This window comes from Hyperoodon ampullatus, assembly GCF_949752795.1.
Source record: "Hyperoodon ampullatus genome assembly, chromosome: 5".
Classification (NCBI taxonomy): Eukaryota; Metazoa; Chordata; class Mammalia; order Artiodactyla; family Ziphiidae; genus Hyperoodon; species Hyperoodon ampullatus.
The window spans coordinates 138,283,029-138,571,386 of NC_136918.1; the positions used below are offsets into that span (position 1 = coordinate 138,283,029).

At 41.2% G+C, this 288,358-nt stretch overlaps 3 protein-coding genes across 6 annotated transcripts; 1 reads left to right on the plus strand and 2 right to left on the minus strand.

Moving 5' to 3' along the window:
- Window positions 1-4,562: 4,562 nt before the first annotated feature.
- Window positions 4,563-15,073, minus strand: PIGP (phosphatidylinositol glycan anchor biosynthesis class P). Its single transcript, XM_079705092.1, has 4 exons — window positions 14,953-15,073; window positions 9,157-9,229; window positions 7,049-7,167; window positions 4,563-4,914 (listed from the first exon to the last, which is right to left on the minus strand). The coding sequence occupies exons 1-4, from the start codon at window positions 15,032-15,034 to the stop codon at window positions 4,784-4,786; spliced, it is 405 nt and encodes a 134-aa protein (XP_079561218.1). The 5' UTR covers window positions 15,035-15,073; the 3' UTR covers window positions 4,563-4,783.
- Window positions 15,074-15,991: 918 nt separating this feature from the next.
- TTC3 (tetratricopeptide repeat domain 3) lies at window positions 15,992-156,566 on the plus strand (the record flags this gene model as incomplete). Its single annotated transcript, XM_079704134.1, has 46 exons — window positions 15,992-16,046; window positions 28,437-28,591; window positions 29,336-29,378; window positions 29,702-29,852; window positions 30,324-30,411; window positions 31,627-31,680; window positions 32,784-32,904; window positions 35,159-35,244; window positions 36,306-36,400; window positions 37,517-37,579; window positions 49,910-49,964; window positions 59,030-59,192; window positions 60,144-60,189; window positions 61,018-61,138; window positions 61,696-61,759; window positions 63,936-63,996; window positions 66,754-66,838; window positions 79,625-79,759; window positions 80,410-80,490; window positions 82,939-83,051; window positions 85,841-85,961; window positions 87,998-88,120; window positions 88,876-88,977; window positions 90,862-90,954; window positions 91,619-91,683; window positions 92,669-92,805; window positions 94,618-94,944; window positions 97,059-97,310; window positions 100,095-100,141; window positions 101,128-101,184; window positions 102,187-102,260; window positions 109,562-109,726; window positions 115,381-116,428; window positions 117,351-117,416; window positions 122,413-122,562; window positions 136,123-136,262; window positions 138,119-138,187; window positions 139,393-139,489; window positions 141,215-141,315; window positions 145,216-145,306; window positions 145,715-145,816; window positions 147,977-148,314; window positions 150,548-150,674; window positions 150,844-150,978; window positions 154,952-155,044; window positions 156,426-156,566. 46 exons carry the CDS (start codon window positions 15,992-15,994, stop codon window positions 156,498-156,500), a joined length of 6,030 nt encoding a protein of 2,009 aa, XP_079560260.1. The 3' UTR covers window positions 156,501-156,566.
- Window positions 156,567-204,805: 48,239 nt separating this feature from the next.
- On the minus strand, window positions 204,806-255,220 carry VPS26C (VPS26 endosomal protein sorting factor C; the record flags this gene model as incomplete). Of its 4 annotated transcripts, XM_079705158.1 has the most annotated exons (8): window positions 204,806-205,018; window positions 208,512-208,664; window positions 208,945-209,095; window positions 210,825-210,899; window positions 212,989-213,069; window positions 218,914-219,063; window positions 220,389-220,532; window positions 255,164-255,220. In XM_079705158.1, 8 exons carry the CDS (start codon window positions 255,218-255,220, stop codon window positions 204,936-204,938), a joined length of 894 nt encoding a protein of 297 aa, XP_079561284.1. In that variant the 3' UTR covers window positions 204,806-204,935. The 4 variants fall into 4 exon arrangements, with proteins under 4 accessions (XP_079561284.1, XP_079561286.1, XP_079561285.1 ...); XM_079705160.1 differs by lacking the exon at window positions 220,389-220,532; XM_079705159.1 differs by lacking the exon at window positions 212,989-213,069.
- Between the last annotated feature and the right edge of the window lie 33,138 nt (window positions 255,221-288,358).

The following is a 288,358-nucleotide window of genomic DNA, read 5'->3' on the forward strand; positions in this document are numbered from 1 at the left end:
GTGGGATCTTCCCGGACCGGGGCACGAACCCGTGTCCCCTGCATCGGCAGGCGGACTCTCAACCACTGCGCCACCAGGGAAGCCCTACAAGACATTTTTGATTGAATCTATTTGCTTAAGGAGTGACACCTGTTCTGATGGACGCCTAGGGAGCAGCTTCTTGAGAAAATCCAGGCACTTGATTGAGATCCTTCTGGCTAAAAGAGGGCAGGTCAAGAAATGAGGAAATTATACTCCAATAAAGATGTTAAAAAAAAAAAAGAAAAAGAAATGAGGGAGCAGACTTCCCTGGTGGTGCAGTGGTTAAGAATCTGCCTGCCAATGCACGGGGCACGGGTTCGAGCCCTGGTCCTGGAAGACCCCACATGCCGCGGAGCAACTAAGCCCGTGTGCCACAGCTACTGAGCCTGCGCTCTAGAGCCCACGAGCCACAACTACTGAAGCCCGCGTGCCTAGAGCCCGTGCTCCGCAACAAGAGAAGCCACCGCAATGAGAATCCCGTGCACCGCAAGGAAGAGTAGCCCCCGCTCACCGCAACTAGAGAAAGCCCATGTGCAGCAACGAAGACCCAACGCAGCCAGAAATAAAATATAAATAAATAAATTTTAAAAAGAAGTGAACAGAAAAGAAAAAAACAACTAGAAAAAAAGAAATGAGGGAGGGCAGAATTTTGGATTTGAATTCTGTTGGCTTTTCATAGATAGTTTCATATTTGGACTTTTAATTCTCACTGAGAATCTAATTACTGGAGGGGGTCTTGTTAAAATTGGAAGTTTTCTATCATTGACATTTTTTACTTGGAGTACTTTATGCTATTAGTTGGGCTCACTGCAAAACAGTGTCTTTCAAGTGTTTTTCTTAAATTATGAGATGCAGCAGGGAAGTGCATCAGACATCATGGCCCTATAACCGAAGCAACATTTTTACAAGATACAAACCTGTCAGCTGGGGTTCCCCTGAATGCAGAGCCTGTGACAAAGGCTTGAGCCTGTGACAAAGGCTTGGGTAGGCAGTTTATTTGGAAAGTGACACTAGGGAGGAGTGGGAAGCAAGGAAGCAAAACAAAGACAAGGAGCCAATAATGAGTTCACCACTGCCACGGTAACCACAGCTCAAGCTCGTACGACCTGCCTGGAGCTCAGGAAAGGCAGCTCAGAACCAGTTCTTTGGGAGCTTAATGCCTGCCCATGGTGTCCTATGGTGTCAACTCCCCCTGCTTCCAGGGTGCACTGGCAGGTGGCACCTGTGTGGACCTGGTCAAAGCAGCATCAGTGGCTGGAATAAGAGGTGGGACAGAGAGGATGTGAAGTGACCACGAAAGGTGTTCAATCAAGATATTTACCAAGTGCAATGTGCTCTGCTATAATGTATTCTACTCTAGTACACACACACATACACTCTAGTTGAGGCCCACTAACCAGTGGTTCTCAAAGTGTAGTCTTTTCAGGGGGTCTCTGAGGTCAAAACCATCTTCATAATAATAATAAGATGCTATTTATCTTCTTCACACTCACCCTCTTGTGAGTATGCAGTGGAGTTTTCCAGAGGCTTTGTGGTATGTGGTACCAGAACAGAATGCAGATGCAGATATGAGAACCCAGCTGTCTTCCTTTAAGCCAGACGTTAAACAGATTTGCAAAAATGTTAAACAATTCTACTTCTCTCACTAAATTTGTTCTGGAAAATATAGTTATTTTTCATAAAATGTTACTTAAATATAACAAAATGTAACAGGTTTATTATTTATAAACAAATATTTTTAAAATTTCTACTTTAATTTCTAAATATAATCCACATACACAGAAACTCTTCGGGTCTCTCACTCTTTATGAGTATAAAGCGGTCCTGAGGTTTATAAAAAGGTGAGAATCACTGCACTAAATTGATCATGACCTTCAAAGGAGTTGCAGCCCCCAGTTTGGTGGGAAGAGGACAGCTCTATGAACTGCCACTTTCTCTTCCAAAGTGAATGGCCATTGCCCTGGTTGACCACAGGCTCAGTTAAGTCCAATCAATGAAGGCAGAAGTTCTGACCCTGGCTGCCTGTTGTAAGTGTCTGGGTGACACTACAAATTACCCCGGCCTGGGCCCCGCTCCAGACCAATGAATCAAAATTTCTGGGGATGGGGCATAGTACTGTTCTTTACCTCATTATTGATGTATAACTTACATTAGGAGCACAAATCTTAGTGATAATAACTATTTTTCTAAACATACGTTATTCCCAGGTAACTACCACCCAGATCAAGACGTAAGGCATTTCCAAATCACCAGCAGGTTCTCTCCTGCAGACTCCTGGTTAATAACACTATTCTAATATATATCACCAGAGGTTTAAAAACTATTGTCCTGATTTTGAACTTCATATAAATGGCATCATACAGTATATATATATATGTGTGTATATGTGTGTGTGTGTATATATATATATATATATATATATATATATATATATATATTCCTTTATGTCTGGCTTTTTATGCCCAACATTGTGAAATTCACTCACGTTGCTAGGTAGAGCAGTCATTTCATTCTTGTTTGCATGGCTGTGTCGTTTTCCATTGTATAAACAGGACACAATTTATTTACCATTCTACCCTTGATAGAGTTGGCTGGTCCCCTCAAACTGCTCTTCAGCGTGGTGACGTGCCCTTGTCCTAAATTAATACAGGAACTGGGACTCATGAGGGAACAGAAACAGCAGATTCACGTTACCCATCTCATGCTTCCTGGGCAGGGATATGGTTATTGAAATGGAAGTCCTAGTTTTCCCAACTATTTAAAATTATTAGTTTCTTTTTTTCTTTCTTTCCTTTTTTTATTTTTAAATACAGAAAATCTAGTTAAATTTGCATAAATTAAAATGTGTGGCTCCAAACCTGGGTAGAGATTTAAGTTCTCAAAAGATAGGCGGCATTGAGTGCTAGATGCATTTAGATTTGGTCCCCCTGGCCAACTGTGAGTATACTCTTGCTAAGTTATGGGTGGCTTGTTTCTTTTAAACATTTCTATCTAAGCTTCTTAATCTTACACGAGACATACCCAGATATTAATACGGCGGCGTTGCTCAAACTACTCCATGGTTAGTTACCAAATCCTCCAACCCCCTCAACTGCACTTCCCCAAATCTGTCTGAGTCAGCAGAAGGTGCCATCATCTACTCAGTTCAGTAATTCAAATAAACCTAGGAACGACTCTTGATCACAACTCCTCTCAGTAGCCTGCCTACCCTGTACAATCAGGTCCGTCTACCCAGTCAGCTGTGCCTCCAACAAATGCTGCAAAGCTACGCGCTCCTCCGCAGCTCCACAGCTACCACCCTGCTCTACGCGGCAAGCATTTTCTGCCTGGTCTAATGCAATCGCCTCCTGACCGGTCTCCCTACTTCCACACTCTTCCCTGTCCCCCCTCAATTCCCCCACCCGAACCTACCCTCCACCCACCGCCCAGTGGCTTTTATTTTTTTTTTGGCCGCACCCAGCGGCTTGTGGGATCTTAATTCCCCAACCAGGGAGGGAACCTGCAGTGAAAAAGTGCAAAGTCTTAACCACTGGACTGCCAGGGAACTCCCCCCAGTGGCTTTTAAAAAACACAGATCAGGCCGTGACACACTTTTCCTCAAAGCCTCCTAACGGCTCAGTATGTGAAGTGCCTCAAACCCATCACACTGACAGGTGAACCCAGACTTCTTACACTGGTCCTCACAGCCCTCACACCCTCCCGCAGCAAGCGCTAGGCCCCCTGCTGGCCTCCTGGCCTTAGGACACGCCTCGCTCCCTCCCTCCTTCCCACCCAAGGTCTCTGTCCTGCCTGCTCGGTACTGGAAGCGCCCTGCTGACCCTCTAATCTTTTTTTTTTACATCTTTATTGGAGTATAATTGCTTTACAATGTGTGTTAGTTTCTGCTTTATAACAAAGTGAATCAGTTATACATATACATCTGTTCCCATATCTCTTCCCTCTTGCGTCTCCCTCCCTCCCACGCTCCCTATCCCACCCTCTAGGTGGTCACAAAGCACCGAGCTGATCTCCCTGTGCTCTGCGGCTGCTTCCCACTATCTATCTACCTTACGTTTGGTAGTGTATATATGTCCATGCCTCTCTTTCGCTTTGTCACAGCTTACCCTTCCCCCTCCCCATATCCTCAAGTCCATTCTCTAGTAGGTCTGTGTCTTTATTCCTGTCTTACCCCTAGGTTCTTCATGACATATTTTTTCTTAAATTCCATATATATGTGTCACCATACAGTATTTGTCTTTCTCTTTCTGACTTACTTCACTCTGTATGACAGACTCTAGGTCCATCCACATGTGACGGCTCCTGTTTTTGCTAATCAAACCTCAACCCCAACTGCCTCCTCACAGCAGCTTTCATCGACTGTCCCATCTAAAGCAGTCGTCCCTGAGACACGAATCTGATGGCAGAGACACATATTAAATGTGCCCTTCTCCTAAACCTAAGAGTTTGAATTCTGGGCTTCTAAGAACAGTGGGAAGGACACAATTGCCCTTTGAAAATTACAACATGAATGCCTCTCTGGAGGGACACTTGCCATACGGTAATGCAGTATTTTATTTACTCTGTCCATTAGTAACTACTATTTGATAACATTTATAATATTAATAGAACTTAATCTGAGAGAAGTTCAACTTACATTTTTCTTTCCTTTTTTTTTTAACATTTCAATACTGGATATTAATCAGAAAGACAGTCAAAATTACTATGGTCGAAATTCTTCCATCAAAAATTTGTAATAAATGTTTGGTATTAGTCTATGTACAATTCAGTTTTTGGTGTAAAGTTCTTTGGCTGCAAGAAAAAACATTTGGTTTACTTCACTAATAGGAATATCTCTTAATGCTGGGATGGCCTCTTCTTGGTATTTCTTCGGCTGTTGGTTTTTGGCATAGTTATCTGTAAGAAGAGGACAAGAGGCTCTGTTTACTCAAGCAATTTCTTCGACAATCTCTGTGGTCTGTGGAGACCCACCACATAGTTTACTAGGCTAATGTTTGGATAATGACAAGTACCACGTTTAACATAATTAAAAGGCCCCTTAAATTCTCTCTTTAGAAGAAATGTCCCAATTAGAATAAAAATCAGCCAAGTACTTTTGGCAACCTCTAACTTGGGTAAGAAATTAATATTTCAGGGACTTCCCTGGTGGCGCTGTGGTAAGAATCTGCCTGTCAAAGCAGGGGACAAGGGTTTGAGCCCTGGTCCGGGAAGATCCCACGTGCTGCGGAGCAACTAAGCCCAGGCGCCACAACTACTGAGCCCACGTGCTCTACGGCCTGCGTGCCGCAACTACTGAGCCCGTGTGCGGCAACTACTGAAGCCCGCAAGCCTAGAGCCCGTGCTCTGCAACAAGAGAAGCCACTGCAATGAGAAGCCCGTGCACTGCAACAAAGAGTAGCCCCGGCTCGCCACAACTAGAGAAAGCCCACGTGCAGCAAGACTCAATGCAGCCAAAAATAAATTTAAAAAAATATATTTCATTCAACTGTACAATGATGATTCAAGCCCCATTTGTACATTTCTCATAGGAACAGAATTATATCAACACCCCAATCATTTGGTACAATCATTCATGCAAACTTAACAATTTCCCCTCTTTGTACAAATTGTCTATTTGCTGTAATTCCAGCCAAGTATGCAGGGAACACAGTAGGTTATCAGAAAAGCAATATCTAAAAGTTAAAAAATCATACCAGAACTTAAAGAATACTTTGCTTCCTAGAATCCAAGCAAGTTCAGGAATCTATTTATTATTTTTTTTAATTCTGGCTATGCCACGCGGCTTGTGGGATCTCAGTTCCCCAACCAGGAGACTGAACCCAGGCCATAGCAGTGAAAGCCGGGAATCCTAACCATCAGGCCACCAGGGAACTCCTAGGAATCGACTTTAATCTTTAGATTTGAAATAAAAGAACTTAACAACAACTACAAAAAACGTGCTGTGGCTCTCTATCCACTTAATTGCGGTCAGGTTTACACAGTGATCCTGAGGATACACACCCCCAAATTCCTCCTCCCAGACAAGGTCTGTATGGACCTCTCTGTCATCCCTTGACCAACACAGCTTGTTTCGGATAAAAGAAGTTTCTCTCAGGCAAAGTTGCCAAGGAACATATTACATACTTGTGGTTTTTATGGGAAAATATACCTGTTAACTAGTGTTAAACAGCATATTCATGACAGCTTATTTGTGCCATGTGAACATTTCTTCTGGTATAACTGTATTTATTTCTCCCAGTTCTTTTACTATGCTGATATGTGTCAATTACTGCAGCCTGTTCTTTAAAAAAAAATATTTATTTATTTATTTATTTATTTCGCTGTGCTGGGTCTTAGTTGCAGCATGTGGGATCTTTTTAGTTGTGGCATGTGGGCTCCTTTAGTGGCAGCATGCAGGCTCTTAGTTGTGGCATGCGGGATCTAGTTCCCTGACTAAGGATTGAGCCTGGGCCCCCTGCACTGGGAGCGCAGAGCCTTTTTTTTTTTTTTTTTTTTAAATGATCTAGGTTTATTTTTTATTATTATTATTTTTGGGGCTGTGTTGGGTCTTCGTTGCTGCGTGTGGGCTTTCTCTAGTTGTGGTGAGCAGGGGCTACTCTTCGTTGCAGTGCACGGGCTTCTCATTGCGGTGGCTTCTCTTGTTGTGGAGCACGGGCTCTAGGTGCACAGGCTTCAGTAGTTGCAGCATGTGGGCTCAGTAGTTGTGGCACATGGGCCCCAGAGCACGTGGGCTTCAGTAGTTGCTGCACGTGGGGTCAGTAGTTGTGGCCCTTGGGCTCTAGAGTGCAGGCTCAGTAGCTGTGGTGCACGGGCTTAGTTGCTCCATGGCATGGGGGATCTTCCCGGACCAGGGATCGAACCCGTGTCCCCTGCATTGGCAGGAGGATTCTTAACCACTGCACCACCGGGGAAGTCCCGGGAGCCCGGAGTCTTAACTACGGGACCATCAGGGAAGTCCCTGCTTTTCTTGACAAAAGTGTTAACACCCGACTCCTCCATCCCCCGGCACTTTCCTTTGATATAAGTTTACCTGTGATCGTATGAATGGAGTTGAGTGGAGAGGTACTCATCATGTTCATCCCGAATAAGAGCACGTAACCAATCACTACAGTAACGAGGAGGTACACAGGCAGTGCAACTGCCCAGTATCTGCAGAAAAGAATATTAAAGTAGGTAACAGACTTCCTAAAAAGTGGCAGTTCTCTACAGTTCATCACCAAGTTAATACACTTTTAAACTTAATTTTCGCTTTGACTGAAACAATACGTGTACCTAAAAGACAGTCCAGTAGTTCTACTGGCCTACAGTGAAGCTGCTATCCTGTACCCCTGTGTGGGCCCTGGAGTCTTACTTCCCAGCAGGGAACACTCTCAGCACCTAAGCTGTTTCTTCCGGTGTTTACCTCCACCTTCCTACACAACATACCCCTATTATTATTTCTTGATTTTTTAAACTTCAGACATTTTCTGGGAACATCCTAATATGGAGATAAAGATGTATATATAAATAATGTTTGCAACTGAGCACCGTAACGTATTATTATTATTATATGTCTTCTTGTACCATTTTTTGTTTTTCCTGGAAATTAATGACTACTTTTTGTCTGTTTGCTTGGTTTCCCATGTACCTATCAAGCCTCAATCCTCAAGTTCTCTAATAGACTCTAGTATTGCCTCTTAATACACTTAAACGCATCAAATACTCTACCTCACATGTTTTATTGGGTGCGTTATTTAATAATGTCTTCCCTACTGTTTTCTCTTTCCGGAACTTCTAAGAGATTTTTTGCTGTTACACTTTCCTCATCTTTTCTCTAGTTTCTATTTTGCTATACTCTGTCCTACTTTCTGGAGATTACTTTTGGTGTTTCTTCTAAACCTTCAATTAAAATGTTAATTTTGGCTACCATATTTATAATTTGCAAATGCAGTAATTCTCTGAACATTCCCTATTTTATAGCATCCTGTTGTTTCATAGTTATAATCTTTTTTTAATCTCTGAGGATTTTATTTTAAAGTTTTCTTCTGCTCTTTGCATTATCTCCATTTTCTTCAAGTTTCTTTTCTTTTTTTTTTTTTGCTTTTTTCTCTTGTATTTCATTTTAGAGGCTTTCTTTTAATGTCTGATAAGTTGCCCATTCATATTTAAAGATGAAGTACTGGGAAGGCAGGGAGGCGGCCGGGGAGACATAAAAAAAAAAAAATAAAGATGAACTACTAACAAGCTAATTGGAAGCTCCGTGCATATGTGGGCTGGGCCGGCCAGCTGGAGACCCACACTATGGGAGACCTGGCCATTCCACTGGAGGACCTCTAATTATCAGAAATTAGAGACCCTTTCTCTTGAGCTGGTCAACCTCTTCAGGGAGGACCCTCCTATCTTGCTGGGAGGAGGTGGGTGGTATAAGCCTGCCAACCACAAGCCTGAGAGCCTAGAGAGGAACGGTGCTTGGGAGGAATCTCACTATTCAGCAATGCAGATTTTCACTGATCCCTGTTTTCAGTAACGTTCCTAGTTAGACCTAGTGTCCCCCAGACTAGAGACTCTCATTCAGCCTTTCCAGAGCATAAAACTCCTGTCTTCTGCAGGGGAGGGTTGGTCTCCCAGCTTTAAGGGCTGAGGAGGGGGATTTGAGGGTCAAATGTTCTTTAAACACTGTTTTCAGCCCAACCCAGAAATACCATGTTAAAGAGGTACCCGTACCTCCAACGTCTGGGCCTCTCTGTGTTGTGGGCACAGAGGCTCTAGCTGGCTTCCCTGCTTTAGCAATGTGGGAAAGTGGAAATTCAGTTAGTTACCTCTCACCTATCTGCAATCCACTTCCCAAGATTTTATTGATACACCTCCACTGTCCCGTTATTTGCTCCTGTGGGTTTATAGCTTAACAATTATTTTTTTCTATGGGCTTATTTTAACAAGATTTTGGGAGGAAGTAGAGATAAAGATGTGCATTTAGCCCACCATCTTTAAGTAGAAGCGTATCAATAATCGTCTTTAAAAAGCTTTAAATTTCTATATGGCTATTTATGGATCTTAAAAGAATAAATACAAGATTTGCATAAGTCTTAAGAAAAAACCTGATCCTTCAAAACAGCACTGATATACTCTTACTTTATTTAAGAAATACATTGAACTTACTTTTGAGGCCAATAGGTTAAGCCTAAGGAGTTTAGCCAAGATTCAGGAATAAAAGCCCACACAAGATATAGCACTGCGGAAGAGGGAAAAAAAAAAAGGAAAAAAGGTCAGTAAGGCATGCATCCAATCTATCAAGGTTCAGATAAAACAACTAGAGAGAAGCTGGCACGCTGCAACGAAAGAGACCACGTGCCATAACTAAGACCCGACACAGCCAAAAATAAATGAAAAAAAAAAACCAAACCATAGAATTTACCATCTTAACCATTTTAAGTGTAATGTTCAGCAGTGTCAAGTATTATTTGTATTGCTGTGAAACAGGTTTCTAGAACTATTTCACCCTGTGAATCTGAAACTCTATACCCATTAAACAACTCCTCTTAGTTATTTTAAAAAACATGTCAACTTCCACTACTCACACTGTATTTTAAGCAATTTAAGGGCGGAAATCATGCCTTAGTAATTGTTGTAATCCTTATAGCACCTAGCAATTTGCTTTATACGTAGTAGGTGTTCAACACTTCATCCCCACAGGGTTGAAATAACTACAGACATTTAGGGGCATAAAGGTGAATTTATCTACCCTTGTTCTGATCCACAACATGCCTTATCTCCTAGAGCACGATCTTATTTCCCTCAATCCAGGTCTCTGTGGCACCCTTTACTGTTGTCCCTCTATTATAACAACAGCCAACCTCTGAGCACTCACTGTGGCTAAGCACACTTCCGAGCACTTTACATGCATTATTTCATTTAATCCTCAAAACAATCCTAGTAGGTATTAAGCCATTTTTACAGATGAGGAACTGGAGTCTTAGACATGTTACATCATCTGTCCAAGGTAAGTGGCAGAGAGAAATTTCAAGCCTGTCTCAGTGATGATGAAGGATCAACATTTTTCTCAACAAATATGTATTATGGAATTCTCTATGTCAGGAATGTGCGATACAATGGTGAACCCGAAAGAGATGGCCTCTGCCCTCTCTGAGCTTGAAATTGAGCAAGGAATAGAGAGGAATAAATGGGTATTTTCAATACACTCTGATAAGTGCTAACGAGCGAGTAACAAAAGAGGATATCGGAACACATAAGGCGGCCCTCAGCCCACAGTGGTGGTGATGTGAATGGTTAGGAAAGATTTCCTGGGGGAAGTCATTAAATTGGGGCCTAAAGGGTGAATAGGGGGTTAGCCAGATGAAAATGCTGGGCTTGCAGATGAGAGGAAGGAAGGAAATATGAGAAAACGGTGTTCCCAGCAACCACCACAGAGAGAGCGCTGGGGACCTGAAGAGAGAGCTGGTGTGGTAGACGGCAGAGGGAAAAGCTGGCAAGGAGCTGGCTTGGAGCTTGAGTTTTCAAGATTAATGAAATACAAACAGCACTTCCCTGGTGGTGCAGTGGTTAAGAATCCGCCTGCCAATGCAGGGGACACGGGTTCGAGCCCTGGTCCGGGAAGATCCCACACGCTGCGGAGCAACTAAGCCCCTGCGCCACAAGCCTGCGCTCTAGAGCCCGTGAGCCACAACTACTGGAGCCCACATGCCTAGGGCCCATGCTCGGCAACAAGAGAAGCCACCGCAGTGAGAAGACCGCGCACCGAAGAGTAGCCCCCGCTGGCCGCAACTAGAGAAAGCCCACGTGCAGCAACAAAGGCCCAATGCAGCCAAAAATAAACAAACAAACTAACAAATAAATTTATTTAAAAAAAGAAATACAAACAGTGGGGAAACAAATGCAAATTCATAAATGGAAATGATTTGCTTAGTTTAATTAAGTGAATGAGTATTTACTGCACATCTGCCATATGCCAGGCACTATGAGAAGGTCGAGGCTATAAAGATAAATGAGACATGGTCTCTATTCTCACAAAGTCGTGTGGGAGAGAGAAACGAGTCAAATATAGTGGCAGGAACTTCCCAGGCACTGTCTTACTGGACCCTCCCCAGAACCCTCCGAGGTGTGTGCTGGTAGTCCTTACTCACAGGTGAAAAAAATTGAGGCTCACGGAATGTAAATAACTTGCTCAAGGTCTCACAGCTAAACGTTACAGAGCTGGAATGAGAACCTGAGCAATGTCTTCACACTGGGCTTACAGGCAGCAGCCAGAGCACTGGAAACGACATGAAGCGGAGGCAACGTATTTGGGGGAACCCCAGGCAGCGTGGATTGGCTCGGGCATAAAGTACGAAGCTCTGAGCAGGGAGAAACCAGCCGGATAAGTGAACAGGTCCCAGATCATGGAAGACCTTCGGCGAGGAACATGGACTTTATGCTCTGAGCAAGGGGAACAACTGGATATTCTTTTGGTCACTTTACAGTTACAGCAGACGACCAAGAGAAATAACCATCCAGGCTCCAACCAGAGGTTTTCATCAGGGGAGTTCACGTCTGGATCTCAAGTGCGTCACTGTGACGGCTGCATGTGGGATGAATCTGTGGAAGAAGTGAGACCCCGGCAGGCTCAGTGGCAGCAGCGGATGAATGAGTTGGGGGAGAAGGAAAAGCACAAGTGAAGACGACTCCCAGGCTTTCGGAGTGGGATCTAGTCATTCCAACCCCGAAGAAAGAGATACTGGAGCAGTCACTCTCCACACGGCGTCGAGAGATTTTCCAAAAATACAAATCTGACCCTGTCACTTGCCAGTTCAAATCCTTCGATGCCCTTAGAATAAAATCGAAAACCCTTCCTAGGGCTTGCAAGAACTTGAACGACCTGGCTCGGCCCGCCTCTCCAATGTCCAGCCCTCACGCACTACGCTCCGGCTCTGGACAGTGTCTCATTTCTGTGCTTCAAACAACCTTGCGGACGCAGGGTCACTGCATTTACAGCGAGTGCTGTCTGCCTGGAATGATCTTCCTTTGGCTCTTCCAAGGCAGATGGTTCCTTAGCCTGCTTTGTCTTAGCTCAAATGTCACCTTAAGAGAGGTTTTCCCCAATCACTTGCTCTCCCAGCTGTGTCCCACCTACCACACCTTCATTACTCCCTGTCATTTCCCTTTATTTCCCTCAAAGCTATTACCACAATCTATACTGTGATGGACAGAATATTTGTGTTCCCCCCCCAAAATAATATTTGGAAACACTAATCCGCAATGTGATGGATTTGGAGATGGGGCCTTTGAAAGGCAGTTAGGTACAGATGAGGTCATGAGGGAGCGGTCTCCATCATGGGATGAGTGTCCTTTCTTTCTCTACTACGTGAGGATACGGCAAGGGGGTGGTTGTCTACAAACTGTAGGAGGGCCCTTACCAAGAACCCAGCCATGCTGGCATCCTGATCTCGCATTTCCCTGTCTCCAGAGCTGTGAGAAATAAATGTCGATTGGTTAAGCTACCCAGTCTACAGTACTTTGTTATAGCAGCCTGAACAGATTAAGACAATTAGCTTTTCAAGTCAGTAAATATTTCAACGTACAGAGAGACTCATGTAACCCCTGTGTACCCACCGCCTAGTTTCATTATGACTGCTGGGTACTGGCCTCTGAGCTCCTCTATCCTGTTACTTTCTGCCTCACTGTCTCAGGTTTCAACCGTACTGACCTCCATCTGTTCCTTGAAACCACTGGCCTCCTCGGGCTTTTGCACTGGCTCTTCTCTGGGAGGCTCTTTCCCTGGATTGCCACATGGCTAACTCTCACTTTTCGTGTCTGTGCTTACAACTCATCCCTCAGTGAGGCACCACCTCACTGGCAAACTCCTCCCACTTCTTACCCTCCTTTCTGGCTTAATTTCTCCCCATGGCACACATTATCATCTGACACTCTGCATGTTTAATTATTTAATTTGTCCACTGGCAATCTCCCCCCAGCAGAATGAAAACTGTGAAAGCAGGAAGGTGGGGGCTGTTTTGCTCCTCCCTTGCCTGTAACAGTGGCTGGCACGTGGTAAGTACGCAAGAAAAATGTGCAGAATTAATTTCTGGTCGTGGGTACTATTGGATTTAAGTCTTAAAGTCATTGCTTTTATTTATATACATAGTTTCTAACCCTTCAAATAACTCTATAGAACAGGGACTTACAAAAATGATGACGATAACAGCAGCAGCTAACACTGAATAAATACAGGTATCCCCACTTTCCGAAAGCTCGCTTTAAGCCATTTTGCTTTTATGAAAGACCTACGCTAGTAACTGTCTTCGGTAACCAAAGGAAATCTGGAGAGGATTTTTGCTTTTACTTAAAAAGTGTTCAGTGTTTGTTTTGCAGGGAACCATGATACAGGCGGTGCCCACCCAGAGCAGGGAGAGTGGCACATCTGGGCTCCTTCCCCAGAGCTACACTCAGCATCTCGGCATCAAACTGCTGTAGCTCTGAACTGTGTCGGTGAGCATCTTGATCTCAGCTGAGTATCTTTATCAAATTGAGTGCATTATCTCAATTTACCTTGTGCGTTGCTTAGCAAGATGTGCCCTAAGGTAATCGTTTCTTCGCTTTACGCCATTTCTGCTTACGAAAGGTTGCATAGGCATGGTCTCTACTTTTGGATTGTGGGAGAAACCCGTACTTATTGTTCCTATGCATTCTTTTAAGTGCTTTGCATAAATTACGGCAAGTAATCTTCACAAAGGACATAAGAGGCAGCACAGTGAAGTCAACCCTGCGTGCCTGGTTCAAATTCTAGCTTTTATCATTTACTGGCTGTGTGACCTTGAGCACATTACTTAAGCCCTGTGTGCCTCCGTATTCTCAACTGCAAAATGAGGACAGTAATGACAGTATCTATCTCACAGGACTGTCCTATGCTTCATAAGCATTTGATGAACATCACCACCCTTTCACAGATGAAGAATCTCAAGAACCAAAGAAGTTAACTAAACGGTCCTCCACAAAGCTAATCTGTGGAGGAGTCAGGATTTGAACTCAAGTCATAACCTCTTCACTCCACAGACTCCCCTGGCCAACAGCTTGGTTGGCTATACTGATGCAGTTAGGGTTCAGAAGCATTACCACTCCATCTTTCTGGTTTCCACAAAATTCTAAAAAGTTGTGGGCACCCACTTTTCTCCCTAATTCTCAAATCCTTTTGGGGAGAGACATGGGGCCCACTGTGTGACTCTGGGAATATCGTGTCTCAGTGAACATCAGTTTCCTTATCTGTAAAATGGGACCTTATGGGGACTGATTGAGACCCAGAATGTAAAGTGCAGCTGACTTCTATAACCTGATTGCTGTCCCTCCCACAGGCTGCACCAGGGCCACAACAGATTACTCGTTTCCAAACCCCACAATGCCTTCCCACTTCTTCCTTCTTATTGGTGAAGACAAAGTCCCTGGGAGAAAGTGCACTCTGACTCCAAGGGTTTTGTGGGGTTTTTTGGCCACGCTGCTGCATGGCTCGTAGGATCTTAGTTCCCTGACCAGGGATGGAGCTCTGGCAGTGAGAGCACAGAGTCCGAACCACTGAACCCCCAGGGAATTCCCTGACTTTCCATTTTGATTTCTTGTCTCGACACTGGCTGCCCATGGCACTTATCACACTGAGAGAGAATTGTAGATTTACTCCTCTGTCTTGTCCACAAAACCATTACCTCCTTAAAGGCAGGGACCAAGTTGCATTCACTTTGCAATCTTGCCTGGTGCTGCATTTTAAAGATCTGTTGAGATGAAATCTTTCAGGCTCATGTCTGGCATATAGAACACTCTTAACAGACAAGAGTTCCCTCCAGGTTTTCTCGAAAAGAGACCAAGGTAGAAAGGATCACAGTTCCTGTGTGCACATTCTACAAACAAATGCAATAATTTCCTGTCCTTGAACACCAGAGAAAAGCCCTGGCCATCCATCAGGAAGGTACTTACAGAAGCCAAATTGGGAGCTTAAGAAAAGGACAAAGCCATAAATCGCTCTTTCTGGCAATGGCGACGGTGAATTTTCCACCATTTTCCCTGTGTCTTTAGATAATCTGTGGGAAAGAAACACAATCAGCTGTCAGTGATTCACACCATTGGCCTATTATAACCTCATCGCTTTGCTATGGGCACAGCCCCTCCGCAGTTTTTTTCCCAGCCTAAACCACTGCCAACGGGCAACCTGCGCACAGACCTCCAACACACACCTGCTTGCACACGTGCACACAAACACCCATACCTCGCCTGTAGGCGCAAGCAGCCCCCAAACCTCACGTGCACGCGCACACATGCACACGCGCCACAGCGCGCACCTCCCGCAGTGTAAGGTAGGGGGGGAGGCAACGGGGGAGCAGGGGAGGGACTGACGCCACTCCAGCTCTGCAGGTTTCGCCTCCGTGCGAAAAGGGAAGGGCAAGCAGGGACAGGAGGCCCGCGCGGCCTCCTCAGGCCTGGGCCTCGGCGCCCGGGACCCGGACCTGCCCTCTCGTGGGGTCTGTTTCTCATTCGAGCCCGGGGACTGGGGTTGGCCCTCGACCTTAGGTCTTCCATGCGCCCACTCCGGTCCCTCCCCACAGTTCTGCCACCTCCGTGCCGAGTCCTCTGCGCAGGCGCGGACCAGGGAGCCGCAGGGGGGCGAGAGAAGGAAAACGGAGAAAGGCCGAGTCGCCAAGGCAACCCCTGCCCGGGCGCAGGCGCACCGCGACCCTCGTCCGGCAGGAACGCGCGAGCGCGGGGGCGGGAGGGATCGGTCAGCTCTCCGCCTCTGGGGGCGGGGCGGCACGACGGCGCATGTGCATTGCGGCCCACGTGACGCGTCTGCCGCCTGCGCCGCCGGCCGCTCCTGCCCGCCCGCTGGTTGACGTGGAGGGCCTGAGGCGGCGGCGGCGGCGGCCCGCGTCCGAGGCTCGCGGGCTGCGGGCCCCGGTGAGTGCACACCTGGCGCGCGGCAGGGCTCCCGGATGTGTCACCTTGTCGCGCTGTAGCCGAGATGCCCGGGGAGAGGGGCCCTCCACACCCCCTCCGTGGGTGTGTGGTGAGTGTGGGTGTGTGCGCGTCGCCCCGCGTCGTTGGCCGTGGCGCCCGCGGTGTGTGTGCGCGGTTTGGGTGCCGGTGCAGAGGGGGAGTGTGTGGCCGCTTTTGTCGGTCTCAGTGGGTGTGTTTTCTTTGTCTGGTGTCATCCCTTTTTAAGTGTGGCCCCCTCCGGGCTTCTGCTCGAGGGTGGGAGAAGCCCCTTTGTGTGCGCATCCCCCGGCCGCACGCGCACCCTCGCCCCAGTCGGTGCGCGGGTGACACCTTCGGTAGGCGGAGGGTCCGCCGGCCTGAGCGCGGGTGGGCACAGGCCCGTGTGTCCCCTCCCGGCTCCTTTGTGTCCGCTGGTTCTTCCCGGCGACGGCGTGGGCGCCCCGGCGGTGTGGGAGCCCCCGTTTGTGTCACTACCTCTCTCCGAGGGTGCGCGTCCTCCGCGCGCGTGGCCGCGCCTCCTGTAGTCGTGACCCCCGCTTGCAGCATCGTCCGCCCGGGGGTGCGTCCTCGCGTGTCCCCGCGCGCGCGCCGCGCCTGGGTCCTGTCGAGTGCGTGATCAGGTCGTCGTTCGCGAGTGTTCGTGAACGTTCTTGCACGCCCCTCCTCTGTCTTGTGTTCCCTACATCTGTGCCACCTGTTTTCGTGAGAATGGCTGCCGAGCGCGGGGAGGGGACGGGGAGGGAGAAATCAGTCTAGTGCTCCCCCGTCCCCTGCGCCCCTTCGGAGCATCCTTCCTCCCCCAGCGCTAATGGGAAGGGGGGACAGCAGCGGATCTGGCCAGCTGCGCCGTAATATTTACGATGTCAGGTGTGGCCGGTCGAGCCAGCCTGTTTTGGGGACGGAATAAGGGGGCCAAGGGCCAAAAATGGAGTCAAGGCATAGGTGAATGTTGGTTGATACCAGTGTGGCGTACTATTTTCAGAGGCGCCCTACACGCCCAAAGACCTTCGATTGCAGACTCCTTCCAAAATAATATGTACACGACACCTGGGCAAATACCTTTTAGCCGATCCTGGGCGTTCTTGATAATACTTAACGGTTCATATAGTGTTTTATGGCGTTCACGTAAATTAACTCTCTTGATTCTGCCCGGAGTCGTGGCGAGGGAAACAAGGTAGACATCTTACAGGTTTTACTCCCCCCTTGGGAGCAGTTTCCTCATAATTACAGCTCTAGTTAGGACATTTTGTATTGCAGGAAATTTGCCTTTTATCCTATTAGAGACCCATTACCCATTAGAGACCCAACTACTCCTCTTGCTCAAAGGTTCGTGCTCTGCGCTCAAGGGCTGCGTTTCGGTGTCTGTTTCTCGTTCATTTGCTCAATTTTCTTACTCTTGCCTAATTTTCCGTTTTTTTCTTTTTTTTAATTTCTGGAAGATTTCACACATAAAATACAGAGGGGTATCTAACCAATCCATGATTAAGATTTACAGATGTAATTATTTTGCCGAATTTACTTCAGATCCTCTTTTTAATTTAAAAGAACTAAAATTGCAAAATATGGAGGTGCTCTCAGTTCCTGCCTCTCCTTCCGTAGAGGTTGTCACCGTGTTTAGGTTTCTGTATATCATTCCCTTGCATATTTTATACTTTGATCACGGTGGATCCATAAACAATATATAGTGTTGTGTGTTTTAAACTTTAATGGTATTAAACAATGTGTCTTTTTGCAACTTGCTTTTTTCGATCAGCATCACATTTTCAGATTTACATATGAATAAATTGGATAATTGTGTTTGGTTCATTCATTTTAATTGCTGGTATAGAATTCCATTGTATGAATATACCATAATTTACTTATCCGTTTTCCTGTTGATGGGCTTTGTTTCTGGTTTTTGACTCTAAAAACAATCCTGCAATAAACATCTTTGTACTTGTCTGCTTTGTGCACACGTTTGGAAGTTTCTCGAGAAAATACACCTAGTAGTGGATTTGCTCTATACTAGGAAATATGCATCTTCAACGTAACTAAATATCACAGAAGCTCTCAAAGTGGTTGCACTAATTTTCACTCTCACTGGTATTGAGTGAAGACACCCATTTGTCACACCCTTGCTAACACTGTATGTTACCTGACTTTTACATTTTTGCCTTCTCTTTACTGACCAGCTTCCTTATAACTTTAGCTTGCGGCTAAATTTGCTTGCAGCCACCTTGGCTTCTGCTCTAGCCCTGTGTCAGCCTATAGGTTCATCTCTCACAGTTAACTGGCTCAGTCTTTATCTCATTTAGTTCTCATAAGATTAATTCCAGTAAACATTTATTTTGTACCTAATGTATCAGTTCCAATGGTTGATGTAATATAATTCCATGGTATGTTAGATGTACCTTTCTAATAGCAGGTGAGGTGATTTAATTAAATACTTTTTTGCATATGATGAACGGTTTTTAAAAAATCTTCTTTCCTCTAATGTAATATTTGATACTTTCAAAATATGTAACATATATGCAAATTGTGAAACAAAACAATAAAATGAACACCTATCAACCCACCACTCAATCCAGGAATCAAAATGACCGATAATGAATGTGCTCACCTCCAGAGTGACTGCTATCCTAAATTGTGTGTCATTCCTTGTTTTTTTAAAAAATAATTTTATCAGATATGTATACATCCCTCAACAATGTATTGTGTGGTTTCTATTGTTTTTGAATTTAAAAAAAGGAATACTGGATGCAGCTTTCTGGGTCTTGCTTATTTCACTCAATGTTATGTTTCTAAGAGTCACTGATATTCAGTATAGATATGTCATTAATTTTCACAGCTGTGTAATATTCTATGGCTGAATATAACACAGTGTATGCGTTTTTCTGTTGATGAACATTTTGGTTGTTTCTAGGTTTTGCTATTTTGAAGATTCTTGTACATATCTTCTGGTACATAGTTGCAAGAATTTCTCTACTTTTCACACTGGGGTATATGACCTCTGGGGAAGTAATAAAGATTTTCTGAGGAGTACTTGGGCACAGGTAATATTAATGAATCAGCTGTGATCATTAAATTCCATGTGTACCCTTTCGTAAAACTGGTAGTGCCTGAAGCCTGTGACAGAAACTTCCTCCTGGTTCTACTTTCCCACCTTCCCTCTCACAGTAGCACTTCTGCCTTAAATTAGGAATGCATAGCGCTCACCCATATGGAATCTTACCAGGGTAGTGTCCCAGTTGAAAAACTCTCCATGGAAAACAAAAGGCTAATCTAAAATACATGCAGCTATAGTGTTAGGAAAAACCTCTTTTAATCCAGACACTTCCCATCTCCTCAAGAGCTGCATTTCCAATAAAAATGTAACTTTTATGTTTAATTATCAGCATATATACTAGTTATTTTTGATCAACTCTATGCTGTAATAATTATGACATTTTAAACCAATGATATGTCAGTTTTAAAATGTCACTGTGATACTCTAGAAATTCATCCTTTGCAATTATTTAAACTTGGGGCTGAAATTTTTTAGATGTCGTTTTAAAGTGTGAAGAATATGTAATTTTTAAAGCATTGTGGTTTGTGAGTAAAAAAATGTTGGAATACCACTGTGGTAAGCTATTTGCTAGAAGTGGAATTGCTGGGTTATGGGGTATGAATGTTCAACTTTACAAAATGATACCAAATTGTTTTCTGAAGTGGTTGTACCAGCTTATACTTTGGCAAGCAGTTTTGTCAATTTATATACTTTGATTAGCAGTGTGTGAGAGTTATAGTTGATCTATATTTTCTGCAACACTTATTACTTTTAGACTTCTTAGTATTTATCAATCAGATGGATATGAAATGATGTGCATTGTGGTTTTAATTTGTATTTCTTGATTGTTAATGAGTTTGAGCATCTTTTCATTTGTCTGTGAACCATCTGTCCTTTTTGTTCAGAAAGAAATACCTCGTCATATTTTTTATCCATTTTTCTGTTGGGTTGTCTTTTAAAACAAACTGGTAACGTCGATCCTTTGTTGAGTATACACGTTGTAAATATCTTCTTCTAGTTCGTGGTCTGTCTTTTTGCACTTCATGGTGTATTTTGCTGAACAGAAGTTCTTAATTTTAATGTAATCTAATTGGAAACTTTCCCTGCCCTGGGATTACAAAGTCGTTCTCCTGTGTTTCTCTTTAGAAGTTTTTAAATGACGCCTTTCACATTTAAGTTCATAATCCATCTGGTACTGATTTTTGTATATGGTGTGAGGTAATGATCCACATTCATTTTTTTCCCCCATGTGGCTACAATTGACCTCACTCCGTGTATTGAATTGGCCCTCTGTTCACTAGTGATCTGCTGAACCACCTCTCTTACATGTTTAGTTTCTGTATGCATGGGTCTGTTTCTGGTTCGCCTTTCTGTGCCACTTGTCTGTCTCTGTGTTGATACCACACTGTCGTGATTATTAATGCTGCAGCTTTACCTGAAATCTTGATATCTGGGGGGCACTCGAGTCTTAGCTGTTCTTGTAACAGCTTGTCATGTGACATGAAAAACTCTTTGGGAATAAATTGGAATGATTGAAATCAGTTTGGGGGAGACTTGAAATCTTTAAGATTTTGAGGTATGTATTTCCATTTATTTAGGTTTTTAATTTTTTTTATATAGTTTTGTAATTTTTTTCTTACAGATCTGACACTTTTTAAATGTTGATTCCAAGGTTTCTAGTAGTTTTGTTGCTGGTACAAATGATAATTTTTAGATTCTATTTTCTGACTGTTCATTGTTAGTTAATAGAAATTCAATGGATTTTTTACATTGATCTTCAGTCATCCACTTGATAAACTCTTATTCTGGTATATTTTCTGTAATTCTTTTGGGTTTCGTATGTGGACAGTTATATCACTTGCAAATAGTGACACTTTTGGTTCTCCTTTCCAATTATTTTCCCTTAATTTTTTTTTCTTGCCTTAATTTGTTGGCACACTTTTAGATCTATGTTCAGTGGATGTGATTATGGTTATTCATTAGAAGTGATTATAGAGAGCATACATGTGATTATAGTGAGACTACATGTCTTATTCCTGATTTTAAAGAAATGTTTCCCCCTTAAACATGTTTGTTATGAGCTTCTATAGATACTCTTTATTAAGTTATGGGAATCTTTGTTTGCAGTTTTGTCACATGCTTTTCTGCATCTGTTGACAATATCTTGTGGCTTTTCTCCTTTAATCTGTTAAGTGTAATAGATTCCAATTTATACATTTAAAAATTCTTAATTCTCTTACATTTGTTCCTAAGATAAACGCAAATTGACCTTGATGGACTGTCTTTTTGTGAACTGGATGGAGTTTGCTAGTATTTTATTTAGGTTTTTGTATTTGTTTATGAATGAAATCACCTGTTGTTTTTCTTTATTGACTATCTTGTCTGATTTTGGTTTTCAGGTTACAGTGGCTTTATGCCATTTGCAGAGTAGTTCCTTTTTTTCTGTTCCCTGGGACAGTTTGGATTGGAGTGATTTGTTTCTTAAAAGTTTGGTGGCATTTATCTGTGAGATCATTTGGATCTAATTTTTTGTGTGTAGAGGACTGTAAGTTGTTGATAATTAGCAATTGAATAGTAATAGGACTTCAGGTTTTCCATTTCTTTTAGTCAGTTTTGGTAATTTTTATTTATTTATTTTTTAAAGTTTATTGGCATCAGGTTCATGATATTGTCTTAATTCTCTTTAATCTCTTTTATTTGTAGTTATGTTCCCTTTTCTCATTTTGAATATTATTTGTGTGTGACTTTTTTTTCATTAATTTTGCCAAAAGTTTGTCTATTTTATTAATCTTGCCAGAGGATGAATTTTTGGCCTAATTTGTTCTCTCTATTATATTTTTGTTTTTTAGTTCATCGATTTTTTTCTCCTTTATGCTTTCCTTCCTTTTCCTTCTTTGAGTTTATTGTTTATTATTTTTCTAACTTAAATTGCATGATTAACTTACTAATTTTCAGTCATTCCTGTTTCCTACTATAAGCATGTAAAGCTATATGCTTCCTCACAGTTCATTTTTGCTTTATGTAACATGGTTTAATTTATGGTATTTTCATTAACTTTTAAATTTACGTATTATTAAAATTCCTATTTTGATTTCTTCTCTGACTTATGTGTTTTAAAGTTTTCTTTAAAATATGCTTTAAAATTTCCAAATGTTTCTTCATTAACATTTTTCCTTTTCGTTCATTTCTTAATTGTGTTGTCAGAGAATGCATTGTATATTTTATCTTTCTAAAAACATTTGTTTGCCCTTGCTTTATGGCCTTGTACATAGGGAATTGTGATAACTATTCTGTGTGTGTACTTGTGAAGAGTATGTATTCTCTAGGTGTTATGTATGTGTTAGATCAGGCTTGTAAATTGTGTTGTTCAGACTGTCTATATGAATTTTCAGTTGTTTGACCTATCATGAGAGAGATGTAGTCTTCCACTGTTACCTTCTAACAGACTTCCTGTAGTTCTAACAGTTTTTCTTTTTATGTATTTTGAGACTATTTGATTAGATACATGCAAGCTAAACATTGTTTTCCTAGTGGGTTGAACCTTTTCTGTTACGTTGTGGTTCTCTCCATGCTTAATTTTGTTTTTTGTCTTAGGGTCTGTTTGGTCTATCCCACCTTTCTTTTGCTGGTAATTTACCTGGAATAAACTTTTTCTTCATTTTCATGTCACTTTTCTTATGTCCTTAGATTTTAGGTATCTCTTACGAAGAATATATTACTAGATTTTTTTTAATCCAGTCAGGTAATTTATGATTTTTAATTGGTACTTTTAGAAGTTAGTTCAGGTCTCTTGGTGGTCAACTCATTTTTTTAATCTAAAATTATTTTTATTTTACCCTTGTTCTTGAGGATAATTTTGATGGGTATACAGTTCTAGGTTGATGCTTTATTTTCTGTTTATATGGTAAATATATTATTCTACATGCAAAGTTGTCTGCTGCCAGTTTTATTTATGGTAATTTGAAGAAAATATTATTTTTCTTCTGGCTGCATTGGATTTTCTGTCTTTGGTTTACATCTTCACTTATAAGTCTACATGAGTATTACTTTTTTTTTTTTTTTTTTTTTGCGGTACGCGGGCCTCTCACTTTTGTGGCCCCTCCCACCGCGGAACACAGGCTCCGGACGCGCAGGCCCAGTGGCCATGGCCCACGGGCCTAGCCACTCCACGGCATGTGGGATCCTCCCGGACCGGGGCACAAACCCGTGTCCCCTGCATCGGCAGGCGAACTCTCAACCACTGCGCCACCAGGGAAGCCCGATTATTACTTTTTATTTGTCCTATTTTGGATACATGTGTTTCTTGATTCAGAATTTTGTCATCATGAGGTCTAGAAGATTCTGAGCCTTGTGTTCTTTAAATACTTTCTCTCTGATTTTATCTATTTTCTCCTTCCAGAAGTTTAACTGGATATATATGTATTAGACTGTCCAGATCACTTACTTTTCGTCTTTCATATTTTTCATTTCCTTGTATCTTTGCCAGAGCTTAAATTGCTGGGTAATTTCATCAGGCATATGTTCTTGTTCATCAGTTTTCTCTTCACCTGTGCCTGATCATCTGTTTGACCCATGTGTTTTATTTTCCTTTACTTTTAACAATTATATTTTTAGTTTCTTAAAGTATCACTTGGTTCTTTTTTAGCTATACCCAGTCATTTTTTATAATCTCATGTTGCTTGCTCATTTTTTTGAATCTATATTCTGTAGACTGGCAATCCCAATGTTTAATGTCCTCAGGGGTCTAAATTTATTGCTTGTTTTTTCTGTTGCCTTCCTTATGGTGGATTGTCACCTCCTGTGCTTAGAGATTTTCAATTATGAACTCTTGATTGATTGATCTTTCTCTGTGGGAATTTTGAGAGTCTGATTTGGGGGTACTTTCCTTCTGATAGGATTTGCATTAGCTTTGGCTGGGAGCTTTACGTGGGATCAACCTTTCAGTTTTCTGACTTTGCTTCTGGCCCATGATCCCACTATTGCTCTTGGCATTATGATTTATCATTGTTGACTGTCAGGTTTAATTTCTAGCTAGAGGTTGGTTGCTTTGGGGGGAAAGGGTGGTTTTAAATGTTGGCTATTTCTATGAGCTCAGCAAAATTTTAAAAATCTAGCATCCACTTTGTTTTGCAGTCATGGAGTGCCCCATTAGTTCATCATAATTGATGGGCTCAGAAGTCCTTTACATTAGTATTTAATTTTTGTAGTATGTTCATTTTAGTATGTGTTAGGAAAAAAATTCTGTCCTACCAAACTTAAGATTTCTTGGTGGTAACAAACTTTCTATTACAACAAGTTTACATCTAAGTTAAAAGTTGAGTTAGTCTAAATAAAAATATTAAATAGGTGACAGTACAGTTGACAAGTGGATTTGGCAAAGTTTTCTACTTTGGGGTATGCAAATTAAAAATTTGGGCAGCATTGAGATAGGGAATCAAGATGAGTAGGACACAGTGTGCCCTCTGGACATAGTGAACCTACAGAGAGAAACCTGTAATGACCTGTATGACGGTATGAAAATTGCTGTCAAAAAGATATGAGCAGGGTGCTTGGGGCTTACAGAGAAGCGGTGCAAAAATAAACTTGGTGGTAGTGAGAAGTTCAGGAAATGCTTCCTGGAATCGAGTATTAAGGACTGGTAGGCATTCTGGTTGCAGAATAAGGTTTCTTGAGAAGTGACAGGCAGCTGAGTATGACTGGCTTCTATGTTGCATGTCATGGAGTGACTAGAGAAATGCAGGAGCAGGATCACAAAAGGCCTTCTGTGCTATAGTAAGGAGTTTCGACTTTATCCTGAAGATGATGAGAAGCTGCTGAATTAGTTTAAGCAGTGAAGTGTTATGATCAGAGTTTTAGGGGATGTCGAGATTGAAGGCAAGTCACCGGTTAGGAGACTGCTTGTTTAAGTAGTTCAGAGGAGAAAAGATGGAGCTGCAACCAAGGCATTGGCAGTGGGCATGAAGAGCTGTACGTGTGCTAATTTTGGATTCCTTAGAGGAGTCGAAAGGACAGGACTTCATGGTCAGGTTGGTTAGGAATGTTGAAGGAGACTGGGGGAGTCTAGATTGACCTCCAGATTTCTGGTTTGGGTAACCAGGTGGCATGTAGAGCAATTAACTGGTAACATACAGAAAGAGGAAAGAACTTGGTTTCATTTGTTCTTGAGGAAAAAGATAAGTTTGTTTTTGAACTTACTGAATCTGAGAGGCTTGCGGGACATCTTGGTTAAGACCCAGTAGCAGTCGACAGGGAGGGTCTAGAAGTCATGAGATGCAACCCAGCCTGGAGAGATTTGAGAGTCTTCAGCATTTGGACATGTCAGCCGTGGTTTGCTACAGTGAGTATGAGGTAATTTAAAGTAGTACACAGATAAAAAAAATTTTAATAGTTAGGAATTTAACGTGTCTGAAAAACGTAAGCTGTATCTCAAACCTATAATATCATGGATATTATCACTTAGGCCAAGTGAGCCCCCAAAGAAGAGAATATTAAGTAAATAAAATACAAGGGATCTGTGGAAATGGCAAAAACTGTGGTGAAGCTATGCAAATGATGGAAGTTCAGAAAGTGCTGTTTTAAGCCATGGGTATGGTGGATAAGGTCACCCAAGGAGAGAGTAAGCGTGAGAAGAAAAGAGAGTTGACATTTGGGTGGCGGGGAACGGAGAAGAAGAGCCCCTGGAGACTGAGGAAGAGCAGCCAGAAGAATAGGAGGAGAACCAGGAGAAGATGGTCTTTGGAGTCCAGATGAAGAGTTCTGAGAAGGAGGAAGTGGTCAACAGCGTCAAGTAAGTTGTAAGCTGACAAGTGCTCTTTGGAATTAGCAATGAAGGGAGGCCATTTAGTTAGAGGCATCCAAATAGCGGATTAAAAAAACATGCATCTACTATGTTAATGATAGCTGATATTTGTAGCGTTTCCTATACACTGTGTGCTATTAAAAGCACTTTAAATGTGTTAATGGATTAATCAGATAGGTAGGATTGCTGTCCTCATTTGATTAAGGGAGGAAACTGAAGCCTACAGAGGTTAAGTAACTTGTCCAAGATCACACACTCAGGAAATAGGAGAGCCAGGATTCAAGCCCAGGCAGTCTGGTTCCAGAGTCTATGCTCTTAACCACTATGCCGCATCGCCTCTCTGGTTAAAACAAAACAGAAAATAAAAATAACACCAAGGTCGTAATTACGGTACAGTGGGCGTAGGGCATGGTATCAGTGAGATATGCCAGGCTGTGACTGACCAGCATGGTGTCACAGTGGCTCAGTCTGCCAGGTATGAGCACGTTAATTGTATTGTAACTGATGCCACGATGGTGATGTGTGGGCTGGGACCGACCGTTCTTGGCTCTTTCTGTATTCACATACGGAAAACATTTGCGAGACAGATGAGTTTAAAAGTGTATATATTTCCCAGAATAGCATATGTCCCATATTATGTGCCATACTTTGGGTGCTAAAATGTCTTTTCATTTTTTCCAGTCATTGTTTACTTTTGGAGTTAAATTCTCTAAACTCTGGAAGTATTGTTCATCCAGGACAGGTCAGGTTCCGGACATTGTAGATATCCAGGCTAGTGGAAAAGGTCGCTAACGACTTTATTGAAGCAGCTTCCCTTAAATGGTGGAAGTGGAAACCCAGTATTAGAAAAGTGAAAATAAAGGAGAATGGAGGATTTGAATGGCAGAAAAGGAAGAATTCTTGATGAGGTGGAAGAATTCTTGATGAGGTTGAAGAATGTGGTAGGAGATAGGGGAAACGTTAAGTCATAATGATTCCTGGGTGTGGTTGGAGAGGAACTAATCAGAGTTAAAGATTTAAAAACTGGTTTAGACCTGGGCAGTGGTCCAAGGTGTGGCCTTGTGAAGGAAGAGCCTAGGTGAGGTGGGCCGCGAATTTCATTTCAGTTGAGAAGGTGGTCGCACTGCAAGGCTAGAGTCCCGAAGGGTTGTCCACACGGACGTTGGTGTGGCCGGAATGATGACTGGAGGAAAGAGGCAAACACTGTGACCTAGTTGCCTGTGTTCTTAAACATGACAACAGCCAGGAGGCAGCTAGACGGCAGTGACAGCGCAACGTAGATCTAGTGAAATACAGTGTTTGAGAGGAAACTGTGGAATCAGAAGACCTAGGTTTGAATCCTGCCTAGCTTGGTGACCTTGAGCAGATTAGTTTTGCTCTGCATGTTTTCCATCTGTACAGTGACCGTGATAATAATTGGGCCTGCGAAGAATTGCTGTGAGGATCAGTGAGATGGTATGTGTAAAACGCCTGGTACAACGTAGGACAAATGGTACCGGCAGTTTGCTGGGAAGGTGGTCATTGGTCTTCACTTCTGATATTGTGAGGTTGTTGTACAGCAAATTGGGCATAAGAAGAAGGATTACTTAAAGAAACAGATGTGTTTTCCAAGGACTGATGGTGGTCTTGCTTAGGAAAAAAGAAACTTGGTTTATCATAACAGTAGTGGGATAATAGTGATGAAGTGAATGGGTATAAAAAATGGTGTTAATGGTGGTGCTGGTGATGATAGGAAAAGAAAGCCACTACTTGGGCAAGAGTTACAAGTAAGAAAATGCTGCATTTTCCAGTGATATTTAGGTTTTGTAGCTATTCACTGATAGCTATACATTTTTGTTATTGAACTTTCTTCAGGGGACCACACTTTACTCTGAAACTCTAGCCCTAATTCCCCGTCCCCCCACTGAAGTACTTGTTTTAAGAGCATGGTCGCTGATAATGTAAGGGGCGTTGCCGTGCTGCTGTGGCTGTTGTGAGAGCGTTAGGAGCAGCGATTGCTGGGAGGATGGCAGGTCTGGATGCGGCTGTGAGGGGTTAGCAGGCTACGTACTCTCCGTGTACCACTTCGGCTCTGCCCCTTTGCCCGACACACACACACACACACAGACACACACACACAGACACACACACACACACACACACACACACACGAGAATATGAACAGCGGAGAGGAAACCGTTTTCTCAGTGCAGTCAGGGTTTAGTTCCAGCCAGGAGGTTGAGAATGTGGCGGAGTTTCTGTATGATGAAACAGCATATTTCACAGAGGCAGTAAAAGCAGTTGGGGTAAAAGGGCAGCAGTGGAAGGATGTCTTTTGTTCATTCCTCTAGGCACATACAAAGCTGAATTAGATGCCCTTACTTATCTTCCATCTAAACAGTAAACAGTTAAATTCAGGGTAGAGATGGTGACTCTTTGAACCTGACCAAAAGAAGGAATAGATTAAACTGATACTCGAGGAGAGTCAAGGGGAAAGACTAGCAAATGAGGATGAGAATCTTCCAGAGCTCAATGTTCTCATTGGAGTTATTTCCTTGGGGCGTAAGTTCCAGGTATTTTTCAGATATACTATAGAAGCTAGGAAAACTGCTTCTCATATCATCTCAAATGATTTAATTATTGATTTGGGTTTTGTTGTGTCCTTAGGATGGTGCACCATGGACGATTTTGCCCTGGGAAATTTCACTGTAGCAGATTATGCCTTGTTAGAAGAGTGCCCTTATGTGGATGATTGTGTCTTTGCTTCTGAACTTATGTCCAATGATTATGTTCGTGTGACTCAACTTTACTGTGACGGGGTGGTAAGTAGATTTCTTAACTTTCTTTTTTTTTGACCACACTGCGTGGCATGTGGGATCTTAGTTTCCTGACCAGGGGATCAAACCCGTGCCCTCTGCAGTGGAAGTGCAGTCTTAACTACTGGACCGCCAGGGAAGTCCCCTTAACTTTTTGTTTTTAACATTATGTATTCTTAAAGGTTTCTTTTTTTAAAAAAATTGAGGTATAATTGACATATGACATTAGTTTCAGATGTACAACATAAGGATTCAATATATGTATATATCATGAGATCAGCACAGTAAGTTTAGTTAACGTCCGTCACCATACATAGTTATACATTTTTTTCCTTCTTATGAGAACCTTTAAGATTTACTTCTTGAAGGTTTTGTGGTATAGAGCTATCTGAGTAAAGATATTTTTGTGCTACACGAGATTTGATAGGGAGATATGTACGGCTTTTGAAGAGGTCATTTCAGACGGAGAAGCAAGCAGTGCCTCAACAAGGAGAATGTGCAGTGCTGGTGAAAGCTTGTTTTCTGACTGGAGATGAGACTAAAGGCTCTCAGGGAGAGCCATAGAAACAGATGTGGGGAAACACTGAAAAAGGCCAAAAGACTCATTGGTTCAAGATGTTGTATTCAAAGTGTAAAAGTAAACGTACTGTAAGTTTTTAGTTTAGTCTTGATAACCCTTACATTAAAAATCAAGAACTGCTACTTTTGCATTTACCAGATAAAAGTCAAAAGAATTTTTTTCTTTTTCAGGGTAGACAGTATAAAGATTATACCCAAAGTGAGGGAAACTTAGGTGAGTACTTTGGTATTTTAATTTTAATTTGTTGAAACAGCTATCAAGGGAGGTTCATGCATTCATATCAACGTAACAGACTTATACATCTTTACAAAGTTTATTCTTTATTATCCTTTTTCACTAGAAATTAAAAAACTTTTCTTTGTTAAAATAGAGTTTTAGCTAACACTTAGATATTCTTAACATCTGACAGGTTAAAATATTTCATCCATTCATTTCTTACCTTTCCATATCCATTTTTGTCTTTTCCCTTAACAGTGTTGATTCATTCCAAAATGAGGCACAAAATATTAATTTAAAACGTTTTCTTTTTAATTAAGAGTTTGACATCTGCACTATGTGGTGTAGTAAACCTCTTTCTATCCTGCAAGATTACTGTGATGCCATTAAAATACACGTCTTCTGGCCACTTCTGTTTCAACGTCAGCACAGTTCTGTAATATCACGGTTGCACCCCTGTGTGGAGGCGAAGTAAGTTACTGCTTGTTAACGCATTTTGTATGAACATTGGTGAGTGTGTTGCCCAGTACTGAGGAATGCCAAGTGCAATGGAAGGCTTATGTCTCATTCTTGTATACTGTTCAGCTCTACTTTTGTTTAATAGAGTGGAAAAAGTTAATACTTGGGATTTGGATATAAATGAATAAGCATGGTAACATTATAATGAATGAAACTCTGAAGAGCGTTAGATGGTAGATTTGAAGCTGAAAGAGGAAAAATTAATATGCTTGTTTATAAATACCAGTATTATAGTACAGAAGAAAGAAAAAAGTGTAGTATTTTGTCTACCTAATAAACAACTTATTATTACCTAGAGTGAAGTAAGAGAACTTAATTTTATTCAAATAGTTTAAATTGAGGCATAACATATAGTTAAGTGTAAGATTCAATGAATTTTATATATGAGACCCTAATCTTTTAAAAAATAAATTTGTTTTTAAGCAGTTCTCATGCTTCTGAGATAAGTTTGAAGAAATTACAACATCTTGAGTTGATGGAAGATATTGTGGATTTGGCAAAGAAAGCTGCGGTAAGTGATAGACTGTGTTCCCCTCCCGCATTTCAAGAATATAGATATTTATATGGTATTAGGCCCATGTTACTAATTGATAGTGGCTAACGGGTAATGGTTAACCTGAGCTTATTCTGCTATCCATGAGTTTGTGCTGTGTATTTGAGAGATCAGGTAGATGGCTATTTTCCTGGTTCTGACATGACACGATGAAAACCAGGCCTGCTCCTTGCTGTTAACAAATAGACATTAGAATTTGTCACAAATGGAAGTGTGCACCTGGTTCACAGAAACCTTTGCTGCAGGTTCCGAAAGTGATGGGTCCTCTCCTGTAACGTAAAATCATGCGACTGTTAGCACCACCACAACAAATATTTTTTCTTTGGGGTAAACTTTATCATGTCAGGTTTGAGGAGGTGTCCCTGTACTACACTGAGGGTTTTCTCCCTTGAAAGCCATTTAATAATTTTTCTCATTTCAGTTGGTTATGGAGCCAAGTATTTTTCTTGATAATTCTGATTGCAAACTTAAATTTAGAAAGGGCATTCTGATATTTATTTCCTGCAGATTAATCCTTTGCAGCAACTTATATCAGCCAGTGTAATTTTTAAAATTTTTTATTTATTTATTTTTGGCTGCCTTGGGTCTTCGTTGCTGCACGCGGGCTTTCTCTGGTTGTGGAGAGCGGGGGCTACTCTTCGTTGCAGTGCGTGGGCTTCTCATTGCAGTGGCTTCTCTTGTTGCGGAGCACGGGCTCAGTAGTTGTGGCGCACGGGCTTCAGCAGTTGTGGCTCGCGGGCTCCAGAGAGCAGGCTCAGCTGTTGTGGCGCACAGGCTCAGCAGCTCCGCGGCATGTGGGATCCTCCTTGACCAGGGTTTGAACCTGTGTCCCCCACATTGGCAGGTGGACTCCCAACCACTGTGCCACCAGGGAAGCCCAGCCAATGTAATTCTATAAAAAAATTTAGGTGTAATGAGCCATACATCTGAAAGTTTAAAATCCGTACATCTAAAAGTTAAACTAAATCATTTTATTATTAGAACCCTGTGTAAGACTATTTCTGACTTGTTTTCGGGTCCTTAAGAGGTAAATTGGGCATGAAAGTGCTGTAGAAAGTAGACTACTATGTACATACAATAGTATTCCTAAAATGTAGAATTTTTTTCCACTAGAAAATTAAAGTATGATTGGCTGAATAAGGAAAAAAATGTTTTGTCTTTTCTGTTTTGCAGAATGATTCATTCTTTATTGGAGGCTTATTGAGAATTGGTTATAAAATAGAAAATGTAAGTGTTAACATGGGAATACAATACAACCACTTTGAATAAGTGGCAGTTTTCTCACTTCTCATTGCCCCCTGTATCAATACTAGGCCCACAGAGTCAACATTTTATAGGTAGTACTTAGTAGTACTGATTTCTATATTTTGCCTAAGCAGTCTCCTTGTTTGGGGGGTTTGCATTATTATCATTTTTCCCCATATATGTAGTGTAATTTTGAGCCTCTTTTACAAGTTGATTGTTTTTTCTCGTTTAGATTATTTACCTGGCATATGTTCTCTCCCAAATGAAATTACTAGGCCCCTGGTATGAACATTTTTTGATACACAATTACTAGATGATCTCCAGATATGTTGTAGAATCTTAGCTCCCCGACCAGGGATTGAACCCGGGCTCTCAGCAGTAAGAGCCCTAACCACTGGACTGCCAGGAAATTCCCAGTAAACCAATTCTTAATGCTACTGGTGACATAAACATGTACATGTTTCCCTTAAGCCTGACACCAGCATTGATGACGTCATTATTTAATTTCTGAAATCTTTTCCGACACGAGAAGTATGAATTATACTTCTGTGAACTCTCGACCCTTCATGAAGGTCATTGCACTGAGTGCTCATTTGCCCAACCATGCCCTCCTCTTGTTGCCTATATGCTTATTCTTCTCTTTGCCACAGACCATTTAAAGTACATAGTCCCTTCCGTGAACCTGAATAGATACCGTTAATCGTAAGGTAAGGATGGAAGTCCCAGTTTAGATGAGATCTGAGACCCCTATTCACTTTGTGTTACTGTACTCTCCTCCTACCTAGGGCAACCTCTGGCCAGGTTGTAGACCTCAACTTCCAGGTCTTTAATCACTGCAGCAGCATCCTGGGCTCTGAGGGTGGCCTGAGGTTACCTGAAGATACAACATATATGAGTCTGTGGTCTCTGTTAACTTGTGTGTTGGGGTTTAGCTCTTCTAGGTTGCATGCTATACTAATGAAAACATGAGGTTGTACAAGTTTTGTAATAAGAGTCTGAAATACTATATAAGATAAATTTATAATGTCACACGTAAACTTATAATTAATACACAAATCACATTTTTCATCCCTCTTTTGAAACAGAAAATCTTGGCAATGGAAGAAGCTTTGAATTGGGTGAAATACACAGGCGATGTAACAATTTTACCTAGGTTAGGAGCAGTTGACAATTGTTGGCCTATGTTAAGTATTTTCTTTACCGAATGTAAGTATATAAATGCTTTAAATTGTTACTTGGCTCAGTTTTATAAAGGTATTATTTTGGAAAATAGAATATGTAGCTATGATTTCCTGTTTATCTTAGGATTTTAAAAAACGTTTTTCTCTTATGAGTAAAAGCCTGAATAAGAGAACTTTAACCCTGTAGTTAATTTTATTCTGTATTTCCTGTCTTGATGATATCTGTGATGTTAATACTTTTGAAACATCCTAGCAAATGTATGCCATAAATTATTAATATATAATACCCAAAGAGACCACATTGGGGCTCATGTATTCTCATTCATAAGAGAAGTAACTGAGCTAAGATTATAATTTTCATTTCTCTGATGAATTTGTTATTCTTATATATGATGAAGCTGCCTTACATATATATATATATATATTTTTTTTTTTTTTTTTTTTTTTTTTTGCGGTACGCGGGCCTCTCACTGTTGTGGCCTCTCCCGTTGCGGAGCACAGGCTCCGGACGCACAGGCTCAGTGGCCATGGCTCACGGACCCAGCCGCTCCGTGGCATGCAGGATCTTCCTGGACCGGGACATGAACCCGTGTCCCCTGCATCGGCAGGCGGACTCTCAACCACTGCGCCACCAGGGAAGCCCGACTGCCTTACATATTTTTTACCTTGTGAAATATTTTTCTCTAAAATATTTGAGTGTTAGTAGTGTTTTTATAGGGATCTTGAAACAGGAACTATTTGGCTCTTTAGTTGATAATGACTGATAATTTGCCATTTTGAGTAGAGGGCACATTTTGTACTCTTGACCTGAGTGTTAGAGAGAAATTAAGCTTAAATATGAAGACAGGTTTTTCTTTTTTTTTTAAATAAATTTATTTACTTATTTTTGGCTGCGTTGGTTAGTTGTGGGGAGAGGGGCTACTCTTTGTTGCGGTATGCAGGCTTTTCATTATGGTGGCTTCTCTTGTTGCAGAGCGTGGGCTCTAGGCTTGCAGGCTTCAGTGTTGTGGCACATGGGCTCAGTAGTTGTGGTGCATGGGCTTAGTTGCTCCATAGCGTGTGGGATCTTCTTGGACCAGGGCTTGAACCTGTGTCCCCTGCATTGGCAAGTGGATTCTTAAGCACTGTGCCACCAGGGAAGCCCCAAGACAGGTTTTCCTGATGTTTATTGGATGGTGGGCTGTATTACATTGATAGAGGTTGTTCTCTTCGTTGTTTTGGAAGCCTTTAATTATAGCCTAGATTTTATGGTGGAAGTAAAGGACCAGTATCATGTACTGGGCATCCATTTGGGCTCGTTTCTGACTCTCTCTCTGTTCTCTATTTTTATAACAGTTCTGCCAGGTAGATGCTGTGATCCTATTTTAGAAATGAGCAAACTTTGAGAGGTTAAGTGATATTTCTTTAGTCTATTAAGTAGTAGAACCTAGATGAGAAGTCAGGTCTCTCTGATCTCAAAGTTCGGGTTTTTGTTCTATAATCTTATTCTGTCCCTTTAGTATTAGTTTACTTTATTTGGTCACCTTCCAAAATTCTTTCTTCAATCTTAAATTTTAGGTACTGCTTTTGCCTTGGAAATGAATATGTTTGGCTAGAAGCGTAACTATAGTTTTGTTGCAATAAAATTATTATTTACCACTTAAAATCTTTTTTATAGAACAGCTTAAAATACAGAAAATGATGTCTGATAAATTTTTAACATAAATTTTGGTTATTACCTACTGTATTTTAATTAGTTTATTAAATTTTTATGAGAATAATGTTTCAAAAAATGTCATTTTAACATTCATGAGAGTCAAAATGTTGAATTAAGACATTTTAAATTCTTCATTTTTTTTAATATTCAACACATTTTAGAAAGTAGTTTCTCAGGTTTTTGTTTTCAGAAATTTTAGTTAAACTTCGTGCCAGGTACATCATAGCTCAATAATGTTTGTTGAATTGACTTGAGTAATTATGAGGCCTATTTGGAATGTGTTATGACAGAGCACTGTTAACTACAATTAGAACTAGAGTAGTAATAAACAATGCTAGAAATAAAACAGATTAGATTCTTAGCACGCAATGAATCTGATGTTTTCTGAAACATTTTATCAGCTGTTTATTAAAAATATATTGTTGATACATGTAAAAGATTATAAGAAACATTATTTAGAAAGTATAATATCTTGAACTTTACAGACTCAACCTACATAGCCTGAGAATTAGAACATTAACAATACCAATTTGTTATTTTTTAAACAAATGTTCTCTCACTCTCTCCTAAAAATAAAATTTAGACAAGTATCACATTACTAAAGTTGTAACAGAAAACTGCAATTTGCTCGAAGAATTTAAAACTCAAAGTTGTGCGGAGTGTCTAGAGGTGAGAATAAATATTTACTTGTAAGTATATTTTAAGATTTGCTTGTTAGAACTTTTATTAACACTCAGAGGAAAGTTCAGTAAAACTGCTGTCAATACACAAGGAACTACTATAAAATTTGATAACATGTTTGAGGGAAATTTTTAATAAATTCTGATTGCAATATTTTTTTTGGAAGAGGAAGCCACCTTGATCAGAATTTTCTAATGTTATAGATTTTAAGAGTTAATTGAAAATTGAAATTTGATTTTTTTAAATTAAAAGGCTTTTAATTAGTTGAGGGAATATGATTTTTCTTTGCCACCAGCTTTATTGACATGTAATTCACATGCCATACAATTCACTCATAGGAAATGTGATTTTAACTAAATTTTTAAAAAGGGATTTAGGAAAATATTTAATATTCTATTTAATTCTCTAGCTAAAGCCATTGATATAATCCAGTAAGTAATAGTTAATTTGTTTATTTTGAAAATTTGAAGGTATGAGGTGAAAAGGTTTAGTTATATCTGTAGCATCTTTGATTTCATTTTTTGTTGGTGGTGGTTTTTTTCTTTTTTATTTCATCCTTGCTATAGGTCACCTCATTTTGGGAGGGGGCAGTTAGTCTAATCAACAGTGCCTATATGTTACTGATTTATATATTATTTTTTAAGCACTCAGGTTTGTTGAATAACATCACATTTTCTAACCTAAAATTAAAATTCTACTTGGATCTTATTTCTTTTCTGCATATGCAGGCGTGTCAAGGTCTGTTTAAAAGTGGGCCTGCCAAATTCGGTACACAAGGGGTAAATTGTTAGTGTTATTCATAATGTGATGGCTTTGTTTACTTTCTAATATCCCTTTATCAAAGTTAGTGTCGAGTCATCAGAGACAGACAGGTTTCTTTAAATGTATATTCCAAAATGTTGGGTATTGAATTCTCATTTTCTACCTAAGTAATCCCCCAGGTTATTTTTGATATCTGAGATAGAAACCCAGAACCATTTTTCCTAAATATTGGGGTTCCTGATTCTCTGCATTTAATTGATGGGTCTTCTTTTACCTTGATTTCTCAGCAAGGAGAACTAATGAAAATGAAAGGAAATGAAGAGTTTTCCAAAGAAAGATTTGACATAGCTATTATCTATTACACCAGAGCCATTGAATGTAGGTAAGAGCAAAATAGAACAATGAGACCCTTTTTATGTGGCAGATGAAGTTAGAGTGCTAGTCATTAGAAAGAAACACAAGATGAGGAATTGGAGAATATCATCAATTCTCTATGCAGAATATATCTTCTCACCCGTAGGTATTAGAAGCATGAGATGACCTGAGTAGATGAACTTACTAATCAAGTTGTATAACTCAAGCGAGTCAGACGAAATTGTGAATTTGCTTGTACCCTGCCCCACTTTGTTCCCAGGCTTTCCAGTACAGAGTCATCTGTTCTTTCTCGGTCTTGTTTTCCCTTCAACTAATTCCTTCCAAATTATTAACTGATAACAAGGGGTTAGTTACTAGTACTTAAGATGTCACCCATTCAGGGATTTGTGCTTTCTATGAGGGAATTTTTAAAGGGTAACAGCTGGAATTGTTGAGAGAATGCATGTGTGCTCTCTACCTCGTCTTCTGTTTGCTCAGCTGCTAGAATTTTGTAGCATTCCTGCAAGTGTGCCTCACCTGGCTCCTACTGACATCTTAGCTGGCCCACCTAATACTGTAGCAGCCTTAGGAGGGTGCGCTGTAGACAGCTACTCTCTTTGCTGTCTTACCCGTCTCCACAGGGAATGAGTGAATCCAGGTAGCACACCACCTCTGAAAGCCTGCTGCTCTGTTCTTCTAGGAAGAGGTAGAGAAACAGTAAGAGAAAACCGAAAAGGACAAAACTTGAAATGAAGCTGTTTAAGTTACTGTTGTAATTTACAGGCTTCCTGTATTTGAGTTCTTTGTGAAGGCGGTACAGTTCTGACTGACATAAGTATTCTGTTCTCTACAGTTACAGCATACTTGTAGTTTGCTAGTTTTTTAATATGTCTCATTTGATCCTTGCAGCAGCCCTATGAGGTAGGCAGAAAAAGTAGAACTTTTTAATCCTCATTTTGAATACAGGGAAGTTTAAGTTGGTTTGAACAAGTTACTCAGGAAGTGAAGGAACAAGAACTATATTCTTTCTGCTCTGCCACACAGATGTCAAGTTTTTGAAAATTATTTCATGCCTTATGATTTCTGTGTTACGTTTGTTTTGTACGTAATGTTCTTTACTGACGAAACATTCTTTCTTTTAAAGACCTGAAAATCACCTTCTTTATGGTAACCGAGCTCTTTGTTTTCTTCGCACTGGACAGTTTAGGTAAGTTGGTTAGCGTGCCTAATCACTGAATTGTTAGGCTACATACCTATCTTTGAGAAGTATTTCTGTTTCGCAGTTACGCAAGAAAAGTCTTCAGTAGTTCTTCGGCAGAAATAGTTAAATGCTTAGAAGAGAGCTCTTTAGGCTTTATGTATAAAGACAACAATGACAGCAACAGCTATTCTGATTGAGTGGATAACATGCTATGCGTTATTTTAAGCACTTCATATAGGTTATTTAATTCTCACAAGACGTTTAATAGATAATTATTCTCCGCATTTTACATTTGGGCAAACTCATACCATTAGTCATTAGTAATTGTGAATTGGGTTCTACCCTGCCCCATTGTTTTTCAAGCTATGATGCAGTGATGCCAAGATTTGAACACAGACCTTATCTGATGATGTCAAAGTCTGTGTTTACAGCACCTATAATATATTACCTTCTTTTGCTCTATTAACTATTCTGTATAGTTCTGGAAGAATTTTTGCTGTATTTGTTTCCTCTATCTTGGTATGAAAAAATTAAGTAAATATCCTTCATAAGTGAAGGAAAAGAAATTTAATGGTTTAACTCTGGGAGTGAAATCATAATTAATTCTTAGTTCCTCATGGTCCACTAAGCTTTTATGTATTAGTTGAGAAAGATTGTTGACACTGCACCATGATTTTATTGTCTCAGTTTAAAATTTTTAGGACTTAAATATTAAGCATTAATGTTGAGCAGTGTAGATGACAGTTATATTTCACTGTGTTCTACCTTATTGTAAGAAGCGTTTCGGGTTGCTTCAAGAATACACCCACTCAGTAGAAAAATATTAAAAACAAACAAAACAAACCAAAAAACCAAGTTAGAGCCTGGGATCCTTAGAATAAAGCTGCATAGGCATAAGGTCCTGCTTAGTGATTGGTTATAATTCATATTTGCATCTGACCTTTCTGTTGCCCAAAATAAAAAGAGAATACCCGACAAGTTACATAATTCTCACTGACCATGAAGAAGGAGGACACCAGTTGCTCAGGTGAAACTTTTCCTGGTGTTTAGTTCTGGAAGAAGTTTCTTATATGGCTTACAAGTAATACGAACTGAGTGGTAGAGTAGAGAAGAACCTCAGCAACATTCCTGTTCAAAGGAAAACACTCCCTGAGAGTGCAGTTTTGGGTTTCATAAATAATTTTTTTCATTAAGTTTTCTCATGATGAAAGCAGAGAATATGATATCAGTTGTTGCTCAGGGAAAGCACTTACTTTGGGAGGTGGGAGTGGGGACTATAGTATATTCCAAGTATGAAGCTTTTAAAAATAACCTGTATGTTTTTCTTTTATTATAAACAGAACACTTTCTCATGGTAGAAAATTTGGAAAATACAAGAGTTTAAAAAGAAGAAAATAAAATCACCACCTCGGAGAATACTGCTGTATTAACGTTATGCAGCTTTTAGATGGCTTAAGCCGTGGATAAACCGAGGCTATCTAGTCTAGAGGAATGGATGGGCTTGACACAGTCTTCCGTCAATACCACTGTCCTCAACTGGTTCTGACAAGAAATGAGCTGCAAATGTCTTTAGCTTATTGCCTCTGGCTAGGTCCAGAGTTGCAGATATCCTGTGCTGTTTGAAGGTCAATCTGTATGCTTTCAAGATGAATAGGTTGGGCAACTTGGCTAGCCTCTTGTGAAAATCGAGGTGCCTGTCTGAAACCTTGATTGGGTGGAAGGTCATCCCCTCTGCATAGGGGATCGCTGGGAGCTGAGAGGCAAACCAGGGGTTTCTGCCCTCTTTCGTGAGTGTTGAATGCTAGACACTCAAGCAGGATCCTGCTAAAACTCTGCTGTAAAGGAGGTGCATCAAAGTAGAAGTACAGAAGCCAGGTAGCCTGGTGAGGTCAAGGTCAAGAGCAGGGTTGTGCATCCATCCTTGTACCTCCTTCCTGCCGGTCTAGGTTTGTGATTCAACACCAATGAAGTTTTCTTTAGAGGCAGGTCAGCAGCATTTCCTTATTAGGCAATCACCAATATGTGCTGGATGCTTATTTAATGTCAGAAGCATTATGCCACATTGGTTTTACTGTTGTTACCCACCTCATTCATTGTTTATATGACTTGCTCAGTAATGTAGGGATAATGTTTTCTGAACCTGCAATACACATAACTCCTGATCAAGCGAGTGGTTGATATGACTTCAGAAAAGAACATGTTTTCAGTGATCCAGACGCGCCGTTGACTCAGGAGGACCCATGCCATTTAGCTGGGTTACCAAGATTGAGATGTTTTGAAGCTCTCACATCTGAGGGTTGGTAGGTCCATTATGAGAATCTGGCTGAGCAGCTGCAGGAACAGCTGAGGGTAAAGCATCCGACCTCCCTGGCACTGTTCTGAGCATTCTGCGTGTATTAACTCATAAAACCCTCACAACCCCGTGAGGTAGGTGCTGCTCTGTCATTATAGATGAGGAACCTGAGACCTGGGGGAGGTCAAGCAGTGTCCTCAGGCACTAGGTGGGTGTGATGGAGCCAGAATTTGAACCCAGGCAGCCTGGATGCAGAGTCTCTACTATTAATCACCATAAGGTGATGATAGAATCAAACGGCAATGTGAAAGTTGAAAAAAATTAAAATAATGGTCTAAATAGTCAATAAACATGATTGTCCTTACAGGATGTGCAGATTAAAAACTGTGAGTCTCTCTTTCGTACCCATCAGATTGGCAAAAATTTAAAAACCTCATAACACCAAGTGTTTGAGAGGATGTGGAACAAAGGAAACTTTCATACTCGGCTGGAGAAAAGTGTAAATTGGTGCAATCACTGTGGAGAGCCATTTGGCAAGGTGAAGATGTGCGTACTCTGCCGCCCGCTTCTGGGCTACCCAAGAAGATGTGTACGAGCCTTCATTAGAGCGTTGTTTTTAAGAGTAAAGAAATGGAAACAACCTAAAAGTCCATCAGTAGGGGAATGGATAAAATGAATTATGGTATATTCATACAATGGAATTCTGTGCAGCAGTTAAAATGAATGCAATGTTGAGTGAAAAAGCAAGTTGCAGAATGATTTGTACGGTATGATGCCATTTATATGATGTTTTAAAATGTGCAAAATGATATGCATATCCGTAATTAATACATAGTATGTATTAACAATGTTTTTAAAGTGCATGGGCATGTTAAACACCAGGGGAGTGGCTATCTCTGGGGAGGGAGGGAGGGAGGGAGGGAGGGAAAAGGATTGCAGCTGGGAAAGATGGTTCACAGTGGGTGTCAGCTGTAACAGACCTCTGCAAGAAGATCTGAAGTAAATATGGCAAAATGTTAAGGTCTTGCTAAGCCGGTACATGGGTGTTGATTATGTTAATGTTATTCTCTGTACTTTTATGTATATTTGATAAAAAAAGTATCACAGTGTAATTTAAAATGCACATAAGATGAAAAAAAGAAAAAACACCAAAAATTAAGGATAAAATAAGTGGAAAGTCATCTTGAAAGGAGAGAAATAGAAGTATTTTAAGACCAGTGGTTGGGAGCCTGAGGTAAAGTATGTGTGGGGAAAATGCTTCACTCAGAAGTGGTCAGAGAGTGCTGGAGGTTTTCATGCCGAATAGCCCCACTTATAATGGCCTATACTTGTAAGTCGGGCCACCCTTGGGTGGGTATAGGGGAGGCCCGGAGTCAGAAAGAACCCTTACCGCTGTCCAGAGGTGTGCACCTCCAGGTCAGCAGATGTTGCCCTGGGGAAGCACATGGAGTGGGGTTGGGCTTAGGGAGGGGCGGGTGGAAATATGCTCCCTTCTGCCACTGCTTCTTCCTGCTGAATCCTGCAAGCTGAGGAATGCGTGCAGTGTATCTCAGCATGCCTGGCTGGGGTGACATGTGCTTTTTATTCTGATCTTCTGTAAGTTGACTTTTTAAGTATAATTTGAGAGTTAGAGGGCATTTTAGAGTGATGGTTTTAATTGAAGTAATTAGAAATTTTCAGATTAGAGGGGAATCTAGAAAAAGCAATCAGGCATCTATATCGTCTGTAGTTACAGTGATTTTGCAAGGTATGTGATTAGGCTTACTCTTTAATTCATTCTTGTGGGACTCATGTGAAAATTTGAATTCCTTGGTGGGCTGGGATAAATTGTGTAATGGGAAATGTAATTGGAAAAGGGGAAAGCCTTGGATTTTTAAAAAAATTTACTTTGGAAAACGATGGAATTTTATTATTTATTTATTTATTTATTTATTTATTTTTGGCTGCGTTGGGTCTTCATTACTGCACGCGGGCCCTCCCTAGTTGCGACAAGTGGGGGCTACTCCTCGTGGCAGTGCGCGGGCCTCCCATTGCGGTGGCCTCTCCCGCCGTGGAGCACGGCCTCCAGGCGTGCAGGCCCCAGCAGTTGTGGCACTCAGGCTCAGGAGCTATGGCACACGGGCTTAGTTGCTATGCAGCATGTGGGATCCTCCCGGACCAGGGCTGGAACCTGTGTCCCCTGAGTCAGCAGGCAGACTCTCAACCACTGCACCACCAGGGAAGCCCCAAACGATGGAATTTTAAAACTTGATATTTACTTTGACCTTTTGGTATTTAACTATCTACCCCGTTATATGATATTCCCTTCTATTAGCTCCCAACTTGTGATTAATAGCAGGTGGATAGACTTTAAATGATGTGTGTGTGTGTGTGTTTCTGAATTTCTCTGAGGCCCGAGGTGTAAATCAAGTCAGTTGTATGTTTCTGTGAGAATTTCAAAAATCTTAGTGTATGTGGGGAGCTTTAGTGTACGTGTTGGTTGGTGAATTATTCCTCACTCTTTTCTCTTACTTGTGCTGTCTCTTTATTTTGCTTAAAAGCTGCTGAATTTGCTTTTGAAGGAAAGAGTTATTTTTTCAGTCTTCTTTGGGGTGCGTCCCCTTTTTAAACAGCAGTAACAAATGCACATCATAAAAAGCTGTGTGCTAAAGGATAAGCTGAAAACTCTTGCCCAGCTGAGACCCCTGCCCTAATTCCTTTCTTTTAGATCCTTGTGTATTTCCATGATATTGATATTCCATGACTATACTAGCACTTATTACGTTGAACCAAATGAAGTTGCTTTTATAAATCAGAATAAGGCAGTTTTGTTTGGTTCAGTGTAATGTATATGTCCTTTTTTTTTTTTTAAATGGGTAAGGGCATATTATACACCCTGTTGTACGTCTTGCTTCTCTTAATGTTTAAATCTTGGAGTGGTTGCCCATCAGTGAATATAGAGACCTACCCTAGTTTCTATTCATGGCTGCATAGTAGTTTACTCAGTAAATTAGTTTGTATTAGCATATAGCTTATTTCCAGTTTTAAAAATTATATACAGGAATATCCTTTTACTTACATTCTGCACTCAGATGCAAGTATATATATATATATGTAGGATAAATTCCGGATAACAATTTATTTTACTTGGATGAAAGAGCATATGTAATTTTAATTCCAGACACTAACTTTTGATTTAAAATGTATGTGTTTATTCAGTCAATGGTTAATAGTCACTGCATATTTGACAGTAACTGACATTACATCTGAATCCTGCTTTTGTTGTTTCATTGTAAGATGGAGAACCTTGGGGAGTCATATTGTTACTTCTTTGTGGTCTGGTCAGGCCCTGAAAGTGATGATTTACAGTAGGGGGAGAAATAGTTCTTTTGTGGTATTCAAAGTTCTTACATACTTATACGTTGTGGTTTGAGAGAGTCAGTTAATGGCATCTCCTTCCCCTCCCAAGTCCAGAATTAGCTAAGCGATGGAAGCAGAAGACAGTTGATGATGCAGTCTCGCCTCCATTACTAATACAGTTGTTGGAGAACCGGGGCCTTAAGTCTGATAGCCAAGGGACTTACTATTAGTTCATCCATGTCACAGACAGAACCAGGCAACAGGGGCCCTTGTGAACTTTAAGCTTGGAGGAGAAGAGAATCTGGTGTTATGTTGCTGTTTAAGATAAGGTCCCAAAGAAAGAAAAAGAAGAGGCTAAGCCCCATATGATTGATGCCTCTCCCCCACCATTAGATAAGTTATTATTCCCTTGGGGAAAAGTTAGTGAAGTTTAGGGAGAGGAGAGAGCTCACTAGTGATTAATCTAGCAAATCCACACGGAAGCTAGAGGAGGGGGAAGTAAGTGTTTTTTCGTAACATAATTTAGGGCAAAATGTAACATAGTGTATGTGAGGAACTAGATAGGGGTAGGGACTGGAGAAATGCACTTTCCCATGTAACATGTAATAAATTGGGGCATCTGTGCTAGAGCTCTGTTTCTTACCCTCTGTTCAGTACACTTACTACTGGGTTGCATCTCTTGGGTTTTCCTGTTTTCATAGATGTATTGTGCAGGGTATTGCTGCTGCTAAAGTCAGGCCTGCCCTCCAGAGTGTTTGGACCCTGGGCTACAGTGACTTGGATGAGCAGTAACACGACGTAATTTACTCCGCCCACTTTGCTTTCGTGGACGAATGTGGTCAAATGCTAGTAAATACGAAAATGTTAATATACATTTATATATTAGTAAATATACTTAAAACGTGATTGTAATTATAATAGCAATATTATATATGATAGGTATTATAGTATTGTTTATTATAATAAAATTAAACACTGGTATGTTAGAAATGAGCAAAAACAGACATAGTCCCTGTGTTCTAGACCGTGGACCAGCAGTGTGGGAAGGAGCACGTTGCATTCCAGTTTTAGTTTATGTTCTGCCGAAGCGAGCGCAGCGTGTTGCGTTCATGGAATTACTAGTGTGTCTGAATACAGAGAGGGAGGGGGAGAGGTGGTCAGGGGCTAGACCAAGGAGGGTTTTGTAGGCTGCAGTCCAAGTTCTGATTGAATTAATTGGGCATTGGGCTTTTAGAAGCCCCCCAGATAGTACTAATGTGCAGCCAGGTTTGAGACCCACTAGTCTAGAGAGGGCAGGGTCGAGATTAGAAGAGGAAGTAGGACCGGGCTTTGAGGGACACAAACAGTGGCCGATTAGAGAAGGATGAACCTGCATGGGAGACTTCTACAAGGTGGCCAGAGAGGTAGGAGGAAAGCAAGTGTGAGATCATGGAAGCAAGTGAAAGAGTAGCCAGCACTGCCTGTTGCCGAGAAGCCATTTGGAATTTGGATTTAGTTGTGTGGATCTCTTTTAGTTACCATAGGGAGAGCCGTCAGTGGGAAGCTTGGAACAGACGCTGGGCTGGAGTGGGTTGAGAAATGAGAGTGAGGAAATGGAGCCAGCTAGCATAGGCAGCCGTTAAAGGTACTCTGGGAGAGAGGCAGTAAGGCACAGAAGAGGTTTGCCATTGCATTAAGATGTTCTTTGGCTGCAAATAGCAGAAGTCTCTTATTCAGCTGGTTTAAATGGTGAAGAAAACTTACCTCAAGCTGCCTCCTCAGGATGGCAGGATGGCCACTGTAATTCAGATACCACACTGGACATTACAGCCTCCAGCAGAAGGATGACTGTTGTAATCTTCAAAACTAAAACCTTAGCACATACACTGAGAAGTGTACAGTTCATAAGTGTATAGGTTGAATTTTCAGAAACCAAACAACCATAGCTAGCACCCAGATCACCACCCCAGTAAGCCAGAAGTCACCCTTATTCCTCCTCCTGTCACTACCCACTTCCTCCCCCCAGGGTAACTCCTGTCCTGACTTCTGACAGGACATAGGTTAGTTTTGCCTGCTTTTGTGCAATATGAACAGAATCATGTGGTATGTGCTCTTTTATGTCTGGTTTTCAGCATTGTGTTTGAGATCCATATTGTTGCATGTAGTTGTAAAGTGTTCATCTATTGCATGAATATACCACATTTTATCCATTCTCTCGTTGATGGGCATTTGGGTAGTTTCTAGTACTTGACTTAGATAGTGTCATTGTGAACACATGTCTTCATTTCTGTTAAGTATATAATGAAGGAGTGGCACTGCTGGGACAGGAGGGTGTGCTTATGTTCAGCTGTAGCACACTGAACATAAGCACACCCGTGGTTGTATCGTTTTACACTCCTGCCAGCAGCATATGAGAGTTTTAGTTCCACATCCTCACTAACACTTCTTATTTTGTGTCATTTCATTTAGACATTCTGCTGGGTGTGTAGTGATACAGTGCTGTGATTTTAATTTGCATTTCCTTAAGTTGATTTAGGAGATTTAAGTTGAACATTTTTCACATGCTTATTGACCGCTCAGATATTCTCTTTTGTGAAGTGCCTGTTTGAATCTTCAGTCTTTTGCTATTTTTTTTCTTTTGAGTTGAATGTCTTATTCATTAGTAGGAGGTTTTTTAAAAAAAATTCTGGATATGAGTCATTGGGCAAATATATGTATTACAAATACCTTCTCACACTCTGTGGCTTGCCTTTTTGCTCTTTATGTTTTCTTTTTTGCAAGTGGAAGTAGTAATTTTAATATAGTACAATTTATCAATTTTTTCCTTTGTGGTAAGCACTTTCTGTGTTCTGATTATAATCTTTGCCTACTCTACAAAATGTTCTTTGTTCTTCTAAAAGTTTGATTTTTTAACTTTGGTATTTAAATCTGTTATTCATTTGGAGTTGGTTTTTGTATTTTGTATGAGATAGGGTTCAAGGTTCATATGAATGTCCAGTTGACCCAGCCCCATTTTTTTTCCTTCTTTTTCTTTTTTCTTGGGCCCAAGACCGCCCCCCACGCCAGGGCCAGCCTTGGAGGGGCTGCTATCCCAGGGCAAGCGAGCGGGGCTCTGAGGGACCAGGCCAGAATAGGGCCCTCCCCACACCCCGACTCCCACACCAGGCTCCTCTGAGGCCTGTGAGTGGGGATCAGTCCGCTTCTCACCTCTCTGCAATCCTGGTGTTACCTGCAGCTAATTCTGCTTTCCAGAATCCCCTACTCTGAGCTCCCACCACAGTGAACCCACCTCCTCAAACCTGCCCATCCGTTGCTTCTTGGGCTGCTTTTCTGGAGCCCCCTCCCCTGGGTCTGGTCCTCTACCCGAGTACTGCCTCTGGCCCTGAGGCTTCCAAAGCCAGCTCTGATGAGACAGCCTTATTTCTCTTTCCTGCCCCGAATCCGTCAGCATTGCCCTTGGAGACCGACAGGCCTCTGCCCTCGCCTCCAGCCCTCGCAGGTCCCCAGGCCCCCAATCCAGGAACCCTTCCCATCCCTGCCGCCTCCTCTCTTCACCTCTGTGGCCTCCGCTGTCACCCCCTCCCCTCTGCTTGCTTGCCCCCCTTTCGGCCCCAGACCCTGTGCACTGTCTGTGCCCTCTACCTGGGACGCTCTTCTCTGGCATCACAGGGCTCCCTCCCTCCCTTTATTTGAGTTTCCGCACAAATATCACCTCCTTCTAGAAGCCTGCCCTGACCCGTCTTCCTGAAAATTCACTCTCTCCACCTCTGTGGTCTTCACCTGGCTTAGAAATCACTTAGTTATTGGTTCCCATATTGTCTTGTCTCCCCATTAGAATGTCAGCCCCAAGAGGGCAGGGCCGTGTCCAGTTTGTCCACATTGTGTCCATAACACAGTGCCGGGCATGTAGTAGTTGCACAAGAAGTGGGTGGATGGATGGAGGAGGGAGAGGGGGAAGCCTTTTTAGCTTCTCCACTTGCTCGCAGCCCCCCACCCTCTTGGTGCTGCTGCCTCTGTTCTGCCTCTGGCATGTAGATGTGGAGGACGCATTTATTCATTCATCCATTCACTCATCCTTTGAATGTATAACCAGTGAGCATCTCTACATAGCAGGCTCTGCACTAGTTGTAGGGGTACAGAAGAGACCCCCTTCAGCCGACCCAGCCCCATTTTTTAAGAGTATGCTTTTTCCATGCACTGCAGTGTCATCTTTGTCATATAGATCAGGTGACTCTGTGTAAGGATCTGTTTCTGATTTCCATACCCTATTCTGTTTGTTAGATCATCTGTCTTTAGATAGCTTTTTATTTTTTATTGAAAGAAATGAATATTTGGCCTTTTAGTAGGTATTGCTATCTGGTAGGGTAAGTTACCTAGTTTTGTTCTTCTTTGTAATCTTTTTATTTATTTTTTTGTAATCTCTCTTTTTTTTTTTTTTTTTTTGTTCGGTACACGGACCTCTCACTGCTGTGGCCTCTCCCGTTGCGGAGCACAGGCTCCGGACGGGCAGGCTCAGCAGCCATGGCTCATGGGCCCAGCCCCTCCGTGGCATGTGGGATCTTCCTGGACCGGGGCACGAACCCGTGTCCCCTGCATCGTGTCCCCTGCATCGGCAGGCGGACTCTCATCCACTGAGCTACCAGGGAAGCCCTGTAATCTCTTTTTAAGAGTGATAAGTCCCTTCAGGTCTGGGTCACATGACTACCCCTAAACCTGTCAATGGAAAGGAGAGTAGGATTGCCATGATTGGTTTAAACTAATAAGGAATAATCTCTAAATCTTGTACTAGTGAGGTGGAGCCTCACGATGGAAGTCTAGTAATCAGGTAGAGGAGGGGCTAGCTGCTGGGTAAATTACCAACAGTGTTTGCTTAGGGTTTAAGATTTATTTTTTTATTTGCTTTTTGAATTTGAGAGAGATCTGAGCATATTAAAAGTTGATAGGAAGTTGCACAACAATGTGAATGTACTTAATGCCACTGAACTTTACATTTGAAATGGTTCAAATGGTAAATTGTATGTTATGTACATTTCACCAGAATAAAAAAATTGATGGGGTAGATTTTTGAGAAGGAATGGGTAATTTTACAGGTGAGAGAAGGGATAATTGATATTGTAAGGGTGGATAGTTATATGGCACAAGTGGAGAAATTGGCCATATAAGGAAGAAGAAGACACTTTTTTTTTTTCTTTGCGGTATGTGGGCCTCTCACTGTTGTGGCCTCTCCCGTTGCGGAGCACAGGCTCCGGACGCGCAGGCTCAGCGGCCATGGCTCACGGGCCCAGCCGCTCCGTGGCATGTGGGATCTTCCCGGACCGGGGCATGAACCTGTGTCCCCTGCATCGGCAGGCGGACTCTCAACCACTGCGCCACCAGGGAAGCCCAGAAGAAGACACTTTTATTGTGAAAGAGAAAAGGCAGGGCCAGGTGTGGGTTTGTCTTTAAGTTTGGTTGTAGGAAATTGAGAGCGAGTTCTCTTTGATGTCTCCAGTTTTTACTCATTGAAGTAGAAGCAGAGCTCATCTGCTGAGAGAAGGGGGAGTTGGAAGTTTGAGGAAGGGACGTAAGATTTGAAAGGATCATTTTACAAAGTTAGAGGATGATTTGGTCTGAAATAATTGGTTAACAATGTTGAAGGCCCCTTTGGGTTGTTGGGATCCTGAGCAGTAGTGCTACCTGTGTGCTCTGCTGTGTAATTTCCTCCAGCAGTACTTGGCTCCCTAGGTGTAGTCATGGAGGAAGCAGGAAGCAGGGTTGATCCAGTGTTGGGTTTTACCATAGAGCAAGATGTAACCATAGGGACAAAGAAGTATAAAGAAGTTGTATGCATGGGAATATGCAATGATGAGCCAACGAATCTTAAGCTAGATAAATAAGGAAATTAAAAAAAAAAAGAGAAAGTGGGTAAGTCAGTGAGTTGGGCACCCTGAGGAGATAGTAGGAATAGTTGAACAAGTAAGACAGAAGGAGCTAGGTTATGGGGGAAAGCGTGGGATGTCTGAATTAGTGATTTGGGGCTTTGAACAGTTTTGAGTGGCGAGAAAGTTCCCTGGGAGGGCGGTGGTGGGCGGCTGAGCTGGGGTAGAGGAGGAGGTCATTGAATGTAAGGAAGCCAGGAAACTGAGACTGGGTGTTAGACCTTAGTACCTGACAGTTTACAAAGCACTGTGCTTTAGTGTAGTATCTGAAAACAGGAAGAACACAGTTATTAGCCTCATTTTACAGAGGAGAAAATGGGCCCCAGAGAGGTTAATAACTTCTTAACAGCCCCAGTGAGAATTAGTGATGGAGTTGGACTTAATCCCCATCTCATATCCCAACTTTCATGCTCTGTCCACTGTAGCTTAGCCGAAGCGTTGTGTGAAAGATCTGCAAGTTTTATTTTCCGAGATCAGAAGTCTTGCTGACTTGCAAAAATAGTACCAAAGAAAACCGTACAAAGAATAACAAGAAGTTAGGCATAGGTAAGATGTAAATAGTTGTGTGCAGGAAGTACTCTGGAATATTAAAAGTAGCTGTTCTGGGTAATTGTGATTGTGACTCTGGGTGACTTTTTCCCTTTGTTTTACTTTTCTGTATTTTCCAAATTTCCTATAATGGACATATATTATGTGGATTAAAAAAATTAAAAACTAGATTATATATGGAAAATTATAGTCTAAATAGATATACAATATATAATGCCTTTAGTTTGAATATTTCTTCCTTTTTTTTTTTTTTTTTAGAAATGCACTTGGTGATGGAAAGAGAGCTATTATTTTGAAGAACAATTGGACAAAGGTAGGTTTCTTTCTTATTTACATTGGACAAATAGTACCACACAACTTTGTGAAAAATCTGTTTACAGAATGTAAATCTATGTAAAAATGCTGGATAAAATTATGCAGAGCTCAGGAATGTGGCAGGAGAGTCTTCATTTCCATGATCAGAGAGGGGATGCAGCCCAGCAGTAAGGGCCACATGTGTCTGAGGAGGACAGGCAGCCCCTAGGGATCGTGAGCATCCCTTAATGGTTGAGGTGACGGCATCCACAAGTTCTGGATGGATTCAGGACCTGGCTGTGGAAAATGAGCCTAAAAACCCAGAAGGAGCTGTAGGAGACCAGCTTTATAGCCTTGAGCTGGGAAAGGATTTCTTAAATAACATACATGCACAAGTCAGTGAAGGAAGAAACTCTGATGAATTCGACTATCTCAGACTTAAAAATTTCTGTATGTCAGGACACCGTGAAGGAAATAATTTGGGAGGAGATAGTTTGTCATATATAGAACATATATAACTGATAGGATTTATATTCAGAATATGCAAAGAACGAAGATAAATAAGAAACCCAGTAGAAAACAGGCCAATGAAATAAACAAACATTTCAGAGATGAGGAAACCTGAATGGATGATAGAAAAAGGTATATTCTGTAATGAATTAATTAAAGTAATTAAAGTAATTAAAACTGTAAAGAGATAGAAACCTAATAGAGCCTAATAGACAGCCTCCAAGCAGACCCACATGTACACCCACAGTGAAAAACAATGTGATGTTGAGTCCTTCAGATGAGCAAAAGTTAGAGGTCGATAGTCCTGAGTATCAGTAGTGTGTTTACTAACAGGAACTCTCAGTAAACCAGTGGGGTGTGAATTTGTCACAGCCAACTTGGAGAGCACTACGATGTGCGTATGCCGTAATTGATTCCAAGGGTGTGTACCCCACAGGCATTCTTGCACCTGGTGAGATGTACAAGATTGGTCACTGTGGTATTGTTTTAATGGCACAGAACTGCAAATAACCTAAGTATACATTAATAAAGCAGTGGATGAGTATGGTTCTTTCGCTTGATCAAAGTTATTACTAGGATCTCTCTGACCAGCCCCCTGTCTTTAGCACCCGTTATTTCTCCCACCTCACTCCCGCTGCTCTCTCCCTTGTCCACTCTGTTGGCCCGTCGGCCTCCTCACTGTTCTTACACATGCCAGGTCCACTCCCAGTTTGTACTTGCTCTTCCCTCTGCCTGGAATTAGAGCCTTTCCCCAGAGCCTGAGCTAGCTCTCCTATTTCCTTTCATTGTTCACTGGAAGTTCTCTTCTCAGTGAAACCTTCCCTGACCACATTACTAAAATGCAAAACTGCCCCTTCCTAGACATTTGCTGTTTTTCTTTGCTTTACTTTTTTTTTCCTCGTAGCGTTTATCATTATTGAACATACGATACACGTTAATTAAGTTGTGTTGTTTTTTATGTGTGCTCCAGTACATTGTGAGCTCCCTGAGGACAGGTTTTTTTGGTTGGTTGGTTCACTTCTGAATCTGGACTGCCTGACGAGCTGCCTGGCACATAGCAAGCACTCATAGTCAGTATTTGTTGATTTAATAAATGAGTTGAATGAATGGGTTGAAATGAGTTAACTGGCTTACCAATATTTATAGATTTTAAAAAGTGTTCACATATTTGTTTATAAGCCAGAGTGAATAGAATCATAGAATTTCAGAGCCCCCAAATTGTGATTCAGATGGCCTAGGAGTGTATTAGAGTCTGGGGATTATAAAATTCTCCAGGTGGACTTCTGCCTCCAAATATTGGAGTCACTTTTAAATGCCTCAGTTATAGATGAAGAAATTGAGTCCCAGAAGGGTAAAGTGACTTTTACAACATGTCGTTGCAAGTAAAAGACAAAATTGAATTGAGAATCCAGCAGTGGATATGCTTCTCTTTGAAGGTGGTGAGCTTGTTGCCATTTTCATTGTGAGTTGCTGTTGTACTTGAAACATAATCTCTGCTGATCATTTGGCAGGTGCTGTATAAATTGATTTACGAATGAATGGATGATAGAGTTCATAATACTGAAACCTAGACCATGATACTGGTTTTCCAGGGATAATTTTTGCTATTTCAATCTATTATCAACTTAGAAAAAGTATACTAAAACTTTCTTTTTTTGTTTTTTTAAAATGGCTTTATTTTATCCCAGTTATTAAATAATAATTCAGCAGGGTATAATATTCTTTGCAGATGCTTGAGTCTGCGTTCTTTTGACTTTTTTTTGCCACTGTTGACAAGTCTGCTATTTTTCCTTTGTAAGTAATCTTTTCTTTTCCTGGGTGTTTTAAAGATCTTCTCGCTGTCTTTAACATTTGGCAATTTCATTGCAATGTGTCTGAGGAATTTTCTTTAAATTCATCGTAATTGGGATAGCTTGGCTTCTAAAATCCGAGGATTCATGTCTTTCAGCATTTCTGGAAAATTTTCACCCTTAATCATTTGAATATTGCCTCCTTCCCAGTTTATTATTTTGAAACGTCCATTAGATATACACAGTACATATGCTATCTTTCATATATCTTAAATTTAAAACTTTCTTAATTACATTGAGGACTTTATGTAGAATGTTTATTCCTGGCTTAACTTATCAAACATAAAATATTCACTCTTTTTTTTTAAGACTTTATTTTCTTTAGAGCAGTTTTAGGTTCACAGCAAAATTAAGAGGAAGGTCCAGAGATTTCCTTTAAATTCCCTGCCCCCATGTTTGCATAGTCTCCCCCATTATCAGCATCCCCCAACAGGGCTATACATTTGTGAAAACTGATGAACCTACGTGGACGCATCATAATCACCCAAAGTCCTTAGGGTTCACTCCCTAAGTGTTCCATGTTTTATGGGTTTGGATAAATGTATAATGACGTGTATTCCACCATTATGATTCATACAGAGTATTTTCACTACCCTGATATCCTCAGATCCATCCTTCCCCCCAAACTCCTGGCAACCGTTGATCTTTTTACTGTCTCCATAGTTTTACCTTTTCCAGAATGTCCTATAGTTGGAATCATACAATGTATAGCCTTCTCAGACTGGCTTCTTTCACTTAGTAATATGCAGTTAAGGTTCCCGCATGTCTTTTCATGGCTTGATAGCTATTTCTTTTTAGCACTGAAAAATATTACATTGTCTGGATATACTACAGTTTATACATTCACCTCCTGAAGGACATCTTGATTGTTTCCAAGGTTTGGCAATTATGAATAAAGCTGCTATAAACAGCTATGTGCAGGTTTTTGTGTGGACATACATTTTCAACTCCTTTGGGTAAATACCAAGGAGCGTGGTTGCTGGATCATATGCTAAGAATATGTTTAGTTTTTTAGGAAACCACCAAACCTTCCAAAGTGGCTACACCATTTGCACTTCCACCAGCAATGAATGAGAGTTCCTGTTGCTCCACATCCTGCCAACATTTGGCATTGTCAGTGTCCTGAATTTTGGCTGTTCTTTTTTTTTTTTTTTAATTTTATTTATATTTATTTATTTTTGGCTGCGTTGGGTCTTCATTGCTGCGCGAGGGCTTTTCTCTAGTTGCGGCAAGCGGGGGCTACTCTTCGTTGCGGTGCATGGGCTTCTCATTGCGGTGGCTTCTCTTGTTGCAGAGCACAGGCCCTAGGCACATGGGCTTTAGTAGTTGTGGCATGTGGGCTCAGTAGTTGTGGCTCACGGGCTCTAGAGCACAGGATCAGTAGTTGTGGCACACAGGCTTAGTTGCTCCATGGCATGTGGGATCTTCCCGGACCAGGGCTCAAACCCGTGTCCCCTGCATTGGTAGGTGGATTCTTAACCACTGGGCCACCAGGGAAGCCCTTGGCTGTTCTAATAGATGTGTAGTGGTATCTTATTGTTTTAATTTGCATTTCCCAGATGACATAAGATGTGGAACATCTTTTCATATGCTTATTTGCCACTGTGTATCTTTTTTTTCCTTTCTTTTTAAATTAAAAAAAATTTTTTTGGCCGCATTGGGTCTTCGTTGCTGCGTGCGGGCTTTCTCTAGTTGTGGCGAGTGGCAGCTGCACTTCGTTGTGGTGCATGGGCTTCTCCCTGTGGTGGCTTCTCTTGTTGCGGAGCCTGGTGCACAGGCTCAGTAGTTGTGGCACACGAGGCATGTGGGATCTTCCTGGACCAGGGATCAAACCCGTGTCGCCTGCATCGGTAGGTGGATTCTTATCCACTGTGCCACCAGGGAAGTTCTGTGTATCTTCTTTGACGAGGTGTCTGTTAAGGTCTTTGGTTCATTTTTTAATTGGTGGTTTTCTTAGTGTTGAGTTTTAAGAGTTCTTTGTATATTTTGGATAACAGTCCTTTATCAGGTGTATTTTTTGCAAATATTTTCTCCTGGACTGGGGCTTGCCTTCTCATTTTCTTGACATTTCTTTCACAGAGCATAAGTTTTAATTTTAATTAAGTCCAGCTTATCAATGATTTCTTTCATGGATCATGCCTTTGGTGTATTTAAAAAGTCATCACCATACCCAAGATCATCTAGTTTTCCTCTATGCTATCCTCTAGGAGTTTTAGGTCTGTGATCTATTTTGAGTTAATTTTGTCGAGGGCTTTAGGTCTGGATTCATTTTTTAAATTAGTTAATTAATTAATTTTTATTTTTGGCTGCGTTGGGTCGTTGTTGTGGCATGCGGGCTCTTCGTTGCGGCATGTGGGCTTCTTTCTAGTTGTGCCATGTGGGTTTTCTCTCTCTAGTTGAGGCATGCAAGATCAGTAGTTGCGGCATGCAGGCTTAGTTGCTCCGCGGCATGTGGGGTCTTAGTTCCTCAACCAGGAATCAAACCTGTGTCCGCTGCATTGGAAGGCGGATTCCTTACCACTGGATCACCAAGGAAGTCCCTGGATTCGTTTTTTTGCATGTAGATGTCCAGTTCCAGTATCATTTGTTGAAAAGACTGTCTTTGCTCCATTGTATGGCCTTTGTCCTTTGTCAAAGATCAGTTGACTATATTTATACGGGTTCACTTATTTTTTTAAATTGGGATTTTTTTGATGGTTGCAAAAGTATTTGTGTAGATGAAAAACACAACTCTTAGTAAGTATTCAGAAAATTTGGTAACTGTATATTGAGGTCATTTATCATTTTATTTTACCAGAAAGGAATGCTCATTGAAGGATATTTTAAACTTCAAAAACAAAAGTAGACGGTGCAAGATGCATTCTTTACTTTTATTTATTTTTTAATTTTTAAATAGACATTTTAAAATTAATTAATTAATTAATTAATTTGCCTGCGTTGGGTCTTAGTTGTGGCACAGGGGATCTTTAGTTGTGGCATGTGGGATCTAGTTCCCTGACCAGGGATCTAACCTGGGCCTCCTGCATTGGGAGTGCAGAGTCTTAACCACTGGACCACCAGGGAAGTCCCCATTCTTTTATGAGTTCTTTTATGAGTCTGAGTCTATTGAGTCATTCCCCTAGGATATAAGCCTGTATAGGAAGGTAATCTGTAGATTTCTACGTGAGGGTGGACCATTTTTTCTTCCTTCTTTCCAGGTAGAGAAGACTGGTACAATGTCAGCTGTCATAGACACACTTTAATTTTTTAAATGATTTATTTTTTATTTTCATTTTTTTTTTATTGAGGTATACTGATTTACAATATTATATAAGTCCTACACGTACTTTTAGGCTTAAGAGAGGGTGAGTCATTGTATCCCAGAGAGTGAGAATTTTTACAGTATAGTCAACAGACATTTGTTGACATTTCCAAGTGCATTATCTTTTGATGTTATACAGGATACAAACCAGTAGCCTCACAAATGTCCTCAAGAACTTTTTAATATTGAGGACTATATTAGAATTCTTTTGTTTGGGAGTGACAAAATCTAACTTATAAGTAGAAGAGCGAATTTATTGGTTCATGTAATTGAAAAGTCTAGGGGGTCAGCTTCAGGCATGGTCAGATCCAGATCTGTACACATTTTTCTTTCTGTTTCTCACTGGTGCTTCCCTGTTAGCATCATTTTTAATCTTTTTTCTCTTTTTGCTCTGATTCATTTTACCTAGATTCTATTGCTCTGTCCTCACGTTGACTGGTCTTTTTCTTCTGCTATGTCTAATCTGCCTTTATTTCCATCTAATTTATTTTTCATCTAAATGCTATAGCAGTCACCTCTAGAATTTCAGTTTGAGTATTTCTTATATATTTCATGTGCTTTCTTAATATGTTCAGTTTTTCCCTTAGCTTCTCGAACATATGAAATATATTTATAACTGTTTTAATGTCCTTGTCTACTAATTCTATCATCTGTGTCATTTCTGGATTGTTTTCAATTGATTGATTTTTTTTCTCTTCATTATAGATCACATTTTCCATCTTTTCATACCTAGTAGTTTTTGATTGGATGCCAGAGATTGTGAATTTTACCTTGTTTGGTACTAATATTTTTGTATTTCTGTAAATACTTTGGAGTTTTGTTTGGGGATGCATTAAAGTTACTTGGAAACAGATTCTTTGGAGTGTTGTTTTAAGCTTTGTTGGGTGATATCATAGTGGTATTTGGTCTAGGGCTAATTTTTTCTGCACAACTGAGGCAAAACTCTTTTGAGTACTCTACTTAGTACTCCATGAATTACGATGTTTTCCGCATTGGTCAGTGGGAACAGGAATTATTCCTTGCCCTGTGTCAGTGCTGACTACTGTTCCCTTTTAGTCTTTCAAGTGGTTCTTTCCCTGGCTTGGGTAATTGCCCCGCATGCATGTACTGATTGATACTCAGCTGAAGACTCAAGGGAGACCCTCTGAAGATCTCTGGAGTTCTCTGTCCAGCTCTCTCCTCTCTGGTCCTCTGCCCTGTGAACTTGAGCTGCCTTGGCTTCCCTGGACTCCTGGCTCTGTCTTCACTGAGACTGTGGTCTCTCCCTGGGTTCCTTCTCCCTGTGCTATGGCTTAGAATCTCTCCTTAAGTAAGCTGGAGCAACCATAGGGCTTTCTGTGTTTCTCTTCTCTCAGGGATCACTCTCATTCGTTGCCTGATATCCAGTGTCTTGCAAACCTTCGTTTCATGTATTTTGTCCTCATTTGTTTTAAGCAAGAAGGAATATCCAATCCCTGTTACTCCGTCTTGACCACAAGTGGTAATTAGAGCATAGGCTCTCTTGGCTTCATTTTGTAAAAGTGATATCCTAATAACTGATATCCTAGTAACTGTTTATTCTAGTGGAGAGAGAGCCTCTGTTAGTGTTTATGTTGTATGACTGTTGAGTGCCTCAGACTGATCCTGGTTGAGCCATGTGCCCACCTGTGGATCAATTACTGTGACCTGGGAAGTGGTGCATTTGGATTGACCAGTCTCCTGGGTCACAGCTATGCTTCTACCCTGCCAGCCATTGTTGAGCCGGGGGCACTAGTGGGGGCATTACTGTGTGGAGTAGGGACATAATGGCACACAGAGGAGGGGATGCTGGTCAGATGAACTGTATATGTGATAGAGAATGAGATAATGTCAGAGAAGAGCAAAACTTTCTGTGTAATTGGGTTCAAGAAACTTTCTGAGATACCTTTAATTTAAGCTTCATTCAGACACCTTCAGCAGAGAGATCTGAATAAACTCCTTTCTCAACTGATAGAAGTTACGCTGGGTTTTACAGAGTTTAGGGAAAAGGACCCAGTAAAAGATGAGAAAGGTGAGTGGAAAAGAGAAAGAAATGAAGCGTTTTCTACACATTTAGCAGGTAAGGTTTATAATCTCTCATAACTTCCTATGCTGTGATTTTTTTTTTAATGCGGTTATTTAAACTTTGAAGTTGATATATGCTTAGTGGATAGAATTTTGGTCTTGTAGCGTATCTGTGAGAACTCTTTATCTTATGCCTTTGGAGGAAAAGCAGCGTTTAACCAAATGCAATCTGAATTGGGATCTTTGATCTGAGCCTAAAGAGCCTGGCTAAGAAATGCCCTGGAACAGATTGGGTTGGTGCACCAGAGTAGGATTATATATGCTCTGAACCTGCATAAACAGAGGTCCTTTGGTTGTTTCTGGCTTCTTTTAGTGAAAGTCGCATCTTTCTTAAAAGGATCACATTTCTGATTTCATATTTTCTCGTAAATCAGAATGTTCTTTGTAAAATGTGTAGTAAAGAGGAAAGAGCTCTGGACCTGGAGTCCTAAGATACAAGTTCTTTGGTTTGTCTCTAAATAAATGTGGCATTAGGCCAGTTTCTAGCCTCTCTCACTTGTAAATCACTTGTTAAATGGTGATACTGTGCCTAAAATGGGAGTTTGGTTTGGGAGTAGCTACAAGAGGGGTTGGCTGAGTTAGCCCCAGGTTTGGTAATATTAGCTTTCTAGATTAAAATGTTCATGCTTGATATAGAAGATTTCCCAAAATGCATAAATGGGACCAGCCAGGACTGTGGTTCTGTAGCAATAAAACAAACAACCTGATCATTGGAATTAAGGGTAAATCAGTGGTTTTTGGATCTTTTCTTAAAGCCAAGAGCTCTATACTTAGAGGTAAAATAATTAAAAGCTGATTAAGAAAGATGGAATTAATAGATGCACCCCTTATCTGTGCCCGAGCTCTTCAGCAGGGTTGGAAAACTACTGCACAGGCTGATTGTTCCTCCCAGCTCTAAAACTCTTTTGACTTCAGAAGTGTAGGGAGTGTAATGACTTAGAGACTATTACTGCCTAAAAGTATTTTGAAAAAAATTAAGTTATTTATAATGCATCATTTTTATACTTAATTTGGCATAAAAATAATGTATTTCTTTCTTATGTACAATAAAGGTTGAATTATTTTCTTTGTGGGGGTACAAAAATCTCTTAAGCAGAAACACTGATCTCTAGTCAGCTGTTAAAAATTATTATGAATACTATTTGTAGCTTTTCATTTAACTCATTTAGGTGACTTTATTTCCTGAGAGGTGTTAACATTTTTATTTTTTTTTATTGATAGGATCCTAATGTAACATTTTAAGTAACTAATCATTTTTCAAGCAAAGTATTTTTTCCTTATCTATTTTCTTGAACTTAAGCATATTTTTGAGAAAAAATTGAATTTATCTTTTTGGAACAGGGTCATTATCGTTATTGTGCTGCTCTTTCTATGCTGGGGGAATATGACTGGGCCCTGCAAGCAAACATAAAAGCTCAAAAACTCTGTAAAAATGACCCTGAGGGAATCAAGGATCTAATTCAGCAGCATGTAAAGTTACAAAAACAAATAGAAGACCTGCAAGGTATTTCACCTAAGATTCTTTTGGTTACAGTCGAATTCCCTTTAAAACTTTTGAAGGTGGGTTTCTTGGATTAATGGAGGACCATAAATCAATTCTCAGATGATTTGTGCTTCCTTTATGTTATTTCCGTTAACTCAGTTAAGTTTTTCATTTCTATTCATGTAGAATTTTGTTAGTATTGTATTCCAATAGGTAATAATAAATGATTTGTACTTTTTATTTGAAACAGCAACAAATTATTATTTATTCTTCTGTAGAAAAATATACTTTCTTGAAATTTTGAATGAAGTAAAGCCTTTTGAAACAAAGTTTAAGATTTTTTTCTCCATTATTAAACTTATTTCCTAAAGAAAAGGCCCTTCAATAGAGTTGTTTGATGTTTTTGCACCAAGTTTGTGGCTAATTCTGTAGCATGCTGAATGTATGTATATACATAGGTACATCATAAATTAGTGTGCAGGCTAGGAATTCCAGATTTTCATTTTACCCTTGTTTTCTCTCCTAAGTCGTTTTGCTTTCCCAGTACCTGAATGCTTTCACTCTATGCTTTCAGCATATAGATCTTTCCTGTTATTTCTTCTTTGGGTAGTTAGTGTCTTATGAAGCTGAGCTGAGCAGTCCTATTTCACTAGCAGATGTTGTCATCCAACAGAACATGATTATAAGATTGTGAGCTCCTTGAAGACAGGTACTGTCTCTGATTGAGATTTATATATTGCTGCATCTAGTCAGTGATCACATATAATGAGATGTCAAATAAGGTTTGTGTAACATTTTGTAGACATCATTCTAAAACTAAAAACATCTAGAAGTGTAAAATTGTTTAGGTTTATTTTTCAGTTCCCTAAATTTGATATTCTTACTGTCAGCTTAAAAGAAGTGTGAAAATCTTTTAAAGTATGTGTTGCCAGTCCACTGATTACTATGTGTGTGTGTGATGCATTTTTGTAGGTCGAACACCAACTAGGAATCCAATTAAAGCCTTCTATGAAAGCAGGTGAGTTAATATCAGATCAGTAGCTGTTACTTGGAATGGTTTTGCTCTGTGAGTTTAAGAATTGCTGTTTGATGCTTTAGTAGATAATAGCAACCACAATAAAGTTAGAGATGGAAGGATGAGAAGAGGTTTTTAAAGTGTTTGTAAAATCAGGCGACCTGTGATTTGCCTGATTGGTTTTGCTTACTGTTTGGCTGAACTCTTTGCATATGTATATATCGGAGATCCATAGCCTAAGCCTATGGGAGAAGAGGCGTGAAATGTTAATTGGATGTTACTGCGCTTGAATGGCACCAGTTTAGCCACGAGGTTCCTGGCAGCAGAGAGCGGGGCTCAGTCTGTGCCTTCTCTCCCTCACCTCTGTCCTGGAAACATCTGCTTCCAGCCTCCTGATAACCTTTCAAAGGCTAAGACACTTCTGTTAGAGACAGGCAGCAGATAGACTTGAGTGTGCTCATAAGAAAACAAATAGCAGCCAGGATTCTACGTTTTTCACTTGGCAGTTAAAATAGATTAAGCTTTTCCCACATGATTAAATGCCTAAGATATTGAAGCTGTTAAATTTATAACAGGGAGACTTAACTTATTTTAAAATTAGAAACCAGAATACATTTCTTGAACTGTTCTTAATCTGTTTGGAGTTTTTAATACCAAATTTAAAGTAATATTTATGTATGATACCCAATCTCACAGGTAGAGATTCTTTTTGAAACAATATTACCTTGCTTTCAAGGTAAAAAGGCTATACTTGCTGAAACCTCTTTGTTTAAAGGATAATTTTTTAAAAATAATTTTTAAAAAATGATTATTGCTTTTATTACCACTCAGGGCCTACATACCTAATTTATCAGCACCTGCATTTAGTACTTCACTTAACTTTGTGGAGACGGAAAAAAATTCCAGAAAAACTAACCACGAAATGGCAAACGGTGGTAATCAGAATCCAAAGGTAAGCTCAGTTAAAAACTAAAATTAGAATTATTTCAAGTATAGGTAGTCTTATATTTTTACAATAATATTTTTGTGATAATCGAAACCAATACGCACCTCTAAGCCTATAGCCTGGCTCTGTGATCAGTGTCCCAGATGACCTGTATCTGAGTTTTCCTGAACTGTAGTGTACTCAAAGCTCAGCAGGTATCACCAAGTTCACATTTATATTTCTTTCCAGGGTTTGAGGGGAAAAAAGGGAATTGGTGTTTTCGGGTTAGATATGTAGTACGCATTGAAGGGAACTTTCCCAACCCGCTGTAAAGTCCTTCTGTTGTTAATAATGAAAGTCTCAAAGAAGCTGTATTCAGTTAGGGAGAGGAAAATAAGGAAAGATGTGATAGTATTAATTCAGTATTTATTGTTCGGTAGTTATCAGTTTGTTTATTCATTTGGTAAAGCTGAGTATTTTAGGCACTTGGATAAATGCTTTGCTACTCAGTTTTATTATTTAGCTATTGAATTTTTCATGGCTGTATTTTTTTGGAAGTGTCACTAATTTTATTTTCATGGTAGGTGGCAGATGAAGCTTTGAAGGTAGATGATTGTGACTGTCATCCTGAATTTCTGCCACCATCAAGTGAGTCTTTTTCCCATATGTAAATTGTTGCTGAATTAGCGTAGTGTTGCCTCAACTTGCATGCTCTAAAATTCTCACAAGCCTCACTTATATTTGCTATTATTCTCCTTTTACTTTACAATGCTTCTGTGTCGAGAAAACATTGAATGTTTATTTGAAATCAATGCTCAGTCTTTTCATATTGTTTAATAAATTTAATTTTGGAAAACCAAATAAAGGAATGGAGAAGAAAAATGGCGCTCTTCTTGGTCTGCTACCTAATTTCCACTAGGCCAGTGTTTCTCAACTTTTATTTCATTATCTACCCCCTGCTCCCAGAGCCTTTTTAGACACTTTTTTCCCCTAATTACCCTCCCCTTGTGAAACTTTAATATCGCAGATACTGTTTTTCTGTTTATGTACTGTATGTACATGTGTGCTTTATATATAAAAATGGATTTTTTTCATCTTCCAATAACCAGTTACGACTTTCTTGTGGGTGATGTCACCCCTGTTGAGAATGGATGCATTAGCCTAATACTAGTTTATTTAAATTGTATGAGCTTAGTGCATATGTTTATTTATGCATCTAGAAAATATGCAGACACACAGCCAGACCTTGTCTACTTGGCATCTTTGGGAAATGAAGGGTTCCAGAGAAGTGGATATTCATGCCTCGTTTATTTCTCAGTCTCCGTTTATACTCCCAGCTTTTGAGAGAAATCATTCTAAGTGGGTTATTCTTCTCTGCCTTTTAAAACAGTTTGAGAGAATCCAGCAACTCAAAGTTGTTGTTACGCACAGGTTACTTATCTCAAGCTTTCATGTGCTCCTTTCAGAGTTATTGTGGTGAGATTGTTGACCTTCTAGTTAGTGATCCTGTTGCTCTCTTTTCCTTCCACTTGTTTTTTGGTTCATTTGTTTATTTTTTTCAGTGTTTTTACTTCTGGCAGCCATTTCTGTCTTTTACTTCCTGCAGCTCTATCTCCTCTTAGGCTCCAGTGCTGCGTATCCAGCCACTTAACTACTGGTTAGCACTTCAGCACAGTTACAAAGAGGGGGAAGCGCAGGTGTTTGTCTTACCTGATGTGACTTTATAGCACGTGAAAAATCTTTGAGAATGAAACTGGTTTTTTGAAAACAGCTTTTAATTTATTTGTATTTCTTAGACCATTATTATCAGATAGCACATTTAAATAATTTAAATACCATCCATGCTTCTGCATCTATATTCAGTCAGAGAAATTGAGGTCCCAGGGTTAGATTAAATAGTTTTGCCCTAGGTCACACAGTAGAAATCAAACTAGAACTCTTCTTTCTTTCTAGAAGCCTCTTTTGTTTTCTGAGGCCATCAGAGCTCAGGCTCTCATCCCCTCCCTAATACATTGGCTCTGACTTGCCTCTGCCATCTCTCCCAAAGCTTCCATCGGAGACACCCAGTCCCTGTTGCTGTGCTCTCTTCTACACAACTTTGCACGTGTGACCCCCCTGCCCCAAAGTGCACAGTGGCTCTCTCCTCCTTTCAGTGGGATAAAGACTGAGCTCGCAGAGCTGGGGAGTCAGAAGCCCTGGGCCTGGAAACACTCATACCAACCTGCCTGGCTTGCAGCCCCTTTCAACCTGTCCTTACTTAACTCGCCCAGTCACACAGGTTTACTTAGTGTTTCTTAAAATAAAACTTCATTTGGCCCATTCTTTGCAAATCCTACTTGTTCCTTAAAACTAAATACAAATGCTGCATCCCCACTAAGGTGTTTCCCAGCCACTCCAGCTTAAGTGATTTTTCCCTTCTAGGAGTTATAAGAGCAGTTACTATGGAATTAATATTTCAGTAACAATGCATCTTCTTTTCTTCTTAATGGGGATTGTTACTTAATTGGTGAAGTGACTGTCTTTTCTTCCCATCTGATTGTAAACTACCTGAGAACAGGAACTACAGCCTGTATCTCTTCTATATCTACTATAGGACTAAATGATGATCATTATTATAATTTATCTTTATAATAATTTTATAGCATACATAGAGAAACATCAGTTAGCTTCTTTTTTTTTGGCTTACCTGTTTATAGTTAGACTCACATGCAGTGTTGCCTCCTTTGCTTTCTTATTCCAATTTACATTTTTTAAAAATGTTTTACTTTCAAGCTTGTAGATTCTTATGTACAGATTTCAGGAACAAATACTTTTGTATTCACAGGTCAGCCTCCAAAATATAAAGGAAAACAAAAATCCCGAAACAATGAATTGGAGAAGTTCAGGTATGTTTTTTAATGTAAGGGTTTTTTTTGTTTGTTTGCTTTGTTTCGTTTCTGTAATGACCTCCTCCCAAGAAAAAAGAAAAAAGAAAATTAAATCTCTTTCTAGTAGTAGCTACCTTTACATATGTGTACTATGATAAGTACTAAAAATCCCTTTCAAATAGCACGGCATGTCTTTATTAAGAGAGGGTCATTTTTGACTAAAGGAGTATTAATCCTGGATGTTAATACTGATTTCTGAAAATCATATAATACGAGATATATCAGTATTAATTTTTTAAAATTCCAAAATACAGGCTCATAACAGGAAAAATGATTCAGATAAGTATAAAGTGAAAACTTAGTCTCCTTCCCTGTTTGCTTTATTTCCCCTTCTCTAGTGCCTTGCTTTAGAAACTTGCTGTTAGCAATTTCTTGGCCATCTGGGAACTTAACTTTGCATACACTGGCATGGCTATCTGTATATTCATAGGCAAGGATTTACTAATGAACCGACCACTTACAAAAAAATTCGTTCTACCAAACATCCCCCCCAAATTAGCAGTAGGAATTCTTGTCACCAATCTTTAGAGTTAATCCCCCATTAGCTACAAAGATATAAATTGATTGCAAAGTGAAATTGTAAATCTTGTAACAGATACAGAAATTCATGAAATCAATGAAAGTGGTGCTGGAGAAACTGCAAAGCCATTTTTGCCACAGTTCCACTAGTTTCCCGTTTTCTCTTCATTTCTTAAGGCTGACTCCTTGATAGGTGCTTAAAGGAGAATGATTTGAATATCAAAGCACTAAGATAAATTAGTAAAGCCCTATTTTTTAAAAATGACCGATTTTTGATGGTGCCTCAAAAGTTAAATACAAAGCAAGGCCATAGTGCCCTTTGTTGTTCTGTTATTTGTTAGAAAAGTCCTGAGTCTTCCTTCTTGCCCCCCTTCCCTCATCATAAAAGGAAGCCAAAACCCAATACATGCTCATTCTTTGAATGCACAGTTATAACTTTAACCTGTTGTGTTAAAGATAAATTTATTTTCCTGATATTTTGTTTCTGTTTTCAAAGTGAATGCTCTTCTTGATTATGTCTACTTCATGAGGTTATTTAACAATTAAATGGGACAACCACATAAAATACTTAGAGCCCCGGAACATGGTAAATGCTCAATACACTTGAACTATCGTTATTGTTAACACTATAGTTTTCATTGTTGTTGGAACTATTCTGGCCTACAGCTTGCTTTTATCTCTTTCAAAATGCCTTGACTACCTTTCCATATCAGACCATGGAGATAGATCTACATCCTTCATTTTCATGGCTGCAGGATATTTCCTAGTATAGATGTATGTGAAGGAGAAATTTCTAGAGTGGAACTGCTATCACAGGGGATGTGTAATTTTAACTTTGATAGATACTGCCAAATTCTCCTCTCAAAAAATGAGCAGTGTTCACACTGCTACTAAGCTATGAGAGAGTGTGGTATAATAAATATATTTATATATTCGGTCTGTGTCCCCAGTTCCTGGCACAGGGCTCCTAGGACCCTTGGAATTTCCCGAGTGATGAGAGAGTCTTTCGTTATTTATAACGAGCCCCTTCCTCTCTACTTGAGTTTATACTAATAAAGTGACCCAAGGCTGGGTCCCTACCTTCAGGATTGAGGCTGGTCACCAGAAAGATAAAGCGTGTGATTGGTTGGAACTTTTCAGCCCCACCCCGGATCTTTGGGGAGGAGAAGGGAGCAAGAAATTGAGTTTAGTCACCAATGTCCAGTAATTAAATCATTGATGCCTGTGTAATGAAACATCAGTAAGAACTTCTAAACATAGGGGCTCAGGGAGCTTCTGGTTGGTGGATACATCGAGATGCTGGGGAGCTGGTGCCCTCTGGGACTGTGTGAAAGCTCTGAGGAACCCCCTTCCCTTACACCTTCCCATGCATCTTTTCCATTCAGCTGCTCCTGACTTACATCCTTTACAATAAACTGGTAATGGTAAGTAAAGCGCTCTCCTGAGTTCTGTGAGTTGTCCTAGGGAATAGTTGAACCCAAGGGGTAGTCACGGGAACCCCTGAATTTGTAATCGGCAGGGCAGAAGTATGGGTAGCCTGGATATCCCATTGTGGCTGAAGTGAGGGCAGTCTTGTGGGACTGAGCCTTTAACCTGTGGGGCATGAGTTCTTAACTCCAGAGTTGGTGTCAGAATTGAATTGTTGGACACTCAGTTGGTGTGGAAAAATGACAGGTATGTGGTGTCAGAAACCCACACATGTGGTGTCAGAAAACACCAACTGGAGTACCTGAATCTTCCTTACCCTCACCAGCATTGGGGTTCAGACTTTCTGGAAAGATTATATCTTATTAACAGATTTTCATGTGAGATGGATCATCTTTGCAGTGTTTTGGGGCACATTTCTTGTTTCATGACTTTGTTGTTATTGATGACTTTAGATTTATAATAACTTTAGGTAATCAGTGTAAATCCACCAATTTCTTTCTTTCCTTTTTTTTTAAAGCTGTTCTTTTTATAACATCTGAATAATCAGTTCATCTGGTCCCCTTTCCCCAGTAAATTTACAGAGATTTTTATTGGATTTAGAAATTAATTTGGAGAGAATTGGCATCTTGGTAATATTTCTACTTAGGAACTTGTGACTCTCCATTTACTAAGTGTTTAAAATGACCTTCAGTAAATATTTTTTTCTTTATATAATAAGCAGGATTGTTTTATTTTAAAATAATTCAAAACAGTGCTTTTCTCTTTTAGTTCTGGTTCACAAGGGAGTTTACCAGTAGATTTGAAAAACATCTTGGAGAAACAGTTTTCTAAATCCTCCAGAGCTGCACACCAGGTAAAGGCAAAGGCTTTTCTAATGGAAAAGCAAACTCTTTGAACATAACATTTTTCATACGAATTAAGTCTCATAACATTTTTCATATGAATTAAGTCTAATCGTGTACATCTCTAAATTTTTTTTAAAAATAATTTTAGTTATGAACATATAATTTAATAGATGATTGCTAAGAAACCAAATCGTCACTAATTTATGTTTTAATTTGGTAAGTGTGTGAACCAGAGATTTAACTAATGGTTAATACTGAATACAAAATTGTTTGTTTCCCATAGATTTAAAAGGAAGAAGCAAGTCTTCCCAAAGTGTTAACTTTTAAGTTAAATATTTTAATAAGGTTTAAATCATTTTAAAAGGTTAAGTACCTGTGGGTTTATTACACCTACTATAGAACCATTAAAGAGCAAACTTTATTCTTTGAATGATTTATCATATAACTTTGTATATAAAATCCTGTAGTATTTGGTAAGTAATGAAAAATGTACATCAAGGGGGAAGAGATGAATAGGCACAGAACAGAGGATTTTTAGGGCTGTGAAAATCCTCTGTATGATAGTATAAATGATAGATACAGTCATTATACATTTGTCCGAACCTGTGGAATGTACAACACGAAGGGTGAACCATAGGGTTCATAGGTAAACTATGGACTTTGGGTGATTATGATGTGTCAGTGTAGGTTAATCCTTGGTTAAAAAAAAAAAGCACGCCCCCCCCACACACACACCCTCACCCCGTGTATGTATATTGGGTTGGCCAAAACGTTCGTTTTTTTTTTTTTTTAATTAATTTATTCTTTTGGCTGCGTTGGGTTTTCGTTGCTGCACGTGGGCTTTCTCTAGTTGCGGCCAGTGAGGGCTGCTCTTTGTTGTGGTGCGCAGGCTTCTCATTGCAGTGGCTTCTGTTTCTAGGGAGCACGGGCTCTAGGTTTGCAGGCTTCAGTAGTTGAGGCTCATGAGCTCAGTAGTTATGGCTCACGGGCTCTAGAGCGCAGGCTCAGTAGTTGTGGTGCATGGACTTAGTTCCGCGGCATGTGGGACCTTCCTGGACCAGGGCTTGAACCCAGGTCCCCTGCATTGGCAGGCGGCTTCTTAGCCATTGCACCACCAGGGAAGTCCCTCATTTGGTTTTTTACGTAAGATGGCTCTAGTAGCACTTAGTTGTCTTTAACTTCATTCGAAACAGCTTTGATTGTATGTGACAGCTGTCATATCAGTGTGCATTTAAAAAAAAACTTTTCAAAATTGGTGAATTTTTGTGTAACCATTTTAATATTGAAGATGGAAGAAAAAAGCCAATATTTTCAGCATACTATGCTTTATTATTTCAAGAAAGGTAAAAACGCAACTGAAATGCAAAAGAGATTTGTGTAGTTTATGGCGAAGGTGCTGTGACTGATTGAACATGTCAAAAGTGGTTTGTGAAGTTTTGTGCTGGACGTTTCTCATTGGACGATGCTCCATGGTTGGGTAGACCAGTTGAAGTTGATAGCGATCAAATTGAGACATTAATTGAGAACAGTCAACGTTATACCACATGGGAGATAGCCGACATACTGAAAATATCCAGATCAAGCGTTGAAATTCATTTGCACCAGCTTGGTTATTTTTGTCTCTTTGATGTTTGGGTTCCACATAAGTTAAGCAAAAAACACCTTCTTGACCATATTTACACGTAGGATTTTCTACTAAAATGTAATGAAAACATTCTGTTTTTAAAACAAATTGTGATTGGCAATGAAATGTGGATGCTGTATAGCAATGTGGAATGGAAGAGATCGTGGGGCAAGTAAAATGAACCACCACCAACCACACCAAAGGCTAGTCTTCCTCCAAAGAAGGTGATGTTCTGCATATGGTGGAATTGGAAGGTAGTCCTCCGTTATGAGCTCCTTCTGGAAAACCAAACGATTAATTCCAACAAGTACTGCTCCCAGTTAGACCAACTGAAGGCAGCACTCGATGAAAAGTGTCCAGAATTAGTCAACAGAAAATGCGTAATCTTCCATCAAGATAACTCAAGACCGCATGTTTCTTTGATGACCAGGCAAAAACTGTTAGAGCTTGGCTGGGAAGTTTTTTTTTTTTTTTTTTTTATTGAACACTTTTTTTTTATTAGTTTCTGCTTTATAACAAAGTGAATCAGTCATACATATACATCTGTTCCCACATCCCTTCCCTCATGCATCTCCCTCCCTCCCACCCTCGGCTGGGAAGTTTTGATTCATCTGCCATATTCACCAGACATTGCACTTTTGGATTTGCATTTACTTTGGTCTTTACAAAATTCTCTTAATGGAAAAAATTTCAATTCCCTGGAAGACTGTAAAAGGCACCTGGAATAGTTCTTTGCTCAAAAAGATAAAAAGTTTTGGGAAGATGGAATTATGAAGTTGCCTGAAAAATGGCAGAAGGTAGTGGAACAAAACGGTGAATATGTTGTTCAATAAAGTTCGTGGTGAAAATGAAAAATGTCTTTTATTTTTACTTAAAAACTGAAGGAAATTTTCTGCCAACCCAATATACCATTCTGAGGAGTGATTTTGATGATGGGGGAAGCTATTCATGTAAGGGGCAAAGGGGTATATGGAAATCTCTGAACTTCCCTCTCAATAAAAAAATGCAAGGGGTACGACTTTGATATTACTTTGAAGCAAGTAATATTACTTTGAATCAAGCTAAATGTATGTATTAAAGGAATAAAGACTTTTAGATTAGTGATGCATTCATTCCAAGAGCAAGGAAAAAAACCCAAAGAAAGTAGACGGAAATAACAATGTAGAAAATAGTGAAGGAGATTGGTTCAAGATAGCGGAGTAGAAGGACGTGCTCTCACTCCTTCTTGTGAGAACACCGGAATCACAACTAATTGCTGAACAATCATCGATGGGAAGACACTGGAACTCACCAAAAAAGATACCCCACATCCAAAGACAAAGGAGAAGCCACAGTGAGATGGTAGGAAGGGTGCAATCACAATAAAATCAAGTCCCATAACTGCTGGGTGGGTGACTCACAGACTGGAGAGCACGTATACCACAGAAGTCCACCCACTGGAGTGAAGGTTCTGAGCCCCACGTCAGGATTCCGAACCTGGGGGTCTGGCAACAGGAGGAGGAATTCCTAGAGAATCACACTTTGAGGCTGGCAGGATTTGATTACAGGACTTTGATAGGACTTGGGGAAACAAACTCCACTCTTGGAGGGCACACACAAAGTAGTGTGCTCACTGGGACCCGGGGGAAGGAGGAGTGACCCCATAGGAGACTGAACCAGACCTACCTGCTGGTGTTGGAGGGTCTCCTGCAGAGGTGGGGGGTGGCTGTGGCTCACCGTGGGGACAAGGACACTGGCAGCAGAAGTTCTGGGAAGTACTCCTTGGCATGAGCCCTTCCAGAGTCCTCCATTAGCCCCACCAAAGAGCCCTGGTAGGCTCCAGTGTTGGGTCACCTCAGGCCAAACAACCAACAGGGAGGGAACCCAGCCCCACCCATCAGCAGACAAGTGGATTAAAGTTTTACTGAGCTCTGCCCACCAGAGCAAAACCCAGCTCTACCCACCACCAGTCCCTCCCATCAGGAAGCTTGCACAAGCCTCTTAGATAGCCTCATCCAAGAGAGGGCAGACAGCAGAAGCAAGAACTACAATCCTGCAGCCTGTGGAATAAAAACCACATTCACAGAAAGACAGACAAGATGAAAAGGCAGAGGGCTATGTACCAGATGAAGGAACAAGATAAAACCCCAGAAAAAACAACTAAATGAAGTGGAGGTAGGCAACCTTCCAGAAAAAGAATTCAGAATAATGATAGTGAAAATGATCCAGACCTCAGAAAAAGAATGGAGGCAAAGATCAAGAAGATGCAAGAAATGTTTAACAAAGACTAAGAAGAAGAATTAAAGATAAAAACAGATAAACAATACAATAACTGAAATGAAAACTACACTAGAAGGAATCAGTAGCAGAATAACTGAGGCAGAAGAACAGATAAGTTACCTGGAAGACAGAATGATGTAATTCACTGCTGTGGAACAGAATAAAGAAAAAAGAATGAAAAAAAATGAAGACAGCCTAAGAGACCTCTGGGACAACATTAAGCGCAACAACATTCGCATTATAGGGGTCCCAGAAGAAGAAGAGAGAGAGAAAGGACACAAGAAAATATTTGAAGAGATTATAGTTGAAAACTTCCCTAACATGGGAAAGGAAATAGCCACCCAAGTCCAGGAAGTGCAGAGAGTCCCATACAGGTTCAAGCGAAGGAGAAACACGCCGAGACACATAGTAATCAAATTGACAAAAATTAAAGACAAAAATAATTGAAAGCAGCAAGGGGAAAATGACAAATAACATACGAGGGAACTCCCATAAGGTTAACAGCTGATTTCTGAGTAGAAATTCTACAAGCCAGAAGGGAGTGGCATGACACATTTAAAGTGATGAAAGGGAAGAACCTACAACCAAGATTACTCTACCCTGCAAGGATCTCATTCAGATTAGCTAGAGAAATCAAAAGCTTTACAGACAAGCAAAAGCTGAGAGAATTCAGCACCACCAAACCAGCTCTACAACAAATGCTAAATGAATTTCTCTAAGTGGGAAACACAAGAGAAGAAAAGGACCTACAAGAACAAACCCAAAGCAATTAAGAAAATGGTAATAGGAACATACATATCGAAAATTACCTTAAATGTGAATGGATTAAATACTCCAACCAAAAGACAGAGGCTTGCTGAATGGATACAAAAACAAGACCCATATATATGCTGTCTACAGGAGACCCACTTCAGACCTAGGGACACATACAGACTGAAAGTGAGGGGATGGAAAAAGATATTCCATGCATATGGAAATCAAAAGAAAGCTAGAGTAGCAATACTCATATCAGATAAAATAGACTTTAAAATAAAGAATGTTACAAGAGACAAGGAAGGGCACTACATAATGATCAAGGGATTGATCCAAGAAGAAGATATAACAATTATAAATATATATGCACCCAACATAGGAGCCCCTCAATACATGAGGCAACTGCTAACAGCTATAAAAGAGGAAATCGACAGTAAAACAATAATAATGGGGGACTTTAACACCTCACTTACACCAATGGACAGATCATCGAAACAGAAAATTAATAAGGAAACAAGAGCTTTAACTGACACAATAGACCAGAGAGACTTAATTGATATTTATAGCACATTCCATCCAAAAACAACAGATTACACTTTCTTCTCAAGTGTGCATGGAACATTCTCCAGGATAGATCTTGGGTCACAAATCAAGCCTCATTAAATTTAAGAAAACTGAAATCATATCAAGCATCTTTTCTGACCACAACACTATGAGATTAGAAATCAATTACAGGGAGAAGTAAAAAACACAAGCACATGGAGGCTAAACACTATGTTACTGAATAACCAAGACATCACTGAAGAAACCAAAGAGGAAATCAAAAAATACCTAGAGGTAAATGACAATGAAAACATGATGATCCAAAACCTATGGGATGCAGCAAAAGCAGTTCTAAGAGGGAAGTTTATAACAATACAATCCTACCTTAAGAAACAGGAAGCATCTCAAATAAACAAACTAACCTTGCACCTAAAGCAATTAGAGAAAGAAGAACAAAAAAAACCCGAAGTTAGCAGAAGGAAAGAAATCATAAAGATCAGATCAGAAATAAATGAAAAAGAAATGAAGGAAGCGATAGCAAAGATCAGTAAAACTAAAAGCTGGTTCTTTGAGAAGATAAACAAAATTGATAAACCATTAGCCAGACTCATCAAGAAAAAAAGGGAGAAGACTCAAATCAATAGAATTAGAAATGAAAAAGGAGAAGTAACAACTGACACTGCAGAAATACAAAGGATCATGAGAGATTACTACAAGCAACTCTATGCCAATAAAATGGACAACCTGGAAGAAATGGACCAATATTTAGAAAGGTATCTCCTTCCAGCACTGAACCAGAAAGAAATAGAAAATATGGACAGACCAATCACAAGTAATGAAATTGAAACTGTGATTAAAAATTTTTCAACAAACAATAGTCCAGGACCAGATGGCTTCACAGGTGAATTCTATCAAACATTTAGAGAAGAGCTAACACCCATCCTTCTCAAACTCTTCCAAAAAATTGCAGAGGAAGGAACACTCCCAAACTCATCTATGAGGCCACCATCACTCTGATATGAAAACCAGACAAAGATACTACAAAAAAAGAAAATTACAGACCAGTATCACTGATGAATATAGATGCAAAAATCCTCAACAAAATACTAGCAAATAGAATCCAACAACACATTAAAAGGATCATACACCATGATCAAGTGGAATTTATCTCAGGGATGCAAGGATTCTTCAATATATGCAAATCAATCAATGTGATACACCGTATTAACAAGTTGAAGAAGAAAAACCATATGGTCATCTCAGCATATTCAGAGAAAGCTTATGACAAAATTCAACACACATTTATGATAAAACCTCTTTAGAAAGTGGGCATAGAGGGAACCTACCTCAACATAATAAAGGCCATAGACGACAAACCCACAGCAAACACCATTCTCAATGGGGAAAAACTGAAAGCCTTTCCTCTAAGATCAGGAGCAAGATAAGGATGTCCTCTCTTGCCACTGTTATTCAACATAGTTTTGGAAGTCCTAGCCATTGCAATCAGGGAAGAAAAAGAAATAAAAGGAATACAAATTGGAAAAGAAGAAGTAAAACTGTTACTGTTTGCAGCTGGCATGATACCCAACTTAGAGAATACTAAAGATGCCACCAGAAAACTACTAGAGCTAATCAATGAATTTGGTAAAGTTGCAGGATACAAAATTAATGCACAGAAATCTCTTGCATTCCTATACACTAATGATGAAAAATCTGAAAGAGAAATTAAGGAAACACTCCCATTTACCATTGCAACAAAAAGAATAAAATACCTATGAATAAATCTACCTGGGGAGACAAATGACATGTATGCAGAAAGCTATAAGACGCTGATGAAAGAAATTAAATATGGTACAAACAGATGGAGAGATATACCATGTTCTTGGATTGGAAGAATCAATATTATGAAAATGACTGCACTACCCAAAGCAATCTGCAGATTCAATGCAATCCCTATCAAATTACCAATGGCATTTTTTACAGAACTAGAACAAAAAATCTTAAAATTTGTATGGAGACACAAAAGACCCCGAATAGCCAAAGCATTCTTGAGGGCAAAAATCGGAGCCAGAGGAACCAGCCTCCCTGACTTTAGACCAAACTACAAAGCTACAGTAATCAAGACAATATTGTACTGGCACAAAAACAGAAATACAGATCAATGGAACAGGATAGAAATCCCAGAGATAAATCCATGCACCTATGCTCAACTAATCTGTGACAAAGGAGGCAAGGATATACAATGTAGAAAAGACAGTCTCTTCAGTAAGTGTTGCTGGAGAACTGGCCAGCTACATATAAAAGAATGAAATTAGAACACTCCCTAACACCATACAGAAATATAAACTCAAAATGGATTAGAGACCTACGTGTAAGACCGGATACTATAAAAGTCTTAGAGGAAAAAATAGGAAGAACACTCTATGACATAAATCACAGCAAGATCTTTTTTGATCCACCTCCTAGAGTAATGGAAATAAAAACAAAAATAAACTAATGGGACTTAATGAAACTTAAAAGTTTTTGCACAGCAAAGCAAAGTACAAATAAGACGAAAAGACAACCCTCAGAATGGGAGAAAACATTTACAAACGAATCAACAGCAAAGGATTAATCTCCAAAATATATAAACAGCTCGTGCAGCTCAATATTAAAAAAACAAACAACCCAATCCAAAAATGAGCAGAAGACCTGAATAGACATACAGATGGTCAAGAAGCACATGAAAAGCTGCTCAACATCACTAATTATTAGAGAAATGCAAATCAAAACTACCATGAAGTATTACCTCACACCAGTTAGAATGGACATCATCAGAAAAATCTAAAAACAGCACTTACAAACATCTAAAAACAACAAATGCTGGAGAGGGTGTGGAGAAGAGGGAACCCTCTTGCACCGTTGGTGGGAATGAAAATTGGTACAGCCACTATGGAGAACAGTATGGTGGTTCGTTAAAAAACTAAAAATAGAATTACATATGACCCAGCAATCCCACTACTGGGCATATACCCAGAGAAAACCATAATTCAAAAAGACACATGCACCCCAGTGTTCATTGCAGCTCTATTTACAATAGCCAGGACATGGAAGCAACCTAAATGCCCGTGGTCAGATGAATGGACAAAGAAGATGTTGTACACACATACAGTGGAATATTACTCAGCCATGAAAAGGAACGAAATTGGGTCATTTGTAGAGACGTGGATGGATCTAGAGACTGTCATACAGCATGGACATATATACACTACCAAATGTAAGGTAGATAGCTAGTGGGAAGCAGCCGCATAGCACAGGGAGATCAGCTTGGTGCTTTGTGACCACCTGGAGGAGTGGGATAGGGAGGGCGGGAGGGAGACGCAAAAGGGAGGGGATATGGGAACATATGTATATGTATAACTGATTAAATTTGCTAAATAAAAAAAAAAAGTAACACAACATTGTAAATCAACTAGACTTCAGTTAAAAAAAACAAACCCAAGAAGAGATGCCACTTCCCACCAATAAAAAAAAAAAAAAAAACTACAATGAGATATCATCTCACACCAGTCAGAATGGCCATCATCAAGAAATCTAGAAACAATAAATGCTGGAGAGGGTGTGGAGAAATGGGAACACTCTTGCACTGCTGGTGGGAATGTGAATTGGTACAGCCACTGTGGAGAACGGTATGGAGGTTCCTTAAAAAACTGCAAATAGCACTACCATATGACCCAGCAATCCCACTACTAGGCATGTACCCTGAGAAAACCATAATTCAAAAAGAGACATGTACCAAAATGTTCATTGCAGCTCTATTCACAATAGCCCGGAGATGGAAACAACCTCAGTGTCCATCATCAGATGAATGGATAAAGAAGATGTGGCACATATATACAATGGAATATTACTCAGCCATAAAAAGAAATGAAACTGAGCTATTTGTAATGAGGTGGATAGACCTAGAGTCTGTCATACAGAGTGAAGTAACTCAGAAAGAGAAAGACAAATCCCGTATGCTAACATATATATATGGAATTTAAGAAGAAAAAAAAATGTCATGAAGAACCTAGGGGTAAAACAGGAATAAAGACACAGACCTACTTGAGAATGGACTTGAGGATATGGGGAGGGGGAAGGGTAAGCTGTGACAAAGCGAAAGAGAGGCATGGACATATATACACTACCAAACGTAAGGTAGATAGCTAGTGGGAAGCAGCCGCATAGCACAGGGAGATCAGCTCGGTGCTTTGTGAGTTTTGTGACCGCCTGGAGGGATGGGATAGGAAGGGTGGGAGGGAGGGAGACGCAAGAGGGAAGGGATGGGGGAACAGATGTATATGTATGACTGATTCTCTTTGTTATAAAGCAGAAACTAATAAAAAAAAAAAAAAAAGATAACTTATAACCACAATGTCTGACACAAAGTTAGTGCCCAGAAAAGTTTAGTTGTTTTCCCAATCTCATTTGGATATTACATATAAAAAGTAGTCATAATAGTAGCTATCAATAATCCAGAAATCTTTTTTCTCTGAACTCAAAGTTTCCTGATTATAGATTATCTGTTGATGTTTTGTTCGGTTAAGTTAGCTGCCTAAAGCTTTTTTACTGTGGACTTTTTAAAAATCAGATTGTCACAACATTCAAGCAAATTTTTATCAAGCAAATTATAACTATAATTTACCTAATTTATTGAACAAAGCCAAGTTAGATATTAGTATAATGTTCCAATAAATATCAAAATGTATGTTGGAAACCAGGGCAGTTTTGTTAACCCTTCACCTAAATATATTTTGTTAACCCTTCACCTAAATATCTTCCATGATTTCTGGCAGAGACATCACGTCAGTTGAACACCTGTACTTATATTCAGAAACTCTCCAGAGCAGCCTCTTTATACAACTGTTTTATGTTCAACCACATGACACAGAATAGCTAACTGTTTTGAAATAAACTACATCACAGTTAAAAAAAAAAAAAAAAGAGACTGTCATACAGAGTGAAGTAAGTCAGAAAGAGAAAAACAAATATCATATATTAATGCATATTTGTGGAACCTAGAAAAATGGTACAGATGAACTGGTTTGCAGGGCAGAAACTGAGACACAGATGTAGAGAACAAACATATGTATACCAAGGGGGAAAGTGGCGGGAAGGGGGGTGGTGTGATGAATTGGGAGATTGGGATTGACATATATACGCTAATATGTGTAAAATGGATAACTGATTAGAACCTGCTGTATAAAAAAAAAAATAAAATTCCAAAAAAAGAGAAAAGAATGAAAATGGAAAAACTTGTAAAGAAGGATCCACAAAGCTATAAGTTGATTCTTTACAATATACATAAAATTTACATATCCGTATGGAAACTGATTAAGAAAGGAAGAAAAGAAGACACAATAAGACAATTTCAAGAATGAAAAAGGAGACTTCCCTGGTGGTCCAGTCACAAAGTCTCTGGGCTCCCAACGCCGGGGGCCCAGTTTCAGTCCCTGGTTGGGGAACTAGATCCCACATACCACAACTAAAGTTCCTGCATGCCGCAACTAAGACCCAGTGCAGCCAAATAAATAAATATTTTTTAAAAAAGAATGAAAAAGGATACATTACTACAGACCCTTCAGTATTACAAATACTATATCAAAATACTATTATGAACAACATTATACCAGGAAATTTGAAAATGTACGTAGGTGAAATGAACAAATTCCTAGAACAATCCAGCTTATACAAACTAACTCAAGAAGAAATAGAAACCTGTACAGAGTCCAGAATTTATAGAACCATGGCTAATCACTCTTCCAGTCATTGCATACCTGTAGACTATGTATTATCAGTGAAAGATTGTTTCTTTTGGTTAAATGTGATTCATGTGAGTCTGCTTTGACACTTCAATGCTTTATGTAAATATAGTTCTATTTCTTCTAAAATAAAATGTTGGATTTAAATTTCAGCCCCCCAAAATGTATATTAACATGGAACACAACACTCATTTTAATATCTGGGTCATTTTAAAATTCTGTTAACTATGTTAGGTATATATGACAGATAGCTTTTTAAGGACTATTGGAATGAAGCATGTTAAGCATTTTTAATCAGTTTCCTAATTGGTTTCAACAGCTTTCTAATTAGTTGCATCAGAGAATTTTTAGAATTTCTAACAGTTGATGATTTTTAAATTGTCATTTTATATTGATTTTACTGATTCTAAAAACTGTGATGGACTTAAATTGTAACGATAGCCTGTAAAGACAAAAGAGTATTTAAATAAAAATGATGGTTATTTTTGAGCCTTGATTTGTTCATTTAACACACTTTTCTTTAGGCCCCTGCTTATGCTAAAGACTGGCATTGCCATTCAGCCCGCTCTCATGGAGCTTTCAGTACAGACCATTTATTTGTACTGTTTTGAGAGAAATAATTTCCAATGGAAACATGAGGCAAATGGATTTGTTTTCTAGAATGAAAGAGAATGGAATCAGTTCATCCAAGGCTGAATAATAAATAATAAACTAGTGTGTGTGGGGATAGCACGTCATCTTCTATAACTGTTAAAATTCTTATCTTAACATTAATATGGTGATCGTTGAGCTTTTTAAATACTGTATAGCAAATACCAAGTTTACTTGAGAGCTGCTCTTTTCCATGTGTTTTCTGGGGGGAACGTTCTCCTAAACTTTGATGCATTGGACGAAAAGCACTAGGCAGCCTTTGTTTCTGTGTGACCAGACTGCTTTTCCCTCTGTGTTTTGTGCAGTGGGGTCTCCTTTTGGATCCTTATCATTAGGAACAGTGGGGAATGTCACGCACATCTTTGCATTTTCCGCTCCCTTGAACGGTGTACACATGTATGGCAAGGTGTGGGAGATCTAGCTTAGCGCCTCCAGGCTTGCCTCTCCAGTCTTTATGGAACTTTTGTGGCCTATAGCTATTGCCATGTAACTAAAATCTGAATACAAATTATAATGTATGTGTTCATGTACATTCAAATTATAAAGTGTTTTTCTCGCTTTGTTCCAGGGTACATTATAGCAGTTTTTTTCCTTATTCTCGTCTCTTTGCATTTAACCTAGTAATATCTCTCCTGATAATATTATCTAGTTATATTCAGGTACACGTTAGGCAGGAGTGGAGCTACAGGTTGAAATAACCATTTCTTGCTGAGAATTTAGGTTTGTTCCAGGGCATGAGGGCAGTTGTTAAAATCCGGTAGCGACCCGGAAATTGATTGCTTGTTCTTACTTGTCTAATTGTTCTAGTCTCGGCCAAACAATTTACTTATTTAAATGATGGCTGATGTTCTCCATTTGAGCTGTTAAAATGTCCAAATACTGTCTGGTTAGCCTGGAAAAGTGAGCACAGCTTAGCACCACATAGCGTAAAGTGAACCACGCTTCTTTGTCACGCGCAGCACTAGCAGTGTTGGGATTAAGATGGTGAAGCAGTGCCTTTTAATTTCCACTTTAGTGGTGCTGTGCTGAGGAAGGAGTCTAATGCATAAAGGGTAGCTTTGGGTATTTACATGTTTTATGATCAGTTATAAAGTATAACTGCCCAATCATGAACATTGGCATCTTAAGTTTTAGACTAAGCATGTGTAGCTCTGGTTTACTGAAAAAGAATTTCTTTTTTGCAGGATTTTGCTAATATAATGAAAATGCTGAGAAGCTTAATCCAGGATGGTTACACGGCTTTGCTGGAGCAGCGCTGCCGCAGTGCTGCTCAGGCCTTCACAGAGTTGCTCAATGGTTTAGATCCTCAAAAAATAAAGGTGAGATTGCCTCCTGGGAACTTGTTTACCGATGCTAATGCGTTTCAGAGGAATGTAGAAGGGAACCAACACTTTGACTTCATTGTACTCATGTATCGTCTTGCTGAGATCAGCTGAATTTACTCCAGGTTGTGAGAAGCAGATAATGCTCTGATTCAGCCTTTATGGTTGCAGTCGGTCGAGAAGCCAGGTTTAGACTCTCTCCTTGCACTGTAGTTGGTGTTCATTAGAACTCTTGGCTTTTTATCTTATTAGAGCACTAAGTCAAGGATTTGGACTCACTTTAGTCACATCTTTTCATCCACAAACAAAGTATTAGCTGGGTAAATATGCAAGGTTGTAAGAGAGCAAATAACTTAGTCTGTTACTCATCCCATTGATATGCAAAAGAATATGACATCAGTTATTCTATCTGTTATGAACCATGCCTTCAAGGAACTCTGAGACAGTGATTCTGTGTTTTAGGTACTTGATAGCAAGATAACTGCATATCTTTGCAAAATGTATTTTCTAATTCTGTTTGGTCTTTGTCCCACAGTGATTAGTAAGATATTTTTATACTTATTTTACTGTTGTGGCTAACAAGTTAGTATGATGCAAATTGGGCAGAATTATGTTCAGATGTTTAACTGGAGCATTTTTATTGACAGCAACTGAACCTGGCCATGATTAACTACGTCTTAGTAGTCTATGGACTTGCCATTTCACTCCTTGGAATAGGACAGCCTGAGGTAAGATTTGTAACAGAGATAATAAACAATTAAAATATGTCATTAATTTTAGAAGGTATGTTAAAATAGTTTTTCCATTTTGGCTTATTTCCTTCTGGGTACTTTTTTTTTGCTTTTCCAGTTTTATTGAGATATAATGGACATACAGCACAGTATAAGTTTAAGGTGTACAGCATAATGATTTGACTTATGTATATCATTAAATGATTATCACAGGAGTTTAATGAGCACTGTCTGTGTACTTTCTTGAAAATTTTTTCTGAAATACCTAAATTTAATTTAGTTTGTGATTTTTTTTGAAAAGAAAATTTAGTTTGTGTTTCCGTTAGAAAAAAGTTATGCCAGACCACCAGTGGGAATCTACGTTTTATTTGTATAAAAAGTAAAGGACCTGATATATCATGAAAAGTTTTGGAAACATGTTGAGGTAAAAAGGCAAGTTGGAGAATGTAGTAAACATCGTGACACCACTTATGTGCAATTTGGAAAACTTACAGGACAATAGTATATATTGTTTATGGCTATCTGTGAATCTTGCAAAAGTAAAAAAAAACATGGACTAGCCCTACATCAAACTTAATATAATGGTTGCATTTAGTGATAGAAGAAAGGAATGGGACTTGGAAGGTTAAAAAAGGAGAGTTCAACTTTGTGTCATGCCTTTTTATTTTTTAAATCATAAAAAGAATGCTAATGTTAATAGCTCTTAGTTCTGGATAGTAAGTACCTGGGTGTTTATCTTCTAGAGTTCAGGCTTCCCATAACCACATGCAATCAGTGTATGGGTGTCAGCACACATGGTTTCCATTACTCATGGTCCTTCAGTGCTCTCCTGGAAAGCTTACTTACCTGCACTGCTCAGCATTATACTTTGCTTTCCATGGCTTCGAGTTTTTGATAAAGGTTGAAATGGCTCTAGAATTACCTCAGGAATAATATATCCTTTTTACCAACTTGGGCCCCAAGCTTCCTAGGCTAGATGAGGCTTAACCCTAATTGCTCCCTAATAAGGATCAGGTTGCTTTATGTTCAGCCCTCTGAGTGGTCCACAGAGCCTGAGGTTCATTTTCCTTGTGACATGCTGTTGGTCTTTTTTTTTTTTTAATTTATTTATTTGTTTTTATTTTTGGCTGTATTGGGTCTTCGTTGCCGTGCGTGGGCTTTCTCTAGTTGTGGCGAGCAGGGGCTACTCTTCGTTGTGGTGTGCGGGCTTCTCATTGTCGTGGCTTCTCTTGTTGCGGAGCACGGGCTCTAGGCGCACGGGCTTCCGTAGTTGTGGCACGTGGGCTCAGTAGTTGTGGCTCACGGTCTCTAGAGCGCAGGCTCAGTAGTTGTGGTGTATGGGCTTAGTTGCTCTGTGGCATGTGGGATCTTCCTGGACCAGGGTTCGAACCCGTGTCCCCTGCGTTGGCAGGCGGATTCTTAACCACTGACCACCAGGGAAGCCCCTTTCTTGTTCTTGATGTGACAGATGAGTGTCTTTCATTAGGGAATCTCTAACTCTATTTTCTAGTAGATTGTTGGAGACAGGACTGTATGATCTCCATTCTTCTATTCTTGCCAGAGTAACAATAAGCTTCTTATCATGTTTTGCCTTACCAGAACTGAAGAAATAGTTTATTACATTTTTTATTTACTTTGATTTACTTTTGATTTAAAAAAAAAACTAAATAGGTACGATAGGACTTGGACATTTAAGAGAATTTCATCATTCAGAGTGTCCCCAGAAGGAAGTTGTATTCACTCCAGAACAGCCCTTGCTGAAACATTTTTGGCATGCCTCCTTTAGAGCTGGCCTCAAAGCTTCTTATTAACTCCATTTTGTAGTGACATTTCCTTTTTCACCCACAGTGGAGTGGCCAGTATTGCTATGAGCTAAGTGTCTTTTGGATTTTTTCCAAAACAATATTCATTCAAAGCCCAGAGGCTTCCACTGTTGAGAATATTCAAAAGGATGTACTCTAAGCTCTGTAAAGTTTACTGAGAAGCTGTTTTTAAGACAGAGCATTTGTCTTTTGTCACAAAACATTGTGACAACATCATTGGCATTCTTGTGATCCCAAGGGGGCAGCACTTACTAGGATATATGTTATGGCGTGTTTGCATCCAAATCAGTCTCTTTTACCCTGAATTCACACCTTTTAGGGTTAGCCAGCACACACTGGGACCTCTGTGTGTTAGTAAATGCTCATTTGGTTGGTTGTCTGATTTCAGTGCCAACTTTTCATTCTGGAGCTGGATCATTTTGGTTGTGTCTCTTGAGTATCCATATGGTCAAAATTTATGTAATTGTTAAGAAAATGAAGTGCAGAATGTATAATTTTGCCATAGAAATTTTAGGGTATAGGTTGTTTTTAATATTACACAAAAGGAATCAACTTTCAGGTAAAATCGGTTCCAGTATTTCTCTTTTTGTGTAAGTGATCACTGTTCTCATTGCTACTGAAGGAATTATCTGAAGCTGAAAACCAGTTTAAGAGGATGATTGAACACTACCCCAATGAGGGACTTGATTGCTTGGCCTACTGTGGAATTGGAAAAGTGTATTTGAAAAAAAACAGGTTAGTAGAAACCACACTACTTTATGCTCTGGGCTGGTTACTCATTTCAAATCTAATGTGATGATGATCCTTTTTCTGGAGTTATTTTGGTATCTTCTCTGTGGCACACTATGATAATTGTGTTTACTTTGAGGACTGGCATTTGAATATTAATTATTAAAGTAAGGTCAATCACTTCAGTTCCCAGTGCTTTCTAATTTTGAATGTAATAGGAAAATCAATAATAGAGTAATTTGGACTTCCCTGGTGGCACAGTGGTTAAGAATCCACCTGCCAGTGCAGGGGACATGGGTTTGATCCCAGGTCCAGGAAGATCCCACATGCCGTGGAGCAGCTAAGCACGTGTGCAACAACTACTGAAGCCTGTGTACCTAGAGCCTGTGCTCTGCAACAAGAGAAACCACCGCAATGAGAAGCCCGTGCGCTGCAACGAGGAGTAGCCCCTGCTCACCACAGCTAGAGAAAGCCCGCTCATAGCAACAAAGACCCAACACAGCCAAAAATAAATAAGTAAAAAATAAATTAAAAAAAATAATAGAGTAATTTGACACAAAAGATTTTATGTTTTATCTTTTAGTATATGTCATTTATAAATGGTGACTGAATTGCTATAAATTAATGCTTTACAAGTGTGATTATATAATTTTTTGGTTAAATACCCATTTCCCCCAAAAATCTTGTATGAGGATTTTTTTAAAAAAATTATTTATTTATTTATTGGCTGTGTCGAGTCTTCATTGCTGCGTGTGGGCTTTCTCTAGTTGTGGGGAGCAGGTGCTACTCTTCGTTGTGGTGCATGGGCTTCTCAGAGCACAGTCTCAGTAGTTGCGGTGCGCGGGCTTCTCAGAGCGCAGTCTCAGTAGTTGCGGTGCGCGGGCTTCTCAGAACACAGTCTTAGTAGTTGTGGCACACAGGCTCTAGAGTGCAGTCTCAGTAGTTGTGGCGCACGGGCTTAGTTGCTCCGCGGCATGTGGGATCCTCAGGGACCAGGGCTTAAACCTGTGTCCCCTGCATTGGCAGGCGGGTTCTTAACCACTGCACCACCAGGGAAGTCCCTAATATGAAATATATATATGTTCAAGGACATTATGAGTTAGAAACAAAAATCTCTCCTCTGAACCTATAGTTGAAGTACAGCCAATATAGTGGTAGGGATGTTAGATTACTTTTATAAAGAAATAATTGTTGACTGATTGAATATTGTTCATAACTTTTAATTATCCTTAAATTTTCATCTAACTGTTTAGAGGAAGTTTTATCAGACCATTGGTATTCTTGGGAACCCAATCTTAGGGGGTACCTAGAACCTTCTTTAAAGATCTTTAAAGATTAAAGAAAGTTCTTTTACTTCCTGAAGCTACTGTCTGACCAGTTCAACTCTTTAAGAATCAGGGGTAGTGAGGATTTAGCAGTCACCTCTATAGTAATAAATGAAATTAATTCCAACTTAGCATAAGTTGTTTGGGACATACCTGTTTAATGCAGTGGCCACATGCAGATATTCACAAGATCTGGGAATGTAACAAAAATGTGTAGCATCACAGGAGGTTGTAGTAAATGAAGATGTGTTTGCCATTTTGAAAGGCATTTAAATTTTTTAAAATTTTATTTTATTGAAGTATAGTTGATTTACAATGTTGTGGAAAGCCATTTAAATTTTAATTTCACAATAATACGGTTTGTGGTTCAGTGTCTAGTGAGCTGGTTTTTTGCTGTTGCAATATGCAGTGTCTGGTTAAAAGTCCTGCTGTTTATAACTGTCTTATGGTGGATGCTGGTCTAGCTTTTCTGCAGGTGAAGTTTTCTGTACCCAAAGGCAAAAATGACTTCTTCAATTGGGAAATCGTTTCAAGATTGGAGAAAGCAGAGAACCCTCTATTCTCTAGTCTGAAGAGAAGAATAAAGACTGGGATAACCTTATGATCCAGTATTCTAGTATTCTTTTGTTGAATGGACTGTGGGAATATATTGATTAATTTTTAAACCATAAATTGGAACTGAAAGATTTCATATTTATAGTTAAAATAGTTTACATACACATTTGTTCTGTTAAAATAATTCACTGCTTTATAGTTGAAGATGTCCAGAATATACGATTTCTTTAAAAATTTTTCAGCAAAGCGGTTTTACTATAGATGTTCTAAATGAGTCAAGTTAAAAAAATTTCCCTGGGCTTCCCTGGTGGCGCAGTGGTTGAGAGTCCGCCTGCCGATGCAGGGGACACGGGTTCGTGCCCCAGTCCGGGAAGATCCCACATGCCGCGGAGCGGCTGGGCCTGTGAGCCATGGCCGCTGCGCCTGCGCGTCCAGAGCCTGTGCTCCGCAACGGGAGAGGCCACAACAGTGAGAGGCCTGCGTACCGCCAAAAAAAAAAAAAAAATTTCCCTATTTATGATTAATTAGTTGAAGTGGAGCTTTGCTGTTGCTCTACAAGAATCTACTTTAATTAGATTAGTAAATGAAATAAAAATGGAACAACCATAATTTATTCAGTTTTCTGTTTTAATTGTTGAAAACCTAAAAAAAAATTACACCTTTAAAAGGACTAGTGTGCACCTACCATAATAAAGCCAGTGTCCAGGTAGATTAGTGTTTAATTTATATTATCTTTGTAGCAAACAGTGATAATGTTTTGGTTTTTTAAAGAACATATGGGTTACATTGAATATTTCTGTGTAGTGATTTGTCAAATGTACTCTTACCTAGTAAGCTTGAAATCTCTGTGCCTTGTTGTGGGGAATGAAAATTCATGTCACATCTTTAATACCTTCTTCATAATTATGACTTTAGATTTCTAGAAGCTCTTAATCATTTCGAGAAAGCAAGAACCTTGATCTGTCGTCTTCCTGGAGTGTTAACTTGGCCCACAAGTAATGTGGTTATTGAAGAGACTCAGCCAGGGAAAATAAAGGTAACTGTTTAGTTCTCTAGAGAGCATCTTACTAACCATAAAAGCTCACCTGTGCTTCTGCGCTCTGACTCAGGTATCAGAAGACAGGTAGGAGTACTCTCTCCTCAGCTCCTCCACATGCGCTTCCCCTTGAAAGACTGGTGAGAATCACCAACGTTTATTGAATGTTTCCTGTGTGCCAGTCATACATCTTCCATTTATCATTACCTTTAACTCTTACAGCAACCCTATGTGATGAGCACTATGATTATTCCCATTTTACAGATGAGGAAGATTACATTTAGAGAGGTTAAGTGTTGAGCTCAAAGTTAAACAGCTAGGAAATGGTAGAGCTGGGACTTGAATCCACGCATTCTGACCAGAATGTGCACTGTTAAGCAGCATGGCGTACTGGTTGTACTTAGAGAAAGGTATAGCATTGTTTTTTCATCATGGTTATTAATGGTACTTGAAGACTCTGAAAATATAAATTTAGTCTCATATCCAGAAGCATAGGATGCTTTGCCAGTTCTAGAAAGACTAAAGTATGTGAATTGACTAGGATAGGCCTTTACTTGTGATGAACCCTGGTATTTACTCAGAACTTGCTTTTGGCTGAAGCTTTTAAAAGCAGAGGAATCAACTCTTACAACTCAGTAATGAAAAGACACTCTAATTAGAAGTAGCCAAAAGATCTGGATAGGTGTATCTGCTAACAAGTTGTATAAATAGACAATAAGCATGTAAAATGTGTTCAACAGTTAGCCATCAGAGAAATGCAAATTAAAATGAGATACTGCTTCATACTCACTAGGGTGGCTGTAATCAAGAAGGCAGACAATAACAAGTGTTAGCAAGGATCTGGAGAAATCAGAACGTCCATACATTGCTGTAAAGTGTAAAATGATGAAGCTGCTTTGGAAAACAGTCTGGCAGTTCCTCATAGGTTAAAGATAGAGTTACCATATGACCTAGCAGTTTCACTCCTAGGTATGTACAGAGACAGGAAAACATATGTTCTCACAAAAACTTGTACATGAATGTTCATAGCAGTATTATTCACAACAGTCAAAAAGTGGAAACAGCTCAAAGTGTCTGTCAACTGATGAATGGTTAAATAAAATGTGGTATATCCATATAATTGAATTTCAGTTACAGAAACCAGACACAAAAGGCCACATACTGTATGATTCTGTTTATCTGAAATCTCCAGAATAGGAAAATCTACATGTGAAGACAGATAGTAGATTAGTGGGCTAGGGGATTGAGGAGGGTTGGGGAGGGATTGCCAGTGGGTATGGGGTTTCTTGTTGCGTGGTGAAATGTTCTAATTTTAGGTTATCGTGATGGTTATACAACTCCAAATATACTAAAAAACCACTGAACTATATACTTTAAATGTGTAAATTGTATGGTATATGAATTATATCTCAACAAAGCTGGTATAAAAAATAAAACTAAACATAGGGATTGTTGGATTTTCCTCTCTTTGTACTGGATTGGAGTGGAGGCACAGGAACTACTGATAACGAACAGCCAGCACTGGAAGCGTGGCATGAGTCTTGGGGGCTTCAGTGGCAGTGGTGTAATTCTCCAGGTGATGAACGGGCACAGGTGGCAGGGGTTCAGGGAGGCAGATGGATGGCAGTGGTGGGGTCCTAGGTGAAATGACACTGGGAAGGAGGAGAACAGTAGAGCCCTAAGGGTTATTCTGCCTCATTTGATTCCCTGTGAATGCTTAAAGGAGATATCTAAAAGGTGTGTAGTGTAAAATGAGGTCTGATGATTATAACACAGGATAAGATTTTGATTCAGAGTCTGAAATTCTGAAAATTTTTTGCTTAGCCCTTTTTTCCCATCTTCGTCTCTTGGCATGTCTCTGTATCAGCCTCTCTCTAAAAGGAAAAACTTTAAAAGTTGTATGTAGTTCTTAGCTAAAAGGCATTGGTCCTTTCTGTGCTGAAAATATTTTGATGGCAAGAGGTTATTGAAATCACAAACATGTTATTGTTGAAGTAGTGTTGTAGTTGTATCATTTTTGTTTATTTTTGTTTTAGATGCTGTTAGAGAAATTTATTGAAGAATGCAGGTTTCCTCCAGTGCCGGATGCCATCTGTTGCTATCAGAAGTGCCGTGGATATTCCAAAATCCAGATATACATAACTGATCCAGACTTTAAGGTACTAATGGGTGTGTACTAGGTCATTAACTTGCTGAATTGTGCCTTAAAATGGATTCAGAACAAATTCTGTAATTGGAGACATTTGAGTGCTGTGACTTCTCAGAAGTTTTATGTCCTCTTGTCCTCTCCATCCCCTGGACTTAAGTCTACATCATCTCACATGGGGGCCCAGAGCCACTGAAATAAACACTGAGAGCAGGGATGGTGACCTGAGAAGGCAGGTTAGCTGATTCCATTTCCCCTTTCTAGCCTATTTTTAGGAGCCCAGGGAACAAAGGGAGGTTAGTACCCCTGATTTGTTGCAATTCCAATTTCTTGTAAAATTTGAGTCCAAGAATCTGAAGGCCATTCTGATCATTGAATTAACTCCTAGAGACCTAAGTCTGAGACCAAGTCTGGCAATGAATTGAGTGTGTAAGACCCTGGGCTTTAGCTTATTCAAGAAGATAGAAGCTGCTCGCTGTCCCTGGTTAGTAGATCAGATGAAATAAAGTTTATAAAATATTTGATATTGTAAAGGATAACGCAGCTGTAAATTGTGGAAGTGAATATGTCAGTTAAGCTCAGTGTTTCCAGCACTAGGCAGTCTGGGGTACGGAAGTCGTATACTCCCCCAGGAGGAAATGTGACATCTAGTTATGTCTGCCAGGTAAGTGCAGACAGCTCTCTATCTTAATATGTGTTGTGAGTGAGAGAGAGAGAGTGTGTGTAGACATCTTTCAAAAGTGAGTTAAAAATTGTTTTAAACCCTAGGGTTTTATACGAATCAGCTGTTGCCAGTACTGTAAAATAGAATTCCACATAAACTGTTGGAAGAAGTTAAAAACAACAACCTTTAATGATAAAATTGACAAGGTAAGGCTAACAAGATTGTCTGGATTTTTCAGTATGTTTATTGTATGTTGATTTTTTTCCCCTAAGAGTCTTTAGGAAAAGCCTTAAGAGGATATGAATTCCTCCCTGTGCATGAGATATAATTAGAAAGTATTAAATTAAAAATTTAATGATAAAGTTAGAAAATCAGTTTTTGTTTTTTAACGTATTTATTTTTTATTTATTTTATTTTTGGCTGCATCGGGTCTTCGTTGCTGCACATGGGCTTTTCTCTAGTTGCGGCGAGTGGAGGCTACTCTTCGTTGTGGTGTGCAGGCTTCTCATTGTGGTGGCTTCTCTTGTTGCAGAGCACAGGCTCTAGGCGTGCGGGCTTCAGTAGTTGTGGCTCTTGGGCTCTAGAGCGCAAGCTCAGTAGTTGTGGTGCACGGGCTTAGTTGCTCTGCAGCATATGGGATCTTCCCAGACCAGGGCTCAAACCCATGTCCCCTGCATTGGCAGGTGGATTCTTAACCACTGCGCCACCAGGGAAGCCCAGTTTTTGTTTTTATTTTATGCAAGTGTAAAGGCAGTAACCATAGAGGCTTGTAATAAATTGTTGAACCCCTTTTACATTGGAAATACTATGATCAAAAATAAAAGTTTAAATGTCTGATTTTAATGTTATGATGTAGAATTGGGGCTTCAAATTTTATATTTTCTAAAAAATTTTGATGAGATAATTTGTACTAAGAAATCAACTTAAATTTTGTACTGCCACATCTAATTTCTCTTAATTAACAAGATAATGATGTTAATTACCATTAGCCAGATATACTTTGAGAGCAGTCACAGTTTAATAATCTTGTTTGCATTGATAGACTTTGTTTCTGATCCATATAAGCGATGGACTTAAAAAAAGAAAACCTTTTTCTACTGCTGCTTAGCCTCATGTAAACCCCTATCCTTACTGAGGAAAAAAAATAAGGTGGTTGTGCTAGGTGAATGTTAGCAATAGAATTATTGAAGTTCAGTAGAAATAAATTCTCACATTTTACACATTTTCATGTAGTTAACTAGGGGTGTAATGATGTGACCAAATAACTGCTGCCATTGAGTCACTTCTGCTGTGTCTTTTTTTTTTTTAATCTTTTTTTTTTCGGTACGCGGGCCTCTCACTGCTGTGGCCTCTCCCGTTGCGGAGCACAGGCTCCGGACGCGCAGGCTCAGCGGCCATGGCTCACGGGCCCAGCCGCTCCGCAGCATGTGGGATCCTCCTGGACCGGGGCACGAACCCGTGTCCCCTGCATCGGCAGGCGGACTCTCAACCGCTGCGCCACCAGGGAAGCCCTCTGCTGTGTCTTTGTCTTACCTTAATTGGGCTTCTCTAGCTGTGCCCTCACCCTTAGTGGTCTTACCATTCCCATGGGTTGAAATACCCTCTGTAAATTCGCTTTCACTAGGATGTATTGAAGTAACTCAAATAGCTTATGACTTACAGTAAGAAAGGCTCGTTCCTTGCTTGCATCACTTGTCCTGAAGTTTTGCATTCGTTGTCCAGGGTTGGGCTGTGGCAGCTCCAGTCTGTGGGGCTGTGTTCTTTGTTTCTGAAATGAGGCTGAGGAGTGACTGGAACCTGTTCTTATGGCCGAGGGAAAAGAGCAATGGCCAGTCCATTCAGTGTTTCTTAAAGCTTTTGCCTGGATGTAGTGTACGTCATGTCAGCTCACCTTACGCAAACAAAGCAAGTCCTGTGGTCACCCCTACAGCTGGGGGCTCCAGAAGTCAGATGGCAGCGAGCAGGGACTTTATGGCATGTCCCTGAAGGAGGTTTTAGATCACATTTTGACTGTTCCTGATGGTTAAAATGGTATACATGTATAGATTTATGCTGAGATGGAGCACTTTTTTTTTTTTCTAATCAAATAGGATTTTCTGCAAGGAATTTGTCTTACTCCTGACTGTGAAGGAATCATTTCAAAGATTATCATCTTCAGCAGTGGTGGTCAAGTTAAATGTGAGGTAAGTATTTAATAAAGGGGAAGTCTCCTTAAATTAATTTAAAAAAATGCTGATACCTTTTAAAATATGATTTAAATTTGTGGAAATTGTACTATTTGGATCTTGTGTTTTCCAGGAAAGAAGCAGTTACTTAATATAAGAAATTATAGGAAGTAACAGGATGTGAGAATGCTTCTGTGCATTGAAGGATTCTCATACTCTTTTATCTCCTAAAAGGAGGAGGAGGTCTTTTACATTTTAGTTTTACTGTTTTTACTCTTTCTGATAACCTTATTTTGTTAATTCCCAGTAAACCTTTGGGTGTTGGTGAGGTGGGGGATCTTAGGGAGGGAGGAGAGTGTCTTGAGGGATTACCTTTAGCCTCACTGTATGGGAGTTGGCAGGAGTGGGTTGTTGTAATGACATCTGTAGTTTATTTGATCTTCTGCTTACTCTTAATTTTTTTTTTAAGCTTCCTAAATTGTGTCTACTCTCTTGTTCCTCTTTTCAGTAAATTGTTTTGCTAAAGTTTTCTGGGCTTTTGTTTGGGTCAGAACATCATCACTGTTCCCTATCAAATTGAACATTGACTGTGTGTGCTTCTGAAATGCTTGTTACTTGTGGTTTTGTGCTTTATGTCATGGGAGCATGAGACAAATTTTGGATGTGTCTGTTTTATTTAAAGTTTGAACACAAAGTCATTAAAGAAAAGGTTCCTTCAAGACCTATTCTGAAACAGAAATGTTCTAGGTAAGATTTTTAATAATCAGTAGCTTAATAATGTCTATTAGAATATAATTCTGTTAAATGCAGATTTCTAAATTATGCTGTTTTTAAAATTGGCTCTGCACATATATCCAGATAAGTGGTTCTTAAGTGAATTTTATGGATATTTATAACTTTCAAGGGAACTAGCCTAGAATGGTTAAATGCTAAAAACTTGAATAAGACGCATTATTTAATGGTTGAATTTATGAGTAAAATTATGAAATTGAACTATGAAATGACATGTTCAATAGATTTGGCATTTGGATAAAAATTATATACTTAGCTCTCAGTTGTTGAAACTTCAATTCCAAAAGCATCTTTCCTTTTACTCTCTTCAGCAAACATTTTGAACCAGTGACTGTTTCTCACCCTGAAATACTCAGTGAACTGTCAAAATTATTCACTTCTCTATCTTCTTGTTCAGATCAAATAATTCCAATCCTTTTTTCTTTTCTTTGGTCCTGCCTCTTGCTTTCCATTTTAAGAAGTGATTTTTTTCATCGTTGGTGACCAGGAAAGAGCAGAAGAAAAGATGAACAGAATTATTTGTTGAGGAGAACTTGTTGTAACCATATTGACCAAATTCTGGCGTTGTGGGCCATTATTGGGTTGTGAAAATAATATTGTACTGTGGAAATGAGTATTTACATGTATTACCTTGCAGAGTCATTTTTACTAGTCCTGTTTACCCTAAGCAGTAACTCATATACATGGAAATAACATCTGCATGATCTGTACATGGCATCCTTAATTAGAAGTCACTCAGTCATTGAGGTTCTTGTTTTCATGAAACAAGTACACTTGTTTTGACTGAACTGACCACGTCTCAGAAGTTTTTGATATTGAACAGAAGATATAAGCCAAGTTTTAACTAAAAAAGGAAACTTCTAACTTACACTAGGCAAGGAAAATAGTTAATTGAGTTTATAACAAAGGCGAGTTATGACTAATTGTAAATACTTATCAGCCTAGAGAAGTTAAGGCTGAAAGAAGACAAAAAAGTGAAGCGGAAGATGCAAAAAAAGGAAGCAAAAAAATTAGCACAAGAAAGATTGGAAGAGGACTTAAGGGAAAGTAATCCACCGAAACCTGAAGAGCAGAGAGGTATGCTGGGAGTCCACGCCATGACAAGAATGATATAGTCTTGCTTAAAAGTATAAATATAAATATTCATCTTGTTGGCTCTTGTGTTAATTGTTATTGAATTGAAATTTAGATTTCCGTTGGCATTTTGATTTTATCACCATCTTCTGATTGACACTGAGGTGGGGAGGGCGTTGGTGTGAGGAACATTGAATTTAGACGCAATATACAGGGACTGAAAACGCTACCTGCCACTAACTCAGGGCAAACGGACCCTCTGTCCGTTTGCTTATCTCCAAAGTACATGTGAGAATAATACCTGAAATTCCTATTGTATGTTTAACAGTGCTTTGTAAACCCTGCTACACAGATTTAAGTTCTGAAACGTTGAACTGTAAATTAGCCGCTGATTATCTGAAATATGCTGAGTTCAAATAAACAAGCAATTCATACTAGGTGCCAGAGAGATTACCTAGTCCAGCCTTCTGTTTTACACCCGTCTTGTCAGCATTCCCTGATCAACATGGGAGCGGTCTCAGTAATTTACTGTTTCTGTGGACATATTTACTTTCAGGTTGGGGGGGGGTTGAGTTTTTTTTTTTTAATTGAGGTATAGTTTCAGGTGTACAACATAATATTTGAAATTTGTATATATTGCAAAATGATTACCACAGTAAGTCCAGTTAACAGCCATCACCATAGATAGTTACAGAATTTTTTTTTTCATGAGAACTTTCAAGATCTACATGCAAATACGCAAAACAGTATTATTAACTATAGTCACCGTACTGAACGTTATAGCCCCAGGTATGCATTCAGTTTTTTAATTTTATTTTTAAATTTTTATTTATTTATTTATTTATTTATTTATGGCTGTTTGGGGTCTTCGTTTCTGTGCAAGAGCTTTCTCTAGTTGTGGCAAGCGGGGGCCACTCTTTATCGCACGTGCAGGCTCAGTAATTGTGGCTCACGGGCCCAGTTGCTCCGCGGCATGTGAGATCTTCCCAGACCAGGGCTCGAACCCGTGTCCCCTGCATTGGCAGGCAGATTCTCAACCACTGCGCCACCAGGGAAGCCCCTGCATTCAGTTTTGAGTTGAAGTATGTTGTTCTCGTTTTCTACTATGATGGCTGTTCCCAAAATGAAATATTTCCTCTTGCTGTCTTTATTTTTCATCTAGTATTCCATTAATGTTTCACAAACCAATCACAATTACCTTTCCTACCGAAAAAATTTTTAGTGAACATTATTTACTTATTTTATATATATATATTTTTGTATTTAATTTATTGTCTTAGCTTCAAGAGGCTAAATGGCCATTTTTAGTGGGTAATGCCTGGGTGGGAAGATGAACTTCTGAGATATTTTCCAGCTTGGAATCAATGACTCCACAGGTCTATGATGTAGGATTCAACAATAAGATGAATAACATACAGTAACTACCAAATGCTAATTGTATTTATACCTGAAGAAATGATCCCTTCAACTCTAGGAAAAAACCCTTTGCATTCATGCATGAAACATATTTACTGAATATAAAGTTTGGGTAGTTGATGAGAGGCTCAGTTAGGATTTTTAGATGAGTGGTACAAGTGAAGGAGATAAGGTACTTGATATGTTCGATTTAATGTGAACTTTCATACCTTTTAAAGATGTTAAATATTTTATTTATATTCCTAATTTAAAATTTCTTAGGCTATTTAAAACAACATAAAGAATACATCTGAGTCGTGTTTTATATTGCTATGTAATGTTATGTTAATTTCCTGAGTTTATATTTTTGCAAATTGATCCTCTTTCTCCTTTTTACTGACCACTGTTATTTATCCGTAGAAACTGTAGACAGTGTTCAGAGTTGCCAATTCCTTGATGACAGAATTCTGCAGTGCATAAAGCAGTATGCTGACAAGATTAAGTCCGGGATACTGAATACTTCCAAGCTTCTCAAAGAGTTGCTTTCTTGGAAGGTTTTAACCACAGAAGACTACACAACCTGTTTTTCTAGCAGAAATTTTCTGAATGAAGCAGTGGACTATGTTATTTGTCATTTGGTTCAAGAAAAGAATAGAGTAAAGACAAGGGTGTTTCTGCATGTTTTGAGTGAACTTAAAGAAGTGGAACCAAAATTAGCCACCTGGATCCAAAAACTTAATAGCTTTGGTACGTCACTTAATTCTAGAGATGCAGTTTCATAGGAAGGATAAACGTAGGCCTCTGAATCCTTTTTCATTTTCCTATCATCATTTATGATTTTTTAAAATGTAGAACCACAAATATGTATGGTTAAAAATGCTTTTTCCCCCAACTCACAATTTTTAGGTTACTTTATGGATGGGTTACAATATGCTTTTGTATAAGGTATAAACACAGGAAAGTTCAGTCAGTAAGAAAATCCAGTCCTGTGTTATGCAGAACGATTTGTCCTTGTGTAAAGTACGTGAATACTGGGTACAACCATGGGTAAATAGCACCCCCTGGAGTCAGCTGCTGGGGAGTGCCCTCTGGGATTGTGTAGTTTAGTAATCACATTCCTTAGTGAAGAATTTCCAGGAAAGAGTGGATGGAACTAATTGCTTAGGATCACCTGAGGCAAATCTGTATCTAAGGATTAAGAGAGAAATACCCTGGGGTTGACCTTCAGTATTGTGAATCACAGGGTCATAAAATTCTGGTACTCTGCCCTGATTTTCCTAATTAGGTTGAGGAAGACCCCCCACCCCCCCAAGCAGGCTCTTTGACCAAAGTCACCTAAGGACTGCAGAAGGCAGCTGCAGAGAGTTGTTGACTAAACTAGATGGTGATCTCTTCTGGTACCAGGGCCTTGTTTGTCCTGGTGACCAGGTTGGCTGCTGCCTAGTGCCTTGGATGATTCACTTGGCACCTGCTGGGTAAAAAGGCTAGTGGGAGCCACAGCAGGGCAGGCCCTTTGAGCAGCAGTCTATAGAGAGAGCCTGCCTGACCTGCCTTAGAGACATGGAGCTGATAGAATTCCAGGGTTTCAGAGAATATATTGATACGTTTCTGTCAGTAGAGACAAAGTAAGATGGCAGCACACTCGGTGTAGTTGATAACTAAATGGTGCTGTGTTGAGCGTACATCTCCATGGGTTTCTGGCCCCGGACAATTTCACCTAAGTGGTGATTGCTATTAGTGTCTACTGACAATCAGACGAGTAAATTATAAAGGTATGTCTTACTTTAACCTGCTATATTTAACAAAGAGCTGAGTTTAAATGCAGTGGGAGCGGGGGTTAACGTTTCCGTACTAGGTGTGATATGCTCCCTTCCCCTTAACGAGCACATGCTTTGATGTGAGCCATAGATGGGGATGTGAATGTGGTATTTCCTCATTGCTGATTCCCTTGAACCTTGTATGAGTATTTTATGTGATCCCTGATTCTGGTGTTTAAATACACTAATTTTTCATGTAACATGGCTTCTGCAAAGCTAACTATTTCATCTGGAAGAAACAGCTGTCCAGGGTAATTTTAACTTGGCAATCTCTGCTTCATTTGCGGACTGAGAACCTGTGGTCCGTCCTGTGTTAGAGGCGTGTCGGGGGAGAGAACTGAGCCAATCCTTGCCTTTTGGCGGCTGTGTTAGTAGGTAGCAGGTGTTCACCTTTCAGTAGTGGCATGTGAAGTTGCAGCCACCCCTTTCTCTGAGTTGGAGAAGGGAGGGATAAAAGCGGGAATAGTGACCACCTCGCATCTTGTGAGGAGGGTAAGGAGCCATGATATTTTGGGGGATAAGGTGTAGTTCTTGGAGGTGTTGGGGTGAAGAGTTCGCCCATTTTCTGTTCTATAGGCACTTGGGAAGTTCTGTATATTATTGATATTTTGTTATTATGGAGTATATGTAGAAAAGCATTGTAAAATCTTGCCAGCTTATACTAATTGGATTGCAAATCATTACGAAGTAGTGAAAAAGTTATTGTAATATTTTTAAAGGAATTTAATGCCTTTAAAAATGCCTTTTAAAGGCACTTAATTCATTTTATCTCCTAAGTCTGATAAAAATAACTATATTAATAGAAACCTTGGGCCTACCTTGTTCAACTAATAGATAAGAATTATTATAGTTAACATATTAATGTGAAATTGTGTTTCTAAAATGCATAATAGCTTGAACAAGTTTGTTCTCAGTTATTTGAACGTTTTCACTGAAAATGTAAGCAAACTATAGTAGAACTGCTTTCAGAGATGTGAAACTGAATGTGATTTTACAGCAAATAATTTCCCCCTTCTTCTGACTTGGGTTTTGTTTTTATTATAGGCTTAGATGCCACAGGACCTTTTTTTTCTCGTTATGGGGCCGCTCTTAAGGAGCTTGATTTTAGCATCATGACTTTTCTCTGGAATGAGAAATATGGTCATAAACTAGGCTCTATAGAAGGAAAGCAGCTTGATTATTTCTGTGAGCCAGCGTCATTGAAGGAAGCGCGATGTTTAATATGGCTGCTGGAAGAACACAGAGACAAGTTCCCAGCACTGCATAATGCTTTGGATGAATTCTTTGATATAATGGGTATGTGGACTGAGTTTCAGTTTATATCTAGTCTTAGAAAAAATCTCCAAAGGATCTAGCTTACTTAAATATTTAACAAAGAAAATAATGAAAATTATTATGGTACAACTGGCTTATTTGGGGAAATGAGTGTTAAGAATAGTAATTTTTTTTTTAAATGTCATAAAACCTTCTTACTCTGTGGAGTTACGTGTTGTAGAGATATTCAGATGGATACATTACACGGACTGTACACCATACTATTCTCATCGTAGGTATTTTGACGGTGTCATGGCAGAGATTGTATATCCAAGGGATGGAATTTCTTAGGAAATGGCTTGATTTGTAGCATTCAAGAAAACATTGGCCTGCAGAAGTAGGCGATGCTTGCAGAATCTAGAACAGATAGAATATGTATTGTAGTGGGAAGAGCCTAGAGCTGGGAGTCAAGAAAAGTAGGCTGTGGCCCAGCTACTTCCCTAACTAACTCAATTAATTAGAAACTTTCTTTTACTAGTGCTTCAAGGCCCTGTGCTAGGTGTTAACAAGGAATTCAGAAATGCTTACGCCAGTCTCTGCCCTCAAGGACCTTATGTCTCAGGAAAGGCAGTAAAATGAATATACAGATAACTGTACTATGGGAGAAGAGAGGACCAGAAAAAGTGCTGAGGGGTCCTCCTCGGGGAGCAGGAAAGCCTTGGTGCAGGCGTGGAGTCCAAGTCCAGCTTTGAACATGGAGGTGGAATTTGACAGGTTGACATCCAGAGTTAGAGACAGGGTGGAGGGGACTTGAGGGGGCTGCTTGGATAATGGCATGGAGTCCAGGTAGAATAGGTTAACTAGTAGTTAATTCTTTATAGAATTATGGTAGTTAATTCTTTATAATTCTTTATAATAGGTTAACTAGTAGTTAATTCTTTAGCTTCTCTTGAATGTTAGTTTCTTCATCATTAAAATGAGGAATTGGAGCCAGTGATCCGTGTGATTCTGTTTTGTTCAAAATTTTAATATTCTTAGATTCTAGATTAATTTAAATTTCTTGTCTTTGGTACTGCATGTATCTCTTAGGATAACGCCTGGCCCCTGCCCCCCACCTTTTCCCTTAGCATCAGAAGTCTGCTTATATATTGTCAGGAGTTAGACTTTCAAGTTTTGTGCCATTTGTTTTAAAGGGTACAGGAAAAGGTCTGGCCTTGTACAAAAATGTTATGCATTATGAAGTTCAAATGCAGTATAAGGAACTGAAAGGCTTACTTTTGTTGTGGTTCTCAAATACAGGTGGCTTTATTTTCCTAGGACACGGCTTCATGACTGGAGGTGACATGCTTCTTGATAGCCTGAATTTATTGCCATCAGTTTGCTGCTGCTGGTAATAAAATGCTGTTCTGGGACTCAGCTTGCAAAACTCAGTGCACGTTTGGATCACACAAGATAACTAAAAAGGACACAACCCTCTCATTATGTGTTTTCCCTGATTCTTATGTTCTATACCTAAAATATACAGTCCATCCAGTTGTGACTGTTTCTCTGCTTTTAGTCATAGGGTTGGAAGCCACCAGCCAACAGATTTTCAAGTTCACTACTTGTGCCTCTCACCCTCATCCCAGACATTTTCAGTTTTGTCTCCTTTCATTTAAAGGAATGACTGTATTTCTTAAAACTTCAAAATCCACTGATCTTGTAAATAAGGGTACTCAATAATATCACCAATGCCGTGATAATTGGGAGACCCAGACTCTCCTGGACCCTGCATGCGTATTTCCCTGTTGGAATTTCTGTGTAGATGGCCAAGAGACCCATTAAGAGCAATATGGCTTAAGCCACTTGTATCTCTAGAGACCTGTTTTTCCTGGTTATCTCAGATAATAACGTTTTCATATTGTTTTTAAGCAGGAAACTCTGAAATTGGTCTCCGCCCTTCCTCTTGCCTGTTACCCCATGTCTCGTTTGTTGCCAATTCAAATAAGCTTTATTTTTGATCAGCCCTTCCCTGTCTACCTCCGCTTCCCTGGGCCAGGATCTTAATAATCTTTCCATGATTACAGGAGCCTCCAAACTGGTCTCCATGCTTCTGACCATCCTACTCCAAATCTTTCTCTTATGTTGCTGTTAGTGACTCTTCTAGAACATCTGTCTGATCCTATAAGTATTTTGTTTGGGAAGCACTTGCTTCATTGTGCCTACAAATTGAATTCACATTGTCTTGTCTGGGTTCATCAGCACTCTCCCCATCTGCCCTCTGAATATACACCCCACTTCCTACTGTGTCCAAACCTGCATTGTGCTTTCCTTGCTCACATCCCACCCCTTTGCTTGTTCATTTCAAGTCTAACTTGTTCAAGTCTCCTCCTCCCCACATCCCTCCCTGACCCCTGACTCAGGCCACTCCCCTTGAAGACTTTATTATTTTATCAGCTTTGTTTCCACTGTATTTGCTGTGGCATTTAGCACACTGAGCTATGAGTGTTTGCCTCTTTGTGTAGCTTGCAGGACATGAGGTTATCGATGGCAGGGACTTCTCTATACATGTCTGTATTCCCTGCACCTAGCATAGAGTTCGGTGCCTAGAAAGCAGTCAAATTATGCTGAATTGGATTGAAATTTTGTGGTTCTTTGTAGTTGGTTTTCCGATGAGTTAGCCATTTTGCTCTTGGTTTCTAAGCTAAACTTATGTCAAAGCCAAATAAGGAGTAGAACATAGTGGATGTTAGTAGTATCTGGGGTGGTTTTCTTTAAGGCTTTAGTGTATCCTATGGCAATATAAACATTTTGTTTCCTCACAAAACCATCTGTATCTTCCTACAGACAGCCGCTGCACTGTATTAAGGAAACAGGACAGTGGTGATGTGCCAGTAAGTTATTTGATCACTTTCAATGTTCTGTGCTAATTCGTGTCAAGCAAAGGAAGAGAGGAGGACCCAGGCCAGTGTTTGTTTACATCACAAGAGGCGCCCCAGAACCAAATCTTGAGGACTTCTGGATAACGTGTACGATTTCCTTAGAAAGTTAATCCCAGTCTTCCTCTCGGAATTGGAACAACAGTCAGCACACTCTGAAGTTTAAATTAGACAATGTCCATAAGTTTTCACAACTAATAAATGTTAATCATAGATATAGGAAAGGAGTTCTTGAGTCATCTGCTGGCATAAAAATGAAAGGTTTATCTGTAATGATTAAAATGGCAATGTTTTGTTCTGTAAGGAAAACAAATGGACTTCGTTTTGAGTGGCTTACAATTGAGCTTAAGTTAAAATAATTCCAGAGTTGTCTTCCTTAGTAGTTTGTGGCAGTTTTCAATCAGAAGGATACTTGTTTACTGATTTTTAGGATCAAGTCATCTATACTTGAAATTTTGTCTTAGTCCACTCTATTAGACACTGTCTGGCAACTATAGAAACACAGCTGACGTACCCCATGGGAAGTTAAATGCTTCTTCTGAATTCACTGTTTGTGCCCTGGTGTCTGGCCAGCTGTAGAATGTTGAGTTTGGTTTAGTAAAAGGAAAATCATTAAAATATGATCAGCATATAACTGGAATTACTTAATAAGTCTGATTAATTACTTGAAATGACATAAACCTTGTTGAAAATGAGTACAACATGTTAGGTTGGAACAATTTAATTTTAGTTATAGCATTAGGCATCATTTAACTTTTTCTTATTTTCTATTATAAATCAAAACACTAGGGCTTAACACACTATAGTGTTAATTTTTGTTAAACATTTCATGTACTTCAGCTCAGGACTAGTCTATGAAAATCAGTATGGTATCTTTATAATATATGGCAGCTTCATAATGCTGTTATATGAGTGTTCAATAATTTTTTTTTATGTTTTAGTTTAATTCTACCAAGATGAAAAACAAAGGCAAGAAAAAGAAGCCAAAAGATTCAAAGGTATGGAGCATTTTCTGTATTGATTCTTGTCCAAAATAATTAATTGAATATATAAATAAATATAAATAAGAATTAACCAATTCTTGGGATATTTTGAAGCATTTTGTAGAGAAAGAATTTCTAGCCTTTCATCTAAAGGTGTTTTGGCAGTCTTCTACATTTTGAAGAAGTTTAAGGTTCATGTCATATATAAGTAATTCTTGAAAGAGATTCTTTATTGTCCTTTTTATTTTCTAGATATTTCCTAGTGAAATCATTGTCATAATGTAGGACTTTGTATGGCTGGTCATAGAGCAATGTGACCAAGGCTGCTTTGGGATCAGGCAGACCTGGGTTCTTATCTTGGTTCTACCAATTGTTATTATTTTTATTATCTGTGCAACCTTGGGCAAGTTATTTGACTTCCGTGTGCCTTAGTGTCATTATCTGTATGACAAGACATGATACCTATTATTAATAACTAATAGAAGTATTATCTAAAATATTCAAAATAAAGATACTGAATACTAATCATCATGACAATCTCAGAATTGAAAGGCTCCCATCCTTCCTCTCACCTAAACCTCTGCTTCAGGCACATGAGGTAACTAGGGCATATTTTTAAGTCTTATGGTGGGTTCTTCGTGGCTCTCATGTATTTGGGGGATCAAATAGGGGGCAGGGGTTGAAAAAGTGAACAAATATTAGGGGAGGATGAGAGCAGCTTATAAGTTCCAATAAAACTTTTTATCTTTGACTATATGTCTTTAGTTTATCTAAAATGAGAGTTTAAACAGTGATAATAAAAAAATTTTCAGGGCGTTAGAAGCTACCTAAATGTTAATTTGTGCCTATTTTTGGCTGTTGAAAATTTTATTACTGTATGTTCCTGTTCACAAGAAAATTTAGATCAGTCGTATATATTGGCAGTTTGTATGCATATTTATTTATGTAAGCATTCATCAGTTTTAGTGGTAATTTTAAGGTGGAAAATCCTTGTTATTTTTCTGTCTTTTAAACCAGCCTATGTTAGTTGGGTCTGGAACCACTTCAGTCACACCAAATAATGAGACTGTCACTTCAGGTGAAGACCATAAGTAAGTACAGTCTGAAAATTTTTGCTTTATTTGAACTTAAAAGTGGTATTAATTTAATGTACTTTAAACTTGTGTTTTATTTCCCTAACTTCTCTAAAGATGTGCATCTATTAATGACAACCTGATGTGACCCCTCATGGTTGAATTTATAGCGTGGCCTGTCAGTGTTAAGAATTCATATAAACGGCATTAAAATCACAGGGCTGATGACCTTCATTTGATAAGTTTGAAAACTTACTATGTGCAAGATACTGTGGGAAGATCCTAGAAAATATTCTTTAAAATGTTCAATGAAGAGAATGTCCTGTTGATAATTACTAGGAAGACGTTTTGGAGGCTATAAATGATGTTGTGGTTTTAACCTTAGATGTTAGTGATTTCCAGTGGTAGCTGGTTGTTGAAACTGAGTTTTCAAGAGACAAATAGACATAAGAAATAAAACTAGTGAGAAGCAGTGACCTTTTTATATCATATTCCTATATGGACCAAAAACCCACAAAATTTTTTTCCCCTCACATTTCTTTTTTTTTAAATTAAATTTATTTTTTAAGTTATATTATTACTATCCGCTTTTTTTTGAATTTTATTTTACTTATTTTTTATACAGCAGGTTCTTATTCGTTACCCACTTTATACATATTAGTGTATACATGTCATTCCCAATATCCCAATTCATCACACCACCACCCCCCTGCCACTTTACCCCCTTGGTGTCCATACGTTTGTTCTCTACATCTGTGTCTCAGTTTCTGCCCTGCAAACCGGTTCATCTGTACCATTTTTCTAGGTTCCACATATATGCATTAATATACGATATTTGTTTTTCTCTTTCCAACTTACTTCACTCTGTATGACAGTCTCTCGATCCATCCACGTCTCTACAAATGACCCAAATTTGCTCGTTTTTATGGCTGAGTAATATTCCATTGTATATACATGCAACATCTTCTTTATCCATTTATCTGTCGATGGGCATTTAGGTTGCTTCCATGACCTGGCTATTGTAAATAGTGCTGCAGTGAACATTGGGGTGCCTGTGTCTTTTTGAATTATGGTTTTCTCTGGGCATATGCCCAGTAGTGGGATTGCTGGGTCGTATGGTAGTTCTATTTTTAGTTTTTTAAGGAACCTTCATACTGTTCTCCATAGTGGCTGTATCAATTTACATTCCCACCAACAGTGCAAGAGGGTTCCCTTTTCTCCACACCCTCTCCAGCATTTGTTGTTTGTAGATTTTTGATGATGCCCATTCTAACTGGTGTGAGGTGATAACCTCATTGTACATTTGATTTGCATTTCTCTAGTAATTAGTGATGTTGAGCAGCTTTTCATTTGCTTCTTGGCCGTCTGTATGTTTTCTTTGGAGAAATGTCTATTTAGGTCTTCTGACAATTTTTGGACTGGGCTGTTTGTTTTTTTAATATTGAGCTGTATGAGCTGTTTATGTACTTTGGAGGTTAATCCTTTGTCCATTGATTCGTTTGCCAGTACTTTCTCCCATTCTGAGGATTGTCTTTTCGTCTTGTTTGTAGTTTCCTTTGCTTTGCAAAGGCTTTTAAGTTTCATTGGGTCCCATTTGTTTATTTTTGGTTTTATTTCCATTACTCTAGGAGGTGGGTCAAAAAAGATCTTGCTGTGATTTACATCAGAGTGTTCTTCTGATGTTTTCCTCTAAGAGTTTTATAGTGTCCAGTCTTACATTCAGGTCTCAAATCCATTTTGAGTTTATTTTTGTGTATGGTGTTAGAGAGTGTTCCAATTTCATTCTTTTACATGTAGCTGTCCAGTTTTCCCAGCACCACTTATTGAAGAGACTGTCTTTTCTGCATTGTATATCCTTGCCTCCTTTGTCATAGATTAGTTGACCATAGGTGCATGGGTTTATCTCTGGGCTTTCTATCCTGTTCCATTGATCTATATTTCTGTTTTTGTGCCAGTACCATATTGTCTTGATTAGTGTAGCTTTGTAGTGTAGTCTGAAGTCAGGAAGTCTGATTCCTCCAGCTCCGTTTTTTTCCCTCAAGACTGCTTTGGCTATTCGGGGTCTTTTGTGTCTCCATACAAATTTTAAGATTTTTTGTTCTAGTTCTGTAAAAAATGCCATTGGTAATTTGATAGGGGTTGCATTGAATCTGTAGATTTCTTTGGGTAGTATAGTCATTTTCACAATATTGATTCTTCCAGTCCAAGAACATGGTATATCTCTCCATCTGTTTGTATCATCTTTAATTTCTTTCATCAGTGTCTTACAGTTTTCTGCATACAGGTCTTTTGTCTCCCTAGGTAGGTTTATTCCTAGGTATTTTATTCTTTTTGTTGCAATGGTAAATCGGAGTGTTTCCTTAATTTCTCTTTCAGATTTTTCATCATTAGTATATAGGAATGCAAGAGATTTCTGTGCATTAATTTTGTATCCTGCAACTTTACCAAATTCATTGATTAGCTCTAGTGTTTTTCTGGTGGCATCTTTAGGATTCTCTATGTATAGTATCATGCCATCTGTAAACAGTGACAGTTTTACTTCTTCTTTTCCAATTTGTATTCCTTTTATTTCTTTTTCTTCTCTGATTGCCATGGCTAGGACTTCCAAAACTATGTTGAATAATAGTGGCGAGAGTGGACATCCTTGTCTTGTTCCTGATCTTAGAGGAAATGCTTTCAGTTTTTCACCATTGAGAATGGTGTTTGCTGTGGGTTTGTCATATATGGCCTTTATGATGTTGAGGTAGGTTCCCTCTAAGCCTGCTTTCTGGAGAGTTTTATCATAAATGGGTGTTGAATTTTGTCAGAAGTTTTTTATGCGTCTATTGAGATGATCATATGGTGTTTCTTCTTCAATCTGTTAATATGGTGTATCACATTGATTGATTTGCGTATATTGAAGAATCCTTGCATCCCTGGGATAATCCCACTTGATCATGGTGTATGAGCCTTTGAATATGTTGTTGGATTCTGTTTGCTAGTATTTTATTGAGGATTTTGGCATTTATATTCATGAGTGATATTGGTCTGTAATTGTCTTTTTTTGTAGTATCTTTTTCTGGTTTTCGTATCAGGGTGATGGTGGCCTCATGGAATGAGTTTGGGAGTGTTCCTGCCTCTGCAGTTTTTTGGAAGAGTTTGAGAAGGATGTGTGTTAGCTGTTCTCTAAATGTTTGAATAGAATTCACCTGTGAAGCCATCTGGTCCTGGACTTTTGTTTGTTGGAAGATTTTTAATCACAGTTTCAATTTCATTACTTACGATTGGTCTGTCCATATTTTCTATTTCTTCCTGGTTCAGTCTTGGAAGGTGATACCTTTCTTAGAATTGGTCCATTTCTTCCAGATTGTCCATTTTATTGGCATGGAGTTGCTTGTAGCAGTCTCTTCGGATGCTTTGTATTTCTGTGGTGTCCGTTGTAACTTATCCTTTTTCATTTCAAATTTTAATGATTTGAGTCCTCTCCCTCTTTTTCTTGATGAGTCTGACTAATGGTTTGTCAATTTTGCTTATCTTCTCAAAGAACTAGCTTTTAGTTTTACTGATCTTTGCTATTGTTTTCTTTGTTTCTATTTCATTTATTTCTGCTCTGATCTTTATGATTTCTTTCCTTCTACTAACTTTGGGTTTTGTTTGTTCTTCGATCTCTAGTTCTTTTAGGTGTAAGGTTAGATTGTTTATTTGAGATATTTGGTGTTTCTTGAGTTAGGATTGTATTGTTATAAACTTCCCCCTTAGAACTGCTTTTGCTGCATCCCATTGGTTTTGGATCATCGTGTTTTTGTTGTCATTTGTCTCTAGGTATTTTCTGATTTCCTCTTTGATTTCTCCAGTGATCTCTTGGTTACTTAGTAACATATTGTTTAGCCTCCATGTGTTTGTGTTTTTTACATTTTTTTCCCTCTAATTGATTTCTAATCTCATAGCATTGTGGTCAGAAAAGATGCTTGATATGATTTCAGTTTTCTTAAATTTTACTGAGGCTTGATTTGTGACCCAAGACGTAATCTATCCTGGAGAATGTTCTGTGTGCACTTGAGAAGAAAGTGTAATCTGTTTTTGGATGAAATGTCTTATAAATATCAATTACCAATTAAATCTATCTGGTCTGTTGTGTCATTTAAAGCTTGTGTTTCCTTTTTAATTTTCTGTTTGGATGATCTGTCCATTGGTGTAAGTGAGGTGTTAAAGTCGCCCACTGTTATTGTGTTACAGTCGATTTTCTCTTTTATAGTTGTTAGCAGTTGCCTCATGTATTGAGGTGCTCCTATGTTGGGTGCATATATATTTATAATTGTTATATCTTCTTCTTGGATTGATCCCTTGATCATTATGTAGTGTCCTTCCTTGTCTCTTGTAACATTCTTTATTTTAAAGTCTTATTTTATTTGATATGAGTATTGCTACTCCAGCTTTCTTTTGATTTCCATTTGCATGGAATATCTTTTTCCATCCCCACTTTCAGTCTGTATGTGTCCCTAGGTCTGAAGTGGGTCTCTTGTAGACAGCATGTAATATGGGTCTTGTTTTTGTATCCATTCAGCAAGCCTGTGTCTTTTGGTTGGAGCATTTAATCCATTCACGTTTAAGGTGATTCTCGATATGTATGTTCCTATTACCATTTTCTTAATTGTTACGGGTTTGTTTTTGTAGGTCCTTTTATTCTTCTGTGTTTCCCACTTAGAGAAGTTCCTTTAGCATTTGTTGTAGAGCTGGTTTGGTGGATTCTCTTAGATTTTGCTTGTCTGTAAAGCTTTTGATTTCTCCATCAAATCTGAATGAGATCCTTGCCAGGTAGAGTAATCTTGGTTGTAGGATGTACCCTTTCATCATTTTAAATATATCATGCCACTCCCTTCTGGCTTGTAGAATTTCTACTGAGAAATCAGCTGTTAACCTTATGGGAGTTCCCTTGTATGTTATTTGTCATTTTTCCCTTGCTGCTCTCAAGAATTTTTCGTTGTCTTTAATTTTTGTCAATTTGATAACTATGTGTCTCGATGTGTTTCTTCTTGGGTTTATCCTGCCTGGGACTCTCTGCACTTCCTGGACTTGGGTGGCTGTTTCCTTTCCCACATTAGGGATGTTTTCAGCTATAATCTCTTCACATATTTTCTTGGGTCCTTTCTCTCTCTCTTCTCCTTCTGGGACCCCTATAATGTGAATGTTGTTGCGTTTAATGTTGTCCCAGAGGTTTCAGGCTGTCTTCATTTCTTTTCATTCTTTTTTCTTTATTCTGTTCCACAGCAGTGAATTCCACCATTCTGTCTTCCAGGTCACTTACCGTTCTTCTGCCTCAGTTATTCTGCTGTTGATTCCTTCTAGTGTATTTTTCATTTCAGTTATTGTATTGTTCATCTCTGTTTGTTTGTTCTTTAGTTCTTCTGGGTGTTTGTTCTTTAATTCTTCTAAGTCTTTGTTAAACATTTCTTGCATCTTCTCCATCTTTGCCTCCATTGTTTTTCCAAGGTCCTGGATCATCTTCATTATCTTTATTCTGAATTCTTTTTCTGGGAGGTTGCCTATCTCTACTTCATTTAGCTGTTTTCTGGGGTTTTATCTTGTTCCTTCATCTGGCACATAGCCCTCTGCCTTTTCATCTTGTCTGTCTTTCTGTGAATGTGGTTTTTGTTCCACAGGCTGCAGGGTTGTAGTTCTTGCTTCTGCTGTCTGCCCTCTCTTGGATGAGGCTATCTAAGAGGCTTGTGCAAGCTTCCTGATGAGAGCGACTGGTGGGTAGAGCTGGATGTTGCTCTGGTAGGCAGAGCTTGGCAAAACTTTAATCTGCTTGTCTGGTGATGGGTGGGGCTGGCTTCCCTTCCTTTTGGTTGTTTGGCCAGAGGCGACCCAACACTGGAGCCTACCCGGGCTCTTTGGTGGGGCTAATGGTGGACTCTGGGAGGGCTCACGCCAAGGAGTACTTCCTAGAACTTCTGCTACCAGTGTCCTTGTCCTCACGGTGAGCCACAGCCACCCCCCACCTCTGCAGGAGACCCTCCAACACCAGTAGGTAGGTCTGGTTCAGTCTCCTATGGGGTCACTGCTCCTTCCCCTGGGTCCTGATGCGCACACTACCTTGTGTGTGCCCTCCAAGAGTGGAGTTTCTGTTTCCCCGAGTCCTGTCGAAGTCCTGTAATCAAATCCTGCCAGCCTCAAAGTCTGATTCTCTAGGAATTCCTCCTCCCATTGCCAGACCCCCAGGTTGGGAAGCCTGATGTGGGGCTCAGAACCTTCACTCCAGTGGGTGGATTTCTGTGATGTAAGTGTTCTCCAGTTTGTGAGTCACCCACCCAGCAGTTATGGGATTTGATTGTACTGTGATTGCACCCCTCCTACTGTCTCCTGTGGCTTCTCCTTTGTCTTTGGATGCGGGATATCTTTTTTGGTGATCTCCAGTGTCTTCCTGTCGATGATTGTTCAGCAGTTAGTTGTGATTTCGGTGCTCTTGCAAGAGGGAGTGAGCAAACGTCCTTCTACTCCACCATCTTGAACCAATCTCTCTCTTCCCCCACGTTTCTTAAATGAGTTGTAATAACAGTTGGCTTTGCACATTTCCATGGATCCTTTGAATGGAGGAATTGTTTTAAGTTAAAATAATAGTAGCCTATAGTTTGATAGCACTTATATACCAGGCACTATTTTAAGAGCTTTTTATGTATAACTCATTTAATCCACTCTTCTTTCTAGGAGATAAGTAGTATTATCATATTCATTTTACAGATAAGGAAACTCAGGCACAGTGTAGTTGAGTGTCCAAGGACACAAAGCTTGTACATAGTGGAGCCAGAATTTAAATCAGCAGTCTGGTTTAGAGCCCACACTCAAACTATTACATCTTTTTAGAGTGCTGGAATCTTATACTGTTTTTTTAAAAATCTTTTTATTTAAGTACCTTTTACCAGTCTCAGTCTCATCTTAACTTAAATTGATAGCAGTTATAATAAACTATTTCATTTTTCTCTTTAACGGGTTACAATTAATGCAACATTGATTTTTTTTAAAACCAGAATTTTAAAAAAAATTGCTCTTGGTAGCAAGAGTAAGTAATTAAAAGTACTTAGGTATCTTGTACCTTACTTAGTAGTGAGGTATCTTGTACCTTATTCAGTAGTCACGTATCTCATACCTTACTCAGTAGTCAGGTATCTCTTGACTGTAATTGTGGAAAGGTAACTGTTCTGCATTAAATTCTCTGGTAGTGTTTTTTTGCATCCTGAAGTTGAGTAATATATTACTATCTTTATTTCAATTTAAATGTTACTCTGGGCCACCTGAAAGTTAATTATTCACAAAATTGTGTGTGTGGTTTTTTTTATCAGCAAACGCAATTCAAATTCTGCGGGCCCATTTGTAGTGCCTGACCATCTTCGTCACGATGTAGAAGAATTTGAAGCTCTGTATGAACAGCACAGTAATGAATATATTGTCCGTAATAAGAAGCTGTGGGACATTAACCCAAAACAAAAATGTTCAACTCTATATGAGTAAGTAGTTTAATATTCCTACAACTATTATACTGAGGCTACCAGTTGAAGATCTTAAGTTGTTTACTTTTGTCCCTTTATGTTTATTAAAGGAATCACTGATTGGCTCACAGACTCTGGGGAAGAAAAGTGTTTTTATGGCTTTTGTCATGTATTACACTAAGTTAATTGAGGATTTTTAACTATTACATTTAGAATCCTAATGATTATTAGTTTTGTCAGTTTGAGCTGCTAATGTAGATTCTGTCTGTTTCCAAAACTGTCCTGGTTATGTCCTGACAGGACTGATAAACAGTTTCCAGCCATAATCTTTTATCATGAATTCCAAAGTATATACATTTGACAAGGAATAGTATAATTATTTGATCTCATTGTCCTTAATGTTGATGATGCAGTTGTTTGGCATCTCCTAAGTCCAGTGACAATTAATGTAGCTTGGTGAAGTACTACCCTTTTATTGGGGAAGGGATACCAGGATCTGGTTATTACTTCTGCTGAGATAGTTGTCCAGCTGTGATGGTATAGAACACGTATAGAACCCTGTATCTCTTTATTGTATTGAAAACTTGACTTCCCGACATTTATCTAAGAAAAGAGAAACAGACTTTTCCTTTAAAGAAACTTTGGGCTGAATTACTTTTGGATTGAAAATATGAATGTGAAATTAACACTAGGGGACTTCCCTGGTGGTCCATGATTCAGCACTTCTACTGCAGGGGGCACGGGTTCGATCCCTGGTCGGGGAACTAAGATCCTGTATGCCACATGGCATAGCCAAAAAAAAGAAAAGAGAAATTAACACTAAAGTCAAGTCTTTGTGGGGTGGATACAGTAGTAGAGTAAAGAGTTCAGGAAAATCTAGGAAACGTTTACCTTTTTTGTGTGTGTTTTTTAGCTTGGCATTAATAAGTTGTGCATGATGCCTTCCTTAGGAAAAGAAGTTGAGGGGCAAAGATCTGCAACAGAAAATTAATTTGAAAGCAAACTCCTGTCTCAGAAAAGAGGGGATATATGTATACGTATAGCTGATTCACTTTGTTGTACAGTAGAAACTAACACAACATTGTAAAGCAACCATACTCCAATAAAAATTAATTTTAAAAAAATGAACTCCTGGAAAACCCGTCACTCATCTATAATTTGGTTATTGTTACTTCTTCTGTTTTTCTCAGTTGCATTGTTCCTATTCAGTCTTGTTATATCCTCTTGGATCCCTTTTCATGGTTTTTCTTCAGAGTTGAAGTGGTGAGCAAATCATATTCTCAGAGAACTGGATGACAACCTGGAATCAGCTATAAAACTATACTAGTATTTCTTAAAACATGCTGGACTTTGCTTCAGGCATCCAAAACTGAAGCTAAACTGTAGTTTTCAGGAGCTTGCTTCTCAAAGAATTTATTACCACTATAAGTGGGAAGAAATTTAATAAGTTTATGAGAAACCAATAGCCTGACTTGTTTGTGTATTTTGAGATAGAATTTATATCTTATAATAGGAGAAAGTCAAGAAGTTACAGGAAGTCATACCTCAAAACAATTCTTTCCTTGAATTTTCAAAAGTAAACATGTAATGATTGGCTTAAGAATGATTTTTTTAGTGGCCAATGGGTAAGAGAAAGAAAAATAAAATTATTGTATATGAAAAGAGTGTAGAATAGAAACATATTAGACAAGAAGTCAAGAATACTACGATTGGGCTTCCCTGGTGGCGCAGTGGTTGAGAGTCCGCCTGCCGATGCAGGGGACATGGGTTCGTGCCCCGGTCCGGGAGGATCCCACATGCCGCGGAGCAGCTGGGCCCGTGAGCCATGGCCACTGAGCCTGTGCATCCAGAGCCTGTGCTCCGCAACGGGAGAGGCCACAACAGTGAGAGGCCCGTGTACCGCAAAAAAAAAAAAAAAAGAATACTACGGTAACTGCTGTTAACTTTTTCTTGATGTAAGTATTTCAGTTTAAAGTAGGGGGTTGGACTGATTTTTGTTTTCAGTGACCTCCACCTTGTTCTAACATTTTATGATACACATAGTTGAAGCAAAATAAATTTAAATAGGTGGCATTCTGCATTCAGTTTTTCCTAACACCTGTTTAGTATTGTTAATTAGTCAAGATTTATTAATAACCACTTAAGGTTAAGCACTGGGGAAGATTTCAGAAAAAGTAGAAAATGTAGTTCTATCACGCAGCTTACAAGAAGCAGGAGCGCAAAATTGATCATTGGTTGAATCACAGTGTATTGCAAATAAAAATGACTTTGTGCAATAAGAATTGGGTTTTTTCTCCCTATCAGTCTTTGCCTACCAAAAAGAAAATGTGGTTCTTGCTTACTTGTCATGCTCTCTTCCAAGAAAGAGGGAACTGGGTCCTCATCTTTAATCTATTTCTTTAAAAAAAAAAAAAAAAAAGGAATCATGAGCATGTAGAAAACAGTGATTTTTCAAAGGGGCACAACCAGAATAGTAGGATGGGAATGCTTTTGGAAATATTTTTCCCATTCCTATCCCTTGCCCCTGTTCTGACAGTGACATGCACTAGCACTGTGACAGTCCATTAAGGACCATTTAAGACACTAATGATCATCACTGAGTTATGAAAATATACATACACATATTTGCAAAAGGGAAAATATTTGCAAATCACATATCTGATAAGGGGCTAATATCCAAAATGTATGAAGAACTGATACAACTCGATATCAAGAAAACCAAACAGTCCAATTAAAAAATGGGCAGAAGACCTGAATAGCCATTTTCCCAAAGAAGACATACAGATGGCCAAAGGTACATGAAAAGGTGTTCTGCATCATTAATCATTAGGGAAATGCAAATCAAAAACACAATAATGTAATAACCTACAATGGAAATTAACCTGAAAAAAATATATATAACTGAATCACTTTGCTGTAAAACCTGAAACTAACACAATATTATAAATCAACTATACTTCAGTTTAAAAATAAACACACAATAAGCTATCATCTCCATCTCATACCTGTTAGAATAGCTTTTATCAAAAAGACTAGAAATAACAAGTGTTGGCAAGGATGCGGAGAAAAGGGAACCTTTGTTCACTGTTGGTGGGAAGGTAAATTGGTATAGTCACTATGGAAAACAGTTTGGAGGTTCCTTAAAAAATGAAAACATGTACATGTATATAATACAGCAACTATTGTTATCTGTGGTAAAATTAACTTTATTATTACTTTTATCACTTCTGTCAAGCACACCATGGCCAGTCTTTGCCTCAGGTTCTGAAGTGCAAGAACACTGTCCCTATTAGAGTCTGGATTGTGAATAAATCATATTTGTGCTATCTGGGGCCCCATGTTTATCTACAGAGACTATTTTTCAAGGCTAGAAAAGCATATAAATAGAGTTAAAGTTCATTTTGTGTTGCATTTCAAATAACAATCACTATAAAAATTTTATTCACAATGTGGTTATAATACTATTTTTCTTTGGGCTAGGGAACCTTGTTGAATTAAATTTTGTTCTGTTTGAATGTATGAAAAATTCATTGCTCTTTAGCCAGTGGAAAAATCGTGGAGGCTCTATTTCTTCGAAAAAAAGGTGCATATCCTTTCAGACTTTTTATTTTATTTTTTTGGCCGCGTCGTGTGGCATTCGGGATCTTAGTTGCCCGACCAGGGCTCCAACCCACGCCCCTTGCAGTGGAAGTGTGGAGTCTCAACCACTGGACCAGGGAAGTCTCCAGACTTTTAAAATGTTTATATGTATGAAATATATATTTTGGACTTTATAAGCTGTTATTTAACTATACACTCAGCTTTGTCATTTGCCCTTTTCACCTAAAAATGCATGGTGAGTATTTTTTTGTATCCTTAAGTATTCTTCAGGAATCTGACTCTTATTAGTTACTCAATAATCATCACCATATCTATATCATCATTCATGCTGCAAACTCTTGAAAAGCTCTTTGCTAAATTACTGGTAATGGATTTCTTTCCTGTGGTCTCTGTTCTTTAGTGATCCCATTTTGGATTTAAGTATTTTAATGCAGGTAGAAAGGCTTTATTATTATTATTATTATTATTTTTTTTTTTTTTTTTGCGGTATGCGGGCCTCTCACTGTTGTGGCCTCTCCCGTTGCGGAGCACAGGCTCCAGACGCACAGGCCCAGCAGCCATGGCTCACGGGCCCAGCCGATCCGCGGCATGTGGGATCCTCCCGGACCGGGGCACGAACCCACGTCCCTGCATCGGCAGGCGGACCCTCAACCACTGCGCCACCAGGGAAGCCCAAAAGCTTTATTTTTTAATGATTCTTTTTAGTATTCATCACGGAGAGCAAAAAGTAAATACACATACACCACTGATGAATTATCTGCTGTTGCTTGTGGCAGCTAAACACCAACTGGAAAGGTCTCTCTTGGGACAGATTGTGGGGTCAGTGTTATTTATACCAATTGGCCAGAACCCTCAGAAAGGGTTATTGTTCCTGAGGCTACAGTGATTTGCTTCTTTTTACCTTATTACCCTCCCTCAACAGTTTCTGCTTTTAGAGATTTCTCATTAAAAATGAAGTTTGATTAGAATCTTAAGGCAAACACTTATTTAACCTGTTACCTTGCAAAACAACATGTATGTAGGGGAGTTTCTATTGCAGAGCTTATTCTAAGGGGAAAATGTTTATCAGAAAACACTTTAAAAGAGACTGACGGCTTTTAAGTATTTAGATCAGCAGTGCAGACAAGGAGAAGTGGCTTTTGGTCTTTATGTATCAGTATAGCGGTTGCTTTGAATAGGGATTAATCATTTGTAATTGTCCTATGCATTTACGTGCAGCAGCATCTGCACATAAAGTGGTTTTCTTTTGCTTCAAAGAAGTATTGTTTTTACCTTCTTCCCGATTAAGTTATCTTCCTGGTTAGCTTTAATTTACTAAGAATATTCCTTTGGAGGTTTTTGCTCTTGAAAAAGCCTTCTTAGTGTACATGGTATGTGTCTTTCTTGCTAGTTGTGCCACTGTTACAGACTGAATACCAAATTCAAATGGGAGAGGAAGCCTCTTTGAGCCTGGCACAAGAATGGCAAAAGAGCATGGCCCCAGAACTGGAGTGAACAAACCCAATCCACAGATGGAGGCAGGTTAAGGGATTGGCCCCATTACTGTGGATCTGATCCTGCACTGTGGTGGTTTATTGATCAGACCTGATTGATTTCAATAATTCTGAATCATTGTATATTCCTAAACAGAGAAATGTTAATAATTTACTATATGTAAATTCTAATAGGATTTTTTTGAAATTTGATTTCCTTTTTTCATTTGATGTTCTTGTTATTGATAGCCTTATTTTTCTTGAATAAGTTTCTTTGCTTTTCATTGTTTTTTAAAATATATTGAATAATTATTTAACTGAAACTTATAAAAATAACTTTTTAATCTCCTTTTGTTTTTTTCCCCAAGATTTTTTAAAGGACTATTTTCTGAGGGGTAAACAAAATTTTATTTATAGTATCATTGATTACAGTTAGCCTTTCTCAGATTTAATATGAGTATAATATATTTGATGGGGAGGTGTCAAGATCAGTTAGAAGTGAAGTAGTATTTTACTTCGGGAGAAATTTTGGGAAATATTTTTTTCAGATAAACATGTACAAGTACTTCCTTATAATAACTTATGTAAATTTTTTCCTAGTTATTTCTCTCAGTTGTTAGAGGAACATGGTCCCTTGGACATGAGTAACAAGATGTTTTCTGAAGAATATGAGTTTTTCCCAGAAGAAACTCGACAGATACTAGAAAAAGCAGGAGGTTTGAAATCTTTTCTCCTGGGATGTCCTCGTTTTGTTGTGATTGACAACTGTATTGCATTGAAGAAAGTTGCGTTACGGCTTAAGAAAAAGAGAAAGAAGAAAAACATTAAGACAAAAGTAGAAGAAATTTCGAAAACAGGAGAGTATTTACGAGTTAAACTACCGCTGAATCCAACTGCTAGGGAATTTAAACCAGATGTGAAATCCAAACCAGTGTCTGACTTATCTTCAGCACCAGCTTCTGAGGATGTGAAGCCCTACCTTACATCTGCTAATTCTCCCCAGTCACCTTGTGAAGCTGTGAAGCCGAAACTAATTTCCGATAATTCTTGCAAATCAGTTTCTGAGGATGAGAAGCCCAAAGGGGTGTCTTCTGACTCTCCCAAACCAGTCTCCGAGGAGACAAGTCACAAGCATGTCTCCTCTAATTCTCCCAAACCGGTTACGGAGGATGTGAAACCAACCTATTGGACTCAACCCCAATTGGTCACAGGATACTGTACGTATCTTCCCTTTCGGGGATTTGACATTACCCAGACACCACCAGCGTTTATAAATGTGTTACCGACTTTGCCCCAGTGTAGCATTTACGCACCTCTGGCCAGAGTTTCTTCTGAATATCAGCTGCAAAGATCAATACCAGTGGTGCCGTCTTTTGTAGCCAGTGACATAACAGAAGTGCATTTTGAGGGCCATGATTTCAGTACTGAGAATGCCCCTGGTAACCAGATTGCCTCTGAAACACAGATCCTTCAGGAATCTTTGGAAATACCAGTAAAGTCACAGTGCATCACGGATGGTGTTGATACAGCCCAAAGTGAGTCTAACAGAACTGAAGACCACTGTGGAAATTCTGCCAAGCAGGAAGTAAAACCAGAAAGCACCAATGAAGTAACAGATATTCCACATACACAAATGGTTGCCGTACAGGTAAGACTGAAAATAGAAAGTCTTCTTAATACTAAAGTTAAATTTTCCTCTTCATTTTTCACTGCCATTATATTTACTAAAATTCTTTAAAATGATGGACTTTATGAACCCTTTTGTAGGGCGTGACAGGTAATGCCAGAAGGAATTTTTGGGTTTAGTAAATAACATCCTTCTTCCTATCCAAGTTTTGCACCAATTGAGAAATAAGATAGTGGAACCAGCAGATGGAGCCAAAACATCACCTTGATAATTAATAAAAGTATGGCAGGAAGATGTGGCTGTTTCTGTAGAGTGCATGTCCTAAGAGTGAAGCCCATGACATACCAGCTTCCCCACCTAGTTACAGCAGTGCTGGACTAGAAGGCCACCTAACTTGGGTGCCTGCCCCTAAGACATAGTGCACGGAGAAGGAAGGGGAAAATGTGCTTTCTGCATGAGCAGCTCCCAAGAAAAAGAAAAAAGGAAGAGTCTGGGCTGCACATGCCCAATTCTCCTACCAAATCAGGGGAGGAGTGAGGGAGTTAAAAGACACAACCAGATGGAGAGAAACAAGAGAGATGTGAATAAAAGTTCCTTCCTAACAAGCACGAGAATAAGCTAAGGTTTCTCTATAGTTAACTTCATAAGGCATGAATTCATTAAATCCTTATTGGTTATCCTCCTAGTCATTAAGTTTTTTGCTTTCTAGAAAACTTAGCAGAATTATGTTAACAGTAATGAACCAAAATCATTTTCACTTTTACTAATTATAAATGATCACTTTTTCCTGTTACAAATATTTGTAGAAAGCATGGAACATTATCTAAATTGGCCAAAAAAAACCTTGAAAAAGTTATGGGCATGTTTCAAAATGTTATTACATGATGGATTTATTTTACTAGAACAATTGAGATAGACTGAATGTGTTTGTTTTGCCCCAAAGGTGTCTTGGAATATAATGCATCAAGAAGTCAATACTGAGCCGTATGATCCTTTTGAGGCACAACAGGTGAGTCAAAATCATATTAAACTCTTTAAAGGTTTAATTTTCTTTACTTTTAACTAGATGGGAATGACGAACTTAGAACTATTTTGAAGCCAGTTATTCCATACAAAACATTATAGAATAAGCTTTAGAACATAACAAAAAAATTATTGTTTTGTTGTTATTGTTTGAATTTGGGAAGGAGAGGCAGAGGAAAAGGTAAGTTTTTTCCAGCTTTACTGATTGTGAAGTCTAACGGCTTTATTGTTTTAACTGGTATAATGAGCCTGTGTTAATTTATAAGTAAAAGCTTATTCACATGAGTAACACAGAAGTTATTATAAAAACCTTCACCTCTTTAAGAATGATTCAATTAGAAAATCTATTAGTATAATTACTGTGTTAACATATCTTAAGAGAAAAGTCATTTGATCAACTCCATAGTTGCTGATAGGGTATTGGAAAAAATTCAAGTTTTTTTCTTGACTACAACTCATAATCAAATGGGAATAGATGAATACTTTTCAACATGCTTGTATCTTTCTTAAGCCAAATGCGTCATCTTGCTTAAAGGTTATATATCATCATTAATATTTATTATTATCCTGGAGATATTAGCTGACAAAATCAGATACGAGAAAAAAATAAGACTTTAAAGGTGGAGGTATAAGTATCATTATTTACAGAGGCTAAGACTCTGTCCCTGGAACATCCAAAGTGATCAACCGAAAACCCAATACCAAAATGTAAGATAATTCAGAAGGTTGATTGGATAAAATTCCTTTCCATATATAAACAACCCATTGCAAATTATATTAAAGAAAAGATTATGTTTTCAATAGCATCAAAAAGATAAAATATGTAAACCTGTGAAAGAAGACTCTAAAATGCTACTGAGACACACAGAAGACTTAATGGGAAAATGTTAAGTGTACTTGAATAGGAAGACCTATTATTAAAGAGATTGTTTCTCTCTAAAGATTTTAATTTAACACAGTCTCAAAACAAACATGAACAGAGTGTATTAGTTATCTATTGCTGCATAACAAGCTACCTCACAATTTCTATGAGTCAGGAATGGAGGAGCAGTTTAGCTGGGTCATTCCAGATATTTCTTATGAGTTGCAGTCAAGGTGTTGACCTTGGCTCAAGCATCTGCAGGAGTAACTGGGACTGGAGGTGCTACCTCCAGGATGGCTCATTCACATGCCTAGCAAGTTGGTGCTGGCTGTTGGCAGGAGGCATGAGTTCCTTGCCTGTGGACCTCCACCTAGGGCTGCTTGAGTGTCCTCCTGAGGCCTGGCTTTCCCCAGAGTGGGTGATCCAAGGCAGAAGTAGCAGTGGCTTTCATGACCTACTTTAGGAAGTCACAGTGTATCGCTTCTCCTGTATTTGTCTTGGTCACATAGACCAACCCACCAACCCTGATACATTGTAGGCGAGGATTATACAATGGCATGAATACCAAGAGGCAAGGATCTTGGGGGCCAGCTTGGTGGCTGGCTACTGCATAGAATTTATTTGAAACTGGACAAATTGATTCTAAACTTCATATGGAAAAACAAACATCAAGAATGCCCATGGAAAAGAAACTATAGGAAGGGGAGTTGTGCAGGTAGGTATCAAAAGATAATATAAATCTATATTAGCACATAAATAGACCATTAGACTAAGAATCCAATAGAACAAAATATAGAAATTTAAGGTCTAATAAAAATGCTAGCTGTTGGTGAGCAAAAAGTAGATTGTTAAATACGTGGTGTTAGTAGAAGTGGGTTTGCCATCTAGAAAAAATTAGTTTGGATCCCTACCTCATTCCATATACCAGAATAAATTCCAGGCAGATAAAATATTTAAATATTAAAAAATGGACCTAGGGCTTCCCTGGTGGCGCAGTGGTTGAGAGTCCGCCTGCCGAAGCAGAGGGTGCAGGTTCATGCCCTGGTCTGGGAGGATCCCACATGCTGCGGAGCGGCTGGGCCCGTGAGCCACGGCTGCTGAGCCTGTGCATCTGGAGCCTGTGCTCCGCAATGGGAGAGGCCACAACAGTGAGAGGCCCACGTACCGCAAAAAAAAAAAAAAAATTAAAAAATTAAAAATGGACCTCGAAGAGTACCTAGAAGAAAAGGAAAAAATTTTAAATAAGATTAATGAACAGCAGGACAGAAAAGTATTTGTGTATATGTGTTTACACACACATATGTAATGTGTCTGTACATGCACATAACATATATATATGTATGAACAAATATATACAGCATCAAAACACAAATGACCAACTAGGGAAATTATTTACAGCATAGGACAGAGAACTAATTTCCTTGCTTAGCATATGAAGTTGCTGTAAATCAATAAGGAAAAAATAATCTGACACAAAAATAGGAATGGATGGGAATAGACAATCTGCAATAAAAGAAATAAGGATAATTTTTAAACATATAAAATGATGCCCAACCCCAATGGAAGTAGGAAAAACAATCATTTATACATTATTGAAAGAATATAAAAATGTAAATTTTGGGGGAAGGCAGTTTGGAATTTATCTGCGTTCATATATGTGTACAGAGACCAGTGAACAGGATATTTGTATATTATCTGTATTTATGTCAACAGAAAATTGAATACAATGTGAATATGCATCGATATTCACTAGTTAAGTGAATTATGGTACATCCATATAATGAATATTACTCTGTCATTTAAAAATGAAGCGATTCTATGATCACTGATTAAGAGTGATTTATAATATCAGATGTGTAATTAATTAGGAATAAGTAAGGTTAGAACTTTGTGTTGCTTGCTACTATTTTTACAAATAGCTTTACAGTTTTAGCCAATTATAAAATATAATATAGAGCCCTTAAATTTTTTTAATGAACAATACTGAAAATTATGAAAGAGAAATTGAAAATTATCTACATTCCCATCACCCATGTTAGAATTTGATGTGCAGCCTTCAGGTTTTATTTTAACATTGGCATTCAAGTTAGCAATGCTTTTTATTTTATTTATTTATTTGTTTGTTTGTTTGTTTATTTGTTTATTTAAGCAATGCTTGTTAAAAGATGGGATCATACCATATATGTTACACTTGAAATTTTCAGTCTTAATATATTGTGGACTTTTTTCCATGTCAGTAAATACCAATTTTCACCAACATTTTTAATGCATGCTTGGTATTCCATTATATGAATTCATAGTTTATTTGACTAGATTCTTTTGTTGAACATTTAGATTATGTTAGCTTTTCATGCTTACAGTGCTGTGGTGAACATTGTTGGCTGAATATGAGTGTATACCAAGTAGAATGAGTGGTATTGAGTTCTTACACTACTTAGCTTTAACTAGGTATGCTGTGTTTGAGCCAGTGTTTTTACCCTCATATAAATATTCTCATCAGTGTTGGGATAATTCACGAATATTTTCTTAAATTAGCTCTTAGTTTCAAGACCTTGACATTAGCATAGTTGATTGCTGGTTTCTCAACCAGTGAGACTTAAAATTATCCCCAGCACGGCTGCTTTCTTCTGGGACTTTGAGAAGTTGCCTGCCTTCTCTAAACCTTGGTTTCCTGATCTGTAAAAACTGAAAATAACATATCTCTTACACAATTGTGGTGAAATTTAAGTATAATAACATAGAGATGGCATATAACTTGCTGCCTGTCTCTGTTAGCAATTTGGGGCATATGAATTAATTCATAATACTGAGTTGCATTGTGATCCTTTTGCTGAATTGAGACTGAAAACAGAAATAACTAAGATCTGAAACCGTAAAGGCTTGCTTGTGGGTCATAGTAAGGTTCACCATTTAGTTGATTATTTAAATATGGGCTGTATTCGTAGAGCTGAACTTTCAGTCTGGATGACAAAAACTGAGACTCTCCACAGCAAATTGGCACTTATGGTCACCCTGGCCATAGTTCACGGTTCTCAGATAATTTACAGAATTTCAAAACCTTGATTCCCTGCCTTTTTACACTTGGAAGATGCTAAGATGCTGGGAGAGATATGGGAGATAGGGAAGATGGACCAAGTTTGTGCCACTGGGTTAGATTTCCAAAGCCTGGCTGCCAAGGCCCCTCGTATCTTGGTAGAGCAGTTACCTGCAGCTGGGAGGAGTTGCCAGCATCAAACAGGTGCTTCTTTCAGACACAAATGTGTGATTGCTGCCAGTCTTAGCAGTATGAAAGGCTTTTAAAAAATACATAAATGCTGCTTTTTGTTTGCCAACATTTCACATTGCAGTATGACTTCTGTTTGCTTTTTTTTTTTAAAGCTGTCTGGGAGGCAGTTACATAACTAAATAATTTATTGATAATATTTTAACTCATCTTTTTAAAATATCAGCAACTATCCATTTGAAACACTATAAAAGTAGGGCCAAAATTATGTCCTGTTCATATCTAAAATATGCATAATATTTGCAGTTTTTAAAGCTGGTAAGTAGTTCTTGATATTCATTGTGGAGGATGACATTCACATCAAACTGTTAATTTAATATTGGACTCTTCTAAAACAAATATTCAGAGCTAATTACGGTACATAGTGAGAAGTTTCCTTATGAGTTCCAGTAATATGAATAATTTTTTTTAAAAAAAAGAGCTGGCTTGGTACTTCTCTGATGGTCCAGTGGTTGGGAGTCTGTCTTCCATTGTGGGGGACACAGGTTTGATCCCTGGTTGGGGAACTCGGGTCCCACATGGCCACGGGGCAGCTAGGCCCACACGCTGCAACTACTGAGCCCGTGCACCGCAACAAAAAAAGATACCACATGCCGCAACAAAGATCCCACGTGTCACAACTAAGACCCAGTGCAGCCAAAGAAAGAAAGAAATAAAGAGCTGGCTTTGATAAACGGTGTAACGGGTTTTTAATTCTTGAATTATTGTGACATTTCCCTTGTAAATTTTCATCTGCCATATATTCTCCTTTGTTTATTTTAAGAGACAGTTCAGAACAAGATCAGAAATAGGCTTTTAAAACTACTTTTAATAGATAATTTTGTATTATACTTTTAGGGGAGTATTTCACAGATTGAAAAGGAGTACCGAGCTTTACAAGAGCAGCTTAAGGAAGCATGTGAAAGTTATGAGCAGAGAAATATCAAGGGCTCAGAAGAAACCAAGGATTTGGAAGAAAAGTTGAAAAGGCACCTAGAAGAAAACAAGGTAATGCTATCTGAAACCCTCTTTAATAGCATGCGGTATCATTAAGAGAATTGTGCTTGTGTAGCCTCAATTAGCTGAGCTACTGCATTGTTGGCCAAACAAAAGGATTCTTTCTCGTTGCCTATTTCAAATTTCTTTATGACATATTAAAGTAACAGTGTTTTTTTTTGCAGTGTTTTAGAAGCTCTACAAGTTGCAGTCTAAGAAAAGGGCTGTGAATCTGAATTTTTATATATCATAATTCAGTTTGCTTGCTTAACTAAAACTATTTTCTAAGGGAACCCTCTTGCACTGCTGGTGGGAATGTAAATTGATACAGCCACTATGGAGAACAGTATGGAGGTGCCTTAAAAAACTAAAAATAGAACTGCCGTATGACCCAGCAATCCCACTATTGGGCATATACCCTGAGAAAACCATAATCCAAAAAGAGACATGTACCACAATGTTCATTGCAGCTCTATTTACAATAGGCAGGACATGGAAGCAACCTAAGTGTCCATCGACAGATGAATGGACAAAGAAGATGTGTCACATATATACAATGGAATATTACTCAGCCATAAAAAGAAATGAAATTGAGTTACTTGTAGTGAGGTGGATGGGCAGTCTGTCATACAGAGTGAAGTAAGTCAGAAAGAGAAAAACAAATACTGTATGCTAACACATATATATGGAATAAAAAAAATGGTTCTGAAGAACAAAGGGGCAGGACAGGAATAAAGACACAGACGTAGAGAATGGCCTTGAGGACATGGGGAGGAGGAAGGGTAAGCTGTGACAAAGTGAGAGAGTGGCATGGACATATATACACTACGAAATGTAAAACAGATAGCTAGTGGGAAGCAGCCACATAGCACAGGGAGATCACCTCGGTGCTTTGTGACCACCTAGAGGGGTGGGATAGGGAGCGTGGGAGGGAGACTCAAGAGGGAGGAGGTATGGGTATATATGTGTATGTATAGCTGATTCACTTTGTTATAAAGCAGAAACTAACATACCATTGTAAAGCAATTATACTCCAATAAAGATGTTAAAATATATAAATAAATACCAAAAAAACCTCAAAACTATTTTCTGGAGACTAAGCTCCAAGTTAAATTATTATTATTATTGTTGTTGTTGTTTAAATTTTTTTATCATTGTGTTCTGAATTCATGGCATTTTTTTTTTTTGGCTGCGTTGGGTCTTCGTTGCTGCACTTGGGCTTTCTCTAGTTGCAGCGAGTGGAGGCTACTCTTCATTGAGGTGCGCAGGCTTCTCATTGTGGTGGCTTCTCTTGCTGCGGAGCGTGGGCTATAGGCGCGCGGACTTCAGTAGCTATGACTTGCAGTCTCTAGAGCGCAGGCTCAGTAGTTGTGGCGCACAGGCCTAGTTGCTCTGCAGCATGTGGGATCTTCCCAGACCAGGGATCGAACCTGCATCCCCAGCATTGGGCAGCGGATTCTTAACCACTGTGCCACCAGGCAAGTCCCTAAATTCTTGTTTATAGTGAGAGAGGTTGTGTAGCAATAGTGGTTCAGAGTGTGAGGCCTGGAGTCAGACTGACTGGATTCAGATCCAGGCTTAGTTCTATACTAGTTCTGATCTTGGTCAAGTTATTTAACATCTCTGTGCTTTAGTTTCTTATCTGGAAAAAATGGGTAACAGTGGCTCCCATTTGCCGGGTTAGATTAATACTTGTATAGTACAGTTATCCCTCAGTATCTGCAGGGGATTGGTTCCAGGACCCATTCAGAAATACCCAAATCCACAGATTCTCAGGTCCCTTGTATACAATGGTGTAATATGGTTAGCCCTCTGTATCTGAGAGTTCCACGTCTGAGGACACAGAGGGCTAACTGGACTTAACGTTGCCTGGTGCATAGTAAGAGCTCTCTGAGTGTTGCCTGCCACTATTATTACTACTACTACTATCATCATCATCTTCATCTTACTACTCAGGAAATATAAAAAGAACGCATGGAGCGTTGGCATACTAGAACTGTAAAGTCACCCAGAGTATCTTGGTTGAGTCTACTGATCTTGAATTCCATTTGTTAAGATTGACCTTCAGTTACATGTGACTGGTTCTTGGAGTAATACTGATTCATGGCAAGGCCCAGTTGAATTAGTGGGAAAATGGAATTATAGATGTGAGGAAATCATGGTACGTTTGTTTTTTAAACTAAGGTCTTTTTTTTTTTTTTTTTTTTTAGTCTCTGCTTTACAACAAAGTGAATCAGTCATACATATACATCTATTCCCACATCCCCTCCCTCCTGCATCTCCCTCCCTCCCACCCTCCCCATCCCACCCCTCCAGGCGGCCACAAAGCACCGAGCCGATCCCCCCGCGCCACGCGGCCACCCCCCACCATCCATCCACCCCACGCCCGGCAGTGTATACACGTCCATGCCTCTCCCCCGCCCCGTCACAGCCCACCCCCCCCATATCCCCAAGCCCACCCCCAGTAGGTCTGTGTCTCTATTCCTGTTTTACCCCTGAGTTCTTCATGACATTTTAAAAATGGCGTATAATCTAATAAAAATATCAAGTCACTATTTTGTATACCTGAAACTAATATTGTAAATCAGCTATATTTCAATTTTTTAAAAAAGTACGCCATTTAAGATTATACGCCATTTAAAGTTACTACAAAATAATGCCTGTATTTCCCTGTGCTGTACAATATATGCTTGCTGCTTATTTATTTTATACATAGTAGTTTGTGTCTCCTAACCCCCTACCCCTATCAGGCCCTTCCCCGCTTCCCTCTCCCCACTGGTAGCCACTCACTTGTCCTCTCTATCTGTGAGTCTGGTTTGTTATATTCATTCGTTTGTTTTATACTTTAGATTCTACAAATAAGCAATAACATAGAGACTTGTCTTTCTCTGTCTGACCTGTTTCACTTAGCAGAATACCCTCTAGGTCCATCCATGTTCTTCCAAATGACAGAACTTCATTCTTTTTTATGGCTGAGTAATATTCCATTGTGTATATATATACCACATCTCTTTATCCATTCATCTGTTGATGGACACTTAGGTTGCTTCCATATCTTAGCTATTGTAAATAGTGCTGCTGTGAACATTGGGGTGCATATATCTTTTTGAATTAGTGTTTTTATGTTCTTTGGATATATACCCAGGAGTGGAATTGCTGGATCATGTGGTAGCTCTATTTTTAGTTTTCTGAAGAACCTCCATTCTGTTTTCCATAGTGGCTGCACCAATTTACATTCCCACCAATAGTGTACAAGGGTTCCCTTTTCTCCACATCCTTGCCAGCATTTATTGTGCTCTTTAAAAAATTTTTTTGGCTGCATTGGGTCTTGGTTGCTGCAAGTGGGCTTTCTCTAGTTGTGCTGAGCGGGGGCTACTCTTCATTGCGGTGTGTGGGCTTCTCATTGCGGTGACTTCTCTTGTTGCAGAGCATGGGCTCTAGGCGCACGGGCTTCAGTGGTTGTGGCACGCAGGCCTTAGAGAGTGTGGGCTTCAGTAGTTGCAGCGTGCAGGCTCTAGGGTGCGCGGGCTTCAGTAGTTGTGGTGCACAGGCTTAGTTGCTCCACGGCATGTGAGATCTTCCCAGACCAGGGATCAAACCTGTGTCCCCTGAATTGGCAGACGGATTCTTAACCACTGTGCCACCAGGGAAGTCCTATTGTGTTCTTTTTGATGACAGCCATTCTGACAGGTGTGAGGTGATATCTCATTGTAGTTTTGATTTGTATTTCTCTCATGATGAGTGATGTTGAGCATCTTTTCATGTACCTGTTGGCCATCTTAATGTTTTCTCTGGGAAAATATCTTTTCAGGTCTTCTGCCCATTTTATAATCAGCTTGTAAAAACTGAGGTCTTTTGTACAGAGGTAACAAAGGGCTGTTTGTCCATTTAAGAAAGGAAGAATTTGTTCCAGATGTCTGAGTCAACAGCTGACGTCACATATTAAGTAGAAGAAAATGAGCTGTGGGACCTTAATCAATAAACTCATTTATTGAGATTTAAGTATGCCCAGAAGAAGAGGGTTGGTATGTAAAGGTTACTGTTATAACATTCCTTAGGACATGTTTTTACTTGGGATGAGACTGGGGAGATTTGAAGAATGAGAAGAATTGGAAGGAACCAGCCTTTCTGCTCAGTTGCCCAGTTGAATGAAGTCTTCTTGATCGTGAAGAGGGAAACATGAGCAAAAGTAAAGCCCTGCACGGTGGCTCACAGTACGCTAATTTGGATAAGCTACTTGGGGGGCTTAACAAAATAAAATATTTTTGTAAACTTTGTATTGCCTCAGGAAAATTCAGTTTTCAGTTTTAATAAATCCGTGCGGGAATGCCTGTGTTCACCCGATTAAGTGCTGAGGGCAGATTTGCAGACTCAGCCACATCTGGTGAGTGAGGTTTCTTTCTTTCTGGCAGAGGCTTGTCCAGCTTTATAAACTGCTGGTCTGACTGGGTCCTGTGTTTGTGCAGCTCATCAAGGCTTCTTTGTACACTTGACCAAGAAATGTCCAGTAAATTAGCACCCAGGGAGGAGGGCTGTGAGAGGGCAGCAGCTTGGGCTGGTGGGCTTGGGCTTTTGACCTGCTTTTTAACTTAGCTAAGGCTCTGGGTCTGGTTCCATGTGGTTGTACTTAAGAGTAGTCAGTCCATTTTTTAAAAAGAGCCATTATTTAGTCCCTCAAATTACAGGCCAGTTGGGTTATTAGACTTTCCATGTAAAATGTATACCCGTTTCCTAGCAGGATAAATTACTTGTCTGAGATCCTTAGGTTGTTGTCTGCACAAGAGCAAATGAGGTTTAGTTGTGGCCACTTCTTTACTAATCATGACTATACTCAGAATTCACTTGTGGAAAATCTTTTACAAACGTAAAAAGAAATTTCCACTTTTGTTGATCTTTCCCTTGGCCTTTGACTCTCTTAGATCACTGAGGTTATGAGCTAATACTTACTTAAAGTTTCTCGATCCCACATTTGGATATATTAGATACAACAGCCCTTCCCCCTTATAGAGAATAGAGAAGCAAGCAGTAGCAAATCACGTTTAAGAACTCAGGCAAGCAGAGCAACTAAGCCGTGCGCCACAACTACTGAGCCTGTGCTCGAGAGCCCACGAGCCACAGCTCCTGAGCCCACGTGTCACAACTACTGAAGCCCACATGCCTAGAGCCCGTGCTCCGCAACAAGAAGCCCCCGCAATGAGAAGCCCGTGCACGGCAGCTAAGACTAGCCCCTGCTCGCTACAATTAGAGAAAGCCCATGCACAGCAACGAAGACCCAGTGCAGCCAAAAATAAAAAAACAAAAAACAAAAAACACTTGGGCAGTAAGAGTCAGACTGCCTGACTAGTGACCCCAGCACCACCACTTAATAGCTTTGTGACCTAATATAATTTACTCAATCTTTTCGACCCTCAGTTTCCTCATTAATAATGTAACCTCTACTTCATAGTTTTGTGAGGACTCACAGAGGTGGTTGGAAAGGGGTGGGGAATGGCCAGAGGTACGTATAGAAGGAGGAAAAATTGTCCCCCACCCAGAATGCTGTCACACCCTCTTTAAGAAAAATCACTTATTTACAAAGCACTTGAAAAGTGCTGAGCGTTTACAAAGCATCAGTAAAAATCTGGGCCAGCTATTGCATATAGCTGATGGAGTTTGATTATCATGAGATAGGGATGGGCCAATTCTCTATTCCCTGCCAGAGGAAAATAGCAATTCTAAAGCCAGAGTCTCCTATTGTTTTTAATGTACGTCTCACCTGCAACCAGCAGGTTATAACTGGTTGCCATATTGCTCAAGGGCATATGTTCTTTCTTGTTTTATTAAGGTAAAATTCACCTTTAACCACTATAAAGTATACAGTTCAGTGGTTTTCAGTATATTCATCATGTTGTATAATCATTACCACCGTCTAATCCAGAACCGTTTTCAACACTCCAAAAAGAAGCCCTGTACCCATTAAGCAGTCACTCCCCATCTCTCCTAGGTCATATGTTCTTAAGGTGGTTTAATGAGATTTGCTTATAGCTAAGATGGGGATTTAGTTGACATTGACTCTTAAAACACAGTCAAAATAATTTTGGCCCAGAATAATTTATGGAGTAGAATTTGGAACTTTGTCCTGTTTCAACAGAATCTTGGGCCCCTGCCTGCCAAAACTTCCTCAGCTCACGTCTGCATAGAGGTGGGGTTCTCCTGTTCAGTTATTGCCTTTGCCAAGTTCAGCCTTTTTAAATTTTTTTCTTAAGATTTTTTTTTAATGTGGGCCATTTTAAAAGTCTTTACTGAATTTGTTACAATATCGCCTCTGTTTTATGTTTTTTTGGCCACGAGGCATGTGGGATCTTAGCTCCCCAACCAGGGATCAAACCTGCAACCCCTGCAGTGAAAGGCGAAGTCTTAACCACTGGACCGCCAGGGAGGTCCCCAGCCTTTTTTTTTTTTTTTTTAACATTTATTTATTTATTTGTTTGTTTATTCAGTTGTGCTGGGTCTTAGTTGTGGCAGGCGGGCTCCTTAGTTGCACCAGCATTTTTTTTTAATCTAACATTTATGGAGCTCATGTTATGTGCCATACTGAGTTGTAAATATTTTACATGTATTATTTCATTTAATCTCAGAACAATCCTAGTGTACTAGTGTTACAGTATAGTATATAATATTCTCTCCATTTTACTGATAAGGAAAAAGGAGGGCGGACTTGCTAATGCTTCTTGCTCCAAGTCACACCAGTACTAAGCAGGAGAGCAGGTGGTGAGTGTCAGGCTCCAAATACCTTGCTTGCTTTTGTCCTCCCTTAAGAGAATGTCAGTTCCGCAACCAGATGAAAAACATTTCTCAGCATTTCATGAGCAGCCTGTCAATTAATCGACGCCATAATAATGCCGAGTAACAACCACCCACAAAAACCTCAGTGATGTATAACAATAAATATTAAATGTGTGAGTCTGTGGGTTAGCTGATCCCGACTGGGCTTGGCTAGACTGTTTCACCTTTGGGTCAGCTAGGGCTCTGCTGTTTTTGGCTGTGCTAGAATGGCCTCAGCAGGGACAACAGGGGCAACTAGATCTGCTCCATGTGTCTTTTATCTTCCCGTAAGCACAAGGGCAAGCGAGGACAGTCACTGCTAATATCACATCAGGCAAAGCAAGTCACATAGCCAGCCCATATTCAAGGGGTGGGGGAAAGAGACTGCCTCTTTAGTGAAGGGGACGCCAAGGTCCCATGAAAAAGGGTGTAGATATGGGGAGGGGTGAAGGATGGGGCTGTGAATGCCATCCCTCTGCCACAGTAGGTTAACACCAGTAATTCACTAATGCTCAGTAATTACCAAGAGCTTAAGAGACCTTCTGTGATTGGTATCTAACTCCATCTTCTGCCTTCTTCCTTACGTAATGGATAGTGCTTGTCATGGGATTTGCTCACTTCTGGACCTTTTCCCAGCACTGTTCCTTCTGCTTCAAGTGGCCTTCTTCCTCCCCAAGCCTGGCTCCCTCCTCCTCGCTGTTTGGGTCCAACTCAGGCATCACTTTGTTGAGGAAGCAGTCACTGACGACAGCTCAGGCTTGGTTAAACGCACTTATTAATGCAGTGGTGATAATGAGTGCCTCACACTGTATTATACAGTAGTTATCATTTTGTTAGCATCATTATTGAGATATAATTCACATACCATAAAATTCACCCATTTAAATTATATAGTCAGTGTTTTTAGTATGTGCACGCTGTTGTAGCCATCACCACAGTCTTAAGTTTAGAACATTTTTATCGCCCCAAAACGAAATCTCGTAACCACTACCGGTCACTTCCTGTTCTCCTCCCTCCCTCCCTCGGCTGTAGGCAAGCACTGATTTACTCTATGGATTTGCCTGTTCTGGGCATTTTATATAAATGGAGTCATATTATATGTGGTCTTTTGTGAGTGCCTTCTTTCACCTAGCTTAATGTTTTCAAGGTCCATCCATGTACATTCGTCCGAGTAACATGTATCAGCACTTCATTCCTTTTTACTGCTGAATAATATTCCTTTGTATGCTGTATCACATTTTATTTACCCATTCATCAGTTGATGGACATTTGGATTCTTTCCAGTTTTTGGCTGTTATGAATAATACTGCTGTGAACATCTGAGTACAAGTTTTTCTGTGGACATATGTTTTCATTTCTTTTGGGTATATACCTAGGAGTGGAATTGCTGGGTCATATGCTAACTCCATATTTAAGAGTTTGAGAAAGTTCCATACTGTTCCAGAACAGCTGCACCATCTTACATTCCCACCAGCAGTGTATGAGGGATCCAGTTTCTCCATGGTCTCACTAATGCTTATTACCATCTCTCTTTTTGATTTTAGCTATTCTGATGGGTATAAAGTGGTTTCTCATTGTGGTTTTGATTTGCATTTCCCTAAAGGTTAATGGTGTTGAGCATCTTATATGTGCTTAATGTCCATTTTTATATCTTTGGAAAATTTGGAGAAGTGTCTGTTTTAATCCTTTGCCCATTTATTAATTTCATTATTTGTTTTTTAATTATTGAATTAAGAGTTTTCATATATATGTATTCTAGGTACAAGTTGCTTATCAAATATATGATTTAGAAATATTTTCTCCCATCTTCCATATTTACAACTTTATTTCTTCTATCTCCTGTTCCGTGGGTTGTCTTTTCACTTTCTTGATGGTATCATTTGCAGCACACAAGTTTTAAATTTCAGTGTAGTCCGCTTTCTCTATTTTTTCTTTTGTTGCTTATGCTTTTGATGTCATAGCTGAGAAACCACTGTCAAATCCAAGATCACCAAGCACCAAGATTTACTGCTGTATTCTAGAGTTTTAAGTTTTAGCTCTCTCCACTTAGGCCTATGATCCATTTTGAGTTAATTTTTGTGTATGGTGTAGTAATTATCTTTTATGCATATTTCCCCCACCAAACTGTGATCTCCCTGAAAGTGAAGACCGTTTCTTAGCCATCTTTGGATCTCAGCGTACAGACTAGGAGCTCTGCCGATGTTATCAAACAGTTGTACTTGGGCCCTTGAAGAACTGGGTTTAGTGAATTGTGTCTTCATATTCTGTCAGCCTATGTGAAAGGCCATCAGGCCTGGATGTTCTGTGAAGATTGTTGCTTTATTTACTGCTAGTATGTAGTTGAGGATATTACCCATTCTTTCATTTGACAAATATTTATTGGATGCTTCTTAAGTGCCAGGCTCTGTGCTGATCTTCCAGGACTTTTATGTAGCATCCTCTTTATGAGGCCCTGAGAAGTCATTCCTCTCTGCTTTTACTATCTGTGTTTCTTTGTGCAGTGGGCTTGTTTTTATTTGACCTCAACTGCCAGAAAGTTTTAATACTGTTTCTGAAGAATGGTTAGGACCTCATGCCATTTGTTTTTATATTACTCTGGCTCTGTTTTTATATTATCATTCTTTTTATTCTGTTTTCTTTACTTAGCATTCTTTTTTATTTTGTATTTTTTTAATTATATATATTATTGAAGGCACTTCAAATATTTATTTTAAAACATAGTTGAGGTTTAAAAAAAGAGGTATAAAAACCAAATGTTCTCTAATTGAGAAAAAGACTTTCAGAGGTGTTTATAATTATGTCAGTGAACTGTGCAAATACAGGATGCCGTTGTATATAGCCTGTTGTTTCTCCTATTCTAATGTTTCAAAGAAAAGCATTCAGATTATTCTTTTTCGTGTAGTCAGAGACAAGCTCATGATAGCTGCCTTAGGCCAGCCATGTCATTAAAGCGTGGTGAGTACAAATGGCAGATGAGCTCATGTAGCATTTTTCATGGTTGAGCTGTAGGGGGGGGTGTGTGTGTGTGTGTGTTTATAATACTTTGTGCCTTTTGATACCTGAACTGCTTTAGGTACTTGTTGCCAAGTAGGTTTTTATGTCCCAGTATAACCTTGTGGTTGTACATCATCTCCCAGCCAAAGGGCTGAAACCTAGGTGAAATCACTGGCTTAGAATAGAGGCAAGAAACAAGTTTGGCTTGGCCGTCAGCAGCAAGGCGTGCGTATGGACATTGGTCATGGTAGTAGAATACAGGATCCTGTAAGCCTAGTAGGCATGGTGGTCACCTCTGTCGCAGTAATGACTCAGCACATTCAGCATCAGCAGGATTGCAGCAAGGAAAATGTGAGTTGAACCGTCCCCAAGATGGAGGGAATGTCACTGAGCTGTTGAGCCTCTGCTGCCTTAGAACAGTTGGCCGGCACATCTCAAGGCCACTGAGGCCAACCCTGCTCCTGTGGTGGGACTTTAAAGTCATTAAGAATCTGGACTGGTTAGCAAATCTGCTTCCCAGGAACATCCGAAACCTTGGTGTCGAAAGCTGATGAGGGAGAAATGTCTTTGTAAGTTGATGCCTCTTTGACTAGAGAGCCGTATTTCACAGGGAGTCTGTGTAACTTGGCTTCAGGGTACACCGTCTTTTCTGAAGGAGGAGGCTCCAAGTTTCTGTAGCTGAACCCATGTCTCAGTGACCTGGTCATATTCTAAGCCTAAGCGGGAAGTTCAGGCTACAGGGAACCTGGTCAGAGGTGGAAAATGAAAGGCTCCCTAAGCAGAAATGAAGCTGGGACTTCATTAAGCAGCCGTCGTTACTAGTAGAATTTCAAACTGGAAAAGAGTAAAGTTGAAACGTGCTTCTTTTAGTCTCTTGTAAATGTTGCTCCATTCTGATTCACATAGTAATTGTTAGAAATATTAGTCTAGAGCGTGTTTATTTATAAGTGGCTGGCATCTTACAAGCATATGCACCGCCTGTATATCTGCTGGCATTGAAGAGATGACACCTCGAAAAATGACATAACACTTGTAGAGAATTTGTAGGTTCAGGAGAAGTTTCAAAAGGCAACACCTGCGTAAGAAAGCTGACCAAGAAGGCTGTCTCAATGGGTGTTGTACCTAACCGTCTAGAGCATCAAGATAACAGCTTTTCATTTCTCTTTGTCATATTGCCTGAAATTCTGGCAGGTATTACAAACCAAAGGCCTTTGTGACCAGGCAGAGAGAACACATTTATATTTTGAAAAGCAAACGAAAAGTATGGGGCTTGCCAAATAAAACACGTGTGCAGACTCCCTGTAGCTTAGAGGATCCTTTAGGCTGAAGAATGAAGTGTGGATACTTCCAGGCCGGTTGAAGTGGTTCGTCTGAGCACCGTGCTGCGGTCAGGCGCCCTCGGGGTGAGGGGTGGCAAGGGAAGGGGGAGGAAGGACGTTCTGGAAGGATGCCTGGGAGTTGGCAGGCCCTCAGCTGGGGGTGGGCTTCAGTCAGGGGTCCAGAGAAACTAGAGGGTGTTGAGGGAGGAAGGGCCCCCAGAGGGCGGGACCCGCTGCCAGAAGGAAGACGGGAGGCTGCTGAAGACAGACGACAGTCTTTTTCAAAACCGTCCCAGAGGGGAGTCTTAGCTTTCCTCCTCGTCTTTCCAGCACCGCATGTCTCTGCTCCCAGAACCCTGGTTGACACTACTACTTCTACAGTCAAATAGACTCTTCACGGTCTGGAAACTTGCCTTCTTTAACACCGTAGACCTGATTTTATTCAGCTTACTACTGTAACTGTGAGCTTCTTGGAAGAGAAGTGTTGGCTATTTAACTGATGTTTCTAACATGGCTTTTTATGGGGAAATGCATTCCAAGTTACAACTAATTAATTGGTGAATGGACTTTTGGACGGTAGTATATTAATGGGGTTGGAGTTTGCCATATTGGGAAAGGTTCTTTGGGGAGCAGAACACGCCTGACTTGATGGGGTGCTGACCCACTCCAGAAGAGCCTGTTAGAAGACATGTAAATCAGCAAAACCTGGAAATACGTCATTCCTTTCTGTGTGGCTATGTTGGAAGACTGTTTGAGTTCAGAATTTTATTCCTTTGATTTGTAGTCTTTGTCAAACACTTATAAATTTCTACTCTGTCCCATGAAAATGATTGCAGGGTCAAAATTATTAAGTTCTTGTATATATTTTATTGTTTACTCATAAATTTATTTAAACATACATATCTAGGTTAATTTCCCTCTTTCCTGTACATCTTCCATATTCTCCTTTTTTTTTTTTAATTAGTTTCTGCTTTATAACAAAGTGAATCAGTCATACATATTCTCCTTTTTTGTTAATGGAATTTTCTTTAGTTATTCATCCAAGGTAGAAACTTATCTTTAACTCTGTCACCTTCTGCTTTACCATATATCCAGTCGGACACGTGGTCTTATCCATTCTAGTCTTCTAAAGTTTCCTTTATTTTTTTTTATCGTCCCTACAGCTACCACTGTCATCCTCATTGTCTCTCACCTGGGCTATTGCAGTGAGATTTTTTTTTTTTAATTTAACTTAATTTTTATTTTTTGGCTGCATTGGGTCTTCATTGCTGTGCACAGGCTTTCTCTAGTTGTGGCGAGCAGGGGCTACTCTTCGTTGCAGTGCGTGGGCTTCTCATTGCGGTGGCTTCTCTTGTTGTGGAGCATGGGCTCTAGGCGCGCGGGCTTCAGCAGTTGTGGCACGCGGGCTTAGTTGCTCCGGGGCATGTGGGATCTTCCCGGACCAGGGATCGAACCCGTGTCCCCTGCATTGGCAGACGGATTTTTAACCACTGCGCCACTGGGGAAGTCCCTGCAGTGAGATTTTTTTTTTTTTTACCTTCTTCTAATATAGTCGTTAACAATAAAGGTTATAATTCATAATGGGCTATGAAGTCAGTTTAATGATGGTGACTAGAATTGTTTTTAATAGTAGAATAGAATAGAAATATCGGAAAACATCTCAGAAAGGGAGGGCAATTTTTTTTCAGTTTTATGTGTATATACATGCATACATATATATGTATATACATATGCTGTAGATCATTATTAAAATGTATTTGCTATTGTGGGTCACAATAAGAAAGTGTCAGAGAAAGTCAAGAAAATGTGAAAGCCACTGTTCTCGTCCTTCATGTACCCTCTTACCCCTAGTCTGCCTCTTTGTCTTTCAGTTATTTTTCTAAAATAAGGATCTCATCATCTCACAACCCTGCTTAAGAGCCTTCACTGGCTTCCTGTTTTCTGCAGGATAAAGTCCACACTCCTTAGCATGGCTTACAAGGCCCTTGATCATTTTAACCCAAGGTGCCTCAGATGCCATTCTCTGTGCCCTGACTTCCGAACACCCACCTTGTCCTCCAGCCATGTAGCACCTCTTGCTTTTTTGCCCAGACAGGCCTTACTCTTAACCTCCTGCCTCATCAGTTGCCACTACGTGGAATCCATTCTCCATGTGACAGACCCATTTTTGAAGACAGAGATCAGATATCACTGATTTTGAGAAGCCCTTCCCAAGTACCAGATAGTCTGTCATGTCTCTCTCCATCCTTGTTTAAGGGCTGAGGCTGTGTATTGTGCGACTTTATGTCCCAGCCTTGGCCAGGGTAGCACATACAGCCAGCTCCTGAGTGTGTGTTCTGTGGAACTGGAGTCATTGGTTAAGCTAGCACACCACCACAATTACAGTCTTTCAGGCTCTTTTTGTTTTTTAAGTATATCTTCCCATTTATTTAGGTACTTTCTAAAATGTTTTTAGATCTCAAAGACAGAATTAGATTGGTTCCTCGAAGATTTGGAAAAGGAAATTAAAAAATGGGAACAGGAGAAAAAAGAAATCCAAGAGAGACTAAAGGCACTGAAGAAGAAGATGAAAAAGGTTTTAAATGCCAGTGAAATGTAAGTAACACTTGAAAGTCAATGGTTTTTACTTATTTATTTATTATTGGGGTATATTTTGGGTTATTTTTCATTTTTGATATTCAATTTCAAGCTATATCAAGTAAAGTGAAAATTTTAGGTATTGTTTTCGTTTCATTTTAAAGAACATCCGTTGGGGAATTATTGCACCTAAAACTTTTTATAAACCTACCATGTTTGCAGATAAATTACATAAAGGTAAGACTGCAAATCAACAAAGAACCGACTTCCAGTCTGAACACCACCTCTTACTGTGAACGTTACCTTTAACCCCTTTTCCTTATTATAAAATGAGGGGGCTTGTCTAGATCTAAGGTTCTTTCCAGCACTAAGATTCTGTGATGATCATTTTATTTATTACTTCCATCCTGAATCTTTAAATTATTAAAATTTGGTTCTGTAATATGAAGGATTTGGTAATACATTCAGGCAGTTGTCAGATGGGCCAGGCTTGTTTCAAGGTTCTCTGTGATCCATTCCTAACCCCTCTTTCCCTAAACAGTGGTATGTCATATGATTCCTCAGCTTAATTGTTATCTACTGTTGAACAAAACACCAGAAACTCAGTGGCTTAAATTAATTTTTATTTGATCCTGCTCTTGCGGTCTGGGATGTTTGGCCGGACCATTCTTCTGCTGGTCTTGTCAGTGGTTCCTCTTGTGGCTGGGATCAGCTGGGATGCTGGGGTGACTTGGCCTCTTTCTTCCTATGCAGTTTCAGGCCTTCTCTCTCTCCATGTGGCTTCTTCTATCTATTTGATCTCTCCATGTGGTCTCCATCATGGTAGCCAGACCTCTTATGTGGTGGCTAAGAGCTTCCAAGAGTGCAGAAGTGGAAGCTGCCCACCTTCTGAAGGTTCAGACCCAGAACTGTCAGAGCATCACTTCTTTTTTTTTTTGCGATACACGGGCCTCTCACTGTTGTGGCCTCTCCCATTGCGGAGCACAGGCTCCGGACGCGCAGGCTCAGCGGCCATGGCTCACGGGCCTAGCCGCTCCACGGCATGTGGGATCTTCCCGGACCGGGGCACGAACCCGTGTCCCCTGCATCGGCAGGCGGACTCTCAACCACTGCACCACCAGGGGAGCCCAGAGCATCACTTCTGCCACATTTTGTTGTTTTGAGCAAGTTGCAGGTGCAGTGGCAGAAGCCAGAGATAATTATGAAAGAAGGCAGAAATTCCATGAAAAGCCACCTAGTATTGAGAACTTAGAGGAACTATTTTGTAAAAGAAGTGAAATGGCATTTAACCTGGTTCTCAGTGGAAACGTGGGTTTTTAGCAAGTAGAGATAACTAAACAGGTGTATAGGTGAGCGTGAAACAGGCAAAACCCACCTGCTACAGGACATTGCTTAAGTATCAAAGATTTACATACTTTGTTTTGAAGAATTGCCCCACTGTGTGCATGCGAGTGCGTGTGTGTGTGTGTTCAATTGGACTTGAGGTTCTGTTTTAAAGAATAGAAGGCTGTTTTCATTTTGAGTGAGAACCACTGTTAAACTGATGATGATCTGACACCTTACTCCTCTGTCTCGTGTTGAAGCCCCTGGAGGTGCTGCTCCTGACAGAGGACTGAGACAGGGGATCTTTGCTGCAGATATGCGACTTAGAGTGAAGAAAAAGGTGATCTGCCCTGCAGGTGTAGAAGGAAATTTTCCCAAAAGGAAAATGGTCCAAATTCTTTGCCTATTTAGAAGATATTAGAAATGAAACAAAAATAAATGTAAAGAATTCAAGAAATGTTTGCATGGATATAGGAATTTACTGTGTCAGATCGTGTTTTTAAAAACCTTTGAAAATTAATTAAAATTTGGTGATTTATACTTACTTGTAGGTATACCCAGGAAAATGCAGGAAAGGAAAAGGAACGTGAATTACTTCTGGACCAGTCCTTTGAAATCAGGCAAATTAAGCTTAAATTTATTTTAACATCTTATTATACTTTTAATACCAGAGGCACAGTCTGCACATATTTAGACATCCAAATATATATATATATATATATATATTTTTTTTTTTTTTTTTTTTTTTTTTTGGCGGTACGCGGGCCTCTCACTGTTGTGGCCTCTCCCATTGCGGAGCACAGGCTCCGGATGCGCAGGCTCAGCGGCCATGGCTCACGGGCCTAGCCGCTCTGCGACATGTGGGATCTTCCCGGACCGGGGCACGAACCCATGTCCCCTGCATCGGCAGGCAGACTCTCAACCACTGCGCCACCAGGGAAGCCCCCAAATATATTTTTACTTGTCTGTTTCTTTTAATTAATTATGTTTCTCTTTTTAAATTTTTCTCTATTTTATTATTTAAATTAATATTTAAATAAATTTATTCTTTAAATATTTTTATTTTATGATGTTTCTCCTTTTGTTTCACATTGTCGGTGTAAAAAATGTCCTGAAGTTATCATTTTTGATTACTCTTCTTTTCCCTTGAATTAACCTGAAACTAAAAATGTGTTTTAAAAACTTTTATGTTACTTGAAATAACAGTCTCGACTGTATTATGGTAGTTTCTTGCTCTACAATTAAAGATTTATTTAAGAATTTTTGTTATGAACCTATAAAAAGTTTCCTTTTAACCTTTATTAATAGAAATGTTTGTACATACTGGTAACCAGTGTATTCAGTAGTAAGCAGTTGGATTCTGCTTTTCTTATTTAATATTGTTTCATACACATATTTCCATTTAGATCATAGTCCATGCCGGGTTTTTGTTTTTGTTTTTAAGCTGTTATAAACGTAATGCCATGAACAGCTTTGTGCATATCACTTTTTTCCTTTGGGTTATTACCTTGTAATATGGGTCAAAATAGAATTTCTGACTCAGTAGCCAGTTTAGACTTAACCTAACCTCATAAAAATGGTGAACCAGTTTCTCAGCAGTCCCACCAATACTCACTTTTAATTTCACATCTTCCTTCAATCATTTGTAAAGTGCAAAGAGCACATGTGAGTCTTGCATTATATAGTCAAATATTAGGCAAGAAGTTTCTCTGGAAGATGTGTAAGTCTTTTCGTGGCATGACTTAAAAGCTAACCTGGCTTCAGCCTTTGTGATCTCACTGATGACGTTTTTTTTCAATAAGTTTTTTTTCTTTAATATTTGCAGTAATACATTTATGAATGAGAAAATGAAAATAGAAGAGTGTATAAAGAAAGAGAAAGAGCATTATGAAGAGAGTCTTCAAAGGGCTGTGGATGCAGAGGTGAGTCCAGGACACTTGGTGACTGACAGATATGGCAGGATATCATTTGTTTACTTTGGGTTTAATTACACATGAGGCACGACAGCATTGCTGGGAAGTGTGGAGGCTGAGGGATATCCTTTCACCCATAATCCTACCTCCCTGGAACAAGCACTCTCTCCTTGCCTGTAGCTTTAAAATTTTTTACCTTTGTGCTTATTTATTACATAGCTGTACTCATAGTGTACACCACATTTTATAACCTGCTTATTTAACATAATTCAATCATTTTCCATGCTCTACCCTGTTAATGACTTCATCATATTTAATCAAGTGATGCACCATGAAGTAGCCAACCATAAAATCTATTTGCCAAGCTAGAAAAGGAACTTGAAAATAATCCATTTATTAAGAATATACTCTCCTCCCTGCAGAAGAATATATACCAATGTCAGTATACTATTTGAGAAACTACTGAGACAAAAATAATAATAATGACTTCTGGCTCTATTTTATTTAGTTCCTGAAATATGGTTGTCTTTGTTTTTCTAATTGAGAAGTAAATGTTATTTATTTGTGTATGTGTCTATGATTATTCTAGGAAAGTAAGGAAAAGCTTAGCTTATGGAGTCTGTAAACATGAGTCTTCCAGTGAAATATCAGCTATGCAGCTGCTTTTATAAAGAAAGGAAGGAAAAAAAGTCCAAATACTTCTACTTTGCGGATACTATGCCTGCATCTCTGTTCCCAAGTCATTCAGTTCCCATTTACCACCATTTGGCAAGCAGGTTTGCCTGGTGGGCCCTGTCAAGGTTACTGACACCTGGATTAAAACAAGGCAGGTCTACATTTCCTGCAGTGACTTTTACAAAAATGGCCAGTTGGCTTGTGCGGGGAGCCAGAGAGCCTAAAGTTTTAAAAACATGCCCTAGAGCCTTTTGATGCCCTTGCTGATAACAACTTCTCTGAGGCTTTTATTTTATTTTAATGCAGCTATTCTGCAATTATTTATTTATTTATTTATTATTGAAGTATAGTTGATTTACCATGTTGTGTTAATTTCTGCTATACAACAGAGTGATTCAGTTATACATATGTGTGTGTGTGTGTATATATATATATATATATATATATATATATGTATATACACACACACACACATTCTTTTCTTTATATTCTTTTCCATTATGGTTTATCACAGGATATTGAATTAGTTCCCTGTGCTATACAGTAAGACCTTGTTGTTTATCCATTCTATAGATAATAGTTTGCATCTGCTAATCCCAAACTCACACCACATCCCCCACCCCCCTCCCCCTTGGCAACCACAAGTCTGTTTCCGAGGCCTTTAAATTTGGTAGGGTTCAGCCTTGGGGTTGTTCTGCAGGGTCCTGGCCCTCTGCTCACCATGAACAGGGCCATAGATTATGCACACCAGGTATATACATGTAGGTAACCTAGCACTGTGCTTGTATATGGCTTAAGCAGTAAGCCATGTGGAAAGTTTCATATCTGAGAAAAGTATAATTTTAGGTATATAATTTTACTGTCATCTTGTTATTCTATTTTCAAATCCAAAAGTTTTAATTCATGTTCACCTTAAAGAAATTATAACGTAATTAAATTCTGGTGATTCTGATCATATGTCATTTAAGGAGAAACTTGAAAGTGGTTTAGGATGTTTGTTTTAACGACTTTAAAATAGTTTTAGTTTTAAAATACTTACATTCTTTAATCTAATGGTAGGTATCTGTGCTCGAAAACTGGAAGGAGACAGAAGTATATAAGTTACAGACCATGGAGTCACAAGCCGAAGGGTTTCTTAAGAACCTGAAGCTAATGAGCAGGTATTGTGATGTCACAGGTGTCTTTCCAGAAGTGTCATTGAGTAAAAAAAGGTTAGGGCTGATTTAAGAAAAAAATTACATTAGGACTACTTTATTTTTTTATTTTTATTTTTTGCCGTACGCAGGCCTCTCACTGTTGTGGCCTCTCCCGTTGTGGAGCACAGGCTCTGGACACGCAGGCTCAGTGGCCATGGCTCATGGGCCCAGCCGCTCCACAGTATGTGGGATCTTCCCGGACCGGGGCACGAACCCGTGTCCCCTGCATCGGCAGGCGGACTCTCAACCACTGCGCCACCAGGGAAGCCCAGGACTACTTTATTTTTAATAGTTAATATAGTTAATACATATTCAATTATAGAAAAATCAAAACATGTAAACAAAAATAATAAAAATTATCCTAATTCTTAATTAAGCTATAACTAATTAATATTTTGCAGCAAATCCATTAAGTATTTGAAAAAAAAATTTATAGTCTTCACTAAGTAGTATACAGGAAGCTTCCTTTCATATCAATAATTATGTTTCTCCAACCTAATTTTAAAAGGTTAAATAGTATTCCAGTGTACAAACATGTCATGATTTATTAAACACCACTATAGTGGGAGAGTTGGGTTGTTTGCACATTTTGTTAATAAAAGCTGCACTGTAGCAAGTATCCTTATAGCTAAAGTTTTATCCTTATAGCTAAATTATTAGTCATTTCCATGCAAGAAATAAATTTCTGGAATGAAGATCACATTTTTAAGGCTTTTTAAACATTTGCCTTCCGTAAGAATAGTTACTTAACAGTCTTAATGGGAGAGTATGGGCATGTCACTTCAAAAGATATTTATATCTGGTCATTTTTTTTCAACTCTCTGTAATCTTTACCTGTTTTTCTTTCTTTTGCTTTGTTTTTGGAGTAAGGTTTACCTGGGAATCCTAGAGGGTCTCCTTCAGTCTAGCATTTAGCACTTTTCTGTATAGATTTTTGCACATGGGATTACTTTTCATCTGGTCCTTTTATCATATTCCACACACAGGTTTTTTTTTTTTAAACATCTTTATTGGAGTATAATTGTTTTACAATGTTGTGTTAGTTTCTGCTGTATAACAAAGTGAATCAGCTATACATATACATATATCCCCATATCCCCTCCCTCTTGCATCTCCCTCCCTCCCACCTCCCTATCGCACCCCTCTAGGTGGTCACAAAGCACCGAGCTGATCTCCCTGTGCTATGCGGCTGCTTTCCCCTAGCTGTCTGTTTTACATTTGGTAGTGTATATAAGTCCATGCCACTCTCTCACTTCGTCCCAGCTTACCCTCCCCATCCCCATGTCCTCAAATCCATTCTCTATGTCTGCATCTTTATTCCTGTCCTGCCCCTAGGTTCAATAGAACCATTTTTTTAAGATTCCGTGTATATGTGTTAGCATACGGTATTTGTTTTTCTCTTTCTGACTTACTTCACTCTGTATGACAGACTCTAGGTCCATCCACCTCACTACAAATAACTCAATTTTGTTCCTTTTTATGGCTGAGTAATATTCCATTGTGTATACGTGCCACATCTTCTTTATCCATTCATCTGTTGATGGACACTTAGGTTGCTTCCATGTCCTAGCTGTTGTAAATAGAGCTGCAATGAACATTTTGGTACATGTCTCTTTTTGAATTACGGTTTTCTCAGGGTATATGCCCAGTAGTGGGATTGCTGGGTCATATGGTAGTTCTATTTTTAGTTTTTTAAGGCACATCCATACTGTTCTCCATAGTGGCTGTATCAATTTACATTCCCACCAACGGTTCCCTTTTCTCCACACCCTCTCCAGCATTTATTGTTTGTAGATTTTTTGATGATGGCCATTCTGACCAGTGTGAGGTGATACCTCACTAAAGTTTTGTTTTGCATTTCTCTAATGATTAGTGATGTTGAGCGTCCTTTCATGTGTTTGTTGGCAATTTGTATATCTTCTTTGGAGAAATATCTATTTAGGTCTTCCGCCCACTTTTGGATTGGGTTTGGTTTTTATTTTGTTTTTATAAATTTATTTGTTTGTTTTTATTTTTGGCTGTGTTAGGTCTTTGTTGCTGTGCGGGCTCTCTCTAGTTGCGGTGAGCGGGGGCTACTCTTCGTTGTGGTGCACGGGCTTCTCATTGTCGTGGCTTCTCTTGTTGTGGAGCACGGGCTCTAGGCATGTGGGCATTGTGGCATGCGGGCTCAGTAGTTGTGGCTTGTGGGCTCTAGAGCGCAGGCTCAGAAGTTGTGGTGCACGGGCTTTGTTGCTCTGTGGCATGTGGGATCTTCCCGGACCAGGGATCGAACCTGTGTCCACTTCATTGGCCGGCAGATTCTTAACCGCTGCACCACCAGGGAAAGCCCGGGTTGTTTGTTTTTCTGATATTGAGCTGCATGAGCTGCTTGTGTATTTTGCAGATTAATCCGTTGTCATTGCTTCCTTTGCGAATATTTTCTCCCATTCTGAGGGTTGTCTTTTCATCGTGTTTATGGTTTCCTTTGCTGTGCAAAACACTTCCTAACACCATACACGAAAATAAGTTCAAAATGGATTAAAGACCTAAATGTAAGGCCAGACACTATAAAACTCTTAGAGGAAAACATAGGCAGAACACTCTGTAACATAAATCACAGCAAGATCCTTTTAGGCACACCTCCTAGAGAAATGGAAATAAGACAAAAATAAACAAATGGGACCACACACAGATTTTGAATTCTTAATTCCTAGTGCTTTTTGATTTAAATTTCAAACCCTCAGTGTTGAACCAGAGATTCTGTGGGTTATGGAAAAACAGTTTTATTGTATAGTTCTTTATTTCTTCATGTTTCAAGATTAAGTTTTTTTTCAGAAAGGTGAGAAAACCTTTCTGATTAAAGGTAAATTGAGGGGGCTTCCCTGGTGGCGCAGTGGTTGAGAGTCCACCTGCCGATGCAGCGGACACGGGTTCGTGCCCCGGTCCGGGAAGATCCCACATGCCGTGGAGCCGCTAGGCCCGTGAGCCATGGCCGCTGAGCCTGCACGTCCGGAGCCTGTGCTCCGCAATGGAGAGGCCACAACAGTGAGAGGCCCGCATACCGCAAAAAAAAAAAAAAAAAAAGGTAAATTAATATGCTGATTCAGATTACAGGACTAGTACAGCTGAGGTTGAGACCACGTGGTGTTCAGTTGCCAGTATGCAGCACAGCTGTAGGCTATGCGTTGTGGTGCATCTGGGAAACAAAGATATCTCAGGCCTCGTTTTATCTAATGGTATTGACTCCTTATTAAGCCTCACAGTACACGGCGTTTTTTCTTAGGGATTCTGTGCTAATTCTGCTCATTCCACCAAGGATAGCAAAAGAGGAAAGCCATAGAAGCAATGTTGTGGTTTTTCTTTAAGACGTATACTGAGAACTGACACCATCGCGGATTGGTAGTGTTCCTGATCTTCTCAATCAGGAGTAGAAAGCTTATCTGTCACTTTCAGTGGAGCAGATTCATGAGGCGCTGAGAAGTTTAACATAACCTGTTAGACACCCACCCTTTATTTTACAATAAGATGGGGATGAGGGTTTTATTGGGATGTTTCCAGGCTGCCTTTTTTGTTTGTTTTTCAATACAAAGATAGCCTTTGATGTTAAATATGAAGATGTCAACTGAAGAGTGTCTGATCTTCAAATTCAGGAGACTGTTTGCTCTCTGCCTACCAGTTTTGGGATTTGGATTAGATCAACAGTTAAATTTTCCTAAAGTGTAGTGACTGTAAGATATACAGTTCTTTAAAAATAGTTGGTTTTTTGTGTGTGATCATGTTTCTCTTGTGTTTAAATCTTTATTTTCATTTGTACTTTAGTGCTTTCAATTTAAAAAAAATTTTAAGTGGACATTAGCAGTTTTACAAATTTTTCTACTTTCTCAGTGATTCTGCAGCATATCCTGTCATGGAATCTGACATACATTCATGGGATTCATTTCTTTCTAATGTTAGAGAAGAAATTGAGAAAGCAAAGGTAAGTTAGAAAGTATTTTATAATTCTGTCAAAATCTATGTGATGGTTATAATTCTAAGGAGGTCATGTCATATTGAAACTATTTCTTTTTTGAGCTGTTAAAGACAATATTTATTTTTTGTTGTAATTAAGAATTTTTCATGAAAGAAATGCTATCTTCTTAACTCTCTTTAAACTCAGCCCTTGATTGTTAAGATTAGAAAGGTTATGTTTGATAAGGCTGTAGAGCATTCCGATTAATAAGGACTTATTTTGAACTTCTTTCCTTGCAACTCTGTATTTCTTGGAAAACGGTTGAGCATTTGTTACGTATGTATGTATAGTAAGGGGAAAAAAGTATTCATTGGCAGTTGTGGTTTTCTCTTGGAATTTGTTAGAAAAACGTAACATTTTTCCTTCTACCTACAGTCTCAGTTTGAAGAACAAATTCAAGCAATTAAAAATGGTTCTCGGCTCAGTGAACTTTCTAAAGTGCAGATTTCTGAGCTTTCGTTTCCTGCCTGTAACACAGTAAGTCTATTACATCTTTTTTTTTTTTTTTTTTTTTTTTTGAAAGAAAGAGAACAGAATAGGAGTGAAGCACAATTTCTTTCTTAACTGGCCAAAAGTAGTTTGCTGTTATTGTTTTGGGAGTGGGCACGAGATGGATTGACAGTTGCCTTAATGTTTTCATTACGTGCTAGGTCAAGCCCAGTGAGGGCTGCCCGTATTTGCCTCTCACCCTGTGACCCTTCTGTCAGTGCATTCAGCGTCTTAGATCGTGGGCTCTGGAGCTGCAGTCAGAAGCCTCATCTTGAGCGTCTTTTTCTCCCCAATATCCTCCCTAAGCATTCATACTTATTGTGGATTCATCTGCAAAAAAAAAAAATGGTTTAAAACATTAAAAAGGTTAGCCACCTTGGACTGATTAAATTTTCTATTGAGCACCAGCTTTTTTCTCTCCATAGAAAAAGTTTTTTCTCTCCATTGAACTGAGTAAGAAACAGAGTTTTATTTAGAATTAAAGATCACTTATTTATAGTATTTCCAAGTTCTTATAGCAGATATGGAAGGGGGAAAAGCATTAGATATCAATAGAATATTTTTCTATTAATTTTTAACTCTAGCTTATGTAATTTTAAAATTTAAAATTCCTTGGGAACTCTCAGTGTGCCAGGAGTTTGAGTAATAAGTACCCCTAAAAATGATTTACCTACTGTGTCATTTCTCTGCTGTTCATTCATTGGGTATTTAGTGGTGATCAAGATTAGATGTGGTCTGTGCCCTCAAAGTGCATATGGGTTTGGGAAAGAGAGACTTTAGACCTATAATTATAAGCCAAGTGTGCCAAGATTTTTCACAGGAACATAGAATGCTATGGCAGCATAAATTAGGAGGAACTAATGTAACCCAGAGGCCTAGGCCTCGGCAGAAGCTCCGCTGTTGGAAGTCTCAGTGAGTCAGAGATCTGGAATAGGAATTAACCAGGCAAAAGGAGTAAGGGGGTGTGTGTGTGAGGAGGACTGTGTGGTGGGGTGTTTGCAGGGTCGAAGTGTTCCCAGTGGAAGAAGCAGCATATTTGGAGGCTAGAAAAAAAGAGAATACGCTCCTTTCATAGCTATAAAAGGAGTCCACGGTGACAAAGGGGGCTATAGGGAGAAAGATTATAATCTCGTGCCCACGGGCCGGAACAAAGGGAGCCTTATTAAGGTGTAAGGTGTGTTCAGCGGTGTGGACTTTTCCTCAGGTCACTGAGAAGCCAGTATAAGTTTCCATTTAGGGGACGACATCAGCAGTGTACTTGACGACCAGCTTGACTGCGGTGTGGAGATGTGGTGGGAGAGGGAGCTGAGTTAGCGATTTCCAGTCAACCAGCTGCAACTCACTGTCCCCAGCCGTGTCCCGGCTCAGAGAGGCAGCGGGGCTGCAGGGAAGAGAACCGGTTTGAGGGGTGCGCAGGAGGTCAGATGAAAGAGCGGTGCTGCTTGTGAGACTGTAAGGGCGACAGTCTCGAGGATGACTCTGGGTTTCTGTCAGTGCATTGGCATCAGAGGAAGAGCGGGGTGAGGAGGCCGCCCTGAGGCCGATGTTGAAGACGCAGGGCTTGAGTGGCCTTGGAACTAGTCACCCACGTGGATCTGCCCATTAGGAAGTTTGGATGTGCAGATTTGGATCTCAGGAAGATACTCTAGACTGGAATCTTTTTAAAAGTGGGCCTTATGGATTTCCCTGGCGGTCCAGTGGTTAGGACTCTGCGCTTCCACTGCAGGGGGCATGGGTTCGATCCCTGGTCGGGGAACTGAGATACTACACGCTGCACTGCGCGGCCAAAAAAAAAAAAAAGCACACAGTCACGGAGGCACGAGAGGGCGTAGCACGGGTGGGGTGGAGGCCGCACCTCTGACAGCGTGGGGGGCAACAGCACTGCAGGCGTGACGGCGGCTGGGCCGTGGGGAGAGCTGAGCCGGGGCCCAGCGGATGGGACGGAAGCCGGCGGCGTGGAGCCATGAAGAGGTCATTTTGAGAAAGAGAAGGTGGCCAGCAATTTTTAAGAACAAAACACTTAATTTGTTGTAATTCAAATACTGTGCACTTGAGCGGCCAGGTTTTATTATAGTTGTGCTTAATTGTTAGTCTTTGTTCACGGAGGTAACTCTTAGTGATCCAGCCCCTGTGGTGTGTTCCTTGTAGATTCATCCCAAGTTACTTCCTGAGTCTTCAGACCATGATGATCAAGGCCCCTCCACTTCTACAAGTCACAGGACTGGAGACCGAACAGCAGTTCCCGAGGAATCTAGTCTGGTCTCTGCTACTGATGGCCCAGTGGAGTCGCCCTCCTGTGAGCCAGAAGCCGGCCGGCTGCCAGAGCGTGAGAGCGCCGGCCAGGCAGCTCGGTCAGAGCCAAGCCCGGCGGCGGATCAGAAGTTATCTGGTGCTCCAGGACGTGCCACCCGTTCAAGCCCGTCTCCAAAGAAGCCGTTCAATAGTATTATTGAGCACCTGTCAGTGGTGTTCCCCTGTTATAGCAGGTACGAATCTAAAACGTCTGTGACTCTGTTAAGCGCTTTATTGAACTGAGGTTTTCTGATTAGATAACATTACAGCCAATTAGGGGCTGAAGTGGAAAGGACTGCAGAATTGTTTTACTCAGAAAGACAAGCACTGCACTTTTTCCTTTTGTAAACACAGAAGTGAGCAGTTTCCAGCCAGTAGATTGAAAACATTGAACACTGGTGAATCAGTCCTCATCAGAACCCGTGGCAGTTTGCTAAGATTTTGATGAACTCAGTAACTCTCCAACACTAGTTATGGAATCACTAAATGAACTGCAAAACATTCGTTTTACATTATTTCAGGGAAAAAAATCCCACATATAGCAAAGAAGGCAACAGCAACTTACACCTCGTTGGACAGCACCTCCGATTTGTTAGAGGTGTGAGGCTGACGAGGCTAGTTGTAATCTGCTAGTGAGTCAGGTGTGTGAGCATGTGACAAAGGGATCCTTATGAGGGTGAGGAGAGCTGCTTTTTTTGGCGGGCGGGGTACGGGGAGTATAGTTGATTTACAGTGTTGTATTAGTTTCAGGTGTACAGCAAAGTGAATCAGTTGTACATTTATGTATATCCACTCTTTTTTAGATTCTTTTCCCATGTAGGTCATTACAGAGTATTGAGTAGAGTTCCCTGTGCTATACAGTAGGTCCTTATTAGTTATCTATTTTTCTTTTTAATATTTATTTACTTATTTATTTGGTTGCACCAGGTCTTGGTTGCGGCAGGCAGGGTCCTTAGTTGTGGCATGCAAATTCTTAGTTGCGGCATGCATGTGGGATCTAGTTCCCTGACCAGGGAGCAAACCCGGGCCCCCTGCGTTGGGAGCACAGAGTCTTAACCACTGCGCCACCAGGGAAGTCCCTAGTTACCTATTTTATATATAGTAGTGTGTATGTGTCACTCCCAGTCTCCCCATTCATCCCCCGCCCCCCCCCCCCAAGAAACCATAGTTGTTTTTTATGTCTGTGACTATTTCTGTTTGATAAATAAGCTCATTTGTACCATTTTTTTAGATTCCACGTATAAGCAATATCATGTATTTGTCTTTCTCTGTCTGACTTCCTGCACTCAGTATGACAGTCTCTAGGTCCATCCATGTTGCTGCACATGGGGAGAGCTGCTTTTAACTGAGTCAGCCAGAGTTGTCATTCAGGCACTTCAGCAGTGCTTCTGCATCAACCTCTGACCTCACTCCAGATGGGTGCAAGGGGACAGAGGTACTCCTGGTCTCAGCCTGGAGAGAAGGTGAAGTGGAGGGAACGTCTCTGGGATGCAGCTCAGAAGAGAGGGATCCACATCCAGGAATGACCCTCTGTACCTCCCATGTTATTTCTGTCTTTGACACACTATTAGTCACAATCTTTGAGATTAGACTTTTGAAACCCAGTAGTTAATTATGATTGGCCAAATTTGATGTTTTGCGTTTGTCAGTGGAGCCCTGCCCATTTGGAAATAAGTGTATCTTGTCTGCACATGGGCATGTTTAGCCCTGCCCAAGTTTGATAAACATTGTAAGTTCTCTCAATAGCAATTACCATGCAAATTAGTAAAAATAGTCAAGTTGTAATTACCAAAAGTACATTGCAAATAAAATTGTTTGCAGTCCTGACTAAATCTGGCAGAATATAAACCACCAAATAGATATGCCTCCTAATTTTCTGCATGTTAAAGCATTTGAGGTATTAGTGCTGCAGATACCAAGTTCCTACTGATCAACAATATAAATCACATCCACTGCTACCTCTGAAAAATTCAGGCTTTGCAAACTTTGTTGTTGGTTAGATTTTTAAAGGGAAGAAGTCAACAAAACTAGTTTGTTCTTAGATAGAAAGAGATTTTATTGATTTCAAGTCAGATCCAGTGGCGTCTGATCATTCATTGATTTTGCTTAAAGCTACAGTATGTCCAGGCTGTAAGAAGTCAGGTTTCTAAGTAGAGATGGAGATCTCAAATGGATCTATCAGATACACTGTTACTTTGAAAGTCTATTAAAACAAATATTTAGAAATAATATTGGAACTTTCATAGTGGTTTGAAAGAGTGATTTTGCTGCTCTCTATATACAGTTACTGTTGTTGTTTACAGATGAATTATTTGTGTGTATTTGATTTTGTTTCTTTTTGCTGTTGGGTTAACATTGGCCCATAATATTTCTTTGCAGCAGAAAACTTTAACTTTCTCTTGACATTATTCCCACTTTCCCTTTCAGCACCGAGCTTGCTGGTTTTATTAAAAAAGTGAGAAACAAAAACAAGAACTCACTCTCTGGATTGAGTATTGACGAAATTGTCCAAAGAGTGACAGAACACATTCTAGATGAAGAGAAAAAGAAAAAGGTCAGTATTTCATTTAGATGCAATAAAATGTTCCACTTTATTTATAAAATAAGAGAATTGTGGGAAAAAATGCTTCCAACCCAAAACTGGAGAGCAATTTAGTAGACAGAAGAGGGTCAAGTTTTTGGGTAACTGAACTTGCTTCCCTGCTCCCATGTTCTTGCTGCAGCCAAATCCAGGAAAGGACAGGAGGCCGTCTGAGCCCAGCCCTGCTGCTTCTGTGACCAGGGCCACCCAGGGCCCGCCCTCCATGGTTGTTGGATCATCACCCAAAAGCAAGGAGCAGAAGACAGACGATGTCTCTGTGAGTGTTGCATGTATGACCATAGAGTCAGTTCTGTTCTTCTGATGAAGAACAAGAAGGAAACAGAACTATTAATCCATGATTTAGTCCCATTTTTCTAGATTGAATTTATTTGGTCTTGAAATTGGAAACCAAGTTTAGATGTACTTGAGTGTTTCATTAGGAGAGCCAGTGAATGGCAAGGTTGTCTCTCCACTTTCACGGGTAGCTCGGGGCCCCTGCATGTAGTGACAAGAAGAGCTGTGACCACATTGTGGGAGCTGGGCCTGTGGATGGTCAGATAAATTCACTTTTTATATCAAGTGTGAATAGTTGGAAAATTTATTTTTGGATAATTTTCTTCTACGTGTGACCATGGGCTTTGGAATAACAGACTTGGTTCCGTCACTTAATAACACTGTGAGCTCGAATCATATCTGCTTGTTCGGGTCGTTGTGGGGATGAAGTGCTGCGGTAGAATAGGCGGAGTCAAGTGCTGGGCTCGGGAAAGGCTGGTTGCTTCCCTGCTCTTTCCCCTCAAGGGGCGCGGGGAGCACACAGGAAGGAGCCCATTAAGTTAACTTGCCTTTAATTTGATACACTGATTTAGAGTGTTTGTTGTCCTTTCAGACAATGAGAACGTTACGGTTACACAGAACTTTTTATCGAATACTGTTATGTCTGTGGTGTCAGTTGACAGGGCAGTATGACTGTCTTGACGAACGAGGAATCCGAGGCACCGGTGGCTCGCGCATCTTGCCAGTGTTCCTTCCTTCGATTTGAGCACAGCGTCCTCAGCACACTGACCAGCTCGTGCTGGGGACTGTGCGTTAGGGACCGGCTGAACGTGTGGCTGGAAGAGAGATGGCCGCCTGGCGGCTCACAGCCGTGGGCTCCAGATTGAATTCTGGTTCAGAGCACATTTCCCTTTTTTATAAATTTATTTATTTATTAATTTATTTTTGGCTGTGTCGGGTCCTCGTTTCTGTGTGAGGGCTTTCTCCAGTTGCGGCGAGCGGAGGCCACTCTTCGTCGCGGTGCGCGGGCCTCTCGCTGTCGCGGCCTCTCCCGTTGCGGAGCACAGGCTCCGGACGCGCAGGCTCAGCGGCCATGGCTCACGGGCCCAGTTGCTCCACGGCATGTGGGATCCTCCCAGACCAGGGCTCGAACCCGTGTCCCCTGCATTGGCAGGCGGATTCTTAACCACTGCGCCACCAGGGAAGCCCCCACATTTCCCTTTTTTGTCCAGCTACAGTATCATCATTCAGGTGAAACTGAAATTAGAAGCGTTGCAGGCCCCATAGCGCAGTCAGCAGTGCAAGACTGCACAAAGAGCGCTGGTTTGCTGACTTGAGCTAAGCAGTGAATCTTTTTTGTGAACTCGTTTTTATGCCTCCCATACATTTTCACTTTCCGCTACCCTTTGGAGACTTTCTGCATCACATACACTCAGGTCCCAGACGGTCTCACCCCAAAGGGAAAGCTTATGATCATGCAGAGCATTCCTGCAAGGCCTGGCTGGAGTCCCCTCCCTCTCTCAGGGGTGTTCCTGCTGGTCACGTGCTCTGTGGTCGAACAACCAGGTCAGGTTCTTGGCATTCTCATTGATTTGTGAGTGTGCGTGTGAACTCCTTTGTGTGCGTGTGTGTGTGTGTGCACGCATGCGTCTGTGTGCTTGTTGGCCATCCCAAGATAGACCATAATCACCTTTTGGGAAGAGATTGCTTTCTACTTCATGGTTGATGTTGATAGTAATAAAGGTGTAAAAGCTGACTTATAAGAATAATATGTATTGAAACTGGGACTTAATTTGCTAATCATAGGTAGTTTTTTAAAAATTAAAAGTAATTTGCTTTGGTTTTTTTTTTTTAATTAATGTAAAAGTTTACTTTTGGCTGTGTTGGGTCTTCTTTGCTGTGCGCGGGCTTTCTCTAGTTGCGGCGAGCAGGGGCTACTCTTTCTTGTGGTGCACGGACTTCTCATTGCGGTGGCTTCTCTTGTTGCGGAGCATGGGCTCTAGGCGTGTGGGCTTCAGTAGTTGTGGCATGTGGGCTCAGTAGTTGTGGCTCACAGGCCCTAGAGTATGTGGGCTTAAGTAGTTGTGGCTCGCGGGCTCTAGAGCACAGGCTTAGTAGTTGTGGTGCACAGGCTTAGTTGCTCCACGGCATGTGGGATCTTCCTGGACCAGGGCTCGAACCCATGCCTCCTGCATTGGCAGGCAGATACTTAACCACTGAGCCACCAGGGAAGTCCTTGCTTTGTATTTTTAAATTACAAAAGTTTTGTGGTTCATAATAGAAAATCCAAATAAAAAGAGCATATAAAGGGGCTTCCCTGGTGGCACAGTGGTTGAGAGTCTGCCTGCTGATGCAGGGGATGCGGGTTCGTGCCCCGGTCCGGGAAGATCCCACATGCCGTGGAGCGGCTAGGCCTGTGAGCCATGGCTGCTGAGCCTGCGCGTCCGGAGCCTGTGCTCTGCAACAGGAGAGGCCACAACAGTGAGGGGCCCGCATACCACACACACACACAAAAAAGAGCATATAAAGAACCCCAAAACCCACCCTTTAAGGGTAACCAGTACTATCACATCAGTATATAGTTTTCTAAACTCTTTTGTATCTGTGTGTATACTGAATTTAGTCAACTGTACATATATTTGTGTGTGTTTTTTTTTCAATTAGAAATATATTGTGCCCACTTTTCCATACTAGGAAATAGTCAAGTTAACCGTCGATTTTTCTGAACTTTGCAGAGGCCTTAACCTGCTCTTTCCCCAGGGCTGACACCTCCATTTCCTCTCAGACCCTTCCCTGGGGGGCCGCAGAGAGGAGTGAGAGCACATCTGTCCCATTGCTGCAGCGGCAACAGTGCCGTGGGAAAGACAGAAAACCCTGTGCAGCAGTGCAGGGTTTCATAGCCTTCAGGCACTGCCCCCAGCTGTACTCCCTGACCTTAAGCCACTGCCAGGGCTTCATTCATTCACTTTCTTGACAGTTTATGGAGTCTCAGTTTGGGACCAGGTTCCTTGCCAGCTGCTAAGAACACAGATAAGCAAGGCCATTTCCTGCCTTCAGGGTGCTCAGAGTTAAGATGGGGAGTGAGAGTCGAAGTTAATGATGCGGTGTGAGGTGAGTGCTGTGAGCTGTAGGGAGAGCTTCACGCCTGGCGTTCTAGGCTGGCGCTCTGCTTTCACACAGAGCACGCTGTCTGTGCTCAGCAGACTGGGAGCGGCGAGGGCCGGAAGCCCTCCCATTCACCTCTGTGTCGCTGTGCCCCGCACAGTCCCTGACCGTGGATGTTTGCTGAATGAGCCATCAGTTCGTTGTGTTTTGATTTATACAAGTAATCCACGTTCATGGAAACTTTAGAAAAATAGCAAAGAAAAAAGTTAAATCTCTCAACCAAAAGTAGCCAGTAACCACTGTTAACATTTTATATCTTTTTAGACTCTTTTCTAGGCATCTCTATATATACACATTCTCTCTATTTTTAAAATATTGAATTATATAATCATATGATACATACTGTTCTGTAGCCTACTTTTATTCAGAGAGGTTTTGTGACTAACTTTCCACGTCAAGGATTATGGAATTCCGTCATGATTTTAATCAGCCCCATGATAATCCATAGTGTAGAGATGTCATAATTTATTACTGTCTCTAACTGTTAGACAATTAGAGGAACAATTAATTTGTAATATTCAGCTAGTACCATACTTTAAGTATGGGTTGGGGTAAGTAGGTGTTTGTAGTGTTTTAGCTGGGAATGAGTTACAACCACATAAAACATTTTTTTCTCTGAGAGAATTAAAACTTTATTTTTTCCTAAGAAATGTTATTAGAAAATAAGTTGTTCCCTCAGTCTCCTTAAATATAATTGAGAATAATTTGCCACCTTAGCTGTGAAAGTTCTGGAAGGCCACTTGTAAGAAGAGCTCATGTAGTAAGAAGAAATTGAATAATTCTTTACTATTGAGATGCATTTGTTTCCACAGGTGTCCGGTGCAAATTCCTGTGAAATATGCCTAGAAGTATTCAAATCCAAAAATGTACGTGTGCTGAAATGTGGGCACAAGTTTCACAAAGGGGTAAGAATTCTCCTTGGCCATCCTCATGTCATGCATTTTGACTGTGGAGTATTTTGAAAATAAAAAGGGACTTTGGGCTTCCCTGGTGGCGCAGTGGCTGAGAGTCCGCCTGCCGATGCAGGGGACACGGGTTGGGTTCGTGCCCTGGTCCGGGAAGATCCCACATGCCGCAGAGTGGCTGGGCCCGTGAGCCATGGCCGCTGAGTCTGCGCATCTGGAACCTGTGCTCCGCAACGGGAGAGGCCACAACAGTGAGAGGCCTGCATACCACAAAAAAAAAAAAAAAAAAAAAAAAAAAAAAAGCAGGGGGGGACTTTGTTTTCTAGGCTTCACTACTTGCATTTTCAAAGCACTTTCTAAACCTCCTCATGCCTGCGATGATCATCTCCCTCCCAGAGGTTGATGCTGCAGGAAGGGGGGCGGATTCCTGGGCCTGCAGCGGGCACTGTGCACACTGTCCTCTCCTCTGTGTCATGAGTGCAGAAGAGCAGTTGCCTCCATAGTTGCTGAAAGTCAAAGCAACACTAGTTCCTTAGAAGTCAGTTTTCTGTACGCATCAGTTTCTTATATGCATGGTCAAACAGGTACACAGCGCAGCAGTTTGTCAATTTACTGCAGTAGGTGAAGGAAGTTTAACATTTTGGAGGAGAAAAACTAAACTGGGTCCAGTGTGCCTGATCCTGGGAGATTCTGGCCTGTGCCCTTCCAGGATTTGTGGTAACTGTTTTGGTGTTTTGGGTGCCGTGAGCATTTGTCCTGCACCCCTGCTGCTGGGTTAGAGCAGATCAGGTCTCTGCCCTGTCTGTGTAGGAATCCCTGAGAAAAGGGGTACACACAGTACACTCACTAGAAAGAGACTTGCAGTCTCCCGCGTGGCCTGCCTTCTTCCTCCTTCCCGGGTAGGGGCGTCCTGCCTGGGCTCTCGAACTTACACACACACTCGGCTGTGTAGCAGCAGCGGGCCAGCCGGGAGCACGCTGGGTAGACAGGCTCCAGTGAGGCTGTGTGGCGTGCAGGCGTGTGGGATGGGCAAGGAACAAGACCAGGCAGACAGGGTGAGTCCAAGGGCCAGCCTCTAGAAGTCAGGGCGGCTGAAGCACAGAGACTGGAGCAGGGTGTGGGGGGATGGGAGGGCAAGGCCATGCCCCAAGGTCAGGCCCTGAGTGCTCAAGGTCACATTCTGAGGTGGGTTTCTTTGTTCCTGGAGCTTGGTCCAGACTCCTCCCCTGAGCAGGCTCTGGTGTCCCTGCGTGTTGGGTGGCTCCAGGCCCTACCAAATGTCACAGTGAAGTTAGCTGTGTGTGCTGAGGCGAGTGGTACAGGAGGGCTGAGGTTCCAGGTGCTCCTAAAGGCACTGGCTAATTGTCTTTTCTCATTTCAGTGCTTCAAGCAATGGCTTAAGGAGCGGAGTATTTGCCCAGCCTGCCTGGCTCGTGATCTCCTGTCCGAAGAGTAGCCGGCCCTTCCGGAAGAGGCCCCCCCGCTATTCTAGGTAGTTACAATTCACTAAAGGGTAGATACTGTTTGTTGACTTGGAAGAATAACAATATACTCCCGTTGATACAAAAAGCAACACGTGAAGATTCTTTGCACCGTGTGTCACAGTGCTAATAAATGGAGATCTTTAATACAGTTGGCAGGAAGTCATCTCCCAACTCTGACTAGCCACTTAATAATCGCCAAATGGTGGCTGATAAAAGTTATGTGTAACCACATCCTTATATTGCTGGGGCTGCTGCAGAGGTGCTCTCTGAGATGGAAGGAAAATATGGTGAGTGCCTCAAAGCAGGACTTCAATTATAAGTATCCTTGACCTTTTAAAGTGCCCCACGTTAAAGTTTTTTGAGATCAGTATTCCTAAACAAATGCCTACATTTTTCCTTAAAGATTCTGCATTTTAAAAAATGGGCTTAAGCAAACCACATTTGAATAGGTTGTAGTTGATGTTAAAATATTGGCTGATTCAGACCAAAAGATTCATTCAGATCTCCTCTTCATGTGATTTTGATTTTTCATTTCATTATTTTATTTCTCCCCAGTAGATTTATAAGTGCTTATTTTTCATGTTAAAGACATAATGATTTTTGAAAATCACACAAAAAACTTATTAACATCAGCTAAGACTTCTTTTAACCCCTAAAATTGAGGCTCCTTATCCATTATCCCAGCCCCACATTGGGAACTTACTCTGAACACTTTTCTATTCTCATTAGTGATGTTGTCCCTCTCTATGAGTTAGACAACAAGTGTTTGGGTGTCTCTCTCTAGCACACAGTGGGCACTTTCCTTATCCTACCACCAAAAAGAGACACTTGTGTAATTAGACAGTCCTGAGGTTTCCCTGTTACAATTGTTCGGTGTTTGACATTTGTGTAAAGTAATGCATGCTCTCTTGTACTGTGGCCTGAGAACAAAACTGTAACTGCATTAGAAACTGTTAAAAAATTAGTTCTCTTTAGTGACTTCATAGGCAGTAGTAGTAAATACAGAAACACGAATTCTGGACACATTCCATTTCTCTCAAACAGGAAGGGTCCAAAAATGTTTTTCCGTGTGTTCTTTGTTACCCCCTAGAAGCTCACAGTCCCAAGTTCAGGAGCTGATTTGGTCGCTTCCCTCTGCCTTGGTTCCCTGTGAGTTTTGATGTCTTAGTGACTTAGTGCGTAGAAGCTTCCTCCGTGTTTTGAAGCAGGTCCCTAAAACATTGTCTGCATGTTCAAAATAACTGAGGACTTGTAGGTATGAAGGTACACAGGGCCCAGTTTGTAGCAGCAGGAACAAAGGGAAAGAAGAGCACCTGGAGAGAAAGAGAACGCGGTTTGTACATAACTTCAAGCAAATACTTGTGAACACGCCTTACATGTGTCCTGTAAGTGTCGAAATAAAAAGCATTCTAAAATAACATCAGTTTACTGTCGTGTTACCTGTTCTTCGTCAAGTAATTTAAAGTATTCTCCTTGAAAATTCAAGACGTATATTACGCTGACATTTTGAAAGCTGACTTCATTTGGAAAGGAGCCATGGTACGTCCGAGGAGTCTAACCAAGAGGTCTTAGGACATCTTAGAGCCTGGATCAAAATCATCCTCTCTGCCTAAATAGAGGTTGCTACACTCAGGTTCACAAGATGGGCTGTTGAAATTTGTGAATGGAAAGATTATACAGAGATGGTAGAGTTTACTGTTTAGGCTAGAATAAGAGGTTTTTCATGTGAATACACGTGAAAATGTTAGAGTTAATCAAATTGCATTTCTCAGTATTGACTTTTTTGAGGTACTTGTGGATGGTTAGCAGACTTTTGGTCCACACCAAAATGTCCTTGATACTTGGTCCTGTCCAAAACCATTTGGCATGGACCAAATATGCTTATGGATGTTTTAGATTGGGCCAGATTTCAAGGACCTTTTGGTCCTTGTGGATTCATTAGAAGGGTTTCCGTTTTAGAGGACCTTCTGGTATGCTGAGCACTAAGAGATGATTGAAAAAAGCCAATATTAATCAGTCTGTGTCTTTAATCCGGTAGCATTTAATTGAAAATAGTGTATAACTTAAAACAATGACTGTTCCTAAGAGTTTGGATTATTTTCCCTGCTGAAAAGTTTAATCTATGCTATAAATAATGCATAATCCAATATAAAATTGAAATGGTACCCCAGCATTGCAAAATGTTACTACACTTTTAAGGTAATTTCAAAGACCGTAGAGTGGAAACAGGTGGGAAAAGTGATCACACCACAAAACTGAAGCAACGAAATTATTTTAGGTAGTTTTTCAATCAGATGTCACTCTCTGGAAAAATGGATTAAAGGAAACAAGTAAAAGAGATAATAGCAAAGTGGAAATTTCTTTCGTCAACATATGAGGTACTTGCTGATGAGGCTGATAAAAAGGGAAGACAGTGAAGTAGATGGGAAGGCTTGTCTGAATGAGGACCAAAACCATCTCCAAGTATGACCCTTCATGAAACAAATAGGAAATACATTTCAGGTGTTTTAACTTTCATCAAACTTGATTAATAAACGTTAATCATCAAACTTTATTAAAAAAATAATTGTAAGAAGAATGGATCATTGGTTGTATCTAATCCCTTTTTCTCCTCTTCACCCTGATATGATCTATTTAGAGGATACGTCCACCTTCAAGTAGCCATGTACCTTCAGTGCTTTGCTGAGAAGGGTGGGCAGCCCTGGACAACAATGAAAACAAATGTACTGAGTATCTACTGTGCGCTAGGCCCTGGGCTCGACATCCTGATACGGCAGTGAAGGAGAGACAAGGACTGTGAAATTTGTCTTCCAGTTACAGACAATAAACAAATTTAGAATGTAATTTCAGGTGCTGAGAAGGGCTTTAAAAAAGTATCAAGGAAGGTGTGTAGATTAATAATAAAATTCCTGTAAAGTGCTTAGCATAGTGCCTAGCACAGACCTGTGATAAAGGGGAGCCAGTGATTGTCACCAAGGTCAGGGCCTGGAAATTGCACAGGGAGAGAGCTTGGTGGTCTGTGTAAGAAACGCTTTGTTAGATTAGGAGATTTCCTCAGTGTAGCCTAGACTGTGGAACGTAGTCAAGTAGAGAACAGAGCGAGAAGAGATCAAATCACCTCAGAGTAGTTTTGAAAAATAACAGCTTTGTTCCTGAAATCTCCCTGAGTTGACTTTGGTGACATCATGATTCTGTAGCAAAGGATAATTTCACCTGTGGCTTTTCCAAATCACCTGGATGAGCAGTTTTGAGGTAGCTTTTCTGTTCAGTTTGGTTTTAGGACCAGAGTTCTATGCCTGGCTCGGCTGGGGGTTTGTACTGGAGCGTGGGAGAGGCCTGGGCAGGCTCATCCCAGTAGAGGAGGCATGTGATCCCAGCTCCCTGGTTTGGGGGGAGAACTGCTATTACCATCACCTCCAGTTGATATTGTCTCTTCCTGTTTACCCTTTAAAGGTGAAAGAAAAAAAGATAAAATATTCAGCCAAAATCCAGAAATTAAACAGCATTAGTAAACAACAAAATCCTAATGAGACAACCATCAATAATTAGAAAAAAGTTTTTAGCCACATTAAGAACACTAATTTGGGGCATACATATGGGAAACAATGAAGCTTGACCTCAAACCATATATAAACATCAATTCCAAATGGATGGATTCCAATGGATTCCAGTGGTCCTAAATATGAAAAGTAAAATAATAAGGCTTCTGCAGAAAATACAGTCTTCTTGGCCTTGGCAAAGATTTATTAGGACATGAAAAGCACTAACCATGAAGATAAAAATCTGATAAATTGTATCATTACAATTAAGAACTCTATCAAGTCAAGCTGTGAAGTGGAGGAAATTTTTAGTATTTCCAACAAAGCCTTTGGAATATATTTAAAAATATTAAGAAGAAGAAAATGATGTTAAGAAAAAGGTGATATATTTAGAAATGAGCTAGAGATTTGAATAGGCTCTTCACAGATATCCAGATGGTTAGTAGGCATCTTGATAGCCAGATTTGTTCAATATCCATCATGAGAGAAATACAAATTAAAACCAGTGACATAGATGCCCACCAGGATGACTAAAATAAAAAAAGACTGACAGCTAATACTGTAGTACCCTATGACAGAGTCCCACCCCAACGCATGCACTTAGCAGAATCGCATGCCGTAGTACAAGTATTTTAATACTCGCTTCATTCATAATAGCCTCAAACTAGAAACCATCCAGATGTCCCTCAACATAGAATGGACAAATCATGGCCTATTCATGTGATGGGATACTCGGCAATGAAATGAAGGAACGACTACTACACAAAACCACACAGACGATTCCCACAAACAATACTGAGCCAAAGTAGTGAAACAAAATAGAATTCCCTTGATGTGAGTTTCAAGAACTGGAAACTGGTCAGAGAGGTCAGCATCCTTACCTGTGAGGTGATGCTGCTAACGGGGAAAGGGCATTGGAAATGGTCTGCAGTCTTCAGCTGAGCAGTGCTGACCGGAGTCATTCAGAAGATTCATGGAGCTGTACATTAAAAATGCGTGCACTTTTCTGTTGTTGTTTTCAGTAAAACTGAACAGCAAGTGTAAAAAACAAGACAAAGCTGATACCTGGGCCCCAGAGGCATAGTGAGTATGTGGTCCCTGGCGAAGCTCATGGGAAGCTGGTCCTGCGCCTGTGTGCACGGCCCTCACAGCTGTTAGATTACATTCCCACCAGAGGCCCGGAGTGCCTGAACGCCCCGCCGTGGAACAGGTGCCCCCTCCTTGGGTTGCCGGCCCCTGCAGCCTCCCAACAGGGACCTCAGCCTGCCAGCGGGCCTTCGGGAAGTTGCTCCGTAGGGTGGTGAGGAAGTGAGCCTGATGCCAAATTCGTTATTGCTGCCGAGTTGAGAGGAAAAAAGCCAGACCACACCTTGCTAGGAAGGTGGTGCCAGTCATCTTGCAGTTGCCTGGTACCAGCATGGAGGACCGTCCCCTTTGCAAGAACCAGGGCTGGCATCCTTGGCGTGGGTGAGGTCTGGGGTGCTGGAGTCTGCTCGAACTGGCCCCAGTAACAGAGCGAGTTGTTAGGTTTTCAGGACTTTTGTGATCTGGCTGTTAAACACAAACTACTCTTAAGAGTTGAATTACATAAACTTATAATTAATTATATAGAAAACAAAAGCAATTACTTCCTAATTACTACAGTTTATCATTCATGCTTTTGCTGGTTACTGACGTATATAGTGTCTGTAGGGTGGAAATACTACGTATTGGGATTCTATGCATCTCTTCCCAACTCTGTTCAATGGTGTCACATAGATACCTTAGAAATTACATAGGTGTCACATAGATGGCTTGAAATTGGCTATGGTGGGAGTATTTACACCACAGAAATTGGCAAATGCTACATATAAGGCCCCCGCCCACCGCAAAGAATTTGTGAAAGCAGGAGTCTTGTCTGTACGAGAAAAAGCCTGTCTGATGGCACTGAAGATGCCCTTTGTGTTTAGGGGACTTTAACACGTAAGCCCTCTGAGGCGATTCAGGCTGAATGAGTCCCTCCCCACGGCTCCATTTGGTGGGGGTCTCCACTCTCACTGCCACGGCTGCTTCCTGCCTCCCCCTGCCCTGGCCCCATCCTGGGTCTGTCATCCTGGGAAGAAGACGCTGCTCACCGCAGTGCCCAGGACGTGCTGGACCAGAGTCAGAGGCCCAAAGTCCATCGCCGAGTCAGCCTCTCCCACAGCAGCTTTGCTCCCCCATCTCGCCTGGCCCTGCTGCAGGTCCTCCTGTGCTGAAAACCAAGGCAGGCCCTCTTCTTGCCTCTGGCGATGCCCTGCCTCAAGAGCTTGCAGGTAAATCCAGAGCAGGTGTGCTTCAGGAGGGTCAAACAAGAAACAACCACGAGGACACCTCCAAGCCAGAGGCAACCGACTCATCTGCCCTCCCCTTGAAATTGGGCCAGCCCTCGGCATGCCACAGGAGCCTTCACAACAGAGCAGTTAGTATTTAGTACCCGGGCCTCTGTGGCAGGACACTTCAAAGAGAAAGGCTTGCTCTTTCTAACATGTATTTTTGTGTCAAACAGAGGTGTCATTGTTTTCAGCAAATACCTTGGGATTCGAGTGAATAAATACCATTCTGTTTTCGTAACTTTTTTCTCTCCACTTTTCAGAAGTTATGTATAAAGGCACTTTGCCTAATTCCTTGAGCGCTCTATTTCAGCTACTATTGATTTGGTGTGATAGAAAGGTCTTAATTTAGATCTCCCTGCTGCCAGTTCCAAGAAACCTGCCACCAGCTCCAAGATTCGTGTCCTGAAGTGCCCCACCCCGTTCTAGCGGGGTGAGCCAACAGCCTCCCAAAAAAGAAAGCAATTGAACAGATCGACGTTACGCTTCCTGACGCTCTCTGCTGCCCCAGTGCCAGCGGGACTTGGGCTTTTACTGGGGCCTCATTGGAGGCCACATTGCTTTTGCTTCCAGTTTCAGAACTACCACAGCCTCTAAATTGGCCAGACCTTTGACAGCTGAGGCCTAGCACTTGCTACACCCCTCCCCTGTGAGGGACGTGGCCATCAAACATGTTTCCTGGGCCCGTATGAGACGACTGAGCCTGCGTCTCCTTGTCCCCACTGTGGACCTCTCCTGGGGGACAGGGGCCCTGTCGCCCCTTCCCTTCTCCCGGGGAGCCTCTGTTCATCCCTGCTGTGCTCTCGGGGGGTGAGTCACGTGGCCCTGACATTTCAGTGGGCTGTCCATTCATTCATGCGTCAAATCTCTGTCTAGCTCGTGCAGGCACCGTTCTAGGTGCTGGAGATGCGACAGGGAGCAGAAGCGATGAGAGGCCCAGCCTCAGGCTCTTGACGTTCCCGTAGGGGAGGCCGGCGTCAACTGTGCTGGTAGGTAGGTGTTTGGTTATGTCTCTGGTAATCTGGAGGAAAATGCAGCCAGAAAGCAGTGTGTATGGGAGGGGGAGGGTCACGATTCTAAACAATGGCCGGGGGTAACATCAGCCCTGAAGGAGTTGGCAAGGAGCTCGGAGGACGGAGAAGGGAGGGCATCCAGACAGACAGAAGGCGGGAGCAGAACCTGCAGGGGGCGACCTGCTGGCATCTAAGGAGCGCCGCAGGCCAGTGTTACCCCTTGCTCTGGTGGACTGTGCAGAGGTGGGAGGTTCCCGGGGCAGGGGTTGGGTCTTGGGCCTTAGACCAGCCGATGTGGAGGCATTTCAGCATCTGGCGGGCAGTGCGGCCTGCAGGTGACCCCTTGTTTAGTTCTACATGTGGACGTAGCATCACAGAGGACCGGCTCCAGGCCAGGCAGGGGGCACTTCTGATACCTCTTCAGCTGCATTCCGTCAGCCTCCTAACACTGAACCTTTGCTTCCAACCTGGGCGCCCCAGCCCCTTTCCCATCCCCCTCCAGTCACTGGAAATTCTGGCCCCAGTCAGGCCCCTAGGAGCTGCCTTCAGCGGATCTGCCTCATAGGGCTCTGAGGACACCGGTGGGTCCACGTATCCAGGCCTGAGCCCCTTCATTCACTGCCACCCTCCACCACCCGGTCATCAGCCTCTTCCCCGCCTCACTTCCCACACCGGGACCTAACGTAGTCCCTGGCCTGCAGCAGCCGGCCCCCTTCCAGTGCTCCCACCCCGGGCTGGCACCAGAACCTCCCCTCTCTTCCTGCCACACTGCCTGCATCCCTTCAGTGGTGTGGCTGGCAAATTATTTCCCCTCTTGGAGCTTCAGTTTCCACATGCGTATAATGAGGATTAATGAGTGTACTCGTACAGAGTTAGCTGCTCAATACACACTTAGAAAAACACCCCAGTTCAGGGTCAGAGCCACCACTGCAAACTGGCCTTGGCGGTCTCCGAATCTGGTACCTCCAGCCCCCATCCAACCTTCCTCACATCCCCGAGACACAGCCTCTTACCCTCACGGTCTCCCAACATGCTTTTCATGAATGACTTTCTCAAGTGTAGTAGAATGTTCTGGCTACTGCACGGAGTGATTACACACATCGCAGCACTTAATTTCTCCCAAGTACCCTGCAGAGCACAGCTAACTCTTACCCGTTTTACAGGTGAGAAAACAAACCCAAAAGTTTACATAACTTCCCCAAGTTCACGTAGCTGGAAAGTGTCGAGTCAGGATTTGCCCCTGCTGGGCTGACTTGCATCTCTAGCTATTTATCTGCTGGCCACTTCCCCTGCAGCCAAAAGAGCTCAGGTTCCCAGGCCGCAACAGAAACTTCTCCAACCACATATTCTGAAAGCCTTCAATATTTTACCACTAAGAATGTAGGTTTTCCATAGATGCCCTTGATCAGATCGAGCAAGTTCTTTTATATTCCTAATCGGCTGAGAGATTTTTTAAGTCAGAAATTAATGTTGGATTTGTCAAATGCCTCTTCTGTGTCCATTTGGATGGTCATGCAGTTTTCCTTTTTCAGTCTGTTCATATGGTAAATTATACTGATTGACTTTCAAATATTAAGGCAATCTTACTTTCCTGGGATAAATCCCATTTAACCATCCTTTTTCGTATTGTTGAATTTGATTTTCTAATTTGTTTTAGAATTTTTGCATCTATGTGTGTGAGGAATATTAGTCTATATTATCTTTTCTTGTAATATCTTTCCTCTGGTTTTGATAACAGCGTTATTTTTGGCCTCATATGGTGAGTTTAGAAGTATTCCTCCTTTCTGATTTTCTAAAAGAGTTTGGGTAGAATTGGTAGTGTCTTTCATAAATGTTTGGTAGAATTTGTCATTAAACCCATCTGGACCTGGATTGTTGTGTTTTCATTTTGATTCACTTCAAAATACTTTTTAATTTTGATTTTCTCTTTGACCCATTGGGTTGTTTTAAAAGTATGTTATTTAGTTTCCAAATATTTTGGGTTTTTCATATATCTTTTTGTTATTTCTAATTTATTAATTTTGTTATTTCCACGAGTCAGAGAGCATACTTCGTATGATTTGAATCCTTTTAAAATTATTGAGTTGGTTTATGGCCCACGATGTAGGGCCAAAACTTGGCAAACATTCCATGTGCACTTAAAAAGAATGTGTATTCTGCTGTTGGTAGGTCAAGTGTTCTATAAATGTCAATCAACCAGTGAAATTAGTTGATAGTGTTGTTCAAGCCTTCTGTATACGTTCTGATTTTCTGTCAATTTGTTCTCCCCATTAGAGTGTGAAACTTCTGACTATAATTGTGGATTTCTTCTTGGAGTTCTAACAGATTTTACTTTGTGTGTTTTGAAGCTGTGTTATTAGGTACGTAAATATTTAGTATATGTCCTCTTGATGAATTGACTCCTTATCATTATGAAATGGCTGTTTTTTTTTATTTCCAGTAATATTCTTTGGTCTGAGATCTACTTTGTCTGATATTAACATAGTTACTCCAGTTTTCTTTTGGTTAGTGTTGGAACAGTGTATCTTTTCCCATTCCTTTACTTTTAACCTAATTGTCTTTATGTTTAAACTAGGTATTTTGTAAGCAGCATATAGTTAGGTGTTACATTTTTAGCCAACCTGATAATTTATGCCTTTTAATTAGGGTGTCTGGACATTTACATTTGATGTAATTGTTGGTATTGTTGGGTTTAAATCCACCATCTTGCTATTTTCCTATTTGTAGTATCTTTTCATTCCCACTTCCCTCTTTTTGCCATATTTTTGAGTAATTGTGTATTAAATTTTTTGGTTTATTATCTATTTGATTTTAGTTGTTTTATGATTTATAATATGCATTTTTAACTTTCTTCAAATATTGATAATATCATGCCAGTTTTCTTATGAATACCTTACTACAGTATTCTTCCATTTCCCCCTCCTGGCCTTTGTGTTATTGTTGCTGTACATTTTAAACCCTTTAAGTTAAATTATAAACTCTATAATACATTGCAATTGCTTTTGTTATAAACAGTCAACTGCTTCTTTTCTAACAACTTTATTAAGATATAATTCACATACTATACAGTTCATGCATTTAAAGTGTATAATTACATCGTTTTCAGTATACGCAGAGTTGTGCAACAATCGCCACAATCAATTTTAGAATATCTTCATCACCCCAAAGTGAAACTTTATATCTTTTAACAGTCGCTCGCATTTCCTCCATCCTCCTAAATTCTAGATGACTGCTAATATACTTTTGTCTCTATAGATTTGTCTATTCTGGACGTTTGATATAAATGGAATCATAGAATATATGGCCTTTTGTGATTGCCTTCTTTCACTTAGCATAATGTTTTCAGAGTTCATCTATTTTATAGCATGTATCAGTACTTTGTTTCTTTTTAATTGCTGAATACTATTCCATTGTATGAATACGCCACATTTTATTATCCATTCTTCAGTTGATGGACATTTTGTCTGCTTCCACTTTTTGACTTTTATGAATAATGCTGGAATGAACATTCACATTCAAGGTTTTATATGGACATATGTTTTTATTTCTCTTGGGTATGTACCTGGCAGTGGAAACGCTAGGTCCCATGGGAACTCTACATTTAACTTTTTGAGAAACCGCCAGACTGTTTTCCAGAGTGGCTGGCTGCACCATTTTACATCCCCACCAGCAATATATGAGTGTTCCAACTTCTTCACATTCTCATTGGCACTTGCTATTTCTCATCTTTTTGATTATAGCCATCCTAATGGGTTTGAAATGCCATCTCATGTAGTTTCGATTTGTACTTTTCTAGTAGCTAAGGCTATGCATCTCAATGACTTCTTCCCCCCTCCCAGCTTTATACTGCAAAGTGATTACCATAATAAGGTTAGTCAGTACATCCATCACCTCACATAGTTACACGTGTGTGTTGGGAGGGGGTGCGAACTTCAAAGTTCTAGCAGCGGTCTCTTAAGGAGGTTTTTTAAATAGGGGGAAAACTCTCTTTTATATTTATGTATGTAGTATTTCTAGTATTCTTTCTTCCTTTATGTAGATACAGATTTCATTCTGGTACAAATTCTGCCTGGAGGACTTCCTTTAACATTGTTTGTGAATCAGGTCCTCTAGTGATGAATTCATTCAGCTTTTAAATATCTGAAAAACTCTTTATTTCACGTTTTTGTGAAATATATCTTTGGTGAATATACAGGTCTGTGTTGATAGCTTTTTGTTTTCAGTTCTCTAAATATATTTGCTTCATTGTCTTTGGGCTCACTTTGTTCCCAATGTGACGTCTCATGTCATTCTTATCTTTGCTTCTCCGTATGTAATGTACCTTTTTTCTCTGGCTGCTTTTTAAGATTTTTCTCTTTATCAATGGTGTTAAGCATTTTGATTATGATGTGCCTTTGATTTAGTTTTCTTCATGATTCTTATGTTTATGGTTCGTTGAATTTCTTGGATTTGTGGGTTTATGATTTTCATCAAATTTAGAAAATTCTCAGCCATTATTATTTTTTTAATTTAGAAATATTTATTTATTTATTTTGGCTGCGCTGGGTCTTTGTTGCGGCATGCAGACTTCTTAGTTGTGGCATGCATGTGGGATCTAGTTCCGCATCCGGGGATCAAACCCAGCCCCCTGCATTGGGAGTGTGGAGTCTTATCCCCTGGACCACAAGGGAAGTCCCTCTCAGCCATTATTTAGTCAAATCTTTTTCTTGTTCTTCTCCCTTTTTTCCTGTGGTGTCCAATTACAGGAATATTAGGCTACTTGAAGTTATCTTACAGCTCAATGATATTATGTTCATTTTTTTCAGCCTCTTTTTTTCTCTATGTTTCATTTTGGGTAGTATTCGTATGTCTTTAAGCTTACTAATATTTTTTTTACTACAGTGTTTGATCTGTTTGTAATCCCACCAAATGTGTTTTTCATCTCATTGTAATTTTCAAGTCTAGAAGTTCACTTTAGGTCTTTTCAGTATTTCTGTGTCTCTACTTAACATGCTTGGCATTTCCTCTACCTTCTTGAATATGGTTATAATAACTGTTTTAATGTCCTTGTCTAATTCTATCATCTATACTCTTTTTTGGTCTGTTTCTGTTGATTAATTTTCTCATCATTATGGGTCATGTTTCCCTGCTCCTTTGCATGTCTGGTAATTTTTTATTGAATGCTTGACAGTATAGCTTTTATCTTCTTGTATGGCGGATAGTTTTCTATACCTATAACTATTCTTGAGCTTTGTTCTGCAGTGTAGTTCAGTTACTTGGCAGTAGTTGGATACGTTTCTCATTTGCTGTAAACTTTGTTAGTTCACACTAGGTTTTAATCTGGGGCTAATTGTTTCTTTACTGCTGTAGCAATACCTTCTGAGTATTCTATCTGATGCCTTGTAAATTACAAACCTTTGTCTTCTAGCTGTTTGGAACAATTCCTGGTCCTGAGCGAAGCATAGGGGTTATTCCCTCCAGTCCTTTTGAGTGATTCTTTCTCCAGTCTGTTAGTTTCTGTATTTGCATGTGTTGGTCAGTACTCAGCTGAAGACTCAAGGGGGACCCTCTGCAAATCTCTGGGACTCTCTGTATGATTTCCTTTTCTCTGGGTACTCTGCCTTCTCAACTCTGGCAGCCTTGGCCTCTTTCGACTCTCAGCTCCATTTCCTCAATTCAGGGAGCCCACGGGCCTCCACTGGGGTTTCCCCTCCCTATGCTGTAGTCTGGAAACTCTGTCCATACGGTAAGTTGGGGACATTATATGGCTCACCTCATTTTTTCCCCTTTCTGGAGGATTAGTCTTGTGCTGCCTGATCAGCCCAGTGTCTGCGTATCATGGTTTCTTTTTTTTTTTTTTTTTCTGGTGTTTCAGTGTTTTGAGCAGGAGAGCACCTCTTATCCTTGTTATTCCTGGAAGCAGTAGTCTTCAAAGGCATTTTTTAAAATTGTGGTAAAATGTACGTAACATAAACCATTTTAACTGTGGTTTGTTTTTTTTTTTTTTTTTGGCTGCATTGGGTCTTTGTTGCTGCACGCGGGCTTTCTCTACTTGCGGCGAGCGGGGGCTACTCTTTGTTGCAGTGCGCTGGCTCCTCATTGCAGTGGCTTCTCTTGTTGCAGGGCTCTAGGCACACGGGCTTCAGTAGTTGCAGCACGTGGGCTCAGTAGTTGTGGCACGCGGGCTGTAGAGTGTGTGGACTTCAGTAGTTGTGGCTCGCGGGCTCTAGAGCACAGGCTCCATAGTTATGGTGCACGGGCTTAGTTGATCCGCGGCATGTGGGATCTTCCCTGACCAGGGATCAAACCCATGTCCCCTGTGTTGGCAGGTGGATTCTTAACCACTGCGCCACCAGGGAAGTCCCTTAACTATTTTTAAGCGTACAGTTCAGTGGCATTGAGTTCGACTGACCCGTGAATAACTGATTAGCATCATCCCCCTCAGCTGAAAATCCATGTGTGATTTTACAGTTGCCCTCTGTATGTGAGAGTCCACATCCATGGATTCAGCCAATCGTGGATTGTATAGTGCTCTAGTACTTATTGAAAAAAAATCCACATCTTCCTGGACCCATGCAGTTCAAACCCATTTTGTTCAAGGGCCAACTGTACATTCATATTTTTGAACAACCATCACCACCGTCCATTTCTAGAACTTTTCATCTTCTCAAACTGGAACTCTGTCCCCATTAACCACTAACGCCCTTGGATTATATACTTGATACTGTGGATGCTCCACTGGTGAGAGTCTCTAGTTCATTGTCTTAGTTCATTGTCTTCCCTTAAATAATGTGTAGTTTTATGCTGACAGGCAGTTAATTTGCTGATAGAGCTTAACCTTCCCAGTCTGGTTAGTAGGCTTTGTGAGGGACAGATGGCCCTTGCCCTGGGGCTGGAGGAGTCGCAACTAAACGACCGGGTTGTTAGGCTAGGTGTCTCCGCTCTGGCTGGTCACAACTCCAGCACTGTGTGATTTCCCAAAGCTCCCCTCGTCGCACGGCCCCCCAGTAGCTGTTCTCTGCCAGGCCTGTGGAGTCTTGTCCCGCACACACACAGCTTAGCATTTGGCTGAGGTTCAAGGGAGCTTCGATGGCAGTTTCTGAAGCCCCTTCTCTGTGCAGGTTTTCTCCTCTCTTGTACCCTGCCCTGCAGATTCCAGCCATCTCAGCGGCCTGAACTCCAGTCTCTCTTGCTTGTCCCCAGTGGAGAGCCCAGCTGCTGTCGGGCCCCTTCCCTGTGCCCCGGGTTGGGAAGTGTCCCCAGGCAGAAAGCCATGGTGAGTCTGCACTCACCTCAGGTTTCACTCTCCTCCAGGGTCATCATGGTCCTATGATGGTTTTTATCCAAAGTCCAAAAGCAGTTGCTTCCTATTTCTCCAGCTTTATATTCTTTTATTGTGAGGGAACAGGTCCTGTACCTGTTCTTCAGTTCTGACGAGACCTGAAAGTCCTGGAGGGCATTTAAAAAACAGCATGTCTAACTCACCATTTGAAGTTGTTTGCATTTCTGTAATACAGACTCCTACTTCCCAACCCTCCCGCTTCCTCATGACATATATCGCAATTACATATCTGTGTAGGGCATGGTTTTGTGGAAGGAACAGATTGAGGAAGAGTTTCATGACTCAGTTGAGGTGTCAGAGCAGCAGAAACCCGGAGCAAGAGCCACTCTGAGGACAGAAACCCCCATGGAACTTGCCAGTATATTGAGGGGAAATTTGGATTTTGACGAGGCCGGGCAAAAAAAGGAATGGATTCAACTTAACCTTGCCTGACTCAGAAATCCAAGAAATCCTGCTGACACCTTAGTTACCTTTATATTCCCCATAGCACCTAACAGGGGCTTCCGCTTAGAAAATGGAAAGAAGTTACCATAGAAACACAATAAATAAACGGATGAGTTTATGGTCTCACTTCAAAGGCAAAAGAGAATTCTTTCCTATATATTTCTGTAATTTGTTTTCTCGAGTGGTCAAAGGATTTTAGATTTAATTTCCAATAGCAAACTCTCTTATATCCTAATGCTTTTCCCCTGTGCCACACTTTAAAAGAGGTTGGCTTTTTCTGTCTCAAGAAGCTTCTGCGTGGGCTTCCCTGGTGGCGCAGTGGTTAAGAATCCGCCTGACAATGCAGGGGACACGGGTTCGATCCCTGGTCCGGGAAGATCCCGCATGCCACAGAGCAACTAAGCCCGTGCGCCACAACTACTGAGCCTGTGCTCTAGAGCCCGTGAGCCACAACTACTGAGCCTGCGCTCTAGAGCCCATGAGCCACAACTACTGAGCCTGCGCTCTAGAGCCCGTGAGCCACAACTACTGGGCCTGTGCTCTAGAGCCCGCGAGCCATAACTACTGAGCCCTCACACCACAAGTGCTGAAGCCCGTGCGCCAGAGCTCGTGCCCCGCAACAAGAGAAGCCACCACAATGAGAAGCCCGCGCACTGCAACCAAGAGTAGCCCCCACTCGCCACAGCTAGAGAAAAGCCCGCACGCAGCAACGAAGACCCAACACAGCCAAAAATAAATAAATAAATTTATTTTTAAAAAAGCTTCTGCATGTCAGGGCAGCCCGACCGCCCCAGAGGCAGGTCATTAGGCGTCTGGAGCGGCGCCCCTGGCAGGGCCTGCGCTCCCTTGACACGGCAGCTGGTGGAAAAGGGCCTCGGGGGACAGCGAGGAGAAGAAAGGAAAGTGACTGTGCAGAATGGACTCTACAGCTTGTCTCCACATGCCTGCTGCTCTGACCAAAGCCCTGAGGCTCTGCCAGCCTGGGGACCAAGCCTGTGACTGTGGAGCCCAAAGAGCCCTAATATGGCCTTCCCATCTCGGGGCGGGGCCTGGGGCGCTGGCTTTGGGGCTTTGTGGCGGCCCTGGTTTCCTGTCTTCTCGCTGACCCTCCACTGCTTTCTCAGCAACTTCTGCCTCCCTCGCTGGCCCATCAGGCCGGGAGCTGTTCTGTGGGCAGCAGTAGGGCCTGCGGAGCCGCCCTAGGTTGTCAGTCTGAGGAGGCAGAGCCGCTTTCTGCTGGGACGGGACTCGGGGGAGGGGCGGGAAGAACCTGCAGACCCTGTCACCACCGAGAGGAAATATAGAGAGTGGCCTGGAGGTGTGTGCACTACCAAATGTAAACTGGACGGCTAGTGGGAAGCAGCTGCATAGCACAGGGAGATCAGCTCGGTGCTTTGTGACCGCCTGGAGGGGTGGGATAGGGAGGGTGGGAGGGAGACGCAAGAGGGAAGAGATATGGGGATATGTGTATACGTATAGCTGATTCACTTTGTTATAAAGCAGAAAGTAACACACCATTGTAAAGCAATTATACTCCAATAAAGATGTTAAAAAAAAAAGGGGGGCACAGTCCAAGGGGTGAGATGAGCCCGGAGCTCAGACAAAGGAGATGCGAATACTGGAAAAGTCTTGCCAGTTGTCACCACATCAGTCCTAAAAATAGTCTCTTTAATCCTGAGGAAGCAACTAGAGGAGAAATTGGCTGGTTGGTTTTTAACCCTTCCGTGTCTGTTAGATGCGCTGGCTGTCAAAGCCCCCGACCAGGGGGTGTGCTTGTGGAGGAGAGGAAGCAAGAGGTGGCGAGGCCGGTGCCCCCCCACAATGAATAAACCCCGCCAACATCCAAACCCTGGGGCTAAATAACACAGGCGGCTCCCTCCTCCTCTTTTACTGCCGTGCTTCCCTCACAGCCTGAGGCTCACTGGGGTTTAGTGGAAAGAGAATCTTGGAGTGGAGCGGATGGGCATTTAATGCCTGGCTAATGGCTCCTATTTAGTGAGCCTCGCTCTGGGCTGTGAGTATATTACACAGCTGATCCCAGGACCATGCAAGGCGGAGGAAGTGCCTGAAACAGAACCCTTTCCCGTCACGGACTTGTTCACAGAGTATCCTTCAGGGTGTCCAGCTGCTCTCGTCACTCAGTTGGAGTTTGCAGGGCCCGGGAGAGCCTGCGGACTTGGCTCATCCACAGGTTGAGACCTTAGTCTTCACCCAGTGGTTCTCCACTGTGTTCTACTCATTACAATCCCCGGAAGCCTTGAAGCATCCCATGACCAGGGTTCCCACACCAGCTAAATCTCTTTAGGGGTGATAGCCACGTTATAGACTGATTTTGTGTCCCCCTAAGTTCTGAAGCCATGACCCCCCGTGTGACTGTCTTTGGGAGCAGAGTGTTTAAGGAGGTAAATAAGGTTAGAAGAGACCATCAGGTCAGAACCCTAGTCCAATAGGATGGTGTCCTTGTAAGAAAAGGAAGAGACACCAGAGATGCACGTGCCCAGAGAAGGGATCCTGTGAGGGCACAGTGAGAAGGCTGTTTGCAAGCCAAAGAAGAGGCCTCAGGAGTAACCAACCCACAGTCGTCTTGATCCAGGATCTGGGACTTCCATCTCCCAGCACTGTGAGTGAGAGAATAGACTTCTTGTTTAACTCAGCCCATTTGTGATACTTCGCTATGGCGGCCCTTGCAGATGAACACAATCCAGCCTCAGCATTTTTCGTTTTTCAAAATAACTTTGGCTCTTCTAGGTTTTTTGCATTGCCAAATACAATTTAGAAGCAGACTGTCTAAAGCCTGCTGGGGGTTTTGGGATTGCATTGAATCTGTGAATCAATTTTGAAAGACTAAACACCTGAACAATATGGATTCTTCCAATTTCTAAACACAATATATCTCTCCATTAATTTATATCATTTAAAATTTTTCTCATCAATTTTTCTTTCTATATCATTTAAAATTTTTCTCATTGATGAGACACCAGTTTTCAGTCTGGTGTTTCATATCTTTCATTAACTGTATCCCTAAGTATTCTATGTATTTTGATACTACTGGAAATGCTATTTTTAAACTTTATTTTCTAAAAAAATAAGTTTTTGCTGGCACACAAATATAATTTTTGTATATTGACTTTGTATCCTGCAACTTTGATAAATGTTATTAATTCTAGTAGTACTTTTTATTCCTTAGAATCTTCTATGTAGACAACCATGTCTGCAAATAGAGACAATTTTACTTTTTCCCTTCTCATCTTTTATGCCTTTTACTTTTTTCTTAATACACTGGCTAGGACCTCTGGTACAAGACGTTCTCACCTCGTTCCCAGTTTTAGGGGAAGAGAATTTAGTCTTTCACCATTAGTATAATGTTAGCTGTAGGTTTTCCATTAGATGCCCTTTATCCAGTTAAGGAAGTTTCCTTCATATTCCTACTCTGGTGAGAGGGTTTTGCTGTTTTTTTTTAATCATTAATAGATGTTGAATTTTGTCAGTTTTTTTTTTTTAGTGATATGATTTTTCTCTTTTATTCTGTTAATGTGGTAAAAATCACATTGATTTTCAAGTGTTGAACCTCCAAGAAACCCTATTTGTTCAAGATGTATAGCTGGATTATATTTGATAAAATTCTGTTGAAGACTTTTGCATCTGTGTTCATGAGGGAGCTCAGTCTGTAAATTTCTTTGATGGAATGTCTTTGTCAGGATGTGGTATTAGGGTTTTGTTGACCTCGTAAAATGAATTGTAGTGTTCCCTTTTCTGAAAGAGTTTGCATAATGTTGGTATTATTCTTTGTTAAATGTTTGATAATTTGGATTTTTCTCTGTGGAAAAGTTTTATATAGTGATTATATTTTTAAAATGCAAGGCCATTCCCATTTTCCATTTCTTTTTGAATCAGTTATGGTAATTTGTGTCTTTCAAGGAATTTTTCATTAATCTGAATTGTCAAACTTGTTGGGATAAAGTTGTTTAAATATTTCCTTACTATCGTTTTAATATGTAAAGGACGAGTAGATATTTCTTCATTCTTACTATTGGTTATTTGTATTTTTTTTTTCTTCATTAGTTTTGCCAGTTTATCAATTTTACTCATCTTTTCAGAGAACCAACTTTTGGCTTTGTCAAATTTTTCTATTGTTTATAGCTCTTCTTTTTCTAGCTTCTTAGATCATTTGTTTTAAACTTATTGTCTTTCTTATCACATGCATTTAAATGGTAAATTTCCCTCTAAATCATGCTCTAGCTGCATCTTACAAATTTTGATGTGTTGTGTTTTCCTTTTTATTCAGTTCAAAATATGCTCTAAATTCCCTTATGATATCTTCTTTGATCCATGGGTTATTTAGAAGTGTATTTAGTCTCCAATATTTAAAGTTTTTCTAAATATCTTATTGTGATATTCAATCATATTGAACTACTGTGATCTAATATAATTCGGTTGTGATCGGAGAGCATACTTTGTATGATTTGAATCCTTTTAAATGTACTGAGATTTATTTTATGGCCCAGCTTTTGAACCATGTTGGTAAATATACTAAGTGACGTGAGTCTGTGCTGCCAGAGGGAGATTTGAAACATCATCAAAGATGAATCCAGGGGCAAAACTGGGGTGTGAATGGTGTCTGAGGAGTTCAGGGACGTGGAAGCATGGAGTGTGCAGCTGAGAGTGGGAGGGGGCTGGGCGGTGGGCAGGCCCTGGGAGCTTCATCCTGTAGGGCAGGGTGGTGCCCCACCCCCTGCCCCAGGGTGGGTGTTTTGGAGATATGTGAGGATGTTTATGGTTGTTACAATGATTGGGAGTCAGGTGGGGAAGACCAGGGATGCGGGATATTGTGCAATGAGTTGGATAATCCCATAGAGTGAGGACTGGCCCATTGCCCAGCGACTTTCCAAAGTCCCACCAAGCTTAGTCCACACATCAGTGCTGCTATCTGATAATGCAAGTCACATATCACATTTTAAATTTTCTAGTAGCTACATTAAAAAACGTAAAAAGAAACTATTAAAATTAATTTTGGCAATATATTTTATTTAACCCAGTATATCCAAAATAATATTTCAACTGATATAGACATTATATATGTTACTATTGAGATATATTACGTCCTTTTTAAAAAAAATTCTAAATCTAGCCTACAACATTCAGAGTAGCCACACTTCAAATGCTCAACAGTCACATGTGGCTAGTGGCTTATGAATTGGACAGTATGGGTTGAGACCCTAAAACTTCATTTTATGTATATAAATATCCAGTACCTTTTGAATTTTAATGTACTTTAATTTTCCAGGAACGTGTTACCATGCAAATAGAAGTTTGAGGGTTTTTGTTTTTTGGGGGGTTTTTTGGCCGTACCTTGCAACTTACGTGATCTCAGTTCCCTGACCAGCGATTGAACTGGGTCCACAGCAGTGAAAGCCTGGAATCCTAACCACTAGACCACCAGGGAACTCCCGAGGTTTGAGGTTTGACTCTACTTTTTTCTCTGAACGTTACCAAGAGTTGTTCACCGTTTTGGAAAGTGGTATCATCCATCAGCACAACACACCTGAATCAGCTACATTTGTAGCTGTTGCATTCATGGTGATCCTACCTGTGCATATAGGCACTGAGTATTTCAATATTCTGTCTTGATGTCTTCTAGTTTATCTATGTGTAAGCATCTACTTACTGAAATATATATATTATTTTATAACATTACTTTTTTCTATTTAATTAAATTAATTAATTAATTTGACTGCATTGGGTCTTCATTGCTGCATGCGGGCTTTCTCTAGTTGTGGCGAGCAGGGGCTACTCTTCGTTGTGGTGCGCGGCCTTCTCATTGTGGTGGCTTCTCTTGTTGTGGAGCATGGGCTCTAGACGCACAGGCTTCAGTAGTTGTGGCACACGGGCTCAGTAGTTGTGGCATGCGGGCTCTAGAGTGCAGGCTCAGTAGTTGTGGTGCATGGGCTTAGTTGCTCTGCAGCATGTGGGATCTTCCTGGACCAGGGCTCGAACCCGTGTCCCCTGCATTGGCAGGTGGATTCTTAACCACTGCGCCACCAGGGAAGTCCCTATACCACATTATTTTTATTTCTTCTCTGTATTATAGTTGAACATTATATTGATTTTTAAAAATTTTGTGCATAGGTGGCTTATACTATGTGTTCATTTCTTATCAGGTTACTATAGGAGATATTTAAATATATTCAACTAATATTAAACTATTGCAAATCATGTAGATATTGGTTATAAAAGTAAAAATATAAAAAGTACTAGTTATTAAAAGGAATATCCTTTCCCCTGTGCTGGAGGCAGGGAAAGGCCCTGGAGGCCGTGCAGCAGAGGAAGGGCCCTGATTTAGGTTTTAAGTCCCTGTCTGTCTGGAAGCAGGATAGAAACCAGAGCTGGTCTCGAATGTTGGGACAGAGAAAAGGGACAGATAATTTGCTTTATTCACTTTTTTATGTGAAAGCCACACCAAAAGCTCCCTGACTGTAGAAAACTCGGTGATGCCTTCAGATTGTTTTCCAAGGTAAAGGCCTTCCCAGAAAATATCTCCTACCATGTAAAATACCTTTTTTAAATGCCATTTTTTCTTACTGAGCCAAATATTTACTTTACAATACCAGGACCACCTTTCATCCTCTCATCTTGGAACCAATTTCCTGGTCTTAATCTGATTACATCCACCAGCATCTTACGAGTTTCCTCCTCTGAGAATTTCCCTCTTAAAGCTGGGTGGAGAATTAATGGTTCATCTGAAGATCCAGAGTAGCATACTATGAAATCACTTAGTCTCATTATGCTGCAGAAGAAAATATGTTTTATGCTTTTACATTTTTCTCAAAGGCAATAAAAAGAAAAGAACATGACTCCTTAGTATAGATGTAGTAACTAATAGGAGAAAATGAAAATTTATTTTTAGGATATTACAAATATAAATTCAGAATTTCTCAGACCCTGTAACTCTGTTTTCTAGTCTGTCTTACCCTAAAGTGAGAGGCCAGTGAAAACAGGGATCATCCGCTTGACCACAGGGCCCGTCCCCAGCATAACGCCTGCCCCGCGGTGAGTGGCCAATAGATATTTGTTGATTAAGTTGCTCTGTTTGTCCCTGCGTCTTCGTTGCACACTTTGAGGGAATGATAATGGCCACATTTACCCAGCAGTTTTTAGGGGCCGGGTCTTGTGCCAGCTGTTTGAATCCTTCAAGGTGGAAGTTATTGTCCCTATTTCATAGATGAGGAAAGATCTGATTTATCTTTCTACGTGCTCCAGAGGCAGCTCTGGGGATTATATGCCGTCACTAATTAAATATGGTTGAGCTAATTTAGGTTTTAAGCTCATCTGTTCTTCAAAACAATGGCCAATTCAGCGGTACTAACCACAGTTTGGTGATCTCATCAGCTCTTCTCCAGGCCCTTATTCAACAAACTTTTGTTGAGCACCCGCCCCATGCAGGGCCCGGGGGACTTACCGAAGCCTCTCATGCTGTGTGATGTGAGCTGGGCCCAGGGGTGGGGTTGGAAAACCTTGTGCCCCCAAATTACTGCTCCATATCCGAGGGCGAAATTTTAGAACTGCCAGAAATCACTGTCTTCAATGAGCGAATCCCCAGCACAGGCTGTGGTCCTCTGGCTTCAAATGAGACTCAACAGCTGCCAGCCTGGGCTCTCCCCTCAGTGCTTAATCAGTCCAACTGTGGCCTGTAGGCTTTTAAAAGCCCTGCCCTAGATACTTCCAACATGCAACCAAGGTTGAGGACCAGGGTACCTGCAGATGTTGACCACTTGGACAAGTGAATCAATCACATGCATATCAGGCCTGGAAGGGCTTTCTTGAGAAGTGGCCTGGTCACCTCCCTCCCCATAGGCAGGGGCGTATTTGGGACTAGCAGTGACTGGGAGTGCCAGCTCCAGCACTCACCACTAGGGCAAGTTACACTGACCTCTCAATGCCTCAGTTTCCTCATCTGTAAGATGGGGACATAAGAATACTCTCTTTACGGCCTTGCTGTGAGAATTAACAGTTAATACACATAAGGCATCTAGAACACTGCCTGGTGCATGGTAAGCACTAGATAAGTGTTAGCTGTTGTTACTAGCTACACGTCAGACATGAGATTCTGCCTCTCCTACCTTTAGAGACTCAAGCAAAACAAAGACGGAAACAGCAGCCTTCTTTACTCCTCTCTTCTAGCCTGAGAGGCTTTGTCTGTGCACAGATTATTACTGCCCAGGGTGGGTGGGACCCATGGTCATGGACCTAGGTGTGCTGCCCAACACCTAGGTGAGGACCATCCTTCAGTCCTGAGGATGCTCTGAGTTACACAATCTCTTCTTCCCCAGTCTCATGCCTTTTTCTAGCTCTCTGTTTTTTAAGCACTCTCTAAGCCTTTACTCCATTTTGTTGGCTTGTTTCAGGTTTATCTAAATCCCAGGATGAACTGTATATGTTGACAAAGGTTTAACGTCCCACGTAATATGAAAATTATCATAGCATACTTTACCTTTAAAAAATATTTTTGTAGATATTATTTTTCCCTTAATCTGAACCATAAATATATTTGTATATGTGTGTGTACATACATCCAGATATATGCCAACTTACAGTCCCATCAGCAATGCATTAGAACCCATAAATTTTTATTTTGCCACACCACGTTACTTGCAGGATCTCAGTTCCCCAACCAGGGATTGAACCTAGGCCATGCCAGTGAAAGCCCCGAATCCTAACCACTAGGCCACCAGGGAACTTCCAAAATGGTTTTTAATTTAAAAAAAAATTTTTTTTGAAGTATAGTTTCTTTACAATATTGTGTTAGTTTCAAGTGTTCAGCATAGTGATTCAGTATTTTTTGTTTTCTTGGTTACACCATGCAGCTTGTGGGACCTTAGTTCCCCAACCAGGGATCAAGCCCAGGCCCCCGTAGTGAAAGCACTAAGTCCTAACTGCTGGACTGCCAGGGAATTCCCATGAGTATTTTTGCAGATTATTTTCCATTATAGGTTATTACAATGTACTGGGTATAATTCCCTGTGCCCTATGGCATATCCTTGTAGCTTATCTATTTTACATATAGTAGTTTGTTAATCCAACACCCCCAATTTGTCCCTCCCACTTCTCTCTCCCATTTGGTAAACACAAGGTTATTTTCTGTATCTGTGAGTCTGTTTCTGTTTTGTACATACTTTCATTTGTATTATTTTTTAGATTCCACATATAAGTGATATCATATAGTATTTGTCTTTCTCTGACTTATTTGACTAAGCATAATATTCTCTAGGCCCATCCATGTTGTTGCAAATGGCAGTATTTCATGCTTTTTTATGGCTGAGTAATATTCCACTGTGTGTGTATGAGTGTGTGTGTGTGTGTATATTACACTTCTTAATCCAGTCATCTGTTGATGGGCATTTGGCTATTGTAAATAGTGCTCCTGTGAACACTGGGGTGCATGTATCTTTTTGAATTAATGGTTTCATTTTTTCCAGGTGTACATCCAGGAGTGGGATTGCTGGGTCATATGGTCAAAGAGAGCTGGGTCATTGCTCTTTTTTTAGGTTTTTAAGGAACCTCCATAGTGGCTGTACCCATTTACATTCCCAGCAACAGTGCACAAGGAGCCCCTTTGCTCCACAGCCTCTCCAGCATTGGTCATTTGTAGACCTTATGATGATGGCCATTCTGATAGGTGTGAGGTGATACCTCATTGCGCTTTTCATTTGCATTTCTCTAATAACTCGCGATGTTAAGCACCATTTATGTGCCTGTTACACCTGTACGTCTTCTTTGGGAAAATGTCAATCCAGGTCTTCTGCCCATTCTTTAAATATTAATTAATTAATTTTTGGCTGCGTTGGGTCTTCGTTGCTGTGTGCAGGCTTTCTCTAGTTGCGGCCGGGGAGGGGGCTACTCTTTGTTGCGGTGCATGGGCTTCTTATTGCAGTGGCTTCTCGTTGCGGAGCACAGGCTTTAGGTGCACAGGCTTCCATAGTTATGGCACGCAGGCTCAAGAGTTGTGGTGCATGGGCTTAGTTGCTCCATGGCACGTGGGATCTTCCCGGACCAGGGCTCGAACCCGTGTCCCCTGCATTGGCAGGTGAATTCTTAACCACTGTACCACGAGGGAAGTCCTTGCCCTTTTTTTTTTTTTAACATGTATCTATTCTTTTTCAAATTCTTTTCCCATTTAGGTTATTACAGAGTACTGAGCTGTGCTCCCTATGCTATACAGTAGATCCTTGTTGGTGTTGCCCATTTGTTGATTGTTTAGTTTTGATATTGGATTGTATGAGCTGTTTGTATATTTTGGATATTAACTCCTCGTCAGCACCGTTTACAAATATTTTCTCCCATTCCATAGGCTTTTTGTTTTCTTGATGGTTTCCTTTGCTGTGCAAAAGCTTTTAAGTTTAATTAGGTCCCATTTGTTTATTTCTGCTTTTATTTCTTTTGCCTTGGGAGACTGATCCAAGAAAATATTACTACAATTTATGTCAAAGAGTGTTTTACCTATATTCTCTTCTAGGAATTTTATGGTTTCATGTCTTACATTTAGATCTTTAAACCATTTTGAATTTATTTTTGTATATGGTGTGAGGGAATGTTCTAATCTGTTTTACATGTAACTCTGCAGTTTTCCCAGCACCCCTTGTTAAAGAGACTGTCTCTTCTCCATAATATATTCTTGCCTCCTTTATCATAGATTAATTGACCATAGGTGAATGGGTTTATTTCTGGGCTCTCTATTCTGTTCCATTGATCCACGTGTCTGTTTTTGTGTCAATACCATGCTGTTTTCATTGCTATACCTTTGTAGTATAGTCTGAAGTCTGGGAGGGTTATACCTCCAGCTTTGTTCTTTTTCCTCAGGATTGCTTTGGTAATTTGGGGTCTTTTGTGGTTCCATATAAATTTTAGGATTATTTGTTCTAGTTCTGTGAAAAATGTCCTGGGTATTTTGATAGGGATTGCATGAAATCTGTAGATTGCTTTGGGTAGTATGGCCATTTTAATAATATTAATTCTTCCAATCCAAGAGCCTGGGATATCTTTCCATTTCTTTGAATCATCTTGTTTTCTTCATCAGTATTTTATAGTTTTCAGAGTATAGGTATTTCACCTCCTTGGTTAAGTTTATTCCTAGGTATTTTTTATGTGATTTTAAATGGGATTTTTGTTTTGTTTTTACTTTTTCTTTCTGATATTTCAACATTAGCGTATAGAAATGAAACAGATTTCTGTATATTAATCTTGTATCCTACAAACTTGAATTAATTTATTAGTACTAATAGTTTTGGGGTGGAGACTTTAGGGTTCTCTATGTAAAGTGTCATGTCATCTGCAAGCAGTGATAGTTTTACCTCTTCCCTTCCAATTTGGATACCTTTTATTTCTTTTTCTTGTCTGATTGCTGTGGCTAGGACTTCCAATACTATCTTAAATAGAAGTGGTGAGAGTGGGCATCCTTGTCTTATTCCTGAATTTAGCAGGAAGTCTTACAGCTTTTCACCATTGTGTCTTACATTGGCTCAATGGGTTTGTCATAAATGTTCTTTATTATGTTGAGACATGTTCCCTCTATACTCACTTTGATGTTTTTATAATGAATGGGTATTGAATTTTGTCAAATGCTTTCCCCACATCTATTGAGATGATCATGTGGCTTTTGTCTTTTGTTAATGTGGTGTGTCACATTGATTGACTTGTGTATGTTGAACCATCCTTGTGATCCTGGAATACATCCAACTTGATCATGGTGTATGATCCTTTTTATGTATGGTTGGATTCAGCTTGCTAATATTTTGTTGATTTTTGCATCTATATTCATTAAACATATTGACCTGTAATTTTTTTTTGTTTTGGTAGTGTCTTTGTCTGGTTTTTGGTATCAAGGTAATGGTGGCTTGTAGAATGAATATGGGAGTATTCCCTCCTCTTCAATTTTAAGAAATAGTTTGAGAAGTATACCATCTTCTTTATATGTTTGGTAGAATTCCCCCATGAAGCCATCCGGTCCTGGATTTTTGTTTGCTGGGAGTTTTTAAATTACAGATTCCATTTCACTTCTAGTTATCGATCTGTTCAAATTGTCTGTTTCTTCTTGACTCAATCTTGCCAGGCTGTATGTTTCTAGAAATGTATCCATTTCTTCTAGGTTGTCAAATTACTTGGCATATAACTGTTCACAGTATTCTCTTACGATATTTTTGTATCTCTGTGGTATCGGCTGTTCTTTTCTCTCATTTCTTTTTTTAAATTTTTTATCGAAGTATAATTGATTTAAAATGTTATGCCAATCTCCTGTACAGCAACGTGACTCAGTTACACACATATATTCTTTTTTTAAATATTCTTTTCCATTCTGGTTTATCACAGGATATTGAATACAGTTCCCTGTGCTCTACAGTAGGACCTTGTTGTTTATCCATCCTATATATAATAGTTTACATCTGCTGATCCCAAACTCCCAGTCCTTCCTTCCCTGACCCCCTCCTCCTTGGCAATCACAAGTCTGTTCTCTATGTCTGTGAGTCTGTTTCTGTTTTGTAGGTAGGTTCATTTGTGCCATGTAAGTGATACCATATGGTATTTGTCTTTCTCTGACTTGCTTCACTTAGTATGATAATCTCTAGTTGCATCCATGTTCCTGAAAATGGCATTATTTTGTTCTTTTTTTACAGCTGAGTAGTATTCCATTGTATATATGTACCACATCTTCTTTATCCATTTATCTGTCGATGGACATTTAGGTTGTTTCCATGTTTTGGCTATTGCGAATATTGTTGCTATGAACATAGGGGTGCATGTATCTTTTTGAATTATAGTTTTGTCTGGGTATATATCCAGGAGTGGGATTGCTGGATCATATGGTAGCTATATTTTTAGCTTTCTGAGGAACCTCCACACTGTTTTCCATAGTGGCTGCACCAACTTACATCCCCACCAGCAGGGTAGGAGGGTTTCCTTTTCTCCACACCCTCTCCAGCACTTGTTTGTAAACCTTTTAATAATGGCCATTCTGACTGGTGTGAGTTGGTATCTCATTGTAGTTTGATTTTCATTCCTCTGATAATTAGTGAGGTTGAGCATCTTTTCATGTACCTACTGGCCATCTGTATGTCTTCTTTGGAGAAATGTCTATTAAGGTCTTCTGTCCATTTTTCAATTAGGTTGTTTGGTTTTTTGTTGTTTAGTTGTATAAGCTGTTTGTATATATTGGAGATTAAGCCCTTGTCTGCAGCATCATTTGCAAATATTTTCTCCCATTCTATAGGTTGTCTTTTCATTTTTTTTATGGCTTCCTTTGCTGTGCAAAAGCTTGTAAATTTTTGTTTTTATTTCTATTGCCTTGGGAGATTGACCTAAGAAAACACTGGCATGATTTATGTCAGAGAATGTTTTGCCTATGCTCTCTTCTAGGAGTTTTATGGTGTCATGTCTTATGTTTAAGTCTTTAAGCCATTTTGAGTTTATTTTTGTGCATGGTATGAAGTTGTGTTCTAATTTCATTGATTTACATGCAGCTGTCCAACTTTCCCAGCACCACTTGCTAAAGAGACTTTTTCCCATTTTATATTCTTGCCTCCTTTGTCGAAGATTGACCATAGGCGTGTGGGTTAATTTCTGGGCTATCTATTCTGTTCCATTGATCCATATGCCTTTTTTTTTTTAAACCAATACCACAGTTTTGATTACTGTAGCTTTGCAGTATTGTCTGAAGTCTGGGAGAGTTATGCCTCCTGCTTTTTTCCCCTCAGGATTGCTTTGGCAATTCTGGGTCTTTGATGGTTCCATATAAATTTTTGGATTATTTGTTCCAGTTCTGTGAAAAATATGAGTATTTTCATAGGGATAGTATTTTATCTGTAGATTGCTTTGGGTAGTATTGCCATTTTAACAAAGAAAGCAAGAGAAAAGATGTGGTTTTATTTATAATTTAGGTAAAAATAAAAAGCACATAGTTAATGAACACTTTAACTTTTTTAATTTAAAATTTGAAAAAGACAGCATATCTCCTTTTATCAAGCAATTTGTTTAAACCTAGAAGTTAAAGAATACGTTGGAAGGTGTTTAAAGATTGTTCAGATTAAGTTTGGCAGGAAGACAGTACTTATCTTTTGTCTAATTAATTAATCTATAAATTAATTGACTGATGTGTAATAGTTATTAGCAAAGAGTAACACCACAGAGAATTTGATCATGGAGCAGAACCATGTTTTAAGTTTTACTTAGTGTTCCTTGCTTGTTTCAATCTGATTCATTGGCAATAAGTTCTTTGTTTATCTCCCTGAGTAATAAATACTTTGTATTCTTAGTTTCTGTTGGGAGGAAAGAACAGAAATGTGTAACATAGAGCTCAAATGGGAAAAGGATTATAGGTCATGTGACTGGCATTACAATTATTCTTTTTTTAAAAAAAGGATTCCCACATTTCTGATTTCATACATTTCTGAATCAAGGAAAGAACTTACATAATTTTATATTCCCACAGAAATCATGCTTTTTACCCCTATCACTAGGTATTCCAGAACAGTGGCTGATAAATAGTATTGTTTAATGTTTGCATACATGATGAAATTAATGAGGCTAACCTTTTTTTCCTGAGTTTATTGGCCACATGATTTTTTCTTTCTTTTAATAAATTTATTCATTTATTTATCTGTGGCTGCACTGGATCTTCGTTGCTGCACGCTGGCTTTCTCTAGGTGCGGCGAGCGGCAGCTACTCTTTGTTGTGGTGCGTGGGCTTCTCATTGCATTGGCTTCTCTTGTTGTGGAGCACAGGCTCTAGCTGTGTGGGCTTCAGTAGTTGTGGCACATGGGCTCAGTAGTTGTGGCTTGTGGGCTCTAGAACGCAGGCTCAGTAGATGTGGTGCACAGGCTTAGTTGCTTCGCGGCATGTGGGATTTTCCCGGACCAGGGATTGAACCTGTGTCCTCTGCATTGGCAGGCGGATTCTTAACCACTGTGTCACCAGGGAGGTCCCTGATTTTTCTTTTCTGAATTGTCTACTCATATTTTTACCTATTTTTCTTCTGAAATGATATTTTTCTTACTGACCTGTGTGAGTGCTCTTATATGTACACTTCATGTGTACATATATGTGATATTTTTATGTGATAGTTTTCCTAACTGGTCTTTTTTATCTTTTAACTTATAGAAAAATGTAATGTATTGAAGGTTCTTAATTTTTCCATCAATATTTTTCTTCATGATTTTTGTCAGTGTCATGTTTTGAAAGTTTCACCATCCAACAGTTACATATTATCTATATCTTCTTGCGGTATTACGATGTCATTATTTACTTTCATATCTTTAGACCTTTGGTATTTACTTCCTTTTGAGGTGCTTATTGGTAATATAATTTTTTTAAATTAATTAATTTATCTCTGGCTGTGTTGGGTCTTCGTTGCTGCACGCAGGATTCCTCTAGCTGTGGTGAGCAGGGGCTACTCTTTGTTGCGGTGCATGGGCTTCTCATTGCGGTGGCTTCTCTTGTTGCAGAGCACAGGCTCTAGGCACATGGGCTTCAGTAGTTGTGGCCCACGGGCTTAGTTGCTCCACAGCATGCGGGATCTTCCTGGACCAGGGCTTGAACCCGTGTCCCCTGCATTGGCAGGTGGATTCTTAACCACTGCACCACCAGGGAAGTCCCTGGTAATATAATTTTTAACACAATTTATAATATCAATTCTCCTGCAACTGATTTGAAATGCCAGTTTTACTTAGTATTCCTTGCTTGTTTCATATACTGAATTCTTACATATACACGTGTCCAATTATGGATTTTATATGTATTTAATTGACCTGTCTCTTTTGGCACTACTACCACACTTTTAATTTTCATATAATACTATCTCACATCTAGTTTATATTACTTTTTTTGTTTTTCAAAATGTTATTGAGTATCGTAACGTATTTATTCTTCCATATGAACCTTAGAGCTAAAGAAAATATTACGTTAAGCTGTGCATGGAACAAAGTTAAATGTTAAAATTTAAAAATTAATCTGAGAACTGATATCTTTACACTTGAGTCTATATATAATAACATGGCATTCTCAACTTTAAAAAGTATTTCTAAATGTTTTATAGATTTCCTTAAATAAGTCTTACAGATGTTTTATTAACAAGTTATATTAAAATTATTTATTGTATTTTATAGTTTTATTTCTATTGTGAATGGAAACATTGATAAAATTAAATCTATTGTTTAGAAAGCTATTTTTACACATCTATAAATATAACAGGCTATTTTATTGAAGTGCCTTTATAGTTATAATAGTTTTCTTATTCAGCTGATTTTCTTGGGTTTCAATAGTTTTTTTATTCAGTTGATTTTCTTGGGTTTCAAAGTTTTCAATCAATCATATTATCTGCTAATAATGATAATTTTATGCCTCCTTTTGCAGTGTTTATACCTAATATAGGGAACAGAAACTCACTCAGATTTGTTTCAGTGGAGAATTTGTTAGGATGCATCTAGACAAGATGACAAAAGCTGTTTGGGATCCAAGGGAAGTCTAGGGATTTTTATTTTCCTCACCTACTCTCACAGTCCCTGTGATCTCTGCATGCTGTGCAAACGGATCTATATCCTTTTCCCTTAGCATGAACCCATGGAAGGGGTCCTGGATTGGATTATCACTATGTCAGATGGAACTACCCTCCTGGGTTATCATAGTTGAAGTACCTGATCTAATCAGTTAAATCCAGATTAGAAGGGTTTCTTTTTTTTTATTTGTGAATTTTATTTTATTTTTTAGACAGCAGGTTCTTACTAGTTATCCATTTTATACATATTAGTGTATACATGTCGATCCCAATCTCCCAATTCATCACACCACCACCACCACCACCACCCCCGCTGCTTTCCCCCCTTGGTGTCCATACGTTTATTCTCTACATCTGTGTCTCAACTTCTGTCCTGCAAACTGGTTCATCTGTACCATTTTTCTAGGTTCCACATATATGTGTTAATATACGATATTTTTCTCTTTCTGACTTACTTCACTATGACAGTCTCTAGATTCATCCACGTCTCTACAAATGACCGAATTTCGTTCCTTTTTATGGGTGAGTAATATTCCATTGTATATATGTACCACATCTTCTTTATCCATTCATCTGTCGATGGTCATTTAGGTTGCGTCCATGACCTGCTATTGTATATAGCGCTGCAGTGAACATTGTTTCTTTATAAGCACACATAACCATCACTACGAGGCTTCCTAGTGCATCTAGTAAATCCCTCTCTTTTCTGATCTTACTGCATTGGCCAAACAGCAAATTTGAATACTTACTAGGAGAGCAGATACCCTCTTGCTCTCAAAATTAACAAGATATCTCTAACACTTTAGTATATAGCTTATTTGCTATTAATTTTTGTAAATCCATTTTCTTATATATTTTAAATTCTGTATTTCTCTAATAAGAGTTTTTGAAAATCAAGAATAGATGCCATGACCAACTGCTTCTTTGAATATGTGAATACAGATGCAAACATTCCTGAACCAAATTCTAGCGAAGCAAAACCAGCAACATATAAAAGGGAAGAATTATACCGTTGTTTCCCAGTATCTGTAGGACACTGGTTCCAGGACAATGCCCCCACCCCACCAGCCCCGTGGATACCCAAATCCACAGATGCTCAAATCCCTTATATAAAATGGCAAATTTGACCTGCAGGTGGCTGAATCCATGGGATGTAGAACCTGTGGATTTAGAGGGCCAAGTGTACACATTGCCAGTTTATCCCAGGAATGCAATGTTAATATCTGAAAATCAATTAATGTAATATACCATAGTAACAGAATAAAGGTCAAAACAACCACATGGTTATCTCAATAGATACAGAGAAAGCAACTGACAAAATACAACACCCTTTCCTGGTAAAGACACTCAGCAAACTGGGGATAGCAGGGAACTTCCTCAACCTGATAAGAGCATTTATGAAAAACCCACGTCTAACAAACATCATACTTAACGGTGAAGGACTGAAAGGTTTCCTCCACGATCAGGAACAAGACAAGGATGTCTGCCCTTGGCACTTCTACTCAAAACCAGAGGATCTAACCTGGGCACTTGGGTAAGAAAAGAAATGAGAGACATCCAGATTGGAAAGGGAAACATGAAACTATATTTGCAGATAACATGATCTTGTATACAGAAAATCCTAAGGAATCTACCAAAACAAAAAAAACCCCAAAACCACCAAAACCTCTTAGAGGTAATAAATATCAGCAAGACTGCTAGATACAAAACAATACGTAAAAATCAATTGTATTTCTACACACTAGCAAAGAAGAACCTGAAATTAGGTTAAGAAAACAATTCCATTTACAACAGCATCAAAAAGAATAAGATACTTATAAATTTAACAAAAGAACTATTAGAATTGTACATTGAAAACAATAAAACATTGTTGAAAGAAGTTAAACAGGGTGTAAATAAATCAAAAGACTTCTCATGTTCATGAACTGGAAGACATAATATTGTAAAGACGATAATACTCCCAAAATTGATTCTTTGTAATCCCTATCAAAATACAAGCTACCTTTTCTGGCAGAAATTGACAAGCTGGTCCTAAAATTCATATGGTAATGCAAAGGACCTAGAGTAGCCAAAAGAATTTTGAAAATGAAGATAAAAGTTATAGGACTCACACTTGAAAATTTCAAAACTTACTATAAAGCTACAGTAATAAAAACAGTGAGGTACTGACATAAGAATAGACTTGAGAGTTCAGAAACCCACACATCTATGGTCAATTTTTTTTTTTTTAAAGGAAAGAGGTGGCTACTACGTTGGGTCTTTGCTGCTGCATGTGGGCTTTCTCTAGTTGCGGCGAGTGGGGGCTACTCTTTGTTGAGGCGCACAGGCTTCTCATTGCAGTGGCTTCTCGTTGTGGAGCATGGGCTGTAGGTGCGCGGGCTTCAATAGTTGTGGCACGTGGGCTCAGTAGTTGTGGTGCACGGGCTTAGCTGCTTTGCAGCATGTGGGATCTTCCTGGACCAGGGATCAAACCTGAGTCCCCTGCACTGACAGGTGGATTCATAACCACTGAGCCACCAGGGAAGTCCCTATGGTCAATTTGTGACAAGGATGCCAAGACAATTCAGTGGGGAAAAAAATAGATTTTTTGACAAATGGTGCTGGGACAACTGGATATCTACATATAACAGAATGAAGTTAGATTCCCTACTTCACACCATATAAAAAATTAACTCAAAATTGATTATAGACATAAATCTAATAGCTAAAACTTTTTTTAAAAAAACCCATAGGTCTTCCCTGGTGGCGCAGCGGTTGAGAGTCTGCCTGCCAATGCAAGGGACGCACGTTCATGCCCTGGTCCAGGAGAATTCCACATGCCGCAGAGCGGCTGGGCCTGTGAGCCATGGCCGCTGAGCCTGCGCGTCCGGAGCCTGTGCTCCGCAACGGGAAAGGCCACAACAGTGAGAGGCCTGCGTACCGAAAAAAAAAAAACCCAAAAAAACCAAACCAAAAAAACCATAGGAGTAAATATTCATGACCTTTGGATTAGGTAGTGATCCCTTAGATAGGACACCAAAAGCTCAAGCAACAGGGACTTCCCTGGCTGTCCAGTGGTTAAGACTCTGTGCTCCCAATGCAGGGGGCACGGGTTCGATCCCTGGTCTGGGAACTAAGATCCTGCATGCTGCATGGTGTGGCCAAAAACAAACAAACAAACAAACAAAGCTCAAGCGACAGAAGAAAAAAATAAACTGGTCTACATCAAAACTTAAAACTTTTTGTACTGCAAATTATACCATCAAGATGGTGAAAAGACAACCCACACAGAATGGGGGGAAATACTTGCAAATCATAAATCTGAAAAGAGACTTATATGCCAAATATACAAAGAACTCTCACAGCTCAATAGTAAAAAGACAAATAATCAAATTAAATAATTGGCAAAAGATCAGCATAGATATTTCTCCAAAGATGATATATCAATACAAATGGCCAATAAACACATAAAAAGATGCTCAATACCATTAGTTACTAGGAAAATTAGAATCAAAAATCACAAGATACCACTTCACACCCGCTAGGATGACTATAATAAAAAAGGTGGACAATTACAGGTGGTGACAAGGATGTGGAGAAGTTGGAACCTTGTGCATTACTGGTGGGAATGTAAAATGGTACAAATGCTTTAGAAAACATTTTGCAGTTCCCCTAAAGGTTAAACACAGAGCCATCATATGATCCTGCAATTCTATTCCTAGATGTATATCTAAGAGAAATAAAAACATATGTCCATACAAAACCTTGTACGTGAATGTTCACAGCAGAATTTTTTCTTAATAGCCAAAAAGTTAAAACAGTTCAAATGTCTGTTAACTGATGAATGAATAAACACAATGTGCTATGTCTATACAATGGAATGTTATTTAGCAGTAAACAGTAATAAGGTACTAAGGAGATCAGCCAAGATGGTACAGTAGAAAGACCCTGAGCTCACCTCCTCTCATGGGCACACCAGAATTACAACTATTTACAGAACAGTCATTGACGAAAAAGACCTGAACCTACCAGAAAAGATCTTCTGCAACTAAAGATATTAAGAAGGAACCACGACAAGATGGGTGGGAGGGGCAGAGTTGCAATACAGTCAGGTCCCATACCCTGGGGTGGGTGACCCACAAACGTGAGAATAATTACAATTGCAGAGGTCCTCCTAAGGGAGGGAGGGGTCTGAGCCCCACAGTGGGCTCCGCAGCGCCTATGCTGGGAAAATGAGCCCCCAGAATGTTTGGCTTTGAAGGCCAGTGGGGCTTGCTTTCAGGAGTCCCAGAGGGCTGGGGGAAATGGAGACTCCTCTCTTAAAGGGCACACACAAAAGCTCACACTCCAGGATCCAGGAAAGAAGCAGTAATTTGAAAGAAGCCTGGGTCAGACCCACCTGCTGATCTCAGAGAGTCTCCCAGAGAGGCGGGAGGCAACTGGAGCTCACCCTGTGGACACCGACACAGGCAGCAGTAGTTTTGGGGAGCTCTTTTTGCCACATGGATACTGCCGCTGGCAAGCATCATTTTGGAATCCTCCCTCTAGTTTCAGGACCCAGCCCCGCTCCCACCCAATAGCCTGAAGGCACCAGTACTGGGAGGCCTCAGGCCAAGCAACTAATTGGGTGGGGACACAGCCCCACCCACCAGCAGACAGGCTGCCCTAAGTCCCCCTGACCCCACAGCCACCCCTGGACATAAAGCCCTGCTTAGCAGGGGGTGCAGAACCTGGCCCCATAAACCAGTGGGCAGGCACTAGACTTGGGACCCCCAGGACACAGCTCTACCTACCAAGGCACCAGCCCCGTAATCTCTGGCCTGTCCGCCAGCAATCCTGCTCTAGCCTTGGGATGAGCCTTACCCACCAGCAGGCGGACAACAGCCCAGGACAAACACAGCCCCACAGACTGCAGACCCAGCCCACCCACCAGCAGGCTGGTACCAGCCCTGGGGCTGGCTGGGCCCTGGACCCACCACTGGCAGGCTAACATGAGCTTCAGGACACTCCAGATCCTGCAGCCAGCTGTATCAGGGACTGGGCCCACATACCAGCAGTCCGACATCAGCTCTGGAACCCCTGGGCCCTGCAGCCAGACTCTAGGACCAGCTCTGCCTGCCAGTGGACTAGCACTAGCCCCAGGACCTGGCTTCACCCACCAGTGGGCAAACACCAGCCCTGGGGTATCCTGGACCCCAACTTTGCCCACCAGTGAGCCAGTACTAGCCCCAAGGCCCACCGGGGTTCTGCAGCCAGCTCATTTATTACACTGCCCTGCCAACCAGTGGTCAGCAGCCTCTGCACAAGACAGGGCCTGCAGCCAACCAGACCGAGGGCCAAGCAAGACTACCAGATGACCCCCAGTCATCAATCTGCCACAACAGGCCCCACACAGCCCACAGAGGGGGCACCCCTAGAGCATATAGCTCAGGTGACCAGAGGGGAGTGCCCTGCTGGGACGCACAAGACGTCACCTACAAAAGGCCACTTCTACAGGTTGGGAAACATAACCAGCTCACCAGATACATAAAAATAAAGACAGCAAGCTAGGCAAAATTAGGAGACAGAGGAACATATTCCAAGCAAAGAAGCAAGATAAAATCCCAGAAGAACTAAGTGAAGCGGAGACAGGTAATCTACCCAAGAAAGAGGTCAGGGTAATGATCAGAAAGATGATTAAAGAACGTTGGAGAAGAATGGATACACAAGGTGAGAAGTTAGAAGTTTTTAACAGAGTTGGAAAATATAAAAAACGAACAAACAGAGATGAATACAATAACGTAAATCAATAATATAGTAGAAGGCATCAACAGTAGACTAAATTATAGAGGAACAGATCAGTGAACTGGAACACAAAGTAGTGCAAATCAATGCGCTAAACAGAAAAAAAATAAAAGAGTGAAAAGAAATGAGGACAGTTTAAGAGACCATTGGGACAACATCAACATACTACTACTTGCATTATAGGGTTCCCAGAAGAAGAGACAGAGAAAGGGACTGAGTACATATTTAAAGACATAATGGCTGAAAACTTCCCTAATCAGGAAAAGGAAATAGTCATCCAATCAAGGAAGTGCAGAGCAGCCCCAAAAAGATTAATCCAAAGAGGAACACACTGTAACATACTGTAATTAAAATGGCAAAAATTAAAGATAAAGAGAGAATGTTAAAAGCAGCAAGGGAAAAGCAACAAGTTACAAAGGGAACTCCCATAAGGCTATCAATCAGCAGACTTTTCAAAGGAAACTCTGCAGACCAGAGTGGAGTGGCATGATATATTTAAAATGATAAAAGGGAAAAACCTACAACCAAGAATACTCTACCCAGCAAGGCTTTCATTCAGATTTGATGGAGATATCAAAATTTTACAGACAAGCAAAAGCTAAAAGAGTTCACCATCACCTAACAAAAATGTTAGAGCGACTTCTCTAAGCAAAAAAGAAAAGGTCACAACTAGAAATGTGAACATTACAAAAGGAAAAATCTCATTGGTAAAGGCAAATATGCAGTAAAGGTAGTAAATCATCCATGCACAAAGCTAGTAGGGAAGGTTAAAAGACAAATGTAATAAAATCATCTATATACACAATAGGCAGTTAAGGGATATACAAAATAATTATATGTAAAATATGATGTCAAAAACAGTAATTGTGAGGGGAGGAGAGTATAAATGCAGGGTTAAAATGCATTGCAATTCAGAGATCAGCAACTTAGAACAATCACATACACATATAGATTGCTATATATAAACATCATGGTAACCACAAACCAAAAATAATAGATATGCACAAGAGAAAAGAGAAAAGAGGGGCTTCCCTGGTGGCGCAGTGGTTGAGAGTCCGCCTGCTGACGCAGGGGACACAGGTTCGTGCCCCGGTCTGGGAAGATCCCACATGCCGTGGAGTGGCTAGACCCATGAGCCATGGCCGCTGAGCCTGCGCGTCTGGAGCCTGTGCTCCGCAACGGGAGAGGCCACAACAGTGAGAGGCCCGCATAACACAAAAGAAAAAAAAAAAAAGAATCCAAGCATGACACTAGAGATAGTCATCAAATCACAAGAGAAGAAAACAAAAGAAGAAAGGAACAAAAAAGACCTACAAAACAACTCCAAGACAATTTTTAAAAACTGCAATAAGAACATACATATCAATAATTAAATGTAAATGGACTAAATTCTTCAATCAAAAGACATATAGTGGCTGAATGGATACAAAAATAAGTCCCATATATATGCTGCCTACACGAGATTCATTTCAGATCTAAAGACACACACAGACTGAAAGTAAGGAGATGGAAAAAGGTATTCCATGCAAACGGAAATCAAAAGAAAGTTGGGGTAGCAATACTTTTTTTAAAAAAATACATACATTTATTTATTTATTTTTTGGCTTCTCTTGTTGTGGAGCACGGGCTCTAGGCACACGGGCTCAGTAGTTGTGGCTCGTGGGCTCTAGAACACAGGCTCAGTAGTTGTGGTGCATGGACTTAGTTGCTCCGTGGCGTGTGGGATCTTCCTGGACCAGGGATCAAACCCACGTCCCCTGCATTGGCAGGCGGATTCTTAACCACTGTGCCACCAGGGAAGTCCCAATACTTATATCAGTCAAAACAGACTGATAGAGGAAGGACATTACATAATGATCAAGGGATCAATCCAAGAAGTAGATATAACAATTGTTAACAATTGCTTATTAACAATTGTTAATAAATACACACAAACACACACCCACCCACCCAACATAGGCCACAACAGTGGTCAGAAAAGAAAAAGAAATAAAAGGAATCCAAATTGTGAAGGAAGAAGTAAAACTGTCACTGTTTGCTGGTAACATGATATTATGCCTAGAAAATCCTAAAGATGCCTCCAAAAAACTACTAGAGCTCATCAATGAATTCAGTAAAGTTGCAGGATATAAAATTAACATAAAGAAATCTGTTGCATTTCTATACACTAACAACAAACTATCTGAAAGAGAAATTAAAGAAACAATCCCATTTGCAATCACATCAAAAAGAATAAAATACCTAGGAATGAGCCTACCTAAGGAAGTAAAAGACCTGTACTCAGAAAACTATAAGACATTGATGAAAGAAACTGAAGATGACACAGATAAAAAGATACACCATGCTCATGGATTCGAAGAATTAATATTGTTAAAATGATCATATTACCCAAGGCAATCTACAGATTCAATGTAATCTCTATCAAAATACCAATGGCATGTTTCACTGAACTAGAACAAATAAATTTAAAAATTTTATGGAAACACAAAAATCCTGAATAGCCAAAACAATCTTGAGAAGGAAGAACAGAAGAATCATGCTTCCTGACTTAAGACTATACTACAAAGCTACAGTATTCAAAGAGTATGGTACTGACACAAAAACAGACACTCAGCTCAATGGAACGGAATAGAAAGCCCAGAAATAAACCTACCCACTTATGGTCAATTAATCTACAACAAAGGAGGCAAGAATATACAATGGAGAAAAGACAATCTCTTCAATAAGTGGTGCTGGGAAAACTGGACAGCTACATGTGAAAGAATGAAATGAGGACATTTTCTAATACTACATACAAAAATAAACTCAAAATGGATTAAAGACCTAAATGTAAGATCTGAAACCATAAAACTCCCAGAAAACATAGGCCAACACTCTTTGACATAAGTCATAGCAATATTTTTTTGTATCTGTCCCCTAAGGCAAAAAAAAAACAGCAAAAATAAACAAATGGGGCCTAATTAAACTTAAAAGCTTTTGCACAGCCAAGGAAACCAATAAAATGAAAATACAATGTACTGAATGGGAGAATATATTTGCAAATGATGTGACTAATAAGGGGATAATATCCAACATACATAAATGGCTCATACAACTCAACATGAAAAAAACAAACAACCTGATTTAAAAAATGGACATAAGACCTGAATAGACATTTTTTCCAAATAAGACATACAGACAGCCAACAGGAACATGAAAAGATGCTCAATGTCTTTAATCATCAGAGAAATGCAAATCAAAACTACAATGAGATATTACCTCACACCTGTCAGAATGGTTGTTATCAAAAAGACAATAAATAACCAGTAAAGTATTGGTGAGGGTGTGGAGAAAACAACAATGAGGTATCACCTCACATCTATCAGAATGGCTATCATCAAGAAGTCTACAAATAACAAAAGTTGTAGGGGATGTGGAGAAAAGGTAACCCTTGTACACTGTTGGTGGGAATGTAAATTGGTGCAGCCACTATGGAAAACAGAATGGAGGTTCCTCAAAAAATTAAAAATAGAACTGCCATACAATCCAGCAATTTCCCTCCTGGGTGTTTATCCAAAGTAAACAAAAACACGAATTCAAAAAGATATATATGCCCCTATATTCACTGCAGCATTTACAAAAGCCAAGATATGGAAGCAAGTAAGTACCCATCTATACATGAATGGATAAAGAAGATGTGGTGTGTGTATATACATACACACACACACACACACACACACACACACACACACACACACGAACAATGGAATATTATTCAGCCATAAAAAAGAATGAATTGTTACCATCTGCAACAACATGGATGGACTTACAGGGTACTATGCTTAGTGAAATAAGTTCAGAAACACAAATACTGTATGTTCATCACTTATATGTACAATCTAAAAAGTAAAACTAGTGAAGATAACAAAAAAGAAAAAAGACTCACAGATATAGAGAACAAACTAGTAAGTTACCAGTGGGGAGAGGGAAATGGGGAGTGGCAAAAGAGGGGCAGGGGATTAAGAGGTACAAACTACTATGCATAAAATAAATAAGCTAGAATATAAAGCTTGATATATTATACGGCACAGGGAACATAGCCAATATTTTATAATACCTATAAATGGAGTATAACCTTTAAAAATTGTGAATCGATGTGTTGTCTGTATACCTTAAACCTATATAATATTGTAAATCAACTATACCTCAATAAAATCAGCCAACATAAAATAAAAATAAAATGACTATTGAAAAAATAATACCTACTTTACAAGCTTCTGATGACAACATGAAATAAGCTATGTAAAATTTATAGCATAAGACACCTGGCACATAATAAGTACTCAATAAAGTTATTATACTTATTGTGGTAGAAGATTTTTCTAACTTCCATGTAGTCCATTCAAATATAAATAAAAGCTGCCATGGAACATATTTATATCCATATTCTAGAATGGATTTAGGTCTGCACGCCCAGGAGTGCAGGCAGTTCATTTCCATTTGATAGTCCAAACAAAAACATCTGGCTCTGGTATCTGAAAGAAACTGCATGAAGTTTTTTTTAAGTTAAGAGTGTTCTATTTGTAGACCACAAACCCTTATCTCCAGCTTTTTACTCTATAAAGAAACTGCATGTGTGAACTAACCATTTGGAATCCTCTCGTAAAAGACGGTCCTTACCCACTAATTAAAAATACATCTAAACTATTAGGTATAAAATAAGCTACAAGGATATATTGTACACCACAGGGAATATAGCCAATATTTTATAATAATTATAAATGGAGTATAACCTTTAAAAATTGTGAATCACTATATTATACACCTGTAACTTATATAATATGGTACATCAACTATACTTCAATAAAACTTTTAAAATTAACAACCTATTGAGTGACAACTTAAAAGACTCTACAGTTTTTTTAATTCAAGTACTTTATGTATTCCTACGTATATATTCAAACACTATATAAATAAAATGCAGTAATATACATATATTACTGTATTTAATTCTCATGATGTTCTTATGAATAAGTATCACTGGTCCCATTTTACAAATGAGAAAACTGTGGCTTATGGAATTCAGTTACCTTGCTTATTAGGGTTACACAAGAAATAAGTATCCCAGTGCCCCAGTTCTTAGTACAATGCCCCACATATAAAACTATTTAATAGGGGCTTCCCTGGTGGCGCAGTGGTTGAGAGTCCGCCTGCTGATGCAGGGGACACGGGTTCGTGCCCCAGTCTGGGAAGATCCCACATGCCGCGGAGTGGCTGGGCCTGTGAGCCACGGCCGTTGGGCCTGCGCGTCCGGAGCCTGTGCTCCGCAACGGGAGAGGCCACAACGGTGAGAGGCCCGCGTACGAAACAAAACAAAACAGAAACAAAAATCTATTTAATAAATAATTGTGGGATTAATGACTGTTAGAATAAATTAATTTAAAAAATACATCTAAAAATGTAAAAAAAAAAAAAAAAACCAAAAAACTTATGAGGGAGGGGGAGGGAAAGAAAGGCCAAGACAGAAGGAGCACGAGGCAGCCGACAGGAGGAGGCTAAGAGGCGGCGCTGCACTTGACAACCAGCATGCCGAGATGTCAGACGAGGCAGAAGTAGATGGGGGAGAGAGAGAGACTCAGAGAGACAGAGAGCCAAAGAGGGCAAGAGACTGGACTCTAGGAGACCCTGGACTGACAGCTCCACGCAGTTCAGAACCAGAACGACTATGGCTGAACCCGGCTTCATGGTGACATGGCAAAGCACTGATCCTAACCTCTTATTCAGAATGTCCCAACAGGTATCAATGTTAGGGTACCAGAAAGAACCCAAACCAAAGCCCTGCTCTAGACTTTGTGGAAAGACTTACTGTCCTGCTGTGGAAAAAACTGTAAAACCCCACATTGTCACGTGGTAGCACATTTGTATGTGGTGCACAGACAGGCAGAAAGTGTGCACCTGTCCTTTGGTTGGTTGTGGGAACGAAGTAATTCCTTTCTAGGTTTGTTGAGGATTTGTCAGTAGCTGCCTCAAATGCAATGAGTGATGGACGGCTCACCCTAAAAAGGAATTCCCCATTTCAGGAATGTCAGTTTAATGATTCCTTACTTTGTAGCCTTTTTGCTCCTTGAGGGTAGTGTTTTGGTGAAGCTCAGTGTCATTCACTGGGAAACAGCTTGATTGATTCTTACTTTGTGAACTGCCATGTTAATCCAGGGGAAAACTACAGTTATCTTCAAATGAGTTAGAACTAAGCTGGGATGGACACACTGAGATTAGACTGACTCACACTTCAAACGTCTCATCATTTCCCTTCCCAACTGCTTCTTTTTAGTCTTCTTGGACAGCTTCGGAAAGTAACTATGGGACTGAACAAATCTTAAAATATGCTACCCACCCCCAAAAAATAAAGCAGTTATGAGGTAGTGACAAACGTTGCAATGCAAATGAACCTTAAATACATTATGCTAAGTGAAAGAAGCCAGTCACAAAAGACCACACCGTGTATGATTCCATTCACATGAAATACCCAGAATACACAAACCTATGGAGACAGAAAGTAAATTAGTGGTTGCTTGGGGCTGAAGAGGAAGGGACTGACTGCTAATGGCTTCAGGCTTTCTTTTTAGAGTGAAGAAAATAATCTAAACTTAGATTTTGGTGATGGTTCCACATCTCTGTGAGTATACTAAAACTACCAAATTGCGTACTTTACATGGGTAAATTTTATGGCCCATGAATTATATTTCAATAAAGATGTTAACAAATAGACATCTTTTGGGTATGACATAATCTGTATGACTCTGTGCTTTTCTATACGTTTGAAATTTCCAAAATAAAAGGTTAAAATAAAATAATATATACCTTATGGCGTCCATCAAGATGATCCTCAATAGAGTTGGGACTTGACCTTTGACCTTTTCCCACCATCATCCTTTCTCCCATTCTGATGCCTGGAATGCAGATGTGACGGCTGGAGCTAGCTGCTACTATCTTAGAACATGAAGACAAGGGTCACACCCTAGAAAAGGCATCACAGTGAGCTGGAAGTAGCCTGGATCTCTAAGAACATCTTGGCTCTGAGCTGCTATGCCAGCTCTGGACTACCTACCTGTGGACATTTATACGAGTCCTGTTTAAGCCACTCTTCACTTTGGTCTCCCTTACTCACAGCTAAACCTAATCCTAACTGATAATGTCATATTTTTATATTAGGGCTATGCTGGTTTCATAAAATAAATTAGAAGGCTTTTCATCCTTCTCTATATCCTGTAAACAGTTAAATAACAGAGGAACTATCTAATCTTTAAACCTTTGATAGAAACCTGCCGTAAAACCATCTGGGGCCTGGCACCTTTTCAGTGATACTTCTTTGGCAGTTTTTTCAATTTCTTCCATAGGCTATCATTTTATTCTGGTACCCCATCTTTTCTGGAGTCACTTCGCATTTTATCAACATTTGCAAATTTATTAGCAGGAAATGCACATACTGTAATATTATAATTCTTATCAGGTTCCTTTTAATATGAAATTGTTCCTAGTGTTACATATTTTTCTCCCTTCACTTCATTTTGTTCTATTAAACATCAGCCGGTTGAATTAGGCTTTTCAAAGTATAAACTTGTGGATTTATAAATTTCCAGTGTTTTAAATTTCATATCAATATCAACTGGTTCCTGCTTTTATCATGATTATTTCCTATTTATTTTGCTTATCTAGAGTTTTAATTTGAATTCCTAACTCATTAGTTTTCATTCTCTCTGGTATAATAAAAACATTTAAGGCTATGAATTTTCCTCTGACTGCAGCACTGGCCATAGTGCAAAGCTCTTGCTAAATAGTATACTCATTTTCATTAAATCTAAAAGGGTCCATAAATGAAGTTTTAGTTTCCTCTTTGAAGAATGTTATAAAATTTACAAGTGGTTATACTGAATTTGATTTTCCTTTTACTATCGATTTCTAATTTTATTGCATTATGGTAGAGTATGTGGCTTGGGCAATTTCTACATGTTAACATTTCACTGAGTTTTTTTCTTTGTGGCAAGAACGTATCGATTTTTGCAAATTTTCCATGGATTGAAAAGTATGTGTTTTCTGTAAAATATAAAGGAACATGGTGGTGAACATTTTAGGAAGTAAATAATTCTTAAACTTGTCTGCTCTTTTACTGTACTGGGTTTTGAATTTGAGTTTTCTTAATATATACTGATGTTGAAGCTATTTGAAAACAAAAATGAGTATTTAAGATTTTTATTTTTCTGCTCTTTTCTACCACTTTTCCACAGCTAAGTCTGAGCACACCCCCTTTCTTGGTGTATCCAGCAGCAGCAGGTCTGGGTTGCTGGCCCAACCTCCCCCAGGTGGCTGCTCATCTGAAGGCAGAAAAGCTTCTCCCACTTCTGTCACATAAGACCCAGAGGTTGTGGTCTTAAAACTCTAATCCTTGATCGAGATGGGAGGCAGTGATCACATCCCCTGTCGTGGCGCCCTTGCTGAACAAACCCCATCTCTCAGAAATCCTTTTCTCTGGAGCCGCTTCTTCATGGACCTTCACGGAGCCTCCTGCCACTACTGGACTTTGTCAAGGGAACCAAACAGAGGCCTCTCCTGGAGAAAGGACAGCTGATCCAGATGACAAGCAACCAAACATTCTAGTGTTATCTCAACCCTTGGTCTTCAACAAGCAGATGCTCCCCCAAATCTGATGAGTCTTGAAGCAGCAGGCACCAATGACGTCCTTGTGTCTTTCCATCAGCCACAATCCCCTCAACTTCAAATGGGGTAAGAGTTCTCTCCTCACAGTGCTGCTACACAATTAACTAAGATAACACATGCATGGCACTCAGCACAGGGTCTGATCCAGAATAACAGTGAATGCTCACAGAGCTCCTGCTCTCATTAGATGCACAGACATGGCCGGTATCTGTCAACGCTCCAGCAACTGAAAGCATTTACGTGGAGGCCCCTGAGTGGGAGCGGCCCAGCCCTCGGGGAGGGCGGCCTCACATGAGAAAGCAGTTCCTGCAGGTTTCAAGGATGTGTGGGAACCAGCACCAGACAAGAGGAGCACCATACTCGCCAGCCTGCAGCAGCTCTCCTCCCAGAACACAGGAGGAAAGGGCTGCGTCACAGCTGTCATCACAGAATTTACCTTGGTACTGACACTTCTCCCAGGAAAACCTAACCAAATCTTTTAGATCTCTAGAACCATTAGTGACAGTGAAAACCAGCCTGTTTTCCTTCCATTCTAGTCAGGGAGGTTTTACTGGGTAGGGCTGGGTCAGCTGGGTCCTGGGGTGGCCGGATGAGATCAGCAACAGCTCCGGGGAGGGCTGGTCTACACCCACCCTGGTGTTTGACCAGCTGGGCCCGGGCAAGGTTCTGGACCCTTAAGAATCTTGATGCAGAGGGTGGGCATGAAGATAAAGGAGTATTTCTTCATACTACGGGCATGTGGACCTCGGGCTGTACGAGAGGCATGGGTGGGACTGGACCCTCCGTCACAAGCTCCAGGGCAGGGCAGGGCAGGGCTGCTGCAGCCCAGACACCCGGCAACCCCGTGCTCTGAGGATGACCCATTCCTTTCCCTCTCCGGTGACCGTGACACAGGTGGGAGGCTAGCTGTTCTGCTCACACGTTCCTTGTGCTCGGCGTGGTCTAGGTGGGGAGCAGGCCTGTTCCCGTCCAGCCACGGGAAGGGGCCCACATCCTCCCTGTCACATGACCACACCCTGCTGCAAAGGAGTTGGCAGTCAGTCCCCAGTCAGGTGGGCATGGCTCCACGGAAATGCAACCCTATTTCTGAACTCGGAAGGGAATCAGAAGGGGGCTGTGGAGAGCACTGGTGATCTGCCACAGCCCAGAGTGCCGCCAGCATGTGGGGGTAATCTTACCCCAAAGGTCTTAAAGGTAATTCAGACTCAGGCTTGGGAATTATGAGCCTCAAGAAGGCAGAAATGACACCAGGGACCCACCTCCCCCCAGCTACCAGAGCAGGTAGGCTCGGGACATGAGCTCTGGGTGAAGACAGGCACAGTATTTTGGCTTCTTTTTTAAATGTTTTATTTCTGATTGACGTCTCCACATTTCCTGTGGAGCTCACGATGTGGCTGAGAACCAGAGCAAGGCCCCATTTCTGCTGGAGCTCCAAGAGCCAGAAGGTGCTCCTGCCTAACCGGGCATTTCCCCCAAAAATGTACTGTTTTAGGTTCACGGCCTCTTTCCTGCACCTCCCCTTCCTCCTGCTGTAATGGGAGAACCTGACAACGGACACCCCCAGCTCCAGCCAGGGCAGTAGTGGGACTGCCACCCATGATACCCAAACGTCCGAGTTTTCCTTAATAACTGATGGTGGAGGTGCCCGTCCAAGAAGGGCAAGGAAATGGCCCTCGCCTGGGCCCCTCGAGTTTGAATAAAATGATAAAGGCGGCCGGGCTGCTGGCAGCTCTTCAGGTGATAATTATTCCCTCAGGAGAGGAAGGCCAGGCAGCATGCACAGTGCGCGGCTTACTTCTGAGGTTAACTGTGGACCCAGAGAAACAACAGCAGGATGTGAAGGAAGAAATGTGTTGTTAACGGACCCTCCGTACACTGCAAATTCCAACAGGAGGCGAGGGAGAAAATGGCTTCAGGCCAAACTACCTCCCCCGACCCTGCCAACGCAGGTCCCTCAGGCGGGATGGAGGTGGGCCACGTTCATCAGGTCCAGGTCCCGCCCAGCACAGAGGGGTCTTCACTGCTGGCCTGGGCCCGGGTCTCCTGCCACTCCGAACCCAGCCAACAATGACGGGCGTGGACACATGTTTTTATCCCCGACAGAACCTAGCACTTAAACGGACTCTGGGAAGACGGCAGCAGGCAACTTCACACCAGGTCCTGAGACTCAGAAATGCTCCAGCACCAGCCGTGGTCACCAGGTCCCCTCACTCCTGGGAGGGCAAAGCACACTTTCCCCAGGTCCCCAGAAGTTCTGAAGTTACCACGACAAACGTTATAAAAGAGAACAGGGTGGGAACCACGCTGCGCATCTGCAGCGGGCGCCACAGCACCCTCCTTGGCGGGTGTCCACCAACATCACAAGCAACCAGCATGCCTGTCGCCACCCTGTGGGGTCGGGGAGCTGTCGGGAGCCTGGCCACAGCCGTCGGCCAGACAGGAGGTTTCCTCTGTCCCTGACCTCACATTCCAGCAAAGTTCAGACTCTGCTACAACTGTGCCCTGAACCTAAGAAGGAGCAGCTTAGTCAGGAGTCACGGGAAGTCTACTCTCTGGGAAACAATCTTGCCAGCGCCATGAAGAAATCCTGATGAACTTCAAAGGGAAGCGCTGACTAGAGGGGCCTCGAGGGAATGAGGAAGAAGGATCAGACTCATTTCTGATACAGAACCATCAGGAGAGCGAGGTGGGTGCTGCCGGCTTGGGCTCCCGTAGGCCAGCACGGTCGCATCTCCCCGTTCCCGCCTACATCCTGCAGAGCTTCAGCGGGAAGTTCTCCGTGATGAGGTGCTCAGGGTGAAGCAGCACAACGATGTTCACCTCGAACTCTGGGAAGAGAAAGGACAGGCTTTATGCCCACCGGCCCGGAGCAGCGGGAACCAGACACCAACCCTGCCGCGGGCACGGCGAGCTCTCGACAGAGAGGGAGCACCGGGCGCTGCGTGGGTTTGCACGTACATCATCCCAAGCGTCCAGGAGAATCAGTGTAGACGGCTACACTGGTGGGACTGCCTAAGTAAGCTGGTCTTCTCACCTTGGAACGTGCTGTAAGGCCTCAGCTTCCCCAACCACTCTCCTTGTCCTTCGTCTTTACTACAGAGAATCTTCTAGAATCCTGTCAATTCACGTGTACTCTTTGGCTTTATTTTTACAATTCCTACAGTTCTTTTTTTTTTTTTTTTTTTTGCGGCACGTGGGGTTCTCACTGTTGTGGCCTCTCCCGTTGTGGAGCACAGGCTCTGGACACGCAGGCTCAGCGGCCATGGCTCACGGGCCCAGCCACTCCACAGCATGTGGGATCTTCCCGGACCGGGGCACGAACCTGTGTCCCCTGCATCGGCAGGTGGACTCTCAACCACTGTGCCACCAGGGAAGCCCCTCCTACAGTTCTTAATGGAAGAGTGGACTCCAAACTGGCCCACCGCTGTCTGGGGACACGTCTCCCAGCCCAGGCAAGAAACAATGTTCAGAAACAGCAAGCAGTCTAACTGTAGTTCCTTTGGATACTGGTTGGTTTCCCTACAACACCTGTTCAAACATTCCTCTTTTACCTTTCAGCAAACAGGAGTCTTCTCCCTACCTCTCCAGCCACTAAGGGTAAGCTTACTGACAGAAAGAGGGGCACACATGACGAGGGAGTCCCCAAAGAGAGTCCAGCCCGGGTCCCTCCCCAGCATGAAGAGCGAGGCGGGCAGCACCGCAGCGCGGGGCTCAGCTGGGGAAGGGGCTGGGCGTCAGCTCGTCCAGGACCCCGTCTGTGGCCCAAGGACAACGTCCCCGTGTGTGGCTGTCACCTTCGCCAAGCATCAGCCGGGACAGGAGTTGTGCACCAGCAGCACGCACCCTATGCCTTTCCTTTCCGTTCCCTGATGGTGGTCACGCACCGGAACAGCCCCTGGCCCTGCCCGGCACCATCCCTCCCCAGGTCCTCTAACCACCTCACGGTCCTCCCTGGCGGGGGGGCACCGTGAGCTGGGCTGGAGGACGCCGTGGGCCTGGCCGTGCACACGAAGCCCCCTGCGGTCGAGGTGAAGGCGTACACCCAGATGTGCGCCTAACACAGGACGCGGGGCTCACCCCACCCGCACCCGAGACCCAGAGCCCGACCTCACCAGCCACGCGACAGCAACCCAGGGGCTGCAAGAGGCTGCGGCGCTCAATGACCATGGGCCACCTCCTCCCTGTGGGACCCCCCCAGCTGACGGGGCGGCCACTGCGCAAGCCCCGAACAGACGCAACAGGAGCCACGAGGACAAAAGCGTCAGTGATGTCCTGGCTGATGGACTGAGGGCGTTATTTCTATGGAAGAATCACAGGCACCTCATTAAATCTTATATGGACACTTAGTAAGCCTGACAAATATAACACAAAGAAGATAGAGGTGCCTAATGCATAGCATAGCAGAAAAAGATAATTTTTGGACCCTTTTTGAAGTTTATGTAGGAAAACCAAGTTGAGAAATCGACAAGCTCCTCGTCAACTTCAAATCAAAGTACAGCCGACCTCTGAACAACGCCGACCCTGCACAGCTGACAATCTGCGTGGAGTTTACAGGCTGCCCCTTATTCAGCAGTTCCCCCACAGCTGTGGCTCTCCATCTGCAGATTCAACCAACCACGGCTCATGTAGCACTGCAGTGTATGCTCCCGAAAAAACACCCGTTTCAGAACACGGTGTGCAGCGTGGCAGGGACCACCCTGGCGGTCAGGGAGCACTCCCGGTGGGACGCGCGGGGCTGGCACGAGGCTGTGGCCGGGAGGATCCTGGTGGTTGCAGGCACTGACTCTGCACTCGAGGCCCCGGTGCCTCTGGATTGTGTACAGTGGGCATATACTTACTACCTACTCAATAACCATACACAGTTTTTGAGAATAAACATGGTACCTTGTTAGCTCGGGTCAAGTTTGACCCTATGTCATCTTTCAGCCGACCGTGCTGTGCTTTTCCGTATTCGGTGAACAGCTGGGTCTGTCGCTCTCATTTCTATTGACAAGGGTGTCCTGACCCCATTATGTTCTCGCTACAATATAACGTTTCAGATAAAGCACTCGAGGGCTCCACTGGTATTAGACTGTGCTTCTAGCCTGCCGGGCTGGCAGCGCTCCGGGGCTCACACTCACACAAGGGCACAGAAAGGTCCAAGCAGCACCCTGTGATGCCAGGTGCGACCACCTTTCCCTCTCTTAAAACAAAGAGCATACACTCAACTTCGGTGATGAAACTCTACTTCAATTTTTTTTTTTTTTTTGGCTGTACCATACAGCTCGCAGCATCTTAGTTCCCAGACCCAGGACTGAACCTGGGCCACGGCAGTGAAAGCGCCAAGTCCTAACCACTGGACCGGCAGGGAATTCCCTCTACTTCCTTCAATTTTAAATTACATTATTTGTAATTATTTAAAGTAAAATCAAAGTCTAATTAAAAAAAAAAGATTGTCTCTTGACTAGTAATAACGTATGTTAGAAAATTTAGGGGGAATGTGACATTAAGAAAACACATTGGCCTTAGGGACTATGCCCCCATTTCTCAATGAAACAGGTATAAAAACAATCATTTACCAAAAGCTCCTTATTCTATCTATTCACCAGTGAGCCTGTGCATGACACAGAGCCCAGGGACACTTCTGTGGTCTTTTGGTCAGTCTGCAGAAGGTCGTGTCAGCCAGGGCAGAGGCCCGAGGGTCCGTCCTGCTGTGTCTCTGTGGTGGGGAGTGAGCTCTCCACTGAACTTTGTAAGCATGAACATTTTACCAGGATGAATGCACCATCAAAATACTTTATAAGAACACTTAAAACCATGAAAAGGCTCATAATATAAAGTGAAGGGAAAAGCAGGATAGAAAACTGCACCTGTCACGTGATTCAGATCTTGTGGTCAAAATATCTACCCACGCATTGGCGGAAAACGACCGACACACCCTCAGCTGCTGGAGCTAAAGCCCTCGGGAAGATTACCGTTCACACCGGGCTGTCTCAGGTCTTGCGTCTCCGTCAAATGCCAGCCCATCAGGGAGCCGACCTGACCTCCTCATGCGCCCGGCCAGCTGGTCCCTGGCTGAGTTAGTGTCCTTCACAGAGCTCGTGGTCACCTACCCGGCCCACGCTGTCTCCCTGGCGTGGGGGGCGGGGGTGACACAAGTTCCCTGGAGCCGGGACTGCTCACCGGGGACCCTCAGCGCCACACAGCTTCTCTGCCTGCGTTTTTGTTGAGTGACCGAAGGACTGGGTGCTCTGGGCTGCATCTGACCCCAGCGGACCAGCAGGCCCGTCCCCTCCAGTGGCTGCGCCCCTCCCGGGGGCACCCCAAGGGCAGCACACGTACCCACTTTGAAGTTGGTGGTCTCCAGTGTCGGGCAGGTGAAGAGCCGGGGGAAGACCATGTATATGGGGACAGAGAGGCCCCGACACACGTCCCCGTCGGCGATCTGAATGTTCTGAATCTCTGTGGCATCGCGGGCGTACCCTTCTGCACAGCCTGGAGCAGGGAGAAAGCATCACGTGGTCAGAACACAGCAAACATCCAAACAGGCTGAGCCACAGGCCCTGCGCGAGTCTAGGAGAACCTGCGTCAGCCCACTCACCTGCTCTCCCCGTCTCTGCAGGATTCTGCAGTCCTCCCTCCCTCCACATCCCACGCTCCTCAAACATACGTTTCTTGGAATCGAGAGGCGAGCTCGTGGCTAAGGGCTGGCGGCAGCAGGGGCGGGGAGGATGGAGGGGAAGGACGGGCAGTGGGGACGGGGTGGGGACCTCACCGCAGGTCTCCACGCGCACCAGCTGCAGCTCGATGCTTTTGATGGCGGCCTCCGAGCTCTCCACCACCAGCTCTCCCGTTAGTGGCTGCGTGATAACACAGTTGGTCGAGTTGAGATGTCCTCTGATGAGAAATTTGGGGAGCAAGGCTCTCTAAAACAAGACAAAAACAGACACGTCAGGAGTGGGAGGCACCAGGAGAAGGTACTCAAGTCACTTTGGTACAAATAAAAACTGAAAACAGGGTCAGGTAATTTTTATAAAATCCACTGGGGCCCTGGTTTACAAAATGGGAAAAAAGGTACAACAGTACTTACATTTTCTGTCAACTTAAGTAACAGACTGAATTATTCAGCAGCTCTATCTACAGACGTAAGGCACCTGATGTTGCTGGCACAGAATGACCAGCTCGCTCACAGAAGCATCCTGATTGCCTAGATCAGGTCTGGAACACGCCTTCTCACCAAGGACATAACATAAAAATGTCTAAAGAAGTTGCTGACAGTGTTTAAGGACAATCAGTCACCAAAAGGAAAAAAAAGAGGTTTTAAAAAGATAATCAATTTTTAAATGTTCCCAATTATGCAATTTTGAAAAACCAAGACACGAACTTTATTTCAAGGAAATTTAAAGAGAACAATTTTCTTCAATGCTTGACGAAAAAACCTATGGACCTTTTCTCTTCAGACAGAGGCAAATGGTCATGGGTGGGTGACGATGCCACGGGAAAAACAGAACTAAAGAGTCAGAGACATCTGTCCTAGCAGTCTCTCCTGTGGCTGTGTCCCAGTTACTGCAGATAATTCAGAGTTTAGAACACCACTGTCCAACAGAAACATAATGGAAGCCACAAATGTGAAGCAACTGTGTAATGTAAAATTTTCTAGTAGCCACATTAAAAAAGTAGAAGGAAACAGGTAAAATTAATCAATATATCCAAAATATTGTCAATTCCACACATCATCAGTAGTTTACAGTTATGAACGATGTTTTACATTCTCTTTTTCATACGGAGTCTTTGAAACCCAGTCAGTACCTCACCCTGAAGCTCATCTCGATCCGACCAGCCCCACCTCAAGGGTCAGTGGTCACGCGTGGCTGGTGCCCTGTACTGGAGGTCAAGAGCAAGGGCGCTCTGTACCTGGTAGCCCCCAAAGGCAAAGAACTCTAAAAAGAGTCTTGATTCAAGACAGAATTCTAAAAGAGGCTATTTGTTTAGAAAAAGGAAAAGCAGTAGCAGTTCCCATTAAAATTCTCTTAGGCAACTGCATGTTTCCAATCAAGGTTCAAATTCCTGAGAAGAAAATCCGACTGGCCTACTGGGGTCACTGCTCCAGAAACCAGAGAAGGGAGAGATTGTCAATGGATTTCTGAAAGGCTCCCCGTGACACACCCCCGCCTCAGCTGTGCCTCCCCCGAGATGAAGCCAATAATCCCCCCAAATTGGCCTTTGACCCGACCCCAGTCAGGAGGGTCCAGGGAGCAGAATGCAGGGTTAGGGTAGGGAGGAAAAGCCACGTCCACAAAAGACAAGTGACCAGGGGCCCAGCTGAAAAACCAGGGTATGCGGCCCCCCTGACAGGCAGCGGCGGCCCTGGGGCTCAGGGGAGGGGGTCTCTGACCACAGTGCAATAAAACTGGGAGAAGACAGTAAAAAATTATAAACATATACCCTCTCTTTTAAAAACCATCCTTCTGCTAAGTAGTTACTGAATTTAAAAAGAAAGTAAAATTGAAAATACAGACTATTTCGGGTAGAGACAAAAATTTCCTCTTGCTGATGACTTGATACCCAAGTAAAGAACAGGTGGGCAACAGTCTGTCAGTGGGATCCGGTTACTAAGAAAGCATCCCTGGCACTGGCGTGTAAGGAACACGTTACCTCTTTGACATTCTGTAAGGTTTCAGGCGTGACAGTGAAGGCCACGGGACTCGGAGTCAGTTTCCGCTTCTGAGGCTGCAAGAGGAGGAGGAACCCAAATCAGCGGAGAGTCCCCAGGTCAGACTTGCCTTTCCCCACTTAAGGACACACAAGGTAGCGTCGTGAACCAGGGAGGCCTTGGCGCTAAGAGGCAGGATGCCTGGATTCTCAACACGGTTCTGCCAAGAAACAAGGGAGGCTGTGTGCTGTCCAAGGTCCTCATCCCCGTGACTCAGTTTCCTCATCTGTAAGATGAGGGGAAGGCTTCTTCGTCTCTAAGGTCCCTTTCAGGTCCAGAATTTAAAAACAGAGCAGTGTCGTTGGGAGACATTTATTTGGAACCTCTTTCTGAGAATCAAAGCCACTGAATCGGCACCATGACCCTGTGCAGTGCTGTTACCGGCCCTGGTCCCACTTCACACATGACAGTGAGGCACATAGGGCTCAAATAGTGGCTCAAGCATGGGGCAGAGCTGAGATCCAAACCCAGGCAGCCTGGCTCCAAGGCCGGTGCTGTTAGCCACTCAGCTGCACAACTGTCTACCAGGAAGAATCACACCTATAATGTAAGTAGTTCTATGTTAACATAATTCATTATATGTTGCCGTAATGAGTTAACAAGGGTCATCTCCGCATTACACAGGTGCAGAATCCATCAATACAGCCAAGCTTCACCGGGCCTGCCCAGTGTCTTTTACTCGTGGGCTGGCACCAAAAGGCCACTGACGCCCAGATGGCCGGGGAGCCGTGGAGGAGAAAGGGCACCGACCGATGTGCCAAGTTCACTCACTCACCAAAAGCTTATTCTAGGAAATATTCTTCTTGAATATATTCTTTTTACTAATAGCTTCATGAACATATCCTTTAGGGAATAATATATTCTTCCTCACAGTATACAGAGAAATATTTAACTTCATGTACTACAGGTCACAGCATGGTTTGGCTTCTAGTGAAATCAGTCACGAAGACTCTTGAAGGCCGAGTGCGGGCGAACCCCAGGAGCAGGGAGGAAGCCCGAGCTCTGCGGCCACCCGCAGGCCGGGGGCCAGGGTCTGCAGGCCCAGCTCTGGGCGGGGGCTGGGCTTGGGCTCATTCTTCTTCACAAAGTTGGAGACGCTTTTTATTTAGCACATAAAATGGCAGGTGACTTTTTTAGGGGATAATCTACGTGAGAAAAAGTTTTTTTGCTTCACTTTGAAAACCCTTGATGGAAAAAGGGAAAATATTCATCTAAATCAAGTTAACTTCCAAAAAGGAAAAATATTTTCATTATATTTTACATAACATATTGTATCGCTGAAAGAAATACTTAACACTATGATTATTAAAAATTTATGAACAGGGAAACTACAAATATTGGAAATCCTAAAAAGTCACAAAAATGATGCAAGGGCATCAGTGATTTTGCCGATCTTATGCACAAGTAATCTGTCTTACATTTTCACTTAATCATCACTAAAGGATACCCATGGACATTTCATAGTAGTGTAAAAGGCCCTGCCCCAAAGGATCTGGAGAGGCTGAGACACAAAGGAATCCAGGGCCGTGGGCACGACTACTCACCACCACGTGTCACCTGCAGCACTGGCACGTGTTTTAAGGACACTTTGTCACTGCAAAGTACTAGCAGAAGGTGTCAGGAGAGGCTCCCCACCCCGGCCCGAGCACCCCTGCATGTTCTTGCTGCACAGGCCGAGAATGCAAGGCCCTGGCCTTCTTTCCCTGGGCTGGGCCATTTCTCCCAGCTGTTCGCCGAAGCTGCCTTGAGGGACGAGGTGATGTCTCCCTCCAGGACAAAGACCAGGCTTGCTCACTGCCTGCTGTAACAAAGGCGGATTCCCCAGCTTGGGGTTCCGCAGCTGAGGCACAAAACCCCTCAGGTGCAGCGCCCCTTTGGGCCCGTGGCATCACCCCACAGGGCTCTGGCCCAGGGGAATGACACACATGCTGACACCGGCCATGCCGGGAGAAATCCAGTCCCCCGTCTCTAACCCAGGAGTCCCGAGTCTCTCCCCAGCATCCACGAAACACTACCAGGCTAACGTATTGCTTGTAAGTGGGGTCCAGTCCCAGACCCCACAGAAGATTCCTATTACTGAGCCCAGAGCCCCCGAGTGCGGCTTACAGCAGAGTGAACGATGAATTCACAGGTCTTGGTCAAGTCCTTGGCCAGCAGGGACCGCCGCATGTCACAGCGCAGGGTGTACTGGAGGGAAAGGCAGAGGAGAATACATCCTTTCAGATGGTTTGCTTTCATCTTGGAATTACTTACAGAGAGGCAAGTCAGTCAACATGTTTTAGGGAAACTTTGTCCAATTAATGTGTTATATGAAACTAATATACATTAATAGGGGGGGTTAATGCTCAGAACAAAAACAGTGCTATTGAAAAAACACTTTAAGGTTATTGCTCAGCCCGTTCCCACGGCCACTGTGTAGCTGGACCCCCTGGAATACAGGTGCAGAGTCTCCCCTGTAACACAGGAGAGGCCAGAGAGGCACAGCAGCAAGCGCAGGCCTGGAGCAGCAGCAGCTCCCAGCCGGCCACCTGCCTTACTGGACGGGCCCAGACGAGGAGCACAGCTGCTCTGGGCTTCAGCTTCCTGCTCGCTAACACGACCTTAGTGAGGACCCAGCGAGGTAACGCGGGATAAGCCAAGCAGCTCTGGGTAAAATGGCAGCTGTTTTGTAGTAAGGAGGAGAAAACACAGGCAGCAGGACTGCAAGCCCCCGGACGGCGTCTAGACTTCACAGGCCACCCTGGGAGATGTGGGTCGGCCCCCAACTCGCTCTCGCTCGCTGGGTCCTCTGCACGGGCAGCACCGCGCTGGGCGCCGGGGCCAGGGTACAGCTGCGCCCCACGTGGGGAGAGAAGCGATGCTAGTGACAGGGCTCAGAGTCCTGGAGCTCAGGCCTCCAGGGCATCTCAAAATGAGCTCTTCATATTTTAACCTGAGGAGGAAAAAAGAGGGGAAAGTCTTTGCAAACTTGTTATTTTAGAACATTCAAACGTATGCACACGTAAAGAGGAGCGTACACGGAAGCCCCGGAGTCCGTCAGCCGGCCTCCCCAACGGCCGGTCCTGTTCCTCCCCCCGGCCCTCCCCCGTCTGCCAGCAAACACGTATCCTGCGAGCAAGAGAACGTGGACAGGAAAGGGACGGAGCATCACGCTTGCTTTGAACGTGGCCGTATTCAACTCCTCCGCTGTCCCTGTGCTGTCCTTCTGAACTAGCCCCTGCCGGTGCGCCTGCCGCAATGGGCCCCGAGCCGAAAGCTCGGCTCCACCCGGGGCCGTCCCTTCACGTCCCTGTCCACGACAGACTGCGCGGTAACAAAACTCGACAGCACCATCACTGTCTTAATGTGAATCTTTAACAAAAAATCACAGAATGTATGTTTGATAAAGTGAGCTGTTGTTTTCATCATCCGAGAAAAACATTAAAATAATTTGTAGAACTGGAACTATATGCACAGTTGAGTCAAGAAGCTACAACTAGGGCTCCCCTGGTGGCACAGCAGTTGAGAGTCCGCCTGCTGATGCAGGGGACACAGGTTCATGCCCCGGTCCGGGAAGATCCCACATGCCGCGGAGCGGCTGGGCCCGTGAGCCATGGCCACTGAGCCTGCGTGTCCGGAGCCTGTGCTCCGCAACGGGAGAGGCCACAAGAGTGAGAGGCCCGCGTACCGTAAAAAAAAAAAAAAAAAAAGAAGCTACAACTATTATGACCAATCTGTCCACGTTAAACAAGAAGCTGCTATGTACTTAAGGTACTCCTGGGAGATTAAAACACTAAAGAAAAAAAGAATCAACCTTTGTCTGCAAGGGCCTTCATATATATATATATACAGAGATACAGATATAGATATAGATATTCTCTATCGAGATTTCAATCTGGTCTCCCCAACCAGACAAGCTCAGTGAGGGCTGTACCATATATGTATATGCTATATTTGTGTGTATAATATACAATATATACATGCACGTATGCATGTCCATTGTCTTTCTCCTGTACAGCCCACACGCTGCCTACAATAGGAGCATTTTGTTCGGGCTTTGCCTGGTCTCCCTGATCGTTTTCCCAATGGGAACGTCCCTTCCTCATTTTCAGTCTCAGGGCTTTGGGCGGGGCTGATTTCCCCCCATCCCACGGGGGTGTGGAAGTGACCAGAAAGGCAGGACTGCTGCTGGGCCACGGAAACAGTCCCTTCTGCTGGGGCTGCCAGGCCAGGAGACTGTAAGCCTGTGGCCGCCAGCCAACAACCAGCTTCGCCCCCGAGAACACCAAGCTGGGGGCTGAATGGTGTCCGCCCTGGCCTAGACGGTCCCCTGGAATTGAGAGTTCCATGATCCAATATACCTTTTTTGGCTAAGCCAGTTTGAGCTGGATTTCTATAACTTGCAGATGAAACAGTGTGAGTAACGGGCACCAACTCTTGGTCACTGAAGGTTTTTAAGTGTGAAAGCAATAATTAGTAATACAAGGCAGCTGGTGGGAAGTGGGGGGAAGGGGAGAAAGATGGAGGAAAGAGGAAAAACACTGAGGTTATGTTTTAGGAATTGTGTTAAGTTCTTAAATATTTTTTCTTTTTTTTTGGCCACAAAGCACAGCTTGTGGGATCTTAGTTCCCGGACCAGGGATGGAACCCGTGGCCCCTGCAGTGGAGGCATGGAGTCCTGACCACTGGACCGCCAGGGAAGTCCCACGTTAAGTTCTTTCACATGTACTTTCTCAATTAATTCTGATAATACAAATGTAAGAACTGTTGACAAAATATAAGGATAGTCACCATTAATTCATTTATTTAATCATTCAGAAAATATTTACTTGGCATGTTCTATGCACCAGGCACTACACTAAGTACTTCACACCAAGGGCTCATCAACCCCCCAGGAAGAGGGGTCATGAAGCCTGCTTGGGGTCACAGAGTTGGGATCTGAATTTATACCTGCCTGCCTGCTGCTGAAACCCAGGCTCTGAATCTTTACGCAGTACTGTAACTCCAGCCCAGATCTGTCTGATCTGTCTGCTGCAAAGCCCTGGATCTTCTCGCTCTATCATGATCCTTCCCAGTTACTAAGGAGTGATCTACATGGTGTGAGCTACAGGAGGTCAGAGGGGGTCAGGAGGGTCAGACTTGAGCAGGGCTCCAAGAGGAGGTGCAAGAGTCGATCTTTTTTTTTTTTTCTTTATGGATGCACAGCATGCAGGATCTTAGTCCCCCGACCAGGGATGGAACCCGTGCCCCCTGCAGTGGAAGCGCAGAGTCTCAACCACTGGACTGCCGGGGAACTCTCAAGATTTGATTTTTTTGACTGTTAGTAAACACAGGACAGGAACGAGGAAAGAGAACGCGTGTCAACAGATTTAAAGCAGACTCCTAGAAAGGAGTCTGTGAACAGGAGGACTAGCATCTCTATCATTTAATTCTGATACACAGTTTCAGCAGACATGTTGGTACTGCTGTATCTTGTGTTTTATAGTATAAAACCTTGCTAGTATGGCCACAAGAGTAAAACAACCATAATAAAACTTCCCCGTGATTTAAACAACTTTTAATGGAAAAAGTGGCTGCACAGAAGACGACTAGAAAGACAGCTTCCTGTACGCTCTATCTATTAATAAGGATGAGAAATGGATGCAAGGTGGCTGAGAAGAAGAATCAGAGCAAATAGGATCGAGCCCTCTAAGAAGTTACAAGGAAACCAGCCCCTGCAAGTTGGCAATTTAATACTGGTTACCTTTTAAATCCTTTATTCTCTCTTATGATTTTTCCTGTTTTTACATTACGTTACTACAACACAATTCAGAGGATAAATGTAAAATGTCTTTGCGCCCGTATAATTTGAGAAAGATGTTACTAGGGCTCAACAACAACACTTTCTATCCCAAGTCACGCACCCGGGACGCTTCACGGGAAGCTCGATAAGCGATGGCACTGAGAAGGTGACGCCCCGTGGGGCACCTCTCTGCGGGGCACCTGCCCCACTGTCCAACAAGGAGGGTAGCAAAAGCCCCATCTAGAGACTGAGTGACTGAGTGAACGGATGAATGAAAAAGAGATCAAGAAGCTATAATCCTAGCTTCTCTCAAGAAGTATATTTCTCAAAAGAAGCAATGACAATTTGAATAAGAGCTGAGAATTTGATGATATTGGGGAATATTTATTCATTCTGACATAAATAGGTGTGAAAATAGTTAACTGGGATTATGTAGAAGAATGTCCCTATTTTTTGGTGATAGATATTGAAGTATTTTGAAATGAATTGTCAAGATTCTGTAACTAACTTTGAAGTGATTCAGAAAAATACAAATGAAACAAAGGTGGCAGAATTCTAATAAATGTTGAATCTAGTGGTAAGTGTAAGGTGACAAGCTCTTATAAATTTGAGGTTGAGAAGACATCTCTACGTTTTCAGAAATTTATGAGATATTTGGGGAGGTGCAGAATTCCAAGTTGTAGCATTCTGAGGTTAACCCTCAAAGTGGTAAAATCTGATGACCAAAATAAAGGGGGTCGGGGTGATTATTTACCTTACTAAAGAATTAACCACATGTTAACTCTTCTACATTTTAACTAGTTTCCAACTTACACACAGCTACACAGGAACCCAAGTTTTGTATGTATATCTGTCTGGTTTCTTGGCAATATTTGGAAAAGGGTGAGATTTCCAATATTATTTTAAACAAATTAATCTTTTAACAAGAATGATAAACACCAGGAAAAGAAAGTGACAAGTAAGAAGTATGACCACAGAAAATCCGATGTTATTCTATTCAGTTTCTAATGAATATATGCTTCTATTGCTAAATAAGCAGCATCAAAGAACTACTGTGTAGGTAAAGCAGGTTAATGCTGATTCGGGCAAGAGAATAAAAATAATTTTGAAAATGCAACGTTTGCGATATTTTCAGTCTTGCTAAAAAGGAAAAAGGCAATACTTTCTTTCATGGTGAAAGTATTCCCAACCTAGAAAGCTGGTCAGAGGATGCGGGTCTCCACAGCAGCAATCTGTATGTCTATGCAAGGCGTCTCCTCTGAACCTAGACACTTTACTGTCACTTCTTATGAGCCACCCAAAGCCTTCAGGATATTTATTGCCCGAAACAGGTGCACCGACAACAAAGGACTAGAAAAGTTTTTCTTTACAGAAAGGTATTTATTGCGATAGAGGACATCATACTACATGAGTTTCTTCTTGACCGATCTCTTAGGCCATACAGAAAACTCACATACAGACAAACCTTTGGTTAAACTCTCACAAGTGTTTGGAGGATTTCTACTTTAAAAGTGCTACATTTTAAGCAGGGGAATGGTCTCTACCAAGACCAAATTATCAGCTAAAAATTAATAAATCAAAAAATTTCCTAACTGCCAGCCCTCTTGCACATACGTAAGACAAAATACTTTTGTCTCATCCAGCAGGGGAACCGCTGCAAGGCTGATAACACAAAAGTACCTTTCTTTCCGCTGAATAAAGGAAAGGCTCTCTTTCTCTCGCTCTGAGTCATGACTCCAAACTGCGCCTGAGACAACAATAGGGACTGTGAAAAGAACCCTGAACCAGCGGAGGTAGACGGGAAGTCATAAATCCACTTCCCCCTCATTTACAAGGTTTGTTCAATAAAGAATACAAGCCTATGTCAGAGCGGGAGCCTTTGGGTATGAAACAAAGAGATATTTATACGTATAAAATAGAAAAGTTAGTGCGGGTGCCAGAGAGAAGTGAGGGCATGTCTACTACCAACAATAAAAGCACCCCTTACAGTGTCAGTGTGGCCTGAACAGAGCCCCAAAGAAACAACGGAATTTTGGAAAGAAGCTACAGCTTGGGTCCTCCTAGATCCCCATCAAAGATAATGGTCATACATAAAATATGTTCTGCAGGGCAAAATGAGAAATCAATACAGAATATACACGGGAGGGCTCAGCAATAAATACAGTATTAAATTCTTGGGTCCACCTACGAACTTTCAGTGAAAGAAAGACCAAGCTGTTTTGCAGAAGAAAAATTGTGAAGTCAGCTTCACAGGATAAGGAAACTCTCACCTGAATGTTGACAAACACGCCATGGTAAGTCTCATACAGAACTCTGTTACCCTTCACGTGCAGAGGAAATTCAAAAGGAATTTCTGTTTTGCCACTGGGAAATTTTCCTGGTTTCACCATTTCGATGGTACTGTTGATAATCTGGATGGGCTATAAAGAAAACCCAAGTCAGTCCATCAACAAGCACTTCTTGATGCACTTTCTTTCACGTTACTGCGTCTATTAAATAATCTCCTGAGACACCACACCCCAGCCGTCAGCCACTATCATCCTGGTGCCCTGTCAGCGGTGAGTCGGCCCAAGGTCTCTGGTTCATTTGCAGGACTGGATGCCTAGGTGTTTGGTGCACAGTAGGAAATGAACTGATATACTTCCTTCCCTTATCCCGAAGTATCTCAGTTGACTGTCCTAACGACCCTTCCGGCGGGCACCTCCACCCTTCAGGCGTGCACGGAACTTGGCAAGGTGTGGGGCCCTCGCGCAGCCCAGGGCACCCGTGCAGGCCTCCTCGGCTGGGCCCTTGGAGGGAAACAGTACTCACACTTGGAACCTGCCTAAAAGGCAGGCGTTACACCTTCCTTAGTTTAGGTACTCTAAGCCATTGATTTACAATCACTTTGAAAAAATCCACAGCTTCTGAAGTGAGTCTCTAAGTGTTGATGGAAGAAAATAAGAAAACTGTGGAAAAACCTGGGAAGGTCCTGAATCTGAATACTCTTTTTTTTTTTTTTTTTTGCGGTATGCGGGCCTCTCACTGCTGTGGCCTCTCCCGTTGCGGAGCGCAGGCTCCGGACGCGCAGGCTCAGCGGCCATGGCTCATGGGCCCAGCCGCTCTGCGGCATGTGGGATCCTCCTGGACCGGGACACGAACCCATGTCCCCTGCATCGGCAGGCGGACTCTCAACCACTGTGCCACCAGGGAAGCCCTGAATCTGAATACTCTTAATGAACCTTTCTTTCCTCTCAACTCTTTCCCCTTCAAAACTTAAAGAGTTAATAATATGTCCTTCAGGAAAAGGAAACTATAAGTATAGAAAAAAGACTTCACTTTCTAGAACACAGAACTTTAAGTGACAGAAAAGAATTGCTCTACCTGCATCTTACCTGAACGCCACATCCAACAGCAGCTGGATTAAAGTAACAGTTAAAATAACAGCTCTGTTTTAGGAAGGTAAGTGCCAGAGGCCCAGGCGCAACTTCTCCGAGAGCTCTAGGCTCTTTAATGGCTGAAATCAGTCCCCCTAACGCTCCCCTAATCCTGTCTAATGGGAATACAAACAAGCAGACTTTCAATAACAGAATATACTCAAAATCAAAACATCTGAGTGTTTTTTCAGTTTGATTAGTAAATAGTAAAAGCATGACTACCATCAATCCTTGCAAAATAGCGACAAATTAACAAGCCAGACAGCAAGTAAAAACCACCACAGACGTTTGAAAAACGAACTAAAAACGTGCAACGCTAGCATTCTTACCTTAACAGAATTATAGAATGCTTCAAACACACCCACACTCTTGGCACTGAGTTGGAGGTTCACGGTTCCTTCCACTGTCAAGGAGACTCCCTGGTGCTGGACCGAATCCTTCCCAGATACGACCACCACCCCGGAGAGCATTTCCTGGGGGAGGGGAGACAGCCACCCAACACGTTAGCACGGCTCTTTCATCCACCTGGTTTACTAGCAAAGTCAGCCTCCGTAACCATCAATTTGTTCAAAGATGCAGACACTCATTGAGTGCTTATCACAGACCAGATGCCTGGATAGCAGGATGGGGAAGGGCCAGCCCTGGGGGGTCCTGGGGGAGCAGGGTGAGGAATCTCATCCCATCACCGCCTTCCAGACACACCTTTGTTCCCGCTGGAGAATCCAAACAAATGTCTGATTTCAAAAGGGCAAAGAGAAGGGCCTGGGGGAATGGCAGATTCACAGACCATTACACAGGAGCGTGTATGACGATCTCCTCAGAAGGAATATGACACAATAAGACCCTTTTCTTTAGGTTCTTTCTCAATTATGCTGACTAAGATGATTACACACTGTCAAACGCATGAGTAATTGAGCACGGCTGCTGGCCGGGTGTCCTCTGCCCAGAGAGCCTCGTGGGGGGCCTGGCGGTCGTGGATATACCACCCGACGGCCACACGGCCCTTCATTAAGCCCCCAGCCCCTCTGTGTCCTGCTTCCCGCTGGTAGACAGTCGAGCCCAGATTTCCCTGGTTCATGAATCATTTAAGAAAGCCTTCACAACAGAGCATCCATTCACTTCTCTGGCGATAATCACTGAGTCATAGACTATGGACATTAACTACAGTCCTTCCTGTCACCATGGGCTTGATGGTCTCAAGTTGCCACTGGGGTTTGCGTGGAACAGGAAGTTGAGAAGATTAACTAGCACCAACCAAAGGAAATCCACAATAGACACAAAACAACGTGTTTCTGAAATGACCTCGAGAAACGGTTTGTGACTGTTCTCAAGTGGTAATGTGATGGCAGAACTGTTGACAAAAAGACGAAAAAAAGAACAAAAACTAAAAATGGCCCCACAGATCAAAGCATTAAAAACATCTGTCCTCCTGGCGTTTAAATCTGTTTACCTTTTATTTTCTCTAGTCATCTGGTGAAAAAACTTTCACCAAGTTCTCACATTATGTGAAATTTTGGGAGCGGGGACTCTTCTACGTCCCTTAAATATGCTAAGTATTTTGGCTTTGTTTCCCATTCCCCATCCCAAAGCGCTGAAGTCTAAATTAAACAAACACTCTCAGCTCCCTTTTAAGCAGAATTCAAGGGGCAGAACTCATTTTGTTCTTAACATAAGAAGCTCGTAAGAGAATTTAAGTGAAAACCCTTCTGAAATACTAATTTTACTTTTAAATTTAATTAAAATTAATTCTATTGATTTTTTGTACAACCTAAATGAAATTTAAAAATCTAATTTTTAAGAATTTAAATCCACTAGTATATTTTAAGAAATATGCTTTACTAGTATGTCCCAGAATTAAAATCAGAGAAAACAATTTCATGAACTTTATCAATTAAACAACACAATAGTACTTGGTTCTGCTTCTATTTAATCGTAACGTATTCAGTTAATCTCATGGGAACAGGATCTGGGTTGACCACTGAATACCATATTATAATCACGACATCAATAGAACTGTTTCCTTCCTTAATCCCTATGGCATAAGAAGGAAAAAGCAGTGAAGTACCCTGGAAATTAGCAGAGTAAATATTTTATGATTCTTTTGTCATTCCTTGATTTCAATTAAGAAATACAGTAGAGAGAATAAAAAATTAATATAAAATTTGCAGATAAATTAGGCATTTAACAATACACAGGTCCATTCAATTCCTACCAACATAAGAAGGATAAAGAATGAGTCCAAGTACAGCCCATGGAGCCAAGAGTTTTAAAATATATTTCAACAAAGAGTTAAGACCCATGGTAAGAAGACGACTGACACTTTTTTGTCTTTTTAAATTGAGGTATAATCGACATACAACACTGTATTTGTTTTAGGTGTACCAGACAGTTCTTGGTTAATCCTGGTGAGAGAGGAGAGAATAACTTGTGTAACTGAAATTAAGGAGAACCCAAGAAAGACCTCACCAAGAACTTCCCGCTCAGACTCCCACCTAGAAGGCTCAACAGGGAGAAAAGAAGATCAGGGCCGTGGACAGCGAGGGTACCTCGCTGCTACCGTGACGTGATAAGTGGGGGTCCCTCACTGAGGGCCATGATTTCAAAGAGGAGCCCCTCCTGGACGTAAGGACGACAATGAACCCCGGAAACAATGTACAGTGTGTGCTGATTTTCGGGGTGAGAAGAGCCAAGGCTTCTGTCACATCAGCAAGGAGGCCCCTGCCCTGAGAAAGGTTAAGAAACGGAGAGAGACGCAGGCCTCGCACTCGTGCGCGCGTAGCCGACACGAGGAGACAGATCCCGGCGCTCTGGCCCGCCCGTGTGGCCCTCGGAGGGGACCCGCAGCCGCCACGCTCCCACCAGCATCGGCAGAAGCCGGGCCCTGGGGGGGCGCGTCCCGCGCGGCGCCCGCGGCCGGCCCGCAGCAGGGGGGCTCCAGGCTCTGCCCGGAGAAGCCGAGTCCAGAGGAAGGCCTGGAACCCCGGCACCAGAGCCAAACCAGAAGCGGGGGCGCCCAAAGGCTCCGGGTCTCCCCGGCTGACCGGCCGCCGGCTTTCTCCGCAGAAGCCGCCGCCGAGGCTTCCCGAGGGGGCTGAGAGGCTGCGGCTTGTAACTTTGTGTTCTCTAAACGGAAGAGGCCGCTAGCGGACTCCACGACTCTTTTCTTCTTTGTTCTCCGGAATCTAATGCCAAACCCATAATTAGGGCTCTGGGCTGCAGGAGGGCAGCGTCGAGTCAGCAACGCCCCCGCCCGGCCTCCTGGAAATCACCCAGAAGAACAAGACCCAAAACCACAAACGCCCTTCTCGGTGAAGCACGGAGACGGCTAAGTGCCGTGAAATAGGTGAAGACGAGCAGGGGCCGCGCAGTCAAAAGCCGAAGTGAGGCCCGCGGCTGCAGGAAGCCGCTTCTGGAAGGTGAGGGGCACCTGGGAGGGAGACTCCCGACGCCCCGCGCGGGAAGCAGGAGCTGTGTGACCCGCCCCGCAGCTGCTTCTCACATACGGGGGGCGGGGGTAAAGGTTAGAGAGACTCTCGTCAAACCTCAGCCCGCGCGGTCCAGGAATAAACCATCTCCTGCAAGGAGGAGACATTGAGAGAGCCAGCAGAGGTGCTTGGACACACAAAGCACAGACCACGTGGCTCTTCTACGTAAAGGAACTCCACAGGGTAAAGGCCAGTCATTTCCACGGGGGGCTCCCGCCCCACCTGTGTGACCCCATCTCTAAACCCTCCCCCTCAGCCACTCCTCTCCACCGTCCTGGCCCCTCATCCAGCCTCAGGACGTGCGCACACACTCCTGCCCCCAGAACCCACGTGGCTCGTGACAGAGACTGTCTCCTTGACCAAAGTCTACTCAGCCTCTCTTGAGCTCTTTTTCAGCCAGGCCTCGGCTTTTGATTTCCGTGTTCCTCTCTGCATCGTCCGATTGTAGCAAGAATTCTGCTAAGTCAGTGTAACCATCCTCCATATCCATCACCCTCAACACCTGACCAGGTTCCTCATTCTCCACCTCTCCTGGCCCCGGGGGGTGTCTGATGGACCTGGCCTGCCTTCAGCAAGAACCCTGTGAGCTGGTTTATTCCTCTACCCCCCTGATGTTTCTTCTCAGTAGTTTTCCATCCAGTGACCCCCCCAACTCTGCTCCCTGGCGATAATTACCACTTGCCCACACTGCACTCAGAGTCGAGCCTCTTTTCCCCACGGCAAGACCCCACTAGTGGTCCCTACATCTATGGCAACAGTTCCCCCCTGAATAAAGTCTGCTTTACCATCTTCAACAAGGGCCATGGATAATTTTTTCTCTCACACTCGCTCCCTCCTCTCCATCAAGTTGGTGCTCAAATGACAGCATCCTCATGAGGACTCCCCTGACCACTCCTATTAAAACTGCACTACCCCCTTTCCAACACTCACTTATCCCCCCTCCCTAACTTTGCTCTGCAGCACTTGTCGCCTTCTAAAATACTCCATAGGTGCTTATCTATTTTCCTTATCATCTGTACTCCTGGAATGTAAACTCCACAAGGGTAGGGTGACAGCAAGAGCAGGCACTCGATGTTTACTGAACGGATAAATGACCACCCACCAGGAAAAGACAGCACCATAAAGCACATGGAAACTGTGAACATGCATTTCACCGTGAATTTTTAAATGACATGATGCAATTGCTTCTATGAGGGATGAACACAAGACAGAGCTATGAGAGTTCAGGGATAAGATGGTGAGGCAAAAGAAAGAGATAAAAAATATAAGAAAAGCTCAGACAAGAAGTGGAAGGAAAAAATAAAACAAAACCATCACAGAAAAGGAGGTGAAACTGAAAGGGGCTCAAAATACATACAGGACAGAAATGGGAAAATTCAAACAAATCGTGTGAAAATTTAAGAAAGAATTAAAAAGAATCACCAGAGAAAAAGATAAATACAAGAGACCATGAGGAACATCCAACATATGCATAATGAAGTTCCCAAATAAGAAAACTGAAATAATGAAACACAACATATTTACTGATGTAATTTTTAAATACTGAAAAAGTAAATGGATTAGGAACGGTTAAGAAAAAGACTCTAGTAAAACTATTCTACTTAAAAAAAGAAAGAATTCTTTAGTAGGAGTCAGGCAAAAGAAAAGTCCCTTACAAGAGGGGGAAAAGCAGACTTCTTCACAGCAAAATACAATCCAAAATGAAAGTACAGCAATGCTCAAGGAAACAAAGTGTGATGATACTAGGGTTTTATATTTACCTTAACAGTTGCTCACATATAAAAGAAGGTTTAAATGTGCAAAAGCAAACAAACAAAACCCCAAGGAGCACTGCATAAAAAGCCTTCTTGAGGAACTGACTAGATAGTGAACTATAACTCTTCAAGAGAAACCCTGCATCAAAAGAACCAACTGTGGGCTTCCCTGGTGGCGCAGTGGTTGGGAGTCCGCCTGCCGATGCAGGGGACGCGGGTTCGTGCCCTGGTCCGGGAGGATCCCGCATGCCGCGGAGCGGCTGGGCCCATGGGCCACGGCCGCTGAGTCTGTGCTCCGCAACGGGAGAGGCCACAGCAGTGAGAGGCCCGCATACCACAAAAAAAAAAAAAAAAAAAAAAAAAAAAAAGAACCAATTGTGAGGACTGGATCCATTCAACTGAAAGAAGAAGACTAAGAGGTATGTGATGATTATGGCGAGAGCGCAGAGTGCAAGTCCTGGCAGCGCAGAAACTACTTCAATAACACCAGCTGGGCAACTAAGGGGCTAGAGAGTGGGAGGCAGCACAATGTACGCGGCTTCCTTGTCCTTGACAGCTCGGGTTGAAAAACGTATCACTGAAACCATGCTCTCCAATACGGTAGCCACTAGCCATAGGTGGCTATTTAAACTTAAATTTATATTAATTAATATTAAGGAAAATTTAAAGTTCAGGTCCTCCGTGGCCCTAGCTACATTTCAACTGCTTGCAAGCCACATTATGGCTAGTGGCTATCACAACGGACAGGGCAGATAAATAGCACATTCACATCATCACAGAGAGTTCTACTGCACAGTGCTGATTTAAAGTTAATAAATCAAATAAATAAATAAATAAATAATCCATTTATCGTCAAAAAAATAAAGTTAATAAATCAAATAATGTTGTGCAAATAAAGTCAACAAGTTAAACACCAATAAAGGTAATGTTTGTAAATAACTAAGATCAGTTGGTAGAAGAGAAGGGAGAAGGAACAAAGAGGAGCCATACTAACTTCATCATTGTCCACAGTAGAGAATTAATAAATAACATCTAAAACAGAGAAGATCTGGGGTACAATAAAAAGCTGTAAGGATAAGAGTTATAATAAGACTGCAAATTATTAGAAGATCATACAAACAACATAAAGCAAGTAAGACTGTAGAGAGGCAGATGTTCTAAAAGCTACTTAAAAAACAATACACCGGGCTTCCCTGGTGGCACAGTGGTTGAGAGTCCGCCTGCCGATGCAGGGGATACGGGTTCGTGCCCCGGTCTGGGAGGATCCCACATGCCGCGGAGCGGCTGGGCCCGTGAGCCATGGCCGCTGAGCCTGCGCGTCCGGAGCCGGTGCTCCGCAACGGGAGAGGCCACAACAGTGAGAGGCCTGCATAACGCAAAAAAAAAAAAAAAAAAAAAAAATACACCAAGGACTTCCCTGGTGGCACAGTGGTTAAGACTCCGCACTCCCAATGCAGAGGGCCTGGGTTCGATCCCTGGTCAGGGAACTAGATCCCACACGCATGCTGCAACTAAGAGTTCGCATGCCACAACTAAGGAGCTGGCGAGCTGCAACTAAGGAGCCTGCCTGCCGCAATTAAGACCCAGTGCAGCCAAATAAATAAATAAAATAAATATTTTTTAAAATGTTAAAAAAAACAACCAATCGCTCAAATGATAACATAGCACCAGTGGCAGAATTAATGCCAAACATATGTCATATTAATAAACAGGCTAAATTAACACCTATTAAAAAACAGACGTTCAGATTTTATCTCAAAGCAAAACCCAATTTTATGTTGTACGACAAAGAAGCACCTAAAAACGGCAGGGGTGAGGGTGGATTTGGAAAGGTTGAGGAAGAAAGGATAAGCAAAAGGTATATGAAGCAAATGGAAGAAATAAATCACGGGCTGTAATCTTAGTATCAGACAAGGCTGAGTTCTGAGAAAGAAGGATTAAACCAGACAAAGAAGGGCACTGTATGCTTTTAAAGAGTACGGCCCACAGGAGAGACATGCGGCATCACTATCTCTGGATCAAATAACACAGCATCAACACTCAGAGCAAAAACCACAGGGGATACAGGAGAAAACTGAGTAAAACACATTCATTGTGGGAAATGTTAATTTACCCCCCTTAGCCAGGATGGAAAAGAGGACAAAAAGAAGAAAAGATATAAGCACCTTAGTTACACATCAATAAAGTATAACTAATTGAATTCAATACACAACATGCTGACCTCCACACCCTGAATGGAGTAAGTCCAACAGGTCTTTCTATAGGAAAAAAATAGCAAAGCAAATTATTAATCTAATCGAGAAATATAAAATATCAAAGATATAGCAGTAATTAAAATAAGAATAAAAGAACACATTGTTCAATTGCATATAAGTAAATCTGATAAGTTGGTAAAGTGAATTACTTTTCTAGGAAAATATAATTTACCCAAACTAACTCCAAAAGAGACAGGAAAGCTAAGCAAATAAATCACCATAAAAAAACCAGAGAAAGTTATATATAAGCCCCCCCAAAGCACCAGGCCCAGAAACTTTCACAGACCATTTCCAAATGTGTAAAGTACAGAAAATTCCATGTTAAACTACTCCAAAACACAAAAAAGTAAAGAATTTCTTTTAAAAAATAAAGCAAATATATCAGTGACACCACAGTAAGACAATATCTATACACACAACACACCCATATAAAAAGAAAACTAGATTTTTCTCACTTATAAATACCAGTGCAAAAGCCCTATATAAGATATTAGCAATACAATTCAGTAGCAACTTAAAGGAATATTACACCATAAGTATGTGGGATTTAGTCCAGGAATGTATGGATAGCTCAACTGTTGAGGAAAACTATTAATACAACTCACAATTAATAGCTCTCTAGAGAAAAATCGTATAGTCATTTCCACAGATGCTAAAAAGTCACTTGCTAAAATTAATATCCATTCTTGATAAAATTCTTATTAGTAAAATAAGAACAGAAGGATATTTCCTTACCCAGAAGCCAGCATCAAACTTAATGGGACATGAAATACATTGCATTTAAGTCAGGAATAAAACAAGGATGACCACTATCATCACTATTAACGTACTATATGTACTAGTTAATACGATGAAACTAGAGAAAGAAGTATGAACTGAAATGGAGGCAAAATTATCATTATTTGTAGACGACATGATTGCATGCCTGAAAGAACCCAAGAGAATTTACTGAAAACTATCAACATGAAGAGAAGTTCAGGAAGGAAGATAGCTGGGTACAAAATTAATATACAGAAATCAATAAGGCAACATGTCCACAACAACAATCAATGAGAAGATACATTGGAAGAAAATACTTTCTTTTTAAAACCAACAAAAAGTTAAAACATTATAAATCAATTTAACAGGAAATGTCTAAAACCCTTAGAAGATGAAACCTTAAAACATAGTTGAAGGGCACAAAAGAAACAAATGGAAAGCCACACCATGTTTTTACACCCTTTACATGTCTACTTGCAGTCTATAAAGGTAACATAATCCAAAGAAAACAACATCAGAATTGTTTTTTCTTTTTTAGAGGTGGGCTGGGGTGAGACAGACTAGACAAGCTGATTTTAAAACTCATCTGGAATAATAAATAAATTTTATTTATTTATGAGGAGAAATGAGGGGGACTAGCCCTACGAGATATCATAACACCTCAATAACGTACAAAGTGAGGTGCAGGGCATGTACAGGCTGAAAGATCAATGGAACAAGACAGAAACTCCAGAAATAAACCCAGATATATGGGAATTTAGCAGATGATAAAGGAAGCATTTTAAATCCAGAGGGAAAAGTTGGAATATTCACTAAATAATACTGGGAAACCAGCCAGAGATTTGGGGGGGAAAAATGTCCAGAAAACTGGCAAAAAAAATTAAGTTGGATCCATACTGCAAACCTTTGCAAGTAAAAAGTTCTAAATGCATCGAAGACTTAAATGTAAAAATTGAATAACCAAAATTTTAGAACTACAGGGAATGATTTTTATCATATCAAAGTGGGGAAGGCCTTTCTAAGAATGACTCAAAACTCTGAATAATAAATGACTACAAATACAACCAAAAATAGTTTGTTACATAAAAGTGATTATAAGCAACATCACTTATATAAATGATAAACTAGAGAAATAATGCAACTTAATATAACAAGTAAAAGGCTAATTTCACTAATATTTTAAGAACTCCTAAAAAATAAACAAAACGAAAACCACCTAACAACCTAATAGAAAAATTGAATGATATGAAAACAGGTCACAGAAAAGGAAAAGCAAATTGCTCCTAAGCCCATGAAAAAATGCTCAATATCAATGATAACATGAGAAATGATCATTAAAACTATCCTAAGTACCATTTCCCACCTATCAGATTAGCAAAGACCAAAATATATGATCATATTATGGTAGGGGACGGGGCAACAGGCACTCTCATACATTGCTGAGGGTAGCTGAGAATACCACCATCTTGTATGGGCCATTTGGCAAAACCGAAAACATTTTACAAACACCTGGGCCCAGCAATACCACTTTTAGGAATTTTCCTCAAAGACATTTGCACGTTGAAATGATTATGAACAGTAGTTACTCACTGCAACATTGTTTGTAATAACAAAAGGATGTAAACAACCTAAATTCCAACAATAAGAAAATGGTGGGTTTTCCCTTTAATATCTTGGAGATATTCATATTAGTACATATATGTTCGTTTTTTTTTTAAAGGCTGCAGGTTGCACCATTGTGAAAAATGGGGAGAAAAAGAACATTTATATATATTTACTTGTATATGCATGAAATAACTTTGGTAGAAATGACAAGGAATCGAGAGCTTTTAGCTGCCCCATAGGAGAGGACCTTGATGGACAAAGGAGGGCAGACGCATCCATTCTGGAACTCATGAATTTTAAACCATCTGCACTGATGTTAACTGGTAACATAATAAATCAAGTTTAAAATAAGATCAATCCCAGGCTGGGTGACCTCGAAGTGTAAAAATGTACAAAGTTCTAAGCCCCTTAAATGCTGACGACCCAAGGGCACAGTGGTCTTCCTCAGGAAAAGATCTAAAGTTTGTACGCTAGAAAGTCACATTCTCCGGATCACCTCTTACTTTGGACTTGAACAAAACTGCTAGGGAAGTAAAAGTCTCCGAGTTAATGCCTCAGCCACTCTCTCTCTAATATTTTCCTTTCTGATGGTCCCAAGCAGCGTGAGGAGCCTCGACAGCCATCGCTGTCCCCAGGAGTCCTCTGAGTCTCTGAACAAGTCCTTCCTTCTTAACATTTCAGCGATACTCTTAGAACCGCCTGGGATTCTTATACCACATCGGCCAAGAGATCCTGTACCCCAAGCGTGAGTTGCCCTTTCATTTACAGACAGTGAACCGAATGTGTTAAGCAGTTCACTAACATAAAAAAAACCACAAGGTGAATCACTGTGCTGGGTGGGAAAACACCAGTGGACTTTTGATTGTTGGAAGACTCTCGTCCTTCTTGGTGGCACTGAGAGACCCATTTTGGTTGCAAAAGGGAAATCAGACCCATTGAAGAGATTTCAACTTCTTAGGTGTCCCCATCTCCATTTTTCTGTAAAACAACTGTTTTCCATCGTGTTTTAAAACAGAATAAACAATCACCAGATATTTCTCCACATATTAAGTAATGGGCCAATATTGTGTGGTGTTTACTAAGGTTCTAGAAAGGAGAATTTTGAAGAGATGCATCATCTCCAATCTATCATTAAGACCAAAACAATGCTGTTGAGCAACCCCATTCCTAGATTTTACTCAAATGAAATCGAAGATTTTGTTCACACAAAAACCTGTACGCAAATATTTCTTGTAACTTCACTCATCATCACCCAAGTGTCCTTCAGCGGGCGAATGGAGGAACAGTGGTACATCCATGAAAGAGAAGACAACTCAGCAATAAAAAGGAACAAACTACAGACACACACGGCAACTTGAATGAGTCTCAAAGGCATTATGCTAAGCAGTAAGGCCAGATTCAAAAGGCTGCGTGTCGTACAACTGTATTTATGTCACATATGTGACTTTCTGCAAAAGGCCAACCATAGGGATTAAAACCACATCAGTGCTTGCCCGAGGCTGGGGCGCGTGTGGGGGAAGAGGCTGCGTACAGAGGACATGAGGGGATTTGGGGGAGTGCCGGAACTGTTCCATATCTTGACTGTGATGGCGGCTAAGGTCTCGGAGAAACTTGCAGTAAAAAGAGCAATCTATTGTATGTGATATACGTCAATTGAGAAACTCACAAAGATAATCAAGTATAGAAAGAAACACAGGTATCCTACCTTGTTGACAACAGGGTCACATTCTTAAAGTGATTAATATTTAAGTAAAAATCAAGCAGTTCATTAGCAATGAAACTGTAACAAAATACTGAGATACTAATTTGTGTGGCTTATATACACTTACTGCCAAAACAGTAGAAATAATATAATCTCAGTCAACATGTATTTTTGGCATGCGTACCATGCATCAGATACCATTCTAGGCACCAGGGACAGGGCAGTGAACAAGAGGTAAAGCCCTTGTTCTCAGTGGGCTTACATTTCAGTACTGCATTCTGATGGTGTACTAATATGGTAAAACAAAGCAGGTTTCTTCTAGGTCAGTATAGTACAAGTATAGGTCTAAATACTCAGTAAAATGGGCTGACAAAAATCACAGCTATTGTCCGATGGAGCCATCTCTGAAATTTCTAGTTCTGAAATTTTCTTGAGAGTCTGGAAAAGAAACCTGAGCCCGTGAATAAAAGTTTAGATGAAAGGGGCAAAATGAGATTGCCAATACTAGTCAGAAAAGTAAAAATTAATAAGAGTAAGTAAATACGAGGTCTTCAGCGCAGGAATATTAAAATCGAATCTTGGCGTGCTGCGTGGTTTCAGGGGTTAGATACTACATATTAGCAAAATTATGAGTTAATACAGATGACTAGATTTCAGATTTCAATAACATTAAAACCCACAGAAACTTTATAGTGTTGATACTCGTTTGGCATTATTGGCCTGAGTGAATGCAAAGACTCCAGACTATAAACCCAAGAGTTTAAGAGAGCTCTGACCGCAGAGGCGTCTGGGAGATGGCCTCATTACAGGCCAAAGTAATGACCATGGAATACAGGCAGATGGCCAAAGAAAATGCTCTGAGTAGCCAGCCCAACACTTACATAACGAACCACCACCACCAAACTGAATACCAGTCAGAGGGAACTCAAGTACGAGTGAGACCGACAGTGCATCACCCAAATCCAAGGCACAGGCAAACTCCAGGAACAGAGAGCGAGAGGTGAGCCCTGCAGCAAACTAGGCCACGCCAAGGGCTGCTGAAAGCAGGAGCTCACAGAAGAGCTCAGGGCAGTCACGTGCTGCCCAGCACGGGTGCAGCCTCCCTGCTTCAGACGGGCCCGGCAGCTCCCAGGGCCCGGGGCCACCGTTCCATCCCACAGCAGAGGCTGGGAATGTGCAGCGTTGGTCCTGGGAAACGCACACGGAGCAGTGAAGAGGAGACAGGATATTACTCCTCATGCGACAATCCCTCCTATTACCTGAATGTTCTCAGCAAGTTAAAAAAACTTTTTAAATGTACAAAACAAATATAAACTCTTTTGAAATACCCAAAACAAATGGACACTATGATATCTTTTTTTAATTTTAAAAAAGTTTTTTTCCTGATTATTACTGAAGAGGGGAATTTCGGCCCATCTGCCCCTAACTTTTCCACTGACGGGACTTGTGCTCCTTTCCCAAAGGTTATGATTTGCATTTTACAGTAGTGGTCTTAAACGATCTCTTCTGATGAAACAAAGGAAGGGCCAGTTTTTGGCTGACGTCATGCCTAGTGTGTGACAGGAAGACTGTAAGCCTAAGTAAGACTGTCATCATGGTGGGACAGGGTAGTGAGGATTAACGGAACCCAGTCGTCACTGGAAAGCATGCGTGCCAATGTCAGACAACACAAGAACCTGCCAACCGCTGGGAGGTCGGCTGGTGGAACCCTTCCAGTTCCTCAGGGGCAAGCTCTGTCTGGGCATCAGAAATCCAAGGTCAGAACAGATTAATTAGGTACAGGCTCCCATCAAGAGTTAAAGGCTACCTACAATCTCACACTACCCTTCCCAGGATGAGTTTAAACACCAGGGAGAACAGTGCAGGACAGACTCCATCAGCTTCTGCTGGGTCTACTGGCCCAAGAACCCCAGGTGAGCAGGTTTCAAGGAGGAAACTGGCAGAAGCCTAACCAAGGATGGTCAGTCCACGGGTAACCTTGGTTCTCATGGATGGTGGGTCTATGATCTGTATGGAGTTAGAAGGCTACCTTTTTTTGACTTAAATCCTCCAGTAAATAAAAGCAAAATGTTTTAAGCCTGGTTGTACGCACTGTTATATCAGAAAGTTAACAGAGCCTGTAAGTTCTGGCATAAAACAAAATAAAATGGGATGATATGAAAAAACTTCAACCTTGTTGGCTCTGGCTAGTCATTACATCCTACAACTAGTAGTTAGTTTCAGTTAGTTCCAGATGTGTGCAGATGCCTCAGCAGCCACTTTGGGATTTGAGGAAGAGTCAGGGAGGGCAGCGTGGGGGGATCACTTCAAATTAAAAAGTTCTGCTTTTATCTGCTTATAAAATGAACTATTTTAATGGATATTATATTTATTAAAATTAATATATCAGAATGCTAATTGATAAGACTTCATTTAATAAAAGAGTCTCATTGCTTAGAATTGCAGCAGGGAGGAGTGCAATCGTTATTCTAAACAGTGTTGTTCATTTTCTTGAGCTGTTTATGAGGAAACATTCACTGTAGTTTGTGAGATGAAGGGTAAGATATAGTTTCCATCACCTTTAGAAAGGCTCCATTTCTCTGAGCCTGAATCTTCTCCTGCCTGCAAGTGAGAGAGTAGACTGTCGCTTCAAAACAGACAATAAAAGACAAAGGAAATCCTTGTAAAAAAATTTTTACTGAAATATAGTTAATTTACAATATCGTGTTAGTTTCAGGTGTACAGCAAAGTGATTCACTTACACACATATATATTCTTTTTTTTACATTCTCTTCCATTATAGGTTATTACAAGATATTGAGTATGGTTCCCTGTGCTACACAATAGGTCCTTGTTGGTTATCTGTTTTACATATAGTAGTGTGTATATTTTAATCCCAAACTCCTAATTTATCCCTCCACTCCTCCCCTTTGGTAACCATAAGTTTGTTTTCTATGTCTATGAGTCTATTTCTGTTTTGGAAATAAGTTCCTTTGTATCATGTTTAGATTCCACATATAAGCAATATCATATGGTATTTGTCTTTGCCTGGCTTACTTCACTTAGTATGATAATCTCTAGGTCCATCCATGTTGCTGCAAATGGCCTTACTTCACTCTTTTTTATGGCTGAGTAATATTCCATTGTGTGTGTGTATCTCATATCTTCTTTATCCATTCACCTGTTGATGGACGCTTAGGTTGCTTCCATGACCTGGCAATTGTAAATAATGCTACAATGAACATGGCGTGCAGGTGTCTTTCTGAATTATGTTTTTCTCTGGATATACACCCAGGATTGGGATTGCAGGATCATACGGTAGCTCTGTTTTCAGTTTTTTAAGGAACCTCTATACTGTTCTCCATAGTGGCTATACCAGTTTACATTCCCACCAACAGTGTAGGACGGTTCCTTTTTCTCCACACGCCCTCCAGCATTTGTAGACTTTTTCATGATGGCCATTCTGACTGGTGTGAGGTGGTACCTCACTGTAGTTTTGATGTGCATTTCTCTAATAACTAGCAATGTTGAGCATCTTTTCATGTGCCTTTTGGCCACCTGGTCTTCTTTGGAGAAATGTCTTTTTAGATCTCCTGCCCATTTTTTGATTGGGCTGTTTGTTTTTCTGATATTGAGCTGTATGAGCTGCTTGTATACTTTGGAGATTAATCCCTTGTCAGTTGCATCATTTGCAAATATTTTCTCCCATTCTGTAGGTTGTCTTTTTATTTATGGTTTCTTTTGCTGTACAAAAGCTTTTAAGTTTAATTAGGTCCCATTTATTTTTGTTTTTATTTCCATTACTCTAGGAGATGGATCCAAAAAGATACTGTTGCGATTTATGTCAGACAGTGTTCTGCCTATGTTTTCCTCTAGGAGTTTTATAGTAGCCGGTCTTACATTTAGGTCTTCAATCCATTTTGAGTTTATTTTTGTATATAGTGTTAGGGAATGTTCTAGTTTCATTCTCTTACATGTAGCTTTCCAGTTTTCCCAACACCTCTTAATGAAGAGACTGTGTTTCTTTATTGTATGTTCTTGCCTTCTTTGTCATAGAGTAATTTTTTAAAATAAATTTTTTATTTATTTTTGGCTGTGTTGGGTCTTCGTTGCTGCACGCAGGCTTTCTCTAGTTGCGGCGAGTGGGGGTTACTCTTTGTTGTGGTGTGCGGGCTTCTCAACGCAGTGGCTTCTCTTGTTGTGAAGCATGCGCTCTAGGCACGCGGGCTTCAGTAGCTGTGGCACGTGGGCTCAGTAGTTGTGGCTCGTGGGCTCCAAAGCACAGGCTCAGTAGTTGTGGCGCATGGGCTTGGCTGCTCTGTAGCATGTGGGATCTTCCTGGTCCAGGGCTCAAACCCATGTCCCCTGCATTGGCAGGTGGATTCTTAACCACTGCACCACCAGGGAAGCCCTGTCGTAGATTCATTGACCATAGGTGCGTGGGTTTATTTCTGGGCTTCCTATCCTGTTCCATTGATCTATATTTCTGTTTTTGTGCCAGTACCATACTGTTTTGATTACTGTAGCTTTGTAGCATAGTCAAAGGCAGGGAGCCTGATTCCTCTAGCTCTTGTTTTTCTTTCTCAAGATTGCTTTGGCTATTCAGGGTCTTTTGCGTTTCCACAGAAGCTTTAAAAATTTTTGTTCTATTTCTGTGAAAAATGCCATTGGTAGTTTGACAGAAATTGCACTGAATCTGTAGATTGCTTTAGGTAGTATGGTCATTTTGACAATATTGATTCTTCCAATCCAAGAACATGGTATATCTTCCCACCTGTTCCTTTCATCTTCAATTTCTTTCTTCAGCATCTTATAGTTTTTGGAGTACAGGTCTTTTGCTTCCTTAGGTAGTTTTTTTCCTAGGTATTTTATTGTTTTTGATGGAATGGTAAATGGGATTGTTTCCTTAATTTCTCTTTATGAACTTTCATTGTTAATGTATAGAAATACAGCAGATTTCTGTGTGTTAATTTTGCATCCTGCAACTTTACTGAATTCATTGATGAGCTCAAGTAGTTTTCTGGTAGTGTCTTTATGATTTTCTGTGTTTAGTTATCATGTCATCTGCAAACAGTGACAGTTTTACTTCTTTTCCTATTTGGATTCCTTTTATTTCTTTTCCTTCTGATTGCTGTGGCTAGGACTTCCAAAACTATCTTGAATAAAAGTGGAGAAAGTGGACATCCTTGTCTTGTTCCTGATCTTAGAGGACACATTTTCAGCTTTTCACCAGTAAGTATGATGTTAGCTGTGCTTTATCATATACGGCCTTTATTACGTTGAGGTAGGTTCCTTCTATGCCTGTTTTCTGGGGAGTTTTTGAATTTTATCAAAAGCTTTTTCTCCATCTATTGATATGATCATATGGTTTTTATTCTTCAGTTTGTTAATGTGGTGTATCACAGTGATTGGTTTGTGGATACTGAAAAATCCTTGCATCCCTGGGATAAATCCCAATTGATCATGGTGTCTGATCCTTTTAATGTATTGTTGGATTCGGTTTGCTAGTATTTTGTTGAGGATTTTGCGTCTATGTTCATCAGCGATACTGGCCTGTAATTTTCTTTTTTGTATGGTACCTTTATCTGGTTTTGGTATCAGGGTGATGGTGGACTCACAGAATAAGTTTGGAAGTGTTTCTTCCTCTGCAATTTTTTGGAATCGTTTCAGAAGGATAAGTGTTAACTCTTCTCTACACGTTTGCTAGAATTCTCCTGTGAAGCCATCTGGTCCTGGACTTTTGGTTTTGGGAGTTTTTAAATCACAGATTCAATTTCAGTACTTGTAATTGGTCTGTTCATATTTTCTATTTCTTCCTGGTTCAGTCTTGGGAAACTGTACCTTTCTAAGTAATGAATAAAGCAATCTTTTAAAGAGCTGTTCACCATATAAATGTGCTCAGAAAGTCCTGTGTGCAAGCAGAGGACAATACTTGAAATTGATAGGCATTCTTCACTTCACAAAAGTATTTTTTAAAAATTTTACCTTTACTTGCTTCTGCCTATATGGAAAAGTATCTGAAAAGAGCCAGGACCCCAAGGCCAGAGAGCAACAGTGTACAGCTAGCTAGGTCTACCGCCCCACGCAGGGATTCAGACAGGCCTGAAGCAAGTCACTGCATGAACTGACCTCTCCCTAAGCCCTCCATCCAAACAGGCCAAAGTTTATTTCTGAGCTTTGGAACGTTGTGCTTTTCTTGTTGGCATAATACCATCCGTTGTTGATTTGCTAATAATGCTCTTCTGCAACAGTCTGGGCTTCATGTGCTCACTGGGAGGGGAAGCAGGTCAGCCCACCTGGCCGATGGCTAACGAGTAAGTCTGTTCTCCCAACAGAAGTTGAAGCCTAGGACCCTAACTGGGGGAGGGGTGGTGTCACAGATTTGTCTGGTAAATGAAGTGCATTTACAGGTAACAACTGCCGATTAAAATCTTTGAATGAAATGAAGACATATTCAGAGCTAGGGGGTTAAAAATTCCCAAAGTGGAGCTGAGATGAAAAAGGAAAGCAAATAGAAAACTGGCTTCAACTTACAACTTTTCTGGAACCTGCCTGTGCTAAGAGGGCAGATGACAAGCCAAGAGGCCTGGAGAGCACACGGGGGCAGAGGTGCAGGGAGAGTGGTGGGAGTCAGAGGGGGCCAAGGATGGGCGTCAGGGAGGATATCAGAGAGTCTGGTTGGCTGAGCCCAGAGGATGGTGGGGAGGGAGAGGGCGCAGGTTTTAGAGTCGCAGGACCAGGGAGGGGGAGGTAAGCAGGACAGTAGCAATTAAGCTCCTGGCAGGTTGAGAGCGGGGACCCTCTCTAAGGAGGGTCACCTAGACTGGACACCTGTAGAAGAGAGCAGCTGGGCTCTGCCAACTCAGGCTGGGGCAGCAGTGGGGAGGGGGTCAGAGAGGGGGAATGATGGGAGAAGACGGGTGCTGCTGACTCTCCAGCCTGCGAGCAGCACAGCTAGGAGTTCAGCACTGGGGGCCAATCACTGCAGGAGTGGCTGGTGTCAAAGACTGCAGGTTTCGGGCCATGGAGAGGGCACTGCTGGCTGCACAGGCTGAACCCAGGATCACACAAGGCCAGGAGGTCTGGACTGTGGTCTCGGCATCAAGAGGAAGGCGGAGGAAAACCCAACCACCCTGCAAGAGTCAGAGCAGCCGGCGGGGGGAGGGGAGTGTCAAGGGTGTCCCTGACATGCTGAGACTTGTCCCGAGTCTAGACATGGACACGCCCACAGGGGCCAGGCAGGCGTCACTAATGCTCAGGCCAGGACAGAATCTGTTGCAACAAACACCAAACGGAGAACTAACCAGCACTCTGACTGCATCCCAGGGTTCAAACGGCATTGGACAACTCTGAAAATACTTCTCATGCATTATATAAGGGTTGGGCTATGACTGAGGGGACAAGCCTTTTCAGGAGTATTAGATAATTAGTGAGAAAAAACACCCACTTAAGGTTCAGATGACTGCGTTCCTTAATGGGTTCATACCTCCCACAAAGTTATTTTGAGATCCCTCCTAGCTCAAAGATCTACCCTAAGAATTTGCACCAGCATTCAACTATAACTGACCGTTCACGTATCAAGAATCCAGCAGAACAAAGCAGAACAGTTAGGCTTCTTTTTTTCATACCATTCTAGCCGTGCAATTTTTCTTCATAATAATGAACTGGCATATAAAGGATTTTTCCACTTTAAACTTTTCTTTTTTTAAACAAGAAACTACATGAAAGCCAAACAAGACAAAACGCAAACCTAGAAATTCTTGTGGTAACAGTAATCAGCCCACCATACATAAATCCTTTATCACTGTAACCTGGCTATGCTGGACAGTAAATCTCGCGTTTATATTTTTCACAACCATAATATATAACAGTGTCATTTTCATGAGTACATGTGCCAGGATTTCAGAAGGTAAAACATTCTGAATTTATAAAAACAAATGAACTATATTTACATTGCAAAAAGATTTACCGTAGGTCTCTTTTAGCCAATAAGCTCTAGTACATTGAAAATATAATGCAACTTAGAATGCATTTGAGTCAAACTTTTGGTTCAAGAACACATCTACTGCACCAAGCAAAGAAGTACATAACAAAGCCCAAGCCACATCCAGCTTGCAGTGCCCAAAATGCTGTAATCTCTATATGCTCTGCCGGGTCCCTGGCCTCCATTCTCCAAGTTCACCATGGGGAGACGTCCAGCAATCTGTACAGCATCTGATAAGCCCTTACTGTTTGTAAGGTGCACCATTTGTAAGGTGCATGAATGACATGATTAACATCAAGGCAGACAGAGCAATTCTAAGTGCAAACTGAGATCGTGGAAAAGCGTAAGGATACCACCACCTACCATTTGACCCCTACTTCAGGTCAAACCTATAGTAAATGTCTTGAAACTTTCTCTCATTTAATTCTCACAACAAAGCCTCTGACCAGGTATCAGCCCCATCCTCCGGATGAGAATTAAGACCTGGAGAAGGCACACAGAGTTCCAGGCTTGGGAATAAAAAGACGTGATTTCAAACATTCACTCTTACATCAATGCCCTTGACACGTCGCTGAATTCTCTGAGCCTCAGTCTTCTCACGCATAAAATGGGAGAGAAATGCCATCTCTTCAGTATTTGTGAGCATTAAAGCAGTCTGTGTATTGGAAAGGGCTGTACTGGTACCATGTTATCATAAAACAGTATCAGTTAAGTGTTCTCTTCCTCAAAATTTCCAGGAATTTTTCCTGGAAATACAGAAGTAGGGAATTTTTTTCACATTCCTGATTGCTCTGTATCATATATGGGGCTTTGAAAACACAAATTAACTTTCTGGATTCAATGAGTCATCTCAGGGAGAAGCTGGCATTGCTCAAGCTCTGAGGAAGGTCTCCTGTCTCTGAGCTGTGCAAATTGTGACAAAGACTCTGGGGAATCAAATTCTGGACAATTTTCTATTTCTGAGTTAGAAGATAACCATAACCATATATACAGGAATTCTGAAGTCCCTGTTCCCACATTTATTTGAACCATTCTCTTATGAATGACCTTCCTAGGGACTTCCCTGGTGGCGCAGTGGTTAAGAATCTGCCTGCGAATGCAGGGGACACGGGTTCGAGCCCTGGCCCAGGAAGATCCCACATGCCATGGAGCAACTAAGCCCGTGTGCCACAACTGCTGAGCCTGTGCTCTAGAGCCCATGAGCCACAACTACTGAGCCCGTGTGCCACAACTACTGAGCCCATGTGCCACAACTACTGAAGCCTGCACGCCTAAAGCCCATGCCCCACAGCAAGAGAAGCCACCGCAATGAGACGCCCGTGCACTGCAACGAAGAGTAGCCACCACTCACCGCAACTAGGGAAAGGCCACGTGCAGCAATGAAGACCCAACACAGCCAAAAATAAATAAATAAATTTATTTTTTAAAAAAGAATGACCTCCCTAAAGCACATACAAGTAATGGGGGGGGTGTCATGTGTAGCTGTGGGGATACATCAAAATAAGAATCTTAACAGCATCTGTCTAAAAAGTTATGTATAGAATATTATTTATAATTACAAAGCAAACTCTGTACTATACCTATAAGACAACACTTTTCCTTTTCTGATCAATGCATTCATAAAACTATTAGTCTTATGAATTTTGCTTAAAGTCCATGTTTTACGGCTTCAACTATCATTCAATAAAGTTTCTGAGCACTTACCAAGTGGCAGGTACTGAAAGGCCTAGGAATACAAATATAAACAAATTATTTTAGTTAGGCCGACTCAGAGAACAAATTAATTACAACAGAAGTTAATCAGTGCGATGACTGCAGTATATATAAAGTATGTTGGTAACCCATTATAGATTACTACTAAATTATACAAAACAATCCCGTGTTAGTCTTTCTTTTCTCTGACCACTGGAATTTCCTGGCATTCTTTTTCATCACAACCTCACTTTCTGGTTAAAGTTACTCTTCTCATAAGGACTTCTCTAAAATTTAAATATTAAATTTGGGAATTACTATAAGCCTCTAGTGAGAGTTTTTATAACAGAAATTAGAAGACACACTTCTAAGCAACTCATATGTCAAAGAAAAAGATCATAATGGAAATTAGAAGAAATTTAAGTTGACAAACATAAAAATACTACAAATCAAATATTGAGGGACAGGGCAGAGGAGCTTTTTTTTGGGGTCTTCCCACATCCCCACAGAACGTCAGGCTGCTAAACCATGAAGCCGCAACACCATCTTTTGGAACAGCACCTTCTGCCAGCATCTACACAGTGATTCGACTTCTTCCAATCTCTCCCTCTCTCCTGGTCCCCTGCTCCTTTCCTCTAGGACCTGGGTGGGGTTTCAAGGGCGTCTGCTTTACAATAATTCACCAACCTATTAAAAACAAAAACTTATGGGATGCAACTAAAGTTGTACTTAGAGAAAAGTGTCTGCATTTTAAAAAGATGACTACAGGGGTTTCCCTGGTGGCGCAGTGGTTGAGAATCTGCCTGCTGATGCAGGGGACACGGGTTCGTGCCCCGGTCCGGGAAGATCCCACATGCCGTGGAGCGGCTGGGCCCGTGAGCCATGGCCGCTGAGCCTGTGCGTCCGGAGCCTGTGCTCCACAACGGGAGAGGCCACAACAGTGAGAGGACTGTGTACCGCAAAAAAATAAATTAATTAAAAAAAAATAAAAAGATGACTACAATTTAGTAAGCTAAACAGCCAATTTATGAAGTTAAAAAACGAAAACAGGGACTTCCCTGGTGGTCCAGTGGTTAGGACTCTGCGTTTCCACTGCAAGGGGCATGCATTCGATCCCTGGTCAGGGAACTAAGACCCTGCATGCTGCCAGGCTTGGTCAAAACAAAAAAACAAACAAACAAAAAACACAGGAGAAGAGCAGAATAAACCCAAGGCAAAGAAAATAAATATTCTGGGAAGAGAATATAGCAAAGTCACTTAAAAAAAAAAAAAAAAATCACTGTCAAGTGGAGGAGGGGCATGAAGGAACGGAAGGGAAGGCAGCCAGTGCTTTCCCTGTCCACTTAGGCACCGGGGAGCCTCTTGGGCTCCCGGGCCTAAGCCTCTGCCCTGGGAGCCTCCCTCCTGTCGGGCAGAACCTGAGCCCCGCCCCTGCACCCCTAGCCAGGGCCGCACCCCTACACGCGGAGACCCCCTCTGAGACCCCCTCCAAAGCTCGGGGCCTAAACCCCACCCACACACCCCCACCAGGGCCCCACCTCCAAACTCTGGAAGCCCACACCCCAGAGGCCTTGCTTCCCACAGGCTCCCTCTCTCCTTCCCTAAGCAGGCCCTAAGCAGAGTCCCCGCCCCACGCTCGAATGTCACGCCCCCCCCACCCCGGCCTAGGCCCCGTCCCAACTTGAACCCTGCCCCTGCCTAAGCTCCACACCACCCCACCTCCCGGCGCCTAAACTTTGCCCCCATAGCCAAAGCTTTTTTTTTTCCTTTCTTTTCTTTTGTCCTCTTTTAGATCAGGGTTCTGTTTTACCTTGTTAATTCACTGTTGTTGATTCTTTTATATTTTTATTCTTTCTACTAAATCTTTTATTTTTCTAAGTTTATTTTATTCTTTATACTTTGTTAGTGATCTATCTCCTTTTGGCTTGCTCCACCCCCCCTTTTTTTTTCTTTTTTCTGCTGTGGTTTTATTTTACCTTGTTGCAGTTGATTCAACTATAGTTTTACTTTTCCTAATATACTTTTTATCTTTCTAATTTTATTTTGTTCTTTATTCTTTGATATCATACTGCTCCTTTTATCCTTTCTTTCTTTCTTTCTTTCTTTTTTTTTTAACCACTCCACGAAGCTTGCAGGATCTTGGTTCCCAGGTCAGAGGTCAGGCCTGAGCTCTGAGTCCAGTGGTGGGAGCTCTGAGTCCAAACCACTGAACAAACAGAGAACCTCAGACCCCAGAGAATATCAATTGGAAAAAGGCCTCCTGGAAGTCCTCATCTCAGCACCAAGACCCAGCTCTATCTAACTGCCTGCAAACTCCAGTGCTGGACGTCTCAGGCCAAACAACCAGTAAGACAAGAATACAGCACCACCCATCAAAAAAAAAAAGAAACGACAAAAGTATGTTAAAGACGAAGGAGCAAGGTAAAAACCTTCAAGACCAAATAAATGAAGACAAAATAGGCAACCTACCTGAAAAAGAACTCAGAGTAATGATAGTAAAGATGATGCAAAATCTTGGAAACAGAATGGAGAAAATACAAAAAACATTTAACAAGGATCTAGAAGAAAGAAAGCGCAAACAGTGATGAACAACACAACTACTGAAATTAAAAATACTCTAGAAGGAATCAATAACAGAATAACTGAGGCAGAAGAACGGATAAGTGACCTGGAAGATAAAATAGTGGAAATAACTGCCAGGAAGCAGAATAAAGAAAAAAGAATGAAAAGAATTGACGACAGTCTCAGAAACCTCTGGGACAACATTAAACACACCAACATTCGAATTATAGGGGTCCCAGAAAAAGAAGAAAAAAAAAAGAGTCTGAGAAAATATTTGAAGAGATTATAGTCAAAAACTTCCCTAACATGGGAAATGAAATAGTCAAGTCCAGGAAGCACAGAGAGTACCATACAGGATAAACCCAAAGAGAAACACACCGAGACACAAATTAATCAAACTATCAAAAATTAAATACAAAGAAAAACATTAAAAGCAGCCAGGGAAAAGCAACAAATAACATACAAGGGAATCCCCATAAGGTTAACAGCTGATTTTTCAGCAGAAACTCTGCAAGCAAGATGGGAGTGGCAGGACATATTTAAAGTGATGAAAGGGGAAAATCTACAACCAAGATTACTCTACCCAGCAAGGATCTCATTCAGATTCGATAGAGAAATTAAAACCTTTACAGATAAGCAAAAGTTAAGAGAATTCAGCACCACCAAACCAGCTTTACAACAAATGCTAAAGAAACTTCTCTAGGCAAGAAACAAAAGAGAAGGAAAAGGCCTACAAAAACAAACATAGAACAATTAAGAAAATGGTAATAGGAACATACATATCGATAATTACCTTAAATGTAAATGGATTAAATGCTCCAATCAAAAGACACAGACTGGCTGAATGGATACAAAAACAAGACCTGTACATATGCTGTCTACCAGAGACCCACTTCAGACCTAGTGACACATACAGACTGAATGTGAGGGGATGGAAAAAGATATTCCATGCAAATGGAAATCAAAAGAAAGCTGGAGTAGCAATTCTCATAGCAGACAAAATAGACTTTAAAATAAAGACTATTACATGAGACAAAGAAGGACGCTACATTATGATCAAGGGATCAATCCAAGAAGAAGATATAACAATTGTAAATACTTATGCACCCAACATAGGAGCACCTCAATACATAAGACAAATGCTAACGGCCATAAAAGGGGAAATCAACAGTAACACAATCAGAGTAGGGGACTTTAACACCCCACTGTCAACAATGGACAGATCATCCAAAATCAAAATAATTAAGGAAACACAAGCTTTAAATGATACATTAAACAAGATGGACTTAATTGATATTTTTAGGACATTCCATCCAAAAACAACAGAATACACTTTCTTTTCAAATGCTCATGGAACATTCTCCAAGATAGATCATATCTTGGGTCACAAATCAAGCCTTGGTAAATTTAAGAAAATTGAAATTGTATCAAGTATCTTTTCTGACCACAACAATGAGACTAGATATCAATTACAGGAAAAAGTCTGTAAAAAATACGAACACGTGGAAGCTAAACAATATGCTACTAAATAACCAAGAGATCACTGAAGAAATCAAAGAGGAAATCAAAAAACACCTAGAAACAAATGACAATGAACACACTACAACCCAAAACCTGTGGGACGCAGCAAAAGCAGTTCTAAGAGGGAAGCTTATAGCAATACAATCCTACCTCAAGAAACGAGAAAAGGGCTTCCCTGGTGGCGCAGTGGTTGAGAGTCCGCCTGCCGATGCAGGGGACACGGGTTCGTGCCCCAGTCCGGGAAGATCCCACATGCCGCACGGAGCGGCTAGGCCCGTGAGCCATGGCCGCTGAGCCTGCGCGTCCGGAGCCTGTGCTTTGCGACGAGAGAGGCCACAGCAGTGAGAGGCCTGCGTACCGCAAAAAAAAAAAAAAAAAGAAACGAGAAACATCTCAAATAAACAACCTAAACTTACACCGAAAGCAATTAGAGAAAGAAGAATTAAAAAAACCCCAAAGTTAGCAGAAGGAAAGAAACCATAAAGATCAGATCAGAAATAAATGAAAAAGAAATGAAAAGAACAATAACAAAGATCAATAAAACTAAAAGCTGGTTCTTTGAGAAGATAAACAAAATTGATAAACCATTAGCCAGACTCGTCAAGAGAAAAAGGGAGAAGACTCAAATCAATAGAATTAGAAATGAAAAAGGAGAAGTAACAACTGACACTGCAGAAATACAAAAGATTATGAGAGATTACTACAAGCAACTCTATGCCAATAAAATGGACAACCTGGAAAAAATGGACAAATTCTTAGAAAAGCACAGTCTTCCAAGACTGAACCAGGAAGAAATAGAAAGTATGAACAGACCAGTCACAAGCACTGAAATTGAAACTGTGGTTAAAAATCTTCCAACAAACAAAAGCCCAGGACCAGATGGCTTCACAGGCGAGTTCTATCAAACATTTAGAGAAGAGCTAACACCTATCCTTCTCAAACTCTTCCAAAATATAGCAGAGGGAGAAACACTCCCAAACTCATTCTATGAGGGACCATCACCCTGATACTAAAACCAGACAAAGATGTCACAAACAAGGAAAACTACAGGCCAATATCTCTGATGAACACAGATGCAAAAATCCTCAACAAAATACTAGCAAACAGAATCCAACAGTACATTAAAAGGATCATACACCATAATCAAGTGGGGTTTATCCTAGGAATGCAAGGATTCTTCAATATATGCAAATCAATGTGATACACCATATTAACAAGTTGAAGCATAAAAACCACAGGATAATCTCAATAGATGCAGAAAGACTTTTGACAAAATTCAACACCCATTTATGATAAAAGCTCTCCAGAAAGTAGGCATAGAGGGAACCTATCTCAACATAATAAAGGCCATATATGACAAACCCACAGCTAACATCATTCTCAATGGTGAAAAACTGAAACCACTCCCTCTAAGATCAGGAACAAGACAAGGTTGCCCACTCTCCCCACTATTATTCAACACAGGTTTGGAAGTTTTAGCCACAGCAATGAGAGAAGAAAAAGAAATAAAAGGAATCCAAATCAGAAAAGAAGAAGTAAAACTGTCACTGTTTGCAGATGACATGACACTATACATAGAGAATCCTAAAGATGCTACCAGAAAACTACTAGAGCTAATCAATGAATCTGGTAGAGTAGCAGGATACAAAATTAATGCACAGAAATCTCCTGCATTCCTATATACTGATGAAAAATCTGAAAGAGAAATTAAGGAAACACTCCCATTTACCACTGCAACAAAAAAGAATAAAATACCTAGGAATAAACCTACCTAAGGAGACAGAAGACCTGTATGCAGAACTATTGATGAACTAAGACACTGATGAAAGAAATTAAAGATGATACAAACAGATAGAGAGATAAACTATGTTCTTGGATTGGAAGAATCAACACTGTGAAAATGACTATACTACCTAAAGCAATCTACAGATTCAATGCAATCCCTATCAAACTACCAATGGCATTTTTCACAGAACTAGAAGAAAAAATTTCACAATTTGTATGAAAACACAAAAGACCCCAAACAGCCAAAACAATCTTGAAAAAGAAAAACGGAGCTGGAGGAATCAGGCTCCTGTACTTCAGACTACACTACAAAGCTACAGTAATCAAGACAGTATGGTACTGGCACAAAAACAGACATATAGATCAATGGAACAGGATAGAAAGCCCAGAGATAAACCCACGCACAGATGGTCACCTTATCTTTGATAAAAGAGGCAAAAGTATACAATGGAGAAAAGACAGCCTCTTCAATAAGCGGTGCTGGGAAAACTGGAAAGCTACATGTAAAAGAATGAAATTAGAACACTTCCTAACACCATACACAAAAATAAACTGAAAATGGATTAAAGACCTAAAGGTAAAGCCAAACACTATCAAACTCTTAGAGGAAAACATAGGCAGAACACTCTATGACATAAATCACAGCAAGATCCTTTTTGACTCACCTCCTAGAGAAATGGAAATAAAAACAAAAATAAACAAATGGGACCTAATGAAACTGAAAAGCTTTTGCACAGCAAAGGAAACCATAAACAGGACAAAAAGACAACCCTCAGAATGGGAGAAAATATTTGCAAATGAAGCAACCGACAAAGGATTAATCTCCAAAATTTACAAGCAACTCATGCAGCTCAATAACAAAAAAACAAACAGCCCAATCCAAAAATGGGCAGAAGACCTAAACAGACATTTCTCCAAATAAGATATACAGATTGTCAATAAACACATGAAAGAATGTTCAACATCATTAATCATTAGAGAAATGCAAATCAAAACTACAATGAGATATCATCTGACACCGGTCAGAATGGCCATCATCAAAAAATCTAGAAACAATAAATGCTGGAGAGGGTGTGGAGAAAAGGGAACCCTCTCGCACTGCTGGTGGGAATGTGAACTGGTACAGCCACTATGGAGAACAGTATGGAGGTTCCTTTAAAAACTAAAAATAGGGGCTTCCCTGGTGGCGCAGTGGTTGAGAGTCCGCCTGCCGATGGAGGCCACACGGGTTCATGCCCTGGTCTGGGAAGATCCCACATGCCGCGGAGAGGCTGGGACGTGAGCCATGGCCACTGAGTCTGCGCATCCGGAGCCTGTCCTCCACAACAGGAGAGGCCACAACAGTGAGAGGCCCGCGTATGGGAAAAAAAAAAAAAAAAAAAACCAAAACTAAAAATAGAACTACCATACAACCCAGCAATCCTACTACTGGGCATATACACTGAGAAAACCATAATTCAAAAAGAGTCATATAGGACTTCCCTGGTGGCACAATGGTTAAGAATCTGCCTGCTAATGTAGGGGAGATGGGTTCGAGCCCAGGTACAGGAAGATCCCACATGCCGTGGAGCAACTAAGCCCGTGTGCCAGAACTACTAAGCCTGCTCTCTAGAGCCCGAGTGCCACAACGACTGAGCCCACGTGCCACAACTACTGAAGCCTGCGCGCCTAGAGCCCGTGCTCCGTAAAAAGAGAAGCCACCACAATGAGAAGCCTGCGCACCACAACGAAGAGTAGCCTCCGCTCGCTTTAACTAGAGAAAGCTCGCGTGCAGCAACGAAGACCCAATGCAGCTGAAAATAAATAAATAAATAAATTTATATAATTAAAGAAGAGTCATGTACCACAATGTTCATTGTAGCTCTATTTACAATAGCCAGGACATGGAAGCAACCTAAGTGTCCATCTACAGATGAATGGACAAAGAAGATGTGGCACATACATACAATGGAATATTCCTCAGCCATAAAAAGAAATGAAATTGAGTTATTTGTAGCGAGGTGGATGGACCTACAGACTGTCATACAGAGTAAAGTAAGTCAGAAAGAGAAAAACAAACACCGTATGCTAACACATATATATGGAATCTAAAAGAAAATGGTTCTCATGAACCTAGGGGCAGGACAGGAATAAAGACGCAGACGTAGAGAATGGACTTGAGGACACGGGGAGGGGGAAGGGTAAGCTGGGACGAAGTGAGAAAGTAGCACTGACATATATACACTACGAAATGTAAAACAGATAGCTAGTGGGAAGCAGCTGCATGGCACAGGGAGATCAGCTCGGTGCTTTGTGACCACCTAGAAGGGTGGGATAGGGAGGGTGGGAAGGAGATTCAAGAGGAAGGGGATATGGGGATATATGCATACGTATGGCTGATTCACTTTGTTACACAGCAGAAACTAACACAACACTGTAAAGCAATTATACTCCAATAAAGATGTAAAAAAAAAAATCATTAAAACAAATCACTGTCAAACGAGAAGAGCATGAGCAGCAGTGAAAGGTGGGGAGATGGAGTGAAAGACGCCGTTCACTGGACTCACTGCCCCACAAATGTCTGCCAGCTCCTGCCCACTGTGCTCGCACCGTCTGTTCCTTCTGATGGAAACACACAGTGCCAGGTGGGGAGGGAGACCCCGGCCCCGCACACAGCTTTCAGAAGTAGGCTGGAGCATCACTGCCTCAGTGAAGCTCCAGAAGGGCCCTCTCCCCGCCCCCAAACGACTACACCTTCCTCTGAGCTCCCTCACACACCAGAGATGCACCCATTCCAGCACAAGTACGTTAGCACCTTTTGTTTTCTCTTTACCTACTTCTCTCCAGACCTGTAAGGAGATTCACAGACACTGGTTGAATAAATCTGTTGTTTTTGTTTTGTTTTGTTTTTTTACCGGTACGCAGGCCTTGCACTGTTGTGGCCTCTCCCGTTGCGGAGCACAGGCTCCGGACACTCAGACTCAGTGGCTATGGCTCACGGGCCTAGCCGCTCTGTGGCATGTGGGATCTTCCCGGACCGGGGCACAAACCCATGTCCCCTGTGTCGGCAGGCGGACTCTCAACCACTGCGCCGCCAGGGAAGACCAATAAATAAATAAATAAATCTGTTTTGATTCAGTAACAGTCTGAAAAGAATGAGTTGATGAAGATGTGGTGATACGGAAAGGTATCCAAGATAAGGATATACCGTTCAGCAAAAAGAACAAGTTTTGTGTATGTCTGCGTGCGTGTCTGCGTACGTGTGCAACTATTACTCATAGGAAATGTCTGGAATAGTACATAAACTGTCAGCGGATACGTCCAGGGACAGAAAAAGTGGTCTGAAAGAGGAAGAACTTGACTTTTCACTTTCCAGCCTTCTGTAAAATGTTATGTTTATATTTTTAAAAATTATCCAGGGCCTCCCTGGTGGCGCAGTGGTTGAGAGTCCGCCTGCCGATGCAGGGGATACGGGTTCGTGCCCCGGTCTGGGAGGATCCCATATGCCGCGGAGCGGCTGGGCCCGTGAGCCATGGCTGCTGAGCCTGCGCATCCGGAGCCTGTGCTCCGCAACGGGAGAGGCCACAACAGTGAGAGGCCCGCATACCACAAAAAAAAAAAAAAAAAAAAAAAAAAAAAAAAAAAAAATTATCCAACTGTGATTTTTTTAAAAAACACCACCACTTTGAATGAGCGGCTTTTTCTAGGAAAAACCCAAATGACAATTTTAAACCCAAGAATAACTTAGGTTCTCTGGTGTCCACAGAATCAAAACCATTTTCAAATGCTTCCACAACAACTAAGATACTGAAAATCACAGGAACAGACTTGGCTGCACATGCTCCGAGGAGTCGTCACAGCAGCTTTTTAACTGAAATATTACAATGCTATTCACAGCACTCCTAGGAAACTAATAACTACTATTCCTACGTAAAAAGCTCCTCCATTTTGCACAAAAATGGGTGCTCTTAGGGAGGAGGCGTAATAAGAGTGTTGGCTGGACACACTCTGCAATCTGATGACCTGCACTGGAATCCAGGCTGTCATTAGCTGGGTGATCTGGGGCAAATTCCTTAACTTGTCTAGGCCTCAGTTTCCTCATTAGTAAAATGGGAGTGATGCTGCCAGGCTCACAAAACCCTACACCAGTGTTTCCCGAGTCCCTCAGGTGGAACATAAGACTGTCGTTAAATGGACAAACATGTTTCACTTGAATGACAAGCACTTAAAACCCGAGAACACAGGTGGCAGCCACCTCGAGCAAACCAGGACAATTACAGGTGCTGTGCTCTGGCAGGCGCATGGATGAGTCCTATTTATAGCAACCGAATCTTTACCAATACTGTTGAGCTGTACTGAGAAAACTGAAAATTTGTATTTATTAGTCCCACCTGCCGCCAGCTAAGAGTCGAGAGGGTGAGAAAGACAGGACCCCCCTTGTACAACCATGGTGCAAACTGGGCTTGAGACACGCGCTGTCTGTGGGCACTGAGACCTCGGAGGGTCCTTCTCCCTGGGGCTCTGAGAGCAGCCCTGACAGTGCTGGTTGCCTCCTCTGCCCATCCTTAACCACAGATGACGGAGTCCATCCAACACGAGTCACAGCACGCGTTTCCAGGTGTATATTTTTGTCCAGTGATTAGATTTATTCATTTAACAACTTTTTTTGGCTTTAAAAAATATACAGTTGACCCTTGGACAACATGCGTTTAAACTGTGTGGGCCCACGGTGGATTTTTTTCAATAAATATATTGGAAAAAGTTTTTGAGATTTGTGACAATTTGAAAAAACTCACAAGAAAAACCATATAGCCTAGAAACATGGAAAAAATTAAGAAAAAGTTAGTTATGTCACGAATGTGACATCGGTGTATAGGCTAGGCTACCACAAAGCAATCATACTGCTGCTTATTCATTATCAGGGCATGAATTGTTACATCTGTAAATAAATGTGAATTTATTTTTCACATTATCTCTTGATTTTTGATGTCTAGCGTTAGTAATACATATAGCATCTACAGTGTTTTGTATCATATAAGACAATATTGATGTAGGTACTGACAGACGAGTCACCTTGTAAAGAGACAAACTATGGTATTGAAAAATACAGTACAATGCTCTGTAAATGTATTTTTTCTTCCTTACAATTTTCTAAATAACATTTCCTTTTCTCTAGCTTACTTCATTGTAAGCATACAGTATATGATACATATAACACACAAAATATGTGTTAACAGTGTGTGTTATTGGTAAGGCTTCCGGTCAGCAGTAGTCTATTGGTAGTCAAGTTTGGGGGGAGTCAAAAGTGAAACATAGATTTTCGACTGCACGTGGGGTTGGCACCTCAAACCCTTGCATTGTTCAAGGGTCAACTGTACACAGCAACCCTCTATTTAGGAGAAGTTACACAGGGTTTTCTTTCACGATAGCCATATGAGGTCTCCTTTTAAAATGCATTTAGTGTAAAATACATTAAGTGTAAAAGTGAAGACTGGGAAATACTGTCATAAACCAACAGGTGCAGATTCTGTTCCTTATCCTGGCATGAAGGGATGTGCATCGGATGAGCAGAGCTAATACCCCCTCCCACCCTGCCACCCACAAGGACTGGTCCTGGCTGCGTTAAGACTTCCAGCTAGGTCAAATGGATGATTCCATCTCTTCAACTTTTTCAAATGTACTTTTCATTACTGATACCATATTTTAAACCACAGAAAACGTTTCAGCATCTCAGCTGCTATAACATCTCTGAATGGAATCTGCTAACTTCTGAATGAAAATAATAAGTATTAAAGTTAAGTGTACATATCGCCTGTCACTGCCTCCCCCAATTCTTACTTTGATATTTTCCAAGCTACAAAAAAGTTATGAGAATACAAAGTAGAGGAAAAATTGGAACTCTCACACACTGCTAGTGGAGTGTGAAGTTGTGCAGGTGCTTTGGAAAACAGTTTGGTAGGTCTTCAAAAAACTAAACATAAATTTACCATATCACCCAGCAAATCCACTCCTAGGTATATATCCAAGAGAAACGCAAACATATGTTCACACAGAAACTTGTACTAGAATGTTCATAGTAGCATTATTCATGATAGTCAAAAAGTGAAAACAACCCAAATGTCCATCAACAGATGAATGGATACATAAAATGTGACATATCCATACAACAGATTACTATTCAGCCATTAAAACAAATGAGGAACTGATACATGCTCCAACATGCATGACCGTTGAACACATTATGCTAAGTGAAAGAAGCCACTCACAAAAGGCCACACACTGTATGATCCCATATACATGAAATGTCCTAATTAGGCAAATCCACTGAGACAGAAAGTAGATCTGTGATTGCCAGGGGCTAAGAAGGAGAGGGAATTAGGAATGACTACTCTACTCATGGGTACAGGGTTTCTTTTGGGGGTGATAAAAATGTTCTAAAATTAGATGGTGGTGATGGTTGCACAACCCTGAATATATTACAACCACTGAATTGTACATTCGAAAAGGGTGAATTTTATGGTATTAGATCTCAATAAAGAATACAAAGTAGACCCATGTAACTTTCAACTAGAGTCACCAGTTGTTAATATTTTGGCACATTTGCTTTCTTTCTCCTCACATGTGCGCACACACACAATATGGCTGGACCATTTAAAATTTAGTTATTGTGACACTTCACTCCTAAGCACTTCAGCATGTGGAGTATTCTCCCACGTAACCAAAATATGAATATCACACTGGGGAAAATTAACACCAAAACAAAACTTGTATTTAACATATAGCCCATATTCAAATTTATCAAAAACTAGGTACTGTATTTGGTTTTCAAATCCCTTTCATCTCTTGAATCTAAAAAAATTCTTTTTAATGACACTAACATATTTGAAGAATCCAGGCCAATTACTGTACAGACTGTTTCTCAATATGAATATGCCTGTTTCCTTATGAACTGAGGGAAGTTAAGCATTTTTGGCAGGAAGGCTACATAGGTGAGTTGTATCCTTCTGTTTTCCATGCCAGAACCCTCTATTGTTATGCCAGAACATGTCAATCTCATTAGTGGTGACAGTGATGGAAAGGTGGTATTCATTGTTGGTCTTGGTTAGGATGGTGACTAGCAGATTCCTCCACTATAAAGGTAACTTTTCCTCCCTGTAATTAATAATCTGGAGATGACCAATTGAATGTGTAATATTAGGTTTCCGCAAATATCTTGCACCGAAAGGCTTTAGCGTCCCTTTTGAGACCTCCCTGCATTCACGTGACCAACCACTACTCTCAATTTTATTCCACAGAGTGTGAGAGCTGGCTGTGATTTCAACCCTGGCTGCACATCAGAATCACTGGTGTCTCTGGGTGTGAGACCCCAGTTAGCGTATTTTTAAATTCCCCTGAGTGATGGATTCTGATGTACAGCAAGGGTTGAGATTCCCCGACTTATAAGTAGAGGAACCTTGCATCCTCATCTGGTAAATAAGGAAACTGACGCCCTAAGAGGTTAAGTAGCTAGTGGCCTAAAACTTGTTAATGGCATAGTTAAGATTTTTTCTGACTTGCATTTTAATATGCTATTCCTTTTTTATGTTATTAAAACAACAAAACCAGAGAAATGAATCACTTTTGTATGGTGTTAAAGCTGAGCACGGCCTAGAGTGCGTATTTCTGCTTCCAAGGTTAATTCTGCCTTTCTGTCCTTAGACCTTTGCACTCAACTTATTAGTGAGGAACGGGGTGTTTGGTCATCAAGCTCCTCCCCCCTCAGTGCTCACGGAGACAGCTCAAGCCCTGGGGCCCAAGGCCGAGCTGGATGTTCAAGGGGCCCGACGGTTAGCGCTGCAGCCCTGGGGCCAGCCTCTCGGCCCTGCATGCCTCCCCAACCCTGGCGGCGACTCCGGCGGGGGCCGCTCTTAGAGCAGCCAGCCGCGCAAGCGAGACGCACCTGGCAGGGATGCACCTGGCTGGTCCGCTGGAGGTGCGCCTTGCCCCGCCCAGGAAAACCCTAGGAGACAACAGAACCTGCAGGCACATCCACTCCTACTTACCCCGGCGTGATAAACCTTGTTCGCTCTTTTAACCTTAATGTCCAGGGCGGTCCCCATCTCGAATACTCCGTTTCGGGAACCACTTCCTGCCGCGCGTGACCCAAGGGAAAAGAGAGCACCCCACCCCTCCGTCCGGGGTCCCGCCCTTTTCGTCTCTCCACCAGCAGTTGCGACACGTAACCCCGCGCCTGACGCCTGTTAGACTCCCCCACCTTCCTCCTTCCGGTGCAGGGGCGGGCCTTAGCGCTTGCCGAAGACTGTCAGTCTTCGCCCCGCCGGCCAGGAGGGGCAGGACAGGATTAACCCCACCTCTTCCGTAAAGATAGTCGTTAACACCGGAAATACCCTTCGTCTCGCCCGTTTACTAGAGGAAGGGGGAAACTCGGCTCTCCCGGCGTGCCCCGCGGCAGGGGGCGGTGCCAGGGATGCGTTGCGGGCGCAGCCAGTATGTACAGGCTGAGGCTCCCGTCAGGCTGTGCGGTGCAAAGAGGCGTTGCGCTGTTGAGTTGGCTTTAAGGCGGTGATAACTGGGGGCTGCCTTTCCTTCCAATCCCTTCCTCTCGTCATCTCTCGTTCTCCCTCGCTTTCTTTCGGGGGCTCTGAAGACGGAGGCCTTGTGTCCGCCCTCGGCTAGGCAGTTCTCCCTGCCCGTTACGAGGCCTCGCGCTCTCTGCCTGCAAAACGTGGATTGGCGGGTGGCTTGGCCGCCCCGCCCCCGCCGCCGGGCCGGGGGCCAAGGTCTCGGGGAGCGCGGGTGACCTCGCCCAGCCTCGCAGGGCCGCGGGGGCTTGTGGGTACTCCCCCGGCGCGCGCCCTGGAACGGGGTGTTGAATATTCATATTGGTGCGCAGAATGTGGGGAGGCGCGGCTCGCAGGCCATGGGTCCCGGCACTGCATGGAAATGAAAACCTCAAAGCAGAAACGGTCCTGCCTAATCTTTTTATTCCCAGCAAGAGCTGACTACACACAAGGAGTACATTGCTTTGTGGGAGGATTTCCTCCAGGCAGGGAAGCAGTACGGTGCTAGGCAACAATACTACGTTGATTGAAATAAAATCCCTTGTCAATGTTTTAAACAAGAACTTTTCTAATAAGCAGAGAGGTAAATTTTCATTGTTTTGGTAGCTGACTTAATACAGTGCTTTTTGTTTAAAATTCTTTGATTCTGCTATTTGTTTTTTTAAGTGCGTTACTTTTAGGATTACATGAGAATTTTTCCGTAAAACGGTATCTGAATTAGTATCACGAGTGCCTCTCTCTTGGGAATGTAAGGTACTTTACAGGACAACAGTGATGGTGCTGTAGCTACAATTGCTTTTGAAGGTTGATACATTGGTGTTTCCCAATATTCAGTTTTCAGCTCCTCTGTGCCCTCGGGGCTTCGTCTCGGTCTTGGATACCTTTCTGACAACTCAGACGCAGCAATTCTGAAACAGTTCATTAGGGACTTAATAATCACTGTCTAGTCTATTTGCAATTCAGGACGTGGATCCCTTTCCACCAGACTCACCCATCATTTCCAAATGGTAAAATGTCAATCTCAGTAGACAAAGCAGGGAAACAGGAAGAGAAACACCTTAAAAGGATCCACATTCCAGACTTGTTTGCTTCAGCAAACCTGCTTTATACTTATTTTGTAACAGAACATTTCTTGCTCGTTGAGGACAAGTGTGCTTATTTCACTCATCTAGGTTGTACACCGTCTTTCTGGAATGCTGGTGCACTGCAAAGAGCTTTAGTTCAGGCAGTTATCAGTGTAAACAGTTTGTTGGACCCTCTCCGTGTGATGGCTTCCAAACATAAGAACAGTCCATTTTTTCTCCGATCGCTGCTCTTTTGAATATTTTCTATCCCTTAACCACACCTTAGGTGATACTGTTCTGGTCAATTAAGTTACTAAAAATCAGACCCTGTCAGAGTGTTGATCTCGTGGCTTGAGTGGGATCCTAGATTCTTAGGGTGCTAAGGTACAAGTCATGGTTCTGGCTCTCAGACACTTCCTCAACATCCTCTTGAAGGCCTGGCTTCCGTGTTGAGGCAAGTTTCTCTTAACTGGCCACTGCTAGAGTTCTATCTTAGTTGATCCCTGCTTCTCTGGATAACTGGCTCTTGTTTGAAACCCCTTTCATGGGGGTACATATGGGAAGACCTGATGGGCCTTGTCCTCTCCGTATGTTTTCATGGAAGATCTACCTTCAGCTCGGTCTTTTCCATCACCCCACCGACAGCACCCAGCAGTACACCAAGTCTTGTGGGTGAGGGTCCAGCAAGAAAGCTGGAGACGATTTATCTTCCACAGAGTCCACCTGACTTGAGCAACACGCACCCTTGCCACACAAAAGGGCCAGACTGGAGGCTGCCCGTGGCCTCTGTTCTCCACTCTGCCATCTCTCTTCCATCTTCTTGCTCCCTCCTGAAACACAGACAGAAATAAATCAGCAAGAACACCGACTAGACAGGTTTGCAGGTAGGAAATGGAACACCAGCCTCTCCTTGCAGTAGGCCCTACTGATAGCGGAGAGATTATCGTACAGCCTCCCCACTTCATCACTTCCCACCAGAAACACTCCCCAAGGCCAACTACCTCCTTTCATTCCTTCGCCTGCCTTCCGATATAGACTGAGAAGGAGAGGATTGAGAAAGTATTCCGTGGAAGCAGGGCTAGATCTGCAGCTTTTATTAATCCGTGGGGAAAGTGTCTGTCTCCAATTGTGGCATCTTTTGTTAGAAGATGGGGTACTACGTTGTTTTCAGCCTTGAGCTTAGTGCTCGTTCTGGGACAAGAGGAGAGGCCCCACTAAACATCTTTTAGTGGATGCTGTGATTCTCTGTTCAGACCTTCTTTCAGGACTGAAGGACATGTTCCCTGATCTACTCAGAGTATTGCTCTCAACAGTTCTCAGTTACGTCACTCTTCAAAACTTGCCCTCAGGGCTTCCCTGGTGGCACAGTGGTTGAGAGTCCACCTGCCGATGCAGGGGACACGGGTTCGTGCCCTGGTCCGGGAAGATCCCACATGCCGCGGAGCAGCTGGGCCCGTGAGCCATGGCCGCTGGGCCTGCACGTCCGGAGCCTGTGCCCCGCAACGGGAGAGGCCACAACAGTGAGAGGCCCGCGTACCACACACACACAAAAAAAACTATGGCAGAATTTTATAGTGTATTAGTTTAGTAGTGCAGCTTTAACAAAATACAGTACTACAAATTGGGTGGCTTAAAACAACAGAAATTGTGCTTTCAAGTTAGGTTCTGGAGGCTGGAAGTCTTAAAACAAGGTGTTGGCAGGATCAGCTCCTTCCTAGGGCCACGAGGGAAGGACCAGCTCCAGGCCTCTCTCCTTGGCTTGCAGACCGCTGTCTTCTCCCTGTGTCCCTTCACATTGTCTTCTTTTTCTGTGTCTTCACTTTCACAGGGCGTTCTCCCTTGTATGTGTATATGCCTCCAAATTCTTCCTTTTTGTAGAGACACCAGTCATATTGTATTAGGGCCTACACTAATGACCTCACTGTAACTCCATTAACTCTGTAAAGACCCTATTTCCAAATTCTGTCACATTCTGAGGTGCTGGGGGTTAGATCTTCAACATATGAATTTGGTGGGGACACAATTCAACTTGTAACAGATAGTAACAAAATATATACAACAAAAATATTCAGGCATATAAAGATAAATAGGTACAGTAAGTAAAAGATTTTAACACAACACAGTGTATCAGAGATCAAGCAGATAAAAAACAAAGACATAGAGGACTTTAACAAAATAACTAAGAAGAGCAATTAGCAAATAAGAAAATAAGATGGAATTACAGGGAATTCACTTTTTTGAGTGTCCATGATGCATTTATAAGCATTGATTGTACACTAGGCCACAAAGACCCTCTCAAATTCAATTAACTAGGTATAGTACAGAAACTTTAACCATCAAAACTTTGACCACTTGGAGATTAAGACATTCTTTCCCAAATACATTAGGTCAAGGAGTAAATAAAAATACAATAACCAGCTAAAAATAACAAGGTAAGAATGCTTCCTATCAAAACTTATGGGATACAGCCAAAGGAAGAAAAATTATTCAAAAAAGAGTTTGAAAATTTATTAAAACAACTGTTCGATGCAGCAACGAAGACCCAATGCAGCACGCCCCCAAAAAAAACATTGTTTGAAAATTTGGCCAGAGTAAAATGATATGAAATCAGGGATTTGTTATAAAATAACTCCAGGACGAGGGGGAGCAGCAGGAAGAAGGGAGGAGTTGTGACTGGGCAGGATGATTGTTGAAACAGATGTTGATAATTACTGAAGCTGGCTGATGGGAACATGGAGCTTTATTATACCATCTCTCTGCTTCGTACGTATCTTTGAATTCCATAGTAGAAGACAAGATAAATATATGCAGTAGGATAATATTTTTTAACTATTAGCTGAAGTATTTTTTATGCCCTGTAATTCCTAGTAGGTGCCCCCCAACATTCCTTACATCAAATTTATACCCTGAATCAAAAAATGTGTGATAAAGAGCACTTTTCCAAAGATATGAAATGTGTCTGGTCTAGAGGAAGGGGTATGAACAGAGAATGGAGCAAAAAAGATCCTGGGGTGAGGTCTGGCTATCTGTCCTCTGAAGTCAACAGCCCACCTGAAGATGGGGATGGACAGGGCTGCAGAAAATGATGGGAAACTCAGAGAGGCTGAGTGAGCGTGACAGAGCAGAGGATGAGCAGATCCAGCAAGAGTGCGTTGTGAGGGCTTCCCTGGTGGCGCAGTGGTTGGGAGTCTGCCTGCCGATGCAGGGGACACGGGTTCGTGCCCCGGTCCGGGAAGATCCCACATGCCGCGGAGCGGCTGGGCCCGTGAGCCATGGCCGCTGAGCCTGCGCGTCCGGAGCCTGTGCCCCACAACGGAAGAGGCCACAACAGTGAGAGGCCCGCGTACCGCCAAAAAATAAAAAAATAAAAAAAATAAGAGTGCGTTGTGAGTTGGGTGGAGAGAGCTCAAGCTTCTCTAGAAGCCCTCTAACGTGGTGTTGCCTTTGCTGAAATGGACTGCAAATTACTGCAGCTGGGTCACTGGCCAAGATACATGGCATTTTCTTTTCTTTTTTGTTTTTTAAATTTGTATTGGAATATAATTGATTTACAATGTTGTGTTAGTTTTAGGTGTACAGCAAAGTGAATCAGCTATACGTATACATATATCCACTCTTTTTAAGATTCTTTTCCCATATAGGTCATTAAACAGTAATGAAAAGAGTTTCCTGTGCTATACAGCAGGTCCTTATTAGTTATCTATTTTATATACAGTAGTGTGTACATGTCAAGTCCAGTCTCCCATTTGTACCATTTTTTTAGATTCCACATGTAAGTGATATCGTATGATATTTGTCTTTCTCTGACCTTCCTCACTCACTATGACAGTCTCTAGGTCCAACCACGTTGCTGCAAATGGCATTATTTTATTCATTTTTATGGCTGAGTAATATTCCATTGTATACATGTACCACATCTTCTGTATCCATTCCTCTGTTGTTGGATATTTAGGTTGCTTCCATGTCCTGGCTATTGTAAATAGTGCTGCAATGAACATTGGGGTGCATCTATCTTTTTAAATTATGGTCTTCTCTGGATATATAACCAGGAGTGGGATTGCTGGATCATATGGTAGTTCTATTTTTAGTTTTTTAAAGAACCTCTATACTGTTCTCCATAGTGGCTGTATCAATTTACATTCCCACCAACAGTGCAAGAGGGTTCCCTTTTCTCCACATCCTCTCCAGCATTTATTGTTTGTAGATTTTTTGATGATGGCCATTCTGACCAGTGTGTGGTGATACCTAATTGTAGTTTTGATTTGCATTTCTCTAATAATTAGTGATGTTGAGCATCTTTTCATGTGCTTTTTGGCCATCTGTATATCTTCTTTGGAGAAATGTCTATTTAGATATTCCACCCATTTCTTGATTGGATTGTTTGTTGTTTTTGATACTGAGCTACATGAGCTCTCTGTGTATTTTGGAGATTAATCCCTTGTCAGTTGCTTCATTTGTAAATATTTTCTCCCATTCTGAGGGTTGTCTTTTCATTTTGTTTATGGTTTCCTTTGCTGTGCAAAAACTTTTAAGGTTAATCAGGTCCCATTTATTTTTGTTTTTATTTTCATTACTCTAGGAGGTGGATCAAAAAAGATCTTGCTGTGATTTATGTCAGACAGTGTTCTCCCTGTTTCCCTCTAAGAGTTTTATAGTATCCAGCCTTACATTTAGGTCCATTTTGAGTTTATTTTTGTATATGGCATTAGGGGGTGTTCTAATTTCATTCTTTTACATGTAGCTGTCCAGTTTTCCCAGCACCACTTACTGAAGAGACTGTCTTTTCTCCATTGTATATTCTTGCCTCCTTTGTCATAGATTAGGTGACCATAGGTGCAGGGGTTTATCTCTTTCTGTCCTGTTCCATTGATCTATATTTCTGTTTTTGTGGTACATGGCATTTTTGAACCACACAACTCTCCCATCCCAGCCAAGGAGGAGAATGGGGATATGAAAGGAGAAGGTAAGACGCTATCAGTTGAGTTCCAACTGAACAGTAAGATTGATTTTTTTCCCCCACCCTCAGCAGAAATGATTGCTGGAGAGCTAAACTGGGTTAATTTATAGAGAAATGAAGATTGTTACTTTTTTGGCCATTTATATGCTGTGTGTAAATTTTAAAACAGCTACATATACAAAAATCAGTACACATTTCTATTTTACAGCAATAACCAGTTAGAAAATAAAATGAAAATGGGGACTGTATCCTAAATAGCAATAAAAGTCTAAAATATTTGCGAGTAATTTGAATGTAACATATGCTTGAGTTACATGAATAAAGCTATAAGGCTGAATTAAGATATATGAATTATGAAAAATGGAGAGATGGATAGTATTTCTGAATATCTAAATACTTTAAAATGCCCATCCTTATAAAATTAATTTTTAGTATTCATTAATTCCCTTCAATATAATTTTTAATGAGGAAATTTAATGAAATTATGTTAAAATTCTTCTGAAAACATAATGAATGCTAAAAAATGATGTATCTTTTTAAAAAGTTAATTGCAGGGAAAAGAGTCCTACTTAGCACAAAGTAGAGCTATAAGAGTTAAAACCACATCATTCTGGCATAAGATCAGTTGGACAGGATAGCTCAGAACAGACACCAATATATTAGTATATAAGATTTTAATATATGATAAACAAGTTATCACACTCTGTAGAAAACAGAGGATTATTTGGCAAATGATATTAGACTAAATGACTTGATAGTTAGAAGAAAAATTCATTTAGATTTTGCTATCTCACCATAAGCTCTCCTATCCCCTCCTCCCGCCAAAAATTAGTTGGATTAAGAGTTCAGGAAATGACAAAACAGGGAATTCCCTGGCAGTCCAGTGGTTAGGACTCGGCCCTTTCACTGCTGGGCCCAGGTTCAATCCCGGGTCAGGGAACTAAGATCCTGCTAGCTGTGCAGTACAGCCAAAAAAATAATAATAATAAAAGGAAATGATAAAACAAGTTAGGCATAGACTTTTTTTATACAGTTTTTTTTAATGTTTATTTTATTTTATTTCGGGCTGCGTTGGGTCTTCGTTGCTGTGCGCGGGCTTCTCATTGTGGTGGCTTCTCTTGTGGAGCACGGGATCTAGGTGTGCGGGCTTCAGTAGTTGTGGCGAGCAGGCTCAGTAGTTGTGGCTCACGGGCTCTAGGGCACAGGCTCAGTAGTTGTGGTGCATGGGCTTAGTTGCTCCACGGCATGTGGGATCTTCCCAGACGAGGGCTTGAACCCGTGTCCCCTGCATCAGCAGGTGGATTCTCAACCTCTACACCACAAGGGAAGTCCCATGGACTTTTTTTTAATGTGAAAAACCTGTATGAGAAAAGCTATTAATGTCTTGCAAAAGACTTAAAAGCAGATTTGAACGGAAGGAAGAGCATATCATGTTCATGGATAGGAAGGTTCAATGTCATCAAAGTGTTAATTCTCCCCTACTTAATTTATAGCTTTAGCCGTGCCAATAACAATACCATCTTCTCTTTATTCCTGGAGCCAGGCTAATTGATTATAAAGTTTATTTGTAGTAATAAATAAGCAAGAATAGCCAGAAAAAGTCCCAATAAGGAATGAGCAAGTGGGATGGAGAGGCCTAGGCTATATTTTACAGATATTTGCACATGTGACTCACTTTAACCAATAGCATGAGATGGGAATTCCAGGCCTGAGCCTTGAAAGGCCTGGCAACCTCTGCTTTTGCACTTTGGGAGCTCTGAGAACCATATAAGGAGTCCCAAGGCCCTGGCGAAGAGACCATGTTGAGGGGCTACAAGGAGCCCCCAGGCTCTAAGACCAGTCTTCCTGCCATTCCCTCAAGGGCTCCGCAGGTGGATGAAGCCATCTTCAATGTTCCACCCCCACTGCCATCTGACTACAGTCACGTGAATGACACAAAGTAAGACCAGCAGAAGAACTACTCAGCTGAGCCTGTCAGCCCACAGAACTGTGACAAATAATAAAATGCTGGGCTTCCCTGGTGGTGCAGTGGTTGAGAGTCCGCCTGCCGATGCAGGGGACATGGGTTCATGCCCCGGTCCGGGAAGATCCCACATGCCGTGGAGCGGCTGGGCCCGTGAGCCATGGCTGCTGAGCCTGTGGGTCCGGAGCCTGTGCTCCGCAATGGGAGAGGCCACAACAGTGAGAGGCCTGCGTACCGCAAAAAAAAAAAAAAAGATTTTGACTGTCAAATCTATAAGAAGAACTTTAAAACACAGGATATGAATAACACTTTCAAAAGAGAAAATTAAGTAGTAAGCAGACATATGCAAAAATGTTTAACTTAAAAGAAAAAAAACCCCAAAAAAATGCTAGTAAGAATCTTCCATTTCAGAGATTAATTTAGCAAAAAATACTCAATATTGGCAGATAAGAGGTGAAACAAACATCTTCATTCATTTATAATAGGAATGTGAATGGTAGGACAAAGGTAGAAAAAGATTTGGCAATATATACCAAAGTTTCTTAAATGTTAATATTCTTTGACCTGGTAATTTGACTGTTGTAAATCTATCTAAACAATCCTAAATTTGAAAAAAAAAACATAAACATCACAGTATTCACAGCAAATTATTAGTAATGAAAAATTGGAAAAAACCTAATTGACAAAACCGTCATGGTTTGGTAAACTATACCTTCAAATCAGTGAGAAATTATCAGCCACTAAAAACATGGTTATGCTTAAAGAAAAAAAAGAAGACCTAAAGTGATGGAGAAATATTCTATGTTTATTGAGTACAAGACTCAATATTATTAAGATGTCCATTCTTCCACTCAGTGCAATCCCATTTAGCAACCTCAGTAACCTTTTTGGTAAAAAGGGACAAACTAATTTAAAAATTTACACGATAATGCAAAGAACTCAAAATAGCCAACATAGTTTTGAAAAAGAAGAACAAAGTTGGAGGGTTTATATTGTCTAACAAACAACCTTATTAATAAATGGTCAAGAGACTTCAGTAGGCACTTCACAAGAGAAAAAAATATGAATAGCCAATAAACACATTTAAAGGTGATCAGCATCATTAACTATTATGGAAATGCAAATTAGAATTATGCTGAGATATATTACACACCACTAGCATGGCTAAAATGAAAGAGTTTGACTATACCAAGTATCGGTGAGGTTGTGGAGGAACTGGGACCCTCACTTGCTGATGGGAATGCAAAATGAAACTATCATTTTGTAAAACAGTTTGGCAGTTTCTTATAAAGTTAAACATACCCTTATGATATAGCTTAGCACAATCACTCCTAGGTGTTTACCCAGAAAATGAAAACATATGTCTACACAAAGACTTGTAGTTGCATATTCATTTTGTTTGCATCTTGTAGCATTACTGATAATAGACAAAAACTGGAAACAACCCGAATATTCATCAAGTGGTGAATGGACAAACAAATAGCAGTATACCCACACAATGGATCACTACTTATCAATACAAAAAACAAGCTATTGGGACTTCCCTGGTGGTGCAGTCGTTAGGAGTCCACCTGCCAATGCAAGGGACATTGGTTCGATCCCTGGCCTGGGAGGGTCCCACAGGCTGCGGAGCAACCAAGCCTGTGCACCACAACTACTGAGCCTGCGCTCTAGAGCCTGTGAGCCACAACTACTGAGCCCACATGCCACAACTACTGAAGCCTGTGTGCTCTAGGGCCTATGCTCCACAACAAGAGAAGCCACCACAATAAGCAGCCTGTGCACTGCAACGAAGAGCAGCCCCCGCTTGCTGCAACTAGAGAAAGCCCGTGCAGCAACGAAGACCCAACGCAGACAAAAATTTAAAAAACAAAAAAACAGAAAAACACTACACAGTATTACAAGAAAAAGACAAAATAACAACAACAACTAAAAAACAAGCTACTGATACATACAACAGCATGGATGAATCTAAAGACATGCTGAGCAGAAGAAGCCAGCCGTAAGACTACATAATATAAGTTCCAAGCAGGCAAAACTAATCAATAGTGACATAAAATGGACCAGTGGATACCTGTGAGGAGGTTGGGGGACAGACTACAGACAGACAGGAGGGTACTTCTTAAGATGAAGGAAATAATCTATATCTTGAGTGCGAGTTAGTTACACAGGTTATCCATTTGTTAAAACTCATCAAACTGTGTATATATACGGTAGGTGTGGCTTATTTTATATAAATTATATTTACATAAGTTGACTTCAAAAGTCATACAGTTATGCAGATCATATTCTAACATAGAAAATGGTTGTGCTAAAATAAAAATTAAAAAAGGATTCAGAGTTTTAGCTATAATATGATTACAGCTGTGAAAAACAGGCAAACAAAAAAATACATGCAACATGTCTCTAAGTTAAACAAACAAACAAAAAAAGCACAGAAATCCTAGCAGAAAAAGAAATGCCCCCAAAATATTAACAGTGTCTGTACTGGGGTGATTAGGACTATGAGTACCTTTTGTTCTTTTTTAGTTCTTTTCATAAACATGCATTATTTAAAAAATATTTACCATCAAATTTAAAGTATTTACTATTAAATTTAAAAAAATAGTCACCATTAAATTTGAGAAGCGGAAAAAGGAATTGATAAGGGCAGAGTCAGCATTCTTTCTACTGCAAGAGCCAGAAACCGACTTAAATGATCCTAAGCCAAACACAGGTATGTTGGCTTTTGTAATTGAAATGCAAGATGGAGTTAAGTTATACACAAGATTAATTTACTCATTTCTGGATATTCTTCCTTAGAGAAGATCCTTACCATTTATGGGGGAGACATCTAAAATATCTCTCAAATAGGCAAATTGATGAATACTACACCATAAACACTTTTGGTATTAAAAAAGCTGTAAGGGAAGGAAAACTTGTTAAGACCATATATTTTATCTCCTACATTAATTTCATTCCCACAGCCTTCCAATAATTCAAATTGTGTAAAGTTAACATTTGGTGCCAAGCTTCTCCTTTCCTGGTTTGTTATTTTCTTTCCATTTACCTACCTGAAGTAGAGTGTCTGTTTACCATGTCAATTACCAAGGAGATATTGCTGATGCGCCAACTGTAAACTTCATACAGTGTATCAACAATGGACCATCATGCCCTGAGAGTTAGTGTACTGGAGTTATCCAAAATTCTACAGTGTGGACCCACTAAGAAGAAAATAGAACAAGATGATGTCTTGTAAAAGATTTCATGAGGAAAATCACTGAAGTTAACTTGATTTCCTGCCATTGCTCATGAATGCCTAAGGACCTGTCAGGGATGGAGCTTATCAAGGTTTAAATATGGCAGTGGCCAGGTCCCCACTCCAGCTCCTGTATCCACTACAGGAGTGTGGTGTGCTGGTCTCCTCCACAGACTACTGGGTTTTCCTGGAATTCCAGGCAGGCCAGGTGGCAAGGAGATATCAGGTGCTACCACAGCCCTGTAGGTAAGTTCCACCTTTTGGTTCACCCTCTCTGACCCTAACTGAGCAGGCCAATGGCTGCCCACCAAGGGGCTCATCCTCCAGATGAGGTATCCTTTGCTCTGTCTCAGTTATGGTGCCATCTGTTTATGATTTTTTACAGTTTTTTTTACCTGTAACTGATTTCTAATCTCATAGCATTGTGATCAGAAAAGATGCTCAATATGATTTCAATTTTCTTAAGTTTACCTAGGCTTCATTTGTGACCCAAGATGTGATCTATCCTGGAGAATGTTCCGGGTGCACTTGAGACGAAAGTGTATTCTGTTGCTTTCGGATAGAATGTCCTATAAATATCAATTAAGTCTACTATCTGGTCTAATGTGTCATTTAAGGCTTGTGTTTCCTTATTAATTTTCTGTCTGGATGATCTGTTCACTGGTGTAAGTGGGGTGTTAAAGTCCCCCACTATTATTGTCTTACTGTCGATTTCCCCTTTTATGGCTGTTAGCATTTGCCTTGTATACTGAGGTGCTCCTGTGTTGGGTGCATATATATTTACAATTGTTATATCTTGCCCCATTGGTTTATTTTCTCCATCATCATGGAGCTCTTCTTGGTTTTCCTGGGTAGTTTCCACACTAATCCTAAACTGAGAACAAAATGTTTTGTTAGATACTCTGTGCTAAATACACACCAAAACTGAAAATAGGTAAGGATCTGGAATAAAAGAAATGCTAGATAACTCTGCAGAGCTCCACTTTTAAAATTCCAATTTTAAAATTATAAATCCACATGATCCTAGCACTAGTGCAAAGGGCCAAGGATATGACTTTCGGGAAGACTGGTAGTCTGCTGTCCTAGAGCTATCTACTAAACTGAACAAGCATGTTTGCCAGGCACCCTGAAGGCACTTATGATTCAAAATTCATAATCATATGAGAGAGACTGATGGGTAGGTAGATATGTGATAAAGCAAATCTAGCCAAGTGTTAATTCTAGAATCTAGGTGGTAAATACCTATTCACTGTACAATTTTTTCAGTTCCTCTCTATGTTTGAAAGTTTTAAAATAAAAGTTGGGATGAAAATGGAAGTAGAGATACTTATACAATTTACAGGGAACATACATTACTCTTACTTTTGGTGAGTTGTCTCACATCTATTTACTGGGTACCAGTTATGAATTATGCTAAATCCTGAAGACAGATATAGTCTTCCCTTCATGTAGTTTACAGCCTAGAAAGGAAGAGAGATGATTGAACAAATAATTCCAGTAGAATGTGAAGAATTATTGTAGGGCTCACTCCAATGACCTCGTTTTACCTAATTAGCTCTGTAAAGACCCTATTTCCAAATAAAGGCACATTCTGAGTACTGAGGGTTAGGACATGTCTTTTTCGGACGGACACAATGCAACCTATAACATGAGGTGATCAGCTTTGCATTTTAGAAAGATCCTTCTGACCGCAATGTATGCAGAATACACTGGGGAGGAACATCACACAAAGCATCTCAGGAGATGTTTGTAGTAATCTCAGCAAGAGACATTAGTAACTGGACAACGATCATGGTAATAATGTAGGATGGAAAGAAGTGGGCCAAGAGAGACATTTTAGGAGCTGGTCCCGATGCGAGCTCACACATGAGCTGGGAGAGTGAGAAGGGCTCTCCCTGTTTATGAGGGGGTCAGGGTCCCATGTCTCAGCCACACCCGCATTCCCAGCAGGTATGACCATGTGGCCTTTGTGAAACTTGTAGCCATCACAGGGAAGAGTGCCCACTTCCTGGTCCTCCAGGCCCTGGAGCTTCCCTTCCACTCTGAGAAGCCACGCCCCCATTCAGCAAGAGCTCAAATTATCCATTCACTGATAATCATTAGATCATTTAGGAAGTTGCTGAAGGGAAGACTCCTGTTTATTTCTGGAACCATCAAACTTCCATTTCATGTTCTTCCCTAGAAGGTATTTATATGACTGTCTCTGATTTTTTTTTTTAAGGGAACATTGATGTCTGGGTGCTACACAAAGGATTCCTGTTACATTACTCCAGATATCTGCATGAGACTAGAAGCAACAAGGCAAAAACTGTCTGCCTTCTGGAACTGAGCACACCTGCATGTGAATTAAATTCACTCTCTGAAAATGTCCATGTAATCTTAGAGGTTTAGTCAGGAACTCTGGAGGGAATGCTAGATGCCCCCAGTACATGTCCTCCCCTTCCTCTAGAGTAGTAAAAACTCCATTATTTTTCTCAGCTGTGTATGTGGTTGCCCGGAAGAATTTGTACAAGGGTGTCTCCATCACCCTTGTAACTAGGTGTGGCCACGTGGCTATGTTCTGGCCAAAGGGATGTTAGTGGAAGCCACGTGTGCTACTCCTGGGAAGTATCTTTAAAGAGAAGGTGCAAATCCTTCTTTTCCCCCTTCCTCCCACTGCTGGTTAGAATTTGGGATGTGTTGGTTACAGTTTGAGGAGTCCTCTTGGACCTTGAGGTGGAGACTTCTTGCTGAGAATGGAAGAGGGACAGTTTAGAAAGAGTCTGAGCTCTTCATGACCATGGACCCTCCATCCTGGCCCTGACTGCCTACATTTATGTGTGAGAGAAGGAAACTTCTTTCTTGCTGTAGTAGACAGAATAATACCCCATCTCCACCCCCCCCCCCCAAAAAGATGTCTACATCCAAATCCCTGGAAACTGTGAATGCGTTACCTTACAAAGAGACTTTGCAGCTGTGATTAAGTCAAGGATCTTGAAAGAGGGAGATTATCCTGGATTATCCAGGTGGGCTCAAGTTAATTAAAGGGGTCCTTAGAAGAGGAATGTCAGAGACAGGAAAAGGGGATGCAGTGATGGAAGCAGCAAAGGTTGGAGTGATGCACCTTGAAAATGGAAAGAAAAGCCATAAGCCAAAGAATGCAGGTTCTAGAATGCCTGTAGAAACTGGAAAAGGCAAGAAAACACGAGTCTTCCCTGGAGCCTCCAGAAGGAACTTAGCTCTGATGAACCTTGATTTTAGTTGCAAAAGACTCATCTCAGATTTCTGAGCTCTAAAACTGTAACAGAATAAACGTGTGTTATTTTAAGCCACTAAGTATGTGGTAATTTGTTATAGCAGCCACAGGAAACTAATACACTTGCTTAAGTGCCTGTTATTTTGTGCTTTCTAACACTAGCAGCTGACTCCGGTCATAACTAATACAGAGTTGGGTATCCAGAAGTGGGAAGATGCACGCAGCAGAACCTAAGCTGCAGCACTGAGGTAGCAATTGGACGGTGAGGGCTCAGATATTGCAGGGAGGAAAAATGACAACCATTAGTAGGAAAAATGACATTTGGTGGCATGTTCCCAGTATTACTTTAGAAAGCATAGTACCTGCTGACCAAGGCTGAGCACTGGGAAAAATGATTGAAAAAAATCAGAATTTGGAGCACATTGGGCTGCTTCCTTCCACTTTCTGCAAAGTGCAAGAGAGAGGTGAACTTGGGGGGAAAGTCAGCCAGTCTGTAAACAAGGAATATTATTGTGCCAAGGAAGCCCTCTCTGCCTGGAGTCTACGATTTGATTCGACTGATAAACTGATAATCTGGGGTCTGCTTCCATACCCCAAGCAAAGGCAGCCCGGAAAGATGGTTTTACTGAGGTTTCCAAGTTTTACAAATGGCTTCATATTTCAATTTTTCTGCCCGAGGGTTACAGCCAGTCCAGAGGTAAACCTTAGTGTAAGGGTGTTTTACTTTCCCAACCGAGCCCATCATTTCATGTGTCCTCAAGGTATTAAGCTGAAGAGAAGCATAGTGCACAGTAGCTAAAAGACCAAAGTCTTCAGACAAAAACTGTCCAGGCAAGTATTTGGGCTCTGGTTAGTTGAACACGGAATAGAGTTGCCAAATAAAACACAGGATGCCCAGGTACATTTGAATTTCAGATAAACCATGAATAATTTTTTAAGGAAAATATGTCTCAAATATTTTAATTCTAGAGTATTTTTCATTGTTTATCTGAAATTTAGGTTTAACTGGGAATCCTGTGTTTTTCTGTTTTTTAAATTTGCTCAGTCTGGCAACCCTAAAATGGAACAGACCAGAAACAAACATATCAGAAGCCTACTAAATTTGTGAGGGTATTCATTATATTGTTAAGGAAACCAGAAACTGTCTTGCAAACGCAGGTGACTCAGCAATCCATAAAGCAACTCCTAGGACCCCATATCTGCTCAGCTCCTAAGAAGTGTATTCCCTCTAATGCTTACTTCTGATGTGGTTTTTGAAGATAAGGGACAGGGAAGTCCTCCTGCTGGGCAGGGCCTGAAGGATAACAAGAAGAGACTTTGGTCCAGAGCAGAGGGCATTCAGATGGGCTGACCAAGGAATCTACTCTGCTGGGAGAGAAGGGGTTCTCACCACTCCTGTTCCCACAGGATTTGATCACTGCTATGGGCCAAGGACTTCCAGGTGTTTCCCATGAACCCCTTTTCCAAATGGAAGGTTTTATTGTAACTAGCTTTTCCTACTGCATGACCGTTATGTTGCTCATTTTGAAGCAGATAACTTTTCTTTTAGTTTGTGGGTTTCCAGACCACAAAGAGTCCCTTTGGACCAATGGAGAGCTCTGTAGACCGCCCACAGTGCAGGTCTCTGAGCTGGAGGGACTTTGGAATCGCTGCTCTTGGGAAAGGTATACATCTGTATACGTGTGGGAAGAAAGAAGTGTATAGATATATGGGCACAAGGGCAAGTTTGCTTTTGTGGCAGCTTTCCTTCCTCTTCCAACATCCTCCCCTTCTTCTGGAGCAGAATATCTTTTTCTGCAGCATGCTGGGATGTCACAACTAAGTTACAAGTTTATTCAGAAACTGGTACCCTCACTTTCAGGGCAGGTGAGTAAGTCCTGGAGCACATACAGCCTCTGGCCACAAACAGCCTGTCCTTTTGCTCCACTGGGCCATCACCAGGAAACGGTTGGAATGCTATGAAATTAGAGACAGCATAGTCCACATAAAACCACTCTCACGGGCTTCCCTGGTGGCGCAGTGGTTAAGAATCCGCCTGCCAATGTGGGGGACATGGGTTCAAGCTCTGGTCCGGGAAGATCCCACATGCCGCGGAACAGCTAAGCCCGTGCACCATAACTACTGAGCCTGCGCTCTAGAGCCGGTGAGCCACAGCTACTGAGCCCGTGTGCCACAACTACTGAAGCCCATGAGCCTAGAGCCCGTGCTCCACAACAACAGAAGCCACCGCAACGAGAAGCCCGTGCACCGCAACGAGGAGTGGCCCCCGCTCGCTGCAACTAGAGACAGTCCACGCACACAGCAATAGAGACCCAACGCAGCCAAAAATAAATAAATAAATAAGTAAATAAATAAATTTTAAAAAAAACCACTCTCACTTCTGAGACCAATTACAAGTTTGGGGGAGTCTCAAAAGCACCCTCAGATTCAATAATTCATTGGAAAGTCTCACAGAACTCGCTGAAAACTGTTCTACCCACGGCTACGTTTTTTATAGCAAAAGGATACAGTTTAAAATCAGCCAAGGGAAGCAGTGCACACGGCTGGGTCCGGGAAAGCACCCAACATGGAGCTTCCACTGTCCTCTCCCTGTGTAGTCATGGATAGTGTTACTCTCTGGGCATCAATGTATGACAACACATATGGAACATTACCACCCAGGAAAGCCCACCCAAATTTTGAGTCCAGGGTTTTTATTGGGGCTCCATCATGTAGTAATGCTGACTTATCAGATGGCTGATCTCAGTCCCAAGCCCCTCTTGAAGCTGAACTAATACCCAAAGCTCCCTCCTTAAATCACCCTAAGTTACATAGACTTTCTGCCATGGCCAGCCCCCAACCTAAACAAAGACACATGTATTGAACATGGTGACTTATCAGAAGCGGAAGGCAAAGGTCAGACCTCTCCGTGGGCAAGGTTAAATTCTTTACTACACAGATACACTCTTCTACAATAATAGAACCCCAATTCTTCTTCTTTCTTTTCTTTTTCAGCCGCGCCATGCGGCACGTGAGTTCTTAGTACCTGCAGTGGAAGTGCGAAGCCTTCAACACTGGACTGCCAGGGAAGTCCCAGAACCCCAATTCTTAACTGAGCACAAGGCACCCAGAATCCAGAATGCCAACCTCGACCAGAATCCCAACCTCCTGTGTGTCTAGTTGTGACGATGTGACTAAATTCTAGGCAAGGGGACCTAAGTGGAGGTGGTATTTGTCACTTCTGAAAAGTGTCCTTAAATGGAGACCATTTCTCCACCCCTCTCTTTCTTCTTGCTGCCTAGATGGGGCTTCAGGAGCTGTCTTAGCCCATAAGGTAAAGCCTCAGGTTGAGGATGGTGAGCAACAAGGTGGAAGGAACCTGGGTTCCTGTTGACTGAGGCACCCTTCATACGGCTGTTAAGAGAAAACATTATATCATGTTTAAGCCAGTGTTACTTCAGATTTTCTGCCATTTGCAGCAGGATCTAATTTCAACATCTACTTGAAACTTACTTTCATATCGCTTACATCCAGGTTTGCAAAACTCTTTGCTCATCACTCACTGGATTCCATTTTTCTTTTTTGTTTTTTTTAAATTTATTTATTTATTTATTTATGGCTGTGTTGGGTCTTCGTTTCTGTGCATGGGCTTTCTCTAGTTGTGGCAAGCAGAGGCCACTCTTCATCACGGTGTGCAGGCCTCTCACTATCGCGGCCTCTGTTGTCACGGAGCACAGGCTCCAGACGCGCAGGCTCAGTAATTGTGGCTCATGGGCCCAGTTGCTCCACGGCATGTGGGATCTTCCCAGACCAGGGCTCAAACCCATGTCCCCTGCATTGGCAGGCAGATTCTCAACCACTGCGCCACCAGGGAATCCCTGGATTCCATCTTTAATCCAATTCACCCACAGGCTGTCAGATGCTCCCCAGTCATTTCCTCTCTGTGGTAACTCTTGCGTCTCTAGGACGCTGGCCTTTATCCCAAGTCTTTATCACATCCAGGCATTTCACTTTCCATTTTCAGCTGAGGCATGAGGACAGGAAAGGGATATTTTCTGATTATATACTCATATTTTCCATGGCTAATTGATTGGTGACTAACACCTAAACTTTATATTTAAACTTACAGGTCAATTTTCTTGATACATCTTTTAAAAATTGAAGAACAGATATTTGCTTAATCAGAATGAGGATTTATAAACCTTTCTAAAACCTAATATTTGAATTTTATCCACATTTTATCAAATGTAGCAGTGTTCCCTATGCCCAGTTGCTTTGCACCATGTACACAGAAGGATATAGGAATATGCAAGGATACAGCAGGATAAACACTAAGTTTTTAATTTTTATGATTTGGTGTTTTGTCATCCATTGTTCTTCATAAAGACCTCGTCCCAGCTTTTGCAGGCATCTAAGAAGTTAATCATTGAAACATAAAGGATGGGAGTTCCCTAGTGGCCTAGTGGTTAGGATTCCAGGCTTTCACTGCTGTGGCCCGGGTTCAATCTCTCGTCGGGGAACTGAGATCCCACAAGCTGTGCGGTGCAGCCAAAAAACAAACAAACCAACAGAACCAACCAAATAAAAGAAAATAAAGGATGAACAAATACTACTTCTTAGATTATGAAGACAGGGATTTTATCCTTCCCTTATTTAAGAACAGCAGGACACTGGGACATCGTGCAATCTCTGTCACCTTCTTCATGGTCTACCAGTCTTGAAACTGGAGGCGGGCAGAGGGTGGAAGAAATGACACAAACCCAAAAGTCTCACTTCTAATTTGCCTACATTAATGACCTGACTTTCTCATTTTCACGGTAGAAAGCGATATGTGTATATCTGAAATATAAAAGTTAATTTTCTCATTACTGCCCAGTCAAAATCAATATTTAAAACTTCAATATGTATCAATGATGTGATTCTTACTTTGCTCCATTACAAACTCAAGGAAAGAAAAGATGTATAACACTGAAGAATGGAAAAGTCATAAAGCCTTAGGAAGGTTACCTAATAACCTTAGGAAGGTTGTCTAATAATACTTATTAGACAAGGACTTGACAGGGATTTGTGCCCTCAGTGAAAAAGGCCTCATGGAATCTTCTGGCTGAAAGGAAACTAAGGACTTAATGACATGAGTTTCCTCCAGATGAAATAACCAAGGCCCCAGCGAGATCAGAGTAGATGCCAAAGGTCACCTTGCTAATTAGCAGCAAAGCTGGAATCAGCGTCCAAGTTGTTCTCAACATCCTATGTGTCCTCTGTGATGGTTACAGAAGTTTCATATCATCAAGGTTAAGATGAAAGACCTTCTCCTAAGCTGCAGACGTGTTTAGATGCATCCTCAGCAAACAACTGGATCCACTTAACCTGTGCTCTTCTGATTGGAAAGAAACTTGTATTCTGGTGAAGTAAAAGATTTCTGTCTCCAGAATAATACAAAAACGATTTTCCTGCCGAACCAAATCAAACCAAACCAAGAAAGAACGTGTTGATGTCCAAAGTTCATCAGCAACACAAGCCAGCTAAGGAATAACACTAAAGTCATATCTCCTCTTGTGAGTTGTTCATTCCTTGTGGATGAGAATGACTCAACTTTGTATCTCCTACCCCACTGAGCACATGGTTGGTGCTGAAATTTCTTTTTAATGAATGAAGTATATAAATCATTGCTTTGTTGCCCTAGCATTGTATCCCTTTCAAAAGAAGCACTTAGTAAATAGGTGTCTAATTTCCTGTGCTGTCAGAAATATTGTTTAATCATACTGTTAAAAATAAAGACCTCCAGGGCCGACTGAACTAAATTCTCCAAACCACTAGATGCTCTTTCCTCTTTGGGCCGCTCAGCTGTGCAGCCGGAAATGGATCGTGGTGAGGGAGCTGCAGCTCTTCCTCAAATACCCCGGAATGTTGGCTATGTCAGAAAGTGTTTGGAGAATGCCTCGGAAGCTGAGAGAATATTTCCAAAGCGATATACACACAAAGATATTTGAACCAGAGAATATGCACTCGAAAATAGATGCATGGAGCGCATCCATAGAATACCAAGTGGTTTTTTTTGGTTTTTTTTTTTGCGGTACACGGGCCTCTCACTGCTGTGGCCTCTCCCGTTGCGGAGCACAGGCTCCGGACGCGCAGGCTCAGCGGCCATGGCTCACGGGCCGAGCCACTCTGCGGCATGTGGTATCTTCCCGGACCGGGGCACAAACCCGTGTCCCCTGCATCTGTAGGCGGACTCTCAACCACTGCGCCACGAGGGAATCCCAGAATACCAAGTTTTTACCAGGTTTAGGAGCTACAGCCCATTACTGTGAGCCCAAGAATTAAGGTAACTGTAAAACATGTGTTTGCACTCAGGCATGTAGTTTTACCTTGATCTTCTTACAGTAAAATACGTATAAAATTGTGATCAAACTCATAGGCATATTATAAGTGATAAGACCTGATAAAGGACACTAGCATGTTTCAGGAAAAAAACCTGTAGAAACAATTATATCTTTTTAAAAAGGCATACAATGATTTTTCACTGAAAACTAGGTATCTTTAGTTGAAATCTGGGAACACAGCTAAGTGTTGGGCCCACACCAGGAAAAACATCCTCTCATATTCTCTGCCAATTCACACAATCAAAAGGATGTGCACGTTTCCTCAACTGACAACACAGAGACAGGTAGGAATTGTCTAGGTTTGGAGTTTCTAGTCCTGAGAAGATTCCCACCATATCAATGTGAAAACATGCTGTTTCAGAGAGTTGAGAGCAAATCAAGACATTGAAAGGATCGACCCAGCGGAATACCACTCAGCAATAAAAAGGAACAGACTACTGATCCACACAACAGCCTGGATGGATCTCAGAAACTTTTCACTAAGTGAACGTTGTCAGACACAAAGACTGCATACTGAAAGATTCCACTTATGTGAAATTTCTAGCAAACACAAAATTATAGCGACAGTGTAGAACGGCAGTTGCCCGAGGCTACGGGTGGGCGCAGGGAGCAGACAGGCAAAGGTAGCTTTTCAGATGCATGGAAGTGTTAGAAAAACTGGATTGCAGTGATGGTTCATAAATGTATAAATTCACTAAAACTCACCAACCATACCCTTATAAGAGTGACGTTTGGGCTTCCCTGTTGGCGCAGTGGTTGAGGGTCCGCCTGCCGATGCAGGGGGCACGGGTTCGTGCCCCGGTCCGGGAAGATCCCACATGCCACAGAACGGCTGGGCCCGTGAGCCATGGCCGCTGAGCCTGCGCGTCTGGAGCCTGTGCTCTGCAACGGGAGAGGCCACAACAGTGAGAGGCCTGCGTACCGAAAAAACAAAAAAACACAAGACAAACAAACAAAAAAAGAGTGCTGTTTAAAATGATACTTCAATAAAGCTGTTTTTGTAAAAAGGAGAAATTAAGAGATGATTCTTTCAGGGCCAGCCTGTTGCACAAACAGGTTACCTCACCTGTAATATTCATGGCAGCCATTGTACTTTCCAAATGTGAGAGGGTCTCTCCAAAAGCAGTGCTTTGACATACACAGCTAGATATTGTTATATCAAATCAGGTTTCCAAAATTAGAATGTACAATTTCTAAGCAGAATTTTTAGTATATTAGTATACTCACAGTACCAATGCCATGTTCAAGAATGTTAGTACATTGAATTGAGGGAAACAAACAAAAAGCTTCCCTGATTGGGGGGAACGGTGGTATGACTGGGAGCCCAGCTTCACGGGCTTTTCTTGAACCAGGCAGCTGTTTAGGGCAGCTCCCAGGGCAGGAGGAAAGGTATTTAGGGTGTAGACTTAAATGCCTTCACTAACAACTGTGGTATGCTGGCTACACTCATCCCGACCACCACAGAAATGTGGGGCAATTATATCAGGAAAATTCATCCTGTTCAAAGGGCAAAGGATGAATGGAACATTCTGGGGTCAACTTGACTGGTGTTTCTGTCCACAGCAAGTAGTTCTCATACTTGGGTGTGCATCAAAAGTCTCCTGACTTGTTAAAAAGTCAGGTTTCCGGGCTGGGGCCTAAGGCTGCCAAACTGGGTGTCTGGGAAGGCAGGCCAGAGTCTGAATCTTGAATGAGCCCCCAGGTGATTTTTATGCTGATGGTTCTCAAAACACAGGTTAAGGAACACTGAAGAAAGAGAAGAAAAGAAAAAGAAAAGAAGAGAAGAGAAGAGAAAAGAAAGGAGAAGAGAAGGGAAGAGAAAAGGAAGGCAGGAAGGAAGGGAGGGAGGGGAATAGGAGTGCCCCATGAAGGAGGTGAAGATGAAGATGAAGAAGGTAAAGGCCTTGCTGCCTAGGTACCTCCGCTGAGTTTAGTCTTAAGTCCTTCTAAACCACCAGCTGTGTTTCATCTCCACATCTTACACGGTGCCCTCTTTACCTGTCTCTTAGCCCTGCTTTCAGGTCGAGGAGTCTCACCTGTGTTGGACTGGAGACAAACAGTAGTTAAAGCATTTTCTCTTTCATGCCCCCCACCGACCCCCATGGCACAAGACTGAACTAGAGACAGATTAAGCCTTTGCTCACTGACTGGTAGGGTGGTCTTCACCTTGGGATCCCTGGAGAGGAACCTACAGGGGATTCTTTGCTCTGAAACGTTGCTGAGGGGGAAGGAAGCAAGAGTTGGCTGGATTTGACGACCCAGCCCGGAACAGAACCCTTCCCCTGGTGGGGACACCTGTTGTCACGTGGGGAGAAAGGAATGCCCTCCTGCCTGCACAGAGCGGTCCACGTGGATTCCTTAGCTCTAGAGATGCTTCTGCTTTCCATTCTCCTTGGCAACAACCCAGCCCGTGGATAGTGGCCCTTGGCTATCTCTGGGAGATTCTGCCCACCCACCAGACCACATGGGTACGCCATGTTTACAAACATGATAGCCACGTTTGTAACATGTGACCCACTGCCTCAGTCACTGGTGATTGGACCAAGAATGGACACTTTACCCAAACTGGCCCAATCGGAGCCTCTTTTCCTGGAAACTTGCAATTATAACTAAGATATTCCCATCTCAATGTGGGCTGGTCTCTCATACAGAGAAGGAGGGAAACTCAAGAACTTTAGCATTGCTTTTTTCTACTCATGAGGAAGGAGCAGCCTAGAAATCTAGGAGGGAGAAAGGAGAGTTGTGTGATGAAGAGGACACCCCTGGGGTGACTGCATTTATTTGCCAGTTCAGTCCCTTCTGGGGCCCAGCTGACCTCCTGAGCTTCATTCAGTCCCCGGAGATGCTCCAGTACTATTGGAATAAAGGGTCCTTCTATGGTTCTTTAATCCAGCTCTGCCCTGCATTCAGAGTCCTCACGAATCCAGGTGCCATCATATTTCCCTTTGGCCATCCCTGTCTTTGTTTTAACTCACATCCCTTCCTTCTGCAGACAGGAAGGCAGACCACATTGTCTTCCTGATGGTGCAAAGTGAGAGCTTTCCTCAAAAACTGATTTGGTTTGAATTACTGACTATAATATAATATGCTGACTGTATTTGAAATTATGAAATAATAATTAATTTTTAGGTGCAAAAATGGAACTATGAATATGTTTCATTTAAAAAAGCATCCTTGTCTTTAGAGTTACATATTGAAATATTGATGCTTGAAATGATATGATGTCAGGATTTGCTTCTAAACAATCCCACAGGGCAGGAAGTGGGTGAGGGTATAGATGAAATGAAGTTGACCTTGAGCTGATAATTGTTGAATCTGGGTGACTGGGGTTCATTGTACAAATCTGTCTATTTTTCTATATGTTTAAAAGAAGAAATTCTAAAAACACCAATGGGACGTTTTTCAGGGGATTACCTCTGAAATAACGCGAAACTATCAACGTTCAAAAGTAGGAAGAAGCTTTTTAAATTAGAGATCTAAACGTGTCACTCCAAAGGCAGTCACCCCTAATGGGAGTGGGTCTCAAGCACCATTCAGCTAGTGTGTGAATAAAAACACACCAGGTGTGTGTGTCCCCCCCTTCCCTTGAATGGAAATAGCAACTTTGAGTTTGTGTTCAATTCATCTCTGATGATGCAATCCAAGATAAAATATCCAAAGATCTATAGCTTTTTTATATTTAAAAAACTACACACTTGACTATATACTTAGTGGTTTCTATTTTATTAAAAAGTATTTGGTAGATTTAAAAGAAACATTATTTCAAAGTAGACTATTTTCCAAATAGGTTGAAAGCATGTGTGCAAGAAAATAAAGCATCTTGGATGCTCTCCAATAGCTCCAAAAGGCTTCATGTATCTATGCATACCTTCTTATTTAGAGCCGTGAGTAGGAGGTGGAGGTGGAGGATGCTTGTTGAGTATTCCAGAGCATCTGATTTCATTCTCTACATATTCACTATGGTTAAGAGTGGTCTTTTCCGGGGGTGTGGATTTGCGGAGAAGTATTTAAAGTTTAAGTTGTGATTGTCCATTTCACCTCCATCCCTACCCATTTTCAAGGTGGCCAAAGTCAGTTCTCTGTAGGAAAACCCAAGGGGACCATCTGTTCCTTGTATGACCCATTGCTGTCCTGATTATATGGATGCTCTCATGCTGTAGACACATTTTGGGGTGTCTGCCTGAGGCCAGGAGCCCCAACTGCCATGTCCATTTCTTTTCATTGCTCCTTTCCTCCATCAGCTTTATTTGCTCTTTCTATCCATTCAGGTTTACTTTGATTAGACTTTGCAACACTCCACTCCTGACTGGTTTTTCTACTGTAGGCTTTGGCTCTTGTAACACACGTGTACTCAAAGCTATTCATCCTACTGCCTTAGTTATGGCTCCTTTGGTTCCAAGCACTGAAGACCCACTCTACTTCATGGAAATAGAAGTTCATTGCAAGGACAGTTTGATCAAAACATACTGGGATCAAAAAAAGGAAAGAAAACAAACAAAACCCCCAACCAAACCCATTTCTACACTCAAGAGCTTGATGACTGCCTTCATTGCATCTCCAGGTGTTCATGAATTGAATGACACTAAAGGTTTAGAATCACAAAGATAGCACCTAAAAATCTCCTTGTTAATATGAAATATTTATACCACAAAAGTAAAGCTAATAATATAGCTGAGTCAATGAACCAATTAATAGTTGACATCAGTTTTCCATGGAGCCATATTCTTTCACAGTGAGGGTGCTATTAACAAGAAATAAAAACATAGATGAGGCCTCACATCAATACGTTCCCAACCCAGGCTAAATTTTAATTACGTTCCAAACTTCAGACCTTAAAATAATATTTAATTTTAAATATTTTAAAGAAAAATGCAAAGGTCTTTCACACTACAATTTCTTCTATGGATTGTACTTCTATAGATGTGACTCACTATAAAATAAAGTATCATACTATATCATATAATTGTTTAAGACTAACACAGTAAAATTGCTTACGGTCAGACATAAGAAGAATTTTGTTCAACTTATTTAGTATGTTTGGACTATAACTTCATATATTATATAAAGGACTTTTGAATATTTTTGTCCAGCACCCTCAGAAAGAAATACATCTGGATTGTTTTCACCTTTCAGCTATTATGCATAATGCTGCTATCAATATTTGTGTGTAAGTCTTTATGTGGACATATTGTTTTCATTTCTCTTGGCTGCCTGCCTAGCAATACAGTAAACCCTGAATTAAAAGTTATCCAAAACAATATTTAACTTTTTCCCTAAATATTCTGATATTTTCTATTATGTTCTCTCTCTGTTTTGTTTCGTTTTGGCTGCACCGCATGGCATGCGGAACTTCCCCAACCGGGCTAGACCACCAAGGAAGTCCTCTCTCTTTTTAATTTTAATTTTTATTTATTTTTATTTTTTTGCGGTACGCGGGCCTCTCACTGTTGTGGCCTCTCCAGTTGCGGAGCACAGGCTCCGGACGCACAGGCTCAGCGGCCATGGCTCACAGGCCTAGCCACTCTGCGGCATGTGGGATCTTTCCAGACCGGGGCACGAACCCGTGTCCCCTGCATCGGCAGGCGGACTCTCAACCACTGCGCCACCAGGAAAGCCCCTCTCTCTTTTTTTTTAAAAGGTGTTGTTATGAGCCACAAAGCTGATTTCACAAACCACTTATGCAAAGTGACCTGAAGTTTGGAAAACATCGCTTTATTAACAAATAATGACATAGAGTATTTAGTGATAACAAACATCCATGTAGTCACTGCATGGATTTGAAAAATCCTAACATTTTGCTGTATCCACTTTAGATTATTTTTTAAATTAAAATATTGTAGCTGGAATCAAAGACCTCTTTGTACCCCTCTCAGGTCCAGTGCATCTTCCGCCTTCCCAGGAGCAACAACTATTCTGAATTTGGTGACTATTGTCCCCATGGCAGGTTTTCATGTAACTACTACAAATGCATGGATCCATAGCAATATATAACATTGATTTCCATGTTCATGAATTTAAAACAAATGTTATATTATGCTGCAACTTATTTTCTTTCCTATTATTGTTTTTAGGTTTTATCCATGCTGATGTAGTGTTCTAGTTCATTTAACTGCTATTATATTCTACTGTATGAATATCCTTGTGCCCTTTTGTCCCTCCCACCCTCCCAAAACTTTTTGAGACATTGATTAAAAGAATGTAATTATCGGGCTTCCCTGGTGGCGCAGTGGTTGAGAGTCCGCCTGCTGATTCAGGGGACACGGGTTCGTGCCCCGGTCCAGGAAGATCCCACATGCCGCGGAGCGGCTGGGCCCCTGAGCCATGGCCGCTGAGCCTGCGTGTCCGGAGCACACCCGCAACGGGAGAGGCCACAACAGTGAGAGGCCCGTGTACCGCAAAAAAAAGAAAAAAAAAAAGAATGTAATTATCACAGGCTTCCCTGGTGGCACAGTGGTTGAGAATCTGACTGCTAATGCAGGGGACACGGGTTCAAGCCCTGGTCTGGGAACATCCCACATGCCGCGGAGCAACTAAGCCCGTGAGCCACAACTACTGAGCCTGTGCTCCGCAACAAGAGAGGCCATGACAGTGAGAGGCCCACGCACCGCGATGAAGCCTGGCCCCTGCTTGCCATAACTAGAGAAAGCACTTGCACAGAAACGAAGACCCAACACAGCCAAAAATTAAAAAAATAAATAAATTAAAAGGCGGCTCAACATTAAAAAAAAAGAATGTAATTATCAAAGTAGAATCTGATTTACATAAACAGGTCAGAGAAACCATCTGCTTTTCCAAACCCCTGTCTCATATATGTGAGGATCACCGTCAGGCACACAGAATTACCAGGACTATATTTTCTTTTTTAGAAAATGTATTGACTTATAACTCACATACCATAAAATGCACCCCTTTAAAGTAAAAATAAAACAAAACAAAATAACATAAAATTTAGTGTATGTTCATGAAGTTGTGTAAATGTTGCAACTATCGAATTCCAGAACATTTTTGTCATCCCCAAAGGGAAACTCTGCATCCAGTAGCTGTCAGCCCCAATCTGTTCTCCTTCCAGCCCCTGGCAACCACAAGTTGCTTTCTGTTTCTGTGGATTTGCCTATTCTGAACATTTCATATAAATGGAATCATACAAATATGGCCTTTTTGACTGGCCAGCTTTTCTCACTTACCATAATTTTTTCAAGGTTCATCCATGCTGTAGCTTGTATTAGTACTCATCCCTTTTTATGGCCAATTAATATTCCACTGTATGGATATACCACATTTTGTTTATCTACTCATCAGTTGATGACATTTGGATTGTTTTCACCTTTTAGCTATTATGCATAATGCTGCTATCAATATTTGTGTATAAGTCTTTATGTGGACATATTGTTTTCATTTCTCTTGGCTGCCTGCCTAGGAATGGAATTGCTAGGTCATATGGCAACTCTATGTTTAACTTTTTGAAGAAATGCCAGACTGTTTTACAAAGCAACTGCTGCATTTTACACTCCCAAGAGCAAAGTATGAGGGTTAGAATTTCTCCAGACTCTTGCCAACACTTGTCATTACCTGCCTTTTTTTTAATAACTATTCCAATGATGTGAAGTGGTATTTCATTGTGGTTATGGTTTTGATTTGTATTTACCTAGTGATTAATGATGTCATGCATCTTTTCATATGTTTACTGGCCATTTGTATATCTTCTTTGGAGAATGTCTTTTCAAGTCCTTTTCTCATTTAAAAAAATGCATTATTTAATTTTTTATTATTGAGTTGTAAGATTTCTTTACATGTTCTATATACAAGTCCCTTATTGGATATATGATTTGCAGGTATTTTTTTCCCATCCTGTGGGCTGTCTTTTGACTTTCTTGATAATGTTCTTGGAAGCACAAAAGTTTTTAATTTTGATGAAGTCCAATTTCTCTATTTTTTCTTTTGCTGCTGGTGCTTTTGGTATGGTATCTAAGAATCCATTGTCAAATCTAAGATCATAAATATTTACTCCTATGGTTTCTTCTAAATGTTTTATAATTTAGCTCTTACATTCAGGTCTTTGATCCATTTTGAGTTAATTTTTGTCTGTGGTGTGAGGTAGGTCTCTAACTTCATTCTTTTGCACGTGACTACCTAGAGTCCCAGCACTATTTGTTGAAAAGACTATTCTTTTCTCATGAAATTGTCTTGGCACTTTTCTCAAAAATCAATTGACTTTAAATGTATGCTCTATTTCCAAACCCACTATAGCCTACAGTTGTATCTTGGTATCTGCGGGAGATTGGTTCCAGGACTCCCCTGCAGATACCAAAATCCAAGGATGTTCACATCCCTTTAGTGGGCCCTCCATATCCTCTGTTTCCAAATTTGAGGATTCAACCAATCAGAGATCCTGCACTAAGCTTATGATCCTCGGGTTGGTTGAATTTGTGAATGTGGAACCCACGTATATGAAGGGTGGTCTGTATTTCAATGAGACTTGGGCCTCCTCTGGCTAATAAACCAGCTTATTAGGGGGAAGAGAAGACAATCAAAACCAGAGGCAACACACACTTCCCTGTGAACCACTAGGAGAAAAGTGCTATCAGTACGACCATTTCACAGGTAAGAGGCTCAGGGCGAATAAACAGTAGCTGTCGATGGAGCGGCGCTTTGCACCCAGTGCTGCCTTCTTGCAAAGCTGGGGTTTGTGACTCCTCTCCCAGGCTGCCTTCCCTCTCGAGGTCTATTAAGGAGGACAGTAATAGAGAAAGCAGCTCACTTGGGTTGAACACTTTGTGCGCGCCATTCCTCACTTTGGGAGGCCCGTTGATTGGTAGGAAATGTTTCCGTACCCACTGCACGAAGGAGGAAAACAGGCTCACAGCGCTAAGAGTTCGTCCCCAGCCCCTCGCCAGCCTCCACGCTCCATCTCTTTCCCCTCGCACGCCCACACTCACCTTGAGCGTTTGCTGCTGCACGATGTGGGCCTTCTTGGGTGCGATAACGCAACCACCCTTCCTTACCCTCAGTTCCCCCACCGCCAAGGTCCTGCTGTTTGCCTGCCTCTGTGCTTGGAATTTGCGCCGCCCCTGCGCCGAGTCCAGGCAGGCACCGGAAGAGGCGGGGCCGTTGATTTTTATTTGTCTTTTAAAGTCATACTTGGCAAAGCGAAAAAAATTTTTTTATTTTTTTATTGAACTATAGTTGATTTACAATGTTGTGTAAATTTCTGCTGTACAGGGCTTCCATGGTGGCGCAGTAGTTGAGAGTCTGCCTGCCGATGCAGGGCACACGGGTTCGTGCCCCGGTACGGGAAGATCCCACATGCCGTGGAGCGGCTGGGCCCGTGAGCCATGGCCGCTGAGCCTGCGCGTCCGGAGCCTGTGCTCCGCAGCGGGAGAGGCCACAACAGTGAGAGGCCCGCGTACCGCAAAAAAAAAAAAAAAAAAAAAAAAAAATTCTGCTGTACAGCAAAGTGATTCAGTTATACATATATACATTCTTTTTAAATATTCTTTTCCTTTATGGTTTATCATAGGATACTGAATATAGCTCTCTGTGCTATGCAGTAGGACCTTGTTGTTTATCCCTTCCACATACAATAGCTTCCATCTGCTAATCCCACCCTCCCACTCCATCCTTCCCTCAGGCCCCTCCCCCTTGGCAATCGCAAGTCTGTTCTCTATGTCCGTGAGTCTGTTTCTGCTTCCTAGATAGGTTCATTTGTGTCATAGTTTAGATTCCATATATAAGTGTTAGGCAAAGTAAAAACTCAATAGCCATATACCAATCCACACAATTTGGTCAGTATATTTTACTGGTCTCTAAAGCAGAAAAGTTTGGAAAATGCTAGTCTAATATCTCATGGTTATATGGGATTTCTTATCCTGATGTTAGATATTACTTATCTGTTGCTTATATTTAATTTCAAAACTTAATGAACAGTCAGAAAAACGTGTGGATATGTATTATGTACACATATAAATGAAAAATCTGAAACTACCACCAAATAGAATTCAGGACCACAATGACTACTTTGCCTCAGGAATGTAGTATGGTAAACTCCCACTTCCTCCACGCTTTGTGCTACTAGTGTTGTATATTTTTACTTCTACATATATATATATATATATATATTTTTAATGTCTGGACATTTCTCATCCGGAGTCCAGACTAGTTTGTTTCTTTTTTTTTTTTTTTTTTGAATTTTTATTTTAATTTTATTTTTTGGCTGCGCTGGGTCTTCATTGCTGTGAGAGGGCTTTCTCTAGTTGCCGTGAGCGGGGGCTACTCTTCACTGCGATGCACTGGCTTCTCACTGTGGTGGCTTCTCTTGTTGCAGAGCGTGGGCTCTAGGGCACGAAGCCTTCAGTAGTTGGCGGTGCATGGGCTTAAGTTGCTCCACGGCATGTGTGATCTTCCCGGACCAGGGCTCGAACCCGTGTCCCCTGCACGGGCAGGCGGATTCTTAACCACTGTGCCACCAGGGAAGTCCCTACATATATTTTTAATTCCACACTACATTGTTATCATTATTGTGCTAGAGCATACATTGTTGTCATGTGGGGTAATTAGATAAAAATGCCTAAAAATGTTGCTTAGGAGGGTTATAGTGAAAACCTTGAGAATCACTGCTCTGGGCAGTCAATTATATTTTAATGAAAATTTAATTATAGAGGAAAATCATATTTAACTCATAAACGCATATTTACCATTTCCAGTGCTTTTTATTCTTTTGTGTGGACCCAAGTTTCCAACTGGTATCATTTACCTTCAGCCTGAAGAACTTTCTTTCTTTGATATTTTAGTGCCGGTCTGCTGGTGACAAATTTGGTCAGCTTTTATTTATCTGAAAAAGTTTTATTTCACCCTCATGGGGGTGTGTGTGAATTTTTGCTGGATGTAAAATTCTAAGTTGACAGTTTCTTTTTATATTTAAAGATGTCTTCCAATTGCCTCTGGCTTTTCTAGTTTCTGACAAGAAGTCTACCGTAGTATTATCTTCTGACTTTTTCTTTTTTCCTCTGGCTACATTTAAGATATTCCTTCTATCAGCCAAGATATGGAAGTAATCTAAGTATCCATCAACAGATACATGAATAAAGAAAATATGTACAAACACACACACACACACACACACACACACACACAATGGAATACTACTCAGCCATAAAAAAGTATGAAATAATGTCATTTGCAGCAACATGGATGGACCTAGAGATGATCATTATTAATTGAAGTAAATCAGACAGAAAAAAAACAAATATCATATGATATCACTTATAAGTGGAATGTAAAAAAAATGATACAAATGAACTTATTTACAGAACAGAAACAGACACACAGACACAGAAAACAAACTTATGGTTATCAAAGAGGAAAGGTGGGGTGAAGTGATAAATTAGGAAGTTGGGAGTAACATATACACACTACTATATATAAAATAGATAAACAACAAGGACCTACTGTATAGCACAGGGAACTATACTTAATATTTTGTAAAACCTATATAGGAAAAGAATCTGCAAAAGAATATATATATTCAGATATATGTATATCTGAATCACGTTGCTGTACACCTGAAACTAACAAAACATTGTAAATCAACTATACTTCAATTAAAAAAAAAGATATTCCCTCTATCATTTATTTTTAGTGATTAGATTTTGATACATTTGAATTGGTTTGTGTGTGCGTGTGTGTGTGCGTGTGTGTGTAAGTGAATTCTGTTTGGAGGTCATTGAACTTTTGGGGTCTATGTGTTTATAGTTTTCAAATTTGGAAAAATTTTCAGCCATTATCTTTTCAAATGTATTTTCTGCTTCCTACACATTCCTTGTTTTTTGGGTCTCCAATTAAATGTGTGTTAAATCAGTCT

Coding starts and splice junctions, on each gene's coding strand:
- PIGP (XM_079705092.1), bottom strand. CDS start 15,034: ATGGTGGAAAATTCACCGTCGCCATTGCCAGAAAGAGCGATTTATGGC. Junction 9,230..14,952: donor AAGCTCCCAATTTGGCTTCT/GTAAGTACCTTC, acceptor CCTCTTCCGCAG/TGCTATATCTTGTGTGGGCT. Junction 4,915..7,048: donor CTCCATTCATACGATCACAG/GTAAACTTATAT, acceptor CTCTTCTTACAG/ATAACTATGCCAAAAACCAA.